We start from the raw sequence: 288358 nt of genomic DNA, 5'->3' as shown, positions 1-288358 counted from the left end.
AAAATGGCTAACTGGGCCCAATTTGTACATTTTCACTTAGGAGTGTACTCACTTTTGTTGCCAGTGGTTTAGACATTAATGGCTGTGTGTTGAGTTATTTTGAGGGGACAGCAAATTTACACTGCTACAATGAAAAGTAGTGAGTATACAGCTTGTATAACAAAGTGTCATTTCTTCAGTGTTGTCACATGAAAAGATAGAAGAAAATATTTACAAAAATGTGAGGGGTGTACTCACTTTTGTGAGATACTGTAGGTGTTTACAGGCACATTAGAAGAGGACCATTTACAGGTAGAAAAAAACACCAAAAAGAATATTTTGAGAGGGGCTTTCCAGCAGAAAAAAAACACCAGTGTGTGAATAAATGGGTATGAAGGTGGATAAACTTGTACATCTGCATGTAAATATATTCCACTGACCAGAATAAACGAATATTCTGGCCAGTAGAATGTACTGTATTTACTCTGAAAAGCCATATATATGCCCATAAACAGGCTCACATACTGTAACTTTAGAGGCGTTTGTTCTACCAAATTTTGCTGGAAACAAATGCTGCTTATTTTATAACCCCGTGTCTATGAAGCCTTATGCCGCGTATACAACAACTTTTTGACCGGACTGGTCCGATGGACTTTCCGACGGACTTTCGACAGACTTTTGACGGACTTTTGAACGAACGGACTTGCCTACACACGATCACACCAAAGTCCAACGGATTCGTATGTGCTGACGTACGACCGGACTAAAATAGGAAAGTTGATAGCCAGTAGCCAATAGCTGCCCTAGTGTGGGTTTTCGTCCGTCGGACTATCATACAGACGAGCAGATTTTTTGACTGGACTCGAGTCCGTCGGAAAGATTTGAAGCATGTTCCAAATCTAAAGTCTGTCTGATTTTCAACTGGAAGAGTCCGCTGAAGGCCCGATGAAGCCCACACATGATCGGATTGTCCGTCGGACCAGTCCGGTCAAAAAGTCCGCTTGTGTGTACGCGGCATGACTGTTTTACTTCATACTCTCATTGCTGAATAACTAGCAGTGAAAATCAGTGATTACATTCGGGTGGATCTCACTAACGATCACATAGACAGCAATAAACCCGACTGACTGATTTTTTTCCATTCCTTTAATCTTCTCTAGCTGAGTACAATGATCTGTACAAAAGCAGCCAGAAAAAGAATGGAGCTGATGGCAGTGTGAGCAGAAAAGGGATGAAAGCTGCAGAGAGATAATGAAAACCATCACATGTACCCGGCCTTATCCTGATCTTTAGTGAAGTAATTATTGATCCTTCTCATTGTTTTACAGTTAACATTATTATATCAGACATCATCGGGGAGACATGGATTCCTCATGTGAAGAAGACAACTCTATCCTGTCAGATAACCAGATTCAGGACAAAGGATATTCACATAAAATTATACCTGAAAAGACGTAATAACATGAAAAAACATCTCATCCACTCATGGCCATCAATGGGCCGTCCATCAGATGGGAACAATACAACGTTACCAGTGGAGATGGAAGACGCTGTGAATGATACAATGTTACCAGTGGAGATGGAAGACGCTGTGAATGATACAATGTTACCAGTGGAGATGGAAGACGCTGTGAATGATACAATGTTACCAGTGGAGATGGAAAATGCTGTGAATGATACAATGTTACAAGTGGAGATGGAAAATGCTGTGAATGATACAATGTTACAAGTGGAGATGGAAAATGCTGTGAATGATACAATGTTACCAGTGGAGATGGAAGTGGAGATGACAGAAACAGAAAATGGAAGCTACAAATGTGATTGCAGAATTTCTCTAACTCCAAACATAGATACAGATGACGGCGCCATACTTACTCTGGAAGTTGATCACGATGCTCTGGAATGGCCCGAGTATAAATATCACATTCTGAATGTGATCAAAGGTGAGATCTGATTATCTGTACCTGAAGAAATGTAAGAAGTTCTAGATGTATAAATGTGAAATATATAATATAATACACACTCACTCCAGACACAGTTCAAGATTTTTTGTCCTGTAATTTTATTCAGCAAGACAGCAAAAAAAATGTAGTTATTAGGTGGAAGGGCGGGATATACAAACAGGGAAGGAGTACTAAAAAGTAAACCTAAGTCGGACTTTGAAGGCATAGGAAACCACAACGAAGTATGAAAAAATAACAATGTTTTATAAGAAAAATAACAGATCATGAATGAAACATTCAAAAAGAAGTTAAAAATCATGTATACTAATACATAATATACAATGAGCCCTTGTGTATTGACTAGGTATGAGCCGAACACCCCCCCGGTTCGGCTCATACCTTGGCAGCAGCACTTGCGAACAGGCAAAAAATTTGTTTGAACACCGTTAAAGTCTATGGGACACGAACATGAATAATCAAAAGTGCTCATTTTAAAGGCTTATATGCAAGTTATTGTCATAAAAAGTGTTTTAGGACCCAGGTCCTGCCCCAGGGGACATGGATCAATGCAAAAAGAAGTTTTAAAAACGGCCGTTTTTTCAGGAGCAGTGATTTTAATAATGCTTAACGTGAAACAATAAAAGTGTAATATTCCTTCAAATTTTGTACCTGGGGGTGTCTATAGTATGCCTGTAAAGGGGCGCATGTTTCCCGTGTTTAGAACAGTCTGACAGCAAAATGACATTTCAAAGGAAAAAAGTCATTTAAAACTACTCGCGACTATTAATGAATTGTCGGTCTGACAATACACATAAAAGTTCATTGATAAAAACGGCATGGGATTTCCCCACAGGGGAACCCCGAACCAAAATAAAAAAAATGCGTGGGGGTCCCCCTAAATTCCATACCAGGCCCTTCAGGTCTGGTATGGATATTAAGGGGAACCCTGCGCCAAAATAAAAAAAATGGCGTGGGGGTCCCCCTCAAAATCCATACCAAACCTGAAGGGTCTGGTATGGATTTTAAGGGGAACCCCGCTCCAAAATTTAAAAAAAGGCATGGGGTCCCCCCAAAAATCCATACTAGACCCTTGTCCCAGCACGCAACCTGGCAGGCCACAGGGAAAGAGAGGGGGAGGACAGAGCGGCCCCCCTCCTGAACCATACCAGGCCACATGCCCTCAACATTGGGAGGGTGCTTTGAGGTAGCCCCTGAAAGCACCTTGTTCCCATGTTGATGGGGAGAAGGGCCTCATCCCCACAACCCTTGGCCAGTAGTTGTGGGAGTCTGTGGGCGGCTTATCGGAATCTGGAAGCCCCCTTTAACAAGGGGACCCCCAGATCCTGCCTCCCCCTGTGTGAATTGGTAATGGGGTACAAATGTACCCCTACCATTTCACAAAAAAAGTGTCAAAAAGGTTAAAAAACACAAGAGACGGTTTTTGACAAGTCCTTTATTGATTTCTTCTTCTTTCGGCTTCTTCTTCCATCTTCTTTCTTCTGGTGTTATTTCGGTGTTATTCTTCTTCCTCCATCTTCTTCTCCATCTTCTTCTTCCTCCACTCTTCTCGTCCCGCATCTTCCTACAGGCTTCTTCTCCGCTCCGTCCGCACAATCCGCCTCAGTGGGAGTCTTCAGCGGTGTGCTTCGCTTCTTCTGACATTTCTTATATTTCTCTGACAGCACGGGGAAAGCCTCAGGGAAATCCCTTGAATTCCCCGTGCGTCAGAGGAGGGCGGGGTCATCGGGTGGCCCCGCCCTTCGTTATATAAGAAATGTCAGAAGAAGCGAAGCACACGGCTGAAGACTCTCACTGAGGCAGATCGTGCGGATGGGGCGGTGAAGAAGCCTGGAGGAAGATGCGGGAAGAGAAGAGTGGAGGAAGAAGAAGATGGAGAAGAAGAAGAACACCGAAAGAACACCAGAAGAAAGAAGATGGAAGAAGAAGCCGAAAGAAGAAGAAATTAATAAAGGACTTGTCAAAAACCGTCTCTTGTGTTTTTTAACCTTTTTGATACTTTTTTTGTGAAATGGTAGGGGTACATTTGTACCCCATTACCAATTCACACGAGGGGGCCCGGATCTGGGTGTCCCCTTGTTAAAGGGGGCTTCCAGATTCCGATAAGCCCCCCCGCCCGCAGACCCCCACAGCCACCGGCCAAGGGTTGTGGGGATAAGGCCCTTCTCCCCATCAACATGTGGACAAGGTGCTTTGGGGGGCTACCTCAAAGCACCCTCCCAATGTTGAGGGCATGTGGCCTGGTATGGTTCAGGAGGGGGGGCGCTCTCTCGTCCCCCCTCTTTTCTCCTACAGCCTGCCAGGTTGCGTGCTCGGATAAGGGTCTGGTATGGATTTTTGGGGGGACCCCACACCATTTTTTTTTTTTAATTTTGGCACGGGGTTCCCCTTAAAATCCATACCTGACCTGAAGGGTCTGGTATGGATTTTGAGGGGGACCCCCCACGCATTTTTTTTTTTTTTAATTTTCTTTCGGGGTTCCCCTTTGGGGAATTCCCAATCCGTTTTTATTAATGAACTTTTATGTGTATTGTCAGACCGACAATTCATTATTAGCCGCGAGTAGTTTTAAATGACTTTTTTTCCTTTGAAATGTCATTTTGTCATTTTGCTGTCAGACTGTTCTAAACACGGGAAACATGCGCCCCTTTACAGGCATACTATAGACACCCCCCAGCTATGAAATTTAAAGGAATATTGCACTTTTATTGTTTCACTTTAAGCATTATTAAAATTACTACTCCCGAACAAAAGCGGCCGTTTTTAAAACTTTTTTTGCATTGATCCATGTCCCCTGGGGCAGGACCCAGGTCCCCAAACACTTTTTATGACAATAACTTGCATATAAGCCTTTAAAATTAGCACTTTTGATTTCACTCATGTTCGACTCGAACTCGAAGCTCATCCCTAGTATCGACGCATTTCACCGTTGGGCTTCTTCAAGATACAGTCAAGGTTCTACAGATAGCAAATAAAAAGAACGGATCTCACTGTCTGAAAATAGAACATATGAACTTTAAAATCAAACAAAATAATATACCAAATATACTTAAAAAACGTTAATCTGTTCAATAGGAAGGGCCACACGACAATATGGATAAAAATATAAAAAAAAAAAAAAAAAAAAATGATAAAATAAAAATAAAATAAAAAATATGTATACTAATAATTGGACACTACCTTGCAGAGGGATACATCTCAAATAAGAATATCCAGGCAATAGCTCAAAAAAAATACCGTCTTAATCAGGACTTAATATATCATGGTCTGTATGCATGCACAGGAAAGCCAGCCAAATCTAATAAACAATATAAAATATAATGATTATCAAAACAAACAAAATAACACCATAGATGTATGTTTTTTTGTAGGAACAATACTCATAAAAATACCTGCTAACAAGTAGGAGGCAGGATTGGCCAAACAATTCCAAAAAGCAGGGGTGAAGTGGTGTGGATAGTGTGGAACAAAAAGCAATAGAAATGCAGGTTTCTTGGGCATTCAAAGCCCACCAAACAAAGTGGTCAGTACCCGACAGGGTTATCCAGGAAGATGTCTAGGAAGATGTCCACACTATATCCAACAGAATCTACAATGGAAACGTACAAAAAAAAAAATTCCTTTAGTAAAATGGTATGTTACATGTATATCGGTGCAGGTAGAAGTAAAGAGCTACTTACTTCAATATTAAAACAGTAAAGCGTGGCCCCTGGGAGACAGCCTTATGCTGGTCACAACATGTCACCAGACACAGCAGATATAAATAGCCCTCCACCGGGATTCGTGCCAAAACAGCGGACCAATCAGTAAAAAGGCGGTGACGTCATCAAAACGGGACGGAACGGGAGGAAGCGGCGCCAAAAAGAGCAAGGGCAGACTTTAAACAAAGAAAGGTCACAGGGCAGAGTAGACCAGCCATAAAAGGCCACAATCTGTGTGTTCCCACTCCACACAATCTCCACACCGGAAGGGACTGGTTACCAAGCATCAAGGCACAAATTAGTCCACCAATCGCCCAAACTTTGTCACTGGTGGAAGGGCTTTGCATGTCTGTAGTATAAAACAAAGAATGATTCTGATTGTCTGAGCCACTTAAAGTGGTATTAAACTCAAAAACAAACATTTACTATATTGCTGCTTACTCAGGACTCCCGGACCCAGACCAGAATTTCCTAAGATCTGAGAAAACACAAAGTTTCTTTTCTCTATAAAAGTCACAAGTCCTGGAGCCGCTCACCATTGGTAGATGAGAAACCTTGGTGACACATATACACCATCCACAATCCTGCCAGCAAACACTGATCAGTGTAAAAGCAGCCATAGTGTCAGTTAGTGTCAGAGTGAGTTAGTGGCAGTATAAATGTCAGTTAGTGTCAGCATCAGATCTATTTGTAATCTGTTCTGTTTACAAGATACCCTAACAATGACACATTTCTTCATTTTCAGGTGATAAACCCAGTTTATGGAGAAGATGGAACGAGCACGTTGTTAAATGAATCTGTGATATTTTAGCATCCTCTACTTTATTCAAAACTTTCCCTGACTTATGTGAAAGTCACAAACTTCCTAATTCAGAGCTCTTTCGATATCTTCAGATTAAATTTTTTTTATGCCCTATATACAAGGAGGAATTAATTTAGATAAATTAACGTGCTTTGAAAATATATGGAAATGCGACCCACACACTAATGCCCCGTACACACGGTCGGACATTGATCCGAAATTCCGACAACAAAATCCATGGATTTTTTCCGACAGATATTGGCTCAAACTTGTCTTGCATACACACGGTCACACAAAGTTGTCGGAAAATCCGATCGTTCTGAACGCGGTGACGTAAAACACGTACGTATAAACAGGGCAGTAGCCAATAGCTTTTGTCTCTTAATTTATACTGAACATGCGTGGCACTTTGTGCGTCGGATTTGTGTACACACGATCGGAATTTAACTGATCGGATTTTGTTGTCAGAAAATTTTATATCCTGCTCCCAAACTTTGTGTGTCGAAAATTCCGATGGAAAAAGTCCGATGGAGCCCACACACGATCGGAATTTACGACAACACAATCCAATCGCACTTTTTCTGTCAGAAAATACGACTGTGTGTACAGGGCTCCCCCGATGTAATGAGGGGGCCTTGGGGACCCTTATGTAGTGTGTGTATAATGTATATGTATGTATGTGTGTATATAGATATAGATAGATATAGATATATATATATATTCTATCTCTCTCTATCTCATATACATGTGTATGCCCGCCCAAGCGTATGACTCTCTTTACTTCGCTGCTATGGGCTCTAGCCCCAGATCTTTTGTAGACCTAGCAATGCCCCTACCAATTGTACATAGTTCCAATATGTAGTATAAGATTTTAGAATTTATGATAAATATTATTATTTATTTTATTATTTAAAAACTATACTCTTGATAATAATGAAGACCATTTTTTTTTCTTTTTTTTTTTTTTATCTGAGGTCATCTTATAATAACCTGGTGTAAGTTGGTTTTATCCTCTTATACAATGTAGGACGCAATCTTTTGAGTAGTTAGATCCTTGCTAAAATTGTCTTAGTTAAACTACTTTTAGTTTATGTTGGAACTACAACTCAATATTATTACCATATATGTGATCTTTTCTTTTGCTGCCACCATATGTACTTATGTATACTAATTGTTAAAATTCAATAAACAAATTTGATAAGAATCTGTGATTTTTATGGAACAAACCTGATCGGGACCTTCAGTGCATTACACATTCCATGGTGGAGTCCTGGACAGATCATAGACTATAAAGGTGGACAATGAAAAAAATTCTCCTTTTTTTTTTTTTTTTAGCTTTAATACCCATTTGTTGAGACTTGGCTTGCTACACATGGCCAAAAAAAACAAAAAATGGCCAAACAAACGTAATTTAACCACTTAAAGTCCAGACACTTTCACCCCCTTCCTGCCCAGGCCAATTTTCAGCTCTCAGCGCTGTCACACTTTGAATGACAATTGCGCGGTCATGCTACACTGTACCCAAATTATATTTTTTATATTTTATTTGAGACGGATATAACTTCCTTTTGATGGTATTTAACCAGTTCCCTCCTGGCCTATAGCAAAATGACAGCCCGGTGGGACTTTCATAGTTCTGGGTAGAAGTCATATGTCGTCCTCCCAGAACTCACCTCTTGCGTGACCGCAGGGCCGCGCAGTGGGGCAATCTGTCACCGGCTGTGACACAGCGGATGACTGATCACTCTACCAGCCCAGTGCCAGTATCATGTGATTGCTCTGACCAATCACAACAAAAGACACTGAAATAATTAATTCAAGTCCTCAGATTACAAACAAGTTAGGTTTTGTAGGTTTGTTCTTAAAGCGGAGCTCCAGGCTTCTGCAGAAAAAAATAAGTCAGCAGCTACAAATCCTGTACAAATCCTGTACAAATCCTGTACAAATCCTGTACAAATCCTGTAGCTGCTGACTTTTAATATTAGGACACTTACCTGTCCTGGAGTCCAGTGATGTCTTCACCTGAGCCGATTTTTCAATTAGCTATCGAGTGCTGCCACCACCATCTCCACTAAGGGAAACCGGCAAGGCAATTCTTCACCGCTGGTTCCCTACTGTACATGCACTAAGTGCGCTGCGATCTCTGATTGGGCCGGCTGCAGGGGAAGAAGGAGGCGGGCTGGACTTCTGGCTAAGTTTGCTGATGCGAACAGAGCCAGAAGTAGGAGCGGGTACCTGTCCAAACCAGGTACCTGCTCCCCCACCTCCCCAAAAGGTGCCAACTGTGGCAGCAGAAGGGGAGAGGCAGACAAGTGGAGCTTCCACTTTTGGGTGGAGCTCCACTTTAAGTTGAATTTGTATGTAAGTCAGAACAGGTACATTATTTTATGTGTAACTCGAACCTAAAAAAATATTTTTATATTTTTGGATAGCATAGGGAAGGGTTTACACCCCTGTAATGTTTGTTTTCCTGTCTGTGTCCTTGTTCAGAAGATTTTACCTCTTTTTCTGTCCAAGTGACAATTGGATTTTGAAAATTTTGGGTTGTTGTGGAAACAAGGATTGGTGATAAAGCTTCCGTGGAGACACTTTTATTCCCATGATAACTCTTCCAGGAGTGACTTTCCCTTGCTAGGGGGAGATTTCCTCTCACTTCCTGTTGTCTCCCTCCGAGTTATACATAAGTGGATGTTTGTACCAGTGAAATTTACTGGTATAAGCAATCATAATGTGTAAAAAAAAAAATTAAATCCTCAACATTTCTCCCAGAGTAGTACAATGTTATTATGGTAACACTGTATTGCTCTGGTCACAGTGTGTTATAAAAAAAAGTAATTAAAAAATGTAAAAAAAAAAATTTACATACTGTCACCAGTTGGTGTCCCTGATCACTGCCACACCTATTATATGATGGTGTTATGATGTTGTACTGCACTAGTGACAGTATGTAAAAAAAAAAAACTCACCATGCCTCTTACTAAATACCTTGGACTGTCCATTTTCCAAAAAAGGGGTCATATGGGGGGTATTTGTACTGTTCTGATGTTTTCAGGCCCCAAGAAATAGGATCGGCTGTCAGTACATCAGGATTGATTGATTATCAGATATATATCCCATAGTTTGTGGACTTTCTGTGAACTTTCCTACAGCCTAAATAATATACACTGATTTGGGATATTTTCACCAAAGAAATGGAGCAGAATACATTTTGAGCTAAATTTATGAAGAAAGTTTATTAATTTGCAAAATTTTATAACAGAAAGTAAGAAAACTTGTTTTTTTTTAATGTTTAGTCTTTTTTTTTTTATTTAGCAAAACATAAAAACCTCAGAGGTGATTAAATACCACCAAAAGAAATCTCTATTTGTGTGAAAAAAAATGATAAAAATGTCATATATGTACAGTGTTACATGACCATGCAATTGTCATTCAAAGTGTGAGAGCACTGAAATCTGAAAATTGGCCTGGGCCAAGGAAAGGGGGTAAAAGTGCCCAGTATTGACGTGGATAATCACCACTGGGTCATTTATTTTTTTATAGAAATACCCCAAAAATTGAAAAAAACACGTCTCTCATTTTCTTGTTATAAAACTTGGTAAATAAATAGTCTTTCTTTATAAATTTAGGTCAAAATGTGTATATTATTTAATCTGCATGACTGTGATATATAGTTGAAAATGTATCAATCCTGATGTACTGATGGCCTATCTCATTTCTTAAGGCCCTAAAATGTCAGAACAGTACAAATGACCCCCAAATGACCCCTTTTTGAAAAGTAGATAGTCGAAGAATTTAAAGAAATGTGCTTTTTTTCACAAGGTTGCCATTTTAAGTTATTTCTCACATGCAGCATAGGCATACTTAGAATTACACCCCAAAATACATTCTGCTAGACAAGCTTCAAACCTTCTGGCACAAAGTCATTTGGAGTGATGAGACCAAAATTGAGCTTTTTGGCCACAACCATAAACACTACATTTGGAGAGGAGACAACAAGGCCTATGATGAAAGGTACACCATCCCTACTGTGAAACACGGAGGTGGATCGCTGATGTTTTGAGGATGTGTGAGCTACAAAGGCACAGGAAATTTGGTCAAAATTGATGGCAAGATGAATGCAGAATGTTATCAAAAAATACTGGAGAAACATTTGCATTCATCAGCCAGGAAGCTGCGCATGGGATGTACTTCGATATTCCAACATGACAATGATCCAAAACACAAGGCCAAGTTGACCTGTCATTGGCTACAGCAGAATAAAGTGAAGGTTCTGGAGTGGCCATCTCAGTCTCCTGACCTCAATATCATTGAGCCCCTCTGGGGAGATCTCAAATGTGCTGTTCATGCAAGACAGCCCAAGAATTTACAGGAACTAGAGGATTTTTGGCAAGAGGAATGGGCAGCTTTACCATCTGAGAAGATAAAGAGTCTCATCCACAAATACCACAAAAGACTTCAAGCTGTCATTGATGTTAAAGGGGGCAATACACAGTATTAAGAACTGGGGTGTGCAAACTTTTGATCAGGGTCATTTGGGTAGTTTCTGTCGTCATTATGATTTAAAAAGAGTAAACACAGTTGATTGATAATAAACGGGTTCAGCCAAACACTAACCACGAGTGAAAGAAAAGTTTTTGTTTATTCTCTGAAAAATGGCCAAGAAATCATAAATTTTGCCAGGGTATGTAAACTTATGAGCACAACTGTATATATAAGAAAATTGGTGTACAAAACACAGTGGTAGAACTGACACCCTCAAAGTTGCCAGTGCAGAGATATATATATATATATATATATATAAACATAAACAAAAATCAGTCCTTGAGAATATAGCATTAGTCTTGGACTGGTAAAGACCTGGAATCCTGGGAAGGAGCTCACAATCAGCACTAATTCTTGGTGTTATCCAATGAAATATTAGAAGGTAGCTGAAAAAGCATGAAATGAAAAACAGTGGTTCAGAGGAGGTATATTGATCAGGGTTACGTACACAATGTGTATATCATAAATCGCTGTATAAACATGAAGGCTGAAATCACCTCCCTCACATTGTGCTGGGGATCAAAATATAATAAATAAGACTTGCTTGCAAGCCACCAATCCCGGTCCCTCATGGACCATTTGTAATCCATGGGGTTTAGTCCCAAACAAATATGCAGTTCCAAGGATATATGTGGTGAATGATACTTGTCATCGGGACACAAATGGAATACCAGTTTCTTGCATCTGCCAAGCCAAAAGCAATGAAGAAGTATTCTTTGGTCACAAGGGAAAGGTGGACAATGAGATAGCCTAACCGGTTTGGCCGATCTCCGCTGGCTGCTTCAGAGGCTCAGGGGAGTGCAAATCTGCCATGTGGCCCCCAGGCTTTAAATGGCGATTGTTGCGTATCACCTCATGTGCAGGTTCCATTGCAGCCTTCACCGTTATACAGCGATTTATGATATACACATTGTGTACATAACCCTGATAAATATACCTCCTCTGGACCACTGTTTTTCATTTCGTGCTTTTTCAGCTACCTCCTAATATTTCATTGGATAACACCAAGGATTAGTGCTGATTGTGTGCTCCTTCCCAGGATTCCAGGTCTTTAACAGTCCAGGACAAATGCTATATTCTCATACAGGAATGCAGCCAAACACTGACTTTGTATTTTATATTTAATTGTATTAATATTTATACATTTATATCTCTCTGGGCTGGCAAATTTGAGGGTGTCAGTTCTACCACTGTGTTTTGTACACCAATATTCTTATATATACTGTACATGTATGGTCATTGGATGTGGGCATGTATGGTGGACATGCAGTTTTATTTGCACAAATGTCACGATTGAATGTTTTTGGATTTTAATATTGGCTTTTCTATACTTTTAATACAATAAACTTTTTGCAAACCCAATATGTACAGTGGGCTGTGTTCTTAGGCACATGTTTGGTGTTGGTAGAGCTCATACAGGTTTTTTATTTTGAGTTTTCTATCATATTCTTACCGAGAGTTCCCACTCCATTCTTCCCATTTTCTCTATTAATTAGAGAGTTATATACATTGATGGTTAATTTATGTCCATAGGGACTAATACCTGGAGGGATCCTTGTTTTTAGTTTCAGATCATACAAATAGCTTCAACAGTAATCGTACAATGGTATTCAGAGAAAAAGGTATTACAACTTTACATTGGGTTGAGGGATGAGATGTGTCTTGCATTGGGGAGAAAAACAAGATATTTGGGGGGCACACCCTAAAAGATACATTAAAGCTGGTGCAGCCATAAGACCATACAGCATAGCAAAATATTACAGCGCACACATGCAAAAGATACATTTACCTCCAGCAGGGCTAGTTTAAAACACCTAGACAATTTAAAAAAATATTATTATCAAAAAATATGGGGATTTGGTCACACCATATTGCTATATGGTGCTAAGCCCACTTACTGCGTCAAAGTACCCCATGATTAGTGGGTCCTACACTATCCATGGAGTGGGAGATCCTGCATCTCTGAACCATGAGAGCATTACACTCCTCTATATGGGAGAACTTTGAGGTCTCCACCCATGACACAAGTGGACACTAATAAGAGGTACTTAATGAGGGAGTGGGGAGCTCCGCACCCAAAGGGATTTGGTCAGAATCCATACAATATACAAACAAGATATTTGGGGGGCACACCCTAAAAGATGCATTAAAGCTGGTGCAGCCATAAGACCATAGAGCAGAGCAAAATATTACAGCGCACACATGCAAAAAAGACATTTACCTCCAGCAAGGCTTGTTTAAAACACCTAGACAATTTAAAAAAATATTATTGTCAAAAAATATGGGGATTTGGTCACACCATATTGCTATACACGCTCCCATATAGAGGAGTGTATTGCTCTCATGGTTCAGAGATGCAGAATCTCCCACTCCATGGACAGTGTAGGACCCACTAATCATGGGGTACTTTGACGCAGTAAGTGGGCTTAGCACCATATAGCAATATGTAAAAGAAAAAGAGAGGGGCAAGTGGGACTTTAAATGAAGCATGTCAATTGAAAGTATAATAATGAATACATGTGAGTAGGTAAAATGATTGGATTTAATTTATAGTCAAGTCCATGATTTTAATGCATACAGTACCAATAAAGTAGTATAGATACAAATATAGTCGCATGAATTGATATATAAGCATATTTAGCAGTAACAAGCATTGAAGACTCAGTAGTGTAAACAAATCAATGGACATACATATATGCAATTCATAACAGAAATACATGAATTAAAATCGCCAATCAAAATCACAAAATCGCATGAAATGAGAAAACTCGATAAAAGATTGATAAATGTCAGGGATATGATTTAGGCTTGATAGGGCATCCTTAGTTTGCGAACCCGACGCGTTTCTTGGCTTCTTGCCAGTCATCAGGGGTGGGATGCATAATTTAACTGAGAAAAACAAAGGAATATCATAAATATTGATACATGTGGAACCTCCGGCTATTAAGCGGCTGTTAAGCAGCCACTATTTAACACATGGGTAATTAATATATATTTTTTTTTATATCTTTTTTTCTGCTTACAGTACACACATCACCATCCTCTCACCCATTTACCTAGCGCACGACACTCTCTATTTTCATACATTTCCTATGGATTTCTTTTCCTATCTTTTCACGTGCATTTTTATGCATCCATTTTATTTCCATTCCCACTCATTATCTAATTTTTCACACATTTACTTTTTCAGATGCACCAAGTACACATTTCTTTTAGTCATTCTATTCATCCAACACGTTCTACTCTAGATTTACTTTCTTTGACACATTCCATTCTCTTCAATTTTCTGCAGATTTTCCCATTTACAACTCATTGACCAGTATATTGAGGGCTCAGGAATCAGTCGGCTGTGGTTTCTCCTGGCCCACCCTCCAATCACTTTGGGAGAATGGTCGGTGCCCTGCCTCAACTCCGGTTGAGACGGTTATATCTCACACCCTAACAGATCCCATTGCTGGTGACTCTTCTTGACTTTTGGGCTATTTTGTAAGTAGCTTCTCTATTCAAAGTAGACAATTTGGACAATTCTGATACGATTTTCTCTATTAGCCGGAGGTTCCACATGTATCAATATTTATGATATTCCTTTGTTTTTCTCAGTTAAATTATGCATCCCACCCCTGATGACTGGCAAGAAGCCAAGAAACGCGTCGGGTTCGCAAACTAAGGATGCCCTATCAAGCCTAAATCATATCCCTGACATTTATCAATCTTTTATCGAGTTTTCTCATTTCATGCGATTTTGTGATTTTGATTGGCGATTTTAATTCATGTATTTCTGTTATGAATTGCATATATGTATGTCCATTGATTTGTTTACACTACTGAGTCTTCAATGATTGTTACTGCTAAATATGCTTATATATCAATTCATGCGACTATATTTGTATCTATACTACTTTATTGGTACTGTATGCATTAAAATCATGGACTTGACTATAAATTAAATCCAATCATTTTACCTACTCACATGTATTCATTATTATACTTTCAATTGACATGCTTCATTTAAAGTCCCACTTGCCCCTCTCTTTTTCTTTTATATATGAACCCGGGATGGAAGCATGCCATTGATAATTAGTTATGCGACTGGTCACTTTCTTTTGTTTATCTTTTCTTTTGTTTATCTTTTGTTCATATAGCAATATGGTGTGACCAAATCCCCATATTTTTTGATAATAATTTTTTTTGATAATAATATTTTTTTAAATTGTCTAGGTGTTTTAAACTAGCCCTGCTGGCGGTAAATGTCTTTTTTGCATGTGTGCGCTGTAATATTTTGCTTTGCATTGGGGAGAGTCGCACAGTCGGTTTGGATAACATTGGGCAGATATAAGGGATAGGGTGCGGCAGGCCCGGACTGACCATAGGGCATACCGGGCATTTGCCCGGTGGGCTGGGACCTCCAGCTCCATAGCCTGTTGATTATCAGGCCGCACAGCGGGAGGTAATCTCCGCCCGCGGCCTTGACAGGGTTAACACAGGCCACGGCCTCCACTCACCCATCGCTATGCGGCCGTGCCTGTGTCATCTCTGGGCTCCGCAATAGCTACAATAGCGGCTGATTGGCTGAGCGGCTGAGCTGTGTGTCTCTCTCACACAAAGCTCAGCCAACGCTGACAGTTCCACTGCTCCTCCTCTTCCCGCCCCTCTACTCTATCTGCCCCGCCCACCCCCCCCCCTGCGTCTGCCCCGCCCACACATCCCTGGGGTGAAAGAAGGAAGATTTAAAAGCTGCAGGCAGCCCGCTCCGGAGCCTCATCCTGGGGTGAGTAAGCTCACCCTCTCTCCTGTCTTCCAATGTGTATATAAAACAAATTTAAGGGGTGTTATGTGGACTCTGATACAAGAGGGGGACTTTGGTGAGCAGAGACCCCCTTAAATCAGTGTTCCCCTTTACATTAGAGTCCACAGAGCTCCCCCTTACAGTAAGTGGGGGCTCATTGCGGACTCTGATGTAAGGGGGCTCAGTGCGGACTCTGATGTAAGGGGGCTCAGTGCGGACTCTGATGTAAGGGGGCTCTGTGCAGACTCTGATGTAAGGGGGCTCAGTGCGGACTCTGTTGTAAGGGGGCTCAGTGCGGACTCTGATGTAAGGGACCTCTGTATGTACTCTGATGTAAGGGGGCTCAGTGCGGACTCTGATGTAAGGGGGCTCAGTGCGGACTCTGATGTAAGGGGGCTCAGTGCGGACTCTGATGTAAGGGGGCTCAGTGCGGACTCTGATGTAAGGGACCTCTGTGCGGACTCTGAGGTAAGGGGGCTCAATGCGGACTCTGATGTAAGGGGGCTCAGTGCGGACTCTGATGTAAAGGGGCTCAGTGCGGACTCTGATGTAAAGGGGCTCAGTGCGGACTCTGATGTAAGGGGGCTCAGTGTGGACTCTGATGTAAGGGACCTCTGTGCGGACTCTGAGGTAAGGGGGCTCAGTGCGGACTCTGATGTAAAGGGGCTCAGTGCGGACTCTGATGTAAGGGGGCTCAGTGCGGACTCTGATGTAAGGGGGCTCAGTGTGGACTCTGATGTAAGGGGACTCAGTGCGGACTTTGATGTAAAGGGGCTCAGTGCGGACTCTGATGTAAGGGGGCTCAGTGTGGACTCTGATGTAAAGGGGCTCAGTGCGGACTCTGATGTAAAGGGGCTCAGTGCGGACTCTGATGTAAAGGGGCTCAGTGCGGACTCTGATGTAAAGGGGCTCAGTGCGGACTCTGATGTAAGGGGGCTCAGTGCGGACTCTGATGTAAAGGGGCTCAGTGCGGACTCTGATGTAAGGGGGCTCAGTGTGGACTCTGATGTAAAGGGGCTCAGTGTGGACTCTGATGTAAAGGGGCTCAGTGCGGACTCTGATGTAAGGGGGCTCAGTGCGGACTCTGATGTAAGGGGGCTCAGTGTGGACTCTGATGTAAAGGGGCTCAGTGTGGACTCTGATGTAAAGGGGCTCAGTGCGGACTCTGATGTAAGGGGGCTCAGTGTGGACTCTGATGTAAAGGGGCTCAGTGTGGACTCTGATGTAAAGGGGCTCAGTGCGGACTCTGATGTAAGGGGGCTCAGTGCGGACTCTGATGTAAGGGGGCTCAGTGCGGACTCTGATGTAAAGGGGCTCAGTGCGGACTCTGATGTAAGGGGGCTCAGTGTGGACTCTGATGTAAAGGGGCTCAGTGTGGACTCTGATGTAAAGGGGATCAGTGCGGACTCTGATGTAAGGGACCTCTGTATGTACTCTGATGTAAGGGACCTCTGTGCGGACTCTGATGTAAAGGGGATCAGTGCGGACTCTGATGTAAGGGACCTCTGTATGTACTCTGATGTAAGGGACCTCTGTGCGGACTCTGATGTAAAGGGGCTCAGTGCGGACTCTGATGTAAGGAGGCTGAGTGCGGAATCTGATGTAAAGGGGCTCAGTGCAGACTCTGATGTAAGGGGGCTGAGTGCGGAATCTGACGTAAGACACCTCTGTGTGGACTCTGATGTAAAGGGGCTCAGTGCGGACTCTGATGTAAGACACCTCTGTGTGGACTCTGATGTAAGGGGGGTCTGTGTGGACTCTGATGTAAGGGGGGTAATCGTTACAGTGCTGTCCCCTTTATATTTATATCAGTGTTCCTGCACATTATAGCGTGGAGGACCGATACACCCCCCCCGGTCCATGGAAAAATTGGCTGCTCAGTCTAAAATGCCCGGGCCTATTTTTTGTCCCTGGGGTGCGGTAAGTAGATAATGGACTTATAGGTCCTGCCTGGGGAATGCATAGAGAGAGAGAAGAAAGAGAGAAAGAGAAAAAAGGGGGGGTAAGATAAGGAGATAAGGGTTATTGTCCATAGTGTTATGGATGGATATTGCTTCTCCACCAAAAGCTTATAGTGTAGGGGGATGACATTTGTAGAGAGAATATTCACAGGTCTGGCATGTTGTGTTCAACTGAGAGTGTTGTCTCAGTAGGAGTCAGTTTGTGTGGTATGATGGTTTTAGTATCAAATGGGGGGTATTACACAGCCTAGAGAATTCCCGGGTCGACTGAAAATCTGCCCAGCATGCCCATTTGTTCTAGAGGGAGTTTACCCAATTAAAAAAATGGGGGTTGAAACCCCATTTTTAAAGAAGAAAGGTTAAGTATGGCCCCTAGGACTGTATCGAAAGCTTTCCTAATGTCCAAAGACAAATGGAAGCTAGGTATTTTTCTAGATTTAGCGATATGGAGAAGTTGTAGAATGTTATCACTCGCTTGTCTCCTAGGCATGAATCCAACTTGATCTTTGCTTATTCATTTATTTATTCCACTATTTATGCAATTTGCTAATATTTTAGCAAGGATTTTAGCATCATAGTTAAGAAGTGGAATAGGGCGAAAATTAGAAAAAAATAAAGCAGGTGGGAGCATTGATTTTTTTTAGCACTAACATTTATAACGTTAAAAATATTTTTAAAACTGCAAGCAAATGACTTGGACACATATCACTGGTGGCTTCTATGTTGTAATAAAAAAGAATAGCACAGACCTCCGCAGAATTCTTCTATGTATTTTTGGGAGACCTTTAAAAGGGTTTGTGCCTTTTTTTTTTAACAAGCTGGAAATTATTGCAATTTGCTGGCAAATTTAATATATTTTTTTTATATTTTCTTTGTAAATGTTAGTGTTGTTTTAGCTCATCCTACAGCTAGAAAGAAAAAAAAAAATTGCAGAGTCCCCCACAAAATGCATACTAGACCCTTAAAGTCTGCTATGAACTTTAACCACTTCAACAACGGCCACTTTCACCCCATTTCTTGCCCAGGCCTATTTTTTAGCTTTCAACGCTGCTGCACTTTGAATGACCATTGCGCGGTCATGCAACACTGTAGCCAAATTACATTTTTATCATTTTGTTCACACAAACAGAGCTTTCTTTTCTTGGTGTTTATTCACCACTGGGTTTTGTATTTGTGAAAAAAAAGTATTTATTTTCTAAAACTTTGCAAATAAGTAATTTTTCTTCTTCACTGATGTGTGCTTATGAGGCTGCACTGATGAGGCTGCACTGATGGGCACTGATAGGTGGCACTGATGAGGAGGCACTGATGGGCACTGATAGGTTCCATTGATGGGCACTGATGGGCACTAATGAGATGGCACTGATGAGGTGGTACTGATGAGGAGGCACTGATGGGCACTGATAGGTTTCATTGATGGTCACTAATGATATGCCACTGATGAGGTGGCACTGATGAGGAGGCATTGATGAGGCTGCACTTATAGGCAGCTCTAATGAGCAGCACTGATTGGCACTGATAGGCTGCCCTGATGGGCACTAATGGGTCGGCATGGATGGGCACTCATGGGGCTGCCCTGATTATCAGTGTAAATAATGTGCTGATGGCACAGACACAGTGTGGGAGGAAAGGACTGCCGATAACAGCAAGTATTTTTGCATGTGTTATGGAATTATTTCTGATTGGGACTCTAAAAACAGAAGTTATTACTGCAGCTGCAGGAACAGATTCACAGGACGCAATCACTATGTTTAAAATGTCCGTTCAGTGCCAGAGTTTATTATTACATGTTATTTTATACATAGATAAGAAAGGGGTGGTGTGAGATGTTATTAAAAACTAACAAATAGGAATATATTATTAAAAGCTAGAGAATAGACAATTGCAAAAGTAAAACCTTGCGAGGGGAGGGGGGAGTAGAGACAGAGAGAGCTTCTAGCAGAAGAAGTGTGTGTGTGAGGTGAAGGTTACAGAACACATTTCAACAGTGAGAACAAAATGGAGTCTCTTGTGCTTTAAATTAATAAAACAGTGAATGTCAAAGTCAGGACATAATAGAGGAATGCAGTGATGGAGACAGGAGGGAATGAAGTGATAGAGACAGAAGGTGATGGAAGAATGGAGTGATGGAAACAGGAGGTAGTGAAGTGATGGAGACAGGAGGTGATAGAGGAAAGGAGACAGGAGGTGATGGAGGGATGGAGACAGGAGATGATGGAGGGATGGAGACAGGAGATGATGGAGGGATGGAGACAGGAGGTGATGGAGGGATGGAGACAGGAGGTGATGGAGGGATGGAGACAGGAGGTGATGGAGGGATGGAGAAGGAGCTGCTGGAGGGATGGAGACAGGAGGTAATGGAGGGATGGAGACAGGAGGTGATGGAGGGATGGAGAAGGAGCTGATGGAGGGATGGAGACAGGAGGTGATGGAGGGATGGAGACATGAGGTGATGGAGGGATGGAGACAGGAGGTGATGGAGGGATGGAGACAGGAGATGATGGAGGGATGGAGACATGAGGTGATGGAGGGATGGAGACATGAGGTGATGGAGGGATGGAGACAGGAGGTGATGGAGGGATGGAGACAGGAGGTGATGGAGGGATGGAGACAGGAGATGATGGAGGGATGGAGACAGGAGATGATGGAGGGATGGAGATAGGAGATGATGGAGGGATGGAGACAGGAGATGATGGAGGGATGGAGACAGGAGGTGATGGAGGGATGGAGACAGGAGGTGATGGAGGGATGGAGACAGGAGGTGATGGAGGGATGGAGACAGGAGGTGATGGAGGGATGGAGACAGGAGGTGATGGAGGGATGGAGACAGGAGGTGATGGAGGGATGGAGAAGGAGCTGCTGGAGGGATGGAGACAGGAGGTGATGGAGGGATGGAGAAGGAGCTGATGGAGGGATGGAGACAGGAGGTGATGGAGGGATGGAGACAGGAGGTGATGGAGGGATGGAGACAGGAGGTGATGGAGGGATGGAGACAGGAGATGATGGAGGGATGGAGACATGAGGTGATGAAGGGATGGAGACAGGAGGTGATGGAGGGATGGAGACAGGAGGTGATGGAGGGATGGAGACAGGAGGTGATGGAGGGATGGAGACAGGAGGTGATGGAGGGATGGAGACAGGAGATGATGGAGGGATGGAGACAGGAGATGATGGAGGGATGGAGACAGGAGATGATGGAGGGATGGAGACAGGAGGTGATGGAGGGATGGAGACAGGAGGTGATGGAGGGATGGAGACAGGAGGTGATGGAGGGATGGAGACAGGAGGTGATGGAGGGCTGGAGACAGGAGGTCATGGAGGGATGGAGACAGGAGATGATGGAGGGATGGAGACAGGAGATGATGGAGGGATGGAGACAGGAGGTGACGGAGGGATGGAGACAGGAGGTGACGGAGGGATGGAGACAGGAGGTGATGGAGGGATGGAGACAGGAGGTGATGGAGGGATGGAGACAGGAGGTGATGGAGGGATGGAGACAGGAGATGATGGAGGGATGGAGACAGGAGATGATGGAGGGATGGAGACATGAGGTGATGGAGGGATGGAGACAGGAGATGATGGAGGGATGGAGACAGGAGGTGATGGAGGGATGGAGACAGGAGGTGATGGAGGGATGGAGAAAGGAGGTGATGGAGACAGGAGATGATGGAGGGATGGAGACATGAGGTGATGGAGGGATGGAGACATGAGATGATGGAGGGATGGAGACAGGAGGTAATGGAGTGGAGTGATGGAGACAGGAGATGATGGAGGGGAAGGAGACAGGAGGTGATGGAGACAGGGGGTAATGGAGTGATAGGGACAGGAGGTAATGGAGGAATGGAGTGATGGAGACAGGAGACGATAGAGGGATCGAGACAGGAGGTAATGGAGGGATAGAGACATGAGGTGATGGAGTGATGGAGACAAGAGGTGATGGAGGGATGTAGACAGGAGGTTATGGAGTGATGGAGACAGAAGGTAATGGAGAAATGAAGTGATGGAGACAGGAGGTGATGGAGGGATGGAGACAGGAGATGATGGAGGGATGGAGACAGGAGGTGATGGAGGGATGGAGACAGGAGGTGATGGAGGGATGGAGAAAGGAGGTGATGGAGACAGGAGATGATGGAGGGATGGAGACATGAGGTGATGGAGGGATGGAGACATGAGATGATGGAGGGATGGAGACAGGAGGTAATGGAGTGGAGTGATGGAGACAGGAGATGATGGAGGGGAAGGAGACAGGAGGTGATGGAGACAGGAGGTAATGGAGTGATAGGGACAGGAGGTAATGGAGGAATGGAGTGATGGAGACAGGAGATGATAGAGGGATCGAGACAGGAGGTAATGGAGGGATAGAGACATGAGGTGATGGAGTGATGGAGACAAGAGGTGATGGAGGGATGTAGACAGGAGGTTATGGAGTGATGGAGACAGAAGGTAATGGAGAAATGAAGTGATGGAGACAGGAGGTGATGGAGGGATGGATTGATGGAGTCAGAAGGTGATGGGGGATTGGAGACAGGAGGTTGTTGTGAATTAATTAAAAAAAAAAGTAATAATAATAATACATTTAATATTTACTGACAGAGATGTGAGATTCCAGTAGGCCTCAAAAATAAAGTGAACTATTGTTCTTGAAAACCTTTCAGAGAAAAGCAGATGAGCTCATGTTTTCCAAGTTGTTACTACATCAGCTATTGAGAACTTTTACAAGCCTGCATTGAGACAGAGACTCGCTGGAACAATAAGGTCTCATTTCAGAAAACAGAGAAAATGTATACCTGTCTGTGATTTGTAAATAAGCATGACAAACACAGCCATAGGAAAAGAAGAATACACTTGTGCCCAACAAAACCTATTGTGTTCGAGTGAGGAACTGTTTAAATAGCTAACACAACTCATTGTGTAGATTTTAGGAATTGTGGACACAGCTAAACTATCTAAACATCCATTAATACTAAGTCCATCGCAAAACATGTTAGAAAGATGTGAATTTTAAGCAAGTCAGAAATATTTTAAAAGTACCTATATGGTTATTATAAGTCATTCAAAATTATGTATGATAATGTAGGTCACAAAGATGATTATAATTTTAGTATTTGCGGACCCAAAAACTTTGGCATAAAGAAAATATATATGAAAGTGTGATTTTATAAGTAGAAGTTTTTTAAGAAACGAATTAGTATTGTGAAAAACATATAATTATGATTATAACTATATAAGACTGTAGCCTATGTTTAGATAAACAAATATTCAGTGGATATACCAGAATTATACAGGTATCCATATAAATAATCATTTTATGTGATATTGATTAATATATATAATAACATGTGTCTTTCATAGATAGACCAGTTTTTATAGATATACATTTATAGATATATATATATATATATATATATATATATATATATATAAAACCTTTTTTAGTGATTAATCAAGATTATACTGAGTGTATTTTATATTAGACCGAGTACCAGAATACTTAAAGGTATATATTCTTCTCACCTTTATACACATTATGAAAATAGAATGTATTAAAGTGGGATTCCGGCCGTAAAAAAAAAATTAAAAGTCAGCAGCTACAAACACTGTAGCTGCTGACTTTAAATAAGTACTTACCTGTCCTGGGTGCCCGCGATGTCGGCCGCCCGAGACCGACCCGTCCCTCGGCTCTCGGGTCCCGGCACAGCCATCCTAACGCAGCGCTTTGTGAATGGGACGCAATGTGTTGTGGGACACACACAGTTCCCATAACACACCGCGCCCCATTCCCCAGAAGACAACGCGGGGAGGAGAAGAGACAACATCACCGCGGCGTAGGAAGAGGCAGATTAGGAAGACTGCCTAGCAACAGCCATTTCACGTAAGTAAAAATAATTTTTTTTTCTTTTCCTCCATTTTTTTAGTTATTTTTTTGTGCAATTTTTTTTTCAGGGTGGGCCTCCACTTTAACTAAAAAAGATAAACTCAAAACACATGTGAGACACCTGGTGGTTGAAGGTGATATTATTTGAACTCACTAAATTTCCGGCAAAGGTAAATGATTAAGTTTTGTTATCCAATAGAAAATAAGCCATACCTTTTGGGGCAGAGCTTATTATAATTTTATGATCTCTTTGACTGAGATGGTATTTTAGAAGCAAGTAAGATGCCATGAGAGGAAGGGAGCTCAGGGACCCACTCTGAGGGGGGGACCCTGGGAGATACACACACTTCCAGACAGACTGACACGCTCAGATACTGAGATATACATGCACCATGCATCAATACATATCTTTACATTCATGAAGATTCCTCAACACCTGATACTTGGAACTCAGAGGTCGCAAGAAGTAAATCCTCTTTAAGAGTATCCATTTTGAAAGCCACGACAGCCATCTTAACTCTGGTAACCAGCAATCCAGACTAGTAGCCATCTTGGAATGGGTAAATATGTCATGTTGATTTTATCTTGTATGTTCTCTTAAATATTGATGTATTGAATATTATACTATTGATAATCGTTCTCCCGAATCAATAACCGCCTTGTAGATTTTTCTCTAAAGATTCAATTTTTCATTATATTTTTCTTTTTGCATAGTTGCCACTTTTATTGACAAAACAAATGTCTAATTTATTTCACATTGTTAACCACTTACTTACCTGCCGTATAGTAACGGTTGGACGCGTGAAATACAGACTTTCTGTTTCATTGGCATTTTAACAAGGTTATTGATTCTACCGAGAAGTTATCATGGTGGTTTTGTGTCAAAGGGATGGTACGCCCATTTTGCAAGTGTTTTTTTTTATTTTCAAGACGTTCTTGTAACGCAATCGGTATCTTAATTTCATGTGAATATTTGTTTTTGTAAACCAATAAATGTAACTATTTTGTATGATCACATGTCTCCGTGAATACGTTTCATATGCATAGACTGTGTCATATAGATTGATTTTGTATCTTAAAAATATCCTCGTTAAAAATTACTCAATAATAATTACTGTGCAGGAAACCTGTCCTTAAAAAGCACAACAAGGTAATCGAGTGATGGAGACAGGAGGTGATGGAGGAATGGAGTGATGGAGAAAGGAGGTGATGGAGGAATGGAGTGGTGGAGACAGGGGTTGATGGAGGGATGGAGACAGGGGTTGATGGAGGGATTGAGTGGTGGAGACAGGGGTTGATGGAGGGATGGAGTGGTGGAGACAGAAGGTGATGGAGACAGGATAGAATGGAGTGATGGAGACAGGAGGTGATGGAGTGATGGAGAGAGGAGGTAATGGAGGAATGGAGTGATGGAAACAGGAGGTAATGGAGGAATGGAGTGACGGAGACAGGAGGTAATGGAGACAGGATGGAATGGAGTGATGGAGACAGGAGGTGATGGAGAAATGGAGTGATGGAGACAGAAGGTGATGGAGGGATGGAGTGATGGAGACAGGAGGTGATGGATACAGGATGGAATGGAGTGATGGAGACAGGAGGTGATGGAGGAATGGAGTGATGGAGACAGGAGGTGATGGAGGGATGGAGTGATTGAGACAGGAGGTGATGGAGGAATGGAGTGATGGAGACAGGAGGTGATGGAGAAATGAAGGCAGGAGGTGATGACGGAATGGAGTGATGGAGACAGGAAGTGATGGAGAAATGGAGTGATGGAGACAGGAGGTGATGGAGGAATGGAATGATGGAGACAGGAGGTGATGGAGACAGGATGGAATGGAGTGATGGAGACAGGAGGTGATGGAGGAATGGAGTGATGGAGACAGGAGGTGATGGAGGGGTGGAGTGATGGAGACAGGAGGTGATGGAGGGGTGGAGTGATGGAGACAGGAGGTGATGGAGGGGTGGAGTGATGGAGACAGGAGGTGATGGAGGGGTGGAGTGATGGAGACAGGAGGTGATGGAGGAATGGAGTGATGGAGACAGGAGGGTGGGGTGATGGAGACAGGAGGTGATGGAGGGGTGGAGTGATGGAGACAGGAGGTGATGGAGTGATGGAGACAGGAGGTGTGGAGACAGGAGGTAATGGAGTGATGGAGACAGGAGGTAATGGAGGAATGGAGTGATGGAGACAGGAGGTGATGGAGGGGTGGAGTGATGGAGACAGGAGGTGATGGAGGAATAGAGTGATGGAGACAGGAGGTGATGGAGGGGTGGAGTTATGGAGACAGGAGGTGATGGAGGGGTGGAGTGATTGAGACAGGAGGTAATGGAGTGATGGAGACAGGAGGTAATGGAGGAATGGAATAATGGAGACAGGAGGTGATGGAGAAGTGAAGGCAGGAGGTGATGGCAGAATGGAGTGATTGACACATGCTCCTGTAGCAGGAGGCCAGGAGGGGACCCAAAAAAAGAGGATCTGGGCTGCTCTGTGCAAAAACCATTGCTCAGAGCAGGTAAGTATAACATGTTTGTTATTTTATTTTTCAAAAAAAAAGAGAAAGGCTCTGACAAAGAGCAGTAAACAGGGTGTGCCACATCCCATGAGTCTGAAAAAGACCAAAAAATTCCCCAATGGTGGGATTTTCCAGGCACTACCATAAATAATACAGTATAGGTACAAAAATAGTTTTTATTACAAAAATCGAACAAAGTAGATAATTTAACAAAATATACAAATCAAATACAGAAAATATGTACAATGGGATACTTCAAAAGCAGAGTATATGTCATTAAAAATACAAATAGCATAACAATGGAGAAAAGACCAAAGGTCGGGATATAATAAGTCTCACTGAACCGACGCGTTTCAGAGAATCCTTCATCAGGGTTCACCAAGTGAGAGTTACCATCTATGGGATTACAGAGTAAGAGAAAGTAATTAACATCACACACAAAGCAGATGACAATCCCCCCACACCCAGTGAAGGTATGTGTGAAAGTCATACTCACTTCCAAAGTACAAATGCTATAAGAGTATCCAAGGCATAAAATCAACTTCACAAAGGTCTCCCAGGCCATGTGCATGTAAAGGTAGCCTAATGGCTGGCCATACAGGATGGTATTGTAGAAGACTGATGTAACAGAGGAAATCCCAATTTGTGCTAAAGAACGCCGCGCCTGAGGGTTTGGTGCGGCGTTTGTGCGCAGGCTGGGGTCCAAACGTCTCAGGACCTGAAACCAAGGACACAACCCCATAAATAACGATAATTTAAACAGTCAAAGTGTGCAGTGATAGCTGCTAGGATCGATAGTGTATCAGATCCCAAAATGTGTAAGGGGTATGTACACATATGTAGGGACCAGCAACAGGGAACATACCTGTGAACTGGATCCAGAGGTGAGACCTATAGTTTGTCATGTAGGGGAAGGGGGAGAGGCTGAGAATCCGGGCTGGCCACCATACAGCTACAGGTAGTAAAAAAGACCTGGTTTGGAGAAAAGAAGGTGATTCTAATGTAGGAGGGTATATTCCAATTATAAGGAAAAAAGGCCAAACAGCATCTTGAATAAACATAAAAGTAAAAAAGGAAGGAAAATAACCCAAATTGCTATAAATCACCTTCTTAGTCAGCCCAGGGACACAGCATCAGTGAAACGTCCTCCTCCGATCACAGGATCAGAGTGAATGGGCTCAGTGTTTATATCCACCAGGTTGTGCTGTCAGCTGATTATAATAAAGATCAGCTGAAAGGATGTGTATCTCCCTGAGCTCTCTCATCCCACCCCCCAACAGCTGAATAGTTATCAGCCTGAAAGGGATGTGCACTCAGCCTGGTCCAATCAATGGGCCCCCTGAGTGTGCACCGCGCCATGCCTGCCTGCAAGCGCCGGCCCCGAAGACGCACTGCACATGCACGCCAGCCAAGCTGGAACGCAAGGCAGTGGCAAACGTCACGGCGCCGCGCATCAGAGTTGCGCGCCGCCACCCACTCCCACCGGCACGGCAAGCCTGCACTGGAGACAGCCAAGCTGATCCAGGTCAGGGATGTAGAAGCGTCAAAAAGCAACTCCCCCCAGCGTGTCCCAGAGAAGGACACCCTTGCCGTGCCGGGTCTGCGCACAAAGATGGCAACAGCTAAGTAAGAGTGGGCTTAAGCACCTATACCATCCATAACAAAAAAAGGAAAAAATAATCTGCAAAAAAGAATTAATGATAATAACATGGCATGCATGCATGAAATTCATGCATGCAGAGATGCACAACCAAGATAGTATATGGATATAATACAAATGCAACCTCAGCATGAAAGACAATTGTGAAGTCGTTACACGGAAAGAAAAAAACCATACAACAGCCACAGATCAGGCATCCAGGGTTCGGACTTACTCATGTATCAATCTTGGAGTCTGATCTGGTAAAGACCACATTAATGCCCCCATCCCCAACAAATATAGAGGCATTGGATGTAAGCAAGCCCCTCAAATATCAAAGGAAACATATTTGGTATCCCACGTAAAAAATGTGTATATGCGGGCAACAAAAGCCATCATCAAAGTGAGAACAGATAAGAGGGAGATATGGGGGCCGGGGTCAAATATAGACCCCCTGCATCCAACAGTAAAGCAACATGGGGTGCTAACATGGCAAATACTGAGAAGTATGCCTACTTCTCCATACCCCCGGAGTCAAAGCCCTCCAAGAATGGCTTGAAGCATGTTGTTGTGTCATGGAGTCCCGGGGGCCTGGTCGCCCACAGATTGTAAATCCATCTCAGTTCGAGCTGGAGGAGATCCTTGTTCCATTCTCCCCCCCTCGAACTGGGGTGCACTCGATCCAAAATTAAAAATTTGATTTTTGGGAACAGTCCCTGATGAACCAGGGCAGTATGTCTCCCCAGTGGTAGATCGGGGACGCATGTCTGCATGCTCCTGATGTGGTGGTATGCCCTATGCCAGAATTCCAATTTGGTCTTCCCGACATAGAAGCATCCGCAATCACACCAGAGCATGTACACAACCCCCTTGGTCTTACAGTTGGCAAAGTGTTTGGGCCTGAAGGTACTGCCAGCAGGTAGAGTTGGATTTTTGGTAGTATACATATACTTACAGTACCCACAGGCCCCACACATAAACGTGCCCCTATATTTGCAGTGCTGGGCAAAATTCTCATCCCTGAATTCGCTCCTTACCAGCCTGGAGGACAAAGAAGTAGCCCTCCTAAAAGTAAAGAGCGGACTCCCGGGAAGGAGTCTATTCAAGTTTGGGTCCATAGTAAGAATGTGCCAAAACTTAGACACAATTCTTTTGACTTCTGCGTGTTGATTGCAGTATTTGGTGATAATACACAGAGGGTTATCCTGGTTCTTATGTTTTTGCGAATAAATCAGAGCCTGTCTAGTATGCGTAATGGCCCGCCTATAAGCCTTTTTGAGAGAGGTATGTGAATATCCTCTCTCAAGGAGTCTTGCACGCAGATTGTTTGCTTCGATTTTAAAGGTCGCTTCGTCGGTGCAATTCCTGCGCACCCTCAGGTACTGGCTGTATGGTATAGACCTTATGAGGCTTGGTGGATGAAAACTAGAGGCATGTAGGATGGTGTTCCCAGCAGTGGCCTTCCGATAGAGGCCACTGCTGAGTCCACCATCCTGACCTCTGTAAACCATGACTCCAGAAAGGCAATTTCACTGCGACTCGATGACATGGTAAAATTAAGGTTAAAGCGGTTCTTGTTCATGCACTCTAGGCATGACTGCAAGAGCTCTATGGGGCCATCCCAGATGGTGAAAATGTCGTCAATGTATCTCAACCACATAAGGAAGTGGTTCGTATACATCGACGAGTTCTCATCACTGAGAAATGTGGTTTCCCATTCCCCCAGGTACAGGTTCTCGTAGGATGGGGCACAACAAGTCCCCATCGCCACCCCCTGTACCTGGAGGAAATGGGAGCCATCAAAGGTAAAAATGTTGTAATACAGGATATATTCCAGCAACTGTTGGATGAATTCATTGTAGGCCCAATCTCCATTCCGTCTCTGGTAAATAGCCTTCTTGACAGCTCTAAGCCCCCCAGCATGGGGAATAGAGCAGTACAAGGCCTCTACGTCAATGGTTACCAAGTATGCATTATCTGGTATAATGAGGTTTTCAATGATTTTGACAAAATGTATAGTATCCTTCACAAAAGATTGTAAGCTGATAACATGGGGTTTGAGATATTCATCAATTAAACGACTTGCGTTTTCACTGATGGACCAAAGATAATTGGTCTCCCAGTTGGATTGTGGCTGTCTTTGTGAATTTTTGGTAATGAATAAAAAGTTGGTACAACCGGAAATTTGACTCTGATATATTCCCAGATGGTTTTGTTGATGACTTTGTTATTGTATGCTGTATCCACCAAAGAGTAATATTCTTGGTGGAACCTATTTACCAAGTCTCGTAATTTTCTTGTACCAATTCTTATTCATTAAAATTCTATGGCACATGGAGATATACTGAGCATTGTCCATCAGGACAATGTTGCCCCCCTTGTCAGAGGGTTTGATAACTATTGGCTTGTTATCACTGAGTTCCTTAAGTGCCTGTCTATCAGCCATGTTGATGTTAATCGTTTTGGGAGTGCGAATGTGTAACCTGTCAATTTCTCTATATACCAGTTTAAGAAACGTGGAGATGTTCGGGTTGGAGCTGGGGGGTGGAAACTGGACCGATTTTTTCTTAAGTTTGGACCCTTGTTTGGACTCCTGTGCCGACCCCTCCTTATTATCCAAAGGAAGAGATAGTACTGTGGGCAAGTCAATGCGGTCAATGAGATCGGCCGTGTCACTCTCCTCAAGGAGTGACACCAGCTGATCAATAGCCTGATTTTCTTGGGGTGTTAGATCTATGGATCCCTAGGGTTTTTGGTACATGTTCTTTAACATGAGTTTGCGTGCAAACATTTCTAGATCTTTGACGACCTCAAACCTGTCCATGTTTTCATTTGGGCAGAATCCGAGTCCTTTCTGGAGTATGCAAGCTTCACTGTCCGTAAGAACGTGGGAGGAGAGGTTGACAATGCTGAAAGCCCCAATGGGTGAATCAACACTGTCAGAAAGATGCCCCTCCCTATCACGATCTATGTTCTGTTTGTAAGTTTGGGTAAAAGGGCCTCTGCTAAAGGGACCATTTCCTGTCTATCTCCTCCCTGGTGAGTCGTTCTAGACCTCGTATCCGGGGGTGAGTTTGTATTGCCCACCAACGGTATTGGAGGGGCAGAGGCAGAGCAGCTGCTTGCCCCTAATGGTGTCCTACCTGTGACCGGGGGCATGATATGGGGACCGTCTGTTGTATTCGTATTGTGAGTCCTGGATCCCTGGGATCTATTGTCACTTTGGTTGGAATGAGGTACCTTTTTGTTCTTAGAGGAAACCTGTGAAGAAACAGAGGAGACACTTGAGGAGGAATTGGATAAGGCAGAATAGTGGTCCCTCCGATTTCTAAACCTGTTGAGGTTTTTGGACTGCGATTGGTTCCATTTATAGGCCCTGTTTTCTTCGAAGGCACATCTATCCCTACTGAGCTTACTTTCCTTTTTAATGAGGATATCCTTATTAAAGTCCTCCAGATGTTTTTTAAGTTTTGACTCCTTGTCCATGTATGTTTTATGGGTCAGTAATGGTTGAAGTTTCAAACAGATAGCCTGTATATCGCCATCCAGAACATTCGACTGCTTTTGGTATTCAGTAATAAGGAGTTCCATCAAATCTTTGGAGCATGTACGCAGGATTTTTTTCCATGCACTTTTGAACTCCGTGTCCAATCCCTCAAGATTAGGGAAGATTTGGACCCTGAGTCCCAGTGGGTTCATGTTATCATTAATGTAATCCAGAAAGGACCTGATGTGCCAGTACAGGGACGACTTTTTCTCAAGGATTTTAGTAAGTTTCAAGAATAGGCCTTTAATTTCAGATTCAATATGTTCATTCTTACCATACTCATCCAAGTAGCCGGACATGAGGCTGTCCCAGTTACTTCCCGTGTAATTCGCCATAGTCTAAAAAATTATATTGAGAAATGGTAAAAACAAAATCTGTAATCACCTCAAAAAAGATCACTACAACAACAGCAATCAATTATAATGTAAATTTTTCCCAAGTAAGTGGGCATATCAGCCCAATGGGTATACAAAACTGTAATATACTGCTGACTATCAGAAAACAAAACGGGGACTGGTATCTACTACCACACTAAGAAAAAAAGAGAAAGGCTCTGACAACTAGCAGTAAACAGGGTGTGCCACATCCCATGAGTCTGAAAAAGACCAAAAAATTCCCCTATGGTGGGATTTTCCAGGCACTACCATAAATAATACAGTATAGGTACAAAAATAGTTGGGATTTCCTCTGTTACATCAGTCTTCTACAATACCATCCTGTATGGCCAGCCATTAGGCTACCTTTACATGCACACGGCCTGGGAGACCTTTGTGAAGTTGATTGTATGCCTTGGATACTCTTATAGCATTTGTACTTTGGAAATGAGTATGACTTTCACACATACCTTCACTGGGTGTGGGGGGATTGTCATCTGCTTTGCGTGTGATGTTAATTACTTTCTCTTACTCTGTAATCCCATAGATGGTAACTCTCACTTGGTGAACCCTGATGAAGGAATCTCTGAAACGCGGTGGTTCAGTGAGACTTATTATATCCCGACCTTTGGTCTTTTCTCCATTGTTATGCTATTTGTATTTTTAACGACATGTACTCTGCTTTTGAAGTATCCCATTGTACATATTTTCTGTATTTGATTTGTATATTTTGTTAAATTATCTACTTTGTTCGATTTTTGTAATAAAAACTATTTTTGTACCTATACTGTATTATTTATGGTAGTGCCTGGAAAAGCCCACCATAGGGGAATTTTTTGGCTATTTTATTTTTCAGTTACAACCTTTAGAATCTGTTTACTTATGGACTACAATGTACATACTGACAAACTGAAAAAACAAATTGAAAAATAAATTCATAAACATTACTCTATACTGAAGAAGAAGCAACCATGTTCCATACTAGCTCATAAACTAAAATTCTTGTATAAGAAAACCCTCACATTAAGAAATAAGATGTTAACAACTTGCAGCCTGCGCTATAGCGATACCGACGCTTTACCACGCCAATGACAGCTGATCACATGATGTAAACAGAAGCCAGTAATCTGCTTTTGTCTTTTAAAACAACAGTCTGATTACCGGATTCTGTAAAAGGGACGTCTGTCCCACACCGTGCTCCTAACCAGTGCCACCTACCAGTGCCCATCAGTACTGCTAGCCAGTGCCCACCAGTGCCACCTACCTGTGCCCATCAGTGCCACCTATCAGTGCCCACCAGTGCCACCTACCAGTGCACATCCGTACTGCTAACCAGTGCCTGTCAGTGCCATCTATCAGTGCCCACCAGTTCCACCTATCAGTGCCCATTAGTGCCTTATCAGTGCTACCTATCAGTGCTGCCTATCTGTGTCACCTATCCATGCCACTTATCAGTGCCCACCAGTGCCACCTATCAGTGCCCCTCAGTGCCTCATCATCAGTGCCACGTATCAGTGCTGCCTATCAGTGTCACCTACCAGTGCCTATCAGTGACACCTATCAGTGCCCATCAGTGTCAACTATCAGTGCCGCCTCTCAGTGCCCTTTAGTGCTGCCTATCAGTGACACCTATCAAGGCAGCCTCATTAGTACCTCCTGATCAGTGCCCATCAGTGCCACCTATCAGTGCCCATCAGTGCAGCCTCATCAGTGCTCATCAATGAAGGAAAAAAATTCCTGTTTTTAACAAACTGTGAAAACTGTTTTTTTTTTAAATTTATTGTTTTTTTTCGTTTGCTTAGCAAAAAATAGAAACCCCAGTGGTGATTAAAGAAAGCTCTATTTGTGTAGAAAAAAATGATAAAAATGTCATATGTGTACAGTGTTGCATGACCGCACAATTGCCATTCAGAGTGTGACAGCGCTGAAAGCTGAAAATTGGCCTGGGCAGGAAGGGGGTTTAAGTGCCCAGTAAGCAAGTGGTTAAGAATGTAGCTAACCAACCAGGAAATAAAAACATGTCACTATTTTAAGGGAATAGTTTACACTGTATAAGTCATGTGTTATGCACAAGAATGATGAAAAAAAAACAGAAACTTTCTCGGTGTTAAAGGGGAAGTAAAGTCTCTTTTTGTCACTTGTACTTACAGGTGCTCCTATAATAAGACTTACATGTAGACACAGCGAATATCTCCTAAATTTGCACCATTTAGAAGATATACTCTGTTTGTGCAGCCAGTGATGTCACCGATGCATACGCTCTGAAGGGATGGCATACCAGAGTGTGGACATCACGGTGCGGCCAATCAGACAGCTGGAGCACTTGAACCCGGAAGGAAGCCTGGGGGAAGATGGAAGCTCTCTCAGCAGTGACAGTGCGCAGCTGGAGGACTTTGTTCAAAGGTAATTATTTCATAATGTGCTAGTATGCATCACATTCTAGCACATTATGCCATTGTCTTGCAGGATTTTTTTTGAACTGTGGTTTACTTCCGCTTTAACAACTGACAGAGGATTTTTTTCCCTGTAATTCAAAAGGAGTAATATACAGTACATGTAGAGCACAAACAAGTGAAGAAGGGGCACCAGCCTATTGCAATACAGTATAACTGTTTATTGAATAGTAAAAAGAAAAACTATTGTACTCACAAAAGGAGAAGAAGCACAGGAGTTGAATTATAGAACACCACCAGACACATGACCATCAGATAGGACATAGTTAACGCATTTCAAGGGCCATGCCCTCTTCCTCAGCCCCGTGGAGCTCTAAGGAAGAGGGCATGGCTCTCAAAATTCGTGATTTGTTTCCAATAGTAGGGCCTAGAAATAACAGTGCACATTTTGCTTTTTCATCCTGCACAAAATACATGTTCTTTTATAATAATAAAAAAATAGAATATCGTAATAATTATATTATTATTTTTATTGGATTTTTCCAAAAAATTACAAATAGAAAAGACGACATTGTCCACCAGAATTCAAATTAGCTTGTTCAATTAAACTTTTACAAAAAAACTAAAAGCGGATTGGTTTCTATGCAGAATTCCCTCCCTTTTTTTTTTTACTCTCCAGTCTTAGTAAACCAACTGTAATGTATCTAAGAGGAGAAAACACATGGGTGTAGCATAAGGGGTTGCAGGGGTCACAATCCCAACACTGCCCCTAGCTCCAGGGGGCCCTCTTCAGCCTCCCTGTCATATTATCGTATCCTCCACAAAGTCCAGCTCAGATTTGTCCTAGGGCCCCACAGCCAAACTCCAGTACCACGTTGTCTTCCACAGTCCACACCCCTCTGTTCTCACTGGCTGGGGAGAAGCTGTGAGACATTTCCTGAATGGAGAGGAGTACAGGGTGAGAACAGCCCAGAATGGGGAAGTGCTGTGGGCTGGCAACATGGAATGGTAACCAAGCTTATTAAGGCAAGAGGAGGAGAATGCTGTCCTGTAGCCACGATGGGACTGATGTCACTCCTGAGGGGCTGCAGGCTCCAGATTTTGCGTCACATGGCTTTGCCCCCGCAAATCTAAGTTGTGCCCCCCCAAAAGCCCCCTGACCACGCCCTCCGCCATGGATGCTATGCCCGGCTGCTGAGCTCCTTTCCCATTACTGCACTCTATACTGCTCCTTCTCCGCAGGGCTGAAATCACATTCCTTTACAACACAGTAGACATGTGCAATTAATTTAGTTCCAAATTTGTTATTTAAGGAATCTCAACAAATTTGTTAATTCAGAAATATATGAATTAACGAAAACCTGTCTGACAAATTTTTCAGAATATTTGTAAATTTGTAAATTTGAAAATTGGTGAATTCGTAAATTTGAAAATTTGGAAATTTGGAAATTTGGAATTTCTAAAATTCTAAAATTCGTAAATTTGAAAATCCAGAATTTTGGAAATTCAAAAATCCGAAAACCCAAAAATTAGAAAATCTGAAAAACGGTAATAACTAAATAATAATAACTATTATATAATACAAAGTGCAGCACTGGAAATGATCAAATACAAATGCATGCAAACTAAAAATAAAGTGCAAATGTACACATGTAAACCATAATTAATGTACAATATTCATGTCGGTAAATACAGTGCAAGAAACAAAAATGGCTAAATTGCAAACAAAAATTAAATAAAGTGCAAATAATGCCCCGTACACACGGTCGGACTTTGTTCGGACATTCCGACAACAAAATCCTAGGATTTTTTCCAACGGATGTTGGCTCAAACTTGTCTTGCATACACACGGTCACACAAAGTTGTCGGAAAATCCGATCGTTCTAAACGCGATGACGTAAAACACGTACGTCGGGACTATAAACGGGGCAGTGGCCAATAGCTTTCATCTCTTTATTTATTCTGAGCATGCGTGGCACTTTGTCCGTCGGATTTGTGTACACACGATCGGAATTTCCGACAACGGATTTTGTTGTCGGAAATTTTTATAAAAACAAACAAATACAGCGCTGATAAAACGTGACTATAAAGTGCTAAGTGCTAACGATAAATGTAAACAAAGTGGTAAATATATGATGGACTACATATCACATGCAGTCTAAATTACACATACACCTCTTGGATGCAAATAGTGAAGCATGGTAGGTGATTACACAAAAAATAATATCATATGTGCATAACGCGTATAATGTGAAAAATAAAAAATATAGACCATAAGTGCTGACCAATTGATGAACAGACGAAAATAAATATTGGCAGCTGGACTGATGGATTTAAACAGTAATTGCTCACAAGACAGAAATAATAATCCTAGCAATAGTCCCAAAGTGGATAGCAACAACAAGACTTGTCACTAAATTCACAGGCAGGACGGCCCTGCAATGATACAGCAGCTCCTCCTCCTAGGCTGACAGCCTTTCTCAATGGTGATTTGCAAGGTATATCTCTAGCGTGGATCAGTGGAAGAGATGACCGATGCTCAGATCAAATAAGCCAAAGTTTACAGTTGACCACCCAAAACAGAGGAAAAAACATATAGTGAAGTACTGTGGATGTTGGCAAATCACTAGCGCTACAAGCCACTACTCACATACTCCCGGTTGCAATCAGGCATATCAGACAGTCTCCGCGATCGCCGCTTACAGCGTGCCTTCCACGGAGTCAGGAAGGAGAACATCACTTGGTTGTGCAGAAAGCCGGATGTTACGTCGACGCGTTTCGCCCCTCCCCCAGGGCGTCAAAGGAAAATTTTATATCCTGCTCTCAAACTTTGTGTGTCGGAAAATCCGATGGAAAATGTGTGATGGAGCCTACACACAGTCGGAATTTCCGACAACAAGGTCCTATCGCACATTTTCCGTCTGAAAATCCGACCGTGTGTACGGGGCATTAGACACATGTGCAAAAAGTTCATTGGTGATAGGAGTTCATAAGAAGAGATTCTCATAAAGCATCCTCATAAAGCATGGATCCAATAGGTGAAGTCACGTTAAGTGTAAAATATAAGCTTGACCACGTGAAAACCATCACCACAGATAGACAAGAGGCTTACCAGAAAGCCAGCGACCACCCTTATTCAGGGGGGTCATAAGTAGGGATGGGCGAACGGTTCTGCCCGAGCAAAAGTTCGGGCTGAACTTTGGTTGTTTGGATGTTCTGGCGAACACCGAACAATATGCGGTGTTCGGGGAACACCAGAACACCGTTAAAGTCTATGGAACAAGAACATGAATAATCAAAAGTGCTCATTTTAAAGGCTTATATACAAGTTATTGTCATAAAAAGTGTTTGGGGACCCGGGTCCTGCCCCAAGGGACATCTATCAATGCAAAAAAAAATTTCGGGAGCAGTGATTTTTCGGTCCGTCGGCAGAACATCGTGGGACATTTTTATTTTTTTATTTTTTAATAAAGGACTTGTCCCCAATCTGTGTCTTGTTTTTTTGTTAACATTTTGAAATTTTTTTTTGTGAAATGGTAGGGGTACATATGTACCCCGTTACCATTTCAGACAGGGGGAGGTCGGGATCTGGGGGTCCCCTTGTTAAAGGAGGCTTCCAGATTCTGATAAGCCCCCCGCCCACAGACCCCCACAACCACTGGGCAAGGGTTGTGGGGATGAGGCCCTTGTCCCCATCAACATGGGGACAAGGTGCTTTGGGGGGCTACCCAAAAGCACCCTCCCCATGTTAAGGGCATGTGGCCTGGTACAGTTCAGGAGGGGGGGCGCTCTTTCACCCCCCCTCTTTTCCTGCGGCCTGCCAGGTTGCGTGCTCGGATAAGGGTCTGGTATGGATTTTGAGGGGGACCCCTACGCCATTTTTTAAATTTTGAAGGGTCTGGTATGGATTTTGGAGTGGACCTCTACGCCATTTTAAAAAAAAATTTGGCGCAGGGTTCCCCTTAATTTCCATATCAGACCCGAAGGACTGGTATGGATTTTAGGGGGACCCCCACACAATTTTTTTAAAATTTTGGTTCAGGGTTCCCCTTAATATTCATACCAGACCCAAAGGGCCTGGTAATTGACTGGGGGGGATCCCATGCTCTTTTTTTCAATGGGTTTTGTCTATATTGCTGAGACCCGACAATTCATTCCAGCCGGGATCAGTTTTAAATGACAATTTTTCCTTAAGAAATGTCATTTTGCTGTCAGACTGTTCTAAACACGGGAACAATGTGCCACTTTACAGGCATACTATAGACACCCCCCAGCTACGAAATTTAAAGGGATATTACACCTTTATTGTTTGACTTTAAGCATTATTAAAATCACTGCTCCTGAAAAAACTGCCGTTTTTAAAACTTTTTTTGCATTGATCCATGTCCCCTGGGGCAGGACCCAGGTCCCCAAACACTTTTTATGACAATAACTTGCATATAAGCCTTTAAAATTAGCACTTTTGATTATTCATGTTCGTGTCCCATAGACTTTAACGGTGTTCGTGTGTTCTGGCAATTTTTTTTGTCGTGTTCGGTATGTTCTGGTGCGAACCGAACAGGGGGGGTGTTCGGCCCATCCCTAGTCATAAGGCGCTTGTTGGATCTAGGATTCTGTGGAAAGATAACCTGATGTCCTGGTGTGTCCCTCTCCGATCTGGGACCCTGTAGATAGATAAACTGATGCCCTGGTTCATCCCTCTCTGGAAATACTCACAGGTACCAAGCATTATTCGGATACAATGACACCAAAGCCAGATTGCAAAAATGCAAATATGCAAAAAGAGGAAAAAACTCCAATAGTGCAATAATGCCTTGTAGGGTTACTTTAATGAAGAGTAATGCAATGCTGCATATAAATGAAGAGACCCACAAACGAGTCAGGCGATAATAATTAATAAAAATGGAATTCCCAACAACAATAAAATCATATCAACATGTGGAAGAGATCGTGCATGCGCAGAGCGTGTGTGCGTAGTGTCTCAATGATCGTTTCATCAGATATGATGTCATCAGGGGTACGCCCACACGCCTGCGCCAACGCTATAAATAGTCACGAAGCAAGACAGAGGAGTGCTGCCATTGCCATTGGCTGAAATGAACGATCCAAACGCGTTCATTGGATAGATGTAATATAGGAAAAATAGGAAAAATAGAAAAATAGGAAGGTATGTCCTGCGTATATTGGTCAGACCATCAGAAAATGGATTCCTTTAGCCAATAAAAACACAGGATAGAAAAAAAGCATACCAACCCACTACAAACCGCATGTGCTGCCATCATGCGGCCAAAAGATGAAATAACAACACATGCAGTATAACTATAAGAAGGCCTACTCACACTCTAAGCCGCATATGCCGCAATCATGTGACCAAAAAGTGAAAAAGCCCCCTGTGTTACCAAAGGACTAAGATTTAACAGCTCAACGATCTCATTATAATATACAGGTAGATAATAAAAATATGAGCAAATGATCTATCAGAGCAATAAAATACATTAGTGATAACCACCCCAAAAACGGATGATTCCGAAAGTGGGGTGATGGGAAGGGGACATCAATCGTTGTTAATAAAACAGTTGATGTCCCACTCCACATTCAAGCCGCCAGGTACATGGGACCCCAATTTAAAGATCCAGTTGGTTTCAGCCCTGGAGAAGTTTCGCTTCCCATTGCTCCCAAGCCAATGGGATGCATATTTTTCAAGGGCAATAAAGGTAGTGCCCCTAGGGTCCCGGTTATGCTTAAGATCATAATGTTTTGAAACATTATGCTTATCAAAACCATTAGGGGCACCTAAGAAGATAGATCACACATTTTGTTGTGCATGTGATGCACGTCTCGATGGGGTAAGTGACCCCCGTGCCAGTTGAGGTGAAATCAGTGATCTTTCTACTCCGGTGGGTATTAATCTTACAAGCACGACACTTGCCATACAAGTAATACCCTTTTAGATCACCAAAAAAAGTGGGTCTAATAGGGGGATCAGGAATATTTGGCGCTATTGTGTTCCTAAAATTGGGAGCACCCCTAAAGATAACACGGGGCAGCTCAGATAAAATAGGACCTAGAACTTGATTGTTCTTAATGATTGGCCAATGCTTTTTAATGATCCTTTTGATCGCCCAGTGCTGATTGGAGAATGTGGTAAAGAAAGCCAAACCATAGTCCTCCATGTCAGCACCCTGTGCTACTCTTTCCACCAGCAGTTTCTGACGATCCCTATTACTGACCTCAATGATAAGGGAGTCCAGGGCTTTACTATCGTAGTATTTAGCTACAAACCTTGTTTTTAAAACTGCAGCCTCCTTAGGAAAGTCCCCTAAATTGGTGCAGTTTGTTTTCAAGCGTAAGAACTGACCCTTAGGTATTGTCCCTCAACCATGAGTGATGGTGACAGGAATCCAAAGGAATATATCAATTTTGGTTGGTTTGTTTGAAGAGGGTAGAGGTAACTATTCTACCCTCTTGTATTGTGATCTTTAGATCCAGAAAATTGATTTCTGTGGGGCTTATCTCATGGCTAAGAATAATTCCTCTATCATTATCATTTAAATGGGTCAGAAAAGCGTGGGCAGATTCAATGTCCCCATCCCAAACAAAAATGATGTCATCAATGAATCTTTTCCACACAACAAGCTCAGGGCGTCTGCTGTGTAGATTCATATCCTCCTCCCATTTTGACATAAAGAGATTGGCCATGCTTGGAGCAAACTTGGCTCCCATGGCCACTCCTTTGATTTGCAGAAAAAGTAATAGAAAAAAGTAATAATAACTATTACTAACTAAATTATTAAATTATTATTTATTGGAATTTCCTTTCAAATTTGTCTGTTAGTGAATGTAACGAATACAAATTTATCCAAATGTACGAGTTATCTGAAATAACGAATGTCGTATCTAAACATATGGAACGTAACAAACTAATAACAATAAATAACAATAATAATAATAAAAACTTTTTAGTATTATTATTATTATTTATTATTAGTTTGTTTCATTCCTTTCGTTTAGATACGGCATTCATTATTTTGCATAATTCGTTAACTTTGGATGAATTTGTTACGTTCACTAACAGCCAAATTTAAAAGGAAAATTCCAATACCTATAATTTAATAGTTATTATTAGTTAGTTAGTTATTCTTTTGAATTTTCAGATTTTCATTCTTATTTTGGAATATTTGAATTTATGAATTACTATCATATCGAATGACCCAAACACCCCCCCCCCCAAAAAAAACAAAAACGATTGAAACTAAAACGAAAACGAACATTTTTTGTCAGTGCACATGTCCACAACACAGCCAGTCAGCCGCAATCTGCACACGGTGTATCTGCCTACTGCAACTACACTGCCATTCCGATCAGAGAATTTCACAGGTCAGAACGGAAACATAAAATCCAGGAAAGGAATGTGATTTCAGCCCTGTGTAGTGTGGGGGGGAGGGGGGGGCTCTACCAAGTGACCTGCCAAGGGTCCCTGTCCTCTGATTCTCCAGCGTTGATCCCTGTCCTCTGATTCTCCAGCGTTGATCCCTGTCCTCTGATTCTCCAGCGTTGATCCCTGTCCTCTGATTCTCCAGCGTTGATCCCTGTCCTCTGATTCTCCAGCGTTGATCCCTGTCCTCTGATTCTCCAGCGTTGATCCCTGTCCTCTGATGTAAGGAGGAACTCTGGGGACTCAAAACTCTTAAGCCCCTTTGTGTATCTTGGCATGAGGTGGGTGTATCTGCACGCATGGTGGAAGTGGTGGGTGGTAGAGGGGGGCAGGACAACTTTTACATCGGGGCCCACAAGCTTCAATCTACGCCTCTGAGAAAATAACACAGCAACGGGCTGTATAGTGACTGATCACTGTGTTAGCCAATCAGAGATTGTCGCGGTGATCAGGTGATCCAGGCCTCCAGGTTCCCGATCCTTACTATGACATCTCAGTCGCTGTGCTGGGAGCGGGCTGTGCTGTTTTCTCTGAGCACAAACAGTGATGAATATATGCAGCCCCATGGATAAAGACCCACTTCCATAATTCCACATACAGTATATGTGTATGCTCAAGGGGAAGCATTTAACCCCTTCTGGACCGCCCACTGTATATATACATCATCACTGACGTTATATACATCCTATTATAAGTAATAGGAATAACAGGAATAGGAATAACCGTGACCAAAAAAATATACATATTTTTTTTTTTAAAGGGACATAATAAAAATAAATAAAAACAAATAAACAATAAACAAATAAAAAATGAAAAGCAAAATAAATAATAAAAAAAATAAAAAAATGTAAGTGCCTTGTCCCTCCGAGCTCGCGCGCAGAAGTGAACGCATATGTAAACAGTGTTCACACCACACATGAGGTATCGCCGCAAACGTTACAGTGAGAGCAATAATTCTAGCACTAGACCTCCTCTGTAACACTAAACATGTAAAAAAAATTTAAAGCGTTGCCTATCGCATTTTTAAGTACTGTAGTCTGTCGCCATTTTTCACAATATACAAAAAAATTGGGCTAACTTCACTGCTTTCTTATTTTTTAATGAAAAAAAGTGTATTTTTTCCAAAAAAACTGTGCTTGTAAGACCGCTGCGCAAACATGGTGTGACCTAAAGTATTGCAACGATCTCCATTTTATTCTCTAGGGCAGGGATCTTCAAACTATGGCCTTCCAGCTGTTGTGGAACTACAAGTCCCATGAGGCATTGCAAAACTCTGACTTTCACAGACATGACTAGGCATGATGGGAATTGTAGTTCCTGAACAACTGGAGGGCCATAGTTTGGGGACCCCTGCTTTAGGGTCTCTGATGTCAGAAATAGCTCCCCCCTTATACTTACCCGAGCAGCTGAGTCATTCAAAGCCAGTGAGTCAATAAGGAGAGAGTGGGGGCGGAGCCTAGCCACACTCTGTGTGTGAATAAACAATGTCTATTTATAGGAGTGTGGCTCGGGAGCCCGCCTGCTCAAGTGCCCCCAAACCAAGAGGCCGGCAGGGGACCCAAAAAGAGGAGGATCAGAGGGGTGCTCTGTGCAAAACCATTACTCAGAGCAGGTAAGTATAATATGTTTGTTATTTTTTTTTTTATAAATTACAACTTTTAGAATCACTTTAATTATGGACAGCAATGTACATACTGACAAACTGAAAAAAAAATAAAATAAAAAATGTAACCAATTCCAGACCGTCCGTCATTTTAAGTGATGACTTGAAGGAGGAAATCGTTGTTATGGCAGCAACTAGCTGCCATAACCCGAGTATCCTCTTCTTCAGCGAGCGGTCCGCTACAAGATAAAAGTGGTCTCTACGGCGGATTCGCCACGAGTTCACATTTATCGGCAGTGGGAGAGGGCCCCCCCTCCCGCCGCGATCCGGTGCCCTCTGCCGCTTACCGGAGCCATCGCGTTTGTCCCCTGCCTGGGTATGGAGACGAGTGAGAGGAAGATGGCCCCCACCCGTCTCCATATCAATGCAGGGCAGAAGCGACGTCAAAACGTCACTTCCGCCCATAGCTCCTAAAGGGCCATTTTTTTTTCCATTTTTTTAAATGACAATTTTTTTTATTTTTTTTTATTGCATTTTAGTGTAAATATGAGATGTGAGGTCTTTTTGACCCCAGATATCATATTTAAGAGGACCTGTCATGCATTTTTACTATTACAAGGGATATTTTTTCCAAAAAAAGTGCGCTTGTAAGACCGCTGTGCAAATACGGCGTGACAGAAAGTATTGCAACCACCGCCATTTTATTCTCTAGGGTGTTAGAAAAAAAATGTGTAATGTTTGGGGGTTCTAAGTAATTTTAAAACAGTTTTTAACTTGTAAACAACAAATCTCAGAAAGAGGCTCGGTCTTTAAGTGGTTAATAAACATTGCTCTATACTGAAGAAGAAGCGTTTGTGTTCCATACTACTTGATAAACTGAAATTCACATTAAGAAGTAAATTGGTAAGAATGTAGCTAACCAACCAGGAAATGTCACTATTTTAAGGGAATGGTTTACATTGTCTACAACACAGGAAAAAATATTTTGCCCACTGGACTTTTAAACATGTACCACAATAATAAAGAAGACATAAATGATGGACATGACTGGTGCTGCATAGAGTTCATGTGAAATAATTAGACATCCAGGACCTGAAAGCACCATACAGATACCCCAATCGATCTGGAGCTGCTGCGTGAATGATCTCTACGCGTTTTGCGAGGTAATTCTCGCTTCCTCAGGAGAGGCTCAGGTAGGTATCTGGAGATAAAAATGAATCAATGAATGACAAATAATTAACAACAAAAAATAAAAAGGAGGAAGGGGTGGTAGGGGGAAGGGGAGAGGGCAGGAGGAGAACCATATATGTATGAGTATATCTCAATATCTGTAACTTACAGGTAGTGACATCTTCAAAGGAAATGAGATGGATACATTCGCTCAGGGCAACTTCTGTCCCTGGATTAAATGAGAGCACCTCATTCAACTCCTTTCTACCCATTTAGGGATGTTACAATTGTGATATACATGGCTGTGTGTATTTATTATTATTTTGGATATATATGAGTGTTATGGGACCTATTTATAGCAACCACCATGATAATCCTCCTACCAATCTGGATGCCCAATAGGATTTGGAAATGTATATATATAGATATTAAAAAATTATTTCTACCTATCCATATTTCAATTATTGGTTTTGCAGTTTTCTTTATTATTCAACTCCCATCCCCCACTACCCCTTCCACCCCCCCCTTTTTTTTTTTTTCCATGTCCCAGTAGGTCTCATGTCATTATTCCCATGGGAGCTGCAATCCCTCTTCCACCTTCCACCCGCTGCAATTCCTTTTTTTTGTTGTTTATTATTATTATAATTCATTGATTAATTTTTTATCTCGAGATACCTACCTGCGCCTCTCCTGAGGAAGCGAGAATTACCTCGCAAAACATGTAGAGATCATTCACGCAGCAGCTCTAGATTTATTGGAGTATCTGTATGGTGCTTTCAGGTCCCACATATCTAATTATTTCATATGAACTCTATGCAGCACCAGTCATGTTCATCATTTATGTCTTCTTTATTATTGTGGAACATGTTTTTGAAATGTATGATAATCTTTTTTTTTTATATTTTTACATTTACTGTCTGAGGTGTGACTCTTTAAAAGTGCCGTGGTAAAAATTTTTGTTCCATGTTTTGGGACAGATACACTATCTCAACCCTCCTAACAAGTCACGCGTTATACGAGAAGAATGATGAAAAACAGGTTACAGCGTTCTGCCCAATGGCTTTGTTCTAAAAAAAGTATTGCATGTGTTGTATGCACCCCACACATTAGGTCTTTATCTTGCAGGTTTTTTTTAAAGGTGCAGTTTACTATGAATTTAACAACTGACAGAAAGATTTTCTCCCTGTAATATAAAAGGAGTGATAAGTAGTACATGTTGTAGAACACAAACAAGAGAAGAAGGGGCTCCAGCCTAGTGCATTATTGTATAACTGTTTATTGAATAGTAAAAAGAAAAACCATTGTACTCACAAAAGGAGACATAAAAAGAAAAAAGGAGAAGAAGTACAGGTGTTGAGTTATAGAACATCACCAGACACAAGACCATCAGATAGAATGTAGCTAATGCATTTCAAGGGCTATGCCCTCTTCCTCAGCCCTGAGGAGCTCTGAGGAAGAGGACATGGCCCTCGAAACACGTGATTTGTACCCATAGTAGGGCCTAGAAATAACAGTGCACATTTTGCTTTTTTATCCTCCACAAAATGCACTTTATTTATTTATTTTTTTAACCCCTTCACACCGACCGTACACAAATATGCGGGGTACCTGTGTACTAATAATCAGGACCCGGAGCGCCTGATTCCGGATCACCTGATCGCTGTGATAGCCTCTGATTGGCTATTACAGTGATCAGTCACTGTGAAGCCCGCCCCCGTGTCTTCTTTCTCTGTGAATGGACGAGAGAGATGCTTAGTATCTCTTTCTCTCTCTCTCTCCTTGCAGAGAAGAAAAAAAAAGTGTGTAAAATAAATAAATAAATAAATAAATAAATAATAAAAAAATAAAATAAAAAAATAAAACAAGTACCTAGATCAAAGCTTTATCTAGGTTGGTGCCAGGGTTAATGTTTGGGTCAAAGGTCAGAGTCTATATATTCTTTTTTGTATCAGTGTCAGTTGGTGTCAGTGTTTTTTAGGTAGGATAAAAAAAAGCAAAACAGGCATTATTGTTTTTGGGCTGTACTACGGGTACGGACAACCAGCATACACACATGTGGTATCGCTGCAATCGACAGAATTTAATTTGGGTTGTTCTTTAGTGGAAGGTTATGGTAATGGCAAGAAATATACAACTAAACTTAATTTTTTTTTTTTTTTTTTTTTTTTACTATTTTAGGCCAGTATTTTGACCCCAATGTCTTACCCCGGCCTTTGACTCTAACCTTGACTCTAACTGTAACCAGTGGTGGCTGGTACGGTAGTACATTTGGGGGGGTGGCAAACAATGCACCCACAGCCACCCCCCCGGTCCGTTGGTCAGGTCACCCGCACACACCACCCCCCCTGGTCAGTTGTTTGGTGGCCCCACACTTACCCCATCGTGGGCAATGCTCCTCCTGGTGGCAGGCGGAGGCTTCCCGTGCATCTCCACCTCCTCAGCATCACGGCGGCATCTCCTCCCTCCTCCTCCTAGGTGGCCAATAGGATCGCCTCTGCTATCGGCCAATTGGGTGACAGGTCTCAGGAGCCGCTTCCTGATTGGCTGGGAAGAGAATCAGAAAGACAATAGTGAATACTCATTCGCTATTGTCACACAAGTGGGTGTGCAGAGCACTGTGCCCCCGAGCCCACCCTTTTTTGAAGCCTATTAGAGCCTCTGGTTCCAATCACGTGCTTCAAAATAAAACCTATTGGAAGCCATAATCGTTCCTAATCATTAGTATGACTTCTCAGTCTGTGTGCTGGGAGGGGGCTGTGCAGTGTTCCATGAGCACAAACAGTGACACATATACAGTATGCAGCCCCTTGGATAAAGACTAGAGTTGCCACCTCATCCCTTTAAACCTGGACACATAATAATTACACAGATTCTGTGGCTGATTAGGGTGGTAATTAAACTCACTTTGTGTCTTATCTGCATTAAATTAGCCTCAGAACCTGTGTAATTAATATGTGTTCAGGTTTAAAGGGATGAGGTGGCAACTCTAATAAAGACCCATTTCCATAATTACACATATACACTATATTGTCAAAAGTATTGGGACGCCTGCCTTTACACACACATGAACTTTAATGGCATCCCAGTCTTAGTCCGTAGGGTTCAATATTGAGTTGGCCCACCCTTTGCAGCTATAACAGCTTCAACTCTTCTGGGAAGGCCGTCCACAAGGTTTAGGAGGGTGTCTATGGGGATGTTTGACCATTCTTCCAGAAGAGCATTTGTGAGGTCAGGCACTGATGTTGGATGAGAAGGCCTGGCTCACAGTCTCTGCTCTAATTCATCCTAAAGATGTTATATAGGGTTGAGGTCAGGATTCTGTGCAGGTCAGTCAAGTTCCTCCACCCCAACCTCACTCATCCATGTCTTTATGGACCTTGCTTTGTACACTGGTGTGCAGTCATGTTGGGACAGGAAGGGGCCGTCCCCAAACTGTTCCCACAAAGTTGGGAGCATAAAATTGTCCAAAATGTCTTGGTATGCTGACACCTTAAGAGTTCCCATCACTCGAACTAAAAGGCCAAGCCCAACCCCAGAAAAACAACCCCCCACCATAATCCCCCCTCCACCAAATGATTTGGACCAGTGCACAAAGCAAGGTCCATAAAGACATGGATAAGCGAGTTTGGGGTGGAGGAACTTGACTGGCCCGAGTCCTGACCTCAACACGATAGAACACCTTTGGGATGAATTAGAGCGGAGACTGCGAGCCAGACCTTCTCATCCAACATCAGTGCCTGACCTCACAAATGCACTTCTGGAAGAATGGTCAAACATTCCCATAGACACACTCCTAAACCTTGTGGACGGCCTTCCCAGAAGAGTTGAAGCTGTTATAGCTGCAAAGGGCGGAGCCAACTCAATATTGAACCCTACGAACTAAGACTGGGATGCCATTAAAGTTCATGTGTGTGTAAAGACAGGTGTCCCAATAGTTTTGACAATATAGTGTATGTGGGAACCAAACTATACTCTTTATAAAGAGTCCAGAAGGTGGATTTCATCCCTGAGAGGGGACAAAAGTGCATTTAGACCTCCTTATTCCTCAGAAGTCCACCTGACAAGGAGAGTACAATATCGGTGTGGTTTGAAGCACAAACGGTGTATAAGAAAACTGGATTGAACAAAACATATCACAGAAGTGTGACCACACCAAGGATGGAATGATGTGATTGGAGGATCTGAGTGGATCCTTTTAGGGTGATAAAAGAAGCACTATTGTACTTTAGTATGTATATGAACTGTGTGTTATAATGCACCGTACAGGAGCGCCACAAGAAGCACTACTGCACTTTACATTGGACTGTTTACAATGTTCATTTACAGCACTTTTATATGTTTATATATTTAAATGATTGTTAAACGAATTCTTAATGGGATGAGGATTAACCCCTTCACACCTAAGGGTAAAATAAATTTTAATGTAGAAGCACAATTTTGCAACTTTGACTTGTGTTAGTAAAACCGTACATATCATCACAACTACTTTGTGCATCCAGGTGTATTATACCGTGTTTTCTTCAGGACAACTTGGGCTTTCATTGGGTGGTGAATGGTAATGGATATCTCCTGATTTATTGTTTATTTTTAAAGAAATACTGACCCAAAATAGTAAATAAAATGTTTTTAAAATATAGCTGTATATGTATATATATTTATATATCTGTATATTTATATATATATATATATATATATATATATAGCACAAAAGAACAAAACAAAATATATTCTCCTGCTCCTGATGCAGTGATACCACATATGTGTATGTTAGTTGTTGTTTGTACCCGGAGTACAGCCCAGAATCAAAAGTGCGCATTTTCGCATTTTGCTTTGTTTTTGTCCTCCTCATCACACTGACACTGATGTCAATTAAAAAAAAAATAAACTGCCCAAAATATACTGACCCTGACCTTTGAACCAAACACTAACCCTAAGGTCTCTTTCACATGGGGGATCCGTATGTCCGTTCTTCATCCTTCCGTTTTCGGATGAAAAACAGACATACATGTATCCCTATGGAGCGTCGGATGTCAGTGGTGACATGTCCGCTGACATCCGACCCGCTCCGATCCAAAAAGTTTAACGGAGGAAAACCCTACTTTTCCATCCGTTTTCGGATCGGGTGACGACGGACTCTACGGTCCATCATCACCCGATCCCCCATAGGGGAGAGCGGCGCTCTGACAGGTCTGTCGGCGGAGTGATCCCCGCTGAGCAAGCGGATGTTCACGGGTCGGATCATCACTGATCAGCCCCGTGTGAAAGAGCCCTAACACTGACCTAGAGCAAACCTTGATCTAGGTATTTTTTTTTTATACACACATTTTTTTCTCTCTGCAAGGGAAGAGGAAGATACATTGCATCTTCAAAAGGAAGGGAGACACCTGGGAAAGGAAAGACTGCACACCCCAAGGTGATTTCAAAAACGGGAATTTACCCCCAAGAGTGAAGGGGCTTTCTAAGCAGCGAACGATGCAGATATTGTATGGACTGTGTACATAAAGTTATGAAAAGCACAAGAGCATGTACAAAGCTATACCTAAATTATGCAATACAAAAGCGCTTGGATAGTACTGACGCGTTTCGACCCCATCGGGTCTTCTTCAGAGGAAATGCATGCGCTGTGGAAGAATTTCGTATACATAATGAAATAATACCAATGTGATCGTGCACAGTTGTATATAATGAGAGTTTTAAACATAATTACCAAAAGTATGTGTATAGCCATGTCTCTCCTGAGCCTACGATTTTCAGAACAGCCTCCACTATCCGGTCCCAACACCAGGGCCCCCCAGTCTGCCAACACCCCAAAAGAGGGAGCCAAGCAGAAGCTGCGCGACTTGCGATGACTTACATCTAGGAAATACCCCACGTTTGGCAAGGGGCAGGTGGGTCAGCAGCGCCTGTGGCCTAAACATCAAGCAGCAACATCAATGAAAGCATTTAGAAAGAATAGTATCATCTGTTTGTATAAACTTGTATAAATCCAGTGATAATGATATTAATAATATCATAAGCTTTTTTAAGGCTGTTGGCCTAAATTTTAACACAGTTAAAATATCTTTGTAAATTCTAGTCAAAGATTGTAGGGCGTGTATAGATGTATGTACACTGTAAACTGGAAAAAGGAGGTTTGGGAAATGAAAGAAATGTCCAATTGAGAAGGACAAAAGGAAAGAAAAAAGAGGAAGGAAAGAGAAGGAAAAGGAGAAAGGAAAAGAGGAAAAGGAGGGGGAGGCCTTTCTCCTTTTCCTTCTCTTTCCTTACTCTTTTTTCTTTGTTTACAATCTTTGACTAGAATTTACAAAGATATTTTAACTGTGTTAAAATTTAGGCCAACAGCCTTAAAAAAGCTTATGATATTATTAATATCATTATCACTGGATTTATAAAAGTTTATACAAACAGATGATACTATTCTTTCTAAATGCTTTCATTGATGTTGCTGCTTGATGTTTAGGCCACAGGCACTGCTGACCCACCTGCCCCTTGCCAAACGTGGGGTATTTCCTAGATGTAAGTCATCGCAAGTCGCGCAGCTTCTGCTTGGCTCCCTCTCTTGGGGTGTTGGCAGACCGGGGGGCCCTGGTGTTGGGATCAGATAGTGGAGGCTGTTCTGAAAATCGTAGGCTCAGGAGAGACATGGCTATACACATACTTTTGGTAATTATGTTTAAAACTCTCATTATATACAACTGTGCACAATCACATTGGTATTATTTCATTATGTATACGAAATTCTTCCACAGCGCATGCATTTCCTCTAAAGAAGACCCGATGGGGTTGAAACACGCCAGTACTATCCAAGCGCTTTTGTATTGCATAATTTATGTATAGCTTTGTACATGCTCTTGTGCTTTTCATAATTTTATGTACACAGTTCATGTTTTTTACTCTAATGTCCTACGTTTAATAAAGCTACCTTTTAAACCATACAATATCTGCATTGTTCGCTGCTTAGAAAGCCCCTGCACTCTTGGGGGTAAATTCCCGCTTTTAAAACATTGCATCTTTCCCCTCCATTCACAGAGACAGAGAGAAACACAGGGGCGGCCTTCACAGTGGCTGATCACTGTGGTAACCAATCAGAGGCTACCACAGATATCAGGTGACCCAGAATCGGGAGTTCCGGGTCCCAATCATTAGTATGGAGCTCGGGGCTCTGGGTGAGACCCCGGTCTCTGTGCACCTTGTGGCGCGCTCCGAGAACAAATACGCATATATGAGGCCGCGCAGGAAGAAAGACAAGTTCTGTGAGGCCGCATATTTGTCTTACGTCATCGGGAAGGGGTTTATTTTATATGGATAGGTAGGATTGTGTTGATGTTGGTGGGAGGGGGGATTGACCAAAGCATCACCTCCGCTGTCTTGAGTCTCCACCATTTAGAAGCAAAAACTCTCCACTGATCATATTATTATCATTATTTCTCCCGCTCTGGAAATAAGTCAACACTGATAATGGGCGGCTGCAATTGCAGCTTCAAAGCCCAACTTGGGGTACAAGAAAAAAATACTCGTTGTACTCCTCACTCCCTCGGTTCCCTCCATATGTGAAACTAGTCCTGTGAATTCTCCCCTCCCGGGCGCTACCGGCTTAGTTGCACACTTTCCTCCTTCATATACAATGCAGGACTAATAGCTCTGCATTGTATGAGATGACACCAAGGTAATGCCCACAGCCTGGAGTGTCAGAGAGAAGAGGACGGTGCTGGAGCCTGCCGGAGTGAGGCTGAAGTTGGGTTTTAGAAGAGCTTTTACTGAGGAATAGAAGGAGAGGTAACATTTTAAAGCTGCAGAAAATAACAACAAATGGACCTGTTGCATAAATGTTGTTACAATTTGTTTTATTTTGCTTCTTTTGTGCAATTTGGAGATTCTCTTCCATACCTTTGTCTCTGTGATTTTATGTTGGTATGTGTACAGTGTAAATAATTATGCCGGTGTCGTGTACAAGAATCTGTACTCTCTAAAAGTAAAAGTGAAACAGAAATGTTTCAGAAATTGAAGTCACATTATACAGATCAGACGTCTCTCACAGTTCTCTTGGAGTGGATCCACTTAGGATGGAGCAATGAGGACCGGGCTGAAAATTCTGCATATAATCTGCTTTCTTCTCCTCCTAGGATCAGGTGAGTGTCACGCTTCTGTGTTTAATGTCATTGTACCCGAGGATACATTACAGAGCCGTACAACACAGGATCTCAGACAATGCTACCATTATTGATATACTGTACATAGTTACATAGTTAGACAGGTGGAGAAACGACACAACTCCATCTAGTTCAACCAAAAAAAATAAAAAATACAATCCCATATACACAATCCTCTACCCACAGTTAATGCAAAGGAAGGCAAAAAAACCCAGTAAAGCATCCAATTTGCTACAGCAGGGGAAAAAATTCCTTCCTGATCCCTGAGAGGCAATCAGATTTTCTCTGGATCAACTTTACCTATAAATGTCAGTACCCAGTTATATTATGTACATTTAGGAAAGAATCCAGGACCTTTTTAAAGCAATCTACTGAGCCGGCCAGAACCACCTCTGGAGGGAGTCTATTACATATTTTCACAGCTCTTATGCCGCGTACACACGATCGGAATTTCCGCCCGCAAAAGACCGATGAGAGTTTTTCGTTGGAAAATGTGACTGTGTGTACGCTCCATCGGACTTTTGCAGGCCGAATTCCAGCCAGCAAAAGATTGAGATGTTCTCAACTTTTCGGTCGGGAAAAGTTCCTATCCCAAAATGCGATCGTCTGTGGCAATTCCGACGTGCAAAATTCCTACGCATGCTCAGAAACAATTTGCATTGAACTTCATTTTCTCGGCTCGTCGTAGTGTTGTAGGTCACCGCATTCTTGACAGTCGTAATTTCAGCAAACTTTTGCGTGACCGTGTGTATGCAAGGCAAACTTGAGCAGAATCCCGTCGGAAAAGCCGTCATATCTTTTTCCGATGAGAATTCCGATCGTGCGTATGCGGTATTACTGTGAAGAGACCTTTCCATATTTGGAGATGAAATCTTTTTTCCTCTAGACGTAAAGAGTGCCCCCTTGTAAATTGGAGACATCCTGTTAGGACGTTATTCCACTGCATAGCTTGGTGTCATCTGAAAAGACTGAAATTGTACTTTTAATCCCAGACCCAATATAATTTATAAAGCTATTAAAAAGTAAGAGTCCCAGCACTGAACCTTGGCATACACCACTGATAACCTTAGACCATTCAAGTAAGTAAGAATCATTAACCACGACTCTCTGAATTCGGTCTTTTAGACTGTTTTCTATCCATATACAAATTGATCTTTCCAAGCCTGTAGACTTTACCTTACACATGAGCCGTGTGTGGGGAACTGTGCCAAACGATTTTGCAAAATCCAAGTATACCACGTCCACAGCCATCCCTCTGTCCAAGTATACCACGTCCACAGCCACCCCTCTGTCCAAGTATACCACGTCCACAGCCACCCCTCTGTCCAAGTATACCACGTCCACAGCCACCCCTCTGTCCAAGTATACCACGTCCACAGCCACCCCTCTGTCCAAGTATACCACATCCACAGCCACCCCTCTGTCCAAGTATACCACGTCCACAGCCACCCCTCTGTCCAAGTATACCACGTCCACAGCCACCCCTCTGTCCAAGTATACCACGTCCACAGCCACCCCTCTGTCCAAGTATACCACGTCCACAGCCACCCCTCTGTCCAAGTATACCACATTCACAGCCACCCCTCTATCCAAGTATATCACAGCCACCCCCAGTCCAAGTGCAAGTATACCACGTCCACAGCCACCCCTCTGTCCAAGTATACCACGTCCACAGCCACCCCCAGTCCAAGTCCAAGTATACCACGTCCACAGCCACCCCTCTGTCCAAGTATACCACCTCCACAGCCACCCCTCTGTCCAAGTATACCACGTCCACAGTTACCCATCTGTCCAAGTATACCACATCCACAGCCACCCCTCTGTCCAAGTATACCACATCCACAGCCACCCCTCTGTCCAAGTATATCACGTCCACAGCCACCCCCAGTCCAAGTCCAAGTATACCACTTCCACAGCCACCCCTCTGTCCAAGTATACCACCTCCACAGCCACCCCTCTGTCCAAGTATACCACGTCCACAGCCACCCCTCTGTCCAAGTATACCACGTCCACAGTCACCCCCAGTCCAAGTCCAAGTATACCACGTCCACAGCCACCCCTCTGTCCAAGTATACCACCTCCACAGCCACCCCTCTGTCCAAGTATACCACGTCCACAGTTACCCATCTGTCCAAGTATACCACGTCCACAGCCACTCCTCTGTCCAAGTATACCACGTCCACAGCCACCCCCTGTCCAAGTATACCACGTCCACAGCCACCCCTCTATCCAAGTATACCATGTCCACAGCCACCCCTCTGTCCTAGTATACCACATCCACAGCCACCCCTCTGTCCAAGTATACCACGTCCACAGCCACCCCTCTGTCCAAATATACCACGTCCACAGTCACCCATCTGTCCAAGTATACCACGTCCACAGCCACCCCTCTGTCCAAGTATACCACGTCCACAGCCACCCCCAGTCCAAGTCCAAGTATACCACGTCCACAGCCACCCCTCTGTCCAAGTATACCACGTCCACAGCCACCCCCAGTCCAAGTCCACCACGTCCACAGCCACCCCCAGTCCAAGTCCAAGTATACCACGTCCACAGCCACCCCTCTGTCCAAGTATACCACGTCCACAGCCACCCCTCTGTCCAAGTACACCACGTCCACAGCCACCCCTCTGTCCAAGGTTTTACTTACTTCCTCATTAAAAGAAATCAGGTTTTTATTTTGTAGTAAAGAAAAAGACATGTAGCAAGATACAACACATAGCCATTAGCCACATAGATTTGCAAAATCCAAGTATACCACATCCACAGCCACCCCTCTGTCCAAGTATACCACGTCCACAGCCATCCCTCTGTCCAAGTATACCACGTCCACAGCCATCCCTCTGTCCAAGTATACCACGTCCACAGCCACCCCTCTGTCCAAGTATACCACGTCCACAGCCACCCCTCTGTCCAAGTATACCACATCCACAGCCACCCCTCTGTCCAAGTATACCACATCCACCCCTCTGTCCAAGTATATCACGTCCACAGCCACCCCCAGTCCAAGTCCAAGTCCAAGTATACCATGTCCACAGCCACCCCTCTGTCCAAGTATACCACGTCCACAGCCACCCCCAGTCCAAGTCCAAGTATACCACGTCCACAGCCACCCCTCTGTCCAAGTATACCACGTCCACAGTTACCCATCTGTCCAAGTATACCACGTCCACAGCCACTCCTCTGTCCAAGTATACCACGTCCACAGCCACCCCCTGTCCAAGTATACCACGTCCACAGCCACCCCTCTATCCAAGTATACCATGTCCACAGCCACCCCTCTGTCCAAGTATACCACGTCCACAGCCACCCCTCTGTCCAAGTATACCACATCCACAGCCACCCCTCTGTCCAAGTATACCACGTCCACAGCCACCCCTCTGTCCAAATATACCACGTCCACAGTCACCCATCTGTCCAAGTATACCACGTCCACAGCCACCCCTCTGTCCAAGTATACCACGTCCACAGCCACCCCTCTGTCCAAGTATACCATGTCCACAGCCACCCCTCTGTCCAAGAATACCACGTCCACAGCCACCCCTCTGTCCAAGGTTTTACTTACTTCCTCATTAAAAGAAATCAGGTTTTTATTTTGTAGCAAAGAAAAAGACATGTAGCAAGATACAACACATAGCCATTAGCCACATAGATTTTGCAAAATCCAAGTATACCACATCCACAGCCACCCCTCTGTCCAAGTATACCACGTCCACAGCCATCCCTCTGTCCAAGTATACCACGTCCACAGCCATCCCTCTGTCCAAGTATACCACGTCCACAGCCATCCCTCTGTCCAAGTATACCACGTCCACAGCCACCCCTCTGTCCAAGGTTTTACTTACTTCCTCATTAAAAGAAATCAGGTTTGTTTTTGTTTACAAACAATTTTTATTTTGTAGTAAAGAAAAAGACATGTAGCAAGATACAACACATAGCCATATAAATCATATCTGATACCTTAATTGCCATCAGAACAAACTTGTAAAACAGTTCTATAAGACATTTTAGCCACAAAGCGTGCGGCAGATGGTTACAAAAAACTTTTAGAAGGCTATAAAAGCCCTATGGCTGTCAGAACCGGCAATTGCAACTAATATATACAGTATATAGAAAATAAACATTTCGAAAAAATAGAAAGTACATAAAATAAAAGGGAGGGGGGTGGGGGAGGGGAACAAAGCCACTTAAGCTGTAAAATCCTCTGTGTATGTATATATTAACTAATCAAATCCTCAAAGGCCATAAGATGTCTGCTTCCTATGATGGGAAGCAATGATGTTAAACCTTTAAAATTGGCAAATACCTTTCAATAACATTCCTGGGGAGGGCTCTAACCTGCCTGTGAAGGAGAACATCAGTACAATGAATGCAACCACCACTGCAAAACTGACACTGAGAAAGAAAAAAAATAATGAAAACACCCAAACTCAGATTTATAATGGATTTTAAAATGGCGGAGCAGCAATGGGAGCCAAATTTTCACCAAGTCTTCCTAATACCTATTTGGATAAATGGGAAAGAGAAGCAGAAATCACTGCTTGTTCCTCAGTACCCATGTGCTGAGTGAGTCTAATGGGAGGGACTTTATAATTATCAACCAGCTGCTGCAGAATCAGGGCTCTAATGAGGAAAGTGGCAGGGTCTGCATCCCTATAGACATTGTTACCTATTGGGAGTATCTTACCAAAAATTACATTTGTGCTGCAGGGGATGCCAAAAATCTGATTTGTATCTTAGTGTAGACATCTGGGAAAATCAGTGAGCCAATCACACAAGCAGAAAATTATGTTTCTGGGGGGGGCATTCTGTACATATTCTGTGTAGAGAACAACTCCAGGTAGCCATATTGCATTGCACTTTAAAGAAAATTACAGAGCTGCAGATTGGAAAGAAAAGGTCATTTTTATTAACATGCAATTACAATATGACAAAAGCAACAGACAGGAATGGTTATTATTAGTTTCTCTCTGTCAACACAAGTGGTTCTCCAACATTCCTGTGTGCAGAGCAAGAAAAACAAGAACAGAAAAAAGAACAGCATTTACAAGAAACAAAATGGTGCGTTTAAGCAGAAAGGGGTTTAAAAGAAAGTAAAATTTACAAAGTAGAACTTTGTAGAATAGAAAGATTGGAATTAATAAAAGATCAATCTAGTAATTAACTTTTAGCTAAACAAGAAGGTTTTACTTCTAACTTTAATGTCAATATAGACAAATGAAAAGGTGTAATCCAGTAAGTCAAAATGTATTTATTGAAAAATCACTTTTGCTTAGTGTGTGAAATAATCTCAAAGTAATTATATGCATTACTCGGATTTCTTATGTTCAGCCCTACCAGCATATGTTTGCTTTTTGCATGCCCAGTATTGGGGCTATTGTTGGGTGGGGGATTCTCTCTTTTGGGGAGGAAAAAGTTTGGTTCTTTACCTGTAAAACAAGTTAAACAATAAAAAAAAAACATATATTGTTCATAAGAGAATTTTTTCTCTCTGTTTGGTGAACAAAAAAAAGATAAGAATAAGAAAAAAATTCTCTTAAGAACAAAATATATTTTTTTTTAATTGTTTAACTAGGTTTACAGGTAAAGAACCATACTTTTTCCACCCCAAAAGAAAGGATCCCCCACCCAACAATAGTCCCAACACTGGGCATGCAAAAAGCAAACATATGCTGGTAGGGCTAAACATAAGCAATCCAAGTAATGCATATATGTGTCTTTTCCATATTGTTCAAAAATCAAGAAGATACACATAAAAGAGAAATGCAACACCCAATAGACACCAGTTATTGATAAGATGACACGGAAATCAGAACATAGTTTAGAAAGTGCTTCCCATGGTCCAACATCAGTCTCAGTACAGATTTATGAATCAGGAAAAGTATAAATATCCCAAACTTGGGATCTCATTCTCACATCATCTATATTCAATATTGTTTTTTATTATTAATTGAGCGATCTATTCATTATGAAATCTATCAGGGCTATGACTGGAGTATTAGGCCAGTCACTACATAATATACCTTATCTGGCTGGGCAGCCTCATTGGGTTCATGTCAGTTTTTCTCTTGTCAGGATATCATTGCCATCTTTGATCCAGGTTGGATGGGCCCGGGAAATTTTATATCTTTTACACATGAGAGATGCTCGGGCTGCCTTTGTGGGAGAGGGAATAAAAGAAGTAGAGAGTTCTCTTACCTCCTCTGTGCATTTGGTTTTGCACAGAGCAGCCCCGATCCTTCTCTTCTCGAGTCCCTCTTTGCTTCTCCTGGCCCCTCCCTCCTATCGAGTGCCCCCTCAGCCAGCAGCTCTCTATGGGGGCACCCGAGCTGAGTCAAAAGCTCCATGTATCCATTCAATAATGGAGCCCCGACCTGGCCCCGCCCCTTTCTCTCCTGATTGGCTGACTGACTTTGATTGACAGCCACAGGAGCCAATGGCACCGCTGCTGTGTCTCAGCCAATCAGGAGGAGTGTCCCGGACATTCGTGGACATCACTGGAGAGAGATGGGGCCCAGGTAAGTAATCTGGGGGTTCTGGGTAGGCTGCTACACACAAAAGTTTTTTTATCTTAATGCATAGAATGCATTAAGATAAAAAGACTTGCGCTTTTACAACTCCTTTAAGCAATGTATTTATTGTAACACAAGAAGTGTAGTGCATGTGTTGCAATGGCCATGGGGTTACTAATGTGTGGGTCATAACACAAGAACTTTAGTGAAATGGGATAGTGAGAACATTTATAAAATAAAAAGGCGTTCAAAAAACAAAATGTGTCTGTACATTAAAAAAAAGTAGCATATTGATGTGAATTTACAATGTATATATAAAAGCGCTGCGTAAATTGACGGCGCTATATAAGTACCTAAAATAAATAAAATAAATAAATAAATATTAAAAACCCTAATAGACTTCAGTTTTGAGGGATAGAGAGGATTCAAGTAGGCTCGAAGAAGGAAGGGGGATGAAGTGTATGATATTTGCAAGCAGAGACAAAGTAGATTTATATGCTTGACACTTTGATCCCCAGAGGGCTCAATGTTGATATAGGTTTACATTTTATTAATAATTAATAACACATACATATACTGCAGGGCGGCAGCTCTTCTGCGCGAAATCACATACAGGTATGTGATTTTGCTCTCCTGGGTTTGCAAAGCGCATGCATGCGCCCAGCGACCAATTAGTGGGTCCAGCGGACTCGATGTCTGTGGGGACCCACCGATCATTCCCGAGAGAGGCAGAAGGGCAGTCTGCCTATGTAAACAATGCAGATCACCATTCTGTGACAAGAGAAGACAGAGATCCTCTGTTTCCGCTAAGCAGGAACACGAATCTCTGTCTTCCCACAGTTACAGCACCTCCCTCACAGTTAGAAAGCACTCCCTAGGGACACATTTAACCTTTTGATTGCCCCTGATGTTAACCTCTTCCCTGCCAGTGTCATTAGTACAGTCCCAGTGCATTTGTTTTAGCACTGTAATATTGTCACTGGTCCCCAAAAAAGGTGTCAGTTAGTGTCTGATTTGTCCACTGCAATGTCACAGTCCCACTATAAGTCGCTGATCGCCGCCATTACTAGTAAAAATAAATAGATAAAAATACCATAAAAATATCCCATAGTATGTAGACGCGATGACTGATATTTTTACTGGATGTGCTTTGTAGCAGAAAGTAAAAAAAATATTTTTTTTTTCAAAATTGTAGCGCTAAAAATAAAAACCGCAGAGGCGATCAAATACCACCAAAAGAAAGCTCTATCTGGGGGGAAAAAAAAAGGATGTCCATTTTATTTGTGTACAGTGTCTTACAACTGTGCGATTGTCAGTTAAAGTAACGCAGTGCCGTATCGCAAAAAATGGCCTGGTCATAAAAGGGAGTAAATCTTCTGGGGCTGAAGTGGTTAAAGCAACATTTTTTAGTTTTCAAATACTTATTATACATAAATGTATTCATATATGCTATTTATTTGTATGCATATTGTATTGTAGTTGTAATATTATTGTTTTTTTCAATAAATCAAAAACCTTTTCATGCTCGCTCCTCAAATATGTAAAATAATATTAGAAACTAAAATCAACAATCAAAATCAACCACACACAATCAAGCTGCAACATCAACCTCCACATAATAAATCTAGTGCAAAAACAATGCCCTGCTACGTCAAATTATTATTTGATACAGTGTGTATGTATATATATATATATATATATATATATATATATATATATATATATATACACACACACACCCTTTAACCACTTGACCTCCGGAAGGTTTTACCCCCTTCACATCCAGGCCATTTTTTGCTATTCAGCATTGTACTACTCTAACTGGCAATTGCACGGCCATGCAACACTGTGCACAAATTAAATGTATATATATTTTTCAAACAAATAGAGCTTTCTTTTGGTGGTAACTTATCACCACTGGGTTTTTATTTTGTATTATAAAAATGAAAAAAGACCAGAAATTAAAAAAAAAAAAAAATTCTACTTTCTGTTATAAAACATATCTAATAAAATCTAATTTCTTCATAAATTTAGGTGAAAATGTATTCTGCTACATGTCGCAAGTGCTGCCAGCGATTAGGGCTGATCCTGCCAACACTGTGTTTTTGGGGACACTAGTATATTTCTGACCATACCATACCAGTCATATGATGATGCTGTACTGCGCTGGTAACAGTATGTATAAAAAAAAATTGTGAAAAAAAATTAAAACATTTTATTTAATTTCTTCATCTTCAAAAAAATTGTGACAAAAATTACCAACTTCAAAAAATGTGCCATGCTTCTTGCTAAATGCCTCAAACTGTCTTCTTTCCAAAAAGGGGTCATTTGTACTGTCCTGGTGTTTTAGGGCCTCAAGAAATGAGATAGGCCGTCAGTACATCAGGATTGATCAGTTTTCAGATATACAGTGGGGAGAACAAGTATTTGATACACTTCCGATTTTGCAGGTTTTCCTACTTACAAAGCATGTAGAGGTCTGTAATTTTTATCATAGGTACTCTTCAACTGTGAGAGATGGAATCTAAAACAAAAATCCAGAAAATCACATTGTATGATTTTTAAGCAATTCATTTGCATTTTATTGCATGACATAAGTATTTGATCACCTACCAACCAGTAAGAATTACGGCTCTCACAGACCTGTTATTTTTTCTTTAAGAAGCCCTCCTGTTCTCCCCTCATTACCTGTATTAACTGCACCTGTTTGAACTTGTTACCTGTATAAAAGGCACCTGTCCACACACTCAATCAAACAGACTCCAACCTCTCCACAATGGCCAAGACCAGAGAGCTGTGTAAGGACATCAGGGATCAAATTGTAGACCTGCACAAGGCTGGGATGGGCTACTGAACAATATGCAAGCAGCTTGTTGAGAAGACAAAAACTGTTGGCGCAATTATTAGAAAATGGAAGAAGTTAGGGATGACGGCCAATCTCCCTCGGTCTGGGGCTCCATGCAAGATCTCACCTCGTGGGACATCAATGATCATGAGGAAGGTGAGGGATCAGCCCAGAACTACACCCTGACCTGGTCAATGACCTGAAGAGAGCTGGGACCACAGTTTCAAACAAAACCATTAGTAACACACTACGCCGTCATGGATTAAAATCCTGCCCTGATGAGACAAAAATAGAGCTTTTTGGTCTAAACTCCACTCGCCGTGTTTGGAGGAAGAAGAAGGATGAGTGCAACCCCAAGAACACCATCCCAATCGTGAAGCATGGAGGTGGAAACATCATTCTTTGGGGATGCTTCTCTGCAAAGGGGACAGGACGACTGCACCGTATTGAGGGGAGGATGGATGGGGCCATGTATTGTGAGATCTTGGCCAACAACCTCCTTCCCTCAGTAAGAGCATTGAAGATGGGTCATGGCTGGGTCTTCCAGCATGACAACGACCCGAAACACACAGCCAGGCCTACTAAGGAGTGGCTCCATAAGAAGCATCTCAAGGTTCTGGAGTGGCCTAGCCATTCTCCAGACTTGAGCCCAATAGAAAATCTTTGGAGGGAGCTGAAAGTCCATATTGCCCAGCGACAGCCCCAAAACCTGAAGGATCTGGAGAAGATCTGTATGTTAGAGTGGGCCAAAATCCCTGCTGCAGTGTGTGCAAACCTGGCCAAGAACTACAGGAAAATGTATGATCTCTGTAATTGCAAACAAAGGTTTCTGTACCAAATATTAAGTTCTGCTTTTCTGATGCATCACATACTTATGTCATGCAATAAAATGCTAATTAATTACTTAAAAATCATACAATGTGATTTTCTGGATTTTTGTTTTAGATTCCGTCTCAACAAAAAACTGATTTGTGAATAAATACCACCAAAAGAAAGCTCTATTTGTGTGAACAAAATGATAAAAATTTCATTTGGGTACAGTGTTGCATGACCGCGCAATTCTTATTGAAAGTGCAAGAGCGCTGAAAGCTGAAAACTGGCCTGGGAAGGAAAGGGGAGAAAGTGCTCGGTATTGAAGTGGTTAAAATAGAAAGAAAATATTGTCTTTTTTTTTCAAGATTTTCTGTCGTTTTTTGTTTACCGTATTTTTCGCTCCATAAGACGCATCTAACCATAAGAAGCACTTAGGTTTTAGAGGAGGAAAACAAGAAATAAATATTCTGAACCAATGGGTTTACTAAAATATTTACCAGTGCCCATGAAATGCAGCCTTACCAGTGCCCATGAAATGCAGCCTGACCTGTACCCATGAAATACAGCCTGACCTGTACCCATGAAATACAGCCTGACCTGTGCCCATGAAATACAGCCTGACCTGTACCCATGAAATACAGCCTGACCTGTGCCCATGAAATGCAGCCATACCTGTGCCCATGAAATGCAGCCATAGCTGTGCCCATGAAATTCAGCCTTACCTCCTGTGCCCATGAAGTGCAGCCTGAATTGTGCCTGGTGACTGGCGAGGACAACATCACATCCGCCTGTCACTCAGATAGAACACAGAGCAGCCTGTTGTTTACATTTTTATTAATGTATGTTGTCAGATGTTGCCCAGTTTTGCTGTAATATGCTCACTCGAGCGTATTCACTAGGGATGAGCCGAACACCCCCCTGTTCGGTTCGCACCAGAACAGGAAAAAAGTTTGTTCGAACACGCGAACACTGTTAAAGTCTATGGGACACGAACATGAATAATCAAAAGTGCTAATTTTAAAGGCTAATATGCAAGTTATTGTCATAAAAAGTGTTTGGGGACCTGGGTCCTGCCCCAGGGGACATGGATCAATGCAAAAAAAAGTTTTAAAAACGGCCGTTTTTTCAGGAGCAGTGATTTTAATAATGCTTAAAGTCAAACAATAAAAGTGTAATATCCCTTTAAATTTCGTACCTGGGGGGTGTCTATAGTATGCCTGTAAAGGGGCGTCATTTTTTTTTTTAATTTTGGTTCGGGGTTCCCCTTTGGGGAATTCCCATGCCGTTTTTATCAATGAACTTCTATGTGTATTGTCGGCAATGCAATAGCCGCGGGTAGTTTTAAATGAGTTTTTTCCTTCAAAATGTCATTTTGCTGTCAGACTGTTCTAAACACAGGAAACATGCGCCCCTTTACAGGCATACTATAGACACCCCCCAGGTACGAAATTTAAAGGGATATTACACTTTTATTGTTTGACTTTAAGCATTATTAAAATCACTGCTCCTGAAAAAACGGCCGTTTTTAAAACTTTTTTTTGCATTGATCCATGTCCCCTGGGGCAGGACCCAGGTCCCCAAACACTTTTTATGACAATAACTTGCATATTAGCCTTTAAAATTAGCACTTTTGATTTCTCCCATAGACTTTTAAAGGGTGTTCCGCGGCATTCGAATTTGCCGCGAACACCCCAAATTGTTCGCTGTTCGGCGAACTTGCGAACAGCCAATGTTCGAGTCGAACATGAGTTCGACTCGAACTCGAAGCTCATCCCTAGTATTCACACATACAGACAGTGGTGGAAGACCATTGGCTGCAGAAACCTTCCCTTGGACATGGCAGATCTGTTTGCTCTTTTAGGGATGTTTGTTTATACCTCACCAAGGGACTGGCCACCTGATGGCGACTGCAAAATGACATTTCTAAAGGCAAAAAAAGTCATTTAAAAGTACTAGCGCTAGTGCCGGCTATTATTGAATTGTCGGTCCTGACAATACACATAAAAGTCATTGATAGTCATTGAAAAAAAAAAAAAAAAAAATGCGTGGGGGTCCCCCAAAATTCCATTACCAGGCCCTTCAGGTCTGGTATGGATATTAAGGGGAACTCCGTGCCAAAATTCCCCTTGTCAGAGGGGGACGGGGTCATGTGATGGGTGGCCCCACCCTCAGCTACATAAAAGCTGTCAAGCTAGCGCCGCATCATTGGTGGAGGCAGGATCCTGTGCGTGTTCCTCGCTGGAGTCGCTGGAGATCATCCATCGCTGGAGATCGAGAATTGGATTACATCGCTGGAGTAGGAGCATGGATTTATTGGATTACATCGCTGGAATCTCTTTTTTATTTTTTATTTTTTTATTTTTAATAAAGGACTTGTCCCAAGCCATCTCCTGTGTTTTTTTTAACACGTTCTTTTTGTGAAATCGTAGGGGTACAATGTACCCCTTATGAATTCACATAGGGGGGCCGGGATCTGGGTGTCCCCCTCCAGATTCCGATAAGCCCCCCGCCCACAGACCCCCACAACCACCAGGCAAGGGTTGTGGGGATGAGGCCCTTGTCTCATCAACATGGGAACATCTTTCCCATGTTGAGGGCATGTGGCCTGGTACTGTTCAGGAGGGGGGGGCGCTTTCTTGTCCTCCCCTCTTTTCCTGTGGCTTGCCAGGTTGCGTGCTCAGATAAGGGCTTGGTATGGATTTTTGGGGGAACCCCATGCCATTTTTTTTTTAATTTTGGCGCAGAGTTCCCCTTAATATCCATACCAGACCTGAAGGGCCTGGTAATGGAATTTTGGGGGACCCCCATGCATTTTTTTTTATTTTTCAATGACTTTCAATGATTTTTATGTGTATTGTCGTGACCGACAGTTCATTAATAGCCGTTATAAACACGGGAAACATGCGCCACTTTACAGGCATACTATAGACACCCCCAGGTACGAAATTTAAAGGAATATTTCACTTTTATTCTTTCACTTTAAGCATTATTAAAATCACTGCTCCCGAAAAAAACGTCCGTTTTTAAAACTTTTTTTTGCATTGATACATGTCCCCTGGGGCAGGACTCGGGTCCCCAAACACTTTTTATGACAATAACTTGCATATTAACCTTTAAAATTAGCACTTTAGATTTCTCCCATAGACTTTAAAAGGGTGTTCCTCGGCTTTTCGAATTTGCTGTGAACACCCCAAATTGTTTGGTGTTCGGCGAACGGGCGAATAGCCAATGTTTGAGTCTAACTCATGTTCGACCCGAACAGATAGCCCATCCCTACCTGTAAGTAGTGTTCAAATTGTGAGACACATTGTGTCTCACAATAAGCTGGCCACATGGCTCTGCACACGACCATCTGCACACGTCACTACTGGAATTCTATTTGAATACATACATGTATGTGATTGGTTCTTTTGAAATAATACAAGTGTCTGATTGGCTGATTCTGAAGCCACCACCTTCCTTTGTTATTCATGTTTACAGTATAAATAAAAGCAGTAGATCATTCTATTGCAGGATTTTGCTAAGCTCATTGTTATACCAGCGTCTGTCTGTGTTACTTGGAGATACAGTAGGTGACTGCGATATTGTGTTAATCTCGCCGCTGTTATCCGTGAGATTTTACACCTGCGAGCCCCGTTGTGTGAGCCAGCGCCGAGCTGGCTCACTCATTGGGAAAGGAAAAATGTGTTTTTTCCTTTCCCGGTGAGCGGCAGGCAATACTGACAGGTGTTTGGTGTGAATCATGAGGGGGAACTCCACGTCAAATTTCAAATAAAAAACTGGCATGGGTTCCCCTCCAAGGGCACACCAAGCCCTTAGGTCTGGTATGGGTTTTAAGGGGGACCCCCATGCCAAAAAAACGTGGTGGGGTCCCCCCAAAATCTATACCAGACCCTTATCCGAACACACAGCCCGGGCCGGTCAGGAAAGGGGGTGGGGATGATGAGTGAGTGCCCCCTCCTGAACCGTACCAGGCCGCATGCCCTCATCATGGGGGGTGGGTGCTTTGGGGAAGACCCCGACAACCAATGGCCAGGGTTGTCGGGAAGAGGCCCTTGTCCTCATCAACATGGGGACAAGGTGCTTTGGGGTGGGGGGGCCGCAGGGCGCCCCCCTACCCCAAAGCACCCACCCCCCACGTTGAGGGCATGCGGCCTGGTACGGTTCAGGAGGGGGGGTGCTTGCTCGTCCCCACCCCCTTTCCTGACCGGCTGGGCTGCGTGCTCGGATAAGGGTTTGGTATGGATTTTGGGGGAGACCCCCACACTGTATTTTTGGTGTAGGGGTTCCCCTTAGAATCCATACCAGACCTAAGGGCCTGGTATGCTCTTGAATGGGAATTCTTTCTCTCGCTTGCTACAATAGGAAAATGTGTTTTTCCTATTGCAGCCAGCGCGAGATGTACTGTACCCTGTCGCCGAGAACCAGCGCGATGGGATTGCGCTGGAAACACAATCTCGAGGGCAGGTACTGTAAATAAGCGCGCTTTCCTGGCATTATACTATAGAGCTATGATTGTGCTTATTAGCGCATGGAATCATTTGCTTATAGGAGAAGCTTTAATTAATCAACAACAGGTGGCGAGCCAGGTAGGAAAATGAATCCACAACACCACCACCCCCTCCCTTTAGAATGTAAGCTCTACGAGCAGGGCCCTCCTGTCCCTTTGAACTGTACTGTAATTGTGCTGTCCCCCCTCTTTATTGTAAAGTGCTGCGTAAACTGTTGGCACTATATAAATCGTGTATAATAATAATAATAGGATGCACAGACATTTCCCCCCATTTTTTTGGGGGAAAAAGTGCGTCTTATGGAATGGAAAATACGGTATATAAGAAAAAACTCAGTGGTGATCGAATACCAATAAAAGAAAGCTTTATTTATGTGAAAAAAAAATTATACCAATTTCATTTGCATACAGTGTTGCATGACTGCAGAATTGACAGCTAAAGTAGTGCAGTGCTGAATAACAAAAAATGCACTAGTCATTAAGGGGGAAAACCTTCCAGAAGTGGTTAAAACAATGAAAGTAGTACTGCTCGAATTCCCCTCAGACTTGTATCAGTTGGATCAGCATGTGTATAGACTGGTGCAAGACAGACAGGATTGGCTTGTCAGGTTCCCATAGACTTCAACAAAATGGTGGTCATCTGCACACAGACACCGACTTCCTATTGCATAAATGTGAATGAAATGGATCAGAGATGGCTTCAGCTCCTGTTCTCCACCTGTTGAGAACTCCTCAGGTGGGTTCCACCCCTTTCAGGCAATGCTATGATTCATCCTCCAAATAGGGTGAAACCCATCTGAGGAGTTCTCTACAGGTGGAGAACAGGAGCTGAAGCCACCTCTTATCCATTTCATTCACATTTATGCAATAGGGAGTAGATGTCAGTGTGCAGATGGACAGCATTTTGTTGACCCAGAGCTGATTGTCCGATTATAGCATGGTCATAGTGTCCCCTGGATGGTATTAGCAGTTTTGTTTCTGTTGTCTTTATACAAGAATTCCCGTATGATTGTCATTACTCTTCTCTATTCTAATTTTTTAGGTGATTTTCAGGTTCGGGGGCTGACAGTTACTGGGAAAGATGTTCCTATTGAAGCTCTCAGAGGGAATGATGTCACCATCCCTTGTCTGCTGTCTGGTGTCCCAATACCGCTGAATCTACAGATAGTATCCGTTGTCTGGACACTCAGATTACAAAATGGAAGAGAACATGAAGTTTATAGTTTTCAGAGGTCCAGCCATCAATCATCAAAGCCGGGATTTCATATGAATGACAGAGACCTCCAACAAGCTAACGCCAGTCTTTCTATAACAAACATTCAGATTGAAGATGAAGGGGACTATATCTGCTTTGTTATCGTCACTCCTGATTCCGGCACCACTACATCTACTCTGCATGTATCAGGTACACAGTAATATCAGGGCTACTGGGAAATGTCGTGTCCTTCCTTCCAGAAGCCCGGTCCCATGGCTGGATATAATATACAACACTGATGATGTCTTACTTTTATAATCATTGCAATACTGATTGTGGAATGTATATTTTGCTGATGTTTAGAATTCCTGGGTGACAGTGGTCCCTGGTTGCTAATGACAGTTGCAGGCATTGAGGTTTGTCCCTGAAAATGTATCTGATATATAAAGCTGATCAAAGGCATCATAACAGCCATTTTGCTTCATGTTAGATGTATCAGTTTTTAGAACAAATTTCCCAAAAAAAGGCACACACCAATAAACAGGGCCGGATCTAGCCTGTCTGATTTGGAGATGCAGTAAAAAAAAAGTTGGGGGGATGGGGGCACTGTCAACACACCCTCGTTTAAACTTTCTCTAGTGCTCTCCCTGCTTTCATTGGCTGAACAATGTAATACAGTATGATGGAGATGCAGCGAAGCAATATTCCCTGTTCACTCAGCATGCTACTGTACCACGAGTGACCTGAAATAACATAACCAGTAGGGATGAGCCGAACACCCCCCGGTTCGGTTCGCATCCACAACATGCGAACAGGTGATATCCTGTCCCTGCCGGGAGAAGACAGTGATTATTGGGAGGGAGGAGCCGGATGTGGGCATCTTGTCGGGTCCGACGCTAGTCCTAGAATGAGGGGTATGCCTGGAGTCTCTCCTCCCGTGATCCTGGCTCTGGCCTTGGGCTAGAGGCAGACCGTCCCCCCCAGGGTTTCCCGCGGACCCCCCGGGCCGGAGCCTTCGACCCCCCTCCCCCCTCGGATATCCCTGACGGAAGTTCGGCATCCTCTGGGCATGCTCAGAGCGAGTGTGGAGAGCAGCTATTCCAGTTGCAAGGAGACACGCTGAATCTAACTTGTGACAGGAGCTCCGACACTCTCCCGAAGAGTCGCTGTGATGCTGTGAGCTACTATCACTCGCTGCTTGATGCCGATACGGGGCTCACGACCCCGTCATTCCGCTACCCACTATCCATCTGCTGCAGGGAGGTGTGTGAGGGATCACTGCTGAGGTAGAGGAAGAACGCAAAGCCGAAACAAAACCCCAGATGATCGTGAGGTGGATAAGAATGCTCAAATTCGTCAGAGGGGGTAAGTGTACTTTACTAACTGTACATTGTAGGGACCCCTATTACAATGGCTCTGAGAAGACCCAGGAAGACCGACAGGTAGCTTTGCACCTCTTTTGATATCTCAATCAAAGAGTCCTGACTTTCTTACTCTCCTACCACCGTTTGTATTGTGGCACACAGCACTTAATGCATATGCTGAAGCTCACCTATTGAACTTAGCAAACCTAAGGCAGTTTATGATGTACCCAATGTGAGTCTAGTGGACTATGTGATTTGATGCCTTTTTTTACATGGCATGTTCATACCCACTTTTAGTCCACCTTGATGCTAAATGTACAGAGACTCTGTGTATCCTCCCCCCTCACTAGGTATCTATAAAATACTTGCACCTGCTCGGGGTAAAGGGACACACCTTGACTGCATGCGCAGACTGAAATTTGGCGTGCTTGTCCTGTACGGGTGCAGGAGCTGAGTCCGAGAGGCCCCCTGTGTAGAGTGAATGGCTTTTGACTCATGGTCTGTAGTCCCGCTGTGGCGAGTGGCCCCTGGAATCCGTTGTACGGCCTCGAAAATTAATTGTGCAGCCAGAAGGGACAATCGGATTGCTGCTGTTGATCCCTGAATAGATCCGAATAGCCTATTGAGTGACTTGGGGGGGCAATATATAGGTATAAGATCGGTGTCCACAAGCCTAAATAGCCTATTAAAGAGGGACTTTACCGGGACTTTTTGGATACTTCTCGGGACTTTTTGGATATTTCTCATAGAGCTCCTTAATGGTACACAACTTACACAACCAAAGGTACTTGTGTGGACTCTCTAGAGGATAAAAAGTGTGACCCCTTATCTTAACTTGAGACCCCCTGAGTGATTAGCCTATACACTATACCTATTTTGCCACCCGGATCACTCGGTAGACTCTTAAATAGTGGGGGTGTACAATCTTGGTTAACTTTGAATAACCCTCTAAAATCAGGTCCCTATCTGAAGTACTGCAGAGTGGAAAAAAAAAAAAAAAAAGAACATGCGAACAGGCAAAAAATTTGTTCGAACGCGTGAACACCGTTAAAGTCTATGGGACACGAACATGAATAATCAAAAGTGCTCATTTTAAAGGCTTATATGCAAGTTATTGTCATAAAAAGTGTTTGGGGACCTGGGTCCTGCCCCAGGGGACATGGATCAATGCAAAAAGAAGTTTTAAAAACTGGCATTTTTTCGGGAGCAGTGATTTTAATAATGCTTAAAGTGAAACAATAAAATTGTAATATTCCTGTATGCCTGTAAAGGGGCACATGTTTCCCATGTTTAGAACAGTCTGACAGCAAAATGACATTTCTAAAGGAAAAAAGTCATGTAAAACTACTATCACTAGCACCGGCTATAATGAATTGTCGGTCCGGCAATACACATAAAAGTTCATTGATAAAAACGGCATGGAATTTCCCCACAGTGGAACCCCGAATCAAAATGTAAACAAAAATGGTGTGGGGGTCCCCCTCAAAATCTATACCAGACCCTTCAGGTCTGGTATGGATTTTAAGGGGAACCCCGTGCCAAAATTAAAAAAAAAATGGCGTGGGGTCCCCCCAAAAATCCATACCAGACCCTTATCGGAGCATGCTAACTGGCAGGCCGCAGGAAAAGAGGGGGGTGAGAGAGTGCCCCCCCTCCTGAACCGTACCAGGCTAGATGCCCTCAACATTGGGAGGGTGCTTTGGGGTAGCCCCCCAAAGCACCTTGTCCCCATGTTGATGGGGAGAAGGGCCTCATCCACACAAACCCTTGCCCGGTGGTTGTGGGGGTCTGTGGGTGGGGGCCTTATCGGAATCTGGAAACCACCTTTAACAAGGGGACCCCCAGATCCCGCCCCCCCTGTGTGAATTGGTAATGGTGTACAAATCAAATTTACCCCTACCATTTCACAAAAAAGTGTCAAAAAGAGACGGTTTTTGACAAGTCCTTTATTAATTTCTTCTTCTTTCCGCTTCTTCTTCCATCTTCTTTCTTCTGGTCTTTCTTCAGTGTTCTTCTTCCTCCAAGAAGCGGAAAGAAGAAATTAATAAAGGACTTGCCAAAAACCGTCTCTTGTGTTTTTTAACCGATTGACACTATTTTTGTGAAATGGTAGGGGTACATTTGTACCCCATTACCAATTCACACAGGGGGGGGCGGGATCTGGGGGTCCCCATGTTAAAGTATATATAAATGGGCCCTGTTGTTAAATATTATTTCAAAAATTGTAATTACATGCCCCAGTCAAACAGGTGCAGAAAAATTGGGCCTTGGGTGTTGGTGGTGCCAGAACACTGTAACCCCTTACAGTCAGAGTCGGCTCTCTAATTCGGCATATTAGGCGGTCACCTAAGGCCTTGCACTCACAGGGGCCTCCTCTCCCATATCCTCTAATTTGACTGATATGAGAGAGGAGGAGAGCCCAGCATCAGAAAGGAATGCGCTGCCTGATGGGCGGGACCGATCCAGAACACCAGGACTCTGAACCTTCTGCTAACACCCTCCCGCGCCGCCTTCTCATCTCTTTCACGTGCTGTATGGGGTGAGTCACTGACCCCCATTCCGCTATGATTCCTGGAAAAAAAAGCGGCGCCAGTGATCACAGGGGAGGTGAGCAGTGTCAGCCGGTCCTGTACAGGTCCTGTCTATGAGGATGCTGGAATCAGCTCACACACCGCCCGCGGAAAATGCTCTGTCCTCTGCACATCCTGTACAGAGGTGTGCTAGAACGCTGACAAGTGGGCGTGGCCAGAGGAGGCAAAACCATCTCACTGCTCGCTGTGCTCGGTTGTGCAGAGGCTGCTCAGGGTGCCAGTAGTCTGATGAGTTTGGGGGTTGGGGTGAGTCCGATGACAGAGACAATACGTTTTTCTGCACACTGATACATGACCGCTCTGTTCATCACCCAGCAAACCACTCCTCCTGGGTCACTAAGGATGACATTATCCGAAACTATCTCCTCCCAGCCACGTATAACTCCTTGGGTTTCTGGGGACTGAAAACCATCCCTTAAAGACTGCTGCATGCTATCCTCTACATCCATGCTGACACAACCCTCCTCCTCTTCTTCCTGTGTGTTTGGCAGGCCCGCAGTGATGCTATCTGGATAAAGGGGGCCTTGAGAGGAAAGGAAGTCCTCCTCTTCCTCCTGCTGTTCTGCCTCAATTGCCCTGTTCATGATTCCACGAAGCATGTTCTCCAGCAGGAAGACTAGAGGGACAGTGTCACTGATGCATGCATTGTTGCTGCTCACCATCCTTGTGGCCTCCTCAAATGTTGACAGGACAGTGCATGCATCCTTGATCAGTAGCCACTGGCGTGGTGAAAAGAAGCCAAGCTCCCTGACCCTGTCCTGGTGCCATACTCAAACTCATTGATTGCCCTCTGCTGTGTGTGCAGCCCCTGCAGCATTGCCAATGTTGAGTTCCACCTGGTGGGCATGTCACAAATGAGGCGGTTGGTGAGAAGGTTAGATTCTCTTTGAATGTGAGCCAGCCGAGCACTGGCATTGTATGACTGCCAGAAATGACTATAGACTTTTCTGGCCTGCCTCAGGAGATCTTGTAAGCCTTGGTACCTGGTCAAGAAACGCTGTACCACCAAATTCAGGACGTGTGCCAAACATGGAATATGGGTCAAGTGTCCCTGTCAGAGGGCAGAGAGAAGGTGAAATTCTCACATACAACCATTCCTGGCTCAAGCTGCCGTGGCGTCAACCACCTCTGAGCTTGCTCCTGCAGAGCTGACAGAATCACTGCCCCGGTGTGGCTCCTGTCCCCTAGGCAGACCAACTGAAGCACCGCATGGCATCTTTTAGCCTGACTGCTTGCGTAGCCCCTTGAGCGCTTACGGAGCACTGCTGGTTCAGAGGGCAATTCTGAAGAAGAGGCCATAGAGGAAGAAGAAGAGGAAGGAGGGGAGCATACAGATGTGGCGTGGTGGCGGAACAAGCTCCAACACTGAACCCTGTCCTGCATCCTTCCCAGCTGCCAGCAGAGCACCCAGTGCACCGTGAAGGAAAGGTAATGTCCCTGCCCATACCTGCTGAACCATGAGTCAGCGGTAATATGAACCTTGCTGCTGACCGCCCTGTCCAACTGTTAGAAAGAGTACTCACCAAGGCCGAGATGCTGAGTATCCTCTTGTGACTAAGCGCACTCTACTCCTGAAGGTGTTACAGGGGGTGAAGGGCACAAAGTGGCACAAGCCACCGGCAGACTGGGCAGGTTTTGCATGAAGGTCCCCGGGAAATTGACAGCTGTGCAGGATTGGAAGACACTGGAACTCAATGAGGCAGAAGAATAACAGCAGTCCAACAGCAGGCCGGGGGTCAAACACAGATGACAGGCAAGAAGTCTCTAAACAGGCAGAGGAGTCTTGTACAGAAGACCGGTAACAGATCTGTAAGCAGGCTGAGGGTCAAACACTGGAGACTGGTAGCAAAGTCCGTAAGCAGGCTGGGGGTCAAACACTAGAGACTGGTAGCAAAGTCTGTAAGCAGGCTGGGGGTCAAACACTGGCGCCTGGTAGCAAAGTCCGTAGGCCAAGCCGAGGGTCAGGTGCAGGAAGAGATCAGAGTAGGTCAAGGTCAATCCGGGTCACAACAGGTAATCAAAAAGGCAGGATACAAGACAGGGAACACAGGAAGCTGAGTGATAAACCAGCAACCTAAACATGGAACTGAGTGGCTTTTATAGGCCAGTGAAGGGACTCACATTGTGTGTGCGCCAGTGCATGTGCGTGAGCGCCGTTCCGCTGAATTGCGCTCAGGTATGCGCCGGAGCGCCGCTCTGCTGTGCATGCGTGCAGGAAAGTGGCGATGCTGGCGAGGCTGGTACTTGTTTCTTCCCTGACAGTGCCCCAGCCAAGGGGCGGCCTCTGATCGCCCAATCTGGACAGTAATCCTGAGTGTTTTTTGTGGAAGGCTTGGATTAAACGTGGGGCATGCAGGTTTTTTGAAGGTTCCCAAGAATTACCGTATTTATCGGCGTATAACACTCACTTTTTTCCCCTTAAAATCAGGGGAAAATCGTGGGTGCGTGTTATACGCCGATCCCCACCAATTGTGATCTGTCGGCGGCGATCGCCGCCGACATTCACATAGCGTGCAGTTTTAAATATGGCGCCGCGGAGTTCGGAGGGACTCGGCGGAGCTGAACGAGCGCAAACGAAATCACAGTGACTGGGCGAGTGTTCTCGGCTCTTTCCGGCGCCACTCACAGTCACGCCCAGTTCCGCCATTGGACCTGTGTTATGTCCATCATAGGGCGCGACTGGGCGGAACTGTGAGCGGTGCCGGAAAGAGCCGAGTACACTCGACTATGTGTATCTCGGCAGCATTCGTTCAGCTCCGCTGAGTCCCTCCGAACTCCACGGCACCATATTTAAAACTACATGCTATGTGTATGTCGGCGGCGATCTGTCCAAGCATGGACACTGGGGGCAAGGCTGCACTGACCACTGGGGCAAGGCTGCACTGACCACTGGGGCAAGGCTGCACTGACCACTGGGGCAAAGCTGCACTGACCACTGGGGAAAAGCTGCACTGACAAGGCTGCACTGACAAGACTGCACTGGGGCAAAGCTGCACTGACAAGGCTGCAATGGACACTGGGGCAAGGCTGCACTGACACTGAAAAGGCTGCAATGACACTAACAAGGCTGCAGATGGACACGATAAGGCTGCATTGATGGGCATTTTAATGTAAGTTTTTTTTCCTTAAACTTCCCTCCTAAAAGTTTTTTTCCTTAAAATTCTCTCCTAAACTTGGGGTGCGTGTTATACGCCGGCGCGTGTTATACGCCGATAAATACGGTATCTTCAGGGGGCAGGCCTTCCATTTTATCAAGTACTGAAGCTGTTTACCCTTCTTCTTACAGTCTTTTTAGCCTCCTCCTCAAACTCGTTCTTGCCATCAATGTCGACAGGAGGAGGTGGCTCCAGGGTGTATCCTGTAGAAACTGGGTGAGGCTATATCAAAAGCCACAGGGTCCACAATTCTTTTAATCTTTAAAGGGCAAATGAATCTCTGGCCCAATTTTCGTGAAGGACATAGTAGTCTGAAATTGGTGGCAAACTTCATCTCCTACCTTGAAGGACGGGTTTCTGTTTCTTCCATTGTCGTAGTGCTTCTTATAGCTGTCCTGGGCCTTCTTCATGGTTTCCTGGATCCTTTGAAAGTTTGACTGGATGGAGTTTATCTGATCTTGCATGGCAGGAACCGATATTTCAGGGAAGGAATTAGGGAGAAAGGAGGGGTGAAACCCGAAATTAGACCAGAAAGGTGTTTGGTTGGTAGATGTGTGTATGGAGTTGTTATAAGCAAATTCCGCATAGGGCAGAAGAGAAGACCAATCATTCTGGGAGCAGGAACAGAAGCAGCGAAGATATTGTTCTAACATTTGATTTGTCCTCTCCGTTTGGCCGTTTGGCCATACAATTTGATTTCCAGTGCTTTGCAGAACTCCTTTCAAAACTTGGAGGTGAATTGGACGCCTCTATTGGAGACAATATTATCGGGTTCCCCAGTGAAGCCTCACCACTTCTTTAATGAATGTATTGGCTGTATCCAGGACAGAGGGAGTGTCCACGATGGGCAGAAAGTTTGCCATTTTAGAGAGGCGGTCGACAATGACAAAAATGGTAGTGAACCCTTCCGAGGGTGGCAACTCGACAATAAAATCCATAGAGACATCTTTTTTGGTTGTTCCGGGATGGGCAGAGGTCTCAGCAGACCCCAAGACTTGGCGTTCGACCCCTTGTTGCGCTGGCAAGAGATACATGAAGAAACATAGTCCTTGCAGTCCCATCTCCAACCAGGCCACCAAAAAGAACGAGAAATTAATTCAGCCTTTTTTTTGTACCTCAAAATGACCCGCCAGTTTATGGTCATGAAAAGTCTCCAAAATCAGAGGTCTTACTTCCAGCGGGACAAAAATTTTATTCCGAGCCCAAAGTAAGTCGTCCCATTTCTTCAAAAAGATACCTCCGGCTCAGTACAGTGACCGGAAGCCTGTTTGATGGCAGCTCTGAGATCAGTCTGGGTAATGAGAAAACGGCATCACCAAGTATTCGAAGTGTCCGAATCTGGAACTGAAGACGGTTTTCCACTCATCACCAGCACAAATCCAGATGAGATTGTAGGCGCCTCGTAGGTCCAATTTGGAAAAGATTTGAGCGGTTTGGAACCGCTGGAACAATTCTGGAATAAGTTGGAGCGGGTACCTGTTTTTAGTGGTTATTTTATTGAGCTCTCTGTAAACCGCACAGGGTCTTAGAGAGCCGTCCTTCTTTTCGACAAAAAAGATACCGGCTCCACCCGGGGAAGAGGATTGGTGGATGAAGCCCTTCTCCAAATTCTCATCAATATATACACGGATTGTTTATCAGCGCAGCCCCCCCTCAGATCACCACACTGGACCACCAGAGATCGCCACTAGGACCACCAGGGAAGGGGGCAACATGTGGATGGCCAGGTATGTACCCCATGGCCATCCACATGTGCCCAGTCAGTGCCCAATCTGTGCCCACAAATGGGCACTGATTGGTACCATTATATAGCACTGATGCCCAGCAATGCCACCCTTAGGGGTATCAGTGCCATCAGTGTCAGTGCCACCTGTCAGTGTCCATCGGTGCCACCTGTCAGTGCCCATCCGTGCCCACCTATCAGTGCCCATCCGTGCTCACCTATCAGTGCCACACATAAGTACCCATCAGTGCCACCCATAAGTACCCATCAATGCCACCTAGAAATGCCCATCAGTGCCGCCTATGAGTGCCCATCGGTGCCACCTATGAGTGCCCATCAGTGCCACATACCAGTGTCACCTATCAGTACCCATCAGTGCCACCTATCAGTGCCCATCAGTGCCGCCTATCAGTGCCCATCATCAGTGCCACCTCATCAGTGCCCATCAGTGCCGCCGTATCAGTGCAGTCATATCAGTGCCCATCACTGAAAAAGGAAATGTACTTATTTACAAAAAATTTTAACAGAAACAAAGAAAAACTTTTTTCAAAATTTTCAGTCTTTTTCTATTTGTTGCGCAAAAAATAAAAACCGCAGAGGTGATCAAATACCACCAAAAGAAAGCTCTATTTGTGGGAACAAAATGATAAAAAATTTGTTGGGTACAGTGTAGCATCACCCCGCAATTGTGATTCAAATTGCGACAGCGCTGAAAGCTGAAAATTGGCCTGGGCGGGAAGGTGTCTAAGTGCCTGGTATTGAAGTGGTTAAAACTACTCGCGGCTAATAATGAATTGCTGGTCCAACAATACACATAAAAGTTCATTGATAAAAACGGCATGGGAATTCCCCACAGGGGAACCCCGAACCAAAATAAAAAAATGACGTGGGGGGTCCCCCTAAATTCCATACCAGGCCCTTCAGGTCTGGTATGGATTTTAAGGGGAACCCTGCGCCAAAATTAAAAAAAAAAAAAATTGCGTGGGGTCCCCCCAAAAATCCATACCAGACCCTTATCGGAGCACGCAACCTGGCAGGCCGAAGGAAAAGAGGGGGGGACGAGAGAGCTCCCCCCCTCCTGAACCATACCAGGCCACATGCCTTCAACATTAGAAGGGTGCTTTGGGGTAGCCATGTTGATGGGGACAAGGGCCTCATCCCCGCACCCTTGCCCGGTGGTTGTGGAGGTCTGCGGGTGGGGGGGCTTATCGGAATCTGGAAGCCCCTTTTAACAAGGGGACCCCCAGATCCCGGTCCCCCCCCTTGTGTGAAATGGTAAGGGGGTACAAAAGTACCCCTACCATTTCACAAAAAAGTGTCAAAAATGACAAGAGACAATTTTTGACAATTTCTTTATTTAAATGCATATTCCATCTTCTATCTTCCAAACAGAAAACAAATCTCTCCTGCGCTCAGGTGTCCAGGAACTGAACATGTGGTGCGACCACCTATAACAAGGTATTGCCTAGCGTCTTGCAGCCCTCCTCTGAACAATGGGTATTCATGCTAGAAAAAACAGAAAAAGAAGGAGGGCGCACTAACCTAGTGCATTACCACTATTAAACTTTATTGCAGCATAAAAACAGCAAAGATTATACTCACAAACGAGCTATCGAAACCAGCTTTAAAAAGAGCGCAAATGCGCTGTTCTATGGATCGACACACCAGGACCTATTGCCAAGAGGATCAGACCGGTGCAAATGGCCAATGGCTAACGCGTTTCAGGGGAGCACCCCCTTCTTCAGAGCCTGAACGGGCAATGGCTGGTCTCTCGAAATTGCCTCTCTCTTCTTTTTCTGTATCTTCTATCTTCCTCCATCTTCTTCTTCTGGTTCTTCCTCTGGTGTTGTCATCCAGCATCTTCCTCCGCGGCGCCGGCGTCCTCTTCCCTTTGTCTTCTCGGACCGCTCCGCATCCACCAGCTCCCGCTGTATGACGCTTCTCCTCTTCTGACGGTTCTTAAATAACGGAGGGGACTTCCCTGTGGCATTCCCCGTGACGTCAGAGGGGGCAGAGTCACCGGGTGGCCCCGCCCTCCTTTATTTAATAACCGTCACACAGTGGGAGTCAGAAAGAAAGAAAGAAAGAAAGAAAGAAAGAAAGAAAATAGAAGAAAGAAGAAGCATTTAAATAAAGGAATTGTCAAAAACTGTCTCTTGTCATTTTGAACATTTTTGACACTTTTTTTGTGAAATGGTAGGGGTACTTTTGTACCCCTTTACCATTTCACACTGGGGGGGGCTGGGATCTGGGGGTCCCCTTGTTAAAGGGGGCTTCCAGATTCTGATAAGCCCCCTGCCCGCAGACCCCCACAACCACCAGGCAAGGGTTGTGGGGATGAGGCCCTTGTCCCCATCAACATGGGGACAAGGTGTTTTGGGGGCTACCCTAAAGCACCCTCCCAATGTTGAGGGCATGTGGCCTGGTACGGTTTAGGAGGGGGGTGCTCTCTTGTTCCCCCCTCTTTTCCTGTGGCCTGCCAGGTTGCGTGCTCAGATAAGGGTCTGGTGTGGATTTTTGGGGGGCCCCATGCCATTTTTTTTTTATTTTGGCACAGGTTTCCCCTTAATATCCATACCAGACTTGAAGGGCCTGGAAAGGAATTTAGAGGGACCCCCAGGTCATTTTTTTTTTAATTTTGGTTCGGGGTTCTTCTGGGAGAAGGGGCGTTTAGTCTCAGACAAGAATGTGAGATTCTTATGGTCAGTAAGAATGAGAACTGGGACAGTGGTACCTTTGAGGAGATGTCTCCATTCTTTCAGGGCTAAAATGATCGCCAACAGCTCTCTGTCACCAATCTCGTAATTGCACTCCGCAGGTGACAATTTCTTGGAAAAGTAGCCACAAGGATGCAAAGCACACTGAGGTAGGACGTTGAGACAGAAGGGCGCCAACTCTAGCCTCAGAAGCATCAACCTCAAGGGTAAAAGGTAATATAGGATCAGGATGTGCCAGAGATGAAAAGTTACAAATAAACTTCCTTTAATAGTTGACAAATCCCAGAAAACGCTGCAGAGGATGTAAACCCACGGGTCGGGGCCACTGTAGGACTGCTGAAAGTTTCTCTGGGTCCATCGAAAAACCAGCAGTGGAAATGACATAACCCAGGAATTTAAAGCGGAGGTTCACACAAAAATTGAACCTCCGCCTTTTCGGAACCCTCCCCCCCTCCGGTGTCACATTTGGCACCTTTCAGGGGGGAGGGGGGTGCAGATACCTAAGACAGGTATTTGCACCCACTTCCAGCATAGACTTCCCGTCTCCATCCACACACGGGTCCCAGAGACAGCGGAGACCAGTTAGGAAGTGCAGCGCGACTCGTGCATGACAGTGGAAGGGTGTGCCTATCCCACGCGTGGCGTCACGGGTCACGTGGCTTCATGAAGCCACGTGACCCGTGACGCCACGCGTGGGATAGGCACACCCTTCCACTGTCAGCAGTGTACGAGCTCGCCTCTCGTCCGGATACACTGCATATTCTGCTCTATTCTGTGTGAGTACCGAATCTGTTTTATTGATAATAAAGCTTTGTGGATAAAAATTACTACACTATACGGCATCCTTGTTTCCTTTGGTTACTATATATGTGGATGATCTGAGGCTAAGTGAGAGACAGCGCTGTGCGCAGGAGCCACCCCCACAGGAGACACCAGTGGTGCCTGATTGATTATATGCTGTAACCTCAGATTAATGAGGTAAGGGGCCATTACCTTACAGTGTAGGAGCATCTGCATGGGAAGCACCTGTATACACCTCACATCTCTACCTCAGCTCATTATTATGTGATACAATCCAGTTTGTATCTCCTCACCGTTTGGCATGTTTTAAAGCATCTGAAGCTGCTTGAGATTGCACAGATCACTGTTTGGATTTTTGAACACTGTATTGTTGCACAAGTCACTTTCTTTGAGAAACTTTCAACCTGCGGTTTTGCACTTTTTGTTTGGCATTGAATACTACATTATATCCTGTATGGATCCCTATGGACATTTATTATAATATTGCACGTCTAATTTGAATTAATTTTTGTTCCTACCATCATTGTGTTTTTACTCCTTTTTACCTTATGTCACGTTTGAAACAATATTAGAGGTGTTTAGATTGCACAAGTCACTTTCTTGAATTTTAATACAGTTGGTGCTGTTATATAAGTCACCGTTTTGATGTATGTGAATATTGGGTTTTAAGCACCCACTGTAGGTATAAGATATCTTTTTGCAGCAACTGTAGCTCTCCACGGACACTTAGTGTAACTTTGTATACACCATTTTTCTTTTTTGTTTTATGCATTGGAGACCTTTTTTGATCCCATTGACTTTTGGGTTTTATATGTATGATTTTAGAGTGATTAGAAACTTTTGTTTATTTTCACATATTCACGTCCAATCCCACACAGCACATTAGGCACTACAGCCATCGTGTGATCAGTAGGCTCCTCATTTCACGGCCACTATTATCTATACCTTAGCCACTGATTACTACTATATACCCACACTTGGGAAGTGTGGAGAACATTAGGATTAGCGCAGCACCATCCCTACCTATTTAGCATCTTAAAGTATATCTCAACCTGGTTGAGAAACCCTCTGCGTTGAACTGGATCACCCCCAAATCGCTGGGGAAGCGGAGCAGAACCAGACATACCTCTTATTGAGGTAATACTCAAGGCGGGTGCCTGCAAAGAGACTGGCACAGCAGCAGGGACAGCCTGCAACTCAGGTTGTACCAGAGCAGCCACAGTGGGAGATTCCAGGTGAGCCGTGCGACTCAGGAGCATTTGTAACACCATGACAAACTGATCCATGTGGTGATCTTGCTCATTCAATCTGGAAAAAATATTACCAACAAGTGGATTGACTGTATCTTCTGAATTCATGGCCTTCGCCTACTGTCAGAAACCATGAAATCAGACTGAGACAGAAGTACAGTCAAATCACTTGTTTATTAATAATAATAAAAGTAAATAGAACATACATAGTAAAAACATAGCCAGAGTTCAGGAACCAGAACGGATAGTCAGACAAGCCAAACGTCAGGGAGCCCCAGATGAGCGTAGTAAAACAGCAAGCAGGATCTGGAGCCAGAAGGAATGTCAGCCAAGCAAGTCTTTTAACAGGAATGCAGTAGAGCTCTGATATTGACTAAGGCGTAAGCAGAGATCCTCTGGTCTGGACGGCTTAAGTATGCAGGACTTACGAGCAGGATATCATCAACAGCTGAGTACAGACATAGGAGCTGGCAATTAGCCGACAGCTGAGCGGCCAGCCCTGACAATCCGATCATCGCGGACCCCCAGGCGGCCGTGTGCGCGACATATAGCTACGACGCTTCGCCCAGGCGGGCCAACCTGCCGCAGTATAACTGCGGTGGCTGGTCCGGAACTAGTTAATATGAAATCCTACTACAGTAGCAGCAATCACAGAAAAGTCCTCCACACACAGAGAGATTCTCCATTGGCACTTCATCACCAGCATTTTGCTAAACTGATACAGTTCCAGCATGTCCTCCCTTTGCAGACACTGTAGCACTGCTGCCATCTTAATCCAACTTAAAATAAAATAACTTTTCCACAACTTTCTCCCTTACAGGCTGAGGGACAACATCCTTCTCCTCATTTGGCGAGTCGGTGGAAAAATCAAACCTTCCTGTCACTTAAGGGAGATTCCATTTCCCCAATGGCTTACAGCAATCCACCCACCATTTTCATCAACATCCTCCTAAGATGACCCAGGCTGCTGGGGAGGGAGGGGGCAGATACTGACACAGATGCAACAGATGCTGAGATAGGGGTAGTACTGGGGCCACCATGTGAAAACACTTCTATACCCCCCCATCCATACTGTCACTGTTGCTCTTGTGTCCACCTTCTGGCCTGTACTTGCACAGGCACTTTTCTTTCAATACACCGCTGCTCTCCTTCAGAGAGGTGACCAACTTCTCCTGCTTCTTCAATGCCTCCTCCAGAGACTTCAGGTTGGAGTCTTGCCTTTTACTGCTCTCGGTCTTGCCATGCAGAATTTTTTTTCTTGAAATCTGCTTTCAGGACAGCAAGCTTCTGTTCCTCCTTAGTTATATGGCAAAGTCGATTTACCACTCTGTTCTGGAAAGCTGGTATGGCCTCCCATTGCATAGGGACAAGTCCAGGGTCCATTGCAGATTGCTTGAGCATGTGATGTCATCCTCAGTTCCTCTGGAGAGCCCCCCCCACATTCATCTTTCCCAACTTGCTGCATATTGGTTGGGAGTGGAGCCTGTAGGACAGGCCCCAGGCTTGAAGTTTCTCCCAGCTGAGACCAACAGTAGAGTGAGTCAGCAGCACCTTGCAGAACAGCCCCACCTGGTATAGAGACTGATGTGACTGGCTCAGTGTTTTCTGTACAGTACTGAAATATATGTCAGAGCTGTATAAATGTCTATTAACCTGCAGCTGAAGGCATCACCCCGATATCGTTTTTTAGAGCGCACGGTTGGCTCTTTAGTGATAACATTTAAAGTGGCTGTTATCCTAAAGGAGCTGGAGGGGACGTCTCCCCCCTCACTGTTTTTGGAGATCTGAATACTTTTAAGTGCAAAGGAGGGATTTGGGATCTTTTAGACCACCGATCCCTACATAAAGAGCACCTGTCACTGTCACAAGGGATGTTTACATTCCTTGTGACAGCAATAAAAGTGATCAGATTTTTTTTTTAAACAGACAATGTAAAAAAAAACCCAAACAAAACAAAACACAAAACAAAAAAAGGGGTGGGGGAATAGAATAAATAATAAAAAAATAAAATTTAAAGCGTCCCCTGCGTGCTCACGCAGCAAATGAAACGCATACGCAAGTCGCACCCGCAAATGGTGTTCAAATCACACATGTGAGGTATCACCACATTCGTCAGAGTGAGAGCAATAATTCTAGTAAAAGATCTCCTCTGTAACTCTAGCCTCGTAAAAAATTTTAAAGTGTTGCATGTTGGGTAACTATTTACTCGGCATATTATCTTTCACATTATACAAAAAATTGGGCTAACTTTTTTGTTTAGCTTTTCTTCAATTACTGAGAGTGTCTTTTTCCCCCAAAAAATGCATTTGAAAGGCCACTGTGCAAATACTGTGTGACATAAAATATTGCAATGACCACCATTTTATTTCCTAGGGTCTATGAGATATATATATATATATTGTACAGGACGCCGTGGCTGGGTCTTGGAAGGACGCTATGTTTCCCCTCTGTTTGGACTGTGGTCCCTTTAAGGGAACAAAAAGAGTTAACTCACCTGTCACAGGAAGTGGGTTTAAAACAAGACAGGAAGTTGTAGATGAGGGTGGAGGAGTGTAGAGGAGAATGTGGATGGTGGTTTTGTGTGCAGCAACAAAAGTGAACAGCAGTGTCCTGCCTGGAAGCCTCCTGGCAGGGGAAGCTACCTGCAACAGAAACCAAGGAATGTTTAACTGCGATAGCAGCTCTGGACTTTGCAAGTCGGGGAGACTGAAATCTCTTTCTTTTGTTTTTGCTGCTGTAAAGCAATTTAAGTTCAATAAACCTCCTTTTGAGTGAAAAGCCTGTGTCCTGCGATCTAGCTGGTTCTGGGGGCGTGTCTGGACGAGCAACAGAGCGGACGTGTAGAAGCTGAGGTCCGTTCAGAGAACTAGAATCTACAGCCATCCTAGCTCACTAATACATTTAGGTCCATAAATATTGGGACATCAACACAATTCTAATCTTTTTGGCTTTATACACCACCACAATGGATTTGAAATGAAACGAACAAGATGTGCTTTAATTGCAGATTTTCAGCTTTAATTTGAGGGTATTTACATCCAAATCAGGTGAACGGTGTAGGAATTACAACAGTTTGTATATGTGCCTCCCACTTTTTAAGGGACCAAAAGTAATGGGACAATTGGTTGCTCAGCTGTTCCATGGCCAGGTGTTTGTTATTCCCTCATTATCCCATTTACAAGGAGCAGATAAAAGGTCCAGAGTTCAATTCAAGTGTGCTATTTGCATTTGGAATCTGTTGATGTCAACTCTCAATACGAGATCCAAAGAGCTGTCACTATCAGTGAAGCAAGCCATCATTAGGCTGAAAAAACAAAACAAACTCATCAGAGAGATAGCAAAAACATTAGGTGTGGCCAAATCAACTGTTTGGAACATCCTTAAAAAGAAAAAATGCACCGGTGAGCTCAGCAACACCAAAAGACCAGGAAGACCACTGAAAACAACTGTGGTGGATGACCGAAAAATTATTTCCCTGGTGAAGAGAACACCCTTCACAACAGTTGGCCAGATCAAGAACACTCTGCAGGAGGTAGGTGTATGTGTGTCAAAGTCAACAATCAAGAGAAGACTTCACCAGAGTGAATACAGAGGGTTCACCACAAGATGTAAACCATTGGTGAGCCTCAAAAACAGGAAGGCCAGATTAGAGTTTGCCAAACAACATCTAAAAAAACCTTCACAGTTCTGGAACAACATCCTATGGACAGATGAGAAGAAGATCAACTTGTACCAGAGTGATGGGAAGAGAAGAGTATGGAGAAGGAAAGAAACTGCTCATGATCCAAAGCATACCACCTCATCAGTGAAGCATGGTGGTGGTAGTGTCATGGCATGGGCATGTATGGCTGCCAATGGAACTGGTTCTCTTGTATTTATTGATGATGTGACTGCTGACAAAAGCAGCAGGATGAATTCTGAAGTGTTTCGGGCAATATTATCTGCTCATATTTAGCAAAATGCTTCAGAACTCATTGGACGGCGCTTCACAGTGCAGATGGACAATGACCCGAAGCATACTGCGAAAGCAATCAAAGAGTTTTTTAAGGGAAAGAAGCGGAATGTTATGCAATGGCCAAGTCAATCACCTGACCTAAATCCAATTGAGCATGCATTTCACTTGCTGAAGACAAAACTGAAGGGAAAATGTCCCAAGAACAAGCAGGAACTGAAGACAGTTGCAGTAGAGGCCTGGCAGAGCATCACCAGGGATGAAACCCAGCATCTGGTGATGTCTATGCATTCCAGACTTCAGGCTGTAAATGACTGCAAAGGATTTGCAACCAAGTATTTAAAAGTGAAAGTTTGATGGATGATTGTTAATCTGTCCCATTACTTTTGGTCCCTTAAAAAGTGGGAGGCACATATACAAACTGTTGTAATTCCTACACCGTTCACCTGATTTGGATGTAAATACCCTCAAATTAAAGCTGGAAGTCTGCAGTTAAAGCACATCTTGTTTGTTTCATTTCAGATCCATTGTGGTGGTTAGGGATGAGCTTCGAGTTCGAGTCGAACTCATGTTCGACTCGAACATTGGCTGTTCGCAAGTTCGCTGAACAGCGAACAATTTGGGGTGTTCGCGGCAAATTCGAATGCCATGGAACACCCTTTAAAAGTCTATGGGAGAAATCAAAAGTGCTAATTTTAAAGGCTAATATGCAAGTTATTCTCATAAAAAGTGTTTGGGGACCTGGGTCCTGCCCCAGGGGACATGGATCAATCCAAAAAAAAGTTTTAAAAACGGCCGTTTTTTCAGGAGCAGTGATTTTAATAATGCTTAAAGTCAAACAATAAAAGTGTAATATCCCTTTAAATTTCGTACCTGGGGGGTGTCTATAGTATGCCTGTAAAGGGCCGCATGTTTCCTGTGTTTAGAACAGTCTGACAGCAAAATGACATTTTGAAGGAAAAAACTCATTTAAAACTACCCGCGGCTATTGCATTGCCGACAATACACATAGAAGTTCATTGATAAAAACGGCATAGGAATTCCCCAAAGGGGAACCCCGAACCAAAATTTAAAAAAAAAAATGACGTGGGAGTCCCCCTAAATTCCATACCAGGCCCTTCAGGTCTGATATGGATATTAAGGGGAACCCCGGCCAAAATTTAAAAAAAAAATGACGTGGGGTTCCCCCTAAATTCCATACCAGACCCTTCAGGTCTGGTATGGATTTTAAGGGGAACCCCACGCCAAAAAAAAAAAAAAAAAACGGCGTGGGGTCCCCCCAAAGATCCATACCAGACCCTTATCCGAGCACGCAACCTGGCAGGCCGCAGGAAAAGAGGGGGGGATGAGAGTGCGCCCCCCCTCCTGAACCGTACTAGGCCACATGCCCTCAACATTGGGAGGGTGCTTTGGGGTAGCCCCCAAAACACCTTGTCCCCATGTTGATGAGGACAAGGGCCTCATCCCCACAACCATGGCCGGTGGTTGTGGGGGTCTGCGGGCGGGGGGCTTATCGGAATCTGGAAGCCCCCTTTAACAAGGGGACCCCCAGATCCCGGCCCCCCCCTGTGTGAAATAGTAAGGGGGTACTTACCCCTACCATTTCACTAAAAAACTGTCAAAAATGTTAAAAATGACAAGAGACAGTTTTTGACAATTCCTTTATTTAAATACTTCTTCTTTCTTCTATCTTCTTTCATCTTCCGGTTCTTCTGACTCTTCTGGTTCTTCCTCCGGCATTCTCGTCCAGCATCTCCTCCGCGGCGTCTTCTATCTTCTTCTCATCGGGCCGCTCCGCACCCATGGCATGGGGGGGAGGCTCCCGTTCTTCTCTTCTTCTTTTCTTCTCTTCTCTTCTTCATTTTCTTCTCCGGGCCGCTCCGCACTCATGCTGGCATGGAGGGAGGCTCCCGCTGTGTGATGGCGCTCCTCGTCTGACAGTTCTTAAATAACGGGGGGCGGGGCCACCCGGTGACCCGCCCCCCTCTGACGCACGGGACATGACGGGACTTCCCTGTGGCATTCCCCGTGACGTCACAGGGAAGTCCCGCCAAGTCACCGTGCGTCAGAGGGGGGCGGGGTCACCGGGTGGCCCCGCCCCCTGTTATTTAAGAACTGTCAGACGAGGAGCGCCGTCACACAGCGGGAGCCTCCCTCCATGCCAGCATGGATGCGGAGCAGCCCGGAGAAGAAAATGAAGAAGAGAAGAGAAGAAAAGAAGAAGAGAAGAGCGGGAGCCTCCCCCCCATGCCATGGGTGCGAAGCGGCCCGAGGAGAAGAAGATAGAAGACGCCGCGGAGGAGATGCTGGACGAGAATGCCGGAGGAAGAACCAGAAGAACCAGAAGATGAAGGAAGATAGAAGAAAGAAGAAGTATTTAAATAAAGGAATTGTCATAAACTGTCTCTTTTCATTTTTTACATTTTTGAGAGTTTTTTAGTGAAATGGTAGGGGTAAGTACCCCCTTACCATTTCACACAGGGGGGGGCCGGGATCTGGGGGTCCCCTTGTTAAAGGGGGCTTCCAGATTCCGATAAGCCCCCCGCCCGCAGACCCCCACAACCACCGGCCAGGGTTGTGGGGATGAGGCCCTTGTCCTCATCAACATGGGGACAAGGTGTTTTAGGGGGCTACCCCAAAGCACCCTCCCAATGTTGAGGGCATGTGGCCTGGTACGGTTCAGGAGGGTGGGCGCACTCTCGTCCCCCCCTCTTTTCCTGCGGCCTGCCAGGTTGCGTGCTCGGATAAGGGTCTGGTATGGATTTTTGGGGGGACCCCACGCCGTTTTTTTGGGTTTTTTTGGCGCGGGGTTCCCCTTAAAATCCATACCAGACCTGAAGGGTCTGGTATGGAATTTAGGGGGAACCCCACGTCATTTTTTTTTTTAAATTTTGGCCAGGGTTCCCCTTAATATCCATACCAGACCTGAAGGGCCTGGTATGGAATTTAGGGGGACTCCCACGTCATTTTTTTTTTAAATTTTGGTTCGGGGTTCCCCTTTGGGGAGTTCCCATGCCGTTTTTATCAATGAACTTCTATGTGTATTGTCGGCAATGCAATAGCTGCGGGTAGTTTTAAATGAGTTTGTTCCTTCAAAATGTCATTTTGCTGTCAGACTGTTCTAAACACAGGAAACATGCGCCCCTTTACAGGCATACTATAGACACCCCCCAGGTACGAAATTTAAAGGGATATTACACTTTTATTGTTTGACTTTAAGCATTATTAAAATCACTGCTCCTGAAAAAACGGCCATTTTTAAAACTTTTTTTTGCATTGATCCATGTCTCCTGGGGCAGGACCCGGGTCCCCAAACACTTTTTATGACAAAAACTTGCATATTAGCCTTTAAAATTAGCACTTTTGATTATTCATGTTCGTGTCCCATAGACTTTAACGGTGTTCACGTGTTCGAACGAACTTTTTTCCTGTTCGGATGTTTTGGTGCGAACCGAACAGGGGGGTGTTCGGCTCATCCCTAGTGGTGGTGTATAGAGCCAAAAAGATTAGAATTGTGTCAATGTCCCAATATTTATGGACCTGACTGTATTTTTTCAAGCCTTACTTCGCTGCCTAAAGTGACTGGCTTCCCTCTGCAGCTGTCTCCGCGGGGTATTGGCTGAACCTGCTGCATTCTTTAGCCCCTGGCCTGCAGCTAGACCTGAGCCCTGTGTACCCGCCGCCATCTTGGGGCCTGCTGTACTCCCGGAGCCCGCCGCTCTCCTCTCCTGTGAACTGGAGGACACAAGAGACTTTTGTCCTGGCTCCTAGGTCGCCATCGATTGTCACAGAGAGCTCGTGTGACGGAGTGATAACACTAGGAGATTTCCTCGTCTGCCCCCGGTTTCCCTCATCCAGACACCATCCTGCGGCCTGCCGCTCCGGCCTTTACATCCAGGGGACACAGTGAGTAACGTGGCATCCACCTACTCTCTCCTTTGCCAACTCCCTTAATAGTGTCTCCACACTATCGTGCCATCGGGACCCCGAATCCTGTATTTTTCAAAGACATTCCGGGCCGGTAAGGAGCGACGCTCACCCGGCCGGCTGCTGCCTTTGGAAAAGTCTGTGGCTTCAGCCTGCCTCTGGAGGACGGCGGCCATCTTGATGCTCCAAATACTCCTATTATCAGTTTGCTCCACTGTCTACCACACCAATACTCCTTCAAATAACCTATCCATCAATAAGCTCCCCCACATAATATAGTATTGGGACATATATTCAGAGCTGTGACCCCGAATTTAGGTGCTTACGGATCCTCTTGAGACCTGCATGATACTGCAGTTCCCGGTTGGCCTTTACCACTAGGAAAGTCTGCGGCTCCGGCCTACTTCTGGAAACCGGCGACCATCTTGGTGCTCCAAGTACTCCCAAGCTCATTTTAGGCTAATACATTCCTTACACAGCTCCTGTTCCTATAGACTTTATTCAAGATAAATCTCCTGGCGCCTCTCTGTTGCTGTTGAAGAGAATTTATTACTATCTGCACACTATCTGCAGGAGAATCTTTCTGCATGATAACATTATTTTGATGTATGCATGGCACTGAACAGATGTGAGAAAGGGGTGCCTCTTGCAGCTAACGGCCGTACAGTTCCAGTTCCAAAACAAAACGCTTAAACTCCAGTCTGTCTCAAGTAAACGATCAAGCAAGAGATCGCTGTCTATTCCAGTTTCCACAGGTTCCATTCAGCAATACTTAGCAAACGCACGCGGAGACCAGGCCCGAACCTCGAACGAGCGCCTCTCCATTATCTCACGCTGCCTCTGTTAGGGAGAGCTCTCCGGCCTCCTCATATTGCTCGGACCTTATGGACGACCCTGGATCTCCCGCTGGCTCCGAAATGACTACACTAATGAGCGGTCTCAAAAAAGAACTCGCAGGTATGTTTCACAGTTTGGAGAAATCCATTAAAAAAGAAATAACCGCTGTTAGATCTGATATGTCACATACCCTGGTCAGAGTAGAGGAAATGGAGCAACGGCAGGACACACAAGCCCTAGCCATTAAAGAATTACAGGACACTTACCCAGCTGGCATTTGCCCATCGGGCCTCTCTGTATAAGCTCGAAGACCTCGAGAACCATAACCATAGAAATAATATACGTGTTCGAGGTCTGCCGGAAGCGACTGGAGATAATGACCTTGAACCTTCTATAAGGGGTATTTTTAATACCATCCTGGGCAATCCTGTCACTGCACCGTTGAGCTTTGACCATGTGCATCGTGCACTAAGACCCCGTAATGCTAACTCAGACCAGCCCAGGGACGTTATATGCCTCTTGCATTACTTTTGAGGATAAAAATGCTGTTATGATGAAGATGCGGGGCTTGCCTAACATAGACTTTGATGGGGCAGTCATTACCATATATCTGGACCTCTCCAAGGATACTTTGGACCGTCGTAGAGCCCTAAAGCCGCTCCTTAATCATCTACGCTCAGATGGGATCACATAAAGATGGGGCTTTCCAGCCTGTCTGATTGCCACAAAAAATGGCCATTCCCATACACTAAGATTTCCTGAGGAACTCTCAACCTTTTTGCAAGACCTTCACCTTTCGTCCATGGAGCGCCCAGGCTGGCAGGATTCAATCCCCAAATTTTCGAGTCCAATGGACACACTTTGGAGAAAAACCCCCTCAAAGAAAAGATGTACTTCTCTCCCAGGCTCTACACAAAAGCATGGTTGAATTGTGTACTTTTTATCCACACTAATTTCATTCATGTAGACGATCATTCTTCTATAGGTCTTTTTCTACAGAGTCAGGCTTTGGCTGCAGTTTTTTCTATTTTTGTCTGACTATACATGGTCAAAGCTGTCTCACCATTGAACTGACCAATGTTATATTTTTTCTTTTTCTTTTGTTATTTGGTTCATGCTCCAGTTTGGTCTACATTTATGTTACCTGGTAAGATACCTATTGGTTGAAATGATCCTGATCCTACATAAATATTCTTCATATTTCTAACTGGAACTAATTATTTACTTATAGTTATAAGTTATTTATTCTTTTTTTACAGGCCGTGTGCTGTCGGGGCGCACCTTCCTCACTACCTCTTCCTTACAGCGTAAGCCCCCCCCTATCCTTCTGGGGTTGGCGAGTGCGGGCGGCCTTAAGCTGTCCTATTTAATCCCTGTTCAGGGATTGGGATGGCCTCTCGCTCTCTCTTTCCCCAATGGAACCACTGCAGTTCTCTGCGTGTTATTCATTTGTTTCCCACAAGTTCTTTAACGCATGTATGTAATTTCTATATATGCTCACCCTTGTTTCTTTTTTTTCTCTCCAAATAATCTCTCTCTCTCCTCCCCCTCCACGCCCCCTTCCCCGCTGGCATGCATGTCAGGATAAGCTGAAGGATCACATTTTCTTTTAACAATGGCTACGTTAAAGGTTATATCATACAATGTTAGGGGTCTTAATGTCGCTGCTAAGCGACACCAAATACTTTGTGAACTAAAACAGGCCGCCTGTTATATTGCCTTTCTACAGGAAACGCATCTAACCCACACAACACCTGTTAAATTGACTTCACCCCACTTTACGCAGTGGTACTATAGCCTATCGGACACCAATAAAACTAAGGGTGTAACCATTGGATTTTGCAGAAATGTATTGTATCCTTTAGGTTATCTGATATGTTAGCGGATGACCATGGTCGCTTTCTTTTCCTCAGGGGCTTCATAGGTAACACTCGATGTACTCTGGCAAATGTGCGTTGTCCAAATCAAAATCAGCCTACCTTTTTCTCACAAATACTAACTAAATTGTCACACTTCGCCAAGGGTCTTACTCTTCTTGCGGGAGACATAAACATGCCATTAGACCCAACCTTGGATACGTCCCAAGGCCGCTCCAATATTTCTTTTAAAAGACTGAACTTTGTCAAAAAAAGGCTTCTGGACCTTCAATTAATGGATGTTTGGCGCCTCTTCCATCCCAAGGAGAAGGACTATTCACATTTTTCCACAAATCCTATTCCAGAATAGACAATATGTTCCTAGATCATTTTCATCTCCCCCTCCTACAATCTACCCACACAGGCACCGCATCTGTTTCAGACCACGCACCTGTGTCAATGACGTTGACCATGTCTTCCTTACCACGGCGTACTAACAATTGGAAACTTAATGACTCCCTTCTTACTAATGAAGCTGAGGTTTCCTTGTTAGCTTCTCATTTATCACAATACTTTAAGGAAAACAAGCCCTCTGATACCTCTCCTTCCATTGTTTGGGAAGCTCATAAGGCTACTATTAGGGGCCGTTTGATTGAGCTTGGAGCTAAGAGAAAAAGGGAACATGGTCAACAAATTAATCAGGTTCTACAACAAATAGCGGTTCTTGACAAACAGCACAAACTCTCTCTGCATATTGAGCACCTCCAAGCCCTCACACTTAAACAAGAGGAATTAAAATCCCTTCTCAATTTAGACACTAAGAGAAAATTCCAGCGCCTATCACAGAAATGTTATGAGTGGGGCAACAAACTCAGTAAATTACTAGCTAGATCATAAAAAACTAAACAGTCGCAGTCATTTATTCCCAAAATCAAACTTTCAACAGGAGAATTTGTACATGCAACTCCAGATATTGCTAAGGCCTTTAGAGAGTATTATGCAGACCTATATAATGTTAAAAACTACGTATCCTCTCTACCTCAAAAAGAGAGAAGAAACCGTATGCTCTCCTACTTGAAAGAAGCCAACCTACCTAAATTGCCCTTATCTGTCCTCAAAGAAATAGAGGAAGATTTCTCGGTTGAAGAATTCCAGGTCGCACTGAAGTCTTCCCCGTCCTGTAAAGCCCCTGGTCCGGATGGGTTCACTATTTTATATTATAAAACATTCAGTGACATTTTACTCCCTTGCCTCGCTGCTTATGCTAACTCTGTCTCTCACTCTTCAGGCCTACGCCGAGAATCCCTCTCCACTCATACCTCTGTCATTCCTAAACCTGATAAGGACCCTACCATATGTAACTGTTTTAGGCCAATATCATTAATAAACGTTGACTTTAAACTATTTGCCAAAGTAATGGCAAATCGCTTGCTCCCCCTACTACCCAGCTGGATCTCAGCTGACCAATCAGGTTTTATACCAAATAGAGAAGCAAAAGACAACTCCCTTCGAGCAATTTCCCTAATCCAATATGTTCAAAGATGCGCCCAGCCCACCCTACTCCTTTCCACTGACGCGGAAAAGGCTTTTGATAGGGTGGACTGGGACTATCTTAAGATGACCTTACGACACTTACCTTAATGACCTTACGACTGGATTGGGACCTAAGATGTTTCATTGTATTTCATCACTTTACTCTAATCCCACAGCACAAATTAGAATTAATGGAACGTTGAGTGATCCTTTTGTCTTACATAACGGTACCAGGCAGGGTTGTCCCTTATCCCCTCTCCTCTTTGCTATTACCTTAGAACCCTTCCTAGCTACAATTAGGAATAACGTCAATATCAAAGGCACACAAATAGGCAAAAGATCCCATAAATACGCAGCTTATGCCGATGACGTACTATTTTTTATTCAGCAACCACGCACTTCACTTCCCAACTTAATGTCTGCATTTTCTGCCTTTCAAGCAATTTCTAACTTCAAAATAAACTTTCCAAATCCGAAATTTTAAACATAAATATCCCCAAGTCTGAGGTACTTTCCCTCAAACCCCTTTTTCCCTTTAAATGGGAACCGACATGCATGAAATACCTAGGTATCCATCTTACTTCTAATCTCCAGTCTCTTTTTCGACACAACTATATCCCCTTGCTAAATAGGATTAGAGATGATTTACGAAAATGGTCCAACTTATCACACACATGGTTGGGGAGAGTAAATATCATTAAAATAAATATATTACCCGCATCCTATTTATCTTTCAAATGCTCCCATTGGGTGTACAAGTGGGGTTCTTTACTATTTTACAAACCATGATTTCCCGATTTATTTGGAAGAACAGTCATCCCAAAATATCTAGAGGGCTATTGTTTCACTCCAAATGCTCAGGAGGTCTGGCACTTCCTTATTTTAAGGCATATTATCAGGCGGTTATTCTTTCCAGATTGGCTGATTGGAAATATGCTTTCAAATTGAAATTATGGGTACAACTTGAATATTTTTTAAGTGGAATAGATCTTTCAATTGCACCCTGGATACCCCGCTCTTGTAGGAATTTTGCTTGAAATACCTCAGCTCTTACAGTATCCTCTTTAGATATATGGGATGCCCTACATAAAAAATTCTCTTGGAATTACAACTCTCCTCTATTGCCTCTCCTCAACCATAAATATTTCCTACTGGGTTTACTGGACCCCGGTTTTAAATCATGGGGATCGGAAGAGCCTCTCCTGCTACATCATGTTTTTAGTGGCAACACACTTAAACCATTACAACTGATCCTTGCTCCTAAACCTGCCACTTTTTGAGATAAATGGAGATACCACCAACTACAACACTTCTTAAGTTCCCTCCCTAACACGCTTAGGGATGTACGCAATTGAAATGTTATAGAAGAAATATTTCAGCCAAAAGACACCCCTCTACATGGTATCTCTCTATTTTATAAAGCTCTTATTGCTCTTCAAAATCCTGACTTTCCACCTTTCTTAAGTAAATGGGAAATGGGAAACAGACCTGAACTCCCCCCTCACTGACAACCAAAAAGATAAGGTCCTACAATTAGTCCATACCTCCTCCCTGGCCTCAAAAATGTCAGAGGTCAACTATAAATTGCTCACCAGGTGGCATTATACCCCAGCTAGATTACACCAAGTGTTTCCCGCCAGTTCCCCGTTGTGTTGGAGGAACTGTGGGAACAAAGCTACTCATGCACATATCTGGTGGTTTTGCCCACTCATTCGACTTTTTTGGAATGCTATTCGTGATCTGATCTTACAGATTTCGGATGTCGATATACCCAATGACCCATGGACTATCCTTTTCCATGCTACGAAAACTCCCATAAGTTTATACAGGCGTTCACTCATTCCTCATCTTTTGAACACTGCCAAAGCTTTAATTCCCTCTTTATGGGGCCAACCAACAACCCCTTCTATAAAAGTATGGCTACATATGGTTGATGAAGTACACCTTATGGAGAGTATTACTCACAATATTAGAGGTACTTCCACGAAACATTCTCCAACGTGGGCTTCCTGGATAAAATTTCAGACCACCTCCTTCTATAAGGACCTTATAATGCAAACCTCTTAGGTCTTTCAATCAAGCTTGGCCATTCAAGTCTCAATAATTCAACCTTTTTCCATGTATTGACATGCATGCCGGCAACCCCCCACCCCCTCCCTCCCTCCCTCCCACCATTTTTTCTCCTGCTTTCCTTACTTCTCTTTTTCTCATCTTTTTTTTTCACATAATCCACTTTTCCCAATCCCTTCTTCGCTGTTCTCTCTTCTTCTTTACTCTCTTTCAACCAAAGCAAAGTTTTTTCTTAATGGTATTTTAATTCAAGTGTTCACAAAGAAAAAATCCTCAGTTTATTTAGCTATCACATTTGCAATGTGTCTCTCTCTAGAGACATCTGTTGGATTCTCGACTTATACATAACCGTTGCATTCTGTGAGCACTAAAACTTTTGAAACTTTTGATGTCTTATTTCCAAGAATGTATCTAATTTGTGATATATGTACATCTTTGGTCTACTTTTTTCTTTAATAAAAAAAATCTAGCTGTTTTCCCGAACTTTACAGTGTATGTGTGTGTGTATATATATATATATATATATATATATATATATATATATATATATATATATATATATATATATATATATATATATATATATAGTGGTGTTAGCTCGGCAGCGGGTGTATGTGACCCCCAGGATGGGTTCACCACACAAAATCAGGCACAGCAGACAGCGTTGTGGGTTTATTGATACTATATGCAGTGAAAAATATAACAGCAAAACAAAAAGAAACATGAAAAGAAATCCTGGTCAGCTTGACTGCTTACTACACACGTAGATTCCCTATCTAATAACTAGGTGCAGCCTTGTGCTGCCCCAGTCCCTATCTCCCTGTATTTAGAAGTTTGTCACACAGGCGTTGATTCACCGCACAGGACAGATTCCATACTACCCAGTCTACAGAATTGGTTCCAGGATGGAGCATCTCCCTAAGCATTCTGGGGTGTTTTCTATAGGTCTTAATGAGCCCACTTACTTCAGCTGGGCTCACTAACTCTTCCCCTGTAGGACTCTCAGCACTCCCCCTAGTGGTATAAGTCAGCATAAAGCCTAAATCTAGGGCATACATATTTTCCATCCTGGATGCAACCAGGTGATTTTATCTGCCTGGTGTCACAATATATATATATATATATATATATATATATATATATATATATAATATATAAAAGTAATTTTCTAGCAAAAAATATGGACTTTAAATTGTAAGCAACAAATGTCAAAAATAGGCATGAAAGGGATAATGGTGTGTAACACTGATTTGGTTTGCTTTTCTCTCTCTCTTAATGTTTTAAAATAGTTTAAAGTAGAATGTGATAACTTAATATAGAAATAATAAATAACAGTGTTTAATAAAAAATGTCTCTCTTCATACAGTTAAACCGCAGACTTCCATCCAACATACGAGAATCCTTGAACATGGATTCCCGGGATCTGTGTTTTGTAATGTAAGCAATTTTTACCCAAAAGAAGTGGAGTTCCGGTGGTCTAAATACAGTAAAGGTATCATCACCAACTCATCTTTGGATGAAGATTTTTCTCCCACAGAACAAATCAGGAACAGTGATGGGACATTTAATGTGACCAGTGTGCTGACTGTGAGGCCAGATAGTAGAGATGAACCCGGAGATGTTTTCTTCTGTATTGTGAGCCACAGATCTCTGAAGGAGGAAATTTCTCTCAATTTCACTGTGCCAAGTAAGTAGCCTATGACTCTGATGTCTGTAGAATTTGGCTCCTACTGCTTCCAAAAAATCCCAGATCAGTCAGATTAGATCCAGAGATTGCTCAGCGAGTTTATGAAACATTGGAAAGCAGAGGCTGCATGAGCACATACACATACATATTTTGGAGCAATTACCGTATTTATCGGCGTATAACACGTGCCTGCGTATAACACGCAGCCCAAGTTTAGGAGGGAAGTTTCAGGAAAAAACTTACATTTAAATGCCCATCAATGCAGCCTCATCAGTGTTCATCTGCAGCCTTGTCAGTGTCCATCTGTAGCATTGTCCCCCATTGCAGGCTTGTCCCCCATTGCAGCCTTGTCCCCCATTGTCCCCCATTGCAGCCTTGTCCCCCATTGTCCCCCATTGCAGCCTTGTCAGTGTCCATCAGTAGTCTGCAGCCTTGCCCTGTGTCGTTTGCAGACATCTGGCATTTAAAAATGGCGCCGCCATTCTCGGCCGCTCTCGGCGGCTCTCTCGGCGGCTTTCGGCCATTCTTGGCGGCTTTCAGCCGCATCCGGCCATTCTCGGCGGCTCTCGGCCATGCTTGGCGGCTTTCGGATGCACGCGGCTTTCGGCGGCTCACGCGGGACTGCGAGAGCCACCGAGAATTGGCGAAAGCCGCCGAGAGCCGCCGAGAATGGCCGAAAGCCGCCGATTCTCGGCGGCTTTCAGACGCACTCAGCTTTCGCCGGCTCACACGGGACTGCGAGAGCCGCCGAGAAATGCCGAAAGCCGCCAAGAACGGCCGAGAGCCGCCAAGAATGGCCGAAAGCCGCCGAGAAAGTACGAAACCTGCCAAAAGGCTCACAATCGGCGGGGGATCTGCGTATAACATGCACGCACGATTTTCCCCTGATTTTAAGGGGAAAATAGTGCGTGTTATACGCCGATAAATGCGGTATTTTCATGTGTATTCAGGCTTGGGTGTTTTTGTTTTAGCCAATGAAAAGGTAGTTACTAGGACCTATTTTTCAGGTGCTCCTATTTAGGTCGCTGTATTCTCTGTCTGCACATGTGCAGTGTGCTCTCCCTCCCCCTCAAATCTCATAGTGCACGCTCCCTGCCCCTGTCACAGCAGCATTCATCTTCATGAAGAATGAACCCATCCCATAAGATTTACATGTTAAAAAATTCAGCAAAGGTCCTTTATGTTCCTAAGGGAAAAAAAGTTTGTTAATATACAGGAAATCTGCAAACCCCAAACAGAGCTTCTGAACCACCATCAAGGTCTTTAGCTCCGAGCCTTTTCTGGCACTTTTTGTTTACATGTAACAATCAGAATTTCTGCTAGAAAATTACTTAGAACCCCCAAACACTATATATATATATATATATATATATATATATATATATATATATATATTTTTTTTTTTTTTTTAAAGCAGAGGCCCTAGAAAAGAAATTGGTGGGTGTTGCAATTTTTTATGTCACACGTTATTTGTGCAGCGTTTTTTCAAAAGTAATTGTTTGGAAAAAATACACTTTCTTGATTTTTAATAAAAAAAACCCACAATATATATCCTAATTTGCAACAGCAATAAATTATGTAAATTTTACTATCCATAGGCAATGCTTTAAAAGCCTGTTAGATTTACAGAGGAGGTCTGGTGCTGGAATTACTGCTCATAATCTGACATTTGCGGTGATACCTCACATGTGTGGGATGATTGCTGTTTGCAGGACTGACACATGCATTTGCCTTTGCACATGAGCATGGGTGGGGGCACTTACAATTCTTTTTTAATTATTTATTTTTGTATTTATTTTTTATTATTTTTATACTGTCGCTTTAATTGTTGTTTTTTTTTTTTTAATCACACTTATTGCCATCACAAGCAATGTAAGCATCCTTTGTAACAGCAATACACATGTGACAAGTGCCCATTAATGGAGAGATACGGGGTCTATAAGACCCCAGATTCCTCCTCTGACCTTAAAAGCATCTGATAACACCAAGATCGGTGCGATCAAATGCTTTTCAATTTTTTAAATGGGGCCATTTACTTCCAGGGAAACTGGAAGTGATGTAAGGCCATTACTTCCGGGTTCCTATTTCATAGGGGCAATCAAAGGCTTTCCGGTCTTTGATCACCTCTATGATCAGAGGGCAGAAGTTTCAGCTGGTTGATCGGGGGATCTGGTTAAGCCAGGGAAGGTGGCTGGAGGGAAAGCAATCCAGTGGCTAGTTAGCCGCTATGATTTGTTTTAGAAGAGAGCCGATCATTGGCTCTAAAAAAAACGGTACTGGGGTGCTGCAGGCATTATCCCAGTGTAACCACTTGAAGCCTAGCGATGTACGGGTACATCGCTGGTTGGACAGGTGGTTAATGTAATTTTTTCTGGCTTTTTTAAAAGCCAGTTTGTGAGATTTTGTTTAAAAAATAAGGGCACAGTGAACCTACACCATTTTTTTTTTTTTGTTATACAGAATTTATATAGTGTCAACAGTTTATGCAGGAGGATTCAGAGCGCCCTGCTTGTTAGAGGAAGGGTTATGTAAAACAAAAGAAAATAACTGTGGGGGATGAGCTGATGGAGAAAAATAAAAGGCAGTTTATTAGGTAGAGACAGGATAGGCTTCTCTAACGGGATAGTTTTTCAGGGATCACCTAAATGTGGGAGAGTAGGAGATAGTTGGACAGATTGAGGTAGGGAGTTACAGAGGATGGGAGAGGCAGTGGAGAAGTCCTGGAGTATGGGAGGAAGTGACAAGGGAGCTAGAGAGCAGGAGGTCCTTGTATGAGTGAAGAGAACAATTTGATTGGTTTTTGAGACTAGGTCAGTGATATATCTGGGGGCCGAGTTGTGGATGGCTTTGTAGGTTGCAGTTAGTATTTTGAACTTTATTCATTGGGTGAGTGACAGCCAATGGAGGGATCGGCAGAGAGAGGTAGCAGACACTGAACATTTGGTGCGTTGGATGAGTCTGGCAGCAGCATTCATTATGGACTGAAGTGGGAAAACATAGCAATAATAAATGAGTCTGTGCTACAGGTATCACCAGTACACTAAATACAGCTGCAGTCACTAAAATACCACTAAGGTGCAGAAAAAATCTATGACAAAGAGTATGTGACCTCACTCATAAAACACAATAAATACTACAATAACTATATAAGAAACATTTCACTTCATTTGATCTAGTTGTACAATATAGAGGAAAAATTCTAATCTATACATTTATAACAAATTCAAAGTGAAACAACCGTCCACCACACAAAAAAGTGCCACATAGCATAAAATCCTTTAACCACTTCAATACCCGGCTATAGTAAAATGACGTCCTCTACTTTGTGGGGTGATATCTGAATGATGCCTGCAGCTAGATGCATCATTCAGATATCATTCTTTGTGATTCTGTGCACGATAAGAACGATCATAGCTGCAGTTCTGCTGCTTGATCGTTCTTATAGGTGACGGGAGGGGACGTCCCCCCCTCACGCCGCCATCCGGTGCTTTTTTGGGCTCTCCCATGCCATCGGGGGCCCGGAGAATCGGCCGGCACTGGATGAAGACGATAGAGATGGTCACCAGTCATCTCTATGACCGTCGGAGGCCCGGGCGCGACGTTATGACGTCATGCCTGGGTACCCGGAAATAAACGAAGCCGCGATCGTGGCTGTCAGCATGAGATCCGTGAATTTTTTTTCCCGATCTCATGCTTTCCAGCCTGGAGGAGAGATGTGGGGTCTTGTTGACCCTACATCTCTCCATAAAGAGGACCTGTCACATAGATTCCTATTACAAGGAATGTTTACATTCCTTGTAATAGAATTAAAAGTAATAAAAAAAATGTTAAAAAAGTGTAAAAATAAAAAAAAAATTAAGTAAAATAAAAAATAAAATAATACTTAAAAAAAAATTAAAACGCCCCTGTCCCCGGTAGCTCGCGCTCAGAAGTGAACACACACATAAGTCCCGCCCACATAGTTACATAGTAGGTGAGGTTGAAAAAAGACACAAGTCCATCAAGTCCAACCTATGTGTGTGATTATGTGTCAGTATTACATTGTATATCCCTGTATGTTGCGGTCATTCATGTGCTTATTTAATAGTTTCTTGAAGCTATCAATGCTCCCCGCTGAGACCACCGCCTGTGGAAGGGAATTCCACATCCTTGCTGCTCTTACAGTAAAGAACCCTCTACATAGTTTAAGGTTAAACCTCTTTCCTTCTAATTTTAATGAGTGGCCATGAGTCTTGTTAAACTCTCTTCTGCGAAAAAGTTTTATTTTTATTGTGGGGTCACCAGTCCCGTATTTATACATTGAAATTATATCTCCTCATAACTAAGATCCTCCAGACTCTTTATTAGCTTTGTTGCCCTTCTTTGTACTCGCTCAATTTCCAGTACATCCTTCCTGAGGACTGGTGCCCAGAACTTGACAGCATACTCCAGGTGCAGCCGGACCAGAGTCTTGTAGAGTGGGAGAATTATCATTTTATCTCTGGAGTTGATCCCCTTTTTAATGCCAATATTCTGTTTGCTTTGTTAGCAACAGCTTGGCATTGCATGCCATTGCTGAGCCTATCATCTACTAGGACCCCCAGGTCCTTTTCCATCCTAAATTCCCCCAGAGGTTCTCCCCCCAGTGTATAGATTGCATTCATATTTTTGCCACCCAAATGCATTATTTTACATTTTTCTACATTGAACCTCATTTGCCATGTAGTTGCCCACCCCATTAATTTGTTCAGATCTTTTTGCAAGGTTTCCACATCCTGCGGAGAAGTTATTGCCCTGCTTAGCTTAGTATCGTCTGCAAATACAGAGATTGAACTGTTTATCCCATCCTCCAGATCGTTTATGAATAAATTAAATAGGATTGGTCCCAGCACAGAACCCTGGGGGACCCCACTACCCACCCCTGACCATTCTGAGTACTCCCCATTTATCACCACCCTCTGAACACGCCCTTGTAGCCAGTTTTCAATCCATGTACTCACCCTATGGTCCATGCCAACAGACCTTATTTTGTACAGTAAACATTTATTGAGAACTGTGTCAAATGCTTTTGCAAAATCCAGATACACATCACGTCTACGGGCCTTCCTTTATCTAGATGGCAACTCATCTTCTCATAGAAGGTTAGTAGATTGGTTTGGCAAGAGCGATTCTTTATAAATCCATGCTGATTACTGCTAATGATACCGTTCTCATTACTAAAATCTTGTATATAGTCCCCTTTCATCCTCTCCACGAGTTTACATACTATTGATGTTAGGCTAACTGGTCTGTAATTCCCAGTTATGTATTCTGGGCCCTTTTTAAATATTGGTGCTAAATTGGCTTTTCTCCAATCAGCTGGTACCATTCCAGTCAGTAGACTGTCTGTAAAAATTAGGAACAATGGTCTGGCGATCACTTGACTGGGTTCCCTAAGTACCCTCGGATGCAAGCCATCTGGTCCCGGTGATTTAATAATGTTAAATTTCTCAAGTCTGATTTTAATTCTGTTCTCTGTTAACCATGGAGGTGCTTCCTGTGTTGTGTCCTGAGGATAAACACTGCAGTTTTGGTTACTGAAGCCCCCCGATTCACTAGTGAAGCCTGAGGAGAAGAATAAATTCAATACCTTCGCCATCTCCCCATTCTTTGTAACCAGATGTCCTTCCTCATTCTTTATGGGGCCAATATGGTCTGTCCTCCCTTTTTTACTGTTTACATACTTAAAGAATTTCTTGGAATTTTTTTTGCTCTACTCCGCTATGTGTCTTTCATGTTCTATCTTAGCCATCCTAATTGCACCCTTACATTTCTTATTGCATTCTTTATAAAGTCTGAATGCTGAGGATGATCCCTCAAACTTGTATTTTTTGAAGGCCTTCTCCTTTGCTTTTATATGCATTTTTACATTGGAGTTAAGCCATCCAGGACTTTTGTTCGCTCTTTTAAATGTATTACTCAATGGGATGCATTGGCTAATGCCCTTATTTAATATGCTCTTAAAGCAAACCCATCTCTCCTCCATGTTCTTTGTTCCTAATATTTTGTCCCAATTTATGCCTTTTAGCAAGGTTCGTAGTTTAGGGAAGTTGGCTCTTTTGAAATTTAGTGTCTTTGTATTCCCTTTATGTTTCCTATTTGTGTGATTTATACTGAAACTAATTGACCTGTGATCGCTGTTACCTAAATTGCCACATCCGTAATGTCTAGTAATCCAGTAATGTTTTATTTCTAGTTGGTGCGTCTACCATCTGACCCATAAAATTGTCCTGCAAGACATTAAGGAACTGGTGAGCCTTAAATGAATGCACGGTTCCCTCCGCCCAGTCTATGTCTGGATAATTACAATCCCCCATTATGACTTCCCATCCTTGCTGCTAATCCAAATTGTGATAGGAGATCTGTCTCCACTTCCTCCCTCAGGTTAGGGGGCCTATAGCATACTCCCAGTATTATTTTCCCCTTAGCTTCATCCCTTTGGAGCTCTACCCATAAGGATTCCACCTCCTCCCTAGCTCCCTCAGTAATGTCATCTCTCACATTCACTTGTACATTATTCTTGATATATAGGCATACCCCTACCCCTTTTTTACCCTCTCTATCCTTGCGGTAAAGGGTATACCCTTGAATGTTTGCCAGCCAATCATGAGAGCTGTTGAACCAGGTCTCTGAAATTCCCACAAAATCCAAATCCTCCTCGTAAAACAGTATCTCTAGTTCACCCATCTTGTCCGCCGTGCTCCTGGCATTGGTGAACATGCCACATAGTTTAGACCGGTCGCATATTGTCCTTGTATTAGGTGTTTCGAGATTGCAACTAGGTCTTGCTACTATACTTAACTTGTGTTTTTGTGCTTTGGTCAACCTACCACTAATGCCGCCAATACTACCCTCTGGAATATCTTCCGCACTGACTATCTCTACCTCTGGACCCTCCCCCCATCGCCTAGTTTAAAAACCCCTCTAACTTTTTGGCCATCTTCATTCCCAGCTGATCTGCACCCTCCTAATTTAGGTGCAGTCCGTCCCTTCTATAGTACTGGTTATCGACTGAGAAGTCGGCCCAGTCCTCCAGGAACCCAAACCCCTCCTTACTACACCAGCTCTTCAGCCACTTGTTTACTTCCCTAATCCCCCTCTGCCTTTCTGGTGTGGCTCGATGTACAGGTAGTATTCCTGAGAATACTACCTTGGAGGTCCTTTTCCTCAATTTAGCTCCTAAGTCCCTAAAATAGTTTTTTCGGACACTCCATCTGCCTCTGACTTTGTCATTGGTGCCAACGTTCACCATGACAGCTGGATCTTCCCCAGCCCCTCCCAGTAATCTGTCCACCAGATCCGTGATGTGCCGAACCCGAAGCCCGGTAGACAACATACTGTTTGGCACTTCAGGTCTTTGTTACAGATTGCCCTCTCTGTCCTAAGAATTGAGTCCCCTACCACCAGAATCTGTCTTTCCTTTCCCTTCGCTGCCCCCCCACTCTCACTGGAGGAGTTCTTCCCCCGGCAGCTAGGAGAGTCCCTCAGCTCCAGCAGTGCTGGTCCCTGACTGGTTTCACCAATGTCACTCAATGGAGCGTGCTTATTGGAATGCTCCAGTCCTGGATCGGCCTCCCTGGCACTTCCCCCTCTACCCCTCCTGACTGTCACCCATCTACTCTTTGCTAGTGCCTGCACCTCTTTGTCTCCACTCGCCTCTGTGATGGCCCCTGCCGGCACCTGCCGTGTACGTTCCTGGCTCTCCTTTAGTATGGAGGGACTTCTCAGTGCTGACAGTTGCTTCCCCAGATTCAGAACCTGGGCTTCCAGGGAAACAATGTGCTTACATTTTACACAGCAGTATTCACCCTCGATCGGATGATCAAGGAATGCAAGATGTACAAAGAGTCACCTCTCCACACCCGCCGGGCATCGTACCTATTAAATTTAGTGAGGATTGGGTATTATACCCTGTCCAAATACCCTAACAGCTAGCTTCCTAAAACGAATACTCAAGACAATACACAGGTACGCAACAAGACAATACACAGGTACTCACAGACCTACGTGCACTCGCAGAACAGTCGCAGAACTACGTGCACTCGCAGAATAGTCGCAGACCCACGTGCACTCGCAGACCCACGTGCACTCGCAGATCTACGTGCACTCGCAGGCTACTCGCAGACCTTCGTGCACCCCCAATACACAAGTATACAGTACACAATACACAAGTACTAACGAGCCACACGCACTACTCAGACAACACTCAGGTACTCACACTACACAGGTACTATGACCTCTGTTATAACCTCCTGTTTTAAACTCTGGTTTTAACTCACCACTTAGACCAGTTCAACTTGGACAGAGTTCCAGCAGACTCACAAATGAGCAGACTCACTATGAGTTCTACACAAGGTTATATAGACATCAAGCACCTTTGAGAAATTACCACTCCCCTTAATTAGTAGCTTGAAGGAAGCAAAGAAAAAAAAAGAGCTGTTTAAAAAGTGACAGAAAAAGGTGATTGAAAAGCTACAAGGAAAAGCCCCAAGAATGCAACCCAGCAATCAAAAAGCAAGACTTGTTCACTCTCCACTCAAGGTCCCCCCTCTGGTTTAACTCACCACTAGGGATGAGCTTCGTGTTCGAGTCGAACCCATGTTCGGCTCGAACATCGTCTGTTCGCCGAATTGCGAACGATATGGGCTGTTCGCGCCAAATTCGTGTGGCGCATCACGGCCCGTAGTTCACTGCGGAATCGCAGTGCATTACTGGCTGATGATTGGCCAAGCATGCACTATGACCCGCATGCTTGGCCAATCACAGCGCCATCTGAACAGAGAGCCGTAATTGGCCAAAGCCAAGGAGGCTTTGGCCAATTATGGCTCAGGGGATTTAGTACACGCCCCACACTATATAAGGCCACCAGCATGGCGGCCCTGTGTAGTGTGTGTTCCGGCGTTCATAGATAGAGAGAGAGAGAGACAGACAGTGACATTTGATTTGAGTTAGATAGATTAGGCAGGACAATCAGTGAGTTAGCTGCACTTACAGTGTATTGTCTATATATATGCATCCCAGGTGAGAAGAAAGTTCCCCTAATGGTGGACTTTAAAGGCACGTATATATGGATATAAGAGGAGATTTGTAATGTATAGAAAAAACATTTATTCATTTCAGAAACATTTTAAAAAATATCAACAACAGTATGACTTATAGCAAACAGTAAAGGGAATGCGGTTTATGCATTTATACATATGTTGGACATTAATACCAATATATTTGCACCCGACGCGTTTCGGAGAAATTGAGCCTCCTTCTTCAGGGGTGGGTGTGAGTTATATCAAGGGTTTCTAAATTGGAGATAATGTATTTAACAAGGAGATCATGAGTATGTGTACATCTCAGGCTTTTACAGATAAAGGTACATATCATGTTTACATTACACTCACATGATGTAATATGTAGCTTGGCTTCGCATTCCAAACAGTTAAAAACAGAGGCGCTGACACTGTCTGCCCATCCGGTGTGTTTCCCAATTGCGATCAATACGGGTTGACTATCATACCCAAGGTCTTAATGTTTCATGTGTAGCAAGTACAGATGACTAGGTGAAAGGTCTATGTAGTTTTCCTTGGATTAGTGTAATTTATAGATGTAATTGTATCTATTATGTTTTACAACCTGTTTTTCATTACATGAATAATTTCAGCCTGTAAAATATTTTTTATTATATAGTGCAATCTATGTATGTATCTACAGCATTTACTTCTTGTAACCTGCTTTTCATTACATGAGAAATCCCAGCCTGTAATACTGTCAGCCAGCGCTGTTTTTCCCAAAATTGTGATCTACATGCTCTCTATCTATATATGGCAACTTGTGCCTTCAATATCCCTATTGGTGATCTGCGGTTTACTCGGCACACAAAGCCGCCTGAGCGTCCGCCGGGGAAGCCACATGTTCCGGCGGGTGTAGTCGGCGGGTATGCTCTCACACAGCCCAGACCGAGCGTCCGCTCTTGTGTGCAGGACGCTGTCGGTCTGGGCTGATGTCAAAAAAGTATATACTATACTAAAAGTGAGTATCCTATTACATTATCTACTACTCTCATTAAATCCACATGCTTCCTCTGCCATTCCCAATAAACACACTATTCATGCCTCTATTTTTATTTTTATTTCCACGCTGCTCTATTTACACAAGTGTATCGCTGCAGCTGTGAGAGACTTTCTATAGCTGCTCCCTCTCTCCTCTGTTCCCCTCTTGTTCTCTTTCTTTTTTCTCCTTTTTTCTCTCTGTCTTTGTGTCTCTCCTTTTTCTCTTTTCTTTTTCCTTCTTCCCCCCCCTCCTCCTTCCCCATTCTCCCCTCTCTCTTTTCCCCTTCCCCCTTCCAATAAATTCCCCCCCCCCCCGTTTTTCATCTTTCTCTTTTCTCTTTTTTTTTTTTCTTTTTTTCTTTTTTCCTTTTTTGTTTTTCTCTCCCCCCCCTCTCTTTTTCTTCACTAATCTGATCTACATCTAATCAATCACTACCATCCTACCTAAGACAATCCAGACATATCTGAACTATATTAACCCCCTAGATATACATATATCCTTTATTGTCTACAACCCCTAATTGGATAAATTATTAATTTATCTAATTATATCCTAATTTTTTCCCCCTTCCCCCCTCTGTACCATTCTCTTCCAGCCACCTGGGATACATAACGTATACCAGTTACTCTCATGACTCTTTCCTAAATCTTCTACATTGGCCGGATCAGGTATGTTGTACCCCCATTACTATAAAACACCTTTTTTCTTACAAATAAGTTACACCTGATATTATTGATCGGTTATTACATACTTCTACATTTCTACACTCTACAGGACCCGCATCTGGCCTCAGTGGAACCTCAGATCCAACACTTTTCTATGCCCCACATATACAGGCCTTCTCCTCTAGTATATGAGGAAGTAAACCTATCCACATACCTTTCACCTAGTCATCTGTACTTGCTACACATGAAACATTAAGACCTTGGGTATGATAGTCAACCCATATTGATCACAACTGGGAAACACACCGGATGGGCAGACAGTGTCAGCGCCTCTGTTTTTAACTCCTTGTTTGGAATGCGAAGCCAAGCTACATATTACCAATGTGAGTGTAATGTAAACATGATATGTACCTTTATCTGTAAAAGCCTGAGATGTACACATACTCATGATCTCCTTGTTAAATACATTATCTCCAATTTAGAAACCCTTGATATAACTCACACCCACCCCTGAAGGAGGCTCAATTTCTCCGAAACGCGTCGGTGGCAAATATATTGGTATCAATGTCCAACATATGTATAAATGCATAAACCGCATTCCCTTTACTGTTTGCTATAAGTCATACTGTTGTTGATATTTTTTAAAATGTTTCTGAAATGAATAAATGTTTTTTCTATACATTACAAATCTCCTCTTATATCCATATATACGTGCCTTTAAAGTCCACCATTAGGGGAACTTTCTTCTTGCTTGATGATTTAACTATTGGACGTGGCACATTTTGCAGTCAATAAGCCGACTAATAATCTCTGTTTCATATATGCATCCCAGGTGTTGCGCATATATATATATATATATATATATATATATATATACACTGTATTCAGTTTAGCTAGATCCGTTCCTGTTATCTTCTTACTGACAGGCAGGCTTGTCTTGTTACAGTAAATACAGCTACCTGAAGAAAATTGCTGGTGTTCTTTTGATCCTATTAGTACCACAGTCAGGCAGCTAGACTATTTACAGTTAGTGCAGAGCGTCCTGCTCACAGTGTTCAGCTAAAACTACAAGTTAGTGCAGTGCGTCCTGCTCACAGTGTTCAGCTAAAACTACAAGTTAGTGTAGTGCGTCCTGCTGACAATGTTCAGCTAAAACTACAAGTTAGTGGGGTGCGTCCTGCTCACAGTGTTCAGCTAAACCTACAAGTTAGTGTAGTGAGACCTCTGCACAGTGTTCAGCTAAAACTACAAGTTAGTGCGGTGCGGCCTGCTCACAGTGTTCAGCTAAAACTACAAGTTAGTGCGGTGCGTCCACCTCACAGTGTTCAGCTAAAACTACAAGTTAGTGCGGTGCGTCCTGCTCACAGTGTTCAGCTAAAACTACAAGTTAGTGCGGTGCGTCCTCCTCACAGTGTCCAGCTAAACCTACAAGTTATTTTTTTGCGAGCTCTGCACAGTGTTCAGCTAAAGCTACCTGTAGAAGGTTGGTGGTGTTTTCCTGATCCTATCACTACTGCAGGCAGCTAAAAAAGCTACAAGTTAGTTTTTTGCGAGCTCTGCACAGTGTTCAGCTAATGCTACCTGTAGAAGGTTGGTGGTGTTCTCATACTACAGGCAGGCAGTTGATTTTGCTAGCTGCAGTATCAGTACATACATATATATATATATATATAGATATATATCCCAGCTTAGTGCAGCTACAGGCCATTAGTATGTCTGGAAGGCCAAGAAGGAGAGGCAGACAGTCACAAGCCAATAAGAGAGGGCAAGCAGGCTCTGTGTCTAGTCGTGGAGACGGTGCATCCTCATCAGCACGTGGCCGTGGGACACGCTTGGCCTTTTTTTCGGCAGCTGGCCGTGTTGAGCTGCAACATGCGGAAGACTTGGTCGAGTGGATGACCAAGCCGTCCTCATCCTCCTCATCCTCTCTCACCCATGCCCAGGGTAGTTTGTCTGGCAAAGCAGCGGCCTCTTCCCTTGGTTCAATGTCATCAGTGACTCCTTCCCTAGCCCCACCATGTCCTCCTGAGGAGTCCCTCGAACTGTTTGACCACAGTGTTGGGTACATGCTCCAGGAGGATGCCCAGCGTTTGGAAGGCTCTGATGATGATACTGAGCTTGATGAAGGCAGTAACGTGAGCACGGACAGAGGGGGTGCCCAAGAAGGACAGCAATCTGGCAGTCATGCTCCCCCTGCTGCAGCATACTGCCAGGTTTGCTCCAGTGATGAGGAGGGAGGGGATGATGAGGTCACTGACTCAACGTGGGTGCCTGATAGGAGAGAGGAGGAGGAGGAGGCGGCACATCACCAACGAGGCAGGATGCCCTCCAGGGGCCAGCCTAAGGGCAGCACATTGACTGCATCACACCCCAAAGCTCCACATGTGCAGGGCGCTGCAGTCTCTGCGCGTTATTCAAAAAGTTCTTTGGTGTGGGCCTTTTTTGAGACGAGTGCATCAGATCGCACCGCTGCTATTTGCAACATATGTCTCAAGCGTATCTCGCGTGGCCAAAACATCTCCCGCTTGGGTACCACATGCTTGACCAGACATATGTTGACCTGCCATGCAGTTCATTGGCAAGCGTATCTAAAAGACCCACACCAAAGAACAAAGAGGACCTCTCCTTGCTCCTCATCAGCTGAGATCTCCAACCCCACTATACCTTCAGTCCTCTCTGAGACCTGCATTGAGAGGAATGAAGGTGTAGAATTAGGTGTGTCACAGCCAAGTACTTGTGGGCAATCTGCTTTTGGTACACCGACGTCAGATTAGATTGTACCAGGTAAATTTCCCTGCCCCAGCTGCTGCACCGCTGAAAGAAGTTTGCTCCCAGCCATCCACATGCCCAGCGGTTGAATGCTAGCTTGGCAAAATTGCTAGCACTTCAACTGCTGCCTTTTCAGTTGGTAGACTCTGCCCCCTTCCGTGAGTTTGTGGAATGTGCGGTTCCTTAGTGGCAGGTACCCAAACGCCACTTTTTCTCACAGAAGGCGATTCCGGCTCTCTACCGGCATGTGGAAGGCAATGTCCATGCTTCGCTGGACAGGGCAGTCAGCGGTAAGGTGCATATTACCACTGACTCATGGTCCAGCAGGCATGGACAGGGACGTTACCTAAGTTTCACGGCGCATTGGGTGACTCTGCTGGCAGCTGGGAAGGATGCAGGACAAGGTGCAGTAGTGTTGGAGGTTGTTCCGCCACCACGCCTCCAAAATGCTAATGATTGTGACACACCTCTCTCCTCCACCCCCTCCTCTTCTTCTTCCTCCATGGCCTCTTCCTGTGCTTTGTCCTCAGAACCAGCGGTGCTCCGTAGCCGTTCAAGGGGCTACGCAAGTACGCAGGCCAAAAGATGCCATGTGGTGCTTGAGCTGGTGTGCTTGGGGGACAGGAGCCACACTGGGGCAGAGGTTCTGTCAGCTCTGCAGGGGCAGGTTCAGAGGTAAAAAAGAAAAAAAAAAAAAAAAAAAAAAAAAGAAAAAAGCAACTCCTGCGCACAGGTGGATCACCATGTATAATACGTAGACACAGGCCTTGCTGCCCTCAACGATAGAGATCCTAGTAGAAACCGAAATAAAAAGACAGGGGCGCACCAGCCTTGTGCATTAACTTTTAAAACATTTATTAAATAAAAATAATAAAAGAAATAACTCACAAGCAATTGGTGGAGGAGGCACAACATAAAATCGCACCGATAGACAGCCTGCGATTTGGGATGAGCGAAACCTTCCAAGGGTCGTGGAGGAAAGCACAGACGTCACAATCAGCTAACGCGTTTCGAGGGGAGAGTCCTCTTTTCATCAGAGCTATGCAGGTTCAGAGGTGGTTGACGCCTCGCCAACTTAAGGCAGGAATGGTGGTTTGCGACAATGGCACCAACCTCCTCTCTGCCCTCTGACAGGGACAAATGACCCATGTGCCCTGTTTGGCTCACGTCCTTAACTTGGCGGTGCAGCGGTTCTTGGGCAGGTACCCGGGCTTACAGGATGTCCTGAGGCAGGCCAGGAAAGTCTGTGTGCATTTCCGCCGGTCATATAATGCCAGTGCTCGGCTGGCGGACCTCCAAAAGGAATTTAACCTGTCCAAGAACCGCCTAATCTGTGACATGCCCACCAAGTGGAACTCAACGTTGGCCATGCTGCAGTGGCTGCACATGCAGCAGAGGGCCATCAATGAGTACCTGTGCGACTATGGCACCAGGACAGTGTCAGGGGAGCTTGTTTTTTTTTCCCCACGCCAGTGGGCCATGATCAGGGATGCATGTACTGTTCTGTCACCATTTGAGGAGGCCACGAGGATGGTGAGCAGTGACAGTGCATGCATCAGTGACACTGTCCCTTGTCCACCTGTTGGAGCACACGCTGCGTGGAATAATGGACAGGGCACTTGAGGCAGAAAGAGGAGGACTTCCTTAGCTCTCAAGGCCCCCTTTATCCAGACAGTGTTCCTGCGTGCCTGCCGATCACACAGGAAGAGGAGGAGGAGGAGGAGGAAGATTGTGTCAGTATGGAGGTGGAGCCTGGCACTCAGCATCAGCAGCAGTCTTTAAGGGATCAGTCCCAAGAAACACATGGATTTGTACGTGGCTGGGAGGAGGTGGCTGCGGACCATGTTGTCCTTAGTGACCCAGAGGACTCCGGACCGAATGCCTCAGCAAAAATACGCTGCATGGCCTCCCTGATCCTGCAAAGCCTGCGTAAGGATCCTTGTATACGTGGTATCAAGGAGAAGGACCAATACTGGCTGGCAACCCTCCTTGATCCACGTTACAAGGGTAAGGTTGCGGACCTCATCTTGCCATCGCAGAGGGAGCAGAGGATTAAACATCTTTGGGAAGCCTTGCAGAAAGGTCTGTTCAACATGTTCCCAGAGACTGGGAGGTTACAAACTCCTGTTTCTGGACAACGTGTTGCTGAGGCTTCGGTCAGTCAAAGAAGGAGCGGTGGAGAAGGTGGCCGTCTGACTGATGCGTTCAGACAATTTTTTGGTCCGCAGCCCCAAGGTATGATCGGTTCCAGCAACCATCGCCAGCGTTTTACATGGTGCAGGAATACCTAGGGGCAAGATCTGACTTGGACACCTTTCCCACCGAAAATCCTCTGGGTTACTGGGTCTTGAGGATGGATCACTGGCCAGAGCTTGCACAGTATGCAATTGAGCTACTGGCCTGTTCTGCATCCAGCCTTCTTTCGGAATGCACATTCAATGCTGCTGGAGGCTTTGTAACCGATCACAGGGTGCGTCTGTCCACCGACTCGGTCGATCGACTGACCTTCATAAAAATGAATCAGTCTTGGATCACCACCAGCTACCAAGCACCTGATGCTGATGTAACCGAATAATTTTTTTTGAAATCTCAGATCCCTTCAAAGACTGCCTATGCTGATGCTGAGTGACTATCCCTGAGTAATTATCCTCTTCCTCCTCAATGATCACACTGATAGCTTGTAAGAACATTTTTGGTTCTGGGCGCCACCACCAGTGCCTAAGGCCCAATTTTTCAGCCCTTGTTTAACAGGGGCGTGTAATTACAATTTTTGATGCAATACTTTGCAGCAGGGCTCATTTCTGCATTCCAACTAGAGTATCTGTGAGGGGTTGCAGTGTTGTGGCACCAGCACCAGTGCCTAAGGCCCAATTTTTCAGCCCCTGTTTAACAGGGGCGTGTAATTACAATTTTTGATGCAATACTTTGCAGCAGGGCTCATTTCTGCATTCCAACTAGAGTATCTGTGAGGGGTTGCAGTGTTGTGGCACCATCACCAGTGCCCAAGGCCTAATTTTTCAGCCCCTGTTCAACAGCGGCATGTAATTACAATTCTTGATCTAATATTTCACAGCAGGGCCCATTTCTGCGCCCACCAAGTGCGAGTGAGGACTTACAGTGTTGTGGCACCAGCACCACCACCAAAGGCCCAATTTTTCTGCCCCTGTTCAACAGGGGCATGTAATTACAATTCTTGATCTAATATTTCACAGCAGGGCCCTGTGAGGGCTTATAGTGTTGTGGCCACAACAACACCTAAGGCCCAAATTTCTGCTAAGTATGTAGGGCAGGACCCTACTTTCAAACATCTAACTTACAAACGACTCCTACTTGCAAACGGAAGGAGACAACAGGAAGTGAGATGAAATCTACCCCTAGGAAGGGAAATTCTCCCCTGTAAGAGTTATTATTGGAAAAAAATTTCTCCTTTCCACTGATGCTTTCCAATCCTTGTTCCACAAAAAACCCCAAATTTCCAAAAACATTTGTCATTGGGACAAAAAGTGAGGTGAAATCTTCTGAAGAGGAGGAAAGACAGCAAAACAAATGTCACAGGGGTGATAACCCTTCCCTATGTTTTCCAAAAAGCTTAAAAAAGATTTTTTGGCTGGAGCTAAACACGTTAAAAATTTACCCGTTCAAAATTACAAAGAGATTCTACTTAACAACAAACCTACAGTCCCTGTCTTGTTTGCACCGTCTGTATACTGCTGTTCAGAGTATATAGGGCCTGGTGGCCCCACACCTTTCCTTATTTTAATTTGGGTGCGGGGTTCCCCTTAATATCCATACAAGACCCAAAGGGCCTGGTAATGGACTGGGGGGTACCCATGCCGTTTGTCTCACTGATTTTCATCCATATTGCCAGGACCTGACATTACATTAAAGCCGCAAGCAGTATTAAATGACATTTTTTTCTCTTAAAAATGACATATTGTGCAGGGACTGTTCTAAACACGGGAAACACGTGCTACTTTACAGACACACCCCAGGTATGATATTTAAAGGAATATTTCACTTTTTATTTTTTACTTTAAGCATCATTAAAATCACTGCTCCCGAAAAAACGGCCGTTTTAAAAAGTTTTTTTTGCATTGATACATGTCCCCTGGGGCAGGACCCGGGTCCCCAAACCCTTGTTAGGACAATACCATGCAAATTAGCCTTTAAAATGAGCACTTTTGATTTCAAATGTTCGAGTCCCATAGACTTCAATGGGGTTCTAATGTTCGTGCGAATTTTCGGTCCGTTCGCAGATTCTGGTGCGAACCGAACCGGGGGTGTTCGGCTTATCCCTACTCACCACTTAGACCAGTTCCACTTGGACAGAGTTCCAACAGCCTCACAAATGAGCAGGCTCACTATGAGTTCTACACAAGGTTATATGTAAACGCCGCTCAAACCACACATGTGAGGTATCGCCACGTGCGTTAGAGCATGTGCAACAATTCTAGCACTAGACCTCCTCTGTAACTCTAAACTGGTAACCTGCAAAAAGAATTTTAAGCGTCGCCTATGGAGATTTTTAAGTAATTAAGTTTGGCGCCATTCCGTGATTGTGCGCAATTTTAAAGCGTGACATGTTAGGTATCTATTTACTCGTAGTAACATCATCTTTCACATTATACAAAATAATTGGGATAACTTTACTGTTTTGTTATTTTTTTAATTCATGAAAATGTTTTTGTAATAATGTTTGGGGGTTCTGAGTAATTTTCTAGCAAAAAAATGATGATTTTTACATGAAGGAGAGAAGTGCCAGAATAGTCCCAGTATTGAAGTGGTTAAAATATATTAAGATTGCATGCTCCTCCCAGGTTTGAATGACGTCATCCCGGAGGCTGCGGCTGCAGTCGACAGTGTAAAGTGCTGTTTTCTTAGTGTCGGGCATTACACAGGAATATGTAAGTGCAATGTAAATTATAAAGGATTTAATGTTATGTAACACTTTTTTTTGTTGTATGGTCGATGAAGGCAGTGAAGGACGAGGTACAGAGTTAAAGGTAGAAAAGAGTTGACAGGGACTGCGTGAACAGGTGATAGCAACAGTGATCAAATAGTTTTTTTTGGCAGTGAGGAGGGGTGTATACTGGGTTTGGTCTTGCTAGGGCTTATCTTTATGTCACAAACAATAAAGAGTACAGCTATGTTTAAGACTTCCAGTGTCATCTGTTTGCTAAGGTTGTAGTGGTCCGGGCCTGATTCTTTGTGTAGTGTTTTAATCTGTTTTAAATGAAATTTTTTCCTTTAGAAATGTAATTTTGCTGTGGTATTGTTCTAAACACGGGAAAAATGCGCCACTTTACAGGCAGACTAGGGACACCCCCAGGCACAATATTTAAAGGAATATTTCATTTTTATAGTTTCACTTTAAGCATTATTAAAATCACTGCTCCCGAAAAAAACTGCCATTTAAAAAAAAAGTTTTTGCATTGATACATGTCCCCTGGGGCAGGACCCAGGGGCCCCAAACACTTTTTATGGCAATAACTTGCATATAAGTCTTTAAAATTAGCACTTTTGGTTTTTCATGTTAATGTCCCATAGACTTTAACGGGGTTCCATGGCTTTCGAATTTGCCGTGAATACTGCATATTGTTCGTTGTTCGCCGAACATCCGAACAACCAAAGTTCGGCCCAAACTTATGCTCAGATCGAACCGTTCGCCCATCCCTATAGGTCACTGCAGTTATAAAATAAACTGGAGAAAAACGATGAATACAGTGAGTTTCAAACAAGGAGAGGGACAGAGAAGGAGGCAAATAAAGAACATAAAAGGTGCTTTGTGGGTACAGAAGGATTCCAATTCCACCTCCATTCCATCTACTGGGTCTGGAAGAGTGAATCCAGAGGAGGCCACCATAGAAGACAGCAATAGGAGAGGCAGAGTCAAATTCTTGAAGCCATGTTTTAGTAACAGCAAGTAGGTTAGAGCAGTTAGTGATAAAAAAAGGTTATGGACAAGAGGTGACTTTGTTACAGACTGAGTGGGCATTTCAAAGGGCACATGAGAAGGAGAGGCTGCTTCTGGAAAGAAGAGGAATAAGAACTAGATTGTGTGGATTGCAGTTGCTGCCAGAGGACAGGGGATGCCAGGTGTGTTGGTCAATGTTAGGTGATGGAGGCCCAGAATTAGGCTGGGAGGAGCTGGGAGAAGCAAAAGGATGAGGGAGAAATTATGAAAGTGTAATATATATGAAGGAACATTACCTAATGCCATGGATGTTTTGTAAAAATGGGTTCAAAGTTAGCAGGAGTTGATGACTGCAGTAATAAGGAGAGGACAGGGAAGATAGTAATTTTATATATATATATATATATATATATATATATATATATATATATATATATATATACAGTATATATATTATAATATACACACATTATCTTGCAGAAGTGAGTACACCCCTCACATTTTTTGTAAATATTGTATTATATATTTTCCTGTGATAACACTTAAGAAATGACACTTTGGTACAATGTAAAGTAGTGAGTGTACAGCTTGTATAACTGTGTAAATTTGCTGACCCCTCAAAATAACTCAACACATTAATGTCTAAACCGCTGGCTACAAAAGTGAGTACACCCCTAAGTGAAAATGTCCAAATTGAGCCCAAAGTGTCTATTTTGTGTGGCCACCATTGTTTTCCAGCACTGCCTTAACCCTCTTGGGCATGAAGTTCAAAAGAGCTTCACAAGTTGCCACTGGAGTCCTCTTCCACTCCTCCATGTTCAATAGGGTTTAGGTCTGGAGAAATGCTTGGCCAGTCCATCACCTTTACCCTTAGCTTGTTTAGCAAGGCAGTGGTCGTTTTGGAGGTTAGGGATGAGTCGAACACCCCCTGCCCGGTTCGGTTCGCATCAGAACATTCAAACGAACCGAAAGTTTGCACGAACTTTCGAACCCTGTTAAAGTCTATGGTACTCGATCGTGCGAAATCAAAAGTGCAAATTTTAAAGGCTGATATGCAAGTTATTGTCCTTAGTAGGGTTTGGGGAACCGGGTCCTGCCCTAGGGTACATCCTCTGCTCCCTCTGCAACGGCAAGATAACCTTACCCTTGTAACGTGGATCAAGGAGGGTTGCCAGCCAGTAATGATCCCTCTCCTTGACACCACGAATACGAGGATCCTTCCGCAGGCTTTGGAGGATCAGGGAGGCCATGCAGTGTAGGTTTGCTGAGGCATTCAGTCCGGAGTCCTCTGGGTCACTAAGGACGACATGATCCACAGCCACCTCCTCCCAGCTAAGTACAAGTCCATGGGTTTCTTCGGACTATAAATGATCCCTTGAAGACTGCTGCTGATGCTGAGTGCTGGGCTCCACCTCCATGCTGACACAATCTTCCTCGTCCTCTTCCTGTGTGATCGGCGGGCATGCAGGAACACTGTCTGGATAAAGGGGGCCTTGAGAGGTAAGGAAGTCCTCCTCTTCCTGCCTCTGTTCTGCCTCAAGTGCCCTGTCCAATATTCCACGCAGCGTGTGCTCCAACAGGTGGACAAGAGGGACAGTGTCACTGATGCATGCACTGTCACTGCTCACCATCATCGTGGCCTCCTCAAATGGTGACAGGGCAGTGCATGCATCCCTGATCATGGCCCACTGGCGTGGGGGAAAAAAAACAAGCTCTCCTGACCCTGTCCTGGTGCCATAGTCACACAGGTACTCATTGATGGCCCTCTGCTGCGTGTGCAGCCACTGCAGCATGGCCAACATTGAGTTCCACCTGGTGGGCATGTCACAGATTAGGCGGTTCTTGGGCAGATAAATTCCTTTTGGAGGTCAGCCAGCCAAACACTGGCATTATATGACCTGCGGAAATGCACACAGACTTTCCTGGCCTGCTCTGGCATTATATGACCAGCCCCTGCAGAGCTGACAGAATCTCTGCCCCAGTGTGGCTCCTGTCCCCCAAGCACACCAGCTCAAGCACCGCATGGCATCTTTTTGCCTGCGTGCTTGCGTAGCCTGTTGAACGCCTACGGAGCACCGCTAGTTCCGAGGACAGCACAGGAAGAGGCCATGGAGGAAGAAAAAGAGGAGGGGTGAAGGAGAGAGGTGTGGCAGAATCACCACTAGTAGAATTTTGGAGGCATGGTGGTGTTATAACCACCAACACTACTGCACCCTGTCCTGCATCCTTCCCAGCTGCCAGCAGAGTCACCCAGTGCACAGTGAAAGATAGGTAACATCACTGTCCATGCCTGCTGGCCCATGAGTCAGCGGTAATATGCACCTTACTGCTGACCGCCCTGTCCAGCGAGGCGTGGACATTGCCTTCCACATGCCGGTTAGGGATGAGCCGAACAGCCCCCCCCCCCAGTTCGGTTTGCATCAGAACATTTAAACGGACCGAGAGTGCACACAAACTTTTGAACCACGTTAAAGTCTAAGGGACTCGAACAGGAGAAATCAAAAGTGCGAATTTTAAAGGCTAATATGCAAGTTGTTGTTCTAAAAAGGGTTTGGGGACCCGGGTCCTGCCCCAGGGTACATGTATCAATGCAAAAAAAAAAGTTTTAAAAACGGCTGTTTTTTCGGGAGCAGTGATTTTAATGATGTTTAAAGTGAAAAAATAAAAGTGAAATATTCCTTTAAATATCGTGCCTGGGGCACAAAATGAAATTTCTAAAGGTAAAAAAGTCATTTAAACCTGCTGGCGGCTTTAATATCATGTCTGGTCCTGGCAATATGAATGAAAATCATTGAGAACCCCCCCCCAGCCCATTACCAGCCCCTTTGGGTCTTGTATGGATATTAAGGGGAACCCCGCACCCAAATAAAAAAAAGGAACGGCGTGGGGCCACCAGGCCCTAAAAACTCTGAACAGCAGTATACAGGTGGTGCAAACAAGACAGGGACTGTAGGTTTGTTCTTAAGTAGAATCTGTTTGTAATTTTGAACTGGCACATTTTTTATGTGTAGCTCCAGCCAAAAAATCTATTTTTAAGCTTTTTGGAAAACATAAGGAAGGGTTATCACCCCTGTAACATTTGTTTTGCTGTCTGTGCAACTGTTCAGAAGATTTCATCTCACTTTCTGTCCCAATGACAATTGATTTTGAAAACTTGGGGTTTTTAGGGAAACAAGGAACTCTTAAAGGAGAGAATTTCCCTTCCTAGGGGTAGATTTCCTCTCACTTCCTGTTGTCTCCTTCTGTTTGCAAGTAGGAGTCGTTTGTAAGTTGAATGTTTGAAAGTAGGGGCCTGCCCTATATACTCTGCAGAAATTTGGGCCTTAGGTGTTGGTGTTGCCACAACACTGTAAGCCCTCACAGTTACTCTTGGTGGGCGCAGGAACGGGCCTTGCTGTGAAATATTAGACCAAGAATAGTAATTACATGGCCCTGTTGAAAAGGATCAGAAAATTGGGCCTTTGGTGGTGGACGGTGTGTTGGTGTTGCCACAACTCTGTAAGACCTCACATTTATGCCCTGTACACACGGTCGGATTTTCCGACGGAAAATGTGTGATAGGACCTTGTTGTCAGAAATTGTGACCGTGCGTGGGCTCCATCACACATTTTCCATCAGAATTTCCGACACACAAAGTTTGACAGCTTGCTATAAAATTTTCCGACAACAAAATCCGTTGTCGGAAATTCCAATCATGTGTACACAGATCTGACGCACAAAGTGCCACGCATGCTCAGAATAAATTAAGAGACGAAAGCTCTTGGCTACTGCCCCGTTTATAGTCCTAACGTACGTGTTTTATGTCACCGCGTTTAGAACGATCGGATTTTCCGACAACTGTGTGACTGTGTGTATGCAAGACAAGTTTGAGCCAACATCCGTCTGAAAAAATCCATGGATTTTGTTGTCGGAATGTCCGATCAATGTCCGACCGTGTGTACAGGGCATTACTCTTGGTGGGCGCAGGAACGGGCCCTGCTGTGAAATATTAGATTGAGAATTGTAATTACATGCCCCTGTTGAACAGGGGCTGAAAAATTGGGCCTAAGGCACTGGTGCTGGTGCCACAACACTGCAACCCCTCACAGATACTCTAGGTGGAGCGCAGGAATGAGCCCTGCTGCAAAGTATTGCATCAAAAATTGTAATTTCGTGCCCCTGTTAAACAGGGGCAGAAAAATCGGGCTTTAGCCACTGGTGGTGGTGACCAGAACCAAAAATGTTCTTACAAGCTATCAGCATGAACATTGAGGAGGAAGAGGATAGTCATTCAGCATAACAGGATAGTCACTCAGCATAGGCAGTCTTGAAGGGATCTCACATTAAAAAAAAAAAAATATTCGGTTACATCAGCATCAGGTGCTTGGTAGCTGGTGATCCAAGACTGACTCATTTTTATGAAGGTCAGCCGATCGACTGATTCAGTGGACAGGCACACCCTGTGATTGGTTACAAAGCCTCCAGCAGCACTGAATGTGCGTTCCGAAAGAACGCTGGATGCAGGACAGGCCAGTAGCTCAACTGCATACTGTGCAAGCTCTGGCCAGTGATCCATCCTCAAGACCCAGTAACCCAGAGGATTTTGGGTGGGAAAGGTGTCCAAGTCTGATCTTGACCCTAGGTATTCCTGCACCATTTGAATCAGACGCTGGCGATGGTTGCTGGAACCAATCATATCTTGGGGCTGCGGACTAAAAAATTGTCTGAATGCATTGAACAGATGGCCACCTTCTCCACCGCTCCTTCTGTGACTGACCGAAGCCTCAACAACACGTTGTCCAGGAGGACCAGGAAATTGTAACCTCCCAGGCTCTGGAAACGCATTGCACAAACCTTTCTGCAAGGCCTCCCGAAGATGTTTCATCCTCTGCTCCCTCTGCGACGGCAAGATAAGGTCCGCAACCTTACCCTTGTATCATGGATCAAGGAGGGTTATCAGCCAGTAATGATCCCTCTCCTTGATACCACGAATATGATGATCCTTTCGCATGCTTTGCAGGATCAGGGAGGCCATGCAGCGTAGGTTTGCTGAGGCATTCGGTCCAGGGTCCTCTGGGTCACTAAGGACGACATGATCCGCAGCCACCTCCTCCCAGCCTCGTACAAGTCCATGGGTTTCTTCGGACTGTAAATGATCCCTTGAAGACTGCTGCTGATGCTGAGTGCTAGGCTCCACCTCCATGCTGACACAAATCTCCTCCTCCTCTTCCTGTGTCATCGGCAGGCTAGCAGGAACACTGTCTGGATAAAGGGGGCCTTGAGAGGTAAGAAGTCCTCCTCTTCCTGCCTCTGTTCTGCCTCAAGTGCTCACCATCCCTGTGGCCTCCTCAAATAGTGACAGGACAGTGCATGCATCCTTGATCATGGCCCACTGATCATGGCCCACTGGCGTGGGGAAAAAACCAAGCTCCGCTGACCCTGTCCTGGTGCCATAGTCGCACAGGTACTGCAGCATGGCCAATGTTGAGTTCCACCTGGTGGGCATGTCACAGAATAGGCGGTTATTGGGCAGGTTAAATTCCTTTTGGAGGTGAGTCAGCCGAGCACTGGCATCATATGACCGGCAGAAATGCACACAGACTTTCCTGGCCTGCCTCAGGATATCCTGTAAGCCCGGGTACCTGCCCAGGAACCACTGCACCACCAAGTTAAGGACATGAGACAAACAGGGAACATGGGTCAGTTGTCCCTGTCGGAGGGCGGAGAGGTGGTTGTTGCTATTGTTGCAAACCACCATTCCTGGCTTAAGCTGGCGTGGCGTCAACCAAATCTGAACCTGCCCCTGCAGAGCTGACAGAATCTCTGCCCCAGTGAGGCTCCTGTCCCCCAAGCACACCAGCTCAAGCACCGCATGGCATCTTTTTGCCTGCATGCTTGCGTAGACCCTTGAACGCCTACGCAGCACAGAAAGAGGCCATGGAGGAAGAAGAGGAGGAGGGGGTGGAGGAGAGAGGTGTGGCAGAATCACCACTAGTAGAATTTTGGAGGCGTGGTGGCGGAACAACCTCCAACACTACTGTACCCTGTCCTGCATCACCCAGTGTGCGGTGAAAGATAAGTAATGTCCCTGTCCATGCCTGGTGGACCATGACTCAGAGGTAATATGCACCTTACCACTGACCGCCCTGTCCAGCGAGCCATGGACATTGCCTTCCACATGCCGGTAGAGAGCCGAAATCACCCTTCCGTGAAAAAAAGTGGCGTTTGTTCTTTGGTGTGGGTCTTTTAGGTAGTGTTGCCAACGGGCTGCATGGGAGCTTGACATATGTCTGATTAAGCATGTGGTGCCCAAGCACTTGCTGTCTAGTCCACGCTTGATACGCTTCAGACATATGTTGCAAATAGCACTGGTGCGATCTGCTGCACACGTCTCAAAAAAGGCCCACACCGAAAAACTTTTGGAATAACGTGCTGAATCACCATCGCCCTGCACTTGCGGAGCTCTGCGGTGTGATGCAGTTGGTTGGCTGCCCTTAAGCTGGCCCCTGGAGTAGGGATGAGCTTCGAGTTCGAGTCGAACTCATGTTCGACTCGAACATTGGCTGTTCGCAAGTTCACCGAACAGCGAACAATTTGGGGTGTTCGCGGCAAATTCGAATGCCGCGGAACACCCTTTAAAAGTCTATGGGAGAAATCAAAAGTGCTAATTTTAAAGGCTAATATGCAAGTTATTGTCATAAAAAGTGTTTGGGGACCTGGGTCCTGCCCCAGGGGACATGGATCAATGCAAAAAAAAGTTTTAAAAACGGACGTTTTTTCAGGAGCAGTGATTTTAATAATGCTTAAAGTCAATCAATAAAAGTGTAATATCCCTTTAAATTTCGTACCTGGGGGGTGTCTATAGTGTGCCTGTAAAGGGGCGCATGTTTCCTGTGTTTAGAACAGTCTGACAGCAAAATGACATTTTGAAGGAAAAAACTCATTTAAAACTACCCGCGGCTATTGCATTGCCGACAATACACATAGAAGTTCATTGATAAAAACGGCATGGGAATTCCCCAAAGGGGAACCCCGAACCAAAATTAAAAAAAAAAAAATGACGTGGGGGTCCCCCTAAATTCCATACCAGGCCCTTCAGGTCTGGTATGGATATTAAGGGGAACCCCGGCCAAAATTTTAAAAAAAAAATGACGTGGGGTTCCCCCTAAATTCCATACCAGACCCTTCAGGTCTGGTATGGATTTTAAAATCCATACCAGACCCTTATCCGAGCACGCAACCTGGCAGGCCGCAGGAAAAGAGGGGGGGACGAGAGTGCGGCCCCCCCTCCCTCCTGAACCGTACCAGGCCACATGCCCTCAACATTGGGAGGGTGCTTTGGGGTAGCCCCCAAAACACCTTGTCCCCATGTTGATGAGGACAAGGGCCTCATCCCCACAACCCTGGCCGGTGGTTGTGGGGGTCTGCAGGCGGGGGGCTTATCGGAATCTGGAAGCCCCCTTTAACAAGGTGACCCCCAGATCCCGGCCCCCCCCCTGTGTGAAATGGTAAGGGGGTACATAAGTACCCCTACCATTTCACGAAAAAAGTGTCAAAAATGTTAAAAATGACAAGAGACAGTTTTTGACAATTCCTTTATTTAAATGCTTCTTCTATCGTCCTTCATCTTCTGGTTCTTCTGGCTCTTCTGGTTCTTCTGGCTCTTCCTCCGGCGTTCTCGTCCAGCATCTCCTCCGCGGCGTCTTCTGTCTTCTTCTCCTCGGGCCGCTCCGCACCCATGGCATGGGGGGGAGGCTCCCGCTCTTCTCTTCTTCTCTTCTTCTCTTCTTCTCTTCTTCTCTTCTTCTCTTCTTCTCCGGGCCGCTCCGCAATCCATGCTGGCATGGAGGGAGGCTCCCGCTGTGTGACGGCGCTCCTCGTCTGACAGTTCTTAAATAACGGGGGGGCGGGGCCACCCGGTGACCCCGCCCCCCTCTGACGCACGGTGACTTGACGGGACTTCCCTGTGACGTCACGGGGAATGCCACAGGGAAGTCCCGTCAAGTCACCGTGCGTCAGAGGGGGGCGGGGTCACCGGGTGGCCCCGCCCCCCGTTATTTAAGAACTGTCAGACGAGGAGCGCCGTCACACAGCGGGAGCCTCCCTCCATGCCAGCATGGATTGCGGAGCGGCCCGGAGAAGAAGAGAAGAAGAGAAGAAGAGAAGAAGAGAAGAAGAGAAGAGCGGGAGCCTCCCCCCCATGCCATGGGTGCGGAGCGGCCCGAGGAGAAGAAGACAGAAGACGCCGCGGAGGAGATGCTGGACGAGAACGCCGGAGGAAGAACCAGAAGAACCAGAAGAGCCAGAAGAACCAGAAGATGAAGGACGATAGAAGAAAGAAGAAGCATTTAAATAAAGGAATTGTCAAAAACTGTCTCTTGTCATTTTTAACATTTTTGACACTTTTTTCGTGAAATGGTAGGGGTACTTATGTACCCCCTTACCATTTCACACAGGGGGGGGGCCAGGATCTGGGGGTCACCTTGTTAAAGGGGGCTTCCAGATTCCGATAAGCCCCCCGCCCGCAGACCCCCACAACCACCGGCCAGGGTTGTGGGGATGAGGCCCTTGTCCTCATCAACATGGGGACAAGGTGTTTTGGGGGGCTACCCCAAAGCACCCTCCCAATGTTGAGGGCATGTGGCCTGGTACGGTTCAGGAGGGAGGGGGGGCCGCACTCTCGTCCCCCCCTCTTTTCCTGCGGCCTGCCAGGTTGCGTGCTCGGATAAGGGTCTGGTATGGATTTTTGGGGGGACCCCACGCCGTTTTTTTTTTTTTTTTTTGGCGCGGGGTTCCCCTTAAAATCCATACCAGACCTGAAGGGTCTGGTATGGAATTTAGGGGGAACCCCACGTCATTTTTTTTTTTTAATTTTGGCCGGGGTTCCCCTTAATATCCATACCAGACCTGAAGGGCCTGGTATGGAATTTAGGAGGACTCCCACGTCATTTTTTTTTTTTTAATTTTGGTTCGGGGTTCCCCTTTGGGGAATTCCCATGCCGTTTTTATCAATGAACTTCTATGTGTATTGTCGGCAATAGCCGCGGGTAGTTTTAAATGAGTTTTTTCCTTCAAAATGTCATTTTGCTGTCAGACTGTTCTAAACACAGGAAACATGCGCCCCTTTACAGGCATACTATAGACACCCCCCAGGTACGAAATTTAAAGGGATATTACACTTTTATTGTTTGACTTTAAGCATTATTAAAATCACTGCTCCTGAAAAAACGGCCGTTTTTAAAACTTTTTTTTGCATTGATCCATGTCCCCTGGGGCAGGATCCAGGTCCCCAAACACTTTTTATGACAATAACTTGCATATAAGCCTTTAAAATGAGCACTTTTGATTATTCATGTTCGTGTCCCATAGACTTTAACAGTGTTCGCATGTTCGAACGAACTTTTTTCCTGTTCGCATGTTCTGGTGCGAACCGAACAGGGGGGTGTTCGGCTCATCCCTACCCTGGAGGGCATCCTGCCTCGTTGGAGATGTGCCTCCTCCTCCTCCTCCTCCTCCTCTCTCCTATCAGGCACCCACGTAGAGTCAGTGAGCTCATCATCCCCTCCTTCCTCATCACTGGAGCAAACCTGGCAGTATGCTGCAGCTGGGGGAACATGACGGCCAGTTTGTTGTCCTTCTTGGGCAACTCCTCTCTCCGGGCTCACATTACTGCCTTCCTCAAGCTGGGTACCATCATCGGAGCCTTCAAAACGCTGCGCATCCTCCTGCAGCATGTACCCGACACTGTGGTCGAACAGTTTGGGGGACTCTTCCGGTGGGGCTAGGGGAGGAGTAACTGATGATGACCTTGAGTCCAAGGAATAGGCTGTTTTGGCACCTGCATTGGCAGCCAAGGTAGCCTGGGTGACAGAGGATGAGGAGGATGAGGATGGCTTGGTCATCCACTCTACCAACTCTTCGGGATGTTGTGGCTCAACACGGCCAGCTGCGGGGAAAAAAGACAAGCGTGACCCACGGCCACGTGCTGATGAGGATGCACTGTGTCCAAGACCAGCACTATTACCTCTAGACACAGAGCCTGCTTGAATATAATGTAGGTATTCCTGCACTACCCTAATGGAAAAAGAAAAAAAGATAAAAGAACAGTGTGCGACTGGACAGCTGCACGCACCGAAAAATCGGCCAAGCAGAAACCCAAAAATGCACAGAAATGAAAGAGGGAGAGGTGCTGCGCTATCCAAAGCAAGGGGTTACTGTGTGTAATCTCCGTGTAAATTGTGGTAAATCACTGGTGGGGAAATCAATAGGCTACATATTGATACCCCATAATGAATAAAATGAGTGTGTGTATACACTAAAACCTAAGTGCAATAAAAGGTAGTACAAATCTTGGGTAGGTGGGTATATAATCAGCTAAAATGTGAACAAATAAGATATTGCAATAAAAATCTTTCAAACCATATAAATAGCAGTGAATATATGCATCCTTAATAAATAATACTTATGTGCAAAAACGGCATAAACAGTGCCGGTAGCTTACCACATATCCATATGCTCTCACGGTCTATCTAGCGAGAATAATCTCCAACATATATGCTATGCTGGGAAACTAGTCCCCTTCGCATAGCTAGGCTGTACCCATGTTTTGGTTGTATAACACAAGCATGGAGATATGCAGCAAGCATGTTCTCTATCCGTCAGTACTGATACTCAGTTTTTACCAGCCAACAAGATGGCCGCGTACACGGTCTATCAAATAATGGCAGACGCGGCTACAAGAAAATGGCCGCTTGTTAACTACAATGTTAGAGACTATTTAAGCCAGAAATGTGCCTATTTCATTTATCCCCTGATGAAGTCACGTGATCGGTGACGTCACGCGTAGGGACGGAATGGGCATTTTCAGATTGACTGAGGCATAACGAGCTTGTTGCTCGTAGGAGATAGGAATCGCTCTACTACCTTGTAATGTGAGTACATTGTTAATGGTTATGAATAAAGCTCCACTCTGTTCAAACCTACTTCACTATCCAGTACCCCTTTTTTGTCCTTCATTATTGGCTATACATACTTTTGAGACGTGGAGGCAGAGATAGGAACCAGCTAAGATCATTGCTACCTACACTCAGTTGTCGCATGGTTTACTTAACACCGCTAGACGTGGAGGCAGAAATAGGAGCGGCGCTGGCCCAGGACCCTGAAGTAAAGAATCACAGCTATTGACAGCTACTTCTTTGCAGTTTACCTAGCACTGCTAGGTAAGGGGCCACTACTTATATTAGTGTGTTTCATGCACGAAGAAGACACAGATTGAATTTGATTTCAGACACCTCACCTCTGTTTATTCAAGCACATAGGACCCTTTGTCATTGCACCTTAAGAGGATACTAACACTTTGAACTTTATGTTGTTTCACCTATGCACCCAGCTGCATGCTACTTGGATTGTGCCCTTTGTTTTTTGTTTTTGATCAGCAGATCATTTAGGACTATTACTGTTGGGACACTGTTTTTTGATTGAGTAGATGTATTCAGGTCACCTAAACACTTGCACTGTTTATGCCGTTTTTGCACATAAGTATTATTTATTAAGGCAGGGCTGGTGCAAGGATTTTTGACACCCTAGGCGAAACCTCATTTTGCCGCCCCCCCTGGCTCCACCTCCTTTGCCCTGCCCATGTATACCCCATCTTTTTAAAGAAGCCCCCACCAATTGCAGCCTACCAGCATCCATCAAATGCAGCCTTACCAGCGCCCATCAAATGCAGCATCACCAGCTTCTATCAAATGCAGCCTACCAATGATTGTTTGGTTGCTTCCATTCATTCAGGAGTTGGGACACAGACACAGTCCTCTGCCACTGCTGCGCCTCTGACACTATGTGCGAACAGAGCAGCAGCTGCCTGCTGATGCTGAGACTTAGTTGCTTGCTGTAAAGAGAAAAGAGTGGGAACACCAGTGGCCGAGCGCCCTGGGCAACAGTGCGCCCTAGGCGGCTGCCTAGTTTGCCTAGTGGTAGCACCGGCCCTGTATTAAGGATGCATATATTCACTGCTATTTATATGGTTTGAAAGATTTTTATTGCAATATCTTATTTGTTCACATTTTAGCTGATTATATACCCACCTACCCAAGATTTGTACTACCTTTTATTGCACTTAGGTTTTAGTGTATACACACACTCATTTTATTCATTATGGGGTATCAATATGTAGTCTATTGATTTCCCCACCAGTGATTTACCACAATTTACACGGAGATTACACACAGCAACCCCTTGCTCTGGATAGCGCAGCACCTCTCCCTCTTTCATTACAGAGCCTGATTGCCCTCTTTTATTGGCCTGTAACTGACTGCCTCTCCTTGTTGGCCTTCCAGACATACTGTCTTTGATGTATTGGAATAGGTACACAAGGAATGGCCTGCAGTGAGATGTAGCTGCACAAGCTGGGATGTGTATATATACTAATTATACTGCAGCTAGCTGAATTGCCTGCCTGCCTGTAGTATTGTTAGGAAGAAAACAACAGGAATTGTTTGCAGTGAGCTTTAGCTGCACACTGTGCCCAGTATACAGTACACTAAAATACTGCAGCTAGCTGAATCAACTGCCTGCCTGTGGTATTATTAGGATGAGAACACCAGCAATTGTCTTCAGGTAGCTTTAGTTGCACACTGTGCACAGGATATAGTACACTGACTGAAAATACTGCAGCTGCCTGCCTGTAAGTATATTAGGAAGAGAATGACAGGAACAAATCTAGCTAAACTGAATATAGTGTATATAAATACATATAAAACACCGTTGATGTGTATATATATATATATATATATATATATATATACACAATACACTGACTGCAGATAACTGACTAGCCTGCCTACTCTATCTAACTCAAATTAAATTACACTGTCTCTTTCTCTCTCTATCTATGAACGCCGGAACACACTACACAAGGCCAACTTCCAGGCGGCCCTATATAGTGTGGGGCGTGTACTAAATCCCCTGAGGCATAATTGGCCAAAGCCACTCTGCCTCTGGCCAATTATGGCTCTCCGTTCTTACTGCACTGTGTAAGCCAAAGCATGCGGGTCATAGTGCATTCTTGGCCAATCATTAGCCAGCAATTCACTGCGATGCTGCAGTGAATTATGGGCTGTGACGCGCCACTCAAATTTGATGCGAACAGCCCATAATGTTTGCAATTCGACGAACGGTTGAACAGCCGATGTTCGAGTCGAACTTACGTTTGACTCGAACTCAAAGCTCATTCCTATTGGAGGTGTATTTGGGGTCATTATCATGTTGGAATACTGTTCTGCGGCCCAGTCTCCAAACGGAGGGGATCATGCTCTGCTTCAGTATGTCACAGTACATGTTGGCATTCATGGTTCCCTCAATGAACTGTAGCTCTCCAGTGCCAGCAGCACTCAGACCATGACACTCCCGCCACCATGCTTGACTGTAGACAAGACACACTTGTCTTTGTACTCCTCACCTGGTTGCCACCACACACACTTGTCACCATCTGAACCAAATAAGTTTCTCTTGGTCTAATCAGACCACAGGATATGGTTCCAGTAATCCATGTCCTTAGTCTGCTTGTCTTCAGCAAACTGTTAGCAGGTTTTCTTGTGCATCATCTTTAGAAGATGCTTCCTTCTGGGACGACAGCAATGCAGACCAATTTGATTTAGTGTGTGGCGCATGGTCTGAGCACTGACAGGCTGACCCCCCACCCCTTCAACCTTTGCAGCAATGCTGGCAGCACTCATACGACTATTTCCCAAAGACAACCTCTGGATATGACGCTGAGCACGTGTACTCAACTTCTTTGGTCGACCATGGCGAGGCCTGTTCTGAGTGGAACCTGTCCTGTTATACCGCTGTATGGTCTTGGCCACCGTGCTGCAGCTCAGTTTCAGGGTCTTGGCAATCTTCTTATAGCCTAGGCCATCCTTATGTAGAGCAACAATTCTATTTTTCAGATCCTCACAGAGTTCTGTGTCATTTCTTCAGTGTTGTCACATGAACAGATATAATAAAATATTTACAAAAATGTGAGGGGTGTACTCACTTTTGTAAAATACTGTATATGCTGTGGGGTGGGGAGGAGGGGTGAAGGAAAGAGTTTAAGGTGAGAGGACACAACTGTAAAAAGGAAAAGGTGGAGAATGCATGTTATAGATTGGAGAGATTAAGAAGCAGACGAGGTAAGAGATGAAAGAGCTGGATGGGAAAACAGGGTCATCTGCGTCTGTTTACTGTTTTGCAAAGTAGTTTGTTGCAGATTTTCTCATCGTGCTTTAGCTGTAGTGTTCCATTTCTTAATCCAAGATGATACTTTAGCAAAGATGATAATTGCCAGTTGCAACCCCATTCTGTGCTATCCCAGCCTATTTAAGAATCTGATATGCATTTGAGGGGACGCCCATGCCATACCCTATACCAGACCCTCATTCAAGCTGGCCAGGAAAGGGGGAAGTGGCAGTGAACATTTACCCTCTCCCTCCTCCTGAAACATACCAGGCCTCATGCCCTCAACATTTCTTCCTTTGCTGCAAGACACCTTGTCCCCAAGTGGATGGGGACGAGAGCTTCTTCCCAATATCCTTGGCCCAGTGAATGTGGGGGCATTTATTGGAATCTGGAAGCCAACTTTAAAATAAGGGGTCTCAGATAACTGGCCCTCTACCCTACATGAATAGTAAGTAAGAGGAACAGAGCACCCCTTGTTACTCATTCACAAAAAAATTGCACCGTAAAAAAAACAAGTACACAGTAGACAAAGTCCTTTTAAAAAAACATATCTGGGGGGGTATGGCTAGCGTGCGAGGTGGTTGGACGTTTAGCCTCGGAGCTGCAGTGAGGAGCCTGTAAATACAGCTCCAAGTGATGAGGGAAGGCCCACTTTCAGTGCGATCAGACTCCCCACACTAATGGCCGCACAAAAGAAAAGACAAGTCATGGCCACAGAAACTCATGGCCTTCTTCCACTAGGCTGGCAGGGGGAAAAGGCAAGATAGCGCCGGCTCTCCTTCATCATGCGGCAGCACCCAGTCTCTGCCGACGAGCAGGCCGGCCGACTCTCCCTTTCTAGGTTCCCCTACAACTGCCTTCATCTCCTGCAGCATCCACACCTGCAAGCATGAGCCCTGCCAAATCCAAGCCATGGATGGAATATCATGCAGTCTCCACTGGTGAGTTTTCTCCCAGCCATGACTCGCGGAACTTTACTAGAGAGTTGCCTGACTCTATCATATCTTTTCCTACTACTAATTAGCCGTTCTCTGACATGACTTTAAAGGACATGCTGGTGTCTCTTAGAAGGTCTATACATGCTAATATGCAACTGACTACGCATTTCACAGAGGACATTTACTCCCTCTGCACCAGAGTGGATCACATTGAGAACAAGATGGATGAGTACTCAGAACAACTCTGGAGAAAGGCTAAATTAGCAGATTTAGCGGACAAATCCAGGTGTAACAACCTGATAATAAGAGGCATACCTGAGACAGTCCAACTGTCAGAGTTGTGGCAATACACTCATTCTTTAAAATCTTACTGCCTGAGATTCCAGATTCTGAATTAGTGGTTGATCGCATCCACTGTATACCAAAGCCATCCTTTATACCCAAACATTTGCCGAGGGATGTGCTGATGAGTATCCATTTTTTCATATAAAGGACCAGCTAACGTCCATTGCTCGCTCTACAGGATCCTTTCCACAACCGTATACCAAGCTGCAGTTCTTTGCAGACTTCTGACAATATACGATGCAGCTGAGGAAGAAGTTGACCTCTGTCATCAAATCACTATGGAGCCACTCCATCATGTACAAGTGGGGCAACACCTACCAAGCTATTGGTGTAAAAAAGACGGTGAGAACCACATACTTTCCTCCCTGGAATCTGGCCTACAATTTTTGAAAACGTCTAGCTGCCTTTAAGGTGATGGTACTACCGCAGTTACTATATCTATTTAGGACTCTCCCTATTCGGGTCCCGGTCTCTTACTTTTTGTAAGCTACAAGCATCTGTGAACAGGTTTCTGTGACAGAATAAGAGATCCCCTTGTGCCTTTAGTAAACTTACCAAACATAGAAAGGTTAAGGGTTTTTGGTCATGTGGTCCTGCGAGATTACTATCTGGCCTCCATTCTGGTTCAATTAAAATACTGGTTGTAACGAGCCCCTGCTCGTTCGATTCCACTCTCCCGGCACTCCTCTGCGGCTATAGAATCAGATTGCAGATCGCAACATCTGATTGTTTTGGTCATCCAATGCTCCGGGACTCGAACTACAGCTATGTGCCGATCGAATCCAGTTGTGATAGCTCAGAACAAACATCAGGCAGGCTGTATGTAGGTTCAAACAGGAATCTCACTTTTATTGGATGCACACAACACAATTTTATACACAGCAGTTTGAACACCCCGCCCCCAACAACCACTTTCCTATTGGTCAATTGTAAAGTACACTTTAGTCTTCAATTAAGGTTCTCTTGGCCATACAAATGAGGACTTGAAACAGGGTAAGCAGGGATTGGTCCGATAGCTTGAATAGGAGGACTGATATGTGTAATGACACAGAGAAGCCCAAGGGGGTAATTAAAGTACATAAACAAACAGTCAAACACAGAACAATGCCTTCCTTCCAGACCATGGAGCCATCTGGAAACAGGGCAGCAGATCCCCCCCACTGTGTAATAGAATCAAAGGGAAATACTTCAGTATTCCAAGCTTCATGACACTGGTTCAAACATCTCTATCCCTGCTTGGGGGCAGTGGCGTCGGCGGGGGGGGGCTGATGGTGGCTAAAGCCCCAAGTGGATCCCCAAAAAGCCCCTGGTCTCAGGTGGGCACTGTTCTATTATTAGCCCCGAGCGCCGCTGCTGACCGATCTGACCTGAGCGTGGCTGAGTGTGATAGCAGGTCCCGCCTTCTGGAGCCTGCATCGCTGATGGATGTCCCACTGGTCCAATGCGGGGACCGTGGGACGTGTGATGTCTATCATAGGTGCTGCAGGCTCCAGAAAGCAGGAATTACAATGCGGCCGCCGCGCTACTGTGAGAAGATCCCGACCCCACTCGGCGCTCAGGTGGGCAGCCTCTCCTCTTCTCACAATGGCTCTGGCTGCCTGGAGTCTGCCCTACTGTGTGAAGGGCACACCGCTGATAGCTCAGTGTGGGTCAGTGTAGGTCAGGTAGGTCAGTGTGGGTCAGTGTAAATCAGTGTAGGTCAGTGTCAAGTAGAACAGCGTGCGTCAGGTAGGTACTACCCCCCCCCCCTTCGAACCTCGGGCTGAAGCTCCTGTTTTTTTTGCCACCTAGCAACGCCCCTGCTTTTGGGCTTTTATCAAGTCTGAACAGATTCAAGGTAAAAACATAGTCACCTTTTTACTCTCTTTTACAGTTTCACAATTGGTCCTCACCTTTTCTACCTCCAACTGTTTTAGCAACTGTCCAGGCTTGGAAAATTCTAACCTCTTAAATTTCAATGCCACACCAAACTCTATACTAATCCCCATTGAAATTTGTCAACTTGCTAGTCCTAACTTAAATATTAAGGAATGGCTGAACAAAGGGGTGTTGTGAGCACATAATTTGTACTCTTCAAACATGCTTAAATCCTTCCTCACTCTACAGAACTAATTTATTATACTTACATGAAGATTTCTTCCCTCCTGAGGCAACGCTGCAGCCCATTATGTCAGCTCCCTAGCTGCCTGGTTACATTTCTTCAAATTCTGGACTGGTGAAGGGTGGTGCATCTCCCTTATCTGCACTGTAAGAGGAGATAAGTGTAGTCATCTACATTTCTAGCAATGGAAGACGAGTTGGACTCCTCCTATACACCTGTTCAATGGCAACATGCTTTCTCAGCCACTTATTCTTATTAAAAAGATGCCAATTTGAGGGAAATGATGGATAAGATAACATTAGGGTGGCACCTGACACCTTGTCGCTTATCTAAATATTACCCCTAAAAATCTAATCTATGTTGGCAGAAATGCGGTCAAACAGGTATGCTATATCATTTACTGTGGTCCTGTAAGTCACTAGCTAAATATTGGCTTCCTATCTTTCAAATATCCCAAATACCTTGCGAAATACAGTAGTAAATGTATTGTTAGCAGCAAGATTAGCCTTGATGAGACACTGGAACTCTTCCTTGACCCCAACGACCTCTGAAGTGGTGTCCTTAGTCCACCAACATTTCACTTATGACAAAATGCGTGCACTCGCTACTGACTCTCTTAGTGTCACTATAGATAGATGGAGTCCCTGGTTAGACTGGCATGTTAACCCTATCCATACAGCAAATTAACCACAATGCAATCACTGATGATTTTGCTTACTATGAGAAATTCTTTGACTTATGTTCTGCCTTTTTTTTTCTTTTGCATGCTCTGTTTGGTTTTGTATACTTCCAAACGTTGTAAGCATTCTATATAATGTCTTCCAAATACAGGCCTTAGCCTATTTTTGTGGTTATTTGGAAACCTTTGTATTAAGCTTTGTATATGTTATGTTTAAACTCAATAAAAACTAATTGGAATTAAAAATCATATATATGTCTCCTGATGTAAATCCAAGTGTAGCACTTACCCTCGGGGCTGCTGGTTTAAATTGGGACTTACCGTTCCTGTACTGTTTCACCATATCCGTCATAGGGGTCCCATTAAAAAATTATTTTTAGTAATTTCAGCTCCGACACACAGTCTTTTTCTTGAACGCTTTATTTAAGAAAGATTCTTGCAATAGAGGGATGGAGGGTTTAGGGAGAATTCAGGTACCATGAAATTGCAGATCAGGAACACTCTCTTTGATCCAGAGGGCAACAGCATCCACAACTGGATTCAGCAACCACCAGACAGGCCTCTCTCACTGACCTAGCAGCTGGTCATAGTCTCTGCCACAGACTTTAAGATTTGGTGTAACTGTTACACAATCCTCTGCAACAGGATTGGGTAATTAGCGACTTGTTGCAATATCAAAGGCTTGATCAAACAATACCAGTTCCCTTCTTCCGAACTTACGGTACTGTGTGGTATGTGACCCGGGATGCATCCTCCAACTGAGTCTCCAAGCTCTTCTAGAGGCACCGGCCTTACCGCGCAGTCCTCTCCTGAAAAGTCCTCCCCTGGATTCTCTAGTCGCTTGGCTTCTTCCCACAGGCAAGACAGCACAGGACCATCCCTGGCTTGGTAGGCCCCAAGACTTTTGGGCCTACCTTCAGTAGCTATGCCTAAGGCCAGCCGGCCCCGAGACTAACTTGACAGCAATGACACACCTTAGGCTAGGAGGGCCATCAGGTCGGAAGGCAGACCACACCCACTGACTGTTTTCCGGGCAAGTAGGCACTTAATACACCCAGCTTGTTGCAATTTCCAACCTTGGCCGAAATAATAGGGCACCATCTCCAAGCCAAGGGGAAAACCACACAACCAGCCAAGCTGAAACAGAACCAGAATTTATAATAATCAAAGTCTGAGTTAAATTACAGCCTTAGACAACTAAATTTTTTACTTATAGCTAGGGATGAGCTTCGAGTTCGAGTCGAACTCATGTTCGACTCGAACATTGGCTGTTCGCAAGTTCGTCGAACAGCGAACAATTTGGGGTGTTCGCGGCAAATTCGAATGCCGCGGAACACCCTTTAAAAGTCTATGGGAGAAATCAAAAGTGCTAATTTTAAAGGCTTATATGCAAGTTATTGTCATAAAAAGTGTTTGGGGACCCGGGTCCTGCCCCAGGGGACATGGATCAATGCAAAAAAAGTTTTAAAAACGTCCGTTTTTTCAGGAGCAGTGATTTTAATAATGCTTAAAGTCAAACAATAAAAGTGTAATATCCCTTTAAATTTTGTAGCTGGGGGGTGTCTATAGTATGCCTGTAAAGGGGCGCATGTTTCCTGTGTTTAGAGCAGTCTGACAGCAAAATGACATTTCGAAGGAAAAAACCCATTTAAAACTACGCGGCTATTGCATTGCCGTCCGACAATACACATAAAAGTTCATTGATTAAAACGGCATGGGAATTCCCCACAGGGGAACCCCGAACCAAATTTTTAAAAAAAAAATGATGTGGGGGTCCCCCTAAATTCCATAACAGGCCCTTCAGGTCTGGTATGGATATTAAGGGGAACCCCCGGCCAAAATAAAAAAAAAATGACGTGGGGGTCCCCCTAAATTCCATACCAGACCCTTCAGGTCTGGTATGGTTTTTAAGGGGTACCACGCGACAAAAAAAAAAAAACAGCGTGGGGTCCCCCCAAAAATCCATACCAGACCCTTATCCGAGCACGCAACCTGGCAGGCCGCAGGAAAAGAGGGGGGACGAGAGTGCGCCCCCCCTCCTGAACCGTACCAGGCCACATGCCCTCAACATTGGGAGGGTGCTTTGGGGAGAAGAGGGGAAGAGGGGAAGAGGGGAAGAGGATGAAGAGCGGGAGCCTCCCCCCATGCCATGGGTGCAGAGCGGCCCGAGGAGAAGAAGATAGAAGATGCCGCGGAGGAGATGCTGGACGAGAATGCCAGAGGAAGAACCAGAAGAAGAAGATGAAGGAAGATAGAAGAAAGAAGCATTTAAATAAAAGAATTGTCAAAAACTGTCTCTTGTCTTTTTTAACATTTTTGACAGTTTTTTAGTGAAATGGTAGGGGTAAGTACCCCCTTACCATTTCACACCGGGGGGGCGGGATCTGGGGGTCCCCTTGTTAAAGGGGGCTTCCAGATTCCGATAAGCCCCCCGCCCGCAGACCCCCACAACCACCGGCCAGGGTTGTGGAGATGAGGCCCTTGTCCTCATCAACATGGGGACAAGGTGTTTTGGGGGGCTACCCCAAAGCACCCTCCCAATGTTGAGGGCATGTGGCCTGGTACGGTTCAGGAGGGGGGGAGCCGCAGTCTCGTCCCCCCTCTTTTCCTGCGGCCTGCCAGGTTGCGTGCTCGGATAAGGGTCTGGTTTGGATTTTTGGGGGGACCCCACGCCACTTTTTTAAAAAAAATTTTGGCGCAGGGTTCCCCTTAACCTCTTCCCTACCCGGCCATAGACAAATGACGTCCACAGATGGGATCTCCCAGTCTGGGTGGACGTCATATGATGGCCTCGTGTTCCTGGCCGCGATGTCCGCCGGGCACCCGCGATTGCCCATTAACCGGGCCGGACCATGGATCTGTGTGTGTAAACACACAGATCCACGTCCTGTCAGTTGTGAGGAGAGCGATCTGTGTTCCCAGAACGGAGGAACACTGATCGGTCTCCTCCCTTAGTGTGTCCCCTCCCCCTACAGTTAGAAGCATTCCCTAGGAAACACATTTAACCCCTCCCCACCCCCTAGTGGTTAACCCCTTCACTGCCTGTCACATTTACACAGTAATCAATGCAATTTTATAGCATTGATCGCTGTATAAATGTGAATGGTCCCAAAAATGTGTCAAAAGTGTCCGATGTGTCCGCCATAATGTTGCAGTCACAAAAAAAAATCACGATCGCCGCTATTATTAGTAAAAAATATAAATAAATAATTTTTTTTTAAAAAAATGCCATAAATCTATCCCGTATTTTATAGACGCTATAACTTTTGCGCAAACCAATCAATATACACTTATTGCGATTTTTTTTTTTTTTTTACCAAAAATATGTAGAAGAATACGTATCGGCCAAAACTGAGGAAAAAATGTGTTTTTTTTTTAAAAATTGGGATATTTATTATAGCAAAAAGTAAAAAATATTGTGTTTTTTTCAAAATTGTCGCTCTTCTTTTGTTTATAGCGCAAAAAATAAAAACCACAGAGCTGATCAAATACCACCAAAAGAAAGTTCTATTTGTGGGGAAAAAAGGACGTCAATTTTGTTTGGGTACAACGTCACACGACCACGCAATTGTCGTTTAAATTGCGACAGCGCTGAAAACTCAAAATTGGTCTGGGAAGGAAGGGGGTGAAAAGGTATTGAACCGGTTAAAATCCGTACCAGACCTGAAAGGCCTGGTATGGAATTTAGGGGGACCCCCACGTCATTTTTTTTTTTTTAATTTTGGTTCGGGGTTCCCCTTTGGGGAATTCCCATGCCGTTTTTATCAATGAACTTCTATGGGTATTGTCGGACCGGCAATGCAATAGCCGCAAGTAGTTTTAAATGAGTTTTTTCCTTTGAAATGTCATTTTGCTGTCAGACTGTTCTAAACACGGGAAACATGCGCCCCTTTACAGGCATACTATAGACACCCCCCAGCTACGAAATTTAAAGGGATATTACACTTTTATTGTTTGACTTTAAGCATTATTAAAATCACTGCTCCCGAAAAAACAGCCATTTTTAAAACTTTTTTTTGCATTGATCCATGTCCCCTGGGGCAGGACCCAGGTCCCCAAACACTTTTTATGACAATAACTTGCATATAAATCTTTAAAATTAGCACTTTTGATTATTCATGTTCGTGTCCCATAGACTTTAACGGTGTTCGCGTGTTCGAGCGAACTTTTTTCCTGTTCGCATGTTCTGGTGCGAACCGAACAGGGGGGTGTTCGGCTCATCCCTACTTATAGCGTCTGTATTAAAAATACCAGCGCTACACAAGTAAATCCTGTCATTAGGAGATAAGGATTAAGTATCAATCATGATGAATGAGTGTCAAGCCATCACAGCGAAAATCTTCCACAAACAGTCAATGGCCAGATGCCAGATGCCAGATGCTGGGTGATGTCATTGCTGGGTGATGTCATTGATCAAATATGACCGTGGCAATGTTTTGGTGAATGTCACTACCCAGAATCCCCGCCAAAGTTTGAAACAAGCCATCAGGAAACTTTCTTTCAGTGAGTAGTGATTCCACAGCTAAATAAATGTCTTACAGCTGCATTAGCCAGAGGTTTGAACAGGTGATCTGGTTTTATCTGCCATTTTGCTCACCTATTCTTCAAACTGCAGACAAACTGTTTTTGGGTTGAACTCATGGTTGACCCAAACAGAAAGTTAATTCTTATGTGCGAAAATAAATGTGCAATATTAATGGATTATGGAGAATTATATAGTTGGATCATATTGTTCAGCTGGTAATATTAACATACATGTTACAAATGCTATTTTAAATGTACAGCCAGTATATGTAGAAGTATTGGGGTTCTCCAAACATGCAGGATTCAAATTATGTCTATTGTGTGTTTCTTTTACAGGACGGAGTCCAGTGATGGGTATTTCGATTGCTTTGATTCTTTTAGGGATATTAGTATTGGTAACATTCATTTTGAAAAAATGTGTTAAAGGTAAGTTATTGACATTTGGTCTGTAAGTCGGTATACAATGTAAGCTGTGTATTAGGAATATTATACAACCTCAGATACCAGAACATGTGATATCAGATTGGTTGGGGACTAGAGGATCCTCAAGACCACCAATCCTTGGTCTCCAGGAAATGCTGAGAGTGTTCAATAATACCGGCCATACACAATAGATTATCAGTTTTTCAAATAACAATTGCCCGTTATCATTTGTTTGTTCCTTTTGATACTGACAAACATCAGCCTCCTTTTATCAGACTGATTGATTTCAACAAACAAGTAAAAGAAATACTGATGAGTTTACAAATGATTATAAGAAGTAATGCATGCTTATTATAATCACAGATTGAAAGCAATCAGATTTTTAGTACCTAAAAAGTAGGAATGGGCCGAATGACCCCCTGTACGATTTGCACCGGAACTTTCTAACATCTCGAAAGTTCGGAACCGAATAACGAACCCCATTGAAGTCTATGGAACCCGAACTGGAAAAATCAAAAGTGCCCATTTTAAAGGCTTATATGCAAGTAATTGGGCATACAATGGTTATGGGGGCCCGGGTACAGCCCTGGGGGACATATATCAATGAAAAACGTTTGAAAAAACTTCAATACCAGGCACTTTCCCCCCTTCCTGCCCGAGCCAATTTTCAGCTTTCAGTGCTGTCACTTTTTAAATGTCATTTATGCGGTCATGCCACACTGTACCCAAACAAAATTATTATCATTTTGTTCCCACAAATAGACCTTTCTTTTGGTGGTATTTGATCACCTCTGCGGTTTTTATTTTTTGCTAAACAAATAAAAAAAGGTCTAAAATGTTGAAAAAAAAGTTTTTCTTTGTTTCTGTTACAAAATGTTGTAAATAAGTAATTTTTCTCCTTCACTGATGGGCACTGATAAAGCGGCACCTATGAGATGGCACCAATGAGGTAGTACTGATGAGGTGGCACTGATGGGCACTGATAGGCGGCACTGATAGTTGGCACTGATATGCAGCACTGATGGGCACTCATAGGTGGCACTGATGGGCACTGATAGGTGACAGTGATGGGTACTGAAAGGATGCACTGATAGGAAGCACTGATGGGCATTGATGGGCACTGATAGGTGGCACTGGTGGGCACTGATAGGCAGCACTGATGGGCACTGATGGGTGGCACTGATAGGCATCACTGATGGCACTGACAGGCATTGCTGATTGGCACTGATTGGTATCTGCCTGGGAACTGATTGGCGTCTGCCTGGGCACTGATTGGCATATCCCTGGTGGTCCAGGGTGGCATACCTGGTGGGTGATCTTTGTGGGCATCCCTGGTAGCATCCGTGGGGGGCTGCGCTGATAAACATTCAGCACAGACTTCCCCCTGTCAGGAGAGCAGCCGATCGGCTCTCCTCTACTCGCGTTTGTCAGACACGAGTGAGGAAAAGCCGATAAACAGTTCTTCCTGTTTACATTGTGATCAGCCGTGATTGGACAGGGCTGATCACGTGGTAAAGAGCCTTCATCAGAGGCTCTTTACCGAGATCGGTGTTGCGGTGTGTCAGAGTGACACACCACAACAGCGATCGCCACACTGCACGTCCCCTAGGGTGCGCGATCACGGCTTATCCTGCTAGACGCCCAGTCAGGATAACTGAACTACCGCCCGGCCATCATTTTGCTATAGGCCAGGCGGCAAGTGGGTAAAGTGAAAGCATAAAAATGAAAAATTCCTTTCAATATAGTGCCTGGGGGGTCCCCTTAGTCTACCTGTAAAGTGGCACATCTTGCAGGACAATTTCATAGGTCAGATGGTAAATGCACTAGACATGTGCACACTGAAATACTTTGTTTCGGAATTTCGTTTTCGTCCAAAAAATAAATTGATTTAGTTACTCCCAAAATTCGTTTTTATTCATTTCGTTTTTCGTTAAAAATTGCATTCGTCCGAAAATCCAAATTAATTAAGGTTGAATCTCTCATTGAAGGCTTATGGTGTCTGTCGAATGTTTCACTGCTTTGTCGAATCTTCGTCGTTCATGTTGAATGTATATAGTTCAAACAGAAAATGGGCTGGTGATAGTGATCACTGATCAGACAGGTAACAAGATAGGGTATATAGAATCTATATAGAATCTCAATCTATAATATAGAATCTATAATAATAAATCCCCCCCCCACAACACGGGCAGCCTCTGAGGCTATCACAACACTAGCAACACTAGTATCACTATCAAGTTCATAACACTAATGCCCCGTACACACGGTCAGATTTTCCGACGGAAAATGTGTGATAGGACCTTGTTGTCGGAAATTCCGACCATGTGTACACAAATCCGATGGACAAAGTGCCACGCATGCTCAGAATAAATAAAGAGATGAAAGCTATTGGCCACTGCCCCGTTTATTGTCCCGACGTATGTGTTTTACGCCACCGCGTTCAGAACGATCGGATTTTCCGACAACTTTGTGTGACCGTGTGTATGCAAGACAAGTTTGAGCCAACATTCGTCGGAAAAAATCCTAGGATTTTGTTGTCGGAATGTCCCAACAAAGTCCGACCGTGTGTACAGGGCATAACACAATAGCAGCAGATTATTATGAAAAAGTTCAGTTGAACTGTAGCTTGCTTCACTATTGTTCTGCTGCTGTGCTTATGCTTAATTGCTAAATAATTCAGGTTCTCTGACAAACGGACCAGCTAAGATTGACTGTCTTCTGAAATGATTCAGTGTGTGTGTCTCTCTCTGCTAGCAAATCATAAGTGAAAGTAAGTTGGTTGTACATGTACTTAGTTCTAGCTATTTTACTGCTCCTCCTCTTTGGTTACAATCAGCCAATAACATTCATCATTATCATTATTTTTATTTTACTTCCCACACCCAATTCCAGCACTGATCTTCTCTCTCTCTGTCGAATCTTTTCTCTCTATGTCGAATCTTTTCTCTCTATGTAGAATAATCTTGGACTAATAGAGTTAAGGTTAAACACATTCAACCACAGGTTCGATGGACACAGATTGTTATTGTTAGCAGCATGTCGAATCTCCTATCTATATCGAACTGTTGTCACAACGAAAATGGAAATAAAGCATTTGTTTGTCGGATCTTTCATTTTACGGACTCTGCACTTTCGTTATCGTTTGTTAAAACGATAACGAAAATACCTGAAATTCAGACGAAAATGCATTCGGACGAAAAGGAATGCACATGTCTAAAATGCACCAACAAGAAACAATGCGTTACTAGACCTACTGATTACTAACAATACAGACCTGATCACAGATGTGGAAATGCAGGCCAATTTAGGTAACAGCGATCACAGGTCAATTAGTTTCAGCATAAATCACACAAATAGGAAACACAAGGGTAATACAAAGACACTGAATTTCAAAAGAGCCAACTTCCCTAAACTGTGCTCCTTGCTAGAAGGTTATAAATGGGATAAAATGCTAAAAACAAAGAACACAGAAGAAAAATGGGTGTGCTTTAAAAGCATATTAAATAAAGGTATTGGCCAATGTATTCCAATGGGAAATACATTTACCAGAGCTAATAAAAAATCCTGGGTGGCTTAACTTCAATGTAAAAATGCATATAAAAGCAAAGGAGGAGGCCTTCAAACAATACAAGGCTGAGGGGTCATCGGCAGTATTCCAACTTTACAAAGAATGTATTAAGAAATGTAAGGGTGTAATCAGGGCGGCTAGGATAGAACACGAAAGGCACATAGCTGAGGAGAGTAAAAAGATATTCTTTAATTATATAAATAGTAAGAAAGGGAGGTCAGATCATAGTGGCCCCATAAAGGATGATGAAGGGACAAAAGACGGAGAGATGGCAAAGGTTTTGAATGTATTCTTCTCCTCATTCTTCACAAGGGAAACGGGTGGATTCAGTAACCAAGACTGCAATGTTTATCCTCATGACACGTCACAGGAAGCACCCTCATGGCTAACAGAGGATAGAATTATAACTAGACTTGAAAACATTAACATTAATAAGTCACCGGGACCAGATGATTTACACCCGAGGGTCCTTAATGAACTCAGTCAAGTGTTATCCAGTGTACTGTGAACTAAATAAATAATCTCTGACCATGCTTGCTGGACCACATGTCAGCAGTAGTGTGGACTTTGCGGCTGACTGCCTTACCCAACAATGCCACAACATTGCCTTCTACTGATGGTACAGAGCTGGAATGGCCTTATGTGAAAAGCTATAACAACTGGGAACTTGCCATTGTGGTACAGCACATTCTGCAAATATACAAATGGGGGCAGAATCCACCATAGGGAAAGGCAGAAGTTGTAGAGCCAGCAGCTTTGACAAGCTTGCATTTAGACGATGGGCATGGGGGTGGCAGGGACTGTATTTTTATTTATTTTTTGCTGCAGCTGATGGGGCAGAGAAATTTTCCTGCTGTAGTCTACAGCTAGTGGTGTGCTACTGGTAGATGTGCTGCAAGGACCTGGGACACACTGCGCTATACCATCATTCCTGTCAGTGGAGGCTGTTGAGAGATCATGAGGTATAGTGAGAGCAGACTGAGGTGAGGAGTGAGGAGGAACAGAATTGATCCCTTTTGTGTGGCTTCCAGGTGCTCTTGCCAATGGGAATGTAACACTCAGAAATATACGGCATTAAATGGCAAGTAACGCACTGAAATATACTGTGTTAAACGTGCACCTAATGCACTGAAATTTACAGTGTTAAACCTGCAGTAACGCACTGAAATATACTGCATTAAATGGCACGCAACTCACTGAAATTTACAGCGTTAAATTTGCAGTAATGCACTGAAATATACTGCATTAAACAGCACCTAAAGCACTGAAATATACAGCGTTAAACTTGTAGTAACACACTGAAATATACCGCATTAAATGGCATGTAACGCGCTGAAGTATACTGCACTAAACATGCAGTAACACACTGAAATATACCACGTTGAACTTGCAGTAACGCATTGAAATATATTGCGTTAAACTTGCAGTAACACACTGAAATATACTGCGTTAAATGTGCACTTATGCACAGAAATATACTGAGTTAAATGGCCTGAAACACACTAAAATATATGGTTTATATGGTGTTAAATTTACAGTAATGGACTAAAATATATTGTGTTAAACTCGCAGTAACGCACTGAAATATGCTGCGTTAAATGTGCACTAATGCACAGAAATATACTGAGTTAAATGGCCTGAAACACGCTGAAATATATGGTGTTAAACTTGCAGTAATGCACGAAAATATATTGTGTTAAACTTGCAGTAATACACTGAAATATACTGCATTGAACGGAACGTAATGCACTAAAATATACAGTGTTAAACTTGCAGTAACGCACTGAACTATACAGCGTTAAATGGCACGTAACACACTGAAATATACAGCGTTAAACTTGCAGTAACGCACTAAAATATACTGCGTTAATTGGCACGTAACACTCTAAAAATATACAACGTTAAACTTGTAGTAATGCACTGAAATATACTGCGTTAAAGGCACATAATGCACTGAAATATACGGCGTTAAACTTGTAGTATTGCACTGAAATATACTGCATTAAACGGCATTTAACGCATTTAAATATACTGCGTTAAACGTGCAACAACGCACAAATATACAAAAATGACTTGTAACGCACTAAAATTTATGGTGTTAAACTTGCAGTAGGGCACTGAAATATACTACGTTAAACTGCACTAACGCACAGAAATATACTGCGTTAAATGGCACATAATGCACTAAAATATATGGCATTAAATTTGCAGTAACGCACTGAAATATACTCTGTTAAACAGCATGTAACGCGCTGAAATATACTGCGTAAATATGCAGTAACACACTGAAATATACGGCGTTGAACTTGCAGTAGTGCACTGAAATATACAGCGTTAAACATGCACTGATGCAATGAAATATGCTGTTAAACGGCATGTAACACACTGAAATATATGGCGTTAAACTTAGTAATGCACTAAAATATACTGCATTAAACTTGCAGTAATGCACTGAAATATACTGCGTTAAATGGCACGTGACGCACTAAAATATACGGCGTTAAACTTGCAGTACCATACTGAAATATACTGCGTTAAACGTGCACTAACACCCAGGAATATACTGCATTAAATGGCACGTAACATGCTGAAATATACAGCATTAAGCTTGCAGTAATGCACTGAAATATAATGCGTTAAATGGCACGTAACACACTGAACTATACAGCATTAATTTTGCAGTAACGCACTGAAATATACTGCATGAAATGGCACATAACGTATTGAAATATACGGCATTAAACTTGCAGTAACCCACTGAAATATACAGGGTTAAACTGACATTAATGTAAAGATGAATGTTCACACTACACTCACACTGACTGAACAATCGCTAGATTCACACTAAACTGATATTCTACACTGACAATAGAATCAGAATAGAACACTGTAGCACACTGTCTAGTACCACTGAACAGAGCCCTGTTCTATCTCTCTCCACGCCAATATCACACTACAAATGGCTGCTATTGAAAGAATACTTTTATAGTGTGGGGCGGGACTAAGAGCAATGAACCATGATTGGATAGAGTCATCATGACAGTGTCCAACCATAGCTCTGACAGTGCTCTGTGCCCTGATTGGGCAAAGCTTTCATTGCTTCACCCATCAGGGCTTCCAATTCATTGTGCAGCGGCGAACGGGCGAATAGCCAATGTTCGGCCTCTACTCATACTCAGGCCTGTGCCTATTAAAGAGTGATAAACAAATTGATTTGCTCGGCCAAGATAATCCACAGTCATCAGGTCACAAATCATCAGTTTGCTGCACTGGAGGCAGAAAGACGCAAAATGTTATTGTTCTTTCTAAATTGATTGGTGTCACTTTGCCTCATCATACTGCGTACTTTCAGCAGTTGGTGACCCCTTCTCCATGATGCATCCAGGCATCTAGGGGGTTTTCCAACCCTTAACAGAAACCAGTCAGCAGAGGTGAGTCATAGTTGCCAACATCCCCAAAAAATTCCAGGGACACCTTTTTCTGCATTTCCAGCAAGCCATTGCAGGTGGAGAATGTACTTTAATTAGGGACAGAGATATATTTAACCTATTGTACATTTGTTTATGCATTTGTCTAGCTAGTTACAATGTTTAGACTGCACAGTCTATTTAAACTGCAGCAACTTAACAGCTCTTGCAGATAAAAAGGTGATAAACACCAAGATACACTTACCTGCCACTTTACTAGCACACCTTGCTAGTAGCGAGTTGGACCACCTTTTGCCTTCATTCTTCATGGCATAGATACAACAAGGTGTTGGAAACATTCCTCAGAGATTTTGGTCCATAGTGACATGATAGAATCACACGCAGTTGCTGCAGATTTGTCGTCTGCACATTCATGATGCCAATCTCCCGATCTTGGGATTCCACCACATCCCAAAGTTGCTCTATTGGACTGAAATCAAGGGAGTGTGGAGGCCATTGGAGGGCAGTGACCTCATTGTCGTGTTCAAGAAACCAGTGGTGAGATGCAGGGGTGTACCTAGAGTATTTGGCACCCAGGCGGATTTTATATCTGACACCCCCCCATCTGGCACCCCCCTTCACTGATCATGGGACAGCATACAGGCAATACAATTGGCAGCTAGACCCGAGCATGGTCACATAGTCCACCATACCTAGAAGTACAGGGTATGCGGTGGAGGTGGTGAGATGAGTAAAGGTGGCTTAGGAGAAGACACAGTCACTCTGCCCCACACCCAGCATTCTCTACATCCCCCCTCCATTTTAAATAATCCGCCACCCATTCCCCCCACATCATCTATAATCCCCCATAACACACTCAGTATTCCCACACTCACCGTGCAGGGTCGGTCTCTGTGGTTATACACCCAGCCGGTGCTCCCCTCTCCTCCAGCCAGGTACATGCTGCTCCTCCTGTAATTTTGTTTCTCTCAGTTCGGATCTCCTGCACGGCTGGCTCTCCCCATCCCCTCTGACAAATTTGAGTATTGTAATGTTTATGCAGAATCACTGTGAACCTTAACCACTTTCTCCTGATGCATGCTGGGGGAGGGGCTGTACCAGGAAGTCAGTCACGAGTGTGTGTGGGACTGGAAGCGGCCGCATGATACTTGGAGGGAGACCTGTTGTATTATGACTCCTCCATGTAAGAATGTACACCGCTTTCTGAGTGAGTAATAAACCCTTCCCTGGTTAAGAAGTGCATCCAGCCTGTGTGTAACTTGCTGAGCAGATACTGGCAGCATTGCTAGAAACACCCTGAGAGACCCCATGTGGAAGGGACATAACAGTGGCGACGAGGATTGGGGATTTTAGCACACATGGCTTTCATAGGATTTATTCAACCATTTGATCCTGCTGCTGAATCATAGAGCTCCTGGGTGGAGAGGTTGGAGCAGTATATGGAAGCTAATAGTGTGGCTGTAGAAAAGAAAGTTGCAGTTTTCCTCACAGCATTGGGTCAAGTTGCATATGGCACTCTCAGAGACCTCATTTCTCCAGACAAGCCGGCCTCTAAGCCCCTGCCTGAGTTAATTCAGAAGCTACATGAGCACTACAACCCAAAGCCATTAGAAATCGTGGAGCGGTTTAAATTCTACAGTAGGAAGCAGAATGCTGGGGAGGACATAAAGACTTATATCATTGCTTTACGTAAACTAGCTGCCACTTGTCAGTTTGGAGACTACCAGCAGACGGCTCTCCGCGACATGTTTGACATGGGACTCTGCGACCCAGCCATACAGAAACATTTACTCACAGAACCACACTTGACTCTGACGAAAGCCACGGACCTTGCTACGGTCATGGAGTTTGCTACATGGGACACCACCCTACTGAAAGTGCCACCTAAACCTCTTGCAAGCCAGGGAGAAGAAACATTCCACACTGCTATCACCCGACACCCACGACGGCCGTCCCCAAATCAACCTGAACCTCGCCACCCTAATTCTTTTGTCTCTAGGACGCTGACTTGCTACCATTGTGGTAACACTTCTCACAGTGCACCTGCTTGCAAGTTCAAGTATGTCGTTGGGCGTGTTTGCCTCAGCTCACGCTCCCCGAACACTACCACAAAAGGTAGACTTAAACAGACATTTCATGTGGATACTGACAATAAGGGCTCCAGCTCTGATGAAGAGACCTGTGTCCAGCATGTTGGACTGTTTCGGGTAGCTGGGAACACTCCTGCGATAAAAGTAGATGTCACACGCAATGGCTGTCCTGCCTCCATGGATGTTGATACAGGGGCGGCTGTGTCTGTCATTTCATGGACTGATTTAAAGGCATCGGGTCTGTCCCTACAGCTCCAGCCTACAACTCTCACACTACAAACCTACAGTAAGGAACTGCTACAGCCCTATGTAAAACAGGTTATGTAAAACCCATTGTGACGTTAGGCAACCGCAGTCAATATCTACGCCTTTATGTTGTAAGTAAAGGGGGTCCTCCACTATACGGTAGGGACTGGATCAAAGCCCTGGGCATGCCCCATCTTGGAATTGCCCAATGTACATTGCTTTCTGAGGTAGACCATTGGGTGGAATCCCTGAAGTCACGCTTTTAAGGAGGTTTTTGAGGACTCTTTGGGCTCAGTAAAAGGGAAAATGGCCCACCTTCTCTTAACGCCTGGTGCTACACCTCGTTTTTGTAAGGCAAAATCAGTACCCTTTGCTGGAAGCAAGTGGAAGCAGAGCTGGACCACCTGTTGGCTGAAAAGATCATAGCTAAAGTTTATAGAAGTGAATGGGCATCACCAATTGTACCTGTCAAGAAAAAGAATGGAGACATTAGTATTTGTGGGGATTTCAGGGTTGCCCCGAACAACCAACTTGTTGTGGATCAATACCCATTTCCTTGACTTGAAGATCTATTTGACTCACTGGCTGGGGGGCAAAAGTTTACAAAAATAGACTTAAAGCAAGTTTACCTGCAAGTGCAAGTACACTCAGATTCACGCCATCTGTTGACCATTAACACCCATAAAGGATTATTCCAATATAACCGCATGGTTTTTGGAATAGCCCCAGCTCCAGCCATCTGGCAGCGGATCATGGATGAGGTCCTGGCAGGCATACCTTTCACCCAATGTCTACTAGATGACATGCTCATCACTGGTCCCACTGATGAAGAACACAGAAAGAATGTTGAATCTGTGCTAGAGAGACTCCAGCGGTATGGTTTACGTGTCAATCTTTCCAAATGCGAATTTCTCAAATCTCAACTGGAATTTTGTGCCCACACTGTGGACTGACATGGGTTACACACTACTGAAGAAAAGGTAAAGCCCTTACCCATACCCCTTCTCCCCAGAATGTCACAAAGCTCAGGTCCTACCTTGGCTTCCTAAATTACTACCATAGTTTCTTGCCGAACCTAGCACACCAGCTCTACCTGGTCCATTATGATTTTAAGAAACACGTCACCTTGGCTTGTGACGCCTCGCCTTATGGACTGGGTGCCATGCTCTCTCATGTCATGCCAGAATGCACATAGCGCCCAATTTCTTTTGCCTCCAGGTCTTTAACCTCAGCAGAACAAAACTACTTACATAACCAGGTGACCCCGCCCCATCTGACAACACAAGGAAAGCCACAGGGAAGTCCTCGTGCATCAGAGGAGGGCACCGGGTGGCCCCACCCTCCGTTATATAAGAAGTGTCAGAAGAACCGAAGCATCACACGGCGGAAGACTCCCACTGAGGTGGATCTTGCGGACGGAACGGTGAAGAAGGCTGGAGGAAGATGAAGAATGGAGGAAGAAGAAGATGAAGAAGAAGAGGAGAAGAAGACGATGGAGGGACAAGAAGAACACCGAAGGAACACTAGAAGAAAGAAGATGGAAGAAAAAGCCAAAGGAAGAAGAAATTAATAAAGGACTTGACAAAAACTGTCTGTGTTTTTTAACCTTTTTGACACTTTTTTGTGAAATGGTAGGGGTACATTTGTACCCCATTACCAATTCACACAGGGGGAGGCTGGGAACTGGGGGTCCCGTTGTTAAAGGGGGCTTCCAGATTCTGATAACCCCCCCGCCCGCAGATGCCCACAACCACCGGGCAAGGGTTGTGGGGATGTGGCCCTTCTCCCCATCAACATGGGGACAAGGTGCTTTGGGGGGCTACCTCAAAGCACCCTCCCAATGTTAAGGGCATGTGGCCTGGTACGGTTTAGGAGGGGGGGTGCTCTCTCGTCCCCCCTCTTTTCCTGCGGCCTGCCAGGTTGCTTGCTCGGTTAAGGGTCTGGTATGGATTTTTGGGGGGACCCCACAGCATTTTTTTTAAATTTTGGCGCGGGGTTCCCCTTAAAATCCATACCAGACCTGAAGGGTATGAAATTTAAAGGAATATTACACTTTTATTGTTTCAGCTTAAGCATTATTAAAATCACTGCTCCCGAAAAAACGGACGTTTTTAAAACTTTTTTTTTGCATTGATACATGTCCCCTGGGGCAGGACCCATGTCCCCAAACACTTTTTATGACAATACCATGCATATAAGCCTTTACATAAAGCCCATCGACCCGAAAATAAAGCCCATCCCTAGTGTAGAGGGGTCAGAGTGCTGAGGGGGATATCTGGGGTGTAGAGGGATCAGTGTGCTGGGGGGTATCTGGGGTGTAGAGGGGTCAGAGTGCTGGGGGGATATCTAAGGTGTAGGGATGGGCGAATGGTTTTGCCCGAGCATAAGTTCGGGCCGAACTTTGGTTGTTCGGACGTTCGGCGAACAGTCAAACAAATGGGTCGACTGTTTGTTCGCCCCCCCAAACCGACCACAATGGATTGTGGCGTTGAACAGTGCATTGCAAGCCCTGACTGGCTGAAGCAGTGAAAGCTTCTGCCAATCAGGGCACAGAGAACTGTCAGAGTCATGATTGGACACTGTCATGACTTTATCCAATCATGGCTCAGTATAAGTATAAGAGTATTCTTTCAATGGCAGCCATTTTCAGTGTGATTTTGGCATGGAGAGAGATAGAACAGGGCTCTGTTCAGTGCTATTAGTTAGTGTGCTATACTGTGTTATTTTGCTTCAATTGTCAGTGTAGAATATTAGTTTAGTGTCAGTCTAGGGATAGTGGGAGTGTAGTGAGGAGGACCATCATTCAGCTTTTCATAGTGTGCAGCTAGAGTAGGGACAGCTCAGATAGTTTCAGTGTAGTGTAGTGAGACCGTGTCAGTAATCTTGACATTAGTATATGGCTAGAGTAGGGACAGTTCAGATAGCTACAGTGTAGGGACGGTTGAACCAGGGCCGATCCTAGGGTCACAGGCTCCTGGGTGCAGAAATATTTCTGGCACCCCCACATGGGCATGGTCATTTTACTAACCCCTCCCCTTTACAAATATTTCTACGACAATGACTCAACCACAGAGATGCTCCCCGACAAAGTCTTTATTACCCTGGGATCCTTACAGGTACAATAAACAAACAAAATACAGGAAGAGAGAGAGCCAGAGTACTTTATTGGGATCTGGAGGGTGGCCTCTCTGATGGAGACAGAGAGCACTTCTGTTAGAGAGTCTGTTAGAAAGAGCCCCCAAAAATACTACAGACATGATACAGGAGATGGTCAGAGACTGCAGACATAGTACAGGAGATGGTCAGAGACTGCAGACATGATACAAGAGATGGTCAGAGACTGCAGACATAGTACAGGAGATGGTCAGAGACTGCAGACATAATACAGGAGATGGTCAGAGACTGCAGACATAATACAGGCAATGGTCAGAGACTGCAGACATAATACAAGAGATGATCAGAGACTGCAGACATAGTACAGGAGATGATCAGAGACTGCAGACATACTACAGGAGATGGTCAGAGACTGCAGACATAGTACAGGAGATGGTCAGAGACTGTAGACATAGTACAGGAGATGGTCAGAGACTGTAGACATAGTACAGGAGACGGTCAGAGACTGCAGACATAGTACAGGAGATGGTCAGAGACTGCAGACATAATACAGGAGATGGTCAGAGACTGCAGACATAGTACAGGAGATGGTCAGAGACTGTAGACATAGTACAGGAGATGGTCAGAGACTGCAGACATAATACAAGAGATTGTCAGAGACTGCAGACATAGTACAGGAGATGGTCAGAGACTGCAGACATAATACAGGAGATGGTCAGAGACTGCAGACATAGTACAGGAGATGGTCAGAGACTGCAGACATAATACAGGAGATGGTCAGAGACTGCAGACATAATACAGGAGATGGTCAGAGACTGCAGACATAATACAAGAGATGATCAGAGACTGCAGACATAATACAGGAGATGATCAGAGACTGCAGACATAATACAAGAGATGATCAGAGACTGCAGACATAATACAAGAGATGGTCAGAGACTGCAGACATAGTACAGGAGATGATCAGAGACTGCAGACATAATACAAGAGATGGAGTTGTGACCTGTCCACGTTATTTCCAAGGAATGCACTGACATGCCTCCATCCCAATTATTGGTATAAAAAAGTGAGAGGATAGAAGCGGGACTTTACGTAACTGTACAACTTTTGTTTGTTATATGCTTTTTATCAGACTGTTTATATATGTCAAATTGTATCCCATGATATTTCTATTTACTCTTGTACTGTCCTAGAATTAACTCTATTAAACCTTTTTACCATCAGTACCTTGAAAATCTTTTGGGAATATAATAATGTGGAGGGATCACCCTAGACATTACACTATACCACGGACCATCGATACAGTACTGGCTTCAGGTCAATTCTATTTGACCCTGACCAATTAGCCTATATAACCACCGACATGCCTCATGTAAAGTACCGCTTCTATCCTCTCCCTTTTTATAATAATACAGGAGATGATCAGAGACTGCAGACATACTACAGGGGATGGTCAGAGACTGCAGACATAGTACAGGAGATGGTCAGAGACTGTAGACATAGTACAGGAGATGGTCAGAGACTGCAGACTAAGGATGAGCTCCGGTGTGTTCGCAAGCTGCACGTGTCGAGCTCGCCAAGAAGTCGGCAATGTGCTGCGCTAATCACAGGCAGTGAGACATTTCCCGATCTCTGCAGCTGCACATCGGGAAATGTCTCACTGCTTGTGATTAGCGCTGTGCAGTTCCAACTTCCTGGCGGGCTAGGCGAGTGCAGCATGCGAACACGCCAGAGCTCATCCTTACTGCAGACATAGTACAGGAGATGGTCCAATAAACTTCTCTCACAGTGAAGGCGTTTTTCAGGCGCTTTAGTGTTAAAAATAGCGACTGAAAAAAGCCTCATCTGCAATCCCAGTGTGAGACCGCAAATGCTTTCACACTGGAGCAGAGCACTGGCACGACTTCCAAAAAATTCCTGCAAGTAGCTTCTTTGAGGCTCTGCAATGGGGATCAATGGGCAGTGCCTGCAAAGCGCCTCCGCAGTTGCGCCTTTGAACCCTTTAGTGGGGGTTAAATGTACCTCTAAAGCAGTGGTTCTCAACTCCTGTCCTCAGGGCCCACTAACAGGCCAGATTTTATGTATTACCTTGGGGAGATGCAGACTAGAATACCGCAATCAGTGAGCAGCAAATGATATTACCTGTGATGTATTTCAGGTATCTTGCAAACCTGGCCTGTTTAGTGGGTCCTGAAGACAGGAGTTGAGAACCACCGCTCTAAAGCGACAGTAAAGCGCCACTAAAATTAACGGCGTATTGCCGCCAACGCCCCCGCACTGTCAGTGTGAAAGGGCTCTTAGTACTCAATCTCATTATACATCACATCTGTAGATGGACTACTGACGTGTAGGAAGGGACAGGGGCCTGGGGACAGGGGCTGTGTATCCTATGTAATCTATCATGCCATAAAACATCTCCTAGCAGGGGCAGCCCAGAGCACATATAAAGGTGTGCAGGGGATGCCATTCCTACACACTGAACACTGAGTGTGACTCACCTCGGTTCTCTCTCCTTGCAACCCGAGATAGAGATGGGAGGGGGAGGCATTTGAACTGGAGTTGGTAGAGACAGTGTGAGGAATTCATTCCTGCACATCAGCAGCCACTGACTAGAACCCTCCTGTCAGGAAGAGGAGTGCCCCTCCCCCGAGCACTTCCAGGCTGGACGGGCTGCCCTACGCTCACACTGGTGTTTTGGACGGACACTCACAAGGAGAGAAGGAGGGAGGGGAGAACTCTGGCACTTCAGCGCCCCCACCTCTGCAGGCGCCCGGGTGCATAGCACCCTGTGCACCCCGGCTAGGATCGTCCCTGGGTTGAACACCGTCTATGTAATTGCGTTACTTCCAGCTTAACGCCATATCGTATTGCGTGCGTTACTGCCAGTTTAACGCCATATAGTTTTGCGTGCGTTACTGCCAGTTTAACGCCATATAGTTTGGATGCGTTACTGCCAGTTTAACGCAATATCGTTTTGCATGCGTTACTGCCAGTTTTGTTTTGCATGCGTTACTGCCAGTTTAACGCCATATATTTCTGTGTGCGTTACTACAAGTTTAACGCTATATAGTTTTGTGCATTACTGCCAGTTTAACGTCATTTAATTCTGTGTGCGTTACTGCCAGTTTAACGCCATATAGTTCTGTGCATCACTGTACATTTGGCGCATTATATTGCAGTATATTATATTGTATCCGTGGAGTGTGTCTGTGTAGTGTGAGTACTCAAATTAAAGGGCACCAAACACCTCTTTACATTGATTAAAGTGCATCTACGTACAGATTTCAACTTCTCCTTTATATTTGCTTATAAGCCCTGCCCCCTCGCTTCCAATAATGTCTGGGAGAACAACAGGGAGAGGCAGACATTCCCTTGGCACTGTAAGGGGGCCAGCAACAAATGTGTCCACAGGCAAAGGTGGACGTGGTGGTCAGTCCTCAGGCAGGGCATCATTTCCTATGTTTAGTGAGTTTGCCCATACTATCCAGCCACAGCATGCAGAGGAGGTGGTGGACTGGCTTACTAAACCTTCCTCATCCTCTGTCACACAAGCAGAGACAAGTGTGCAGTCCCCTGCAGTTGCCAGAGTGGATAAACCTGCCTCCTTGTCCACATCTATTCCTGCCATAGCCCTAACATCAGCCATTGAGGAGTCAGTTGAGATATTTGACCACAGCGTCAGCCACTTGCTCCTTGATGATTCCCAGTCATTACTGGATTCAGATGCTGGTTCTGAGGTTGAGGATGACAGGAACATGAGCCTAGAGAGAGGGAGGAACACTGGTAGACAAATTGGCATTCATGATCCCCAAGCCGCAGCGTATTGACAAGTTGTCTCCAGTGGTAATGATGAAGATGGAGGAGATGGGGATGATGATGATGATGATGAGGTTACTGATGCGACTTGGGTGCCAGATAGAGCAGAGGAGGAAACTGAAGTTGAGGAGGCACAACCACACAGCCACACAAAAGGGGCACAAATCTGTCCCTCCTCCTCCTTACCCACTTCAGTCTGTCCCTGCGATACCGAGTCATTACCTTTTCAGCAGCCTCCACTGACAGGGATGATGGTATAGCACAGGGTGTCCAAGGTCCTAGCAGCTAATCTACCAGCAGCACACCACCAGCTGTAGACTGTAGCCGGCAAATTTCTCTCCCCCATGTTCTGCAGCGGAAAAAAAAAATACAGTCCCTGCCACCCACATGCCCAGCGCCTAAATGCAAGCTTGTCAAAGCTGTTTGCTCTCCAACTTCTGCCTTTCAGCCTGGTGGATTCTGCCCCCTTCCGTGAATTCACACAAGGTGCTGTACCACAATAGCAGGTCCCCAGTCTATACTACTTTTCACGTAAGGCCGCTCCATCTCTCTACCATCACGTGGAAGGGAATGTTCTGGCATCATTGGGAAAGGCAGTCAGCCGTAAAATCCACCTTACTGCTGACACGTGGTCCAGCAAACATGGGCAGGGACGATATATCTCGTTCACAGCACACTGGGTAATGCTGCTTGCAACTCAAAAGGGTGCAGGACAGGGCTCAGTGCTGCAGCTTGTTGTGCCCCCACGTCTCCATACAGCTGGTGGTGATGATGCCAGACCTGTGAGCTCTACCCCCTCCTCCTCCTCCTCCACCACCTCCATGCCCTTCTCTGCAGAATTGTCCTGTGAACATCAGGTACCCCCTAAGCGTTCAAAGGGCTTTTCCCAGAGTCAGGCTAAAAGGTGCCATGCAGTGCCTTAGCTGGTGTGTTTAGGGGACAGGAACAACACCGGAGCAGAGATTATTGCAGCTCTGCAAGGACAGGCCCAGAGGTGGTTCACACCACGCCAGCTGGAACCAGGAATGGTGGTATCCGATAATGGCTCAAACCTCCTGTCCTGCATTGTTTCCTAATTATGTACCCAGGGTTGCAAGATTTACTAAAGCAGGACAGAAGAGTCTGTAGCCATTTCAGGCAGTCATACACAGCCAGTGCTCGGTTGGCTGAAATTCAGCGGGAATTCCACCTGCCCGTAAACTGCCTGATTTGTGACATGCCCACCACGTGGAACTCAACTTTGGGAATGCTGCAGCGGCTATACATGCAGCAGAGGGCCGTTAACGAGTACTTGTGTCAGTACGGCATGACGACAGGCTCAGGCCGCCTCAGCTTTTTTTCCACACGCCAATGGCTGATCATTAAGGATGCATGCATTCTTGTATTGTCACCATTTGAGGAGGCCACAAGGATGGTGAGCAGTGACAGTGCATGCATCAGTGACACAATCCCTGTTGTGTTCCTGCTGGAGCAGACTCTGCGTGGCATTATGGACAGGGCACTGGAAGCAGAACAGCAGGAGGAAGAGGAGGACTTCCTTTCTTCTCAAAGTCCACTTTATGCAGACACCATCATTCCTTTGTCACAGAACAGGAGGAGAGGGGGGAGGAGGATGAGAAGGAGGATTCTGGCACTTTCATAGGCTTTGAAGAAGAGGAAGACATGTGTCAATCTGTAAGAGATGGCTTTCCAACCCCAGGACCCTTGGGAGTAGTACGTGGCTGGGAGGAGGAAGTTCCAGATGCTGTCATCCTGAGTGACCCCGAGTAGTCTGCTTCTTAAGCCTCTGAAAATTTGAGGCGCATGGGCAACCTCATGCTTCAAAGCCTGCAAAAGGACCCAAGAATATGTGGCATAAAGGAAAAGGATGATTACTGGTTGGCAAGGGGAAGGTCTCTGAACTCATCCCGTCCCCACAGAGAGTGTGGAGGATAAAATCTCTTGAGGACACATTAAAGAGGATTTTATTGAACGTTTTTCCTGACTCTAGTAGGTTACAGTGTAGTGGAAAATGCTGTTTTGAGTCTTCGGTTGGTCAAGAAAGAGCATTGGAGAAGGCATCCGCCAAAGTGAGGCACTTCAGAATTTTTTTTGTCCTTGCCGCCCAGGGCTGTCAGCTTCCGCATCCCATCAGCAGCGTCTGCATCACATGGTGGACGATTACCTCGGGGCCATAACAGAGACGGAGAGCTTTCCAGCTGACGATCTATTGGCTTACTGGGTCATGAGAATAGACCACTGGCCAGAACTTGCCCAGTATGCTATTGAGTTGTTGGGCTGCCCTGCATCCAGTGTGCTTTCAGAACGGGCATTCAGTGCTGCAGGAGGTTTCGTTACTGATCATGGAACGTGTCTGTCCACAGACTCTTTGGACCGTTTGATTTTTATAAAAATGAATCAGTCCTGGTTTACCAGCTATGAAGCCCCTGATGCCGATTTCACTGATTAAGTCTTTTTGAGATGTGGAATCTCTGCAAAACTTTGAGGCTGCCTAGCTTTGAGGGTGTTCAATCATTTCAGTTACATAACCTAGTGACCCTGCCCCCCTCTGACGCTAAGGGAAGGCCATAGGGATATCCCCGTGCATCAGAGGGGGCAGGGTCACCTGGCGATGACATCATGTGGCTCCGCCCTCACTTATAAAAGAACTGTCACCTGAGAGGCCCGTTATTACGGCGGGTACCTCCCATGGAGGCAGATCGTAGGCGGATTGCGGCTTTTATTTTTTTTTTTTTTTGGTCCATTGGAGCGCGAGAAGAAGAAGACTCAGTGGGACAGTTTTTTTCTTTATTTTTTCAATAAAGGACTTGTCCTAAGGCGTGTAGTGTTTTTTTTTTTACCATTTTCACACATCTTTTGTGAAATGGTAGGGGTACACTTGTACCCCGTTACCATTTCACACAGGGAGGGGGCCGGGATCTAGGGGTTCCCTTTGTTAAAGGGGGCTTACAGATTCCGATAAGCTGCCCGCAGACCCCCACAACCACCGGGCAAGGGTTGTGGGGATGAGGCCCTTCTCCCCATCAACATGGGGACAAGGTGCTTTGGGGGGCCGCTAACCCAAAGCACCCTCCCAATGTTGAGGGCATGTGGCCTGGTACAGTTCAGGAGGGGGGGCGCTCTCTCACCCCCCTTCTTTTCCTGCGGCCTGCCAGGTTGCATGCTCAGATAAGGGTCTGGTATGGATTTTTGGGGGGATCCTAAGCCATTTTTTGAAAAAAATTTGGCACAGGGTTCCCCTTAAAATCCATACCAGATGGTATGGATTTTGAGGGGGACCCCCACGCCATTTAAAAAAAAATTTTGGCGAGGGGTTTCTCTTAATATCCATACCAGACCTAAAGGGCCTGGAATGAAAATTTGGGGGGGGGGACCCCCACGCACTTTTTTTTTAAATTTTGGTTTGGGTTTCCCCTGTGGGGGAATCCCTTGCCGTTTTTATCATTGAACTCTTATGTGTATTGCCAGACCGACAATTCATTATAGTCGCGACCCGCGAGTAGTTTTAAATGACTTTTTTTCCTTTAGAAATGTAATTTTGCTGTCAGACTGTTCTAAACACGGGAAACATGCGCCCCTTTACAGGCATACTATAAACACCCCCAGGTACGAAATTTAAAGGAATATTACACTTTTATTGTTTCACTTTAAGCATTCTTAATATCACTGCTCCTGAAAAAACGTTCGTTTTTAAAACTTTTTTTGCATTGATCCATGTCCCCTGGGGCAGGACCCGGGTCCCCAAACACTTTTTATGACAATAACTTGCATATAAGCCTTTAAAATTAGCACTTTTGATTTTTCATGTTCGTGTCCCATAGACTTTAACGGTGTTTGCGTGTTCTAACAAATTTTTTGTCTGTTCGCATGTTCTGGTGCGAAACGAATGGGGGGGGGGGGGGTGTTCAGCCCATCCCTACCAAAGACCGATTTTTCTGCACCTGTTTGACAGGTGCATATCATTGCAATTTTTTACAGCAAGGCAAATTCTTGCTTACATCAAGAGTAGGGATGAGCTTCGAGTTCGAGTCGAACTCATGTTCGACTCGAACATTAGCTGTTCGCAAGTTCGCCGAACACCGAACAATTTGGGGTGTTCGCGGCAAATTCGAATGCCGCGGAACACCCTTTAAAAGTCTATGGGAGAAATCAAAAGTGCTAATTTTAAAGGCTTATATGCAAGTTATTGTCATAAAAAGTGTTTGGGGACCCGGGTCCTGCCCCAGGGGACATGTATCAATGCAAAAAAAAGTTTTAAAAACGGACGTTTTTTCAGGAGCAGTGATTTTAATAATGCTTAAAGTCAAACAATAAAAGTGTAATATCCCTTTAAATTTCGTACCTGGGGGGTGTCTATAGTATGCCTGTAAAGGGGCGCATGTTTCCCGTGTTTAGAACAGTCTGACAGCAAAATGACATTTGGAAGGAAAAAACACATTTAAAACTACCCGCGGCTATTGCATTGCCGACAATACACATAGAAGTTCATTGATAAAAACGGCATGGGAATTCCCCCCAGGGAAACCCCGAACCAAAATTAAAAAAAAAAAAAATGACGTGGGGGGGTCCCCCTAAATTCCATACCAGGCCCTTCAGGTCTGGTATGGATATTAAGGGGAACCCCGGCCAAAATTAAAAAAAAAAAATGACGTGGGGTTCCCCCTAAATTCCATACCAGACCCTTCAGGTCTGGTATGGATTTTAAGGGGAACCCCGCGCCAAAAAAAAAAAAAAAAAACGGCGTGGGGTTCCCCCAAAAATCCATACCAGACCCTTATCCGAGCACGCAACCTGGCAGGCCGCAGGAAAAGAGGGGGGGACGAGAGTGCGCCCCCCCCCCTCCTGAACCGTACCAGGCCACATGCCCTCAACATTGGGAGGGTGCTTTGGGGTAGCCCCCAAAACACCTTGTCCCCATGTTGATGAGGACAAGGGCCTCATCCCCACAACCGTGGCCGGTGGTTGTGGGGGTCTGCGGGCGGGGGGCTTATCGGAATCTGGAAGCCCCCTTTAACAAGGGGACCCCCAGATCCCGGCCCCCCCCCTGTGTGAAATGGTAAGGGGGTACCTACCCCTACCATTTCACTAAAAAACTGTCAAAATAGTTAAAAATGACAAGAGACAGTTTTTGACAATTCCTTTATTTAAATGCTTCTTCTATCTTCCTTCATCTTCTTCTGGTTCTTCTGGCTCTTCTGGTTCTTCCTCCGGCGTTCTCATCCAGCATCTTCTCCGCGGCGTCTTCTATCTTCTTCTCCTCGGGCCGCTCCGCACCCATGGCATGAGGGGAGGCTCCCGCTCTTCTCTTCATCCTCTTCTCTTCTTCATCTTCTTCATCTTCATCTTCTCTTCTTTTCTTCTGCGGGCCGCTCCGCATCCATGCATGGAGGGAGGCTCCCGCTGTGTGACGGCGTCTCCTCGTCTGACGGTTCTTAAATAACGGGGGGCGGGGCCACCCGGTGACCCCGCCCCCCTCTGACGCACGGGACATGACGGGACTTCCCTGTGGCATTCCCCGTGACGTCACAGGGAAGTCCCGTCAAGTCACCGTGCGTCAGAGGGGGGCGGGGTCACCGGGTGGCCCCGCCCCCCCCGTTATTTAAGAACTGTCAGACGAGGAGCGCCGTCACACAGTGGGAGCCTCCCTCCATGCCAGCATGGATTGCGGAGCGGCCCGGAGAAGAAAATGAAGAAGAAGAGAAGAAGAGAAGAAAAGAAGAAAAGAAGAAAAGAAGAAGAGAAGAAGAGAAGAGCGGGAGCCTCCCCCCCATGCCATGGGTGCGGAGCGGCCCGAGGAGAAGAAGACAGAAGACGCCGCGGAGGAGATGCTGGACGAGAACGCCGGAGGAAGAACCAGAAGAACCAGAAGAGCCAGAAGAACCAGAAGATGAAGCAAGATAGAAGAAAGAAGAAGCATTTAAATAAAGGAATTGTCAAAAACTGTCTCTTGTAATTTTTAACATTTTTGACACTTTTTTCGTGAAATGGTAGGGGTACTTATGTACCCCCTTACCATTTCACACAGGGGGGGGCCGGGATCTGGGGGTCACCTTGTTAAAGGGGGCTTCCAGATTCCGATAAGCCCCCTGCCCGCAGACCCCCACAACCACCGGCCAGGGTTGTGGGGATGAGGCCCTTGTCCTCATCAACATGGGGACAAGGTGTTTTGGGGGGCTACCCCAAAGCACCCTCCCAATGTTGAGGGCATGTGGCCTGGTACGGTTCAGGAGGGAGGGGGGGCCGCACTCTCGTCCCCCCCTCTTTTCCTGCGGCCTGCCAGGTTGCGTGCTCGGATAAGGGTCTGGTATGGATTTTTGGGGGGACCCCACGCCGTTTTTTTTTTTTTTTTTGGCGCGGGGTTCCCCTTAAAATCCATACCAGACCTGAAGGGTCTGGTATGGAATTTAGGGGGAACCCCACGTCATTTTTTTTTTTTAATTTTGGCTGGGGTTCCCCTTAATATCCATACCAGACCTGAAGGGCCTGGTATGGAATTTAGGGGGACCCCCACGTCATTTTTTTTTTTTAATTTTGGTTCGGGGTTCCCCTTTGGGGAATTCCCATGCCGTTTTTATCAATGAACTTCTATGTGTATTGTCGGCAATGCAATAGCCGCGGGTAGTTTTAAATGAGTTTTTTCCTTCAAAATGTCATTTTGCTGTCAGACTGTTCTAAACACAGGAAACATGCGCCCCTTTACAGGCACACTATTGACACCCCCCAGGTACGAAATTTAAAGGGATATTACACTTTTATTGTTTGACTTTAAGCATTATTAAAATCACTGCTCCTGAAAAAACGGCCGTTTTTAAAACTTTTTTTTGCATTGATCCATGTCCCCTGGGGCAGGACCCAGGTCCCCAAACACTTTTTATGACAATAACTTGCATATAAGCCTTGAAAATTAGCACTTTTGATTATTCATGTTCGTGTCCCATAGACTTTAACGGTGTTCGCATGTTCGAACGAACTTTTTTCCTGTTCGCATGTTCTGGTGCGAACCGAACAGGGGGGTGTTCGGCTCATCCCTAGTCCTGATGAAGAGTTTTCCACTTTATACACATAGTCATTTGTATAAACGCCTGTGGAGGTTTCATCATTCGTAACAACAATTGGCGCTTTAATGGAGTGTGCTGCCGTTGGTATTGTATTCACATTTGTAGACTGATCTTTAGTCTGACAGACTGTTTGTATGTGACCTCTAAGTTTGCACATGTGACCAACTGAATTTCTAAAACGACATGTATTTCGCCTGTGTTTCCCACCGTAGCTGTAACCCTTCCCTGTAAATGGAACATCAGTGTGTGGTGGAAAGTCCTTTGATTTAACATTTACCTTTGCCACCTGATTTATATCCGCTATAACAGACTAATACTTAACAGGAGGTGACCCCTGAGACCGTAGAGTTGCCGGGTGTGCAGGTACTAGAGGTCTTTCGGGACAACTTTGGGACTGCCCAGTTACAGAATCCTACTCTTGAGTAAGCCCGGAAAACTGTGAAGGTAAACAATGTGACTACAGTAGCTCAAGGACTGGACAATGTGTTTCCTCATATGGCAGTTAATCATGACATGTTGTATCGGGTTGACAAAATTCTGGGTGAGATTGCGGAGCAACTCATGGTTCCTGGCCCTTATAGGAGGATAGTGTTGTACCTGGCCCATGCACAACCCTGGGGGGGGGGGTCACCTGGCCTATGAAAAGACCAAGGAATGTATCCTACAGCATTTCTTTTGGCCCAGGATACATGCCGATGTGAAAATCTATTGTGAGTCAAGCCATGAGTGTCAAAAGGCAGCCCCTAAGCCCCATTACCATAGCCCACTGGTGCTATTGCCTGTGACTGAAGTTCCTTTTGATGGAATTGCCATGGATCTGATAGGGCCAGTAGTTAAGTCTGCTAGTGGTCATCAGTACATCCTAGTGGTCATGGACTATGCCCCCCCGGTATCCCAAGAATGTTCCCACTTCCTCTAAGACGATCCCCAGACAGTTGTTCCACATCCAAAACAAATCCTAACCAACCAAGGGATTCCCTTTATGTCGAAGGTAATGAAAGAGTTGTGCAAATCGTTCAATATTAAGCAGCTGCATACTTCAGTTTACCACCCTTGGTAGAATGGTTTGACAAAAATCCTAAAAAGTATACTTAAAAAGGTGGTTGATAAAGACAGGAGAGACTAGGATTGTCTTCTGCCATATTTGTTGTATGCAATTAGAGAGGTCCCACAGTCTTCCACGGGGTTCTCACCCATTGAATTTCTGTATGGGAGGCTATGCCAAGGGTTGCTGTATATTGCAAAAGAAACTTGGGAGAATGAAACAACTCCCTACTGGAGTGTCATAGAGCATATCTCAGCCATGCAGGATATAATTGCCTCAGTAATGCCCCTTGTTCGAGAACACCTTGCAGCAAGCCCAGGAAGCAAAGAGTCGAGTGTACAAAAGGTCGGCTAAGGTTGTACACAGTGGAAAGTAAGTGCCTAGCTAAGTGTCAAGGACCCTATGAAAAACTTGAAAATGTTGGGAAGTAAACTTTAAGGTATACCAACCAGACAAGTGGAAGAAGAAACCCATCTATAATGTGAATTTAATCAAAGCCTGGAAAGAAAGGGAAGCCCTCCTAGCCCTGGGTGATCAGCCACTAAAGAAAGATGAAGGCATAAGTGAGGTTCAGATACCTGAGTCTATGTCGGTGTCGCAACAGCAGGAGGTGAGAGAGTTTCTACAGTGTAATGAAGGTTTCTTCTCAAAGTTTAAGGCTGCACAAATGTAATTAAACATGACATTGTCACTGGTTTGGGTGCGGCTTAAGCTGTATCATATTCCCATGGCCCACAGACAGGCAGTAGCCGAAGAAGTACAGAGAATGTTCAACCTCGAGTTGATAGAGAAGTCCAAAAGTGAATGGTGCAGTCCTATAGTCTTGGTTCCCAAACCACATGGGTCCTTAAGATTTTGCAATGACTTCCAGAAACTGAACGAAGTGTCAAAGTGTGACATCTATCCTATGCCCTGAGTCGATGAATTCGTGGAAAAGTTGGGCCCCACCAGGTACATAACCACCCTTGATCTCACTAGAGGGTATTGGCAGGTTCCTCTGACAAAGGAAGGAAAAGAAGAAACAGCTTTTGCAACTCCAGAGGACTTGTGGCAGTATGTCTGGATGCCCTTTGGGTTAAATGGAGCTCTTGCTACATTCCAGCGGATGATGGATGAGAATCTTAGCCCACATCAATGCTATTCAGCAGCCTATCCAGATGATGTGATTATCTGGAGCACAGATTGGGAAGTCACCTATCTAAAGTGCAGCCTGTCATAAATTCCATTAGAAATGCCGGCTTAACAGCAAACCTAAAAAAGGGTGCCATAGTATTAGAAGAGGTCCAATATTTGGGATACACCATTGGGCGGGGCCTAATTAAACCCCAGGTCGAACTTCCGGTTCCGGCGCCACATGAGGAGGAGGTAGGAACCCTCAGCTCCCGCCACACTCCCAGTTTAACCGGCCATAAAATACCCGCAAATGCCTCGGGGAGACCCCCCCTTCCACCTGCTAACCAGTGGGCACATATGGATCGCTTTGTGGAGCGATCATATCCACGAGCGGCATCCTCCACACTAACAACAGCAGGAGGGACAGAGACCAGCGCAGGCAAAATGGCGGCCGCGATCTCCTCAGCAGAACTGCTGCAGCCGCCTCCACAGCCATCTACACAGCACCCCTCAGTCCCGGGAAAGATAGCCGCTGACCCTGCCTCTCCTGAAGGCATAGCTCAAGCATTAGTTGCACTGCTAGGCCCTAAACTCACCGCCACTGTGGACACAGCAGTTAACAGAGGGCTGGAGCTATTACATATAGAAGTGCAGGCACAAGCACAGAGGCTTACACACACAGAGGAACGGATCTCCTCTCTGGAAGATGAAGCTGCTGCCACATCTGCTGCGGTGGCACGCATGAACATCACACACAGAGAGATTTAGGATAAACTCGATGATCTTGAGAATCATTCGAGACAAAACAATTTAAGGATAATAGGACTCCCTGAATCAATCACTACTCATCATCTAACAAACATATGTGCAAAGATCATTCCCGAACAACTGGGTCTCCGCATACCGTGCACTGTCGAAAGAGCGCATCGCATTGGACAATACTCGGAAACCCCTACCAAACTCCGACATGTTATAGTCAAATATTTGAACCATGCTGATAAGAACACCATTATGCAGAAGTTTCGTCACATCCGCTCACTAACAGTAGATGACGCAAAACTGCTATTATTCGCGGATTACTCAGTTGAGGTGATGAATAAGCGCAAGGCATTTTCTCCGATATGCTCAGTTTTATACAACAATCAGATCATATTCTCCTTAGCCTACCCGGCAACCCTCCGCGTTCAAACACATGAAGGGGAACAACTCACTTTCGCCACGCCCAATGAAGCGGAAAAATATGTCACTACTCTAGGCACGGAAATGGAACATGTCTACTCTACAGAGAGCTATACTTCGTCATCGATGATCTCTCCATCTACATCCTCTAAACCCCAACGTAGCCCAACCAAACCCCCATACAAACGCATTCGTGTTACTCAAAAAGAGGATCGTTCGGGAAACCGCTGATGAACCACAAGGACCAGGTGTTGTTACACCTACATGGGAGATGTGTAGTATTACTCCCCCCACATGCTCCCTCTCTTCCTTACTTGTGTTATTTTTCTCACTTCTATACCTTATATGCCTAAGCGAATTGCCGCAGTTAGTATTATAACATGCTACTATATCTAGGCACGGTTATGTTCGATCCATATTTGATTTGTTAACCATAGATATATGTATCTGTAAAAATCGTACTGTTTATTGGTTTAGTTGAATGACCACCACAGAGGCTTTAGTTACCAATCCGCTCCTTTGATCCCCCCTGTTTCCAGACCTAACTCACAGGCTATAATCTCTCTAATTGACACTTCCCCCTAGGTGTGGAGTCGATACGCTCCATATATAACCTCAGTCCTTATGACCTGCAAATTGTCCACATATCCTCCCCCCTGCCCTTTTACCCCCCTCCCTCTGGCTTAACCCCAGCAGCCGGGAGTGGAGTGGGAGATTGATGGGAGCCATGATAAGTAGTTGAACCTCATGTGGAAAAAAGTGAAGCTTATAATGAATGATTTTTCCCATTTAACCTTTGCCAAGCTGTTTTTCCTCTTCAATAGATATTCTTATATATCGAATGTATTCACCTGTTCAGTACTTGTAACCTCAGGAAACTTTAGCGACTCCCAGATTGCAGATGCATTGTCTGAATGGGGGCCCTATTACAAACCCTCAACCCAATACCATCCTCTACATCAGACATGGCCTCTTCAACCAGTGGGAACCACTTAAAGTTTATCTCATGGAACATCAAGGGGCTCTGCTCTCCATGTAGGCGGATGGCTATCCTTAGACATCTGAAGCGTCTTCGGGCAGATGTGGCCCTACTTCAGGAAACCCACCTGTCGGCAGATGATCTAACCTGCTTACGCAAACTGTGGGTGGGCACGGTGTATGGTTCGCCAGCACTAGGTCGCAAAGCGGGTGTGGATATCTTACTACACAAGAATTGAAAACACATGATAAGAGATGTTAGGGTTGACTCGGCAGGCCGCAATATGACTCTACACATGACTTTAGACACCAAGCAAGTGGCTATCACTAACATGTATGCTCCTAACTCGCCAGACATCTCCTTCTTCCAAGATATGGTTCAATGGATACTCTCTGCTCCTGAAACCATGCATCTAGTGGGCGGGGATTTCAATTCGGTCATGTTCACGCTAGCAGACCGCACAAAAGACTCGACCCGTCGAATGCATAACTCAACACCCCTAACACCCGACTCTACTTTTCTAGCACAAGCCGTTGCTTCCATGCAATATGTAGATACTTGGCGTCTGAATCACCCGACTGATCGGGAATATACTTTCTTCTCGCCCCCACATAAATCCTTATCTCGCATCGACTACTTCTTTGCCTCCCCTGCACTAATGACCACCCTATGCGAATCAGAGATTTTAGACGCTAGGCTCTCCGATCATAGCCCCATCACTATACACCTGACACAGGCCACACCTTCCTCCCCCTCGCCCATGTGACGCTTTCCATCTTACTTGATGGACAATGAAGATTTTCGCCATATGCTATACACAGCTTGGAACGACTATGTCTCCACCAATGGAGCTCATATTACCGAACCCAATCTCTTTTGAGAAGCTGGAAAAGCTTTCTTGAGAGGGACTATCATTTCTTATACCACACAATTTAAAAAACACACCAAGCAGCAATACATCCAGGCTAGTGAAGCCCTACGTACAGCCCATGAACGCCTAACTTTAAACCGTACACTTGATAATATACGAACGTGGAGGCAGGCTAAGTGCACGTTTGATCTCTGGGCGGAACAACAGGAGGCAGCTAAAATGTCATACTCTAAATTACATTTTCACAGGTATGACAACAAGGCGGGCAAACTACTGGCTAAACTATGTTCAGGACCGAGACGACCCACTCGCATCTCTACTTTGTGAAATGCGGAAGGATCCCTAACTACGTCAACTGACGTAATCAGTAGTATACTCACAAAATACTACACAGATTTATATGCAGCTGACCAAACTGATCAAGCCACTACTGAAGCTCTCCTATCTAAAGTGCATCTACCCAGACTTCAAAATGCACAATTAGAGGCACTCAATGCTCCTATCACAACCGACGATATCCGGCAAACAATCAAAAATATGTCATCAACTAAAGCCCCAGGCCCAGACGGATACACGGCCGAATTCTATAAAATGACCAACGATTTTCTTCCCGACACCCTAAAACATGTATACGCAGCCATGTGGGATGGGGGGCCATATCTTCCTATGGGGACACAAGCCCACATCAAACTGATATCTAAAAAGGGGAAAGACCCGCAACTGCCAGGCTCTTACCGCCCAATCTCCCTAATAAATGTAGATGTCAAAATCCTCTCTAAAATCATTGAGTCACGCTTAGCCCCTCTACTCCCTTCCCTACTACACTCAGCCCAATCCGGACTCGTTCCGGGTTGATCAGCCACTTTAAATATACGAAAAGTGCTAATGGCGTTACACTACGCTAAAACACACCCTGATCAAGATGTCGCTATTATATCACTTGATGCCGAAAAAGCTTTCGACAACGTCAGTTTGTCCTGGCTATTTCGGGTATTGCAACAGTTTGGCTTCACGGGTCCAATCTTGAGTTTTCTTCAACAAATGTACGCATCTCCAACAGCGCGCCTTGTCACCCCTGACTTTGTGTCTGACTCGATACCTCTGACAAAGGGAATGAGACAGGGCTGCCCACTTTCCCCCCTACTTTTTAACTTGTCCATTGAGCCCCTATCCAGAATACCCAACTCCCACGATGGAGTCAGTGGGATCGCAATGGGGACCAAGTTCTCAGATCCGCTTTATTTGCAGACAACATACTGTTGTTCTCCATTGATCCTCTTTCAGACTTTGACAGACTACGAGAGCTTTTTGCGGCCTTTCGACTGAGCTCGAGCTTTCGAATAAACTTTGACAAAAGTGAAATTCTACCACTTCACCCACGATTATCTGCTAAGTGGAAACATCTATCACCGTTCGCTCTGGCAGCTCGATATATCACTTACCTAGGCATACACATAGGCCGTGAACCTTCTCCTCTCTATGTACTTAACTACCCCCCTTTAATAACTAAGATTGTACAGGAGTTGGAGGCTTGGGCAGCCCTCCCCCTCTCGTTCTTTGGGAGATGCCACTTATTCAAAATGGTATCGTTTGCACGCTTGCTCTACCCAATGCAGACCATACCTTTATTACTAAAACATTCAGATGTGCACAAAATTTATAAAGCATTAACAGCTTTTATATGGTCTCGCAAAAAAACACGTATTGCACTGCAAAAACTATGCCTCCCGAAGTGCGAGGGTGGGGCGGGTCTGCCCAATATTCGTTTTTATAATCTCTCATGTTTGCTTGGGCAGGGATTGGATTGGCTGAAAGGAAAGTCTAAATATTGCAATACTCTCCTTGAAGGCGCAATGACCTCGCCACACGCCCTATCAGTTGTCCTCCACTCTAATCTCAACGCTCTACCGCTCACCTCAAGTCGAATATACTCATCAGAGATACTATAGTTGCCTGGAGAGAAGTACGGAAATTACTGGGGCTGCCATCAAATATCTCAAGACATTTACCAATTCAAGGAAACCCTATGTTTCTCCCATCCACGCTGCACAAAGCATTTGAGCAATGGGGATCAAATGGCCTCACGAAAGTAGCATCTATATACCAAGGTAAATCGGGAGGCTTCAAACCTTTCCGATCGCTAGCAAGAGAGTTTTCCCTGCCATCGGCACATATCTTCTTTTACCATCAATTAATCGATTATCTGAAATCTTGCTATGGGCCCAAATCTGATCTCTTTCAGAAATCCTTCATAGACACGGTTCTACAGCAAAATGACTACTCCATCACCAGTTTATATTCTTACCTCATCCAACATCAATCAACAAAATACCACCTCAAACCGTTTCAAAAATGGTCTGTTATCTTAGGAGACGATGAACTGTCAGAAAAGATACTAGAAGGATACAGACAAGTTTGCAAACTTACGATATCGGAAACGTGGCGGGAAACCCAATTCAAGATCATACACAGAGCCTACTACCCTTTCTACTTCAACAAGGACAATCCAAGTCAAATGAAATGCCCTTGGTGTTCTGAATCCCGTCCCACCTTACTACACCGTCTTTGGGAATGCACAGCCATAACCACATATTGGAACTCTATCTTGGATCACATTGGCAAAATCAGTAAAACACAGATCCCAAAGGATCAATTGTTATGCCTATTTGGATACACGCCTCTATCATCCCCTCCAACAGCCAGAGGACCTATAAATATTCCTCAATGGGCACACCTACTCCTTCCAGTAGCACACGGAACGATAATGAATCACTGGATTTCAACGACTCCACCTGCCCTACCCGAAGTGAAAAAAGCTATGATGTCACTTTTTTACATGGAGCGGCTAGACACCATCACACTGAACTTTCGCTCTACTTCGCGCTTCTTCATGAGATGGCATAAATATGTAGAAGCCACGTTAACCCATAAAGCTCTACAGGACGTCATGCGCCCATTCCGATATACGGACTGGTACTTGAAAAGAGATATCACAAACTCACTGGGCAACCTTAAAATTCCTACCCAGACTGATCCCCCCACCTACCAACCGCCATAACTCATCAAAAGGTCATTGCAACTCCTTGACTTCCATGTCTCTTGTATCTCTGCCACTGGTAACTCTCGCAACTTACATTGATACAGTTAGATCATATTGCATCAACATAGGACATTGTTTTCTGCATTTTGCTTCCACTCCTGGGGTTATAAAGATACAAGTACCCATCGAAATGTAAAAAGCGCTAGTTAGCTGCTGTTATATAGGTGAATGTAACCCGCTTGGCATACACCCCCTCCCCTTTTTCTCTTGTTTAGAAGTTAGTTTCTTTTTATTTTTTACTTTATATATACAGAGAAGTATGCATCTATATGTATGTATATGAGTTAACCTGCCTCAGCATTACTGCACTATACATGTTTATACTATGTAAACGTCAATAAAAATGTTTTAAAAAAAAAAAAACCCGGGTCGATAAAATAGAAGCCATTAGAGACTGGCCTGCTCCTGCACCAAGAAACAAGTAAGAATCTTCTTAGGCATGTTTTGGTATTATCGGAGGTTCATCCCAAACTTTGCCACAATGGCAGCACCCTTAACTGACCTCACCAAGGAAATTATTTTTGTTTGTTATACATGCTGACCAATAAAGGCAGGAAGCTCTTAACCTTACAGTCAGCTTGGATCACCTCTCTGAGAACTCTTCTCTTGAAGCTGAACCCCACAATGATTATTACACATACAGTACAATATACAACATTCTGTAGCATTACATTCACATAATAGTATTTGCTTGATGCCCTCAACATGAAGTAAATTGACCACCGCTGGTATAGACCCTAGGGCAGGGGCCCTCTTACTTGAAGACGGAAACCTTTCTTTTTGGTACAATATGGATATCCCTATCTGAAAATACGTCTGACATTTTACATAAATGCTTTGTGGCCAGTCATTCCTAAAATGTCAGGCCCCTTTCTAAGTGGCAGCCCCTTTGAACTGTAGTGGTGGCATCACAATAAAATGTCCACATTTCCATTACATTCAGTGCCAATTGCTCTGTTCTGAAGGAGTTTGTGATCTCTGAATGCTAATGATTGTGAGATAACATCACACAATGCTATTTATTTAGGTAGCTGTACAAATTATTTCCAGCTCTTATCCTTTCCTAAAATGTATTATTATTTATGTTTATATATTACATTGCACTTTATAAAAAGTGTGTCCATATACTTTGCGATAAGTATGAAATGTTTTTGTATTCTAGAGAGTTGTACAATCCGATCCTCACAGTTGGCCAGTTTCAGATGTGTAGCTGGTAAAAGTTAAAGAAACATTGTAGACATCGGTTTATAGTCAGTGTTGTTTGAGAAGAATTTCCAGACATGCAGAAATAAAATGACATTTATTGTGCTTTTCTTTTATAGGATGGAGACCATGGATAAGAGTTTTTCTTAGTGCCCTCTTTATATCAACAATACTTTTGATTTTTGTTTTTTTAATATACTTCATGGTGGATTTTGGTGGTAAGTTTGATGATGTCCTGATAAGTCCAAAAGCTGGTAGACAATGTAAGCCATTTATCAGCCAATACTATATATAGTATAATACTATACAGTACAAGACAGCAGAGCTAGATTTGACATCAAACTTTGGTGGAGGACAGGAGAGCCTTCTGCAGGAAGTCTCAATGGCATGTTTATTTTTTTAGTAATGCCACATTAGACTGTTATTGTTTAAATAAAGTGGACATACCATGTAACATTTTTACCTATAGGTAAGCTTTTAATAAGGCTTACCTATACATACAGTAAATATCTCCTAAACATGTACCGTTTAGAAGAACATTACTTCAGATGCATCCGGTGACGTCATCGCCGGCTCGCCCATTCATATAGTGGAAGCCTGCGAACCCAGAAGGAAGATTGTGTGTTGATGGAAGCGCCTTCAGTGGTGACAACACGCTGCTGGGGGGGCTTCATTTTCCAGTAAGTCTGTCATAATGTGCTATAATGCGATGCATACGAACACATATTGGGGTTGATTTACTAAAGGCAAATAGACTGTGCACCTTGCAAAGTGCAGTTGCATACTGCAAGAGCAGTTGCTCCAGAGCTTAGTAAATGAGTAGAAGCTCTGCTGACTTCTATCAACCAATCACGAGCAAGCAAAAATGTTTTTTCTTTTTCTCCTTGCACGTGATTGGGTATTCTTTGCAAAGTGAGGCTTTACCTCATTTACTAAGCTCTGGAGTAAAAGCACTTGCAAAGTGCACAGACTATTTGCTTTTAGTAAATCAACCTCTATGACTTAAACTGCCCGGGACAATTTTTTTTTTCTTTTTATGCGGTTTACTACCACTTTAATTTATTTTGATACTGAGTGTTTTGTACATTTACTTTGTGAACAATCATAGAAATCACATCATGCATGCTTATTATGAAAAAAAGCAACACATTTTTGAGTTATTAAACTTTGTGCTCAATAGCAGTTCATCAAGTAAGCCTAGTGCATTGTGGGTCAATTTGAAGGGGCCAACAGGTAGAGTATGTCACCAGGTACTGTATAATGTGGTATTGCCCTCATTTATATGATGATGGCACCTAATAAACTCTAGGCTGAGAGTCACCATCTATAGTGAAGAAGAGGTTAATCTAAGAGAACCACTCTCTGATTTCTTATTGATAAAGAGGGCTATAGGTGTGAAGTCACACAGGAAGAAATAAATTAACTGAGTAGTTTTATTTACCCCACTGCTACCTGTGACTGCTGCAGAGCACTGCTGCATAGTGTTATAGGCAATAGACAGAGGGGGTGGCCATAGCTTATCTCAATGGCTACATGGTCAATAAATCCATAGCTGATAACTTGCATAGATTATTAAATAGTTAGATAGTTGCATAGTAGGCAAGGTTGAAAAAAGACACAAGTCTCCATCAAGTCCAACCTATGTGTATGATTACAAGACAGTATTGCATTGTATATCCCTGTATGTTGCGGTCATTCAGGTGCTTATCTAATAGTTTCTTGAAGCTATCGGTGCCCCCCGCTGAGACCACCGCCTGTGGAAGGGAATTCCACATCCTTGCCGCTCTTACAGTAAAGAACCCTCTACGTAGTTTAAGGTTAAACCTCTTTTCTTCTAATTTTAATAAGTAACCGCGTGTCTTGTTAAACTTCCTTTCGCGTAAAAGTTTTATCCCTATTGTGGGGTCACCAGTACGGTATTTATAAATTGAATTCATATCCCCTCTCAAGCATCTCTTCTCCAGAGAGAATAAGTTCAGTGCTCACACCCTTACCTCATAACTAGCATCCTCCAGACCTCCTTTTAGCTTTGTTGCCCTTCTTTGTACTCGCTCCATTTCTAGTACATCCTTCCTGAGGACTGGTGCCCAGAACTGGACAGCATACTCTAGGTGCAGCCGGACCAGAGTCTTGTAGAGCGGGAGAATTATTGTTTTATCTCTGGAGTTGATCCCTTTTTAATGCCAATATTCTGTTTGCTTTGTTATCAGCAGCTTGGCATTGCTGAGCCTATCATCTACTAGGACCCCCAGGTTCTTTTCCATCCTAGATTCCCCCAGAGGTTCTCCCCCCAGTCTATAGATTGCATTCCCATTTTTGCCACCCAAATGCATTATTTTACATTTTTCCATATTAAACCTCATTTGCCATGTAGTCGCCCACCCCATTAATTTGTTCAGATCTTCTTGCAAGGTTTCCACATCCTGCAGAGACGTTATTGCCCTGCTTAGCTTAGTATCGTCTGCAAATACAGAGATTGAACTGTTTATCCCATCCTCCAGGTCGTTTATGAACAAATTAAACAGGATTGGTCCCAGCACAAAACCCTGGGGTACCCCACTACCCACCCCTGACCATTCTGAGTACTCCCCATTTATCCCCACCCTTTGAACTTGCCCTTGTAGAAAGTTTTCAGTCCTTTCACTCACCCTATGGTCCATGCCAACGGACCTTACTTTGTACAGTAAACGTTTATGGGGAACTGTATTGAATGTGTAGCGCTGGTAGATTTGAATCTACCGCTGATAGATAAATTTAGTGGGTCGCTTATTAGAGGGAGTTAGATTTGCCTCTGTTCTTGCTTGGCTGACATTGCGTGTAGTTCCACATTGTGCCGGTGGGTGTCATTGTCACCATGGGCCAGTGTTGGAAGAGCAACGTGTTGAAGCGGATGAATGCTCCTCTGTCCCGGAGATAACTTGGTGGAGGTGGTCCTCCGAGTTGCATTCTGGGAGAGGGTATATATGGGACAGACGCCATCTTTTAGGGTTCGTTTTCAGCCACCTGCTGGCCCTCCTGGCCAACAGGTATGCACTAGGAATACCACCTCGTGGTCCTCCGTTCCGGAGGCCCGCGTCGCTGCGGCGTGTGGGTGGGCCCAGAAGCCTGTCTGGGGCCTACCACAGCTGCATAGGAATGGTCCTGAGCTGTCTATCCTGAGTGAAGAAGCTGGACAACCAAGGAGATCCCAGGGGAGGACCCGTCATGGAAGGATCACGCAGAGTGCTGGTCTGGAGAGGGGCCTGGTGACTCGGTTGGAGGACGCATTCCGAAGTAATCTTACATTATAGTACTGCCGGGTTGGCTTAAAGGTTAAAGTACTGTGTCTGACTTTCATCGCGGACCAATACATCCTGTGGCAGACGATCGTACGGGTTTTATTCCAAACAAGTCTGTGGCAGAGACTTTGGTTCGTGCTACGTACTTGCTGCTAGACAAGTGAGAGAGGTCTATCCAGGCGGGCAAAGATTGAATTCCACAGGGGGAGCGTTTTCAACTACAAGTTGAGCTTCCCTGCAGCTTTCCTTCTACCTTTTACCTGCTATTTCCCTTGTTCTTTTATTAAAGCATTGGAAAACCTACTCAAGTGTATCATCCAGAGGTAAACTCAACGGAACCCTAGACCCGGTTACGATGAAACAGACCTACCGAGAGTGAAGGTAACAAGCCCGCTTAAATCAGCAGCTCCACCGAGAGTTATTGCTACAAATGCTTTTGTAAAATCCAGATATACCACATCTACGGGCCTTCCTTTATCTAGATGGCAACTCACCTCCTCATAGAAGGTTAATAAATTGGTTTGGCAAGAATGATTCTTCATGAATCCATGCTGATTACTGCTAATGATACCGTTCTCATTACTAAAATCTTGTATATAGTCCCTTATCACCCCCTCCAAGAGCTTGCATACTATTGATGTTAGGCTATCTGGTCTGTAATTCCTAGGGATGTGTTTTGGCCCTTTTTTAAATGTTGGTGCTACATTGGCTTTTCTCCAATCAGCTGGTACCATTCCAGTCAGTAAACTGTTTGTAAAAATTCGGAACAATGGTCTGACAATTACTTGACTGAGTTCCCTAATGTCAGGGCTGGGCTAAGCCCTTCCTTCTCTGAGCTGGCCGCTCAGCTGTCGGCTAATTGCCAGCTCCTTTCTCTTCACAGTGACTCAGCTGTTGATGATCTGCTCATCAGTCTTGGCTACTTAAAGCCGTCCAGCTCACTTCATCTCTGCCTTCGCCTTTGGTCACATCTCAGAGACTTTCTCCTGCGTTCCTCTTGAAGACTTGCTCAGCTGAAGTCCCTTCTAGCTCCTGATCCTGCTTGCTGTACTACTATGTTGATCTCTGGCTCTCTGACATTGGCATTGGCTGACTACCCGATCTGGTTACCGAACTCTGGCTATGTACTGACTACGCTTACTCTGTTTACCTTTTTATTATTATTAAACATGTGTGATTAACTGTACTTCTGTCTTGGTCTGCTTCATGGTTTCTGACAGTAGGCGAAGGCCATGAATTCAGAAGATGCAGTCAGTCCACTTGTTGGTAATATTTTTTCCAGATTGGATGACCAGGATCACCGCATGGATCAGTTTGACTTGGCGTTACAAATGCTCCTGAGTCGCATGGTTCACCTGGAATCTTTCACTATGGCTGCTCCGGTACAACCTGTGTTGCAGGCCGTCCCTGCTGCTGCTCCAGTCTCTGTACAGGCACCTGCCTAAAGTATTACCTCTATAAGAGGCATGTCTGGTTCCGCTCCGCTTCCCCAGCGATTTGGGGGAGATCCAGTTCAATGCAGAGGATTTCTCAACCAGGTTAAGGTATACTTTGAGATGCTGCCCCAGGCGTTTCCCATGGACAGAAGCAAAGTAGGTTTCATGATATTTTTGCTTTCTGAGAGAGCCTTGGCCTGGGCAAACCCTCTATGGGAGACGCAAAAACCTGTGGTCCTGAGTTAACCAGAATTTGTGGCTTCCTTCAAAAGGGTATTTGACGTTCCTGCACACTCCGCTTCTGCTGCCAAAAGCCTCATGTCCATCAAACAGAGTATGAGAACTGTTGCTGATTACGCCATTGAATTTCGTACTCTGGCAGCAGAGGTTGCTTGGAACAATGAGGCCCTCGTGGCTGCCTTCTCTCATTGTCTCTCGGATAACATCAAGGATGAGATAGCAGCCCGAGAGATACCCACTGAGCTGGAAGGTTGATCACATTTTCCATCCTCATTGACTCCAGACTCAGAGAAAGACTCTCTTTTAAGGAGCGCTGGCGCAAGCCTCCTGTACATTTGTTCCTGAGCTTTGCAGTCCCACCCTTGCCTCCCTCACCTCCCATGCCTCTTGGTACTGAGTCGGTCTGTGAAAATGAACCCATGCACTTGGGCTTCATGCGACTCTCTACGGATGAGAGAGCCCTTAGGAGGAGGGAGAGATTGTGCCTTTATTGTGGCCAGGCTGGTCACTTTTTGAAGTCTTGTCCTACCCATCCAGGGAACGCCCAAATCTTGAGGTCCTGTCACGGACTGACCTTAGTTGGCGTTGTTTTGTCTCCAGTTTCCCAGAAAGATAAGCCCCTGGTTTTGGTTACTCTGTCTTGGGCTGAGTCATCCGTCGAGATACAGGCTCTAATCGATGCTGGGGCTGCAGGCCTGTTCATTGATGCTGCCTTTGTTTTGAAGCACTCGATTCCACTGCAACTGCATGACACTCCACTTGCCATTGAGGCTCTTGACAGGAGACCTCTACAGCCTGCCCATGTGACTCATGAGACTGTTCCATTGTCCATGGCCTTTGGGCCCTTCATCATGAGATAATCCAATTCCAAGTTATTTCCTCACCTTTAGTTTCCGCTGGTTATTGGTTATCCTTGGTTACAGAGGCACAACTCCTCTTTTGATTGGCTCCATGCTGAGGTTCTATCCTGCTCGCCACAGTGTAGTGAGAGATACTTCCAGAAGGTAGCCAAGGTCCTGTGCACCTCTTCACTCTCCTCCCTGCTGGAGGAGTACCGCGATTTTAGCGATCTCTTTGACAAAGGTCAAGCCGGTACTTTGCCGTTCATATGATTGGACAATTGACCTACAACCTGGTGCCATACACCCTTGTGGCCGGGTTTACCCTTTGTCGGTCTTGGAGGATAAGGCCATGGAAGAGTATGTTGCACTTTCTTAAAGATTCATCAGCAAATCTTCGTCTCCTGCTGGTGCTGGTTTCTTTTTTGTGAAGAAGAAGAGTGGTGAACTGAGACCTTGTATCGATTATAGTGGTCTCAATCGTTTCACGATTAAGAATGCCAATCCCATTCTGTTGATTACGGAGTTATTTGACCACCTCAAGGGAGCAAACTTTTCACAAAGCTTTATTTGAGAGATGCATACAATCTCATTAGGAGTAAGGAGGGCGACGAGTGGAAAACTGAGTTTAATACCAGATCAGGTCATTATGAGTATCTCGTAATGCCTTTTGGCCTTTGTAACGCTCTGGCAGTTCTCCAGGAGTTCATTAACAATGTCCTCCAAGATTTGTTGCAGTTATGTGTGGTGGTTTATCTCGACGATATCCTCATATTTTTCAAGTCCCTGGAGAGCCACCACACAGATGTCTGTCGTGTGCTTCAGAGACTAAGAGAGAACAATCTCTATTGTAAATTGGAAAAGTGAGAATTCCATTGTGAACAGGTTAAACTCTTGGACCATGTCATTTCCACTGCTGGTTTTTCGATGGACCCAGAGAAACTTTAAGCGGTCCTACAGTGGCCTCGACCTGTGGGTTTATGCCCTCTGCAGCGTTTTCTTGGCTTTGCCAACTATTATTGGAAGTTTATTCATAACTTCTCGTCTCTGGTCCAGCCCCTGACTGATATGACCAAGAAAGACGGCAACCCACAGAGTTGGTCTCCGGAGTCCATTAAGGCCTTTGAGAGTCTCATGGCTGCCTTTGTTTTTGCTCCTGTGTTGGCACACGCTGATCCTACGTTGCCTTTTATCCTAGAAGTTGATGCTTCTGAGACTGGAGTTGGTGCCCTTCTGTCTCAACATCCTAACTCTGAGTGCGCTATGCATCCGTGTGGCTACAAGAAATTGTCACCGGCAGAGTTCAATTACGAGATTGGTGACAGAGAACTGAATATAAAAGGGGATGTAGGTGTTGCACTGTTCTAATTAAGAAAAAAACACATTTATTGTAATAGAACTATTGTGTTACACCCTCTGCAGTCTTCCGGACCTAGGTGTAGATATGTGATGAGTTGATAGACAAAGTGCCAAAACAATAATGTATAGATAGTGGGTTTCCAACAGAGGATGTTACTACATATACACCCTCTGCAGGGTGCAGTCCCGTATGAGACAATATGCAGATATGTTACCCTCTAATGGCTACGTCCAAGTCAGAAGGAGGAGTACAAAAATATTGACGTCAGTGTGCATAGGGTGCAGTACCTTGTGAAATAGTATTCAGATGTATTAACCCCTAATGACCAAGTCCAAGTTTCAGAAAGGGGAGTACACATGAATAAAGGGAACACCAATGTTGGCTTATCTGTAATGGTGCTACATCCTCTGTGCAAAACCAGTGCTTTGGGTAAAGGCTGGTGTGCAAATGTGACACTAAAATGAGAAATAACTGTATATCTGAAGTTTAACTATAGGAAGGTGTGTCTGAGTTGTGTTACACCCTCTGGCAGCCGCTGCACATATGTGATAACCGCAAACCAATATGGTTAAACAGCAAAGGTGAAGTGGCAAACTATTGATGTCTTTGAAAAAACATGTGCTAAAAACTGATTATGTCCTGGTGTGAAAAAATGTGTCCAGAATGTGTTACACCCTCTGGCAACCCCTGTGATAGATAGGTGTTAGCAAGCCAGTAGAAAAGAATGTACCTAGTGAGATGTTAAGCTCTGTGGATTTGGATATATGCTAGTACCATGTATTTGGAGTACCGGAATATTAACCAAAATGAATATGTGCCATATATGCAAGGTAATACATTCCACAATAAAAATAAAATAAAATCTACTTTCCAGTGAAGATAGCTTAGTAGTGCATATATACAGAAAAGTGACTAGTGCTGAGAAAGTGTCCAGTGCTCTCTAATGAGCTATACACAATACCAAAGTGGCTTGTGCTCAAGAAAAAAAGCTCCTAATGTGAGTGCACTCACCCTCACAGGGGTACTGCGCGGTTACAGTATCTTCCATTGTGTAGCAATCCTTGGCAGCCCTGGTCTGTGCTTTAAATGTTGTTGGTGACGTTTTTATTTGCTCATCATATGTGGAAGAGAAGGGATGCCCATAGCGTAAATCTGTATTAAAAATTATTTATTTTATTAAATGAAAGATATGCTCACATTTTGTGTGAAAAATATAAGCATGAAATCATGAGTAGATGGATGCCGTCAGAATCCTATACTCGGCTGACCGGAAGTGACGCAAGACGTCAACAGGAGAAATTGTCACCTGCGGAGTGCAATTACGAGATTGGTGACAGAGAGCTGTTAGCGATCATTTTAGAATGGAGAAATTTCCTTGAAGGTACCACTGTGCCGGTTCTCATTCTTACTGCCCATAAGAATCTCACGTTCTTTCTGAGGCTAAGCGCCTCTCTCCCAGAAGGGCGCAATGGGCTCTTTTCTTATCGAGTTTTAATTACATTGTCTCATTATTACCCGGTACTAAGAATGTAAGGGCTGATGCCTTGTCACAACAATTTTCCTCCACTTCCAAGTTGGAGTCGGTTCCGGTTCCTGTGATTCCTCCTGATCGTATTCTGGCTACAGTTCGCACCAGTCTTACTTCTCCTTTGGGTGACAAAATTCTTGCTGCTCAGGTCGATGCTCCTCCTGAGAAACCTTGTGACCGCTGCATTGTTCCTGAGATTATCCATACTGCTGTGCACCAGACTTACCATTCTGGCCACCCTGGGAAGAATCAACTCTTTTGGGCCATTTCCCAACAATTCTGGTGGCCTATTCTACGTGCTGATGTAACCACCTTCGTAGATGCCTGTTCCGTGTGCGCTCAGAGTAAGACTCCACTACACCTTTCAGTGGGCCTTCTACAACCCATACCCAATGGAGAGAGGTCCTGGACCCACCTGTCTATGGATTTCATTGTGGAGTTACCCAACTCCCAGGGCAACACAGTTATCCTTATGGTGGTTGACCGGTTGTCGAAAATGTCACATTGTATTCCACTCAAGAAGTTGCCCACTTCTAAGGAACTGGCTTCTATTTTTGCTCGGGAGATCTTCCGCTTACATGGGCTACCCAAGGTGATTGTCCCAGACAGGGGTAGTCAGTCTGTGTCACGGTTCTGGTGAGCCCTTTGTGCACAGTTGGGTATTCAGCTTGCTTTCTCCTCTGCGTATCACCCGCAGTCTAATGGGGCCGCAGAACGAGCCAATCAGTCCTTGGAGCAATTCCTACATTGTTATATTTCTGACCATCATAACTACTGGTCAGGCTTCTTACCATGGGTGGCGTTTGCTCACAATAGTGCCTTGAATTCAGCTTCCCGTTTTTACCCGATTATGGCAAACTATGGTTTCTAACCTTCCATGTTGTCTGCCTTGGTTTGTTCCACAGAGTATTACTGCGTTAGAGGGGCATCTCTGTGGCCTTCATTCCACTTGTGCACAGGTACAGGAGGCTTTGCGACATGCTAATGATAGGTACAGACTCCATGCTGACTGCAGACACCTGCCTGCGCCTTCCTACCAGGTTGGGGACAGAGCCTGGCTGTCGTCTCGCAACTTCCGACTTCATGTTCCTTCTTTGAAGTTCGCCCTCAGTTTATTGGGCCTTTCCGTATCCTTCACAGGATTAACCCAGTGGCTTACACGTTGGACCTTCCTCCTAGTATGTGCATCTCTAATGTGTTTCATGTCACCTTTATTGAAACCTTTGGTCTGCAACCGCTTTACCGCCTCAGTGCCACGTCCGCACTCTATACAGGTTGAGAACCATGAGGAGTATGAAATACAATCCATTGTTGACTCTCGTAGGTTCCATGGGCGCATACAGTACCTGGTGCATTGGAAGGGGTACGGTCCAGAGGAACGCTCTTGGGTCTCATCCTCAGACGTACATGCCTCTGTCCTCCTCTGTGATTTCCATAGACGTTTTCCCCTCAAGCCTGGTGGTCCTTCGAGGGGGAGGGGTCGTTGAGGAGGGGGTACTGTCAGGGCTGGGCTCAGCCCTTCCTTCTCTAAGCTGGCCGCTCAGCTGTCGACTAATAGCCAGCTCCTTTCTCTCCACAGTGACTCAGCTGTTGATGATCTGCTTGTCAGTCCTGATTACTTAAAGCCATCCAGCTCACTTCATCTCTGCCTTTGCCTTTGGTCACATCTCAGAGACTTTCTCCTGCGTTCCTGTTGAAGACTTGCTCAGCTGACGTCTCTTCTGGCTCCTGATCCTGCTTGCTGTACTACCACGTTGATCTCTGGCTCTCTGACATTGGCATTGGCTGACTACGTGATCTGGTTACTGAACTCTGGCTATGTATTGACTAGGCTTACTCTGTTTACCTTTTTATTATTATTAAAAACGTGTGATTAACTGTACTTCTGTCTCGGTCTGATGCATGGTTTCTGACACTTAAGGACCCTCGGGTGCAAGCTGTGACTTATTAATGTTACGTTTTCCAATTATTGTTTCTGTAGGCTGAACCAGTGGTCCACAATTGACTCAATTTGCCAAACAGATACGCTCCTATCTTTTATTCTTTTTGAAAGAGTGTTTAGTGTAGCCAATAGTATTTTAACTCAAAAGTGCACAACACTGTTGACTTCAAGTAACAAGGACTGTATAAGCCTTAGCTTTCTGCTATACATTCATTTTTTTGGTTTACAAACTATTTATTAAGGTATTTACATGTAGCACTAACTCTCGGTGGAGCTGCTGGTTTAAAGCGGGCTGTTACCTTCACTCTCGATACCTCTGTTTCACCGGCACCGGGTCTATGGTCCCGTTGAGTTTACCTCTGGACGATGTAGACACCAAACACTTGAGTATATTTTCCAATGCTTTAATGAACAAGTAATAACTGAAGTAGCAGGAAAGAGGCAGAATAAAAGTGGCAGGGAAGCTCAAATACCTTTCCTTAGTACTCTTTAGAACATTCTCTGGAATTGAGTACTTGTAGTTGAATGCACTCCCCTTGTGGAATTCAATCTCTGCTCGCCTGGATAGGCCTCTCTCACTTGCCTAGCAGGCAGTACACAGCATGAACAAAAGTCTCTGCCACAGACTTGTTTGGAATAAAACCCGTAAGATCCTCTGCCACAGGATGTATTGGTTTGCGATGAACGTCAGACACAGTACTTGAACCTTTAAGCCAACCCGGCAGTACTATGCAGTAAGATTACTTCAGGATTCGTCCTCCAACCGAGTCACCAGGCCCCTCTCCAGACCAGCCTGCTGCATGATCCTTCCATGACGGGTCCTCCCCTGGGATCTCCTCGGTTGTCCAGCTTCTTCACTCAGGATGGACAGCTCAGGACCATTCCTCTGCTGTTGTGGTAGGCCCCAGACAGACTTCTGGGCCCACCCACACGCCGCAGCGATGTGGGCCTCTGGAGCGGAGGACCATGAGGTGGTACTCTTAACGCATACCTGTCGGCTAGGAGGGCCAGCAGGTGGCTGAAAACGAACCCCTAAACATGGCGTCTGTCCCATAAATACCCTCTCCTAGAATGCATCTCGGAAGACAACCTCCACTGAGCTGTCCCCAGGACAGAGGAGCACCCATACGCTTCGACACGTTGCCTTTCCAACACCAGCTCATGGTGAAACGACACCCACCGGCACAGTGTGGAACTACACGCAACTCAGCCAAGCTGGAACAGAGGCAAATCTAACTTCCTCTAACAAGTAACAACACAATTTTAGAAGTGTATAAAGAATCTCCAGAGTATCTGAGTCATTAAGTTTGCACATATAGGCATATAGGCATTTTAATCAAATAAACTTGAAGAAGAAAACTCTTCCCACAGTGTAGACATCTGTAGGATAGAAATGGACAACCATGGAGACACAAGTGATGACCGAATCATCAATAGAATAAATAATGGTCACAATTCCTTGCTGCTCCTGGAAATCTGGGACCGGCTAGAAAAACTAAAATACAGAAAAGGAACCCAAATCACCCAGAATGATCGGATCATCAATGTGTGATCGGTTTAAGATGTGTGACTGAAGTATAATAAATGTTGTGTAGATGCAGCAATAAGTGTGTAGTCAGTATATTGGAGAGTGACTAATATTACATCTATTGTGCTTTTCTTTTATAGATTTACCAACGTGGATATATATTGTACTTTCTTGTACATCTATTGTTTTTTTAATACCGTTGGCTTATTATGGGAGCTTCTTGTGGAAATATTTCACAATAGGTAAGTGTCTGAAAGAGTAAAGAAACAATATAGAGCAGAAGGGTATCAAAAGGGAGATATAAATTAGATTAAAGTGGAACTTTAGTCAGGAAATAGGTTCTGTTAGATGACTTCAGGCTGGACCATTTTTCTGGTACAGTATAGATATGTACAACATTAAAAATAAGTGTCTATACTGTTTAAAATCCAATAATACACTGTCTCACCCCTCTCTGCACATGCTCAGTTGCTCTCTATTATTAGGCACTGCACCAAATTTGTAGAGGCCAATCTGCTGACAGACAGCATATTTACTGCTGCTCAGGGGCTCTTGGCTTCAGCAACATGGCCGCCTCCAGCAAGAAGAGCAATGCTGGAGGCAATTTACAGCACACACAAATTTTGGTAGCATAATCATTAATGTAGAATGTATGCTCCTTGCTAAAGAATATTATTTTTTATCAAGTTGTTATGGGTAAAGTTCTGCTTTAATAGGGATTTTGCCAGCTTATATCTTCTGTCTATATCACATCTGAGCTATGAACATTATATCTTATTAAGGAAATCCATCAATATTCAGTGTGATTGTTTATAATTTTCTTCACAATTATGCCAAACTACTGGGCCATGTCTTCTTCATTAACACAAGGTATACACTGTACAGTGCATCTGGAAAGTATTCACAGCGCTTCACTTTTTCCACATTTTCTTATGGTAACGCCCACCAGTCTGGGTGAGGGCTACAATAGAGAGTTTAGTGTTATATTAGGCCAAACTTGCCAGAATCTCACTCTGCAGTGTAATCTGATGGGGTTTGATTTCTGGGGAGGTTTATTAGAGTAGAGGAGGGTGTGACCCCCTGCACTCTGTTTGGACAGTTTCCTTTGTTTTCTGGGGTTTGGCCTAGAAGACAAGAGGAATACAAGTGTGAGTGACAGGTAGCTTTTGGAAGACGCCTCTGGACCAATCATTAATTTGTTGGGACAGGGGCGGGACTTCTATTTAAGGCCTGGTCACATGTTTCCTGGGGTTTGTTCTGCATGGGAAGTTGAGAGGTTCTTGTTGGAGGATGTAAGATCCAGGAGGGGTGCTCTCCCCTACGGGGGAGGGGAAGCATGCTATGGAGAAAGTATCCAGGAGTAGGATATAGCCACTGATACAGCGCTGATGTTCTCCCCTGTGTGAGGAGAAGGAAAGCAAGCTATGCAGATGAAGAGGAACTGAAGTACTTTCTTCCAAATTGCTGCCAATACTGACATCCAGGACTGGGCAAGGATTTTCTGTGTGCGACATGGATCAACACTCAGAAACACAAGTGAGTGTAAGCCAGAGGGAAACAGAACTTCTGCAGAGACTTTAGAGGTGTTATGCCCCGTACACACGGTCGGATTTTCCGATGGACATTGTCCGATCAGAGCGTGTTGTCGGAAATTCCGACCGTGTGTGGGCTCCATCGGACATTTTCCATCGGATTTTCCGACATTCAAAGTTGGACAGCAGGAGATAAAATTTTCCGACAACAAAATCCGATCGCGTCAATTCCGACCGTGTGTGGCCTGTTCCGACGCACAAAGTGCCACGCATGCTCAGCAGAAATTCCGACACGGGACAGCTCGTTCTGGTAAACTTAGCGTTCGCAATGGATACAGCACTTTCGTCACGCTGCAATGTTCATAATGGTTTAATACAGCGCACTCTTCTTCTTTATAATGTGACAAGAATTTAGTAGTTTTGATGCTCATATTCACACACACTTCTCACAAACTTCTTTCGTTACTATTTATCGGGATTCCCTCAATATATTTTGATTTCTCACATCTGACAACATATTTTTTTTTTTTTTGACTTTAATGTAGAATCTTTTTTTGTGTTTCTCTTTTTTAATTTTTTTTTTTGGTGATTTTGATTTGTACTCCTGAAAATGTTTGTGTGTTTTTTGTGACAAGTTCCCACAACACCATTGATATGTTGTTCTATTTAATCTGTAAGAGATTGTTTGGTGTTGTTGTCCCTTGTTAATTTCACATTTTATGTTAGAAATGTACCTGAATCGTCACCAACAAACTGTCCTTTTTGGATGAAAACACACACAGGAGAGTAGAATTTACCGAAAAATATTTTATTAAGGGGTCACAACTAAACAAAGAGGGAGGCAACGCTGGAGAAACTGCAGAAGTGGGCGAAGCCTTGGACCCCCAGGGCAGACATCAATTATTTAAAAGCAAAATTGGTGGCCTGAGGAGTCCTTATCTTAGGGAGGGCAGTCTGGTCCAGAAGTCCCAGAGATCCGGAAAGCAGCAGATGACATCTGTGTCCCCAGGCTGTGGTCATACGAGAGACTGCATCTTCTGTCAGACCAGACTGAACCCAGGGCCATCACTCTTTGGTCTTCCTTCCACGCCTCCTTCCACGCTGTGGCTGTGGTGGTGGAGTTATGGCAGGAGGAGGAGGAGGATCGTCGATCTCAATGACATCTGTCTTGGGTGTCAGTTCCCCACTCAACCCCTTACGTAGGACTTTATAAATCAGGTCCTCAGAGATCTTGCATTGGCCCTCCTGCATGCCCTGCAATTTGGTGGCAGCCATGCAGGCAAAGGCCTCTTCAGGACTGGGGAAGGCTCTGAGGGACGCAGAAGCCTCCTGGATCAGCCTGTACGCTGAATCCTGCACGGGACTGGGAGTGGCCTTCCTGGCCCTTTTGTATGGCAGGTGGAGGGGAGGAACCTGAGACTCAGTCAGGCTGCGACTTGTCCCAGGCTTCTCTTGGCTGACACTTAGCCCCGCCTCCTCCTGGCTGACACTAATCCCCGCCTCCTCCTGGCTGACACTAATAATCCCTGCCTCCTCCTGGCTGCCACCTTCCACAGCCTCCTCCTGGCTGAGGTCTTCCTGTGTATGAAAAAGGGACATAGTTTTAGTTTTTTTTACATCAATCACACACAATTTTCACCTCCTGACTGCTGCAAATTGAATGTTAACAAATATAACAGACTATCCTTCTGAGCCCAGCATTTTGCATTCTTGTCCCAATTTTGGGTGCCCACTACTGTCTATTGATATGTAAAACACTTTTTTTAATCAGCAATTAGTGATCAATACTAACATCTAGTAAACATCATTTATTTATTGCCCAGAAATCTGTAGAAGAATGCTATACCTGACTCCAGCTGGGCTCCTCCACTTCTTCCTGGCTGGAAGGCCCAGGTTGGACATCGGAAGCCTCAGCTGGGGTGGAAGGAAGGGTGGAAGGAAGAGTGGAGAGGGATTCCCTGACTTCAGTGTGGTCTGACAGAAATCGCAGTCTCTCATAGTACCACAGCCTGGGGACATAAACGTCATCTGCTGCAGCTCCGGATCTCTGGGAATCTGTGACCTTCTTGCGCTCCCTAAGATATGTGCTCCTCAGGCCACCAATTTTAGATTTTAAATAGGGGATGGTTGCTGTGGGGACCACCGGCTTCACCAACTCCAGCAGTTTCTCCAGCGCTGCCTGCCTCTTCTGTTTGTGGTTATAGTGGGGGTGTCTGACCTGCCACAGACAGGGCAGCTCTCTGTACTTGTCAATGAACAGGGGCAGGAAATTGTGGTTGTTGAACCCATCCATTTTCTCTGCAAGACACAACACAAGACAAACCCTAATGTCAGGCCAAACTCCCCTAATCTTGTTACAATATAGGCTTCCATTTCGAAGCAGTATAGGCCCCAGTTTAGATCCTACCTTCGTTAGCACGATCGGCGTCTCCGATGCTCCTTCCTCCGCTCACAGATCGTATGTAAGACGCGCGTGTTACGATTTATACACACTGCGCATGCGTATAACTCCGCCCGCCCCTGACGTTTTTTCTATTCTATTCCCTGCCCCTTTTCGTTCGGCGCAGTGGAGGAAGAGCACATGGCGGATAGACAGCAGGATCGTGCTAATTACAGCAACGAGGAGGAGGAGGAAAGGCCGAAGCCTGAAACGTCCCGATCCAGAAGGAGATTAAAGGACTCAAATATGTCCTTTGGGGAGATGTTGGAGATGGTGGACATCCTGAAGAAGGCCGACTATGATGGAAAGTATGGGCCTTACCCCAACCCCAATGTCCGAAAGGCCAAGATCATGGCGAAAGTGGTCAGAAGTCTGCACCGGAAATTCGGGGTACGACGATCGAAAGATGAGTTCAGGAAGCGGTGGTCGGACCTGAAATTACGAGAACATGAGCAGTACAGAAAGATAAGTAAGTAAGTAAGTAAGTAGTTGTGCTGTGTTCCTATTGTTCTTGTGTTTATTACGTTCGTGCTGCTCCATGTGCTTTTAGGAACTGTTGTACAGTTTAAAATGGCAACTTTCATGTTCATGGGCACATTATTCGTTCGGATCACACATTTTTATTTCGGACGATAAAATACCATTGTTTAGCCCATATGCATTTGGCCACCATTTTGAGGCCCTATACTTGTCTTCAAAGAATTGGGTTGTGTAGATGGCTTTGTTACTAGAATGAAATGCAAACTAGATTGTGTGTAAGGAGAGGACACTGAGCAGCTGTTTTCACATCTGGACACTGGAGCACTAGTGTGGGACCCCAGAACACCCTTTTTATTAGGGGGCCCCACACAGGTGCTCCAGTGTATACTATAGGGGGGTCTCTATCTGTGAAGCTTGTACTAAACAGGTAAAGTATCGCAGCTTGACAAAGGACACTAAAAATGCTACATCTTGGAACTCTGCTAAAATAGACAATTGTACCCCACTTCCAAGCAATGTTTCATCTTGATAGTTCTGCCATCAAATATTTGTGTGCTAATTATACCTTTTTTGTTTTACATAGAGGAGAAAAGACTCGGAGGACACCCCTCATCCGAGGAGTCCAGAGCCCCCCCCCCTCTGTAAGAAGGGGAAATCCCCCCAACACAAGCTGAGCAGGAGGAAGAAGACGTGGTGGAACTAGTCACCACAACAGGTGAGTGTCTGCGACCACAGGCTCAGATAAGAGATGGATGGCGGCATTTTTTTTAGACCTAATTTATTTTGGGTTCCTCTCTTTTTAGGTGATTGTGAGGTTGTGGATGAAGATCCTTTCACATCAGAAAGTGCCCAGATCCTGATCGGGGAGATCATGGGGTGTAATTTACAATTGGAAAACATCAAGCAAAACATCAATGATGTTATTCCAAAATATAAAAACATCATTGATGTTTTGGGGCGAGTTTAAAGCCCCTCCAAATCACTTTCTTCTTTTGTGTGCTACAATGTGCGAAATGTTTTTGTGATTTTTCCCAAAGCCAAATTTGGAGGATGCACACAGTGTGCCAACATGTGCTATCTGCCATCACGGGAGATCAATGGACGCGTTTTGGGGGTGCAACCCCTTCCTCAATAATAAAGTAGCGGTGAGGAAGGGCTTTCTCCCCCAAAACACGTCCCTTGATCCCCCCTGATGGCAGATAGCACATGTTGACATTGGGAAATTTGTGTGCATCTTCCAAATTTGGCTTTTCCAGGGGTGACTTCACCCCATCTGAACGCTATATCAAACCCAGTTCCTAAATACTCATGTCTGATATTGCCTTCAAATTCTACCAAATGTGAACTTTGTAAGATCAAGATTTGTGTCTTTCTTGTGGGTTTTACACAGGCCTGTTTTCTATAAAATGCACATTTTGATTTTGGATAATGACACCACAAAAATTGTTATACAACAAACATGTTGGTTTGTCAGAAAAACCTTTGGTAAATGCACATGTGATTGTGCAGGTATTAAAAAGATTGTTCATCAAGAATGTGTGGATTATTGTCTCAACGCTACAACACTTTTGGGGTGATGTAATTGTTGTTTTATGAGAAAATGGGGGTAATTTCCTAAGGACAAATCCACTTTGCACTACAAGTGCAGTTTCAGTGCAGTTGCAAGTGCACTTGTAGTGAAAAGTGTCTTTGCATTTAGTAAATAACAGCCAACAGTGCTTTGTATAAGGTCACACAATCACAACATTTTCTGGACTCCACACATTTCTGTCAGGGTCAGCTCAAACAAACACAAGCAGTAAATGTCCACAAAGAAGAGCCTGGGGGGAGATGCCTGTTGAGAACTTGAGGTCCTGCAGACTTCTCCCTGTGGCCAAATACCGCAAGGTAGCGACCAACCTCTGCTCCGGAGTGATGGCTTGCCTCATGCAGGTATCCTGCCTGCTGATATAGGGGGTCAGCGAAGCCAACAAACGGTGAAATACGGGGTCCGTCATCCTGAGAAAGTTCCTGAAATCATCAGGATTATTCTCACGGATCTCACGGAGCAAAGGCATATGACAGAACTGGTCACGCTGAAGCAACCAATTCTTGGTCCATGAACTCCTCCTCACCCTGTTCATGGACTGGACTTGTGTCAAGGTCAGGACCCCAACACCAAGCCCCCGCACAGCACGAACTCTACGAGGAGTACGCATACGAAACATGGCTAGAAAACGGTCGGCTGCTCAGAACGAAGTAACAGAACGCACTGAAGAACAGCAAGGCCTGTGAAGAGCGACCTGAAAAACAGCAACGAGCGGGCAAGATCGCACAGAAAACTCCGATACGAACTGACTGCACGCACTGAAGAGCAGATACAAACCCACAAGCACAAACTGAACGGCAGAAAACGATCTGAAAGCCACGAGTCTGAAAAAGCGTGAATCGTCTCTCACCAAACTTTTACTAACACGAGATTAGCAAAAGGAGGCCAAAGGGTGCCGCGCTTGGTTCTGAACCGGCCTTTTCTAGTCTCGTCGTACGTGGTGTACGTCACCGCTGACTCGGTTGAATTGATGATAGGCAACTCCTATCCTCATATTGATTAGTGGTTCCAAATTAATAATAACTACTGCAGTAGGGAACAGACACAAAAGATACGCTCAGCATCTTTCCAAATTACTGTTCTGCTTTATTATGACGCAATTGAAGGTTTTTATGCACATGATTACGTAGGTATCACATTAATATTACAATTGTAGGTTTATCATAACAAGGGGCGTTACATAGGCAGGCTTATTCTAATCAGGACTCGAAAGAATGTAAACATTTACTGAAAACATTATTAGTGCCGTGTGCACAGTGAGGGCAGTGTGCAATACATACAAAATACAATACAATTATATACAGAACTTACAAATTTCCATTACAGTCTCCCCTCTTTTGATCAATATTTTGATCACTAACCACACCTGCTATCACCTTTAACCTGGAACCTCCACACACTTAGGTGGAGGTAGTCCTGGCCAAAGAAGCAAAAACTCCATTGTGGAGAAAATAATAGCTAAGCAACTTTTTCATTACCAAAATGACTTTTCATTGTGAAAAACAAATGATTGATAAGACATATTTACAGAGTACTGGCTGTACACTCCTGTGGCCAGAATGGCCTTCTAGCTGAATTGTGGACATGCTGACTTATCAGCACATGTAAACACAGACAATTCTACATAAAATGGAAGACGCACAAAAGACAAATATGACTTCAACTTGGCTGAACTACTTTTCAAATATATATATATATATCCCTTACAATTAAAGTAATTGAATAAAAAAGTACCCTAGACTGTGATCACAAGAGGGAAACAAATCAAACACAGAGATTTCTTTAATTAAGTCATTTTTGCAGTGTCTGGAGTGGATCCAGGTGACTTTTCCTTCAAGTTTTGCAAAACCTGTAAATGAAATAGATGCTGTATTGAGTCTCCAAACATTTCCTTATATATAAATGTTTCTTAACAATCCAAAAGTCACCTGGCTTTAGTTTTAGATCCTTCCAAACTTTTAGGATCTGGAATTAGGGAGAAAACACATAAATGAGTTTGTAAAAAACCTTAAAAGATCATCAGCATTCTCCGTGAGATCCGAATGGAGGACTTCAGCTGCTGAGACAAAATATAAGCAAGTGAGTAACACACTCCCAAACAAAATCTCATAGGGAGAGAGTCCAACATCCCCTTAGGGGCTTCATAAAATTTAAGAAAACATTCAGGCAAAAGTTTTCTAGTTTCTTACTTTACTTTGTCCGCTACATTGTAGACAGTAGGGGGTGTAAAAATAAAACCTCAAAACTTCTATTAAGGACTCTCCTATAAAAATTATTTCCTCTGTTACTCTCTGTACTTTCTGCACTCTGTACTTACAAACTACTTCTGATAACACTTTTTACTGTGGCCTTTGCAGTAGCATTTGCCACTGGACATCCAAAAAACATGTCCATACAGACAAAATGCATACTCGTAAGATCCTGACTTGGGCATCTGGATATATCTTTTATGTAATCTCTGGGAGGGATGTTCAGCTTTTGGTAACACCTTTGGTAACAGGTAAAACAAGAAGTGGTATGTTATAAAAACAACTGTGGTGAACCCTGGCTCTATCCCACGCTCATTTACTAAGGCAGCCATAACTTCTTGTGACTGATGACACGGTCCATGTGTCAAGCTGAAGGGAAAAGAGTGGCTGGCAGACATAAATGATCACCTTTTCCAAAGTCCTGTTTCATAAGAAGTTGCCCCCTGTGGACCACTTGTTCTTCTCGTTCTGGGGTCCTTAAAGTTGAATTATTAATCCCAGCTATACTGGGCCAGAACTAGGGTGGAATCTGTGAGTTGCACAGACCCATCAAGTGTCCGGGGCTGTAAATGCAGCATCCTTAGTCACCTGGTCTGCTTCCATGTGTGAAAGTTAATATGGCTACCTCAGCAAGAACCTGGAAGGCTGAAAACAGCAGATCAAATTAACTTGGCATGCTTGGTTGGTTTACCTGCCGAAGTAAAAACAAACTTCTGGCCCTTTAAATGGAACCAAAAGCTCTCTATATCTCAACTATCTATATAAATATACACTCTTTTTATAGCTCACAGGCTTTGCTAAAACATGGAGCTCTGCTTCTTGAGCTGGGGAAAAAGGATCCAATGACTTTGAATACAGAGTATCCTTCTGGGTGATAAACTGCATACTCAAATCTACAAAAAATGTAATATCTGGGTCTTCAGGGAGTGTGTCCCGCACTGGGCTCACAGCAACTGATTCCTTCATCATCAATTTAACACATGTGTCTTTTCTTTTCTTTTGAATAAATGTACGCATTTTTCATTGTTAGATTTGTACATAAACAAACTCATATTTTAAACCTTTCATTAAACAAACATTTAGTTAGCTGTAAATTTGCTGCACAGAATGTCGGACCATTGACCAAAACAATATCTAACTTTGTCTAATAGCACCTTTGCATAAAAACTGCAGCTCTGATATATCGGGATGAACCCTTCATTACTGGGTCCAGCTTGCATACATATATTACAATGGCTTGTTTTCTATCACACTATTTGTGTAAGAACTCCAGTTTCATGTTTCAAAAGACAACTTTTTCCTGGCAATATTATAATAAATGATAACAATACCCTGCGGTCATGGAGAGATGCCCATAAATCCAAAATATTCTTCTGCTTATACCACAGTACTTACAAGAAAAAGGGGCACATCATTTCCCAATCCACACATTCTGCTTTGGATTTCAAAAATAAAAATAAATAAAAACAAAAGGACCAAGAATCTGTATGATGGACCAGAAAGCATCAAAAACTATAAAACAACTGGCTGCAGGCGGCATCTATCCTAACAGGGTGTGTGGACTTGATGTGATGGGTCTGTTATATTTATTTTTATTTATTATTACTCTCACATCATGGACCACACATCAAGTTATTATCAAAAACCTTAAAATTTCATTTTTGTAGAAGAACTTCTTATGTATTCCATCCATCTTGGCTTTGTTAAATATTATGGCAGCTTTATTCAAAATAACAACCTCATCTTAATCTTTTTTTTCTCTCAATAAGAGCTTATTGTATAAATGTAAAATTACAAAATTGTTATCTTAATCTAAACTAATCTCATTCATTACAAATTTCCCCATTAACCTGGATTTCATTTCCAACCAAAGGTTGTCTAAACCAGTTTCAATATATCTATATTATTAATAAAATTGTTAAACTCATATTAGAAATTAATACTCATTACTACTTAATTTTACTTAATTTCCCTTTTTTAAATGCACTGTTTCCACTATCAAAGGATATTCAATGTGTGCAATACACGGTTAAATGTAACCTTCATTTTACCATGTTTGGAAAACAGATTCAAAATAATTGTGATCACATTGTTTACCATTAGATTCGTTAACCCGGCACATTTTGTTATAAATGTTTTGTCTAAAAAAAACTGGAATTGGCATGGTGTCCTTCCAGCTTATCACTAACCTCTCATCCCAGCCACATTTCTTTCAGGAGAGCACAAAGGAGGGGGTCACATCTGTGTACATGAAACACACAAGCAATAGAACTAAAGGTCCCAGCATTCGCACACACATACACCAATATCTCTCTAAAATCGCTTACATTTTTCCCATTTGTGCACAACACATGCATATCATTCTCTGACTTTCTTTTAACTCTCATTAATATTTTCCTGTCTAAATTCTACTTTCTTTATTTTTGTTCAGATAACTTTTATATCTAGCTTCTATGATCAGACGGTCAGCCACAGTGCTCATCCCATCTTCTCTCTCTGACAACATATAAAGTATTCTGTTTTACCTCTCATTTCTCTGTTTCTGACTCTAATAGTTGTAGTGCCTGACTCCAAATTCATCCCACAACTTAACATGAAAATGTCCCTTTCTGTCTAGTGTTATTGTCACCCTTGATCCCTCCTGCTCACATAGATAGCTGTTTTTCTAGCTGTTTACTCTGCATGATTCTTAGTCCCTGTGGACTTTGGTAACCCAGTTACCCATTGTGGATCCCTGTCCACTCTAACCATTAATCTAGGGGCTCAGTATAGGCGGAACCACACCTTCGGTTCATATATAGCGCTCCTCTTGCGCTGGGCATTTTTGAGGGTCTCTTACCCTTCATTCCCTTACTTAATTCAATGCCCATAATGACTGTCCAGTCTTCTCTCTTCTCTACTTGTGCCTATACCCTCTTGCCTCTAAACTACTTTATCTAGCAGATGTACTACATATACCTGTGAACAGTACTATTCTTCCCTTTCTTATCTATAACACTCCGATGGACAGTAGACAGGGACAACATAACATATAACCACCAATCAATACAGTTCGATTAAGGGGAGTAAAATAGGTACCCTTTGTCCCGAAAATGCCTTACCGATCAAGGAAGTCTGATAACTCAAATGTAAGCAAAAGGCTTACCTCAGCCGGCTGATTATCAGAAATTCCCGGATCCTCTCAAGCTCCTCGTTTCGGATACTCAGGGTCGCCTGGAATCCCCTCCTAAGGCAAAGCTCGCCATGCTGACTCGGTTAAATGGATGATAGGCAACTCCTATCCTCATATTGATTAGTGGTTCCAAATTAATAATAACTACTGCAGTAGGGAACAGACACAAAAGATACGCTCAGCATCTTTCCAAATTACTGTTCTGCTTTATTATGACGCAATTGAAGGTTTTTATGCACATGATTACGTAGGTATCACATTAATATTACAATTGTAGGTTTATCATAACAAGGGGCGTTACATAGGCAGGCTAATTCTAATCAGGACTCGAAAGAATGTAAACATTTACTGAAAACATTATTAGTGCTGTGTGCACAGTGAGGGCAGAGTGCAATACATACAAAATACAATACAATTATATACAGAACTTACAAATTTCCATTACACCGCGTTGTTGGCGATCGGAAATTCCGACAACTTTGTGCGACCGTGTGTAGGCAAAACAAGTTTGAGCCAACATCCGTCGGAAAAAATCCTAGGATTTTGTTGTCGGAATGTCCGAACAAAGTCCGACCGTGTGTACGGGGCATTAGTGTGCAGGTTCAGGAGGACAGAGCTGGGCCTTAGAACTAATACCCTGGAGAAATCCGAAAGTCACTTCCCGAGTGTTATTCAGAATATCACAGAGGGAGTTATAATCAGAAGTTCTGCCAAGTCAGGAAGTGGTGGTAAACAGGAAGAAGGAAAGATGCATTGCACTAGGAGATATTATTCAAGAGGGAGGTCTACTAATCGAGACTTCATACAATCTGGAAGTAATTTTGTATTGCATATCATTCAACCTTACTGGAAGTTATTCAGAGTGACTTCTCAGTACAGTGCTGCATTTCATATAGAAACCGCAATAAAGTAGTACATAGTTCATTTTCAATGACTGTCTGCGTATTCTATTTGGTTGGGGAAAAGGGGTAATAGAACAAGCTCCAGGGTAAAACGAACTTTTAGCCGCTCCTACGGAAGTAGGGCGCTACACTTATGTTACAGCCTTATTCCAAAATGGATTAAATTAATTATTTTTCTCAAAATTCGACAAACAATCCCCCATAATGACAACATGAAAGAAGTTTTTTGAAATCTTAAATTATTAAAAATGAAATAATCCCATATACATAAGTATCACAGACTTCTCCCATGTACATAAATATCACAGGCTCCTCCCATGTACATAAATATCACAGGCTCCTCCCATGTACATAAGTATCACAGGCTCCTCCCATGCACATAAGTATCACAGACTCCTCCCATGTACATAAATATCACAGACTTCTCCCATGTACATAAGTATCACAGGCTCCTCCCATGTACATAAGTATCACAGACTCCTCCCATGTACATAAGTATCACAGGCTCCTCCCATGTACAGAAGTATCACAGGCTCCTCCCATGTACATAAGTATCACAGGCTCCTCCCATGTACATAAGTATCACAGGCTCCTCCCATGTACATACGTATCACTGGCTCCTCCCATGTACATAAGTATCACAGCCTTTGCCATGACACTCAGAATTGAGCTCAGGTGCCTCCTGTTTCTACTGATCATCCTTGAGATGTTTCTACAACTTGATTGGAGTCCACCTGTGGTAAATTCAGGTGATTGGACATGATTTGGAAAGGCACACACCTGTCTATAGAAGGTCCCATAGTTATCAGTGCATGTCAGAGCACAAACCAAGCCATGAAGTCCAAGGAATTGTCTGTAGACCTCCGAAACATGATTGTATGGAGGCACAGATCTGGGGAAAGTTACAGAAACATTTCTGCAGCATTGAAGGTCCCAATAAGCACAGTGGCCTCCATCATCTGTAAATGGAAAAAGTTTGGAACCACCAGGATTATTCCCAGGGCGGGATGCCCGGCCAAACTGAGCGATCAGGGAGAAGGGCCTTAGTCAGGGAGGTGACAAGGTCACTCTGACAGAGCTCCAGTGTTTCTCTGGGGAGAGAGGAGAACCTTCCAGGAGAACAACCATCTCTGCAGCACTCCACCAATCAGGCCTGTATGGTAGAGTGCCCAGATGGAAGCCACTCCTCAGTAAAAGGCACAGTTTGGAGTTTGCCAAAAGGCACCTGAAGGACTCTCAGACCATGAGAAACAAAATGCTCTGGTCTGATGAAACAAAGATTGAACTCTTTAGCCTGAATGGCAAGCGTTATGCCTGGAGGACACCAGGCACCACTCATCACCTGGCCAATACGATCCCTACAGTGAAGCATGGTGGTGGCAGCATCATGCTGTGAGGAAGTTTTTCAGTAACAGGAACTGGGAGACTAGTCAGGATCGAGGGAAAGATTAATGCAGAAATGTACAGAGACATCCTTGATGAAAACCTGCTCCAGAGCGCTCTGAACCTCAGACTGGGGAGAAGGTTCATCTTCCAACAGGACAACGACCCTAAGCACACAGCCGAGATAACAAAGGAGTGGCTATGGGACAACTCTGTTAATGTCCTTAAGTGGCCCAGACTTGAACCCGATTGAACATCTCCAGAGAGATCTGGAAATGGCTGTGCACCAACGCTCCCCATCCAACCTGATGGAGCTTGAGTGGTCCTGCAAAGAAGAATGCGAGAGGCTGTAATTGGTGCCAAAGGAGCTTCACCAAAGTGTTGAGCAAAGTCTGTGATACTTATGTACATGGGAGGAGTCTGTGATACTTATGTACATGGGAGGAGTCTGTTAAAATGTATGTACATGGGAGGAGTCTGTGATACTTATGTATATGGGAGGAGCCTGTGATACTTACTTTCGACCGTCAAGAACGCAGTGACCTACAACACTACGATGAGAAAATGAAGTTCAATGCTTCCGAGCATGCGTCGAATTGTTTCTGAGCATGTGTCGTTTTTTGCACGTCCGAATTGCATAGAGACGATCGCATTTTCAGATAGGAACTTTTTCAGACCGAAAAATAGAAAACCTGCTCTCAATCTTTTGCTGGCTAGAATTCTGCCAGTAAAAGTATGATGGAGCATACACACGATCGGAATTTCTGACCAAAAGCTCCGACTTTTGCTGGTAGAATTTCTGATCGTGTGTACGGGGCATAAGTTGTAATAATATCCACATAACCACTCTCTTCAGGTTAAAGTGGACCTGTCATTACCTTTACATGAGTGCAGGAATACATTTCTGATGTGTCACAAAATACACAAAATACAGCAACAATATAATTGTCTCATACAATTTCCACTTTTATCATTAAAAAGTAATTCTTGAGCTCCAGTCAGTGACTTTGCCTATGAAAATAGTAAAAGTGCGTTATGTCAAACAAATATTGTGTGAAAAATCACATAAAAATCCTCATTATCTTATCATATCAGATATCCACTGCCGTATACATATACAAATATTCAATGTGCAAATTACTGTGCAAAAACTAATATGATATAGTGCAGAAAATTCATATAATACACATTTTATATAAAGTGCAAAAATCAACAAAATAAATGACCCTAGTGCATGATCCAAAATTTCATACACAGAAAATGAATTAAAAATAAAAATAAAAGTCCAAACAAAGTCCACCCAGGTGCAAGAGAAGTGATCTTGTGCTAAACACAGCTGTAAGTGAGCTACTTCAGTGCAGAATGAGTCCTTTTACATTTCAGTAACCATACCTCCCAACTTTGGAACCTGAGAAAGAGGGACACCTAGAGAAGGAAAAGACAAGCGGAGCGCACCATGACAAAAATGGGCGTGGCTAAAATGTGCTGAAGATTGAGGTGGCTTAAAGGAGAAGTCCAGCCTGAGCTTGTTTGGTTGGGCTTCTCCTAAGGGTCACAGGAGTGGAATTCGTTTTGCACTCCTGTGACCCGTCACTGGAATCAGTCCAGGCACCGCGTCATTCCAACTTCGGAAGTCTGGATCCACGAGGTGCCTGGACTGATGGCAGTCTCAGCGTCTGAGTGACCCCTCCACAGCTCAGTGCTCCAGCGAGCGTGGAGTAGGGTTACCACCTTTTCTTCAAGCCAAACGCGAACACTTTCACGGCGCACAGCAATTTTTTTGTAGTACACACTGTAGGATTGTAAAATACCTGGGACACCTTTTGGGTTGCCCAAAGAGAGTAGTAATGAGGTGAGCTACGGTGAACAGTGGCTGTGGCCAAATTGCATTAACAGTGGGGGGGGGACATAAAGGGGCATGGTTAAATAAAACAAGCATTTGTGTACCCATAAAATATGATTTGATTGATAAAAGAAATGTCAGTTAAAATATGAAACTAGCCTACCTTAAAAGTGGACACTGTCAGCCAGTAGAGCAGTGGACGGTGTCAGTAGAGCAGTGGATGGTGTCAGTAGAGCAGTGGACGGTGTCAGTAGAGCAGTGGATGGTGTCAGTAGAGCAGTGGATGGTGTCAGTAGAGCAGTGGACGGTGTCAGTAGAGCAGTGCACGGTGTCAGTAGAGCAGTGGACGGTGTCAGTAGGGCAGTGGATGGTGTCAGTAGAGCAGTGGACAGTGTCAGTAGAGCAGTGGATGGTGTCAGTAGAGCAGTGGACAGTGTCAGTAGAGCAGTGGATGGTGTCAGTAGAGCAGTGGACGGTATCAGTAGAGCAGTGGACGATGTTAGTAGAGCAGTGGATGGCTTCAGTAGAGCAGTGGACGGTGTCAGTAGGGCAGTGTACCTCCATCCAAAAACCTGAATCAGCTCTACTGAACCCATCCCCATACGAACTGTTAACAAAGTGGTACTGTGCATTCTACAACCCTTTCAAGCACCTTTTAATTACAAAAAAAAAAAAAAAAAATTCAAAGCAATCCACAGGCACCCCACAAATAGAGATGAAAATAACAGATTAAATATCAGACATTGCCTGTGCCCCCCCAATAGAGACCTCCAATACAGCGAGACAACAAACTCGCTGTATTGGAACCGAGCAGACTATTGTCAAAGCTTGGAAAAAACCCCTCATTATAACCCATTTAGACGAAACAGAGGACAACCCAATTTATGATACACAACAAAGCTGAGGCCACACTGTTGGACGATGTATCAAAGCAGGTAAAAGTCTGGCAGCCATGGGTTGATAAATATTTGACCAATCACTGCTGGAACCCTAATCTCTATTTCTGGAACAAATAGATCACCTCAGGTTGCTGTGGCATAGGGCGCTGTCTGACCCGGGAGAGACTCTGAACATCTTTTTCTTCTCCTTTCTGCTCTTTTTCCTTCTCCTTTTCTTTCCCATTATTTTTATCCTACATTATATTTTTTTTTTGCTGCAAGCTTAGTAATCAGTGACTCTGAGTAGGGTATCGGAGCTTTCTGTACTTCACCTTCCCTGTATTACAGGGAACCCATGAATGCTACTCTTGTTATATTGTGCTCTATGATATCATCTATTTTGTTGTACCACCAAATGTACATCTCATGAAACCTGTAAAATAGGTTTCTTGTGACAACGGAGTGTACCGAATTGTAATTTTGTACACTGTTCTGTTTTGCTCAATAACATTTTTGAACAAGTACACAAGCTTGTGAGTTTCTCAGGGCTTGGCAAATCCCTGGCTGGGTCCCGGAGCCCAGAGACTTTGCAGAGTTTAGGGTGCGATGAAGCTTCCAACCCTAGGTCCAGTGGCAATGCATCCATAAGGGCGCACGGGCGCTGCCCCCTGTCTCCAGCCACCCCTTTAGCACCAATAGATAAATTTTATGCATTGCTGCTGCCACCCCCTATTCAGGTGCCCGGCCCCTTTTCAGGCGCTGGGCACCTGATTTACAGCGGCAGTTTTTTTTAAGCACCTGATTAGAGCCATAGGCTCTAATAGGTATCAAAAAAGGTGACCTGCGAGCGCCATGCTGGGTGCTCGCAGGTCACTCAGCTGTGTTAGAAAGGTGAATGAATATTTGCTTTCATAACACTAAACCGCCTCTCCATCAATCAGGTGCTGGATCTGTTACCCGTCACCTTATTGGCTGAAATGACAGGCGCTGTGATTGGACGCCTATCAGGCATTCAATCTAACAGAGGATGGGAAGAGAGGACGGGAGAAGACATCAAGGAGCTGTCCCACTGAGACAGGGTAAGTGCAGATGGCAGGCCAGCGGTCCAGCGGGCGGGGAGCACACTGGCAGCATTTGATATGACACAGTGGATGCGTTTGATGGGGCACAGTGGCTGCATTTGATGGGCACAGTGGCTGCATTTGATGGCGCAGTGGCAGCAATTGATGGGCACAGTGGCTGCATTTGATGGTGCAGTGGCTGTGTTTTATGGTACAGTGGCTGCGTTTGATGGTAGAGTGGCGGCAATTGATGGGCACAGTGGCTGCGTTTGATGGCACAGTGGCTGCGTTTGATGGTACAGTGGTTGCAATTGATGGCACAGTGGCGGCAATTGATGGGCACAGTGGCTGCGTTTGATGGCACAATGAGGCTGCAATTAATGGGGTTTTTTTTCAGAATTTTTCAGTTTGTTTGCACCCCCCCCCAAAAAATATTGAGCACCAGCTGCCACTGCCTAGGTCACCATTTTGTTGGCAACCAGCACCCGCTGATTATGCAGCTTTGCATAGACCATTCTGGTTTGGGAATGACTGTGGCACCAATGCAGCTGGGAGCATCAGTGTGCACAGGGTTTAAGCAGAAAATCCATCGAGAAATACAGAGGCCCAAAGCCTGGAGGCCAGAGCCGCATTGAGAAACTGAAGACTTATATTTTTGATGGTCCTGGTGGCTACACCTCACTTTGAATATTTTTAGACACTTCCTTTTATAAATGATTACTCTACATAGAAGGGCTTGGCCTCTCTGGTGTTAATCTCCCCGCCTACTAGGGGCTGTGTGAGCCCCCTCCCCCTCTTTGGCCTGCATTGAGTTCATTCTGTTACACTTTAATTTATAATCCCTCACCTCTCCAGACGAAGCTGAATGCATAGAGCTGTGATAATCCCCGTACTCAATGTGACTATTCATTGCTCTGTAAATTGGATTTCAGTGCCATCGCTTTGAAACATAGATATGTATATGTACAGTATAAGCCGTTGTGCTGATCTGTGTGTATAATATCTATGGGTTGGCCATGGGAGGTGTTTAGAAAATATTTCTGCTCTGACAACTCTCGGACTGTAACCATGCACTGTATTCTTTTATCTTTGCTTTACACAATGTATTGTACTAAGAAATGTATGTGAATACATTGAAACAAAAAATATTGCAGCGCTTAAAAATACAAAAAAGTTCATGTATGGTGAACAAACAATAACCACAATGTGCCAATAAAGTCCAAAAAAAGAGAAATAGCAGGTAAAGTTCATATAATGGTGCAAAAATAAAAAAAATTTAAAAAAAGATGTGCTTGATCCAGAAATCACCAGAGTGCTCCACCACCCAGCGTAAGATGGACTCTTACCAGAATTGCAGGACTCTATTAAGGAGTCAAATACGCTCAATAATGTGTATAATCAGCACTAGGGATGAGCCGAACACCCCCCGGTTCGGTTCGCACCAGAACCTGCGAACGGACTGAAAGTTTGCGTGAATGTTAGAACTCCATTAAAGTCTAAGGGATTAAAACGTTCAGAATCAAAAGTGCTAATTTTAAATAATATGCAAGTTATTGTCCTAAAAACGGTTTGGGGACCCGGGTTCTGCCCCAGGGGACATGGATCAATGCAAAAAAAAGTTTTAAAAACAACCATTTTTTCGGGAGCAGTGATTTTAATGATGCTTAAAGTGAAAAAAGTGAAATATTCCTTTAAATATCATACCTGGGGGGTGTCTATAGTATGCCTGTAAAGTGGCGCGTGTTTCCGTTGCTTAGAACAGTCCCTGCACAAAATGACATTTTTAAAGGAATTAAAGTCATTTAAAACTGCTTGCAGCTTTAATGTAATGTCGGGTCCTGGCAATATGGGTGAAAATCAGTGAAACAAACGGCATGGGTACCCCCCAGTCCATTACCAGGCCCTTTGGGTCTTGTATGAATATTAAGGGGAACCCCACATCCAAATTAAAAAAAGGAAAGGCGTGGGGCCCCCAGGCCCTATATACTCTGAACAGCAGTATACAGGCGGTGCAAACAAGACAGGGACTGTAGGTTTGTTGTTAAGTAGAATCTAATTTTGAACTGGTACATTTTTAACGTGTAGCTCCAGCCAAAAAAATCTATTTTTAAGCTTTTTGGAAAACATAAGGAAGGGTTATCACCCCTGTGACATTTGTTTTGCTGTCTGTGCTCCTCTTCAGAAAATTTCACCTCACTTTCTGTCCCAATGACAAATGTTTTTTGAAAATTTGGGGTTTTTAGTGAAACAAGGATTGGAAAGCATCAGTGAAGAGGAGACATGTTTTTCCCATTATAAATACAGAAAGGACTAAAGGGATTTTGACGGTGCAAATAAACTATACGTAGAGAAAAAGAATTTTTTTCTAAAAGAAACAATTTATTATTTCAGCCATTAAAAAGAGAACGTATAAATTGTACAAAGTATCACAGACATTTTCTTTTTTTACAATTCTAAAAACATGGTGGTCAGAAGGGATGGAAGTGTGTGTTATAGTTTCACAGATGATATTTATTGCATACTAGCCCGACATGTTTCGCATTGTCGCTTTCTCAAGGGATATGCAAACTGGTAGTGATATCATCCGACACGTTTAGTAATTCCCTAGATTGACCCAACAAAACCTCGTCAAAACCAACGCGTACAGACCCAAACCGGGGCAGCAGTGAGGCTATTTTGCAACCACTGGGAACAGAAGGATGGAGTCTGTTGATTGATCAGAGCTATATCCAAAGGTGAAAGTAGTCATCAATTTCAATTGAAATTGTGGTTACAGGGAGTACTTCAATTGTTGGTAAATGAAGCAGTCACTCGCACTGCTAAGACATAGGCTCCATCCTCCAGCGCCGTCAAAATCCCTTTAGTCCTTTCTGTATTTATAATTTTGCTCAGGGATGTGGTGCCTATCAAATGAGGGTGTTTTTCCCATATTCGGAACCGAAACCACAAACACATGTTTTTCCCATATTAACTCTTACAGGAGAGAATTTCCCTTCCTAGGTGTAGATTTCATCTCACTTCCTGTTGTCTCCTTCCGTTTTCAAGTAGGAGTCATTTGTAAGTTGGATGTTTGAAAGTAGGGGCCTGCCCTATATACTCTGCAGAAATTGGGGCCTTAGGTGATGGTGTTGCCACAACACTATAAGCCCCCACGGTTACTCTTGCTGGGAGCAGGAAGGGGCCGTGCTGTGAAATATTAGACAAAGAATTGTAATTAAATGCACCTGTTGAACAGGGGCAGAAAAATTGGGCCTTTGGTGGTGGTGGTGGTGTTGCCACAACACTGTAAGCTCTCATAGTTACTCTTGGTGGGTGCAGGAATGGGCCCTGCTGTGAAATATTAGATTAAGAATTGTAATTACATGTCCCTGTTGAACAGGGGCAGAAAAATTGGGCCTTTGGTGATGGCGGTAGCGCTCGTGGCACAGCACTGTAAGTTCTCACAGTTACTCTTGGTGGGCGCAGGAACGGGCCCTGCTGTGAAATATTAGATCAAGAATTGTAATTACATGTCCCTGTTGAACAGGGGCAGAAAAATTGGGCCTTAGGCACTGGTGCTGGTGCCACAACACTGCAAACCCTCACAGATGCTATAGTTGGAGCGAAGGAATGAGCCCTGCTGCAAAGTATTGCATCAAAAATTGTAATTACAAGCCCCTATTAAACAGGGGCAGAAAAATTGGGCCTTGGCCACTGGTGGCGGTGCCCAGAACCAAAAATGTTCTTACAAGCTATCAGCATGAAAGTTGAGGAGGAAGAGGATTGTGACTCAGTCACTCAACATCAGCATAGGCAGTCTTGATGGGATCTCACATTAAAAAAAAATCAATCGGTTACATCAGCATCAGGTGCTTGGTAACTGGTGATTCAAGACTGATTCATTTTTATGAAGATCAGCCGATCGACTGATTCAGTGGACAGGCGAAACCTGTGATCGGTTACAAAGCCTCCAGCAGCACTGAATGTGCGTTCTGAAAGAACGCTGGATGCAGGACAGGTCAGTAGCTCAATTGCATACTGTGCAAGCTCTGGCCAGTGATCCATCCTCAAAACCCAGTAACCCAGAGGATTTTCGGTGGGAAAGGTGTCCAATTCTGATCTTGCCCCTAGGTATTCCTGCACCATGTAAATCAGACACTGGCGATGGTTGCTGGAACTGATCATACCTTAAGGCTGCGGACTAAAAAATTGTCTGAACGCATCGATCAGACAGCCACCTTCTCCACCGCTCCTTCTGTGACTGATCAAAGCCTCAGCAACACGTTGTCCAGGAGGACCAGGAAATTGTAACCTCCCAGGCTCTGGAAATATGTGCACAAACCTTTCTGCAAGGCCTCCCAAAGATGTTTCATACTCTGCTCCCTCCCTGCGATGGCAAGATAAGCTCCGCAACCTTACCCTTGTAACGTGGAGGGTTGCCAGCCAGTATTCATCCCTCCCCTTGATACCACAAATACGAGGATCCTTCCGCAGGCTTTGCAGGATTAGGGAGGCCATACAGAGTAGGTTTGCTGAGGCATTCTGTCCAGAGTCCTCTGGGTCACTAAGGCCGACAAGATCCGCAGCCACCTCCTCCCAGCCACGTACAAGTCCATGGGTTTCTTCGGATTGTAAATGATCCCTTAAAGACTGCTGCTGATGCTGAGTGCCAGGCTCCACCTCCATGCTGTCACAATCTTCCTCCTCCTCCTCTTCCTGTGTGATCAGCGGGCACGCAGGAACACTGTCTGGATAAAGGGGGCCTTGAGAGGTAAGGAAGTCCTCCTCTTCCTCCCTCTGTTCTGCCTCAAGAGTCCTGTCCATTATTCCACACAGTATGTGCTCTAACAGGTGGACAAGAGGGACAATGTCACTGATGCATGCACTGTCACTGCTCACCATCCTCGTGGCCTCCTCAAATGGCGAAAGGACAGTGCATGCATCCCTGATCATAGCCCACTGGCGAGGGGAAAAAAAAACAAGGTCCCCTGACCCTGTTCTGGTGCCATAGTCGCATAGGTACTCATTGATGATCCTCTGATGCGAGTGCAGCTGCATCAGCATTGCCAACGTTGAGTTCCACCTGGTGGGCATGTCACAGATTAGGCGGCTCTTGGGCAGGTTAAATTCCTTTTGGAGGTCAGCCAGCTGAGCACTGGCATTATATGACCTGTGGAAATGCACACAGACTTTCCTGGCCTGCCTCAGGACATCCTGTAAGCCTGGGTTACTGCCCAAGAACAGCTGCACCACCAAGTTAAGGACGTGAGCCAAAAAGGACACATGGGCCAGTTGTCCCTGTTGGAGGGTGGATAGGAGGTTGGTGCCATTGTCTCAAACCACCATACCTGCCTTAAGCTGGCATGGCATCAACCACCTCTGAACCTGCCCCTGCAGAGCTGACAGAATCTCTGCCCCAGTGTGGCTCCTGTCCTCCAACCACACCAGCCCAAGCACCGCATGGCATCTTTTTGCCTGTATGCTTGCGTAGCCCCTTGAACGCCTACGGAGCACCGCTGGTTCCAAGGACAAATCAGCACAGGAAGAGACCATGGAGGTAGAAGAGGATGGGGTGGAGGAGAGAGGTGTGGCAGAATCACCACTAGTAGAATTTTAAAGGCGTGGTGGCGGAACAACCTCCAACACTACTGCATGTCCCTGTCCATGCCTGCTGGACCATGAGTCAGCGGTAATATGCACCTTACTGCTGACCGCCCTTTCCAGCAAGGCCAAGACATTGCCTTCCACATGCCGGTAGAGAGCTGGAATCGCCTTCCATGAGAAAAAGTGACGTTTGGGAACCTGCCACTGAGGAATCGCACATTCCACAAACTCACGGAAGGGGACAGAGTCTACCAACTGAAAAGGCAGCTGTTGAAGTGCTATCAATTTAGCCAAGCTAGCATTAAACCGCTGGGCATGTGGATGGCTGGGAGCAAACTTCTTTCGGCGGTGCAGCAGCTGGGGAAGGGAAATTTGCCTGGTACAATCTGACGTTGGTGTACCGATAGCAGATTATGCGCAAGTACTTGGCTGTGGCACACCTAATGCTACACCTTCATTCCTCTCAGTGCAGGTTTCAGAGAGGACCCAAGGTATAGTGGGGTTGGAGGTCCCAGCTGATGAGGAGCAAGGAGAGGTCCGCTTTGTTTTTTTGGTAGGGATGAGCTTCGAGTTCGAGTCGAACATGGGCTGTTCGCAAGTTCGCTGAACAGTGAACAATTTGGGGTGTTCGCGGCAAATTCGAATGTCGCGGAACACCCTTTAAAAGTCTATGGGAGAAATCAAAAGTGCTAATTTTAAAGGCTTATATGCATGGTATTGTCATAAAAAGTGTTTGGGGACCTGGGTCCTGCCCCAGGGGACATGGATCAATGCAAAAAAAAGTTTTAAAAACGGCCGTTTTTTCGGGAGCAGTGATTTTTATAATGCTTAAAGTGAAACAATAAAAGTGTAATACCCCTTTAAATTTCGTAGCTGGGGGGTGTCTATAGTATGCCTGTAAAGGGGCACATGTTTCTCGTGTTTAGAACAGTCTAACAGCAAAATGACATTTCAAAGGAAAAAAAGTCTCTTAAAACTACTCGCGGCTATTAATGCATTGCCGGTCCGACAATACACATAGAAGTTCATTGATAATAACGGCATGGGAATTCCCCACAGGGGAACCCCGAACCAAAATTAAAAAAAAAAATGATGGGGGGGTCCCCCTAAATTCCATACCAGGCCCTTCAGGTCTGGTATGGATATTAAGGGGAACCCCGGCCAAAATTTTTAAAAAAATGACGTGGGGGTCCCCCTAAATTCCATACCAGGCCCTTCAGGTCTGGTATGTCTATTAAGGGGAACCCTGCCCCATAATTTTTTTAAAAAACAGCGTGGGGTCCCCTCAAAAATCCATACCAGACCCTTATCCGAGCACGCAACCTGGCAGGCCACAGGAAAAGAGGGGGGGACGAGAGAGCGCCCCCCCTGAACCGTACCAGGCCACATGCCCTCAACATTGGGAGGGTGCTTTGGGGTAGCCCCCCAAAACACCTTGTCCCCATGTTGATGAGGACAAGGGCCTCATCCCCACAACCCTGGCCGGTGGTTGTGGGGGTCTGTGGGTGGGGGGCTTATCGGAATCTGGAAGCCCCCTTTAACAAGGGGACCCCCAGATCCCGGCCCTCCCCCCTGTGTGAAATGGTAGGGGGGGTACAAAAGTACCCTTACCATTTTACTAAAAAACTGTCAAAAATGTTAAAAATGACAAGAGACAGTTTTTTGACAATTCCTTTATTTAAATGCTTCTTCTTTCTTCTATCTTCCTTCATCTTCTTCTTCCCCCTTTGGGGGATTTGTCCCCCAAAAACAAAGGGGGTTTTCTAGGCAGCAAAAAACTCGTACAAAAAGGTGTAAAATATTAATAATTGTATTTAAACATAGGACAGTAGAGTAAAAAACATGAACTGTGTACAAAAATTATAAAACGCACAGGAGCATGTACAGGGCTACACATAAATGATGCAAAAAACAGGCGCTTGGATAGGTCTGACGCGTTTCGACCCCATCGGGTCTTCTTCAGAGGAAATGCATGCGCTGTTGGAAAATTGTATGCATAAAAATAATATCAATACAATAATGCACAATTATATATAGTAATTGTAGGAATCTTAGACATATTTACCAAAAGTATGCATGTAGCCAAGTCTCCTGAACCTAAAACTTTCAAAAAAGCCTCCACCGTCCGGTTCTCGCCTGGAATCCCCCGGCCAGCCAACAACCTGATAGGGGGGAGTGTCAAGCAGCAACTGTGCAACTTACGGTGAACTACACATATGGAATGCCCCGCATTTGGCAAAGGGCGTGTGTGGGTCAGCGGCACATGTGGTCCAAACATCAAGCAGTGCGCCCCTTTACAGGCATACTATAAACACCCCCAGGTACGAAATTTAAAGGGATAATACACATTTATTGTTTCACTTTAAGCATTATTAAAATCACTGCTCCCAAAAAAACGGTCATTTTTAAAACTTTTTTTTGCATTGATCCACGTCCCCTGGGGCAGGACCCTGGTCCCCAAACACTTTTTATGACAATAACTTGCATATAAGCCTTTAAAATTAGCACTTTTGATTATTCATGTTCGTGTCCCACAGACTTTAACGGTGTTCGCGTGTTCGAACAAATTTTTTACCTGTTCACATGTTCTGGTGCGAACCGAACAGGGGGGTGTTCAGCTGTTCTTAGTCTTATCCCTATTCTTTGGTGTGGGTCTTTTAGGTAACCTTGCCAACAAACTGCATGGCAGGTCGACATATGTCTGGTCAAGCATGTGGTGCCCAAGCGGGTGATGTTTTGGCCACGCGAGATACGCTTGAGACATATGTTGCTAATAGAAGGGGTGGGATCTGATGCACTCGTCTCAAAAAAGGCCCACACCAAAGAACTTTTGGAATAATGCACAGAGACAGCAGCGCCGTACACATGCGGAGCTCTGCGGTGTGTTGCAGTCTGTGTGCTGCCCTTAAGCTGGCCCCTGGAGGGCATCCTGCCTCGTTGGTAATGTGCCTCCTCCTCCTCTCTCCTATCAGGCACCCATGTGGAGTCAGTGACCTAATCATCCCCTCCCTCCTCATCACTGGAGCAAACCTGGCAGTATGCTGCAGCTGGGGGAACATGACTGCCAGATTGCTTTCCTTCTTGTGCACCCCCTCTCTCTGGGCTCACATTACTGCCTTCCTCTAGCTGGGTACCATCATTGGAGCCTTCAAAACGTTGGGCATCCTCCTGGAACATGTACCTAACACTGCGGTCAAACAGTTCGGGGGACTCCCGAGGAGGACATGGTAGGGCTAGGGAAGGAGTGACTGATGCCATTGAGCCGAAGAAAGAGGCCGCGTTGGCAGCTGCTTTGCCAGACAAAGTACCCTAAGTCTGGGTGAGAGAGGATGAAGATGGCTTGGTCATCCACTCTATCAAGTCTTTCGCATGTTGCAGCTCAACACGGCCAGCTGCCGAAAAAAGGACAAGCGTGTCCCACGGCCACGTGCTGATGAGGATGCACCGTCTCTACGACCAGCACTGTTGACTCTAGACACAGAGCCTGCTTGCCCTCTTTTGTTGGCTTGTGACTGTCTGCCTCTCCTTGTAGGCCTTCCAGACATACTAATGGCCTGCAGTGAGATGTAGCTGCACAAAGCTGGGATGTATATATATATATATATATATATATATATATATATATATATATATATATATACTGATACTGCAGCTAGCAGAATCAACTGCCTGCCTGTAGTATTATTAGTATGAGAACACCAGCAATTGTCTTCAGGTAGCTTTAGGTGCACTCTATGCAGAGGACGCAGTACACTAACTGTAAATACTGTAGCTGCCTGCCTGTGGTATTAATAGGATCAGAACAACAGCAATTGTCTTCAGGTAGCTTTAGGTGCAAAGTCCGCCGGAGTGACTTTCCGTGCCGGTGGACTGGGTGTGCAGGACTTCGCTCCGACGTGCTGGCGTTCGCGCAGGCGCGGTGGGGGCGGCGCCGCGCACACTGAGCCCAGGGGGCAAATCATTGAGGTCTCCTTGACAACCTGTCCTGGTTATAAGCTGTGAGCTATTGCAGCTCCAGCTGACCAGGATTAAACACTACATATAAGCCTCCATTATACCTCTCCCAACCCAGGCATTACTGCACTGGACTTGGACTGAGCAGTTGATGTTTCCTTGAGGCTCTTCATTCATCACAGGTACTGACATGTTATACAACTTAATCTATAACTTTTTCATAATGTTTAATAGAATCCCTCTCTTCATTAATGAATATCCTTTCAGTAGTATTATTAATTTATACAATTTAATTTAAAAAAAAACTTTTACACAATGTTTAATAGAGTACTCTTCTCTATTAATGAATATATCTTCAGTAACATTATTTAATTCACTTTTACTGCTTATATTTTTATATACTCCTTCCTTAGTACATACTCCTTAATTGGAATTGCTAGCTTGGTCTGTAGACATGACAGACATGAAGTTCTTTGGCCCTTAGGTAACAGGGCACTTTTTTCATGCAAAACATGGACGTAGTTTATATGAATAAAGTGTATTACCTGCCTTCACTTATACATATAGATATGTGTATATATATACATATATATGGATAAACTCTCCATCTCATTTAATCAACCAATTGTATATCATCTCCTCAATTGGTCTGATATATAATTCTTCCTCCTCTCCTTTTGATTACATCTAGCATTTCCATACTATCCTTTGTAGCACATCATTAGTACTACCAGATATAAACTAATTAACCGTTGAGTATATCATTATGAATCAACCTTTTATTTTCTTTTATACTACCTATTATCTATACATTCATATTTCTTCTTTACCTTCAGGGATTCCTCTCCATTTTTGCCTCAGTATACTCCCCTGGTCTGGCCGTCCTCGGTGGAGTACATGAGGGATTCCCCTCCTCTCACCTCTTTATTGGAAATTCCCTTTTACATGAAACATTGACACATATGCTCGTTTTGACTGGACTGATCCATTACTAGTCCAGTATCCTGATGCCACTCCAATTGCAAGGTCCTATGATAACCAATGAACCATTATCCAAATATCTCTACTAACCAGCTATATGTAAGTGTCAAAATATTTAACTGAAACCTAATGTCTATCCTCGAACTTTGTGTTGTGGATTTCTTTGAAACTGATTTTCTGTATATTTAATTTTATTTTTAGAAATGGTCCTCTTAAATCTTCACACCCTTGAAGAAGATTTTGACATGTATATCGAAATGCGTTGGGTGTAAAGAGCACCTTTAGCTTATTTCTTATATTATTATGTATGTGATGCACAAATAACCTATGCCTTGCTTCATTTGTTTTAAAGTTTTTTCAATAACATTTATATTTTTATAGACATGTTTGTAGTTGTCCGACCATCTTTAGTGCCTAAAAAGTCCATTTAGGGGAACCCATGTTTTTTCTTGGATTAATCATTGGATGTGGCACTCCCCCTCCACTACATAGCCTGCCTGTCCATTCCTCTTTGTATCTGTGCAGAGGACACAGTACACTAACTGTAAATACTATAGCTGCCTGCCTATGGTATTAATAGGATCAGAACAACAGCAATTGTCTTCAGGTAGCTTTAGGTGCACACTGTGCAGAGGACACACTACACTAACTTTAAATACTGCAGCTGCCTGCAGTACTAATAGGATCAGAAAAACACCACCAATTTTCTTCAGGTAGCTTTAGGTGCACACTGTGCAGAGGATGCACTACACTAACTGTAAATACTGCAGCTGCCTGCCTGTGGTACTATTAGGATCAGAAGAACACCACCAATTTTCTCCAGGTAGCTTTAGGTGCACACTGTGCAAAGGACACAGTACACTAACTGTAAATACTGTAGCTGCCTGCCTGTGGTTTTAATAGGAGCAGAACAACAGCAATTGTCTTCAGGTAGCTTTAGGTGCACACTGTGCAGAGGACGCAGTACACTAACTTGTAAATACTGCTGCTGCCTGCGGTACTAATAGGATCAGAAGAACACCACCAATTTTCTTCACGTAGCTTTAGGTGCACACTGTGCAGAGGACGCGCTACACTAACTGTAAATACTGTAGTTAATAAGACTAATAGGATCAGAAGAACACCAGCAATTTTCTTCAGGTAGCTGTAAATACTGTAAAAACGCCTGCCTGCCTGTCAGTCGGAAGAGAATAACAGGAACGGATCTAGCTAAACTGAATACAGTATATATATATTGTGGCAGTAGGACCCTGTGCTACCTGGAAGATTGCTGGTTTACGCCAGATTTTGGAGGGAGAGGCACGCTGATTGCACAGCTGTGTGCTGGGCTATTTAATTGTAACCTAGCTATGGCTCAGGGTTCCACCCAACAGACAGGAAGTCTGTGCATGGGAGTCAGGTGGACTCCCATTCCTCTGAGAGGAGTCAGAGGCTGCAGGAGGCAGCCAGGGTATGCATGTCTGCAGGAGGCAGACGTACTTGGTGACAGAGCAGCAAGTAGTAAGCAGCAGGAGTAAGCTAGGAGAGAGCTTAACTCTAGGAAACTCTTTTGGGTCTGAGGAGCAGACCTAAGGCCTAGGCTAAAGGCCGGAATCAGCCGTATGGCAAGAATGTAAGCCAGGAGGCTAAAGTATTGAGTGTGCAAGTTGCAGTAATGGTGGAACCCCCTGCGTGGGCTACTTATGTCTTTGTGAACTTTTCCGTGCTTTTAAATAAAAGTGGGCTACCAGGCCCTTAAAAATACAGTTTTGTACTGGAGTACCCACTGATAATGCACCTACCGTTTGAGTCTGATACCCCAATCTTACATATGGTGGAGAATGCGGGCAGATTTGGATGAGTTCCAGATCCTCGCATACCAAAAACAGTGAGTAGCAAGAAACTGTGTTCTACAGCAATGCTGTGAGGAGCAGCTAATGTGAACTAGTGGAGTCTGCATGTGAAAGTGTGCTGTTTGCAAGTCTTAAAGAGACAGTACGCCAAATTTTCCTGTGTTAAAAGCAACTGTGTTAAAAAGCGTTGTGTGCCTGACTGCAGAGATGGGGCGGTCAAAGCGCAAAAAGGAAGCAATGTTTGCTGAGATAAGAGATAGAACCTTGTGGCTGGAGGGGTTGTTACCGACAGAACAAGCCCCAGACTGGTGCAAGATGCATTTGGCCGCACTGGAGCAAAGGAAAAAGGAAAGCAAGCCGTCCTTTAGTGCAAAGAGTGAGCAGATGGGTGCGGTTGTCCATGGCAACAAAGCAGAAATCCATACAGCTGACTTCATACGGCCTATGCTGCCTTCTGAACATGTTATAGACTTTTTCGATGATTTTGCGATGATTGCTTCCTACAGAGGATGGCCTAAAAGTCGCTGGGTTCAGTTGGTGCAACCTTTTTTGATGGAGGAGTACCAAGAGGTGTACCGCAGGATGTATCATAACCGAGATGACTACGACAATTTCCTAGGAGCAATCCAATCTAGAGAGTGCTGGAAAAGATCAACAGGGTGAAAGTGGTCTCCCATGGCAACCGGAGAAAGTCTGTTTGCAGAAAGGAGGAGCTACAGCAGAGATGTGGCTCGAATTCTAAATGAAGAGGTTTGTGCAAAAGTGTCTGTTGTCACCCCTGGCAACCGTGAAGGAAATTTTGTTCAGCCTGCAGGGGGTGATGGAGAGCACAAGAAATCAGTGGTTTCAAGTTATGGCTGCTTGTGTGAAGTGGTCAGCCCAGAGAAGAGGGCACAGTATCCAGCATCCTGCAAGGGGTATGACCATGTGAGTAAGTCTGCTGTTACCCCTGGCAACAGGAAACCTGTTTGGCCTGCAGGGGATGTTGGAAAATCCAAGAAGGATGCAATGTTGCCCTGTGTCCATGTGGGGGCATTGGCTTGTGAGAGCACAGAAAAGAATGGACAACGCCCTCAATTGAAGCTTTCAACACCTTCCAAATGTAATGGTAAGACTGTTGCAGTTACAAATGTGAGAGAGACTGGTTATGGGACTATTCCCTGTGAAGTGGGAATAAGTCCAGTGAGAAAAATTGCTTTCAGAGACTTGCAAGTGAATACCCTGTGTAGTAACAAAGCCCAGTTTGAAGCTGAACCTGCAGCAAGCTTGAGGACTGGTAAGGACTTGTCTTCAGGCAGTGTATTGTTTAGCAGGAAGACAAGTGGTAAAAATGAAGATATGTTGCTTGCTAATGCGATTAAAAATGTGATATGGCATCCAGAAATGTCAGGGGTGACCACTGAGAAATATGTGCCGTTGCCCCTAGCAACCATGGCAGGTGTAGCAGAGGTGTCCCTGGAGACCGCCCAGGAGCTCATGGTGTCTGAGCTCAGAGTTTCCCAGGACAACTGTGTCGCCGCACCGACTGACAAGTGTGTTTCACATGAGGTGAAAAGCAATGTACTAAATATCCTACAATCTCAAACTGCTAATGTGATAACGCAGCCTATACAAGGCAGGAAGGTGGATAATGATGATGTTGAAAAGTGTATTACTGACAATGTTGATGGTTTGGTGTCTCCCTTGGTAACCACAGGTAGTGCAGCAGAGTTGTCCCAGGAAATCTCAGGAGGACTCCCTGTGTTGGAGCCGACGGGGGTCCAGGACAGCTCTGATACTGCTCAGGTGGAAAACAATGGGAAAATAGCTCAAATGAGGGAGTATGTATTATCACAATCTGATGTGGTTGACAGTGACTGGTGCAGATTGTCTGCTGCTAAACCACTCTGTCCACCTGTGTCTCCATGGGCAGAGGGAGCAGTACTACACAGTGCTGATGACTGGAGCGCAGACAGGATAGACTGGGATAGGCTCGCCATTAAGGTGATAGCGTGGTGGAAAGAAATTTCTGAAGGTAATAGTAAGCTGGACACTATTGCTGCTGTGACAAATGGAGAGGCTGCAAAGCCAGTAGACACAGGTGCGTTGGCTGTTGCAGAACTTAACCCCCTCCAGGCAGAAGGATCAGAAAAAGGCGCATACATAGCAGAAGTTTTGTCCACAGCAAAAGAGATGAGTAATGTTGAGTGTCAGGATGATGGGATAATGGATAAAGACTTGGAAGGGCTCAGTGTTGCTGAAAATGAGACGATGAGTGTGACACATGCATTTAGCGGTGCTCATGGGGAGCCGCAAGTTTTGTCAGTGGCCTCTGAGGTGGAGGTCTCTTTGAGTGTCTCGGCCTCTCAAGCCTTAGCAAATGAGCCCCTCCACGTCGTTAGTAAGGGAAAAGTCCCTAGAGTTCTGTGTTTAGATGTGGCATGTCTAGAAATAACTGAGATGTTGTTGGAATTGGTGAAAATCTTTCCGCTGTATACCTGCATGTATCCACCGCAGATGGGCGACCTGGTACTGCGTAGTACCAATCAGTGGAGACACGTGGTACAGGCGATGTTAAGCAATGTTGATAAAAATTGGTTACTGCAATGTTGGTTACTTTTGCGGAAAGCGGTCTTGCAGTTCTCTGCGAGAGTGCTTCCAGTGACAGTTATGTGCGGAAGGCATTCAGGGGAACTGCTAGAGGAATCAAAAATGATAGACATAGTGGAAGTCTCTCCGTATGCTGGTGTGATGAGGTGCATTCCTACTGTTGCGGTCCGAGGTGCAGCTGAGCAGTGGTTGGCACATGGCGCGTGTGCTGTCTCACCCGCTGGACCTCGTGTAAAGGAAGGGCCCGGAAAAGACGCGGCAGTAGTGGGAATTCAATCCATCACTCACAGGGAGGTGCAATTTGAGGTACCCGGAGACACTTTGACAGGAAATGATAGTGTTGGTAACTGTAATGAAAAAGTGTATGAGAAGCACTGTAGAGCATTATCGGACAGCTCAGAGGTATTAGTTGAGGTACCAATGGACACAGAAATGGTTAAAGAGGTTGGTGTGGAAAAATGTGGCGAAAAATGTGCGTTGGTAGGACAGTCGCTATTGGAGTGTTGGACAACAGGGAGCGATGTGAAACTGTGGGAATGTCCCATAGGGAGTAACTGCTTGCCTGTAGATGGTCCCTCCCTAGACACTGTCCTAGCAAACAAGGTGACAAGAGGTCTTGATAATATTGAGTTGAATAACCCCTTGTGGAACATTGCTATTGTGGTTAAACAGAAGTATGTGGTATTGATCTCAGATGATTTGGTTGCCAAGGGTAACCACACAGGGGTTAGTGAACCTGATAAACAGATGTTGGTGGTTAATGTTGCATCAGGTAGTGAGAGGGGTCAGTCCCTGACAGATTTCATGGAAGTGGGTCCCCAACAGTCCCAGGAGAGTAGGTCTGTGGGAGGGAAAAGGAGGATCCTGTGGCCAGAAGGTGGAAGGGATAGAGAGATTAGTGGGAGCCCACGGTTCAGGAAGAAGTGCTGGTGGAAGCACACCCGGAAGAAGATGTGGGTGGAGTGCCCCTTTAGAGAAAAGGTTGGGCAGATTAGGACTCCTGCTGCTGATAGTTGGCACAGAGGTGCCAAGGTGAAGTGCTGCTGGAAACATACCCGGAAAAAGAAATGGGCCTACGCAGCTAATGGCTGGCACAGAGGTGTCCCATTCTTAGTGATGGGTTTATGTGTTCCTCCCTCCGGTTCGAAACAAGGGGGGAGGATATGTGGCAGTAGGACCCTGTGCTACCTGGAAGATTGCTGGTTTACGCCAGATTTTAGAGGGAGAGGCACGCTGATTGCACAGCTGTGTGCTGGGCTATTTAATTGTAACCTGGCTATGGCTCAGGGTTCCACCCAACAGACAGGAAGTCTGTGCATGGGAGTCAGGTGGACTCCCATTCCTCTGAGAGGAGTCAGAGGCTGCAGGAGGCAGCCAGGGTATGCATGTCTGCAGGAGGCAGACATACTTGGTGACAGGGCAGCAAGTAGTAAGCAGCAGGAGTAAGCTAGGAGAGAGCTTCACTCTAGGAAACTCTTTTGGGTCTGAGGAGCAGACCTAAGGCCTAGGCTAAAGGCCGGAATCAGCCATATGGCAAGAATGTACGCCAGGAGGCTAAAGTATTGAGTGTGCAAGTTGCAGTAATGGTGGAACCCCCTGCGTGGGCTACTGATGTCTTTGTGAACTTTTCCGTGCTTTTAAATAAAAGTGGGCTACCAGGCCCTTAAAAATACAGTTTTGTACTGGAGTACACACTGATAATGCACCTACCGTTTGAGTCTGATACCCCAATCTTATATATATATATATATATATAATACACACACAACACCTAGGATGCATATGTGACAGACCTAGCCGGGTGAGAGACTTTTGGAGGGGACTGAATGCTAGACTCTTGCCGATCGATCATGGGCCCTGTCATTTGGGGGAACGGTGCTCTTTGTGAGCTGTATGCCTGGGGACCCTTGAGGTGGTATTACTGTGGATTCGGGTCCTGGTCCCCCAGGACACACAGACTCATCTAGGCTGTCTAAAGGGATTAGTTAATTAGCCCATGTTAATTAGGTTTCTGGTCACAGGTGTATATTCAGAGTACTATGAGCCGGAGGTATGCATCTCCTCTTTTACTGTATAAAAGAGCCTGTATTTTTCAATAAAAGAGATTCCTGGTTGAACTTACATACAGCCTGTCTGGTGTTTGTTCTGAGCTACACAACTGGATTAGAACGGCACATAGCTGTAGTTCTAGTCCTGGAGCATCGGATGACCGAACCATCAGATGTTGCGATCTGCAGTCTGATTCTATAGCCGCAGAGGAGTATCGGGAGAGTGGAACCGAGCGAGCAGGGCCTCGTTACAGCATATATATACACAATACACTGTAAGTGCAGCTAACTGACTCGCCTGCCTATCTAACTTAAATCAAATGACACTGTCTCTCTGTCTATCTCTCCGCCACCACCACAACACACTACACAAGGCCGCCACGCAGGCGGTCTTATATAGTGTGGGGCATGTACTAAACCCCCCGAGCATAATTGGCCAAAGCTACCCTGGCTTTGGCTAATTACAGCTCTCTGTACAGATGGCACTGTGATTGGCCAAGCATGCGGGTCATAGTGCATGCTCGGCCAATCATCAGCCAGCAATGCACTGCGATGCCGCAGTGAATTATGGGCAGTGACGTGCCACTCGAATTTGGCGCAAACGGCTCATAACGTACGAAATTTGACGAACGGTCGAACATGCGATGTTCTAATCGAATATGGGTTCATCTCGAACTCGAAGCTCATCCCTAATCAGCAATCAGCCATCACTTATTCTCCAGGAACAGACAGTATTCAGTGCTTTAAATTAGAAGCAAACCATCCAGGCAAGAAGACGACTGTGGCTGACTAATATCTTGTATGCTATCTCTCCGTATATCAGATGGGATCCTTAGTTTTTTTTTTTTTTCTTTGGTGATCTGGCCAGTAAAACTCCTCCTGCTCTGTGTAATTTTATTGCACAGAGCGGCCCTGAACCTCTGTACAAGGAGAGCGAGCAGCAGAGACCGATCTTTATTACAGGAAGTTCCTTCACAGAGGCAAATTCCACACCAGATTACTGCACAGATCAATCATTAGCTGTGGTTGTTGCATTCATTTTTTTTTTTTTTTTAAGGCTTTTTCCTCTGTTTTCACTGGTGATCTGGCCAGTAACACACCTCCTGCAGGCAAAGTAACTCAGTATCGGGCTTTTGGGGATGTGATGTGAATATATGTTTTTAGTAGTATATATGAGAGCTTTTGTTACTCCTTGAGAGTTAGTACCTTTAAAACGTACCACTCCTTTTTTTTTTTTTTTGTTTGGCATTTGTGCTATAAGGGATGTCGTGAGAAAATTATCCATTGCAATACTAGATAAATACATTCTTATGGCATATTGAGTAAAAGGAAATGGAGATGTATTTTACACCTTCTCATTGTTTTCTAGGTGATATTACTGTATCTGAGATCTCAGGAAATTATTCTATTACTCATATGAAGAGAACAACTCTAACCTGTCAGATAACAGATTTCAGACAAAAAGAAATCCAGATAAATGTATATCTGAAAAGACGTAATGACATTAAAAAACATCTTATCGCCTCCTGGGAATCCAATAATCCTTCTAAATCCTTACTGATGGCTGGAGGCCAGAGAGACAATTCCCATATTCTGCCTCTTCTAGAGGAAGGCGCTGCAAACCGTACATTGTTACCTGTGGAAATGGAAGTTAAGATAAGAAAATCCTGGACTGGAAAGTACGAGTGTCTCTGCTCCATTACTATAACCCCGAGTGCAGATACAGATAATGAGGCCATGCTTGATGTAGAAGTGGAACACGCTTCTCTAAAATGGCCCATCTCTGTACACAAAAATCTGAATGTGTACAGTGAAGTAGGTAAGTAATAGTTATGTTGTAGATACCAAAAATGTGTTTTATACTTAAAGTTCTCTGGTTGCAGCATATACTTTCATGTTATAACATCAGCATTGTAATAAGAATACAAACAATAGTTAAAACTGACAATCCAATACAAGCTTAATTGAACATGCTGTGAGTTCTGTCTGTCTGCTGGCCATCTCTTTCCTCAACTTTCTGGATTCCCAGCATGCTTTTGCTCAATTTTCAAGGACTACATATCCCATGGTACATTGCAAGCAGTGATTCCTGTACCGACTCCACCTCCTGAAACTCCTCCTCTCAGTTCCTCTGTAGTTTACAAAGCAGGCTCTGTGATATGTGTGACACAGCAGCACCTACTCATAGGACATAGTGATTGTATGCCACAGAATGTAAGGAAGTAAATGTGTAGGATTCTTCAAAAAGTATGTTTTTAAACTTCAAGAATGTTCGAATTACATAGAAATAATTGAATTACAATGTGAAATTAAATATGATTTTAGGATTAAAATTTTAACCACAGAGTGTATTTATAAATAAATATATCATAACTATTTGTTCAGTAAAACAGTTGGTACATTCATTCTGGGTGAATGGGACAAAATTGAATCTTCTCCTTCTATTTCCTCTACAGGTCAAATTTTAATCATTCATAAAAAATAGAATGGTTTGGGAAAATACCTCATTATGGCCACAAGATGGAGCTGAGGACTATTGTAAATACTTATTTTCTATGATCATCAGCTCTATCAAATGGTCATAATGCAGTATTTTCGTGGACCACTTTTTTATGAATAGCATTTGACCTGTAAAGGAAATAGCCTGAGAACGTTTGTTTTAGCCTCATTCACACAAACAGAATGTACCAGCAGTTTCACTGGACGAATATCTATACTAATTAAAAAAAAGCACCCTAAAATGTATGTAAACCCTAAACACAAACTTCGCTTTTGTTCTGTTAAATATACCATTGAAATTATTTTGCTTTGTTTAATAAGTGCAAAATATTACCTATTGATCCTGACAGAAATCCAGTGAGCGCCTAACTTCCTGTGCTGCACTGAAATCCCAAGCAGTATTACCAGCACTTTGCACTTCATCTCTATTAACTAGAGAACATCTCCCCCCCCCACCCCCCATGTTAAGATAAAGAGGAGAGGGTAAGATGTTCAGTACTCATGACTAGGATTTTATAGACGATAGACTGAGGTTAAACTTTGACTTGGTTGGTGGCTTCCTTATCCTCACCCACTGAACAGTAATGAGGGTAGTTATCTATCTTGTAGTTTTAGTGGTTCTGATTCTTTTTTTTGATGGCTTCAAACTTGTGAGTGGAGTTCATAGATCACGAGTCGAACTATCATCGGTTTTGCAGGTAATTCCCCAGTGGCACTGTCCTGTAGTTCTGTAGAGCGATAGTTATAGTTTTGCTAAAGAGTCCCTCATACAGAGGTGTCTTTAGGCCATTTTTAAATGTCCTTTATGTATCCAGTGTGGATGGTATTGTGATGTTAAGATGTACTTTATTAGGGGGGAGGAGCTAGCGGCCGACGTGAGCAGCGAGACGGGATGACTTATCCTGCTGATATCCTGAGTGTCAGAGATACGGATTCTTGCACAGCACCGACAGCCTTACACTACCTAGACCTGGCAGAGCATTGGGATATGGTGAAATACGTGCACCCATGGAATCTTCCGCGGACTGCCTGTCCCGCTATGCCTGGGGATCCCAAGATGGCAGTGAACACGAGGCAGTGGAACAGGGCCCCAGTAATACACAGCATAGCTGATTGTTCGCTCACACACCCTGATGAGGTAAGCCCGCTACCCCGCAGATCTAAGGGGATGAGAAGAGGCTTATCCCTGGATAGAATGTCCCGCAAAGATCTAGGGGAAATGGCGCTGACAGAAAGGGAAGAGGAACCCTACCTAAAACAAATTATGGAGGCTATATACACTTGCCAAACTACATTGACTGAACATATTGATGGGATGAGGGCAGAAATGTCATTCCTAAAGCAAGATGTACAGACAATTAAAGAAAGGGTCTCAGAAGCTGAGCAAACACAGAGAAGTGACTGCTCATACTGACAAGCTGGGAGACATGGAAGGCAGACAAAGAAGGAACAATATTCACTATGTAGGTTTCCCTGAAAAAGAAGAGGGTAAACAGCCGGAAGATTTCCTGGAACTCTGGCTTAAGGATAACATGGCAGACACCACGTTCTCACGCCTGTTCGCCATAGAAAGGGCCCAATGTATCCCTACCATTTCACAAAAAAATGTTAAAAAAGACAAGAAACTTTTTTTTCCATTTATTAATGTCTTCTTATTTCCCCGCTTCTTCTTCCATCGTCTTCTGGTCTTCATTCAGTTTTCTTCCTCCATCTTGTTCTTCCCCCCGCTTCTTCCTCTTCTTCCTCCGATCCTCTGCTTCTTCCTTTGCTTCTGTTCTTCTGACAGTTCTTATATAACTGAGGGCAGTTATGACGCCTCTGATGCGTGGGGACTTCACGGGGACTTCCCTATGGCTTTCCCCGTGATGTCAGAGGGGGTGGGGTCACCGGGTGGCCCCGCCCTCAGTTATATAAGAACTGTCAGAAGAAAAGAAGCGTCACACAGTGGGAACCTCCCATGGATGCAGATCGTCCGAAGAACAAAGCGGGGAAGAAGAAGCCGGAGGAAGATAAGGACGAGAAGACCGAAGGAAGAAGCAGAGGATCGGAGGAAGAAGAGGAAGAAGCAGGGGAAGAACACGATGGAGGAAGAAAACGGAATGCAGACCAGAGGAAGATGGAAGAAGAAGCGGGGAAAGAAGAAGACATTAATAAAGGAATTGTCAAAAACCGTCTCTTGTCTTTTTTAACATTTTTGACACTTTTTTTGTGAAATGGTAGGGGTACATTTCCGATAAGCCCCCCGCCCACATACACCCACAACCACTGGGCAAGGGTTGTGGGAATGAGGCCCTTGTCCCCATCAACATGGGGACATCCCCCCCATGTTGAGGGCATGTGGCCTGGTACGGTTCAGGACGGGGAGCGCTCTCTTGTCCCCCCTCTTTTCCTGCGGCCTGCCAGGTTGCGTGCTTGGATAAGGGTCTGGTATGGATTTTGAGGGGGACCCCCATGCCATTTTTTTTAAATAGTGGCGCGGGGTTCCTCTTAAAATCCATACCAGACTTGAAGGGCCTGGCATGGCATTTGGGGGGACCCCAATGCATTTTTTTTTTTTGGTTCGGGGTTCCCCTTAATATTCATATCAGACCCATAGGGCCTGGTAATGCACTGTGGAGGAACCCCAGGCCATTTTCCTCAATGACTTTTATGAGTATTACAGAGACCCGACAATTCAATATAGCTGTCGGTGCTACCACTAGTACTTTAGTATGCCTGTAAAGTGGCGCATGTTTCCTGTGTTTACAACAGTCCGAGAGCAAAATGACAATGGGGTCACCGGGTGGCCCCGCCCTCAGTTATATAAGAACTGTCAAAAGAACAGAAGCGTCACACAGCGGGAACCTCCCATTGAGGTGGATCGTCCGGAGAACGAATCGGGGAAGAAGACGCCAGAGGAAGATGCGGACGAGAAGACCGAAGGAAGAAGCAGAGGAATGGAGGAAGAAGAGAAAGAAGCAGGGGAAGAACACGATGGAGGAAGAAAACCGAATGCAGACCAGAGGAAGATGGAAGAAGAAGCGGGGAAAGAAGAAGACATTAATAAAGGAATTGTCAAAAACCGTCTCCTGTCTTTTTTAACACTTTTTTTGTGATATGGTAGGGGTTCCGATAAGCCCCCTGCCTGCAGACCCCCACAACCACCGGGCAAGGGTTGTGGGGTTGAGGCCCTTGTCCTCATCAAATGGAGACATCCTCCCCATGTTGAAGGCATGTGGCCTGGTACGGTTCAGGAGGGGGGGGGGCGCTCTCTCGTCCCCCCCTCTTTTCCTGTGACCTGCCAGGTTGCGTGCTCAGATAAGGGTCTGGTATGGATTTTTAGGGGGACCCCCACGCATTTTTTTTTTTTACATTTTGGTTCGTGGTTCCCCTTAATATTCATACCAGACCCAAAGGGCCTGGTAATGCACTGTGGGGGAATCCCAGGCCGTTTTTTTCAATGACTTTTATGAGTATTGCAGAAACCCGACAATTCATTATAGCTGCCTGCGCTACCGCTAGTACTTTTAAATTACTTTCTTTTCCTTTAGAAATGTAATTTTGCTCTCAGACTGTTATAAACACGGGAAACATGCGCCACTTTACAGGCATACTATAGACACCCCCCAGGTACGAAATTTAAAGGAATATTTCACTTTTATAGTTTCACTTTAAGCATTATTAAAATCACTGCTCCTGAAAAAACGGCCATTTTTAAAACTTTTTTTTTGCATTGATACATGTCCCCTGGGGCAGGACCCAGGTCCCCAAACACTTTTTTTATGACAATAGCTTGCATATTAACCTCTAAAATTAGCACTTTTGATTTCTTTCATAGACTTTTAAACGGTGTTCCGCTGCTTTCGAATTTGCCGCGCAAACCCCAAATTGTTCGCTATTCGGTGAGCGGACGAACAGCCAATGTTCAAGTCAAACTCATGTTCGACCCGAACAGACAGCCCATCCCTACTCCTGAGAGACTTTTTTTTTTTCTCTCTTAACGGTTCTCCTTTTTATTTTGTTTTTTTTTACCTGTTCTTATTTTTTGGCATATTGTTTTGGAAGCTATCTAGCTCCTTCAGGACACGCTGCCTACTGATATGCGGTGTCTGTTCTATTGCTAAAGACCTGTGACCCCCCCCAAGGTCGTTTACCTTTTTACAGTTATTGGATTCAGGCACACAACAGGTTGGGGTTGCATGCAGGGTGGGATGGGAGGGGTTAATGTAATATACTGGTTTGTGCTGTGTGCTGCTGGTGTTCTCTGTTTTGATCTTTGCAGGGTAAATAATCTGTTAGATGCTTGTTCACATGACAAACCCCCGATATATTGTATCTATCTTCTCTGCGTATGAATGGCGGGTAAGATAAGTTTGATGTCTTGGAATGTACGTGGTATGAATTCAAAGGTAAAGAGATCTCTCATATTTGACTTTATAAAGAGGTATAAACCCCATATCATTCTATTGCAGGAAACACACCTACAAGGTTCTAAAGTTATGGCCTTAAAAAAAGCCAATATTATGAGGGTACTTCATGCTGAATGCTCCACTTACTCGAGAGGGGTAGCCATTCTGGTCACCAAAAAAGCTGCAGCACACATTATACAGGTCAAACTGGATCCTAATGGCAGATATGCTATGCTAGTGTGTCAAATGTTTAATGTTTGCTTAACATTGGTGTGTGTACATGTTCCTCCCCCATTCTCTTTCCAGGTGCTAGAGAGTATTTTGAAGGAAGCTGTGCTAATCGCACAGGGTCCACTACTATTGCTAGGAGACTTCAATGCAGTGTCAGATGGGGCTCTTGACAGACATGGATGTGTATCTGACTCTCGCCATATCCTGTCCTCCTGGATGGAGAGCTAGCTATGCTCTCACAGACGTATGGCGACAAAGAAATCCTGGAGTCAGGGAATACTCCTGTCACTCCAAGACTCATAGGACACTGTCTAGAATAGACTTATTATTGTCCTCTGTAGATTAACACCAATGTCAGATATCTCCCTAGAGCCATATCAGATCACTCCCTGCTGGAGGTCATACTAGACCTGAATGCTCCAAGGGGATGATGACACTGGCGTATGAATGTACACTGGCTGCAGCAGGAATTTATTACTCTGAAATGCAAAACAACTATTGATCAATACTGGAGAGAGAATGGGGTGGAAACGCCAGTTGCTAATCAATGGGAAGCCTTTAAGGCGACTATGAGAGGGGTGTTCACTACAGAAACGAGAGATTTCTCCAAAGCTTTGAACTCTGATGTGAAAGATGCAGAACTCAAAGCTAATGATGCTGAAAGAGTATATTCATGACCCATCTCCTAGTAATTACCACTTGTGGCAGGACCAGACACGACAGTACAAACTACTTTTGACTGAATATACTAAAAAAAAAAAAAACTACACCAGACCAGATCTCTTTTTGAATTCGGAGACAAAAGTGTCCGCCTGCTAGCTTTTTTAGTGAAGCCTCTTTATGCTCTGATCTCGGTGATGCAACTTAGATGACCCAGTGGAGAGGTGGTGAGAGACCCTCCTGGGATTCTAAACACGTTTTAGGAATTCTATGAGACCCTGTACCAGACACAGACCGGACATACGGATCAGGAATTATCCTCCTATCTAGAGAGCCTGACTATGCCCTCTTTGAGCCAGGAAGATAGTGCTACTTTGGAACATCCCATAACAAAGGAGGAGATATGCGGCGCTATTTCCTCTTTCAATCCTAGTAAGTCGCCTGTCCTTGATGGGTTCCCGGCTGACTGGTACCAACTACATAAAGAGAAACTGGCATCGTCTTTGCAAAAAGTCTTTATAGCGGCGGAAATGGAAGGCATACTCCCGTACTCTATGCGGGAGGCTTTGATTGTGGTGATCCCTAAACCTGGGAAAGATCCACAAGAATGTGAGTCATATAGGCTGATCTCTCTAATCAACTCTGATGTCAAGATACTGGCCAAAGTCTTGGCCAGTAGACTGCTATCGGTGATCTTTAATTTAATTAATTCTGATCAGACAGGATTCATACCCAGCTGCTGCACCCAAATGAACCTACGCAGATTATATGTCAACTTACAGGTCCAACATATAAACGCGGGCAAGAGTGTGATTGCATCATTGGACACAAAAATAGGGGTTTGATTCGGTAGAATGGGATTATCTTTTTTCTCTTCTGGGTAAACTTGGCTTTGGGCTAAAATTTATCTCCTGGGTAAAACTCCTATACAAGAATCCCCGAGCGAGTATAATGCCGCGTACACACGATCGCACATTCCAACAACAAAATCCATCGGATTTTTTCCGACGGATGTTGGCTCAACCTTATCTTGCATACACACGGTCACAAAATGTTGTCGGAAATTTCAAGCGTCAAGAATGCGGTGACGTACAACACGTACAACGGCACTAGAAAAAGGAAGTTCAATAGCCAGTGCGCCACCCTTTGGGCTCCTTCTGCTAATCTTGTGTTAGTAGAAGTTTGGTGGGAGACGATTCTCGCTTTTCAGCCTTGTGCTTTTCCCATCGTTACTGCTCTTCAGTTTGTGCTTGTGGGTTCATATTTATATTACGTATTTGATTTGCAGTGCGTTCTTGTCCACTCGTTTCGGATTTTCAGCTCCGGCCTTTCTGTTTTTCAGTGCTTTCTGTTAGTTCGTTCTGACCAGCCGACCGTTTTGAAGCCATGAGGACCCTCTGGTCCGGACAAGAGGGTTTATAACTACCATCTGGCCAGAGCCAGAAGAGTGGTGAGAACGCTTTCCGGATAATGGCCAGCCGGTTCCGCCTATTCCTTACGCCAATCAACATGGCGGAATATAAACTCAACCATCTAATCCTTGCATGCTGCATTCTACACAACTTTTTAAGGAGAAATTCAATGAACTATGTTGCCTCAGTTGGGCCTGAGGCCGGATTTCAAGAAGAAACCCCGAAGGCGCTTGAAGCTGGTCGTCCTACAGTAGCTTGCCCCCCAAAGCGGCCGCGAAGTAAGACAGAAGTATGTTGAGTACTTTGCGGGTAGGGGGCCATTGATATGCCAGAAACTGTTTAAGAAACATTATATCAAATTATTTTTTACTTAAACTGAAAGAAGATTTCCTTTGATTTACTGCATGGGTTTCTTTTAGCTGTCTCCTAGGTTCTCCAATGGGCTTTTCTTTTTGGCCATTTTTGTCCATAGTGCAAATGTAATTTATTTGATACATAAGGTGACAATCTCTTCTTCTGCTACACACACCTTGTTTTTGTTGTTAATGTATGTAATGCATTACTGAAAAAATATTCATCATATTTAGCACCATTGATGAATTTTGGGGAGTCACGGAAATGGTGTGATTGTGGCAAATTATAAAGCACTGTGGGAGTTATTTACTAAATGAAAATCCACTTTGCACTGCAAGTGCACTGCAAAAGTGCACATGAAACTGCACTTGAAACTGCACTTGTAGTGCAAAGTGGATTTGCCTTTACTAAATAACCCCCATTTCAGTGTAAACAAAAAATGATATTGAGCATTGAAAGAAGAAGCCACACATTGTTGAGTACAAAACTTTTTACTCTGTGCACATTCACATGTGCATTAGAATAAGGAAAATTGTTGTCCATACTTACCATAATTTTCCTTTCCTGGATCCTCCCCATGTCAGCCTACTATGGGTCAGCTCCGCCCCCTCTGACCCCTCCAGGATCACCTCTTTTCTAGCCCATAATAGAGCGGCTGTCTGCCACACCAGTGTTCAAAAAAATCGCGCCTCACAACGGAAAAACTGGGTTGGAATCCTCCGGCTGACATGGGGAGGATCCAGGAAACAAAAATTACGGTAAGTATGGACAACAATTTTCCTTATTCCTGGACCTCCCCATGTCAGCCTACTATGGGACGTACCAAGCAATATTAAGAAGGGAGAGAAGACAACAAAATAAAAAATAAGCCAAACCCTCAATGCAATGCTACTCAAAATTTTTAATGGGCAACAGCCGCCGTAATACTGTAGAGCCAAAGGTTTCCTCAGGCGGACAAGCCATATTAAGCTTGTAATGCCTAATAAAAAGGTGTTGGGCACGCTCCAGCTTGCTGCTCTGCAAACTACCTCAGGGGCGACCTTCGCGTATGCCCAGGATGCTGACATACCCCTCGTCGAATGTGCTTTGAGCTCTGAAGGAGGAGGAAGGCCCAGCGTTTTGTATGCAATATGCATGGTCTTGACAAAACCAGGAAGACCCAACTCTGGATGTTGCTGGCATACCCTTTTTAGGCCCCATTGGGAAAAACCTACAGCTGATCCTGTTTGCCAAAGCTTTTAGTCCATTTCAGGTAGGTTGAAACCGCAGGGACCAGGTCTAACCTACTCCACTCATCATCAGCTGCATCCGCCGGAAAGGCTGGGAGAATGACCTCCCAGTTAATAAGAAATTATGTGGCCACCTTAGGTAGAAAGGTCGGTATTGGCCTAAAGACTATCTTGTCTGGGAGCACCAAACAATATGGTTCTTTAGATGAGAAGGCAAACAACTTGGAGTCGTTTCTGGCCGAGTCCACGGCTAGTAAAAAACAAAACTGTTAAAAAAAATAATGAACAAGAGAAAGCTTGATCAAACGGAGGAACCAGCAATGTTCCAAAGACTAGTATTAAGTCCTCTTTTGGAAAAAACTATTTCAATAGAGGTCTGATTTCTATGGCTGCACCTAAAAAAATCAGATCACCAACGGATGTAGAGCATATCTTGTACACGACATAGCCGACAAGGCAGGGATTTAACCCCTCAGGGAATTATAAGCTAACCCTTGGAGTCTACTCTGCAGAAAATGTTAGATACTGAAGGAGATCCGAGGTCCCAACCCTTTTCCATAGTATTTCAGATCCGGTGATAGGTTACATTCGTTCTGACGATCCTGTAATAATGTCATCAACTTTATCCTCCTGCGGTTCGGGTGTCAGGCCCCACTCTGCAGAAGCAGATTTAAACAAGGAGGCAGAGGGATTGGTGAGCCCAACCTTATCCTCCAAGCCAAAGGGAACCACAGCTCCCTGAGCCAGTAAGGTAGGACTACTACTGCTGTGACCCTTTCTCGCTGAATCTTCAGCAGGATTTTGAGAGCCAATGGAAGTGGCGGGAACACATACACCAAGGGGAAGTTCCAAGACCTGGACAGAGCACCCTAACCCAATGCCTGTGGATGCTAGGTCCGGGTGAAGAAGCAAGGCAGTTGACAAATCTCCAATGCCATAAGATCTATCAAAGGCATCCCCCAGATCCTGAAGATCTTGCGTAGGTACTTGAGGTTGAGGCCCCATTTGTTGTGATCCCCAAAGCCTTGACTCATGCGATCTGCTAAAACATTGCCAGGCCCTGGGAGTTAAGATGTTGTAAGAGAGCCGAGATTCTTCTCTGTGCAGAGGAAGATTGACATGCTACCTGAAGGAGAGGGTGACTTCTTGTGCCCCCTTGATGAGACACATAAGCCACCATAGCTTTGTTGTCCAAAATAATCTTGACAGCTCGACCTTGCAACATAGGTTGGAACACTAAGAGCACATCTGACAGCATCCAGTCCCAGGAAATTTGAACGCTTCCCCCACAAAGTTAATATTGGCCTTGAACCTGCTGTCCCAGGTAGTGTGCCCTGCAGCCTGCCAGACTGGCATTGGTCGACACCACTATTGGTTCTGAGGCCTTCAACGGAACTCCGCTGGAAAGATTGCAAGCTACTGACCACCAACCAGGGACCAGATTATCGGAATTGGCAGATGATCCCACTGAAGAAGAAAGTTGCATTGAAACCTCCTTCTGCGCCACCTGACCCAAGGGACTACTGGACTTGTGACTGATAAAACCCCCAGATACTGCATGGATTCCTTCAGCATCATAGAAGGCCTGGCCATCACTGCTTTGTCTGAGATTGGATCCCCTGGACCTTCCTCTGAGGAAGAGAAACACGACCCCAATCCGTGTTGAATTGTACTCCTAAATACTCCAACATTTGAGTCAGATGCATCTGGCTCTTCTGAAAGTTGATCAACCAACCAAAACAAGTTAGTGTTTTGCAGGTGAATTCACATGAACTAGAAGGAGCTCATTTCACGGACCCAGAAGTAGCATGTCATCTAGATAATGAAATATTTGTACTCCCTTGGCCCTGAGAGTCGCAACGACAGCAGACAGTAGCTTTAAAAAACATTCTCGGAGTCGTGTAGAGACTGAATGGGAGAGATTAAAAATGAAAATGAAAGCCTTCCAGGGAAGGCCTGAGAAAGCGATGGTGAGATGCGTCTATAGAGACATGAAGATACGCACCCGCCAGATCGATGGAAACCATCCAGTCTCCTGACTCCACAACCGAAACAATAGTTTCCAATGACTCCATTTTGAATGGTGGAACCTTCATGTAAGAATTCAGGACTTTGAGGTCAAAAACTGGTCCGAAACCCCCTGAAGCCTCTGGGATCAAAAACAGAGGGGGAACATACTCTTTGACCCAATTTGTGCCTTGGAACCTGGAGGATGACCCTTGCTGCCAACAGCTCCCCTATATATCCTTGCAAACATTGCCTACTTTCCAAATTCGTAGGAAGTCCAGTTTCTATGAACAAGGTCTGAGGGGACCTTGTTATGAACTCAAGACGATAACGTGATCGAATGACGGCTACAATCCAGGCATCATGTAATTTGTCCACCCAAACCCCCCTGAATTGGGCTAGTCTTGCTCCTACTTAAGAGGGTTAAGCGGAGACAGCTTCAGAAGGACTTATTTGAAGCCTTAGGCTCTGTCTCACTGCGAGTTGTTGTGCGACCTGACACATGCGAAGTCGCATGACAAGTCAAAACCCATGTATTTCAATGTTCCCCATTCTAATTGGTGCTACTTAAGTCACAGCAACTCCAAAAAAGGTTTTTGCACTACTTTGTTCCGACATCTGTGCGACTTGTTCTCACATGGTTTTCACAGGTCGAATGACATTGCATCACAAATCGCACAGCAAAGTCGCAGTGTAAATCACGCGACTCTGGGGACGCAACAGTGGAAACAGCCCCAGGAGCTTTGTTGCACCTGGGCTTGGAAGGTTTCTGGAAGTTTGAACCAGCTCCCCTCCACTGTCTGAAAAACTGTCTGTAAGCCCTGGTCTCTCTGAATCTTTCTTTGGATCTCTTGTTAAACTGAAAGGGCTGCTGTGTCTTAAAGAGCCATTATCTTTGCTGTCATCTTGAACTGGGCGACATCCATTTCAGCCATAACTCTACAGCAGTCTGCAAAGGAGAAGAACTGCCACTTCCCAGACTTTCATCCAAACATCCATCCACCAGCTCTGCTACCCACACTCTAAGGCTGGATTCACACCCATGCACTCCCAGCGCATTCCGCAGAACCGCACCACAGAACGTGTTCCATAGGAGACCATGATAAACGGATGATAGTGCAAATCCGCAAAACACAAAAAAGCACCAAAAAACGCACAGGTGCGAACCCAGCCCAAATGCTGCTGTCACAGGAGTGAGTGCTACCGCTGGTCTGCAGGCTGCTGTCCAAACTATACAACCTTTTTAGGTCTGCGTTTATTTTGTGATCCATAGGATCCCTAAAAGAGACTGAATACTCCAGCGGAAGCGGAATGTGGTGGGCGAATATACTTAATGAAGCATCCACCTTAGGCGTAGTGTCCCATACTCCATTATGCACATTGAGCTTCTTCTCAGCCCCCCCCCCCCACTCATCGCCAATTACTTTTTTAATTTCAGAAATGAAATGGGAAGGAGGGTAACGATTTCTTTAAATACGTGTAGTATCTTTGCTGTTTCTTTGGAGGCGACCTTAGCAGCCTCCACCAAGGGGTGAACCAGTGCAAAAATCAAACATATGCGATTTAGATGGATCCGAATCGCTATCGACTTCAGAGTTAAGATGCACTGAAAACACATGATCTGAGTCTGCAGATGGTGAAAATACAGCAGGATGAGCAGGATTCCTTGAAAACACTCTTTAACCCTTCCTTGACTGCGTGCTTAATGTAGGATTTAACCTGGTGTGCTTTCGCAGCATTGTCCTGAGCCGTCTGATGTCTTGACCTCTCTTGGCTTGGGTCCGAGCGACTAAAGTGAGGTAAGAGCGAAGGAGATCTGGAATGCTGCGACAACAGGCATCTATCCAACTGCATGCGACTCTGCGATTTGTCATGTCTAGTCCCTTCTTTACTCTTTTGAGGCTGGAATGCTGATTTGGAACCTCTTTGCGGGAATAAATAAATAAATAAATAAATAAAATTAAAATAAACTTTAAAAGGCGTCCGAAGGGAGGGCGAAAAAAGAACACTGGTGTGGGCAGACAGCCGCCCTATTACGGGTTAGAAAAGAGGTGGTCCTGGAGGGGTCAGAGGGGGTGGATCTGACCCATAGTAGGCTAACATGCGAAGGTCCAGGAAAAGGATTTTTGAAACAACCAACATATATTAGTAAGAACATTATTTTTTTTTTTTTTTGGACAGTACAAATAGCATTTTTTGTGTTAGAACAGGCATGTTTAAAACCATAAAACATTACACAACTCAGGAACTTCCAAAGTTCAACTTTGACAAAGCGAAGGCAATATCAGACATTAGTATGTCCAAACTGTGTTGATATTGCCTTCATCAGATGGGGGGATGTCACCCCTGTGAAATTGAAATTTTTAAGATGCACACAAATTGACATTCAAAATGTGGATTTCCCTCCTGATCCCATGCCTAATGTCAACATGTGCTAGCTCCCATAATGGGTGATCAATGGACGTGTTTTGGGGGTGCAACCCCTTCCTCTCAACTACCATAGTTGCTAGGAAGGGGTTGCACCCCCAAAGCGCATACCTTGATATCCCATGATGGAAGATAGCACATGTTGACACACTGTGTGCATCTTCAAAATTTGGCTTTCAAAATTTTGGAGAAAAGTTAGAAAAAGAGAAACAATTTTAGAAATGCTGGTGTGTTTTTGATTCTGCCGAAAACATCAATGATGTTTTTGAGTCTTTTTTCAACATCATTGATGTCTTCCTTGATCTTCTGTAAATCCCGATTGCACACCATTCTCTCCCCGATGAGGACGTGTGCACTTGCACTTGTGAAGTGAGATTCCTCTTCCACAACATCCACATCACCTAAAAGAAAAAAACACACCATGTTTTAGAAACATGCAGGCATCCATCTATTACCTGAAGCTGTGGTCTCAGATACTCACTATTTGGCCCACTTCATAAACCTCTCCTTCCGCCACATCCTCTGGTTGTCGTTTTTGGATTTTTCCTTCTTTAGGAGGTTGGGGGTCCCTGGTGACCTCAGATGTCCCAAGTCTTTTCTCCCCTATATGAATAAAATAAAGGTATACTTAGCACACAGATATTTGATGCAAGAAATAGGAATATGAAACATTGCTTGGAAGTGTCGTACAATTGTCTGTTTTGGCAGAGTTCAAAGCTGAACACATGATTTTTTCACTTTCTTCAAGCTGGAATTCTTACCTTTTTGGGTAAAGTTTCACACATGGAGACACCCCTAGCACCCACTGGAGCACCTGTGTGGGACACCCTAAAAAGTTTGTTTTGGTGTCCCACACTAGTGCTTCTGCGTCCAGATGTGTCAATAGTTGCTGAGTGTCCTCTCCTTACACTGAATCAAGTTTACATTTCATTCTAGTTACAAACCCATCTAGACAACAATGTACTAAACTTCTTTTAAGACAAATAGGCATAACCAAATGTAATTAACCTGCATCTGCAAAAAACATTGTCTTAGTGGGCGAATGAACAATGTTTACTACGAATGATTACTGTGCCCACGACCCTGAAACTTGCCATTTTATACTGTACAACAGTAAAGAAAAGCACATGGAGCAGCACGAACGTAATAAGAAGAATAGGAACACACGAAAAAATACTTACTTTTTTGCAAAATTCTTCTGCGGACTTTTCACAACTTTAGGCATGATCTTGGCCTTTCTCACATTTGGGTTTGGGTACGGTCAATGCTTCCCATCATAGACGGCCCTCTTGAAGATGTGCACCGTCTCCACCATCTCTATAAAGGCCATATTTGAGGCCTTCAATATCCTCCGGGATCGGGACTTTTGTAGCTCCGGGCTTTCCTTGTCATTGCTGCTACTCTCAGGCACCTGCTCTGTCTCCACCATGTGCTCTCCCACTGCGCCGAAAGACAAGGAGCGGGGATTAGACTAGAAAGAATGTCTGGGGCGGGCAGAGTTTCATGCATGCGCAGTGTTTATAAAGCATATCACGCATGCGTCATACGTACGATCTGTGAGAGGAGGAAGGTGTATCGGAAGCGCTGATCGTTTGAACGAAGGTACAATTTTAACTTGGTGCATCAGCCAGGAGGAGGTCGTGGAATGTGGCAGCCATTCAAGTACTTGAATTGTGATACAACGGCTAAAGGACACTGAGTGGGGAGAGTTACATTTGGCTGTGGATCTAGAGGAAAAAGGACCGACTTGGTCCAATTGATTCGAGAAATCTCCAAATTCCTGGATTAGGGAGACTGCAGCTGATAAAGACGTGTTTGAATCTCCCAAGTATAGAAGCATTTCATCCCCATATAATGATACACATTCCTCCAGTTCCCCAACCAAAAATCCCTTAATGGTGTCATGCGTCCTGAGTTTAGCCGCTAGCGGCTCAATGGCCAGAGTGAACAGGAGAGGAGACAAGGGGCACCCCTGCCTCGTTCCCCTATGGATCTGGAAAGGGTCTGATATGAGCCTATTCACTCTAATGCCGCGTAAACACGGTGGGATTTTCCGACAGAAAATGTTCGATGGGAGCTTTTTGTCGGAAATTTCGACCATGTGTACGCTCCATCAGACATTTTCCATTGGAATTTCCGACAAACAAAATTTGAGATCTGGATCTGGATCCGACAACAAAAATCTGTTCTCGTAAATTCCGATCGTGTGTACACAATTCCGACGCACAAAGTTCCACGCATGCTCTCAATCAATTACGAGATGGAAGCGCTCGGTCTGGTAAAACTAGCATTCGTAATGGAGATAGCACATTTGTCATGCTGCAAATTTTAAAATCCTTTAATGCAGCGCATTCTCTTCTTCTTTAGAATGCTAGAATAATTAAGTTGTTCTGCTGCTCATATTCACACAGAGTTCTGACAAACTGATTTCTTTATTATTTCTCGTGATCTCATGAATAATATTTTTTTTTCCGTCAGATCTCCATAATAATGTTTAGAATTTTTGGTTATAGTGTTTTGTTTTTTCTAGTGATCTCCATAATTTTTTCTTTCGTTTGGGTGTCAAGTTACCACAACACCATTATTATCTTGTATTTTTTAACCTCAAGGAGGTTGGTTTGTGTTGGTGTCCCTTGTTAATTTGACATTGTATTTTGGAAATGTACCTGCCTACTCACAAACAGTCCTTTTTGAAGTAAAACACATAGGCAAGTATGTGTGAAAAATAAATAGCCATTTCTTCTGGGTCATAAGAAAATAAAGAGGAAGGCAACGCTGGAGAAACTGGTGATATTTGCGAAGCCTTTGTACCCCAGGGCACACATCAATTATTTTACAGTCAAAATTGGTGGCCTGAGGAGTCCTTATAATAGTGAGCACAATCTGGTCCAGGACTACAAGAGATCAGGAACAGCAGCAGATGACATATCTGTCCCCAGGCTGTGGTCTTACCACAGCCTGCGTCTTTTGTCAGACCAGACTGAACCCAGTCCATCACTCTCTTGTCTTCTTTCCAGGCTTGCTTCCAGGCTGTGGCTCTGGTGTTGTAGTTGTGGCAGGAGGTGGAGGTGGAGGAGGAGGAGGAGGACCATGGTTCAACTCACAAACATGGCTTTGGCTTGTGAGTTCGCCCCTCAACCCCTTATTTAGGGCTTGTAACATAACTTCCTCACATAAGAGGCGTTGTCCCTCCTCCATTTCCAGAATTTTGCAGGCTGCCATGCAGGCATAGTCCTCTAGAATATTGGGGGGGGGTTCTGAGGGCCGCAGTAGCCTTCCAAAATAGGCCAAGTGCTGCCTCCTCCAGGTTACTCCTCTTCCAGGGACTTTTTTGTGGAAGGCGCAGGGGAGGGACCTGGGTTTCGGGCAGGCTACTGGGCCCGGCCACCTCCTGGCCAGGGAAATTGTACAATCTGACATGTAGCCTGGTTCTTTTATGATAATAGGAGGGTGGATTAATACACGTTCTGAACGGTAACTGCGGGATCTTGGTGAGGAGCGGAGAGCAGCACACAGCACAAAAGTTCATAAGGGAGTTTGCCCTCGATGTTTGTTGAATTATATGATCAGTGTGTCTATTACCTGTAGGAGCACATGTTCTGACTAATGTATTTTGTTTGAACGTTACAGTAAAAAAAAAAAAAAGGAGCTAAATGTATACTTGAAATAAGCCATAGAGATGAGTGATCTTTATTGTTTTTCAAATGCTATATTGTTTGATACACTCCAGATTGTACCCATTGTTTTGTTACATTTCTTGACATGTATGTACATTTGGCAAATAAAAACCTTTTTTTTTTTTTTTTTTAAAAGATGTACTTTATTCCCTTTGGATAACTTGTATATAAATAGTATATGGTACATATCTCCCCAGGTGTCACTGGGGTGTACCAAGGAGTCTACTGTGCCGCTTCCCATAATGTGTATAAGATCCTGCAAGAACTATCAGAAAAATGTGGACTTTATAGGCACTATTATAGAAAAATTGTACCGTATACACTCGAGTATAGGTCAATCCGAATATAAGCCGAGGCCCTTAATTTACCACAAAAAAATTGGAAAAACTTATTGACCCAAGTATAAGCCGAGGGTGAGAAATGCAGCAGCTACTGTAAGTGGAAAAAGAGGGTCAACAATGCCCATCTTCAGCTGCATGCCTCCCTGTGTACTGTGCATGTGTCCCTGTGTCCTGTGCAACCTACCTGTGTCCTATGCAAGTGTCACCTACCTGTGTCCTGTGCATGTGTCACCTACCTGTGTCCTGTGCATGTGTCACCTACCTGTGTCCTGTGCATGTGTCCCTGTAGCGATCTGCATTGTGTGCCGCTCAGCATCCACCGATCAGAGTGTGATAATAACATTCGGTGGCCATTCCACTGTTCAAAAGCTGTGCCTTCTCCTCGTCTGTGATAAGCGGAACACTCAATTTCCCAGCAGTCAGCGTTTAGCCTATCACCGACATCAGCTCATCCTCATACCACAGACGAGGATGAGAGGATGTCCATGATAGGCTGAACGCTGAATGCTGGAAAATGGAGTGTTCTGCCTATTATAGATGAGGAGGAGGCACGGCTTTTGAACAGTGGAATGGCCGCCGTCTGTCTGCATGACATGCTGATCATGTAGGCAGACGGCGATGACTCGAGTATGAGCCGAGGGGGGCACTTTCAGCCTAAAAAAAAGGGCAGAAAATCTCAGCTTATACTCAAGTATATACGGTAAGTTATATCTTAAAAACATTCATTATATATAATACAGTGAAAATGAATTACACCAAACCATCAGGCTGAATGATGAGTAAGTGTCCATCACTCAAGTCCCAATACAATGGCGAAATTAAGAGGACAATGATGCCTCAACTGTAGTAGGGCCCAGGAAAAGATATTGGGCAGGATAGCCTGATGGTGGTTTCTTCAGGAGCTTGAAAGTATTATTTCTGAGTAGATAAGAAAGATATATACAGTGAAAAAAACATATGTTATATTGCATTTATATCATGAATGATAGTACAAAAAACTTGTGGCAAAAATTTTGTTCGAACTTTTTTAAAAAAAAGGAGCTAAATGTACAATTGAAATAAGCCATAGAGATGAGTGATCTTTATTGTTTTTCAAATGCTATATTGTTTGATACACTCCACATTGTACCCTGTTTTGTTACATTTCTTGACATGTATGTACATTTGGCAAATAAAAACCTTTTTTTTAAAAAAAGGATGTACTTTATTCCCTTTGGATAACTAGTATATGGTACATATCTCCCCAGGTGTCACTGGGGTGTACCAAGGAGTCTACTGTGCCGCGTCCCATAATGTGTATAAGAACCCACAAGAACTATCAGAAAAATGTGGACTTTGTAGGCACTATTTTAGAAAAATTAACAAATGTTATTAAGTTATATCTTAAAAACATTCATTATATATAATATAGTAAAAATGAATTACACCAGACCATCAGGCTGAATGATGAGCAAGTGTCTATCACTCAAGTTCCAATACAACGGCCAAATTAAGAGGACAATGGTGCCTCAACTGTAGTAGGGCCCAGGAAAAGGTGTTGGGCAGGATAGTCTGATGATATCTTCCTTTACATGTTTCAGGAATAGTCACTTCTTTAGGAGCTTGAAAGTATTATTTCTGAGTAGATAAGAAAGAAAGATATACAGTGAAAAAACCTACGTTATATTGCGTTTATATCATGAATGATAGTACAAAAAACTTATGGAAAAATGTGACTTTCAAATGTCTCACCATGCCTCTTAGAAAATACCTTGGGGTTTTGTTTTGCAAAATGGGGTCAATTAGTGAGGGGGTTTCTCCTGTCCTGACACTTCAGGGCCTCAAGAAATTTGATAGGTAGTCCGGAAATTTGATGCCTGATTTATCCCTCTTGAAAACCTTAAGTTGATCCTTGGATTTTGTGATCCTTGGATTTTGTGCCCTCTATGTTGTCAAGTATTTTTTTTTTTCTAACTATAAAAGAGAAGTGTGAAGATAGATTATTTTCTCAATGGGTTAGCTGAATAACCTCTGGATGAACCCATCACCACAGAAGATTAAAAGACCCTGAGAAGTTGCTGCATAAGAAAACTTGTGTACAATCAGAGCACTTTTTCCATTCAAATGAACAATTGGTCATATTTATAAATAAACAGACAGCATTAAAAAGAGGATCAACTCCAGAGATAATTCTCCCGCTCTACAAGACTCTGGTCCGGCCGCACCTGGAGTATGCCGTCCAGTTCTGGGCACCAGTCCTCAGGAAGGATATACTGGAAATGGAGAGAGTACAAAGAAGGGCAGCTAAGCTAATAAAGGTAATGGAGGATATTAGTTATGAGTAAATGTTGTGAGCACTGAACTTATTCTCTCTGGAGATGAGACACTTGAGAGGGGATATGATTTCAATTTATAAATACCGTACTGGTGACCCCACAATAGGGATAAAACTTTTTCGCATAAGGGAGTTTAACAAGACTCATGGCCACTCATTAAAATTAGAAGAAAAGAGGTTTAACCTTAGCCTACATAGAAGGTTCTTTACTGTAATGTCCCGTACACACGATCGGACATTGATCGGACATTCCGACAACAAAATCCTAGGATTGCTGTGTTCTACACAACTTTTTATGGAAACATTCTGCCAACTATGCTGACTCAGTTGGGCCTGAAGCCGGAATCCAAAATGAACCAACCCTGACGGCGCTTGAAAGTGGCTGTCCTGGCTTGCCCTCCCTGAGTGCCCGTGATGCCCGGCTAAGATACCTTGAGTTCTTTGCGGTAGGGGGGCTATCAATATGCCAGACAATGTGTGAAACCTTGATCAAATAAAAAAAAAAATAAGCAAATCTTTGGGGACATTTACTGCTTGTGTTTGTTTTAGCTGACCCTGACAGAAATGTGGTGAGTCCTGAAAATGGCGTGATTGTGTAACCTTACAAAGCACTGTTGGATGTTATTTACTAAAGGCAAAGACACTTTGCACTACAAGTGCACTTGAAACTGCACTTGTAGTGCAAAGTGGATTTGCCCTTAGGAAATAACCCCCATTGTCACAGAAAGCAGCAATTAGAGCACCTCAAAAGTGTTGTAGCGTTGAGACAATTATCCACACATTCTTGATTAACCATCTTTTTAATACCTGCTGAATCACATGTGCATTTTGACAAGGTTTTTAAAACAAACCAACATGTTTGTTGTATAACAATTTTTGGGGTGGCATTATAAAAAATAGAAATGTCCATTTAAGATAAAACAGGCCTGTGTAAAACCAACAAGAAAGACACAAATCTTGAACTTACAAAGTTCACATTTGGTAGAACTTGAAGGCAATATCAGACATGAGTATTTAGAAACTGTGTTTGATATTGCGTTCAGATGGGGTGAAGTCACCCCCGGAAAAGCCAAATTTTGAAGATGCACACCAATTTACGAATGTCAACATGTGCTAGCTGCCATCACGGGGGATCAAGGGACGTGTTTTGGTGGAGCAACCCCTTCTTCTCGGCTACTTTATTATTGAGGAAGGGGTTGCACCCCCAAAAGGCGTCCATTGATCTCCAGTGATGGCAGATAGCACATGTTGACACACTGTGTGCATCTTCAAAATTAGGCTTTTCTACAATGCGCCAAAAAATTTTAAAATTGTACCACACCATAAAAGAAAGAGCTTTGGAGGGGTTTTAAACTCTCCCGAAAACATCAGTGATGTTCTTATTTTTTTTAATAACATCATTGATGTTTTTCTTGATGTTTCGCAATGCAACATTACACCCCATGATCTCCCCAATCAGGATCTGCGCACTTTCCGAGATGAAATGCCCTGGATCCACAACATCACGATCACCTAAAAAGATAGAAATAAAAAAAAAACATGTATTATAAATATGCCGGCATCCATCTCTTACCTAAGCCTGTGGTCGCAGACACTCACCTGTTGTGGTGACTAGTTCCACCACGTCTTCTTCCTCCTCCTGCTCTTCTTGTCTTTGGGGTATTTCCCCTTCTTCCCGAGGTGGGGGGTCTCTGCTCTCCTCGGATGAGGGGTGTCCTCCGAGTCTTTTCTCTCCTATGTAAAAAAAAAAATGGTATACTTAGCACACAGATATTTGATGGCAGAACTATAAATATGAAACATTGCTTGGAAGTGGGGTACAATTGTCTATTTTGGTAGAGTTCCAAGATGTAGCATTTTCAGTGTCCTTTGTCAAGCTTTAATACTTTACCTGTTTGGTACAAGCTTCACAGATGGAGACACCCCTATAGTATACACTGGAGCACCTGTGTGGGGCCCCCTAATAAAAAGGTTGTTCTTGTGTCCCACACTAGTGCTCCAGCGTCCAGATGTGAAAACTGCTGCTGAGTGTCCTCTCCTTACACAGAATCTAGTTTGCATTTCATTCTAGTAACAAACCCATCTACACAACCAAATTATTTTCAGACAAGTAGGCCCTCAAAAATGTGGGCAAATGCATATGGCCAAAACAATGGTGTTTTATAGGCCGAAAGAAAAATGTGCCCATGAACATGAAAGTTGCCATTTTAAACTGTACAACAGTTAAGAAAAGCACATGGAGCAGCACGAACGTAATAAACACAAAAAGAATAGGAACACAGCACAACTACTTACTTTTTTGCAGCACCCTCCGGATCTTTCTGTACTGCTCCTGTTCTCGTAATTTCAGGTCTGACCACTGCTTCCTGAGCTGGTCTTTCGATCGTCGTACCCCGAAATTCTGGTGCAGACTCTTGACCACTTTCGCCATGATCTTGGCCTTTCTTACATTGGGGTTGGGGTAAGGCCCATACTTCCCATCATAGTCGCCCTCTTCAGGATGTCCACCATCTCCAACATCTGCCCAAAGAACATATTTGAGGCCTTAAATCTTCTCCTTCTGGATCCAGACGTTTCCGGCTCCGGGCTTTCCTCCCCCTCCTCCTCGTTGCTATAATTAGCACGCACCTGCTGTGTCTCCGCCATGTGCTCTTCCCCCACTGTGCCGAACGAAAAGGGGCTGGGAATAGACTAGAAAGAACGTCAGGGGCGGGCAATGTTACATGCATGCGCAGTGTGTATAAACCGTAACACGCATGCGTAGTACGTACGATCTGTGAGCGGAGGAAGGAGTATCGGAGGCGCCGATCGGGATAACGAAGGTAAGAGCCAAACTTGGGCCTATACTGCTTCTAGATTAAGGCCTATATTGTAACAAGATTAGGAGAGTTTTGCCTGACATTAGGGTTTGTCTTGTGTTGTGTCTTGCAGTGAAAATGGATATCTTGAAAGATAATGACTTTATGGCAATCTTCATTGATATGTTCAGGGAGCTGCGCTGTCTATGGGAGATAAACTACCCGGAATATAAGAACCAAACAAAGAGGAAGGCAGCACTGGATCAATTGCTGGAATTTGTGAAGATGGTGATCCCCAGGCAGACATGACCTATTTGAAGATCCTAATTGGTGGCTTGAGGAGCACTTATCTAAGGGAGTACAAGAAGATCCAGGATTCCCAGAGATCCGGAGCTGCAGATGACATCTATATCCCCAGGCTGTGGTACTATGACAGGCTGCATTTTCTGGCAGGTCAGACTGAAACCAGGTCATAACTCTCCAGTCTTCCTTCCCCCCCAGCTGAGGCTTCTGACACCCAACCTGGGCCTTCCAGGCAGCAACATGTGGAGGAGCCCAGATTGAGCCAGGTATAGCATTTCTCTAAATATTTCTGCTTGTCCAATCAATGATGTTAACTAGATGTTAGTTTGGAGTACTAATTTATGATTGTGATTGATGAAGCAAAAACTAAAACCATGTCCCTTTTTCATACACAGGGAATTCTCAGCCAAGAGGTGGCCGGGCCAAGCAGGCTGCCTGATATCCAGGTCCCTCCCCTACACCCGCAAAGACAAAGTGGCAGGAAGAGGAGTACCCTGGAGGAGGCTGCCATAGGCCTCTTTTGGAAGGCTACAGAGGCCCTGAGAACCCCCCACACTGTGGAGGAGGACTTTGCTTGCATAACTGCCTGCAAAATGCTGCAGATGGAGGAGTGCCAATGACTACTGTGTGAGTCCTTAATTTTGGAAGCTCTCAATAAGGGGTTGAGGGGTCAAATAACATCTGCTACCCACATTTGTGACCTCACACATGGTCCTCCTCCTCCAGGTCCTACTACCCCTCCTCCTCCAGGTCCTAATACTCCTCCTCCTCCTCCTCTTCCTCCTCCAGGTCCTACTCCTCCTCCTGCCACATCTCCAACAGCAGAGCCACAGCCAGGAAGGAAGCGTGGAAAGAAGACCAGAAAATGATGACCCTGGGTCCAGTCTGGTCTGACAAAAGATGCAGTCTCTTGTATGACCACAGCCTGGGGACACAGATGTCATCTGCTGCTTTCCGGATCTCTGGGACTTCTGGACCAGACTGCACTCCCTTAGATATGGACTCCTCAGGCCACCAATTTTGATGTTAAATAATTGATGTCTGCCCTGGGGGTCCAAGGCTTTGCCCACTTCTGCAGTTTCTCCAGCGTTGTCTCCCTCTTTGTTTGGTTCTGAGCCCTTAATAAAGGATTTTTTGTTTCAATTATACTAGCCTATGTGTGTTTTCCTTAAAAAAGGACAGTTTGTTTGTGAGGATTCAGGTACATTTCAAAATACAATGTGAAATTAACAAGGGACAACAACACCAAACAATCTCCTTGAGATTAAAAGAAAACCCAAAAATAACCCAAAACCCAACCCAAAAATAATTTTGTCATATGTGACAAATCAAAATATATTGAGGGAATCCCAATAAATAGTAAAGAAATAAGTTTGTGAGAAGTGTGTGTGAATATGAGCAGCAAAACTACTTAATTCTTCTCACATTATAAAGAAGAAAAGAGTGCGCTTTATTAAACTATTTTTGACATTGCAGCGTGACAAAAGTGCTCTATCCATTCCGAATGCTAAGTTTACCAGACCGAGCTGTTCCGTCTCGGAATTTCTTCTGAGCATGCGTGGCACTTTGTGCGTCAGAACTGGCCACACACGGTCAGAATTGACGCGATTGGATTTTGTTGTCGGAAAATTTTATAGCCTGCTCTCAAACATTGTGTGTCGGCAAAACCGATGGAAAATGTCCGATGGAGCCCACACACGGTCGGAATGTCCGACAACATGCTCCGATCGGACATTTTCCATCGCCCCGTACACACGGTCGGACATTGATCGGACATTCCGACAACAAAATCCTAGGATTTTTTCCGACAGATGTTGGCTCAAACTTGTCTTGCATACACACGGTCACACAAAGTGGTCAGAAAATCCGATCATTCTGAACGCGGTGACGTAAAACACATACGTTGGGACTATAAACGGGGCAGTAGCCAAAAGCTTTCAACTCTTTATTTATTCTGAGCATGCGTGGCTCTTTGTCCGTCGGATTTGTGTACACACGATCAGAAATTCCGACAACGGATTTTGTTGTCGGAAAATTTTATATCCTGCTCTCAAACTTTGTGTGTCGGAAAATCCCATGGAAAATGTGTGATGGAGCCTACACACGGTCAGAATTTCCCACAACAAGGTCCTATCACACATTTTCCATCGGAAAATCCGACCGTGTGTATGGGGCATAAGAGTGGCAAGGATGTGGAATTCCCTTCCACAGGTGGTGGTCTCAGCAGGGGAAATTGATAATTTCAAAAAACTATTAGATAAGCATTGGAACGACCGCAACATACAGGGATATACAATGTAATACTGACACATAATCACACATAGGTTGGACTTGATGGACTTGTGTCTTTTTTCAACCTCACCTACTATGTAACTATCTGAATGAGAAGAAAACTCATTTAAACTGAAATTGTCAATGGGCGCATGCGTGGCATGGAGCGGAGCAGCTGACTCTTATCAGTGCTCCGGATCCGCACAGGGATTCGGACGTGGTTCCTGTCATAGACCCTGCTACACATTAACCCCCTTGGGACACCCTCGTGTATGCCTATATAAAATAATTAAAAAACGCAGTGGAGGAGCACAGAGATCGCTCACCCACTATCTCCTCAGGACCTGGGAACAGTGCAGCATGGCATCGGCTCACAGCCCTTCCCCACTGCTGTTCCTTCTCTGCCATCGGAGCCTCTGCAGGTGGATCAGTGCTCCTCCAAAGACAGTGCTCCTCTCCCCTGACTAAAGCTGACCGTGACCAAAGCCTGGAATCGCTATTCACCAAATTACTAACTAAATTCCAGAGTAAGTTTTAAAAGTCCACATCCACATTATCTCAGGAAATTTTCTCTCTCTGGGTTCTCACACAGATCTGCTCAATGAACTCTCTATTTCTTATATAGACCTCACCAGAGAACATGAGACACTTTACAGCAACTTTTCTTCAATGGCTCTGCTGCACAGGATCACGTACCTAGTGTGTGACCCTGCACTTTGGGTTCAGGGGTGTGCGCACGCAGCCACCGGCCCTTTCCCACTCCTACTGAGACACAGCGGGAGCTGATTGGTGGGTATGGCGGACTTGATGTCCACCGGCACCCGCTGATGCTTCGGTACACAGGCAGAATGGCAATCTATGTAAACAAGGCAGATTGTCATTCTGTCAGTACAGAAGGCATGGATCACGTGTCTCTGCTAAGCAGAGGCACCGATCCATGTCTTCTCCTAGTATAACCACCTCCCCCACAGTAGTAAAGCACTGGTCAGGCACACATTTAACCCTTTAATCGCCCCTGATGTTAGCCCATTCCTGGCCAGTGTCATTAGTACAGTGACAGTGCATATTTTTAGCACTGATCACTGTATTAGTGTCACTGGTCCCAAAAAAGTGTCAGCTAGTGTTCCAACTGTCCACTGCAATGTCGCAGTCCCGCTATAAGTCGTTGATTACTAGTAAGTCTGAGCATGCAGGTTGGCTGGTCAGATGGGGGGCCTATTGGAATTTGAAAGCCCCTTTTATTAATAAGGGGTCTCCCATATACCAGCCCCCCCCTTTGTGAATAAGTATTGGGTACAGAGTACCCCTACTCATTCACACAAAAAAGCCACCCAAGTGTTTAGCAAATAATGACACCTTGGTAATTTCCCCAAATATATATGACTCTTGGTGGGTGTTCATTTCCAGTATAGCTGGTGACTCAGGAAGACTTTACTGTGAAAGCCCATTGCCAATTAGTGCTAGAGATAAGCAAATTGTTCTGTGAATTGCAATGGACCAGTCAAATCCAGATTAACACCACTTTGCATTGATCTCTATTTGTGCCAGACAAGTGTAAAGTAAATCTTTTACATCTTTGGGAGGCTCACAATATTGTATGACAGTGTGAGACAATACAGAAATCTCCTTTTAGGCTTCATGGAGCTCATAAAAAGGTCACTTATACAGGTTTTCAGTGTTTTTTTGGTTTATTTTTGCAATCACATAGGTGTTTACAGGCACATTTGAAGAGGACCATTTACAGGTAGAAAAAAAGCACCAAAAAGAACATTTTGAGAGGAGCTTTCGAGCAGAAAAAACACCAGTGTGTGAATAAATGTGTATGAAGGTGGATAAACTTGTACATATGAGTGTAAATATATTCCACTGATCAGAATAAATGAATATTCTGGTCAGTAGAATGAATTTACTCTGAAAAGCCATATATATGCCCATAAACAGGCTCACATATTGTAACATTAGAGGCGTTTCTTCTACCAAATTTTGCCGGAAAAAAATGCTGCTTATTTCATAACCCCGTTTCCCCTGAGGCCTTACTGTTTTACTTCATATTCTCATTGCTGAGTAACTAACAGTGAAAATCAGTGATTTACATTCGGGTGGATCTCACTAACGATCACATAGACAGCAATAAACCCCGATTGGCTGATTTCTTTCCATTCCTTTAATCTTCTCTAGCTGAGTACAATGATCTGTGCAAAAGCAGCCAGAAAAAGAATGGAGCTGATGTCAGTGTGAGCAGAAAAGGAATGAAAACTGCAGAGAGATAATGAAAAACCATCACATGTCCCCGGCCTTATCCTGATCTTAGTGAAGTAATTATTGCTCCTTCTCATTGTTTTACAGTTAACGTTATTGTATCAGACATCATCGGGGAGACGTGGATTCCTCATATGAAGAAGACAACTCTATCCTGTCAGATAACCGGATTCAGGCCAAAGGATATTCACATAACTTTACACCTGAAAAGACGTAATGAAATGAAAAAACATCTCATCCACTCATGGCCATCAATGGGCCGTCCATCGGATGGGGACAATACAACGTTACCAGTGGAGATGGAAGTGGAGATGACAGAAACAGAAGATGGAAGCTACAAATGTGATTGCAGAATGTCTCTAACTCCAAACATAGATACAGATGACGGCGCCATACTTATTCTGGAAGTCACTCACGCTGCAATGAGATGGCCCAGGTATAGATATCGAGCTCTGAATGTGATCAAAGGTGAGATCTGATTATCTGTACCTGAAGAAATGTAAGAAATTCTAGATGTATGTAGCGGTACCCCCGTGGGGGCTGCTGATTTGTTCTATTTCCCACTGGCTATCCCGACTCCTCGCGGCTACCCTTACCTCTGACACCTCGGGTTCTATGCTATCAGTAAATGTCACACATACACAAATTGTGATTGAATAACATAAGCAGTTTACTGAAAGAACTGAATTAAATAGAGAGAATACCTCCCAAGTTCTTACATCCAAGGCAAAACAGTTGCAATTAACTTATAACCAAATATTCAATCTAAACACTAAATAAATAGTGCATGCGGATGTGTCCCCAAGTGGGACTAATGCTCAGGGTGGTAAGACCTTTACTCTGGGCACCTTCCCACTTCCAGTGCGACCACGCAAACACACCAGACTTGCAGCACACTATGTAGTACTAGGAAAACAATATGATACAGTATAAATCCTTAAGAGCTCCCCCTGTAGTACAATGCAGTTCTTAGAGTATGTAACAGAACTAGAAGGCCATATAATGAATGATATAGTCTCTTGTCTTCTTTCTTCAGCTAGCCGTATTATACTGCAGTATTTGTGTTCCAGTGAATGAGCAGATGGCAAAGTAATAAGTAGTAGATAACAGTAAACTCAATTATGCAACACGCTTGTATTATTCTTCTTGTGAGAATACAACTGCACCGTCAGTCAATGCCTAATGGAGTGCAGGCTTTGAGGCCTGGTTAAACTCAGTCTATTTGAATATTTGAATGAAGCCGGTCCGTAGCACAGCAGGCCTCAGCAACACTATGAGCTAAACTGTACTGTGTTAAGCGTTATTTAAATCTTGGGCAACAGCCCTCTCACCACACCAAGTCCAGACTGTTACTCTGCTCCGTTTCTGTGATCTCAGTCCCGCTTCAGGTGGGCTCCGGCACACCGCACCGCTACGTCAGATTAATGATGGCTGTCCTTAGACCTCTTCAGGCTTCCTGGATCCTCCGACCCAATCACTCGCGGCTCCCGCACACTGTGTCCAAAACTTCTCCGGTGGCATCAACTCCGTTCCGCGCCAAGCAGGCCACGCTCTTCTGAACACTCCCACACAGACCCCTGCAGGCAGGTCTCACATCCCGGAAAGAAGAGGCCTCCCACGTGCCATGCATGTCCTTTATATAACCCTACCCACTAGGCAATTCTGTAACTTGGCCTTGTGGGTAGGCAAGTGGGGCACTCTGGGTAAGCGAGTCCTTTTCAGATCAACCTTGAAGTCACTTCCTGTTTATGTTTCGTTCCATTCTCTTACGTGGGGAACAACATTCTTACTTCACAGAGATGAGCTGACCACTAGAGGGAGCCATTTACTTAAGAAACAATGCAGTGCTTGTTTAAATGACTTGTGAAACTTCCTGCATTGCATCCTAAACTTAACAAAGCATGGCTACACACTCCCCTACCTTGATTCTTTGGTCCCCAAAAGATAAAACTCAATTTATCTGGTGGTAATCCTAATATCACTTCAAGCTAGACAAATAGCTACACACTTCTGAACTCCCTCTAATTAACTTGTACATATCATCAGTGAGTTAATAATCAATTTTTGAAAAGGCCAGGGCGATTGCCATGTCCCACGCATCGGTGTCAGAGGTTAGAGTCGAGCTGCCCCCTACCAAATTAACAGTAGAGGGCATAACTTCAGGAGCTGATCTATGAACAGTGTGAACCTGCTCTTCAGAACTCTCTCCCAGCATATCATATGTGAGTCTCTGTGGCGGATGCACATTCTGTCTCAACCTCATGGTTAAAGGACTTTCATCATTCTGAGTTGAGTCTTTAACCTCGTCTCGGTCTTCTATTTGGACATTCATATCAACGAAAGGATCCTGAGTTGAGGTTACAGAGGCCTGTCTTGATTCTTCAGGTTCTGGTACTGACAATACTTTACTGGAAAAATCCATCAAGTCTCCAGTTTGATCTTCAGGGACAATTGTTTCAACTTCAGCATCTATAACCTTTTTAGTTGACAATGTCTCCTAAAATTCCTGCTCAAGGGACCTCCTGACTAGGGATGAGCCAAACACCCCCTGTTCAGTTCGCACCAGAACATACAAACAGGCAAAAAATTTGTTCGAACACGCTAACACCGTTAAAGTCTATGGCACACAAGCATGAATAATCAAAAATGCTAATTTTAAAGGCTTATATGCAAGTTATTGTCATAAAAAAGTGTTTGACCTGCCCCAGGGGACATGGATCAATGCAAAAAAAAGTTTTAAAAATGGCCGTTTTTTCAGGAGCAGTGATTTTAATAATGCTTAAAGTGAAACAATAAAAGTGTAATATTCCTTTAAATTTCGTACCTGGGGGGTGTCTATAGTATGCCTGTAAAGGGGCACATGTTTCCCATGTTTAGAACAGTCTGACAGCAAAATTACATTTCAAAGGAAAAAAAGTCATTTAAAACTACTCGCGGCTATTAATGAATTGCCGGTCCGACAATACACATAAAAGTTCATTGATAAAAACGGCATGGGAATTCCCCATAGGGGAACCCCGAACCAAAATTTTTTAAAAAATGGCGTGGGGTCCCCCTCAAAATCTACATTTTAAGGGGAACCCCACGCCAAAATTTTAAAAAAAAATGGCATGGGGTCCCCCCAAAAATCCATACCAGACCCTTATCCGAGCACGCAACCTGACAGGCTGCAGGAAAAGAGGGTGGATGAGAGAGCGCCCCTCCCTCATAAACCGTACCAGGCCACATGCCCTCAACATTGGAAGGGTGCTTTGGGGTAGCCCCCCAAAACACCTTGTCCCCATGTTGATGGGGACAAGGGCCTCATCCCCACAACCCATGCCCGGTGGTTGTAGGGGGCCGGGGGTGGGGGGGCTTATCGGAATCTGGAAGCCCCCTTTAACAAGGGGACACCCAGATCCCGGCCCTCCCCCCTGTGTGAAATGGTAAGGGTACCCCTACCATTTCACAAAAAAACTGTCAAAAATGTTAAAAATGACAAGAGACAGTTTTTGACAATTCCTTTATTTAAATGCTTTTTCTTTCTTCTATCTTCTATCTTCTTTCTTCTCTCTTCTATATTCCTTCGGTTTCTTCCTCCATCTTCTTCTACTGGTTCTTCTGGTTCTTCCTCCGGTGTTCTCGTCCGGCATCTTCCTCTGCGGCGTCTTCTTCCCTTCTTCTTCTCGGGCCGCTCCGCATCCACCATGATGGGAGGCTCCCACTGTGTGACTCTTCTCCTCTTCTGACGGTTCTTAAATAATGTGCGTCAGAGGGGGGCTGGGTCACCAGGTGGCCCCGCCCTCCGTTATTTAAGAACCGTCAGAGGAGGAGAAGAGTCACACAGCGGGAGCCTCCCATCATGATGGATGCGGAGCGGCCCGAGAAGAAGGGAAGAAGACGCTGCGGAGGAAGATGCTGGACGAGAACACCGGAGGAAGAACCAGAAGAACCAGAAGAAGAAGAAGATGGAGGAAGAAACCGAAGGAAGATAGAAGATAGAAGAAAGAAGATAGAAGAAAGAAGATAGAAGAAAGAAGATAGAAGAAAGAAGATAGAAGATAGAAGAAAGAAGATAGAAGAAAGAAGATAGAAGATAGAAGATAGAAGATAGAAGATAGAAGAAAGAAGAAACATTTAAAAAAGGATTTGTCAAAAACTGTTTTTTGTCATTTTTAACATTTTTTGAAATTTTTTTGTGAAATGGTAGGGGTACCCTTACCATTTCACACAGGGGGGGAGGGCCAGGATCTGGGGGTCCCCTTGTTAAAGGGGGGTTCCAGATTCCGATAAGCCCCCCTCCCGCAGACCCACAACCACCGGGCAAGGGTTGTGGGGATGAGGCCCTTGTCCCCATCAACATGGGGACAAGGTGTTTTGGGGGGGCTACCCCAAAGCACCCTGCCAATGTTGAGGGCATGTTGCCTAGTACGGTTCAGGAGGGGGGCCGCTCTCTCATCCCCCCTCTTTTCCTGTGGCCTGCCAGGTTGCATGCTCGGATAAGGGTCTGGTATGGATATTTGGGGGGACCCCATGCCATTTTTTAAAAAAAATTTTGGCGTGGGGTTCCCCTCAAAATCCATACCAGACCTGAAGGGGACCCCACGCCATTTTTTTTGGCCGGGGTTCCCCTTAATATCCATACCAGACCTGGAGGGCCTGGTATGGAATTTAGGGGGACCCGCACATCATTTTTTTTTTTTTAATTTTGGTTTGGGGTTCCCCTGTGGGGAAATCCCATGCCATTTTTATCAATGAACTTTTATGTGTATTGTCAGACCAACAATTCATTAATAGCTGCGAGTAGCTTTAAATGACTTTTTTTCCTTTGAAATGTCATTTTGCTTTCAGACTGTTCTGAACACGGGAAACATGCGCCCCTTTACAGACATACTATAGACACCCCCCAGGTACGAAATTTAAAGGAATATTACACTTTTATTGTTTCACTTTAAGAATTATCAAAATCACTGCTCCCAAAAAAACAGCCATATTTAAAACTTCTTTTTGCATTGATACATGTCCCCTGGGGTAGGACTCGGGTCCCCAAAAACTTTTTATGACAATAACTTGCATATAAGCCTTTAAAATGAGCACTTTCGATTATTCATGTTCATATCCCATAGACTTTAATGGTGTTCATGTGTTCGAACAAATTTTTTGTCTGTTCGCAAGTTTTGCTGCGAACCGAACCGGGGGGTGTTCAGCTCATCCCTATAGGGAAGGCATAAGGACTCCTAGACTCTTGAATTACCCCTGACCTTTTTTAACTCAGCAAGCTGTTCTCTTAAATCTTCTAGGTCACTGATGGGTACCCTCCGAGCTCCTCAGAAAGGCTTGTCCTCCTGAAGACGAATTCTGTGTTTAGCACTTCTTGCGCATCCCACATCAAAATCATCTTTAGCAAACAGCTTCTCCCATTTCTTCAGCTGAGTCTTTGCCCTTGCTTGCCAGGATGAGGGTAAATTTTCTGAACAGTACTGGAACTCCTTCTGTAGCTGCTGGCTATTCTCCGAACCCTTCGCTTCTTACGGGAGTACAGGGGTGGCAGCACTCACCTGCCCCACCAACATTCGAGCCCCCAATGTAATTGGCTGGTCAGTCACATTCTTCAACTGAATGGGCACTTTCCTTCCTGTTCTATGCAGGTCCCAGGTGAGGACTAGGGATGAGCCGAACACCCCCCTGTTCGGTTTGCACCAGAACATGCGAACAGGCAATAAATTTGTTTGAACACGCGAGCACCGTTAAAGTCTATGGGACACAAACATGAATAATCAAAAGTGCTAATTTTAAAGGCTTATATGCAAGTTATTATCATAAAAAGTGTTTGGGGACCTGGGTCCTGCCCCAGGGGACATGGATCATTGCAAAAAAAAGTTTCAAAAACGGCATTTCATAAAATGACATTTCAAAGGAAAAAAGTCATTTAAAACTACTCGCGGCTATTAATGAATTGCTGGTCCGACAATATACATAACCATAACAGTTCATTGATAAAAACTGCATGGGATTTCCCCACAGGGGCACCCTGAACCAAAATTTAAAAAAAAATGACGTGGGGGGGTCCCCCTAAATTCCATACCAGGCCCTTCAGGTCTGGTATGGATATTAAGGGGAACCCCGGACAAATAAAAAAAAAAAAAAATGGTGTGGGGTCCCCCCAAAAATCTATACCAGACCCTTATCTGAGCACGCAACCTGGCAGGCCGCAGGAAAAGAGGGTGGATGAGAGAGCGCCCCCCCTCCTGAACCGTACCAGGCCACATGCCCTCAACATTGGGAGGGTGCTTTGGGGTAGCCCACCAAAACACCTTGTTCCCATGTTGATGGGGACAAGGGCCTCATCCCCACAACCCTTGTCCGGTGGTTGTGGGGGTCTGCAGGAGGGGGGCATATCGGAATCTGGAAGCCCCCTTTAACAAGGGGACCCCCAGATCCCGGCCCTCCCCCCTGTGTGAAATGGTAAGGGGGTACAAAAGTACCCCTAATATTTCACAAAAAAACTGTCAAAAATGTTAAAAATAACAAGAGACAGTTTTTGACAATTCCTTTATTTAGATGCTTCTTCTTTCTTCTATCTTCTATCCGCAAATTGTTCGCTGTTCGGCGAACAGCCGATGTTCGAATCGAACATGAGTTCGACTCGAACTTGAAGCTCCTTCCTAGTGAGGACCAACTCAGGAACCATCTCCAGACCTATTGCTCGGGCTCGCTCATCTGTCTCCAGTACTACAAATGGCCCTGGTTGATCCCACATTAGTTTAACTGTGGCCTTCACATGAGCAACCTCTCCCGGCTGTAGGATCCTTTTTCTAGCCTCCAACTTCCACAGCCGCCCCACTTCTCCTTTCGGAGCTTTCTTTTCCCTTACCACCTGCTGGCAAGCTTGCCGTAATTGCAGGTGAATCTTGTGAGTGGTGCTTCATATTCCCATCGCACACTTTCCTGGATGAGCTCACAAAATATGGGTGCTGCAGCAACAACCAGCTGGATACTGGTTCAAGTCAAAATGAAAATATTTGCCAGCACACCATGGAACGGCGTAGATAGTGTCCAAACGTGTAGTTTATTGCATGGTAACAACACAAAGAGAGTGCAACGTTTCGGAGTCACGCAGAACCCCTTCGTCAGGCATGTGATAAATGTGAAAAAACAGTGAAAATTATATAAAGAAACATCAACCAATCAGGAGAAGAGAAAAGGAAAAAAACAAAAGACTCCTCTCACCCCCAGACTGGTGTGACGTCATAAATCCCGCCAAAAAGGCATTAACAAATGTTTAAAATTTTTTTTTCATGAATGGAGGAAAAGTAAATGACAAAGGAGGGTACAGAAAAAAGTAATGTGAAACTGTCATCATGGTACCTCCTCGACGATGCTGCAAACCGTTGTGGGGATGGAACAGCTGTTAGGGAACATCAGGCTGCAGTGCACGATCCCGTAATGGATCGGCGCCGGTCCCGGGATCGGATGCTGTGGACCGAGACTCAGTGTCTCCTGCTACTGCTGCATGACGCAAGCGCATCCTATGTTTAACACTGAGTCTCGTCCCACAGCATCCGATCCTGGCATTGGCGCCGATCCGTTACGGGATCGTGCACTGCAGCCTGATGTTCCCTAACAGCTGTTCCATCCCCACAACGGTTTGCAGCATCGTCGAGGAGGTACCATGATGACAGTTTCACATTACTTTTTTCTGTGCCCTCCTTTGTCATTTACTTTTCCTCCATTCATGAAAACATTTTTTTTAAACATTTGTTAGTGCCTTTTTGGCTGGATTTATGACGTCACACCAGTCTGGGGGTGGTAGGAGTCTTTTGTTTTTTTCCTTTTCTTTTCTCCTGATTGGTTGATGTTTCTTTATATAATTTTCACAGTTTTTTCACATTTATCACATGCCTGACGAAGGGGTCCTGCGTGGCTCCGAAACGTTGCACTCTCTTTGTGTTGTGATCATGCAATAAACTACACGTTTGGACGCTATCTACGCCGTTCCATGGTGTGCTGGCAAATATTTTCATCTTGTGAGTGGTGGACCCCTCCTTATCCAACACTGAGAACAGCAGTCTTCTCACTAGATCCGTGTTCGTCCCCACCAGTATGGAATTTCACCCAGCCCCTGGGGGCCTGGGGCACACGACAGCCAACGTGTCGAAAGTCTCTTCTTTCCTGACAGCTGCCGGCCCAAAGGAAATTTGAATGGGGATGTAACCATCGTAGGGACTTCTGGTGGTCCCTATTCCCCAAATCTCAAGCTCCTCCAACTTACGTATGGGAATATGACTTGTCATAAAAGTCCCGGTATAACAGCGTAACTTGGGCCCCTATTAGCTACAGTATTTACAGTTAGGGTAGTGCGTCCTCTGCACAGTGTTCAGCTAAAGCTACCTGTAGAAGATTGGTGGTGTTTTTCTGATCCTATCACTACCGCAGGCAGCTACATTATTTTTTGGTGTAGTGTGACCTCTGCACAGTGTTCAGCTAAAGCTACAAGTTAGTGTCGTGCGACCTCTGCACAGTGTTCAGCTAAAGCTACAAGTTAGTGTAGTGCAACCTCTGCACAGTGCTCAGCTAAAGCTACAAGTTAGTGTAGTGCGACCTCTGCACAGTTTTCAGCTAAAGCTCCAAGTTAGTGTAGTGCGACCTCTGCACAGTGTTCAGCTAAAGCTACAAGTTAGTGTAGTGCGATCCCTGCACAGTGTTCAGCTAAAGCTACAAGTTAGTGTAGTGCGACCTCTGCACAGTGTTCATCTAAAGCTACAAGTTACTGTAGTGCGACCCCTGCACAGTGTTCAGCTAAAGCTACAAGTTAGTGTAGTGCGACCTCTGCACAGTGTTCAGCTAAAGCTACAAGTTAGTGTAGTGCGACCTCTGCACAGTGTTCAGCTAAAGCTACCTGTAGAAGGTTGGTGTTGTTTTCCTGATCCCATCACTACCGCAGGCAGCTACATTATTTAAACGTTAGTGTAGTGCGACCTCTGCACAGTGTTCAGTTAAAGCTACCTGTAGAAGGTTGGTGGTGTTTTCCTGATCCTATCACTACCGCAGGCAGCTACATTATTTACACGTTAGTGTAGTGCGACCTCTGCGCGGTGTTCAGCTAAAGCTACCTGTAGAAGGTTGGTGTTGTTTTCCTGATCCTTATCACTACCTCAGGCAGCTACATTATTTACACGTTAGTGTAGTGCGACCTCTGTACAGTGTTCAACTAAAGCTACCTGTAGAAGGTTGGTGGTGTTTTCCTGATCCTATCTCACTACCGCAGGCAGCTACATTATTTAAACGTTAGTGTAGTGTGTCCTCTGCACAGTGTTCAGCTAAAGCTACAAGTTAGTGTAGTGCGACCTCTGCACAGTGTTCAGATAAAGCTACCTGTGGAAGATTGGTGGTGTTCTCATACTAATAATACTACAGGCAGGCAGTTGATTTTGCTAGCTGCAGTATCAGTATATATATATATATATATATATATATATATATATCCCAGCTTAGTGCAGCTACATCTCACTGCAGGCCATTAGTACAACAAGGAGAGGCAGACAGTCACAAGCCAATAAAAGAGGGCAAGCAGGCTCTGTGTCTAGAGGCAACAGTGCTGGTCGTGGACACAGTATATCCTCATCAGCACGTGGCCGTGGGACACGCTTGGCCTTTTTTCGGCAGCTGGCCGTGTTGAGCTGCAACATGCAGAAGACTTGGTCGAGTGGATGACCAAGCCGTCCTCATCCTCTTCATCCTCTCTCACCCATGCTCAGGGTACTTTGTCTGGCAAAGCAGCTGCCAACGCAGCCTCTTCCCTTGGCTCAATGGCATCAGTGACTCCTTCCCTAGCCCCACCATGTCCTCCTGAGGAGTCCCTCAAACTGTTTGACCACAGTGTTGGGTACATGCTCCAAGAGGATGCCCAATGTTTAGAAGGCTCTGGTGATGATACTGAGCTAGATGAAGGCAGCAACGTGAGCACAGACAGAGGGGGTGCCCAAGAAGGACAGCAATCTGGCAGTCATGTTCCCCCTGCTGCAGCATACTGCCAGGTTTGCTCCAGTGATGTGGAGGGAGGGGATGATGAGGTCACTGACTCAATGTGGGTGCTTGATAGGAGAGAGGAGGAGGCACATCACCAATGAGGCAGGATGCCCTCCAGGGGCAGCCTAAGGGCAGCACACTGACTGCATCACACCTCAGTGCTCCGCATGTGCAGGGCGCTGCTGTCTCTGCGCGTTATTCCAAAAGTTCTTTGGTGTGGGTCTTTTTTGAGACGAGTGCATCAGATGGCACTGCTGTTATTTGCAACATATATCTCAAGCGTATCTCACGTGGCCAAAACATCTCCCACTTGGGCACCACATGCTTGACCAGACATATGTTGACCTGCCATGCAGTTCGTTGGCAAGCGTACCTAAAAGACCCACACCAAAAAACAAAGAGGACCTCTCCTTACTTCTCATCAGCTAAGATCTCCAACCCCGCTATACCTTCAGTCCTCTCTGAGACCTGCACTGAGAGGAATGAAGGTGTAGAATTAGGTGTGACACAGCCAAGTACTTGTGAGCAATCTGCTATCGGTACACCGACGTCAGATTGTAGCAGGCAAATTTCCCTGCCCCAGCTGCTGCACCGCAAAAAGAAGTTCGCTCCCAGCCATCCACATGCCCAGCGGTTGAATGCTAGCTTGGCAAAATTGCTAGCACTTCAACTGCTACCTTTTCAGTTGGTAGACTCTGCCCCCTTCTGTGAGTTTGTGGAATGTGCGGTTCCTGAGTGGGACATTACCTAAGTTTCACGGCGCATTGTATGACTCTTCTGGCAGCTGGGAAGGATGCAGGACAAGGTCCAGTAGTGTTGGAGGTTGTTCCGCCACCATGCCTCCAAAATGCCACTACTAGTGATTCTGACACACCTCTCTCCTCCACCCCCTCCTCTTCTTCTTCCTCCATAGCCTCTTCCTGTGCTTTGTCCTTGGAACCAGCGGTGCTCCGTAGGCATTCAAGGGTCTACGCAAGTACGCAGGCCAAAAGGTTCCATGCGGTGCTTGAGCTGGTGTGCTCTTGGGACAGGAGCCACACTGGGGAAGAGGTTCTGTCAGCTCTGCAGGGGCAGGTTAAGAGGTGGTTGATGCCACGCCAACTTAAGGCAGGAATGGTGGTTTGCGACAATGGCACCAACCTCCTCTCCGCCCTCCGACAGGGACAAATGACCCATGTGCCCTGTTTGGCTCACGTCCTTAACTTGGTGGTGCAGCGGTTCTTGGGAAGGTACCCGGGCTTACAGTATGTCCTGAGGCAGGCCAGGAAAGTCTGTGTGCATTTCCGCTGATCATATAATGCCAGTGCTTGGCTGGCAGACCTCCAAAAAGAATTTAACCTGCCCAAGAACCGCCTAATCTGTGACATGCCCACCAGGTGGAACTCAACGTTGGCTTTGCTGCAGCGGCTGCCCACGCAGCAGAGGGCCATCAATGAGTACCTGTGCGACTATGGCACCAGGACAGGGTCAGGGGAGCTTGTTTTTTTTTCCCCACGCCAGTGGGCCATGATCAGGGATGCATGCACTGTCCTGTCACCATTTGAGGAGGCCACGAGGATGGTGAGCAGTGACAGTGCATGCATCAGTGACACTGTCCCCCTTGTCCACCTGTTGGTGCACACGCTGCGTGGAATAATGGACAGGGCACTTGAGGCAGAACAGAGGCAGGAAGAGGAGGACATACTTAGCTCTCAAGGCCCCCTTTATCCAGACAGTGTTCCTGCGTGCCCACCGATCACACAGGAAGAGGAGGAGGAGGAGGATTGTGTCAGTATGGAGGTGGAGCCTGGCACTCAGCATCAGCAGCAGTCTTTAAGGGATCATTTACAGTCCCAAGAAACACATGGACTTGTACGTGGCTGGGAGGAGGTGGCTGCGGATCATGTCGTCCTTAGTGACCCAGAGGACTCCGGACCGAATGCCTCAGCAAACCTACGCTGCATGGCCTCCCTGATCCTGCAAAGCCTGTGGAAGGATCCTCGTATTCGTGGTATCAAGGAGAAGGAACAATACTGGCTGGCAACCCTCCTTGATCCACATTATAAGGGTAAGGTTGCGGACCTTATTTTGCCATCGCAGAGGGAGCAGAGGATGAAACATCTTCGGGAGGCCTTGCAGAAAGGTCTGTGCAACGTGTTCCCAGAGACTGGGAGGTTACAAACTCCTGTTTCTGGACAACGTGTTGCTGAGGCTTCGGTCAGTCAAAGAAGAAGCGGTGGAGAAGGTGGCCGTCTGACCGATTCATTCTGACAATTTTTTAGTCCGCAGCCCCAAGGTATGATCGGTTCCAGCAACCATCGCCAGCGTCTGTTTTACATGGTGCAGGAATACCTAGGGGAAAGATCTGACTTGGACACCTTTCCCACCGAAAATCCTCTGGGTTACTGGGTCTTGAGGATGGATCACTGGCCAGACCTTGCACAGTATGCAACTGAGTTACTGGCCTGTCCTGCATCCAGCGTTCTTTCGGAACGCACATTCAGTCCTGCCGGAGGCTTTGTAACCGATCACAGGGTGCATCTGTCCACCGACTCGGTCGATCTACTGACCTTCATAAAAATGAATCAGTCTTGGATCACCACCAGCTACCAAGCACCTGATGCTGATCTAACCGAATAATTTTTTTTTGAAATGTCAGATCCCTTCAAAGACTGCCTATGCTGATGCTAACTATCCTGTTATGCTGAGTAATAATCCTCTTCCTCCTCAATGATCATGCTGATAGCTTGTAAGAACATTTTTGGTTCTGGGCGCCGCTACCAGTGCCTAAGGCCTAATTTTTCAGCCCCTGTTTAACAGGGGCTTGTATTTACAATTTTTGATGCAATTCTTTGCAGCAGGGCTAGTTCTTGCGCTCAAACTAGAGTATCTGTGAGTGGTTGCAGTGTTGTGGCACCAGCACCAGTGCCTAAGGCCCAATTTTTCAGCCCCTGTTTAACAGGGGCATGTAATTACAATTTTTGATGCAATTCTTTGCAGCAGGGCTAGTTCCTGCGCTCCAACTAGAGTATCTGTGAGGGGTTGCAGTGTTGTGGCACCAGCACCAGTGCCTAAGGCCTAATTTTTCAGCCCCAACAGGGACATGTAATTAGAATTCTTGATCTAATATTTCACAGCAGGGCCCGTTTCTGCGCCCACCAAGAGTAACTGTGAGGACTTACAGTGTTGTGGCACCAGCGCCACCACCACCACCACCAAAGGCCCAATTTTTCTGCCCCTGTTCAACAGGGGCATGTAATTACAATTCTTGATCTAATATTTCACAGCAGGGCCCTGTGGGGGCTTACAGTGTTGTGGCCACAACAACACCTAAGCCCCAAATTTCTGCTGAGTATATAGGGCAGGCCCCTACTTTCAAACATCCAACTTACAAACGACTCCTACTTACAAACGGAAGGAGACAACAGGAAGTGAGATGAAATCTACCCCTAGGAAGGGAAATTCTCTCCTGTAAGAGTTAATGTGGGAAAAACGTGTCTCCTCTTCACTGATGCTTTATCACCAATCCTTGTTTCAAAAAAAAACCCCATGAAAAAAATGAAACTGCGCTAGTAAAAACTAATATTGACCATCATGATGTGCAAAAAACTCATATGAATATATAAAGCATATATGTAGTTGCTCATAGAAAATATGCATTCAATAAATGTACAAAAGTGCATAATCATGTGCATCAGTGCAGGTTTTAAAACATATTAGAAGTCCATATAGTTGATGCGATGATCACCCAAGTGTTGATAAATATTGGAAATTAGTTGATAATTGAATATGAAGTGCCAAATCCACCGTCACCAAAATGTAAAAGCTGGCCGCTTACCAGGGGCACGTGCCCCTGAAAGACGTAATCTTGTTAAGAAACGCCACGTAGGGCGGAACGGAGCGACGTGTTTGCGTCATCCCCTATCGCTGTGGCTACCAGCAGGATGGGCTGTCTGTGGGTATCCGGCCGGTGCCCCAGACTTCTCTTCACATCGTTCGCCATTGTGATTTTACATGTGAGTGTTCATATATTTTTACTTAATACAACCAAAGGATTTTACACTATTTGGAGCTCTCTTTCCATTTATGGCTATCCATGCTGAGGGTTTGTTGCCCCGCTATTGATCCACCTGACATCGAGGCCCCTAACTTTTCAACATAGCACAGTTATCTGTTTTTTCTGATGGTGGTCCGGAGTGATTATTCCTTAACAGCTCACCCAGACCCTCTGGATTGGGGGGTCATGGGTCTCTGGTAAGCGGCCAGCTTTTACATTTTGGTTGATAATTTGATTATGAAGTGTCAAATCCACCGTCACCAAAATGTAAAAGCTGTCCGCTTACCAGAGACCCATGACCCCCCAATCCAGAGGGTCTGGGTGAGCTGTTAAGGAATAATCACTCCGGACCACCATCAGAAAAAACAGATAACTGCGCTATGTTGAAAAGTTAGGGGCCTCAATGTCAGGTGGATCAATAGCGGGGCAACAAACCCTCAGCATGGATAGCCATAAATGGAAAGAGAGCTCCAAATAGTGTAAAATCCTTTGGTTTTATTAAGTAAAAATATATGAACACTCACATGTAAAATCACAATGGCGAACGATGTGAAGAGAAGTCTGGGGCACCGGCCGGATACCCACAGACAGCCCATCCTGCTGGTAGCCACAGCGATAGGGGATGACGCAAACACGTCACTCCGTTCCGCCCTACGTGGCGTTTCTTAACAAGATTACGTCTTTCAGGGGCACGTGCCCCTGGTAAGCGGCCAGCTTTTACATTTTGGTGACGGTGGATTTGACACTTCATATTCAATCATCAACTAATTTCCAATATTTATCAACACTTGGGTGATCATCGCATCAACTATATGGACTTCTAATATGTTTTAAAACCTGCACTGATGCACATGATTATGCACTTTTGTACATTTATTGAATGCATATTTTCTATGAGCAACTACATATATGCTTTACATATTCATATGAGTTTTTTTGCACCTCATGATGGTCAATTGTCATCTATATTAGTTTTTACTAGCGCAGTTTCATTTTTTTCACTTGGTTTATTTATGTTTGTGTTACACATAGGGATTGCAGCTTTTTGATTTATTCATATTTTACCTATGCACAGTTTTACCTTTTTTCTTTTCACTAAAAACCCCAAATTTTCAAAAAACATTTGTCATTGGGACAAAAAGTGAGGTGAAATCTTCTGAAGAGGAGCACAGACAGCAAAACAAATGTCACAGGGGTGATAACCCTTCCTTATGTTTTCCAAAAAGCTTAAAATAGATTTTTTGGCTGGAGCTAAACACGTTAAAAATGTACCAGTTCAAAATTACAAACAGATTCTACTTAACAACAAACCTACAGTCCCTGTCTTGTTTGCACAGCCTGTATACTGCTGTTCTGGCTATATAGGGCCTGGAGACCCCACACCTTTCCTTTTTATAATTTGGGTGTGAGGTTCCCCTTAATATCCATACAAGACCCAAAGGGCCTGGTAATGGACTGGGGGGTACCCATGCCGTTTGTCTCACTGATTTTCATCCATATTGCCAGGACCCGACATTACATTAAACCCGCAAGCAGTTTTAAATGACTTTTTTCCTTTAAAAATGACATTTTGTGCAGGGACTGTTCTAAGCACATGAAACATGTGCCACTTTAAAGGCATACTATACACACCCCCAGGTATGATATTTAAAGGAATATTTCACTTTTTTTTTTTTTTTACTTTAAGCATCATTAAAATCACTGCTCCCAAAAAAACAGCTGTTTTTAAAACTTTTTTTTGCATTGATACATGTCCCCTGGCGCAGTACCCGGGTCCCCAAACCCTTTTTAGGACAATACCATGCAAATTTGCCTTTAAAATGAACACTTTTGATTTTGAATGTTCGAGTCCCATAGACGTCAATGGGGTTCTAACGTTCGTGCAAATTTTCAGTCCGTTCGCAGGTTCTGGTGCGAACCGAACCGGGGGGTTTTTGGCTCATCCCTACCCACCAGGCAATTCTGTAACTTGGCCTTGTGGGTGGGCAAGTGGGGTACTGTGGGTAAGCGAGTCCTTTTCAGATCAACCTTGAAGTCACTTCCTGTTTATGTTTCGTTCCATACTCTTATGTGAGGAACAGCAGTCTTACTTCACAGAGATGAGCTGACCACTAGAGGGAGCCATTTACTTAAGAAACAACACAGTGCTTGTTTAAATGACTTGTGAAACTTCCTGCATTGCATCCTAAACTTAACAAAGCATGGCTACATGTATAAATGTGAAATACAGGGCTTTTTTTCAGGGGGAACTTGGTGGAACTCAGTTCCACCACCTCTGGCTCAGACCCTTTGGTGCCTGCTCACCACAATCACTTGTAAACACAGAAGTCCGGTTTCTGTGTTTACAAGTGACAGCTCTGCACTCTGTACGTAATGCAATCCTGGTATTTAATGCCCCTTTAAGACCCTTCTACTGTTTTCGTCACCTATTGTTTGAGAAAAAAAGCCCTGGTGAAATATATAATATAGGTATATAATATAATACACACTCACGTCAGGCACAGTACAAGTTTTTATGTCCTGTAATTTTATTCAGCAAGACAGCAAAAAAATGTAGTTATTATGTGGAAGGACTTTGCATGTCTGTAGTATAAAAGAAAGAATGATTCTTATTAAACCCAAAAGCAAACATTTACTATATTGCAGCTTACCAATTCTTAGATGTGATGGCTGCATTTGTTTTCTTTTTTTCCTTTCATTATTTTCTTTCTTTCTTTCTTTCTCATTCTTTCTTTCTCGTTCTTTCTCGTTCTTTCTTTCTTTCTCGTTCTTTCTTTCTTTCTTTCTCATTCTTTCTTTCTCGTTCTTTCTTTCTTTCTTTCTCGTTCTTTCTTTCTTTCTTTCTCATTCTTTCTTTCTCGTTCTTTCTTTCTTTCTTTCTTTCTCGTTCTTTCTTTCTTTCTTTCTCATTCTTTCTTTCTCGTTCTTTCTTTCTTTCTTTCTTTCTTTCTTTCTTTCTTTCTTTCTTTCTTTCTCGTTCTTTCTTTCTTTCTTTCTTTCTTTCTTTCTCATTCTTTCTTTCTCGTTCTTTCTTTCTTTCTTTCTTTCTCGTTCTTTCTTTCTCGTTCTTTCTTTCTTTCTTTCTTTCTTTCTTTCTTTCTTTCTTTCTTTCTTTCTTTCTTTCTTTCTTTCTTTCTTTCTTTCTCGTTCTTTCTTTCTTTCTTTCTTTCTTTCTTTCTCGTTCTTTCTTTCTTTCTTTCTTTCTTTCTTTCTTTCTTTCTTTCTTTCTTTCTTTCTTTCTTTCTTTCTTTCTTTCTTTCTTTCTTTCTTTCTTTCTTTCTTTCTTTCTTTCTTTCTCGTTCTTTCTTTCTTTCTTTCTTTCTGTAAGTTTGTTGTTTTCAACAGAACACGCTGTCCTGCAGATGTAGAGGTTAGAAGATTGAGACAACTCATTTACCACTGACAGGGGTGCTTACAACGATCAGGTGTTTTACTGACCGATCACCAGGTGAAAACAAAGGAGGAAAAAACATCTAATGATTGGTTAGCTGCATTATATTTCATTTTTGGTTTTGTGTTTAATATCACTTTAATAAACATATGTCATAGTTACATAGCTACATAGTAGGCGAGGTTGAAAAAAGACACAAGTCCATCAAGTCCAACCTATGTGTGTGATTATGTGTCAGTATTACATTACATATCCCTGTATGTTGCGGTCATTCAGGTGCTTATCTAATAGTTTCTTGAAGCTATCGATGCCCCCGCTGAGACCACCGCCTGTGGAAGGGAATTCCACATCCTTGCCGCTCTTATGCCCTGTACACACGGTCGGACTTTGTTTGGACATTCCAACAACAAAATCCTAGGATTTTTTCCGACGGATGTTGGCTCAAACTTGTCTTGCATACACACGGTCACACAAAGTTGTCGGAAAATCCGATCATTCTGAACGCGGTGACGTAAAACACGTACGTCGGGACTATAAATGGGGCAGTGGCCAATAGCTTTCATCTCTTTATTTATTCTGAGCATGCGTGGCAGTTTGTGCGTCGGATTTGTGTACACATGATCGGAATTTTGTTGTCGGAAAATTTTAAAGCCTGCTCTCAAACTTTGTGTGTCGGAAAATCCGATGGAAAATGTGTGATGGAGCCCACACACGGTTGGAATTTCCGACAACAAGGTCCTATCACACATTTTCCGTCGGAAAATCCGACCGTGTGTACAGGGCATAACAGTAAAGAACCCTCTACGTAGTTTAAGGTTAAACCTCTTTTCTTTTAATTTTAATGAGTGGCCACGAGTCTTGTTAAACTCTCTTCTGCGAAAAAGTTTAATTTCTATTGTGGGGTCACCAGTACAGTATTTGTATATTGAAATCATATCCCCTCTCAAGTGTCTCTTCTCCAGAGAGAATAAGTTCAGTGCTCAAAACCTTTCCTCATAACTAAGATCCTCCAGACCCTTTATTAGCTTTGTTGCCCTTCTTTGTACTCGCTCCATTTCCATTACATCCTTCCTGAGGACTGGTGCCCAGAACGGGACAGCATACCCCAGGTGCGGCCGGACCAGAGTCTTGTAGAGAGGGAGAATTATCGTTTTATCTCTGGAGTTGATCCCCTTTTTAATGTCAATATTCTGTTTGCTTTATTAGCAGCAGCTTGGCATTGCATGCCATTGCTGAGTCTATCATCTACTAGGACCCCCAGGTCCTTTTCCATCCTTGATTCCCCCAGAGGTTCTCCCCCCAGTGTATAGATTGCATTCATATTTTTGCCACCCAAATGCATTATTTTACATTTTTCTACATTGAACCTCATTTGCCATGTAGTCGGCCACCCCATTAATGTGTTCAGATCTTTTTGCAATGTCAGTTCCTAACTAACACAATGTCCCCTAATGAGTTCTCCAAAACATCCAGGTAACACTTGTACCTTTTTAGTGTTCTGTCAGCAATCAGCCTTTTTACCCGGCAGCAGTGAGAAAGAGAGAGAGCCCTTAGACCCCTTTCACAATGGGACTCTTTTTAGGCATTTTTGAGCTAAAAATAGTGCATGTAAAGCGTCTGAAAAACACCTCTTAATGCTCCCCAGTGTGAGAGTCTGTGTGCTTTCACACTGGAGCACTGTGCTGGCAGGATGAGTAAAAAAGTCCTGCAAGCAGCATCTTCGGGGCGGTGTGGGAAAGCTTTATATGCTGCTCCTCCATCACCCCTGCCATTGGAATGAATGGGTGCCGCTTTCAAAGCGCCTTAAAAGTGATTTGAAAGCAGCGCTAAGCGGGCGCTTTTAACCCCTTCTGGGGAGTTAAAAGCGCCCCGCTATAACAGCGGTAAAGCCCCACTAAAACTAGTGGCGCTTTACTGATAACACCCCTCCCAGTGTGAAGGGCTCTTAGCTTCCCTCAGCTCACACATAAACATTCCTGTGGACAGCTGAGATCAATTAAAGAGGAGCTCCAACCCCCCTCACCAAAAAAATTAAAAGTCAGCAGCTACAAACAGGGCCGGTGCTACCACTAGGCGGACTAGGCAGCCGCCTAGGGCGTACTGCCACCTAGAGCGCAACTTCAGCTGCTGTGTACACAGCTCTCTGGTGAGGAGATGACACAGCCTTGTGTGTAGAGCAGGGTCTGAGAGGACTGACAAACACGAGAAGGGGGGAGGAGTGCGGAGACAGCGTGGCTCAGTCATTGGGGAAAGCAGAAGATTTTTGATAGAGCTGCTCCGCACTGTATGAGAGAGATCTGCGCTCCCCTCCTACCAACAATACACAGAGCAGCCTGGCCTGGAAGTGTCTTCACCAGCTTCTGACACTGATACACACACTGAGTCCTAGCTGGGGAGCTGCACATCCTGTGTATATGGAGACATCAGAGGAGGAAAATACAGCCGACTGATGCTTGTAAATGCCGCTCTATACACAACACTGACTGCTCTGCAAACTGCACTCTGTACTCACTCAGCCGCCCCCATTATAGGACAGTAAACAGTTCCTTCGGGATGACCAGCGTTCAACTCAGCTCTTCTTCCTGATAACCCAGAGGTTCCTGGAATGTCCCCCTCCCCCGGTCACAATGCACAGGGCATGTAGGTGAGTGCTGGGTCCTGGTACACAACATGCTGTTATTAACTGTTACTGGAGCTGATATTAGTGCTGTACAGGGTGGTCAGTGTGTTGGCTCTCTTTATGTTTCTTTCTTCTGCTGGTGACTACCCATAGAAAACACTGCCTACAAGTCAGGCTGCTGCCCACTAGTCCCTATGTATTCTCCTGGTTACTTCTGATTAGGGATGAGCCAAACATCCCCCTGTTCGGTTTGCACCAAAACATGCGAACAGGAAAAAAGTTCGTTCGAACACGCGAACACCGTTAAAGTCTATGGGACACGAACATGAATAATCAAAAGTGCTAATTTTAAAGGCTTATATGCAAGTTATTGTCATAAAAAGTGTTTGGGGACCTGGGTCCTGCCCCAGGGGACATATCAATGCAAAAAAAAGTTTTAAAAACGGCCATTTTTTCAGGAGCAGTGATTTTAATAATGCTTAAAGTCAAACAATAAAAGTGTAATATCCCTTTAAATTTCGTAGCTGGGGGGTGTCTATAGTATGCCTGTAAAGGGGCGCATGTTTCCCGTGTTTAGAACAGTCTGACAGCAAAATGACATTTCAAAGGAAAAAACCCATTTAAAACTACTCGCGGCTATTGCATTGCCGACAATACACATAGAAGTTAATTGATAAAAACGGCATGGGAATTCCCCACAGGGGAACCCCGAACCAAAATTAAAAAAAAAAAAATGACGAGAGGTCCCCCTAAATTCAATACCAGGCCCTTCAGGTCTGGTAGGGATTTTAAGGGGAACCCCGTGCCAAAAAAACCCAAAAAAACGGCATGGGGTCCCCCCCAAAAATCCATACCAGACCCTTATCCGAGCACGCAACCTGGCAGGCCGCAGGAAAAGAGGGGGGACTAGAGAGCGCCCCCCCTCCTGAACCGTACCAGGCCACATGCCCTCAACATTGGGAGGGTGCTTTGGGGTAGCCCCCAAAACACCTTGTCCCAATGTTGATGAGGACAAGGGCCTCATCCCCACAACCCTGGCCGGTGGTTGTGGGGGTCTGCGGGCGGGGGGCTTTAACAAGGGGACCCCCAGATCCCGGCCCTCCCCCCTGTGTGAAATGGTAAGGGGTACTTACCCCTACCATTTCACTAAAAAACTGTCAAAAATGTTAAAAATGACAAGAGACAGTTTTTGACAATTCCTTTATTTAAATGCTTCTTCTTTCTTCTATCTTCCTTCATCTTCTTCTGGTTCTTCTGGCTCTTCTGGTTCTTCCTCCAGCATTCTCGTCCAGCATCTCCTCCGCAGCGTCTTCTATCTTCTTCTCCTCGGGCCGCTCCGCACCCATGGCATGGGGGGAGGCTCCCGCTCTTCTCTTCATCTTCTTCATCTTCTTCTCTTCTTCTTTTCTTCTCTTCTTCTCTTCTTCATTTTCTTCTCCGGGCCGCTCCGCATCCATGCTGCCATGTAGGGAGGCTCCCGCTGTGTGACGCGTCTCCTCGTCTGACGATTCTTAAATAATGGGGGCGGGGCCACCCGGTGACCCCGCCCCACTTTGACGCACGGTGACTTGACGGGACTTCCCTGTGACGTCACGGGGAATGCCACAGGGAAGTCCCGTCATGTCCCATGCGTCAGAGGGGGGCGGGGTCACCAGGTGGCCCCGCCCCCCCCGGTTATTTAAGAACCGTCAGATGAGGAGACGCCGTCACACAGTGGGAGCCTCCCTCCATGCCAGCATGGATGTGGAGCGGCCCGGAGAAGAAAATGAAGAAGAGAAGAAAAGAAGAAGAGAAGAAGATGAAGAAGAAGATGAAGAGAAGAGCGGGAGCCTCCCCCCATGCCATGGGTGCGGAGCAGCCCGAGGAGAAGAAGATAGAAGACGCCGCGGAGGAGATGCTGGACGAGAACGCCGGAGGAAGAACCAGAAGAACCAGAAGAAGATGAAGGAAGAAAGAAGAAGCATTTAAATAAAGGAATTGTCAAAAACCGTCTCTTGTCATTTTTAACATTTTTGACAGTTTTTTAGTGAAATGGTAGGGGTAAGTACCCCCTAACCATTTCACATGGGGGGGCTGGGATCTGGGGGTCCCCTTGTTAAAGGGGGCTTCCAGATTCCGATAAGCCTTCCACCCGCAGACCCCCACAACCACTGGCCAGGGTTGTGGGGATGAGGCCCTTGTCCTCATCAACATAGGGACAAGGTGTTTTGAGGGGCTACCCCAAAGCACCCTCCCAATGTTGAGGGCATGTGGCCTGGTATGGTTCAGGAGGGGGGCCGCACTCTCATCCCCCTCTCTTTTTCTGCGGCCTGCCAGGTTGCGTGCTCGGATAAGGGTCTGGTATGGATTTTTGGGGGGACACCACACCGTTTTTTTTTGCGCGGGGTTCCCCTTAAAATCTGCACCAGAAGGGTCTGGTATGGAATTTAGGGGGACCCCCACATCATTTTTTTTTTTTAAATTTTGGCCGGGGTTCCCCTGTGAGGAATTCCCATGCCGTTTTTATCAACGAACTTCTATGTGTATTGTCGGACCGGCACTAGCCGCGAGTAGTTTTAAATGGGTTTTTTACTTCGAAATGTCATTTTGCTGTCAGACTGTTCTAAACACGAGAAACATGTGCCCCTTTACAGGCATACTATAGACACCCCCCAGCTACGAAATTTAAAGGGATATTACACTTTTATTGTTTGACTTTAAGCATTATTAAAATCACTGCTCCTGAAGAAACGGCTGTTTTTAAAACTTTTTTTTGCATTGATCCATGTCCCCTGGGGCACGACCCAGGTCCCCAAACACTTTTTATGACAATAACTTGCATATAAGCCTTTAAGATTAGCACTTTTGTTTTCTCCCATAGACTTTTAAAGGGTGTTCCGCGGCATTCGAATTTGCCGCGGACACCCCAAATTGTTCGCTGTTCGGCGAACTTGCGAACGGCCAATGTTCAAGTCGAGCATGAGTTCGAATCAAACTCGAAGCTCATCCCTACTTCTGATAATAATGAAGCATTTACTAGAACTAGTCTGTATTTTCCTTCACTTGTAGAATCTTAAAGGAGTCTTCTCCTTCTCTCCCTTCCACCAGCAGTCAGTGACTGCATCCCTGTGCTGAGTTCCCGGGTCTGTACACCCGCTGTGCCCATTATGAGGGGTTACCACCATCCCTGTGCTGAGTTCCCGGGTCTGTACACCTGCTGTGCCCATTATGAGGTGTTACCACCATCCCTGTGCTGAGTTCCCGGGTCTGTACACCTGCTGTACCCATTATGAGGGGTTTCCACCATCCCCGTGCTGAGTTCCCAGGTCTGTACACCCGCTGTGCCCATTATGAGGGGTTACCACCATCCCTGTGCTGAGTTCCCGGGTCTGTACACCTGCTGTACCCATTATGAGGGGTTTCCACCATCCCCGTGCTGAGTTCCCAGGTCTGTACACCCGCTTTACCCATTATGAGGGGTTACCACCACCCCTGTGCTGAGTTTCCAGGTCTGTTCATCTGCTGTGCCCATTATGAGGGCTTCCCACCACCCCTGTGCTGAGTTCCCGGGTTTGCTCTGAGGAAACCAGCGGTGATTGGCTGGTGAAACGCGTCAGCACGTCACCTCGGAGCCGCGAGTTCATGGTGTTTTTGAATGGATGACCGGGAATCAACAGCTGACGGCCGGCTCCCATCTCCTCACTGAAGGCGCCGACAGAGCAGGACATTTTCTACCTGACGGCAAATGCAAATGCAGTTTGGTCTGACATCTACAAGCCATCATTTGGGGTAGAGCTTACGACTTCATGAGCTGCTGATCCACTTGGTGAGAGAAGTATCACTTCAATATATATAAGTTTACACAGTCTGGGTCGTTTTTGCTCCCCCTACTGCTTTCTACAAACACAACTGCTTTGCCTACATACCCTGGGCTATCATCACCTTCAGCAGTCACTGCCGACCAATTCAACTGCTTTACCCACACTATGGGATGAGTTTCCGGACTGCTACTAGTCTCTATGCAATGTTGAATACGTCCCATTCATTATCTATTCACATCCATTCATCCACCCATACTCCCATACAACCTTACTACCTATACTTGGATTGATCTGAGGTGTCCTTTTACACGATATCGGCCAATGTAGTAGGAATTGCTGCTGTGATTGGTGTGTGTATGGGGTATGTTTGGCCGCGGCTCCGGTGTTTTTAATGATAACGTTATCAATTTTAATATGGTCATTTGACATTTTCCCTATATTGCCCATTTTTGTATTATTGTGTGGTGTTTTGTAGCTTAATAAATATACTGTTTTTTGGCAGATTGTGTTTGGACCACTTGCCTTCTTTGGGGGAATTTCTTTTTCCTTGTTGTTTTGTATGCTTCACAAGACAATCCAAACTGCATCCATTTAATCTCTTTGGATGAATATCTGACCCTACTACTTATTTTTGTATTTTCATTTGTGGTCGATCCAGGCAAACCTCCCCCTTTCTATAGAGTTCCCGGGTTTGTACACCCGCTGTGCCCATTATGAGGGATTACCACCACCCTTGTGCTGAGTTCCCGGGTCTGTACATCTGCTGTGCCCATTATGAGGGGTTCCCACCATCCCTGTGCTGAGTTCCCGGGTCTGTACACCCGCTGTGCCCATTATGAGGGGTTCCCCACTGATGGTCACTGATGAGGCTGTACTGATAAGTGGCACTGATGGAGACTTATAGGTGGTACTGAGTGCCCATGGGTACTGATGGGTGGCACTAATGGGCACTGATAGGTGGCACTGATGGACAGCGCTAATGGGCACTGATAGGTGGCACTGATGGGCAGCAGTAATGGGCACTGATAGGTGGCACTGATGGGCAGCACTAATGGGCAGTGATAGGTGGCACTGATGGGCATGCACTGATCATCTGTGCCTTGATTATCTGTGTACATCCCCTGTACAGGGCCAGCGCTACCTAAGGTAGGCACCGGCCTAGAGCACACATCAGTCAGGGGTGCCACGTAGGGTTGCCACATCATCCCTTTAATCCAGGACACATATGAATTACACAGGTTCTGAGGCTGATTTAATGCAGATAAGGCACCAAGTGTGTTTAATTACCACCTTAATCAGCCACAGAACCTGTGTAATTAATGTGTGTCCTGGATTAAAGGGATGATGTGGCAACCCTAGTGCCATGCCACGCCAGTGCCCCCCCGCCTCCAAGCTCCTGCATACGTATCATGTGCCAGGCTAGTAACTGACTCCACACCCAAAATGGTAGCAGTCTACCATGCAGGTGGGGTATACATGGGCAGGGCAAAGAGGGTGGAGTCAGGGGTCGAGCCAAGGGGGGACAGCAAAATGGGGTTTCGCCTAGGGTGTCAAACTTCCTTGCACCAGCCCTGGCTACAAATCCTGCACAAATACTGTAGCTGCTGACTTTTAATATTCAGACACTTACCTGTCCAGGGAGCCCACAATATCGGCACCCCAGATGATTTTTCAATTGGCTCTCGGGTGCTGACGTTGTTATTTCTTCTAAGGGAAACTGGCAGTGAAAACTTGCGGCTTCACAGACGGTTCCCTACTGCGCATGCGCGAAGCGCACTGCGCTGTGTGAATGGCTCCGGCATCGGGGGAAGGAGGAGGAGGGCCAAATTTCCAGGGGACCTCATCTGTCAGAAACTGGTACCCCCCCCTTTGAAAGGTGCCAAATGTGGCAGAGGAGGGGGGAAGGAAGCAAATAAGCGGAGCTTCCCCTTTTGGTTGGAGTTCCCCTTTAATGAGGTCTACTTAACAGGCAAGATGTGGACCTATGGATGGAGGCTTTATCCCACCCAAAGCTTTATACAGCCTCAGGACTCCCAGACCAGAACTTCCTAAGGTCTGAGAAAACAGTTTTCTCTATAAAAGTCACAAGTCCTGGAGCCGCTCACCATTGGTAGATGAGAAACCTTGGTGACACATATACACCATCCACAATCCTAACAGCAAACACTGATCAATGTAAAAGCAGCCATAGTGTCAGTTATTGTCAGAGTGAGTTAGTGGCGGTATAAATGTCAGTTATTGTCACCATCAGATCTATTTGTAATCTGTTCTGTTTACAAGATACCCTAACAATGACACATTTCTTCATTTTCAGGTGATAAACCCAGTTTATGGAGAAGATGGAACAAACACGTATTAAATGAATCTGTGATATTTTAGCATCCTCTACTTCATTCAAAACTTTCCCCGACTTATGTGAAAGTCACAAACTTCCTAATTCAGAGCTTGTCATTAACCTTGGAGTACTGGATTGTCATGAAGCTTGGAATACTGAAGTATTTCTTCTTTGATTCTATTACACAGTGGGGGGTCTTCTGCCCTGTCTTAACGGCTCCATGGTCTGGAAGGAAGGCATTGTTCTGTGTTTGACCATTTGTTTATGTACTTTATTACCCCCTGGGGCTTCTTTGTGTCATTACACATATCAGTCCACCTATTCAAGCTATCGGACCAATCTCTGCTGACCCTGTTTCAAGTCCTCATTTGCATGGACAAGAGGACCTGAGTGAAGACTACAGTGTACTTTACAATTGACCAATAGGAAAGTGGTTGTTGGGGGAGGGGTGTTCAAACTGCTGTGTATAAAAGTGTGTTGTGTACAGCAATAAAAGTGAGATTCCTGGTTGAACTTACATACAGCCTGCCTGGTGTTTGTTCTGAGCTATCACAACTGGATTTGAATGGCACATAGCTGTAGTTCGATTCCCAGAGCATCGGATGACCGAACCATCAGATGTTGCGATCTGATTCAATAGCCACAGAGGAGTGTCTGGAGAGTGGAACCGAGCGAGCAGGGGCTCGTTACAGAGCTCTTTCGATATCTTTAGATTAAAAACATTGTTATGCCCTATATACAAGGAAGAATTCATTTGAATAAATTAACATGCTTTTTTTTTTTTTTTTTTTTTTACATGTAGACTGGGTTAGTAGGAATATGTACGTATATCTATGCATATATGTATATATGTGTGTAGGTATACAGGCACAGCGGAAGATCCTGGTCTGAGTTTGAGATTGTGTACATAAGTCGTCTAGGAGTATATAGCGATCCATGCAACTTAGGGAGCCTAGGGATGGATTCATGTTAAGCAAATATTTCCACTGAGGTCAGTGGAAACTAAGTTATTGCGAGTTATAACAACCTCAGCTTATTAGTGGCTGAGGGTAGGCTATGACTGGAGACCCTCAGGAGGAAGGTTCATGAATTGAATCTATCTTGAGGATCCAGGTTGCTGAAAAAAAAACAATTGGGGAAAAAGGGGAGATTTAGGGACTTTTAGGAAGCCATGATCTGGTGAGATCATGTATTTCCATCCCTAGGGACTTTATGTGATATCATGACCTGGTGAGGACATAGATATCCATCCCATTTATTTTTGAAGAGAAAAGTATATAACCATATACCATATACTTTGTGTGAAGCATATGACAGCCCAAAGAATAATAGGGTGAATATGAAGGAATTTTATTACACATTGCATTATACATACATAATCAAAGTAACAAAGGTAGTTTAACATACATAGGTAATAAGACTATTGAGCACAGTTCATAGTATATATGCTGGTAACAGTGAAAGTATGCAGGAATCACACTAATGACTCTAAGTTGATAATAAAATGATCATATCATATGGTAAAAATATTTTTGATAGAAATATTTTAATATTTTAAAATTCCCAGGTTCACCACAGAATAAAGGTGTGTACTATTGATTAGAAAGGATATAACCTGCAGGACCTATGGCCTCACTTTCCTGTGAGAGTACAGAGCACATCATAACTTGAAGTTCTTATGACACTAGTGGAGACACGGCACATGTAAATCTCCCCTTTTTCCCCAATTGTTTTTTATACAAATAGGGATGGAAGCATTTGATGTGGCTCTACCAGTTTAGATATACTAATCTTTCTGCCATCAATGACCTATGTTTAGTCTCCCCTGATTTATCTGTTTACTCTTGTAACCATTTAAATTGTCATTATTACTTTCTTATTTTTTATTTTTCTATTTTCTATTGTTCCAACTGTTTAGCCAGCTCAGTTTTGGTACTGTTGATGGGGGGGGGTGCTGGGCCGTCCTGCGGTCTGGTTTCTCTCTCATTCCGGGGGCTGCGACACGCCTTGCGGACGTCCCCCCCTCCCCTACCGCCCTTCACGGCCTGGGGGGGCGGATGTGCTGTCAATGCGTGTTGGTGTCACGCTTCCTATGCTGTGCGCGGGGCGCCGCTCTGACGCCCAGGCTGTGTTCACCACACTCGTGGGCTATGGGGGAGCCTGCTGCATGCCGTTGGCCGGTAGCGGCCGCCTGGCGCCTGGCGCTCCTCCCCCCGCCCCACGGCGTGACATTGGTGGGCATCCCCGCGGCGGGTGTATTTAAGGGCGCTCCTCGGCTGGTCACTGCACTCGGGGATCTCCATACACCATCCATCGCACGGATTGTCTTTTCACTGGTCATCCTGGTTCCCTTCACTGGGTTCCTCTTTTACACAAGGTAACTTGGCACTTCCCAAAGTTTCATTCCCACTACATTTATCTGGCTTCACTTGTTCCCATTCACCCACCCAACATTACCCCCTCCTGCCCATTCACCTCCCTCCCTGTCCCCACATCCTCACTTCTTTCCTTTCCCTCCCCCCCCCCCTTTTTTTCCCTTTTTTTCCCCCATTTGTTATGTTTCCCCCCCCCTTTTTTCCCCCTCTTTCCTCTTTCTGGAGTTCTTCTTTTTTCCCCCTTTCTTTTTTGTCCTCCTCCCCCTTCTTCCCTTTTTCCCCTTCTCCCTTGTTTCCTTCATCTTTCTCCCTCCCTGTTTTCCTCCCCTCTTCTCCTTCCTACCCCTCTCCCTCCCCCCCCTATCTCTCTCCCCCTTTTTGCTTATCCCTTTCCCCCCTTTTCCCCCTCCCCTCTCCTTCCTCCCCCCCCCCCCCCAGTGTCCTCCACAGGTGTTCACCATTGTCCCTTCACTCCCAGAATGTCCTCGGTTGCCGTGCCTGCCGTGAGTGTCGCCCCTCCCAGATCCGCGGGGCTGCCCACCTCAGCTCCCGGTGTGGGGTTGTTTCCCGGACTGTCTGTGGGGCCTTGCCATTACACCTTCAACATGCCCAACCTGAAAATTCACACGTGCCTGCTCCTGACGAGTGGCTTAAGCCACGAAACGCGTAGAGCTTTTGATGTGCCGTGTCTCCACTAGTGTCATAAGAACTTCAAGTTATGATGTGCTCTGTACTCTCACAGGCCAGTGAGGCCATAGGTCCTGCAGGTCATATCCTTTCTAATCAATAGTACACACTTTTATTCTGTGGTGAACCTGGGAATTTTAAAATATTAAAATATTTCTATCAAAAATATTTTTACCATATGATATGATCATTTTATTATCAACTTAGAGTCATTAGTGTGATTCCTGCATACTTTCACTGTTACCAGCATATATACTATGAACTGTGCTCAATAGTCTTATTACCTATGTATGTTAAACTACCTTTGTTACTTTGATTATGTATGTATAATGCAATGTGTAATAAAATTCCTTCATATTCACCCTATTATTCTTTGGGCTGTCATATGCTTCACACAAAGTCCCACACCCCTGGTATATGGTTATATACTTTTCTCTTCAGATCCAGGTTGCTGGATATTGCTGGGAGGTTTTATATACATATTCATATATGTGTTAATATTAGTTATATGAGTTATATTTAGATGTATTCATGAATAGGGGTTTTCCCTTTGTTTTCGTTTTTATTGTTTTTTTTTTCTCTCCTCCTATTGTATAAATAGAAGATATTAAGTTAGCTCAAACTTTGGTCTCTGTTTGATACGATGCTATATGTTTAATTACTCTAGCCTTTTTGCTGTTAGTATAGAGGGTTGGTACTTTGATATGCGATATGGTCTGAGAGACTCCTCCCCTGGTGTCGCGTCTCCACTTCCCCCTACAGGTTTTGCCTCCCGGTGCTCTCCCTTCCTGGACTTATCTAGGAGGGGATCGCAGGCTCAATAGAAAGCCACTTTAGTTAAATGCTGCGTTTCCTCTTTTTTTTCTTTTTTCTCTGTTCCCCCTCTGCTGATGCACAGGTTCCTGATCTTGGATCCCACTATGACTAATATACGCTGTTTATCTTTAAATGTCAATGGGTTGAATATACCGGAGTAGCATACAACGGTTTTCCGTGAACTTTGGCGTATGTGGACACAAGTCACATTTATACAAGAAACCCATTTTCAATTAGGGAAGATACCAAAATTTTAGAATGATCGTTACCCATTTGTATTTCATAGTACAGCCCCTGATTCGAGGCAAGAGGGACATGAGGAGGGTGAGTATCCTGCTTTCTGGGACGATTCCATGGTCTTTGGTTAGCCAGAGGAGTGACCAAGATGGACGCTATTTGTTTTTCAAGGGAGATCTGGCCGGCTGCCGAATAACTTTAGCTTCTATCTATCTACCTAACCATGCACAGTTGAGCTGTCTAGATGAAATTATCAATAATCTACAAGGCTTTACGGAGGAGGGGTTAATACTGGGCGGAGATCTTAACGTGGCTCTTGATCCACTGTTAGACGCCTCCAAGTACTCCTCACATCTGTCTTATCCATATCTTAGACCAGTGTTTCTCAACTCCAGTCCTCAAGGCGCACCAACAGGTCATGTTTTCAGGATTTCCACTAATTTTGCACAGGTGATTTGATCAGTTTCACTGCCTTAGTAAATACCACAGCCGTTTCATTTGAGGGAAATCCTGAAAACATGACCTGTTGGTGCGCCTTGAGGACTGGAGTTGAGAAACACTGTCTTAGACGTATAAAAAAAGCCATTCAATCTGTACGGTTGGTAGATATTTGGCGAGTTCAGCACCCAAGCGAGCGGGATTATACTTTCTATTTGGTACCACATGATGGCTACTAATTGATTATGTAATGGTGTCTCAGTCTCTATTACCAGCGGTAGTGAGCTCTTCAATTGGTATACAGACTGTGTCTGACCACGCTCCATCTCTTATTGATATTCAGTTGGATAAGTCCGGAACCAGATCATGGACGTGGAAAACTTAACAAATCTCTTGTACAAGAAGGTCCACTGCGAAAGGATCCTTCTTTGGCATTGACCAGAACTTTTATTGACAACGATACAGAGGACATTTCTCCATTTACAGTATGGGAAACACATAAATGTGTTATGCGTGGTCTGCTGATTCAAAAGGCGACTGAACTGCAGAGAAATAGGCAAGCTGTCCTCCAAACCCAATTAAACCTGGTGGCAAACCTAGAATCTAAGCATAAAAAATCACTTTTTTAGACCCATTTTACACTTGTGCGACTTCAAAATCGCGCAATTTTACTGCAATTTCGCAGCCGCAATTTTACTGCGATTTTGCCGTGATTTGGGATCAATACTACTTTGTAAGACTTTACAAGGTTGGGGTTTACAAATGCTTTGACCCTCAGCTTGTGCTTGCAGCTTGTGCTTACAAAGTCGTATTGAAATCTTGTCTATATTATTCAGGTACAATTTGCATGCTACTTGAGGGTTTAACATTGAGGTCTATGGACATCAACTCGCATGGAAGTTGGACCAACGTGGTGCAGGGACTACTTTGAAGTCGGCACGACTTAAAGTCGTGCCAATATGAAGTCATTGAAAATCATGGAGAATGACTTGTCATGTGATTTTGTAGTACAAAATCATCGGACAAGTCGTATAACTGTGAAAGGGGCCTTATTCTGTAGCAGTAGACCTTAGGGTGGAGCGAGAAAAACTGGCATCTTTGCTTGGGAACAACACTAAAATTCAGATATTAAGGGCCAGAAATATACAGTATGAACATGGTAATAAAGCGGGTAAATTGCTGGCCCATTCACTTAGGGAAATCTCCCGGAGAAACTATGTCCCATATATTCATTCTGATAGAGGGAACTGTCACTTTATATCTAGGGAAGTTGCAGAGGTCTTTCAAGAGTATTATCTATCCCTTTATAACTTATCAACAAATTTATCTACTGACCAGTTGATAAAAAAAATGGCAATTAATCCGGGAATAATTTTCCTCCTCGGGCCTACCGTCAATACCTGACAACGCTTTCGAATTAATGAATGTTCCAATCTCATCTGATGAATAACTGAGGGCGATTAAGATGCTTAAGCCTCATAAAGCCCCGAGGCCAGACGGGTACACACTAGCCTACTATAAGGCCTTTGCTCCAATTTTAGCTCCTAGATTTATAAAGGCATTTAACTCTCTTTTGGAAGATCGGCCTATACCGATAGACACCCTAAGTGCACATATTACAGTGATCCCCAAGGAAGGTAAGGACCATGCCCACTGTATGAATTATCAACCTATTTCCCTATGCAACGTAGATTTACAATTTTTTACACGTATACTAGCATCAAAACTACAACCTCACCTTCAAGATGTCATCCACCCTGATCAAGCCGGGTTTATTCCTACTAAGGAGGCGAAGGATAATACTACTAGAGCCTTAAATATTATTCATTTGGCTCATCTTCATAAAATACTCTTATGTTTGTTATCCTCTGACGCAGAAAAGGCCTTTGATAGGGTGGATTGGACATTCTTGAAGGAGAAGTTAACCTATATTGGTGTGGGGAAGTAGTTTAGTAAATGGATAGAGGCTATATACTCGGTTCCATCTGCAGCTGTTAGAATTAATGAGGTGACCTCCCCATATTTTTACTTGAGTAACGGCACAAGACAAGGATGTCCTCTATCCCCATTGATCTTTATACTAACCTTGGAACCATTCCTGTGATATGTCTGAGGAAGTATTGATATTCAGGGTTTCTTAATAGGTAAGTCGGACCATAAAAAGGCGGCCTTTGCGGATGACATTGTTTTTTATTACATCTCCAGAAACCACGTTGCCAAATTTATTAAGTGAGTTTAATCGGTATACTGCACTTTCAAATTTTAAAATCAATATCTAAAAATCAAAATTGCTCAATATTACGCTGTCCCGTGCTCGTGTCCAAGCTCTTCAATCTTCATTCTCTTTTCCATGGGCAGCCTCCCACCTGACATACCTAGGGGTCAAATTGACTCCCCCAGTAGAAAAAAAATTTCTAGCTAATTTTCCACAGATTCTGCGGGAACTTTCTTTGGACTTGGAGAGATGGAATAAAGGTCCCTTTTACATGGATGGGTAGGAATGCTATTCTTAAAATGAACATCTTGACAAGGCTATTGTATCTTTTTCAGACTCTATCAATGGTCATTCCGGGGTCTTTTCTGAAATCACTACGTAGTATTTTTATCAGATTTATCTGGCCAAAAAAGCATCCACGCTTATCCTACCAGCTCCTGGCTATGCCTAAAACCCAGGGAGGTTTGGCTTTTCCAGACCTGATTCAATATTATCAGGCTGTGCACCTTGCTAGGGTACTAGATTGGTGTAGAGATGAGGGAAAGAAAGCCTGGGTAGCAATTGAACAATCTTGTACCCAGATTCCACTTCAATGTGTGCCGTGGTTAAGGTTAAGATCACTTGGTACCTTACAACATCACCCCCTTATTAGGGCAACTCTGAGAGTGGTGCAACAAAGCCACCTCTTTTCTAAGACAGAAGGGGAAATTACCCGGCTCTACCCAATATTGGGAAATCCGGCATTCCCCCCAGACCATACAGACAGCTGTTTTAAACAAACTTTGAGACAAGGTAAATTTCGCATAAGCGATTACCTTGAAAAATCCAGGGTGAAGACCAGGGTGGAAATACAGTCGATGTTTAATCTGCCACTGGATCCGTGGTGGATGCAGCAACCTACCCACTTTCTTAGTTCTCTTCTTTGGGGAGAATGGTCAGACCGTTCAAATACATCTTTGGAAAATCTATGTTTGGTAGAAGCACCTTCTGCCCATGGGGTATCCGAGATATACAAACTTCTAATACACTCGCCTGAGGGCTTCGTTCCAGGATTCCTCCAGGAATGGGAAAGAGATTTGGACATTATACTCTCTGAAGAGCAGCGGGGCTATATTCTATATTTTTGCCATTACTTCTTAATGGCCAGTAAGTATCAAGAGCTATGCTACAAAATCCTCACATGGTGGTACAGAGTCCCATCACTGTTACATAAAATCTGGAAAGGACGAATACGTGCAGGTGCTATGGGGAGGCAGAGGGTAATATGCTCCATATTTTTTGGTCCTGTTGGAAACTGGAGGAATTCTGGTCTACAGTGCGAGATATCATAGGCCAGCTTACTGATCATGATCTGGGTTCTGATCCTGTCAGATACCTTCTTCATCTCTCAGATCTTTCAAAGTGTAAATATAGGAATTCAATGATCGTTCATTTTCTAAATGCAGCTAAGGCATGTGTTCCAGCCCTATGGAAGCAGGAATCACCTCCCTCGATCTCGTTGTGGCTCAAAACATATATGCTATGGAAAAATGTATTGCAATTGCGCAAGGTAGAGAGGAGAAATGTAATAAAAAATGGACACAACGGTCCCTCTTTGTCTTTTCCAGGGAATATTTTTTTTTTTTTGTTGTTATGAAATAGCTAGGACGACAAAGGTCAAAGTCTATACTTTTATTAGAAATATATAAAATAAGAATGGTGACTTTAAAGATTTTGTACACTTACTTAAAATAGAACCAAACTGTGTTATGTTGTATTTTATGATGCGTATGCAATTGAATTATGTTTGTTTGTATAAAATTGCTTAAAATAAAATAAAATACAGAATTTAAAAAACTAAATTAACGTGCTTTGAAAATATATATAAATGTGACCCACACACTAAGGGACTTATTTCAACTCTTTACACTCATCTTATTACTAAACCCAACTCAGACCCACCATCATATGTGGCTAAGTGGGAGATGGATCTTGGGTTTTCGTTAGAAGCAGCCGAATGGGATAAGATTTGGATCACAACTAAGTCATCCTCACAAAACATAGCTGCCTTAGAGACAAATTACAAAGTACTCACACGGTGGTATTTGGTCCCTGTCAAGATTGCGAAATATGTTCCAAATTATTCCCCATCTTGTTTTTGTGGCTGTGGTGATCTTGGATCACATCTTCATACTTGGTGGGATTGCCCGGTAGCAAAAAATTTCTGGAAAGATGTATTTCTTAGATACAAAGATAAATCATGTGCTGCGCTATCCCCTTAATGATCTGCTGAATCTGCAGCAAAAAATCTAAAAAACAAAATTGTTAACAAAAGTGATGTGCCTATAAAATCAAATCCAAGGCTGAAATAATAATATATAAGCTACTAATGTCGTCATACAGCTTACAACATCTTATAGCGTGAATATACACACATTTCATAAAATATAAATATTGATACAAAAGTCATCCATAAAGTGCATATAAGTCCGTGATACTCTGACCATCCAGGATCAGTTTTTAGTGTCCTTAATACAGAGATAATAAATGTGACTTGAAAAGTGACTGTGAATATAGCGATCTGCAGCAGTGATTACACTCAGGTGCTCCCCACCCCAAGGTAATGGCCGCTCACCTCAGAGCGTGTGACCTCGCAATTAAGTTTGGTCAGTACACGCTTTTCAATCATCAAAACGGATTCCAGGTCAGGTTGCAAGGTCCAAACACTGCTCAAAGTTGTAGCCTCCTCATATATAGATATCAAAAAGAAACTTCCATAGTGTGATACCGTTTTAAAAGATTTTATTTACTACAAAGCCCTATTATAGGGAACTCACATGGGTCTGGTGCGTTAGTGCACCGCTCTATAGTATGCCTTAATAGCGCCAAGCCGTGGATGAGATTGTGTGCTCCTACTCCATAAGACAGACCAGCCCCATCCATTCCCCTCCCCTACGCGTGTCGATAAAAGGGAAATATCATATATTCATCAGGGGGATGCTAATTGGATGGTGGTGCTGTCTGTTAAATACCCAGCCAGATATTTAACAGACAGCGCCATGTGGCCATCTCAGTCTCCTGACCTCAATATCATTGAGCCACTCTGGGGAGATCTCAAATGTGCAGTTCATGCAAGACAGTCCAATAATTTACAGGAACTGGAGGCTTTTTGCCAGGAAGAATGGGCAGCTTTACCATCTGAGAAGATAAAGAGCCTCATCCACAAAAACCACAAAAGACTTCAAACTGTCATTGATGTTAAAGGGAGCAATACACGGTATTAAGTAGGGTTGTCCCGATACCACTTTTTTAGGACCGAGTACAAGTACCGATACTTTTTTTCAAGTACTCGCCGATACCGATTACCGATACTTTTTTTTAATGTCACGTGACAGTTTTTTTTTTTTTTAAAGAGTTTTTCTTTCTTTCTTTATTTTTTTTTTTGGGGGGGGGGGGAGGGGGTGAACGGTGTATGTGTGTGTGTTTTTTGTTTTTTTTTTACAATTTTTATTTTTTACAATAATATTTTTTTTATTCTTTATATATATATATATATATATTTTTTTTTTTTAATCAGCCCTGTTGGAGGGCTTTGGTGAGATATCAGGGGTCTTAACAGACCTCTGATATCTCCCCCTTGAGACAGAGAAAGAGACAGAGGATAGAGATTCCCCAGTCCCTTTCTCTGCAGCCTCAGCTGCACTGAGAATGAATGGAGAGAAGACAGCGGCTCCTTTCCATTCATAAACTGACACATCGTAATCACAGGAGATTACAATGTTTCAGTTATGTGAATGGACAGAGTCAGCTGACTCTATCCATTCACACAGCTTAGAAAGACAGCAGAACGGAGGGGACAGAGAAGGAGAGGGGAACGGAGGGGACAGCGGAGAGACACAGGGAAGGAGATAGGAACGGAGGGGACAGCGGAGAGACACAGGGAAGGAGAGAGGAACGGAGGGGGAGAACGGAGGGGGACAGAGAAGGAGAGGGGAACGGAGGGGACAGCGGAGAGGCACAGAGAAGGAGAGAGGAAAAGAGGGGGACAGCGGAGGGGACAGAGGAAAGGAGGGGGCATGGAGGAGGATGCAGTGACATACAGCGCTGATCGATCACCGCTGTATGTCACTAAAGCTGCTGAAAGCCGCTGGGGGAGAATCTTGTAACTCCCCCACGCGCCGATCACTGCTGTCCTCTAGGTATCGGGGGAAGCATCGGGAGCATTTGCCCGAGTACAAGTACTTGGGCAAATGCTCGGTATCGGTGCCGATACCGATACTAGTATCGGTATCGGGACAACCCTAGTATTAAGAACTGGGGTATGTGTATTAAGAACTGGGGTATGTAAACTTTTGATCAGGGTCATTTGGGTAGATTCTGTTGTGATTATGATTTAAAAAGAGTAAACACAGTTGATTGATAATAAATGGCTTCAGCCAAACACTAACCATGAGTGAAAGAAAAGTTTTTGTGTTATCATTCATATTCTCTGAAAAATGGCCAAGAAATCATAAATTCTGCCAGGGTGTGTAAACTTATGAGCACAACTGTATATATAAGAAAATTGGTGTACAAAACCCAGTGGTAGAACTGACACCCTCAAAGTTGCCAGTGCAGAGAGATATAAATGTATAAACATGAACAAAATCAGTGTTTGGTTGCATTCCTGCATGAGAATATAGCATTATTCCTAGACTGGTAAAGACCTGGAATCCTGGGAAGGAGCACAAAATCAGCACTAATCCTTGGTGTTATCCGATAAAATATTAGGGGGGCGTGGCTTGGTGCGCAATGTGGATGGCCACACCGTGACTGAGCTCCGGGAGACTGTGGGCCCGGGTTCCGAACCACACCGCCTACAAACCAACTATGTCCACACAATTGAAGAGGGTAACACACAGACACACTCTCCGCTCGATAACAACTCCCAAAAAGAAAATCTCAGCTGGAAATCTCCACAAATACAGATACAGCGGAGGAGGACGATCTGCCAAGATGGTGCCGACACACAGGCATAGCATGGAGGAAGACAGAGGATGACGAGGTGTCCCTGCCAGCATCTGAAGATTTGGCAGCAGGTAATTTTGACAAAGACAAACCTCTGACCTATGCTACCATGTCCGACATAGCTGCAGACATTAAAAGGTCCTTCACATCAGCTATTACTGATATTAAAACAGAGTTACTAAAGCTCTCTGAACAAATGGCCGTATCTGAGCGCGCTGGGAGGAGAAGAGACAGAGCGTTGTCCAGATTAGACGACATTACCACTGTACACAACCAGCACCTAATTGATATAAATAGACATTTAGAGGACTTAGACAACCAAGGAAGAAGACATAACATAAGAGTACGTGGGATGCCAGAATCTGTTACCCCTGATCAAATCAAGCCTGCACTGACTTCTGTATTCAATGGCCTATTAGACCGGCCTGAACATTCCCCCATAGAATTTGTCAGAGCTCACAGAGCTCTCAGGCCCAGAGCCCCTGATGATAATCCTCCCAGGGATATCATTTGCTGCCTGCCCAATTTTGGTGTGAAGGAAGAGGTGCTGCAAAAAGCAAGAGCCAACGACCAGATTCTGTTTAACGAGAACACAATCCAACTGTTTCAGGATTTATCACCCATTACATTGAAGAATAGAAAGGCATTGAAACCCCTCCTGGAGGTTCTAAAAGAAAGGAACATAAATTACAGATGGAAATTCCCTTTTGCACTCCAAGCTGCTTACATGGGTAAACAATACATGCTCAGAACCCCTAATGAGCTGAACAGATTCTGTGAAAATCTACATATCACTCCAGTGGAACTACCTGATTGGTACTCAGAGTTCCTGTTACCTCCTGAAATCAACAACCCACCATCTAGCTGGGAAGCAAACACATACCATTCACCCTCACAACAGGGAAAAACCGCAGAAACGTTAATAGAAACAACTACGATTCTCCCTCGTCCTCTAAAAGTGCCAAAAGTCAAAGACTTCAATGATTGTATACTCCAGGACTCACGCAGATGGCAGATACTAAGAAATTCCCTTGACTGTCACCTATAAAAGGTTATTGAACTTTCTGACAGCTCTCTCCCAAGTTTTTCCATGTTTTTTCTTTCTTTTATTATTATTTTTCTTAACATCAAGCCTTTTAATCTGGCTGAGACACGGCTGTGAACATTAAGAAAATTGCAAGTCTCGTTCTATAAACCCCCACTAGAGGGCAACCTTCTACAAGTTTAACATGTAGCACACTCTCACTCTAGGAGACTTATACAAGGTAACAAGTCTGCTCAATGCCTCCTAGGTATACCTCCTCCGAACTGATTTTATCAAGACTCTCAGATATTGCCTAGATGAGTAGGAATTCAGGCTAGGAGTGTTCATGCAATAATTAT

The 288358-nt window shown here is 44.4% G+C and overlaps 2 protein-coding genes across 6 annotated transcripts in view; both read left to right on the top strand.

Annotated features, from left to right (window-relative positions):
• Nucleotides 1–7647, top strand: part of LOC141111847 (uncharacterized) — a 226202-nt gene extending 218555 nt beyond the window's left edge. For all 3 annotated transcript variants that reach the window (XM_073604008.1, XM_073604009.1, XM_073604010.1), the window contains 2 exons: nt 1308–1922; nt 6387–7647. In XM_073604008.1, coding sequence (XP_073460109.1) covers nt 1308–1922; nt 6387–6436 — 665 coding nt within the window. In that variant the 3' untranslated portion in view covers nt 6437–7647. The remainder of the gene's footprint in view (nt 1–1307; nt 1923–6386) is intronic.
• A 44635-nt stretch (nt 7648–52282) lies between these two features.
• LOC141111846 (uncharacterized) lies at nt 52283–275738 on the top strand. Of its 3 annotated transcripts, XM_073604005.1 has the most exons (9): nt 52283–52410; nt 68154–68516; nt 97449–97769; nt 140299–140388; nt 173315–173413; nt 185487–185588; nt 221231–221680; nt 249119–249499; nt 275201–275738. In XM_073604005.1, the coding sequence occupies exons 1-9, from the start codon at nt 52353–52355 to the stop codon at nt 275263–275265; spliced, it is 1929 nt and encodes a 642-aa protein (XP_073460106.1). In that variant the 5' UTR covers nt 52283–52352; the 3' UTR covers nt 275266–275738. The 3 variants fall into 3 exon arrangements, with proteins under 3 accessions (XP_073460106.1, XP_073460108.1, XP_073460107.1); XM_073604007.1 differs by lacking the exon at nt 221231–221680; XM_073604006.1 differs by lacking the exon at nt 249119–249499.
• Nucleotides 275739–288358: the final 12620 nt, after the last annotated feature.

Source organism: Aquarana catesbeiana, linkage group LG11 (assembly GCF_042186555.1).
Source record: "Aquarana catesbeiana isolate 2022-GZ linkage group LG11, ASM4218655v1, whole genome shotgun sequence".
Taxonomy (NCBI): domain Eukaryota; kingdom Metazoa; phylum Chordata; class Amphibia; order Anura; family Ranidae; genus Aquarana; species Aquarana catesbeiana.
This window is presented reverse-complemented; position numbering and strand designations above follow the sequence as displayed.

Coding starts and splice junctions, on each gene's coding strand:
- LOC141111846 (XM_073604005.1), top strand. CDS start 52,353: ATGAGGACCGGGCTGAAAATTCTGCATATAATCTGCTTTCTTCTCCTC. Junction 52,411..68,153: donor TCTTCTCCTCCTAGGATCAG/GTGAGTGTCACG, acceptor CTAATTTTTTAG/GTGATTTTCAGGTTCGGGGG. Junction 68,517..97,448: donor ATCTACTCTGCATGTATCAG/GTACACAGTAAT, acceptor CTCTTCATACAG/TTAAACCGCAGACTTCCATC.